At 37.3% G+C, this 288,358-nt stretch overlaps 1 protein-coding gene across 1 annotated transcript; it reads left to right on the top strand.

Moving 5' to 3' along the window:
- Positions 1-46,289: 46,289 nt before the first annotated feature.
- Positions 46,290-262,816, top strand: LOC131074286 (vacuolar protein sorting-associated protein 53 A). Its single transcript, XM_058010871.2, has 25 exons — positions 46,290-46,675; positions 46,830-46,925; positions 72,223-72,317; positions 78,609-78,665; positions 78,857-79,007; positions 101,304-101,374; positions 101,462-101,586; positions 117,318-117,478; positions 117,643-117,784; positions 149,506-149,569; positions 151,108-151,308; positions 151,403-151,444; positions 151,568-151,672; positions 151,799-151,858; positions 199,369-199,446; positions 204,897-205,001; positions 205,116-205,181; positions 224,822-224,899; positions 224,993-225,126; positions 225,346-225,439; positions 237,382-237,459; positions 259,354-259,416; positions 259,522-259,590; positions 262,037-262,132; positions 262,276-262,816. Exons 2-25 carry the CDS (start codon positions 46,874-46,876, stop codon positions 262,555-262,557), a joined length of 2,469 nt encoding a protein of 822 aa, XP_057866854.2. The 5' UTR covers positions 46,290-46,675; positions 46,830-46,873; the 3' UTR covers positions 262,558-262,816.
- Positions 262,817-288,358: the final 25,542 nt, after the last annotated feature.

Here is a 288,358-nt window from a genome sequence, read left to right as displayed (position 1 = left end):
ACTAACCCATTGCTACAACCTCTATTAAGTACCACATGCCAAAAGTACCACATTAGAGGTATTGTTACATCTCCACTTTGAAGAATTTATGTAGGAAAATATATGGAGTTAGAGATCAGGGATATCAAGGAATCAATGTAATAAGGTGTGTACATAAAATGATAACCAGAATTACAACTTTGAAAGATACATAGTGAAAAGGATCAAGAATTGGGGATTGGGGGTATGCCATACCTTATGTCAAAAGTGGTGTAGATAAGAATATGATTGATTCCATGACTCCAAAAGGTAACTTATTGGAAATCATCGAGGTGTGGGGGTTTGAGGAAAAGAATACATTTAAGAGAAAGTCCTAAACTTGAATAGGGACAAGGGAAAGAGTGGGGATAGAGGGAAAGGTACACTAGGATGGTAAACTCCAAAATTATGACATTTAGCACAAGTATTTAGAATTAAAATAGAAAATATTCACACTTATTTTTTGGGACGTTTGCAATTTCCAACACCTGATAAGCACATGGGGGGATGATGGAGAATAACACTTATGCAAACTTGGCCAAATTATACCCACTCAAAGTTTTCTCAGAATGGTTATAAATGATGGAGCTAAATAAGGTCAAATCACATATGACTCGAGAAAAATTGGACATAATTAAATGGGGTGCCAACAAGTTGCATGATAACTCATTATTATAACAACAAAAAATAAGATATGGGTTTTTATGTATTAATCTCTACCTGGGGGTTTGACTTTAAACAATAACAACTGGTAAAAATAATGATCATAAATATTCTTTTTCATAGTTTAATCTCCCAGTTAGGGTTGGTTTTTTATTATTTGACATAAGTTCGCCTTCTTACATGGTGCATGGAAATGCCTTTCATAGATTGTGGAAGTAAATCATTAAAATATGCCTTTTGTAATTTTCATTTGGTTAATTTTGTTTTGTGTTTTTGAAATTCACTTGTAAAGCTATTGTATGCTCAATCGAGTATCTTTTGTAAAAATTTGCCTTCAATACATCTTGGGTTGAAGCACATTTTTAAATATCTACTTTCACGTTTCCAAGTTATTATAGTTTGATGGCAATTTACATGTAATTAGGCTACAATGACTTTGCTAAGGAATTTCCAATAATAGTTTCACAAAGGGTGAATATTGTAGCTTACTCCAAGTGTCAGATTAAAAGAAAGCATATTTCATTTGAAGTATTGAGAAAATTTCTTGTTTTCACCTTCTATACTCTTGATTCAATCATATTTTGCAAAAACTTAGCTTCAATACATCTTGGCTTGAAACATGAACTCATATACATTTTTTCTAAGCTAACATTAAATTTTATAATTTCATGCCAGTTTACATGTAGTTTACTATAATTAAGCTACAATGATTGAAGAAACAAATAACCAAAATTAGTTTATTGGAGGATGATAAAGTTACTTACTCAAAGTGTTCAATTTAAAAACAAATATAGTTATTTAGAAGAATTTTTTAAAAGTTTTGTAAAGCATCTTTTTGTTGTCATAGATGCCTTTGTTACTTAATTATGAGTGTGGGATGCTCTTTCTCTATCAACTATAACTCTTTTTATAAATTCCATTGGAGAAATGTTCATATATTTGGAATACAGATTTTGAACTATAATAAGATTATCATAGGCTATCATAAGATTCAAATTCAAATTCATGTCGACAACAATAAAATTCAGATTAAATTCAATAAGGCAAAAAATTCATGATTAAATTTGCCCATATAATTTATTTTTTAAATATAAGTAATACATAAAGAAATTATATAAATTTTAAATACATTATTATTTTTTTCTAAGTAAGATGCAACAGAGTTGTGAATCTTTGTATTACTATTTAAAATAAGTTTTACATCAGAAAAACAAAGAAAGCCATCATGCCCTACAAGCCCAAACCCCCCTCCCCCGAACCCCCCCACCAAAAAAAAGAGAGAGAGAGAGAGAGCCATACATTGATCAGATAAAAAACTAAAAGACCCTACTAGAAGCCACGACCAAAGCCTCAGAAGGATTCATGTCTGACAATCCATCACAACAACATTGTGGGAAGAAAGGGCTCTGTCTCATTCAACCTCTAGAACAATTTGAAAATTTTCTTTCACACTCCCTGTAGACACCTAAAATTAATATTTAATTAATTTAACCTTGTCAACATAATTAACTGACTTAACTGTGTTATCCTTATTCTTCTCAGTGTTAATTAAATCTAATTTAATTAATATTATCACTATTGTCCAATAATTAATTTATCAAATAAATTAATTATTCCCCTATTCTTCTAAAGTCCCCTCCAATAATTATTTCCTCTAAACCCACTCAGTTAATTAATTTTTAATTAATTAACCTATCATGTGATTCCTACAAATGACTTTTCCTAATCCCACTCAACCTAATTAATCCTTCTAGAATCTCTCATAATCATACTTATCATTATTCTCCAATTTTTAATTCTCATTCATGTCACATCAACATTGAGCATCTCAAAGAAATTCAAATTTCTTTGAATCCCCCAATGCATGCTTATTTGGGAATTTTTAATTCCTCATTTTGAATTCAAATTTCCTTTCCCCCCTCTTCTCAAGGAATTTTATATTCCTGTTTATTTTCGCAAGGCACCCTTGATCCAAGCCTTCTATCTCAAATCACTCTCAACCCTCCATAAGGAAATCAATCTTGGCCCTCCATTGGCCTCCTCCACTCTATAAATTGGAGCCTCTTCTCCTCAAAAATCATCAACATCTTCTATGGAATTCTTATGCTACTCTTTTCTCCTCATCCTCTTCTAATCATCCCTCTATCACGTCCTCATAATCCTCCATTATCAAATCCTTCTATCCATCATCCAAATCCAATCCAATAATCCATTAATCTTGTTGAGAAAAGGAGATCAATCCACATCCAAATCAAGCAAGGAGCACATCAAGTGAAGCATCAAGTGCACATCCTCATCATCCACTTCATCAAGCTCAATCCGAAGGAGAAGGTAAAATAGTAAGGTATAAATGATCTTTTGATGTTTTAGTGTTTTCTTGCTTATTTCATTGTGTTTTTTATCATTTAACCCTTTATTCCATTTTCTCCTCTTCACTCCCATCCACAACTACATGACCAAGACCTTCGTCCTATTTGATTTCTTCAATCCAATCTTCCCCGCCATTCTCCACCACCCCAAACAATTTTAGCAAAAAATTCAAATGGTGTCTGATTATGGGTTTCCTAAGCTCAAAGGTGTATTCATTCCAAATTGTGAGTATTCAGTTTTTAGACACTCCTTTTCCATCACACTGATGCACGAAATAATCTTGAGAGTTGGAGATTTTTAGGTACTCATCCACATTTGCTAGCACCAAATACAATTCTCCTAGGAAATCTTCAATGAAAACCTTCTGACAAAACAATTTTGTTCTCTCTTTTGTCTCCCTAATCATAAGGACAGTGTCGAAGAAGCATACTGTGATGTTCGCGTTAATTCTATAGCGATAGTTTATGAATAGAAACTCCCTGCCCAAGATGTTCTGCACAACATGGATTATTAGCTCATGAATGTTGGTCCTCACAATTGGAATGGAAACTAGGTAATAAAACACAATTCAGGGATTGGACATCCTTGAACAGCTAGCTTTCCTGTAGAAAACACTCATTTACTTATTGACCAGGGATGTAAACTTGAAACGGGCCAGCACTGTATGTGCACCAAGTTCACATCGCAACCATTCCATTCTATTGCAGGAAAGGAAATTCTCTGAAGTAATCATGCAAAAACATAATGAACTAATACTTAATCAAAATTCACAACTGAAAATAACTTAAGAAAATACTAACAAATGATAATATTCTGGCAAGTAGATAGAAACTAATCTACCATTGTGGCTGCAGGAACAGACACAGGAACTGTTTCCAATGGCTGCAGGAACAAACAATTGCCGAAACAACAACTTTTGCAAGATAGAAACTAATTGGAAAAAACAAAGGATTACTCACCAAGTGGGGCCCTTTGAGTGAGTATATCCAGAACTTTCATATTACAATTGTTAAGCTCAAAATGGCATTGATCTATTTATTCCAAATTGACTGTGAAAAATACATAAGTCTAAAAAACTGAGTATTACAAATACTATGGTCATTCTCTTCTATTCCTGAGAGGAGATAAAGACCCTTTATTTATATGGAAACTTATAAAAGATTCCTAATTGATCAACCACATTCCTATGGAATAGGCAAACAGGTTTTATTATACTAAAGAACAAGTCAGCGCAGGAAAACAGAACAACATCTGTCCTCCAACAGAGAAAATATAGCATGGCTTGCTTCCTAGATCTAAGCTCCACTAAGAATAGTTATAAATGTATCATAAATCATTATGTTGAAGAACCGGTCAAGTGGCTTCGATCTCCTTCAATGTTGCTTTTCTTTTACTGGGTTTGCATTGTGGCGACATGCTTGGTGTTCCTTTAAACTGCCACTTGGTCTTTCCTTCTCCTTTGTCGACCCTACATCATGATGTTAACGTGCACAAAAAACATGTGTATATACTAATGATAACATGATATAAATTAAACCATACTTAAGATTGATTTAGATATTTGCATAGATAAACCATTTAAAAACCATTATATGACAACCTTAAGTATCAAACAAATCAGTTCCAGAAACACTTAAAAGGTATCAACTAGGAGAGTATCCTGATCCAAATAAAATCTAATCACAAGACCAAGGCAGGAATACTATAACAAAAATCTATCAAAATAGAGCCATTATTTAGTCTCATCAGCTCCCCCTAACCTAACTTCTTGTTGATCCTCCAACAACAGGAAAATTTTGAATTATGGCATTGATTCTGAAATTGCCAGGGGTAACCTACCCAGAACCTCCTGCAAACTCCAGTAGAATCCTTTCATCTTCTCCAATGGTGTCCACCTGGTACATTTTGTTGCTTCACTATATGGTGGATCATTATCCCTGCATCCCATTAGTGGCCATAGGAGGATTGGAGGTTGAAAACTGAGAGGCAACCAATGTCTTCATGTCGTTCTTCCCAAGTGCATATATTTGGGTGCTCTCTTCAGTGCTGCATGGTAGTTTTGAAAGGAGCGTGGCTTAGATTTATTCAACTCATCTGGCAGGCTAGTCCAACACTGGACCAAATGTCCTATTGCTACCTGTCCTTCCCTTGTAGCCATTTGCTCATATTCTTTATACACCTCTTCTCTTAAGGGCATAATGTCTTTTGCGAAATTTGGCTAATATACAATCTTTTGCCAGTAAAAAAAAAGTCTTCTTGGCTCTCTTGATTCAATCCTTAATGGCAGTGGAAGGTTAAGTTCTTCCTTTCTATGTATCTGGAACTGCTCTCCTCTTGCAATTTCATTTTGCACCCATGACATGAGAGCTCTCAACTGGATATCTCCAATGTAGAGGAGAGGGTTCCAATCAACATCATTAGGAACAATGTAATTATGTAAATAAAATTCATAGAGCATATTCTTAATGGTTGTAGGAGATGTCTGATAAACATGATAGAATTCCTCAGGTGTCTGCAATGAGGGACTTAGATCCCTGACAATTCTCATCATTTGGAAACAAATATGTTGTTCCTTTAAATATAGAAAGTAAACACAAGGAATTTCTCGGCATTGCATTAGTTGTGGTACCATAGTGGCCATCATTTCCACCTTAGTTTTAAGTTGAGCAATCTCCTCACCTTTTTGTTCAATAATCTTCTTCTCCTAGTTCATTATTCTCCGCATTTTTTCTTTCTCCAATTCCCATTCTTGGTAAAGGGCAAGTACCACTGCATGAATGGTAAGGGAAGTAGGTGGTCTATGAGTAAGTGCCCTAGGCTTCATCTTTTCAACTATGCTTCATGCTTCAATAACTTATTCTGCAATGGATGCTAAATTATCAAGCCTATCAAAACCTACTTATCCCTGTAGTTTCTCATCAATGTTCTGCAGTTCTTCTTCTTTATCTTTTTCTTCTTCCCTTCGGAGTTCCTTAGGTGGAGAAGAAGGAACATCATTGTGGGGTGAACTATGTGACTCTTGTTCTGGAGAATCAAACATAATGGTGACATTTGGTTCCACTTATTGTTCCTGATCTTTATGCTTTTTCCAGAGCCTACCATTGCTTCTCCGAGATTTTCCTTTAGTGCCTGCAGGACTGCTTCCTGTAACTAATTCCTCGGCTACTTTAGTGGTTCCAGGAGAGACTGTTTTTGTGACTTTCCTTTTCTTGGCAATGGGAGAGGATAAATCCCCACTTTTACTTTTCTCCTCCTTCTTTTCCATGTCAACCTGTTTCCCTTTGCCTTTTTCCTTTTGTGTGGCAGCCCTAGTTTTCATTAGGCTTTGAAAAGGAACCCCTGATGTAGCTTTTTCTTGTAAGGTTTCCTCTGCTGCAGGAACATTTCGCTCTAGCGATATCCTAGAGGGTGAGGGTTCAATAGGGGAACCAAATTTTTCAATATTTTCAAAATTTTCCCGCTCTTGAGATGGAAGCAGTTCCACTGGACCCACATTATCTACCTTAAACCTTCTAATTTCAACAAATTCATTCCAGGACATTGGAGAGACATCTCTTAAAGATATTTCAGCCAACAACTTAATTAGACAATGATGAGAAACGGAGTGATGCCTGCCTTTTTGGGTTTTTGTTGCACTTATGGAAAGAAGGTTGTACAATATGTTTGGGACATTCATCCTTCTCCCATGGTGTAGATGACTCAGAAGCTTGAAATGATGGGAATGTAGACATGAGAACCTTCCTTCACAAGTTAAATACTTCAAAACATACAATGCTACTGCTTTCCATTCAGGCGGAAGAGATTCTCATCTAGCTCCTTATCTGTCTATTACCAAGGGTGGGTCTCCTTGTAGTGTAAACTCTGCTCTTGCACTACGTGCATCCTTAGATTCGGGATACTTTTCTCCGTCTATTGGCAACCTAGTTACTTCTACAATCTGTTCCTCTGTCACCACAACTCTCAAACCTTTTACCTAGGCTTATCCATCTGAAAGTGTGCAGGTAAATTCCCTTGCAATTTCCTCATTAAACTCAGTCAGCTTCAGAAAATAATCTAGCCACCCACTATTGTAGAATATTGGCTCACAATCTTGGTCTTGAAGAAGGATTTCATGAATTGTTGGTTCGTGATGAACAGGTGGACCACACATTGCAGCAATAATACTTTCTACTCACCAATGGCATAGATTTTCCCAATTTTACAACTGAAATATACTCAATATGCTCTTATTTGGTTGGAACCTAGCTGCAATTCTAAAATAACTCTAGGCAGACAAAAGGAAAGAGTACAAAATATCACCTCAAACCAAAAATTTGAAAAATTAAAACTCAATCTGTGATGACATAAGAATTATTGCTAGAGTAATTCTCATCGTACTCCCCCCCCCCCAATGTAAGGTTTAACAGGTGTCTACACATGCGGAGGAGAACTGAAAATGACACTATGCAAAATATCATAATGATAGTTAATATGGTTTAAATATATACATCTAAAAAAATAAATACACACGAGCGTACTTGACATCACGCGATAATGACTGCAGCTAAAGAAATTTATTATATAGGACATTAAGCTGCCATGCACGGAAAGCGAGGTGGAAATGAATGAAGAGAGTGGAAAGAAATGAGTGAATGCAGAATGTAATATTTATTGCACAGAAATGTACTTCCACCGGATATGGAAGTATTTATTATGAGCATGTAGCAAAGATTTAGGAGGAAGAGGTAACGACAAAGTGACCACCTGTTGCTAAAGGAATCTTGGGATTTTCTAGCATGGAGAACTATTGTAGGAATTCGTCCTTGTTAAGAGGTTTGTGATACAGGTGCAGATGATGACCATTGACTAACAATTTGAATTTGACTGGATCAATTTTGGATAACTGTACAACACCATTAGAGAATGTTTCAATTGCCTCATAAGGTCCTAACCAGTGTGTTTGCATTTTTCCCAGGTTGTATTTATACCTTGAATCATAGAGAAGGGCCCAATCACCTGGCTTGAATGATTTGTCTTTTATATAGCGATCATGCCACTTCATGCGCTGATTTTGAATTGTTTTTGTGTGCTGCAAGGCTGACTTTCTTATTTCATCTAAGGCATTTAGTTGCAGGACCCTATCTTTTTGTGCTACAGAAAGTGTCATATCCAAGGCAATGGTTGTTCTCAGGGTTTTATGCTCAAATTCCATAGGCATCATAGCTTTTGTCCCATACACCATTTCAAAGGGTGTAAACCCTGTTGTGGTTTTCCAAGTGGTTCGATAAGCCCATAATGCTTCAAATAACCTGCTAGACCAATCCTTACAGTTAAGAGCTACTATTTTGGTCAATATAGATTCAAGTTCCCTATTAGTGATCTTTGCTTGTCCATTTGGCTGAGGATGGTAGGGAGTGGATTTTCTATGCCTTATATTGTATTCATTAACCAGGGCGGTGATCAAAGTGGAAGTCAATTGTGCCCCTTGATCTATCACAATCTCTCTAGGAATTCCATACCGAGTAAAGATATTTTCATATAAAAATTATGCTACCTTATTATCCCTGGCATGCTTGAATGCTTTGACTTCAACCCACTTTGTGACATAGTCGGTACATACAAGAATGTATGACCGACCATTTGATGATGGATCGATTGGCCCAACAAAGTCTAAGCCCCATTTGTCAAATGGTGTAACAACCACTTATGGATGTAAAGGCATTTCATCAAACTGAGTTGGTCTTCCCATATGCTAACATCTGTCACATTTCCTGGTATATTTGACCGCATCCTTGTGCAAAGTTGGCCAATAATACCATGTAGTCAATATCTTGAGAGTTGTTCTCTTGGCAGAAAAGTGACCTCCACAGGGCTTATCATGACAAGCGTGAAGGATATCATAAGTTTCATCTTCTCTAATACATTGTCTCATAACTTGATCTAGTCCTGTATAGAATAAGCAATTTGCTATCCATGAAAAGTTGAAACTCTTTTCTACCAACAACCTTTTTTCCTTTGGTGAGAAATGAGGAGGGATCTTGTTAGCTGCTAAGTAGTTAGCTATGTCAGCATACCATGGAATGTTCACATTAATTGAAAACAAATGCTTATTTGAAAAAAGACTCATCTATGGCTTCAGGACTGTCTGGTGTTTGAATTATGGATAGAAAATCTGCCACTACATTTGCTTTACCTGGTTTGTCTATGATAGTGATGTCAAATTCCTGTATTAACAACAACCATCTTGCCAACCTACATGTAATGGAACTTTTATTCATGAGGTACCTGATGGCTGCATGATCAGTATGCACAAAGATTTGATAACTAGTGATATAGTGCATGAACTTATTGAGGTCATAGATAGCAGCTAACATTTCCTATTCGATGACAGTATATTTTAGCTCTGGTCCTTGCAAATTTTTGCTGATATAGTAAATTGCATTCTCCAAAACTCCTTGCTTCTTCCCCAAAACTGCTCCTATTGCAAAATCTGATGCATCTATATGAATGTGAAAAGGAAGAGACCAATCAGGTCCTTTAAGCACAGGGGCCTGGGTTAAGGCTCCTTTAAGTTTAGAAAATGCCTCTTCACATGTTGTTGTCCATTCAAATTCAGCATCTTTTGTTAAGAGAGAATACAGAGGTCTTGCCATCTTATTGAAGTCCTTGATAAATCTTCTATAGTACCCTGCATGGCCTAAAAAACTTCTTACATCCTTTTGTTTTGTAGGGGCAAGAAGATCAAGTATTACCTCAATTTCAACTTGAATACCTGATTGAGAAATATGATGCCCCAACACTATTCCTTCTTGCATCATCATGAAGCATTTTTCACTATTTAGGGATAAATTATGATCCTTACACCGCTATAACACTTTGGAAAGATTTTGTAATCATGGGATATATCTGAGAATATACTGAGGACAACCCTTTGAAATATTGCAAGAGCATTACATAAACCAAAAGGGAGAACTGAATAGGCATATGTTCCCCAAGGGCAAGTAAAGGTGGTCTTTTTTTGGTCTTTCGAAGCTATTCTGATCTAATTATAATCACTAAATCCATCCAAGAATGAAAAGTATTGCTTTCCTGCTAGATAATCTAATACTTGATCTATGAATGTAAGTGGAAAGTGATCCTTTTTGGTAGCAGTGTTGAGCTCCCTATAGTCCACACAAACTCTCTATTTCCCTCCTTTCTTTGGAACTATAACCAGGGGAGAAACCCATTGACTGTGTGAAATAAGGTAAATGAATCCTGCATTAAACAAATTTTGTAGTTCTGTTGGGACTCATTAAATTTGAGTCAAGTCTTGAGCCCCATTTCAAAATTTTGCTTTCGCATTTTCAGAAAGGCACATAATCTCATTCAGGTGGCCTAGTTAGAGAGAGGGTAAAATGGAGCCAGTTGATTTTCAAAGGGTAAGGCTTCGGAAGTGTGTCCTATACTTTTTATTTGGCCTATGCAGTGATGTGAAACTTTTAGATTTTATTTTGGATCAATTTATCAGGTACCCATTTCGAGGGGTGAGCTGAAAGTGCATTTTACGCACAAATGCAGATTTTTTTTTAGTAGTGTTCTTTGAGTGCTTATATATTTTTCCCTATTGATCATCATGGTAAAATTAAAAATGTATACAATTCTATGCATAAATTTGAGTCAGCATGCAAAATTTCAAGTCTTTATGAATCCATTTGCTCAGTTTTCAAAGCTCAATCCGTTTGCAGTTGGTATGGTTTGACAAGTCCCTGTTTCAGGACCTAGTCGGAGCCCTATTTTACATAAGTGTAGAAGTTGCCTCAGTGAGTTTCATGCCAGAATGTTTATTTCAGGCTATTTTTGGTATAAATGACAATCTATGTTTCCAGTTTCAAGCTCCTGCCAATTCGTTTGATCAGTTTTCAAAAGGGTTTATTGAACCATTTGTTTCAGTGATCTGTACTTTCATTGCTATATCAGTTAATGTGGCTATTTTCATGAGCGCGCCATTTGCACCCAGTTGGCTTTTTGGTTGAACTAAGTGTACTAAGATTTGATATGTACTTCAAGGTACCTATATCTTATATTTGAGGGTCTACGAAGATCGTTTGATATTTTTAAGAAAGGCATCATGAGTTGCCTGAGCATTGACTTCATCAAGTCCGCAATGTCGACAAAGTCAGTTGGTCATGTTTGAGCATTAATATCTCTTCACTTGGGATTCATCTTGAAAAACCGCTTGGTAGAGTTCATGCTTGTATATTAGAATACACGCTTGTCAGATGGCAAGGTCCAGAAAGGTGTTTTGATTGGTTTGAAAATTACGTCTTCACGATTAAATGCGAAAATGTGGCACAGGTGCCTGAAAGTTGCAAAACTCAGTTTGATGATCTGAAAATAGTGTCGATCGATTCCAGAGTATAAAGTGAAATAAGGAAGGAGGAGAATTTGTGTTTGGAGGGGGGATGCTATTGTGACAAAATGTCGAGCATGCCAACTATTTCCTTTACAATTGGGGACAAAATTTAACCTGTGGGCAATACATACAGATCCAGCATTATAGGAAGATCCTCTGACATTCAATCCTGAAAGATTCATGAGTCAAGATATTGATATCAAAGGCAGTGGAATATTTCAAGTGAATAAAGGCAGTGTGGAACATGAAACAGAGCCCAAATTTCCCACGCATGTTTTAAAATGCTGAAATTTTCATTGCCAAGTATAAATGACAATCTCTGCGTAATGTATGGAGCATGGTTTCAGCAAACACCAGTTTGGAAGCCCTTACGTGGTTGGTGGAGGATAGGCAGCATAAAACTCAACCAAATGCATTTGGTAGCAGTCCTCCCCTCTCCTGCGTGGCTTTGCCTAAAGTGGAGAAATGCTCCCTGTGTGGTGAGTGAAATTGGAAATGCAGAAATTTTTAAACCATAGCAATAAAATACCCCCCTGCGTGGATGGTGGAGGAGAGGGAATGTTGAAACCCTCAAGCAAATGCAATCAGCAACCAACTATGCTCCCTCCTCCCACACATGGTGAATTACTTTTTAAACTCTTAGCAAATGCAATCACTGGGTGTAAAGCTAGTATCCTGTGGAGAGGGCGTTGAAAGCTTCAGAACCCCCCTGGTAGCTCTCTCCCTGCATTGGAAGGATGTGGAAACCTCCATAACAAATGCAAATAGCTGGAAATCGTGGCAAAATGGGCAATGTTCAGCAGTTGCAAAAGCTTTAAAGCGAATTCAATAAGCCTAAATCCCTCACGTGAGCCATGAAACCTCCAGCATCCTCTTCCTTCTGTGTGGTTTTGGTTAAGGATGCACATACTTCTACAAATGGATATGGTAAGTATGAACTCCAGCATCCTCCCCATGTGAAAATAGAAGAAGGCATTCGATTTTCAGACCAAAGGCGCCATTCAAGCTCAAGGGAAAAGCTCAGAAAAATGTCGCCAGGCTAAAATGCAATATCCCACATTGGCTGGGGAATGGGATTTTTTGATATTTAAAAGTAAAACCCCACATAAGTATAGTGTCAAAAGCTTGAGGCTTTTGACACAAGGTGCTGATGGGCGCCCAGGTGGACCCCATGCATGTGGGCATGGATCTCGAGGCGATTGAGGAGGCTAACAAGTGGCGACCAGGTGGACCCCACGCAGGCACAGATCCTGAGGCAGGCGAGTTTTGTAGAGAACAGATGGCTTAACCAGTGAGCAAGTTGCAGGAGATATACGGTGCGCGTTGATTCGCGAAGGGAAGATGCATGTCGGTTAAGGTTCACGAAACAACGAAAAGAGTTAAAGATCGAGCACGTTCAGGAGATCCAACAGTCGACGTGATTTCGTGAAAGGAAGATGCTCATTAGTTAAGCTTCATGAAATGGTGAAGGGTTAAAGAGCATGCAGATTCAAGATGATCCAATGGCACGCGTGATTTCAGAGCCTGAAGATGCACATCTATTAGCCATCGCGAAAGACAGGTGGTAGGTCTGGGTGGAGGTCCCGCTGAGGTGGCACTGAGGTGTTGCTGAGGTGGTGATAATGTGGCTGACAAGCAAGTAGACATGTGGCAGTGATGAGGCAGTGAGGTGGTGGATTGATGAGGTGTCATCCAAGGTGGCACCTAGTGGACCCTATCGATGAATCAGAGACTGCCACGTGGTGGGGCATCAGGCCAAAAATTAGAGAAAAATCAAAGTTAAAATCAAGTTAAATATATAGTTGAAAACTATATAGAAAATCCAAAAATTTAAATGATGTGCACATATGAAGGATTAATTCGCCCAGAGGTCCATTTTTGCCCAAAATATCAAGTATTATATACGGTTGGAAAGCTCTCGAGATGAGGAATACAATTATGGAGTTTTCTTTTTAACAAATATGGGATATTTTGAGATCAGTTTCCATGGGAAGGAGGAAGGGATTGAAATTCAATTGGAAAAGAGACACTTGGCAATTTCAATTGCAGACCTAATCTTTTTCCCTCTCCTTCTTATTTTGATTTTCTTCTCATTGTAATGATTCCAAAATTTTGTGAGGGTGGCTCCATTTTTCATGGCTTCCAGTTCTGAATTGCTTGACCCAAATGTGTAAGATTCTATGGATCTTTGCAGGGTATAGAAGTTACATTACAATATTAAAGATGGATTTCTAGTTGCAGGTTATACTTGTGTCAGGCATAAGTAAATTCCACACAATATTGTCTCAGGCATGTATTTCATTATTATAAATTGAATCCTCAAGGAGGATAGAATTTTTGAATTTCAAGGAGATTGTATGATTGTTTGTAGGTATCCTTCAATGAAGGTTTTAAACTCTGTAATCAGTCATGAATAATGGGATGTGTCCCAGATCAGATAATTTTGTGAATGAATTGAGTAATGCATTGGTATAAGGTATTGATGCAGGGATATTGTTTAAGGAAAACAAATTTGCAGCTATGATTCACATTTATAATTATGTGTGTGACTCTATTGCCCAATGAACAAGGCACTGGTCTTTGAAAGATTTGGGGATAGTTTCAAATTTACAAAATTTAAAGACAAACTTTTTTCCCTTTATGTTTAGGGGTTTGTGTTCTATTCTTTCCAAGCTCTATTTCATCCTACTGTTTGTACAGATCTAGCCAATCTGTAGTGTTTCCTAACTTGTGAGCTTGTGAAATGATTTATCTGCTTGTTGTTTGATGTTGTCATAAGTTTGTAATGAGTTAATTTCATGCATCAAAAGGGTGTCCCCCCTAGGTCTAGCAAAACCTGAAGTGTAGGAGGATCAATTAGGGTCCTATGTTATGTTGTCCAAGCCCTGATGTGTCTCATAGACTGAAATTGGCCATTTCATAGAAGGATTGTAGGTGTACTTGGGTTAACCAGATTTGGTGAACAACAAGTTCCTCAACTATTTCCCTTAGGGCAGGATTAATCCTTCATTGAGGTTGTCTAATTGGTTTACAATCTTCTTTGATATAAATCCTATGGGTACACAATATAGGATTTAATCCCTTCATGTCATGATAATCCCATGTGAAGGCTTGTTTTTGGGCTTTGAGTAATTCTATTGATGACAACCTTTGATCTGTTGTTAGTTGATTATTGACATTCAGATTCCTTCCTGGGGCAACCTTTGTTAGGCCCAATATGGAAAGATGGTGTACTGAGAGGGGAGGGGTGAATCAGTACTCCAAAACTTTTCTTTGATAATAACCTTACTGTTATGCATAAACAGAATAGTGCAGTAACATAAAACAAAACTAAAATCAACAGATAACAATCATACATGATTCACTCCATAACACATATATTTTGGTCATGCAGAAACTCTTGGTTAGAGAGAAAAACTGTGGTGGGGATGGCACCCACAATTTCACTACTGCAATAATAAAGAATGCTCGGTTAGAGCTACATTTAGCTATTTCTGATAGCTTACCCTGTTAGGAGTATCAAGATCAGTTAGATCTACCTTACTAAAGGATTTTGCAACACTATATAAATGTTGCACCTGGTTAAAGAATTTACAATTTATAGACTTGGTTAGAGTCTTTTACCCTATTAAAGGTTTCTCTTACAACTTCAAATTTTACAATAAAATAATTAAAAATATCTGCAACTTTACATCTGAAATGCTAAAGCAGATTTTATGTGCTCTAAATAAGATTACCTAGCTTGTAGCATACCTCGGTAACCCATAATGAAACTCAGTAAACCCTTCTGTTTACTCTGTTCTTCGATTGTTCACTGATAACCTTCTCAGTGACCTCTCTGTGTCTCTATAACAGTCTTCCTTCATGCATACACACACACACTCCCTTTTTCTAACCCTACAATCATGTTGTATAAATAGATCTCTTACAGCGGTGATTTAATTCATTGCTTCGATCTTACAAAAAGATTCTTCGAATGAATGACTAAACAAAATATCTCATTGGTTAGATTGACCTTGTAATCATACACAATCTCCTAATGCAATTTCCAATGAAAAAATGGTTAGATGTGCCTCGATCTTGTAACACGTTTTCATGTGCATGTCCAGGTTCAATGTATTTGGTAAAACGTTTCACTCGGTGAGTTAACTTTACCACTTGGTAGCCATGAAACTTTACTCGGTAAACAGCTTGGTGAATACTGCGTTCTGTGACTGCTTTCTTCTGTAACCGACTAGACTGTTCATACCGACTTCTCTATGTGTACTGATTGCATGATTCGGTAATACTAACCAACTAGAATATAGTATGACTTTGGATATGAGACTAATGGCAATTTGATAAGTAGTAACAATCTCCCTTTTTGACATTAGTTGAGATGTTTGACAAAAACTACTTACAAAGTCATAACTCAAAAACTATATACTTGACAATATATACAATAGTCAAAAAAATAGTATATGCAGATATACTCCCCTTATCATTATTCTGTATATAACTCTAAATTTTGCATGTTTGGTTCTGTTATGTACTTGTGTGCTCTGAATGCTCTGTATATTCTGCTCGGTATACTCCCCTTGTATACAATACTCAAAATTGTGTTAACAAAACTGTATTACTCTCCAAATGTGGAATTACTCCCCCTTTGCTGGGCTTTCCTCTTTGTAGTATCATAATATTACTCCCCCTTTTTGACAAACATTAAAAACTTAATTTCCATCCAGAGGCGATAACTGATCAAAAATAGTCTTATACTTGGTCCGGGCGTTGGTGAGGGCGACTAAGAGTGAGTCCTTGACACTTTCCATTAATGAGTTTTGTGCTTGAATATCAAATAATAGTGATATCAAGCCATCAAGAGTGCTTCCCTCTTGTGTAGTTGATAAGCGTGTAGCTCGGTTGAGTTGTTCCTGTACTGATGAGAGATGAGGAAGGAATAATGTTTGAAGGGTCATTATATCCATCTTGATTTTATGCTCTTCATTCCTCAGTTCTAACTATTGAGCCATGAGCTGTTCTAGCTTTTTGTAAAAGTTCTGAACTGAATTAGGCTCAGTGGTCAACTTAGATGAGAGATCGGTGATCTCTCATCAATTGCATTAGTTTTATTTTTGATATCTTTAATAAATAAAGAAAATGTACACAATTTCTGGAATAAATAAAGAATGTGCTTGAGTTGAGGGGACAACTCAGCAATGAATTTGACAAGTTTTACCTTGCCAACAGCAATTGATTTTTGTACTTCCTCTATCATTTTTGTTGTAAGCTCTTTATCCTTGAGCTTGCTTAAGTACTCAGATGCATCAACTCCATATGTTTCAATCTGATTGAGGAGTTCATCCAACTGAATATGGATGGCTGCATTGGTTGACACTGTTGCTGATGGTAGCATTTCAGTGAGTAGTGTCCTAACCTTCTAAAGTACTTTATTCTTTTTATGTATAGCTAGTTGCTTCTCCTGTTCGGCATTTGCTTTGCATAGTTCACCGAATTCAGTGAGTTCTTGCCCTTTCAATTTGCAAATGTCTATATTGGGTAATATGATCGGTTTAGATAAGTCAAATTTAAAACCATGCTTTCTCACCTTCTTTTCTTTTCCTTTGGTCTGTGGCACTAATAAAAGTGCTTGTTAGGCTTGCTGACCCTCGGTAGGTTGCTCAGTAGATGCAACACTTTGGTCTATTCCTGTAGCCGTTGCAGTGTCTTTGGGTGGCTTGGTGCTAGGGGTCTCAGTTGTAATAGTTGCAGTGCTTGTCTGTGCTTGAGACGTCTAATCTTTGGTTGTATCACCTGCAGCTTCAGATTTGTTACTTGTATCTCCTGCAGCTTCAGATTTGTTGCCTTTGGTAGCTTGCACGGTGTCCTTGGGAGCTTCGGTTGAGACTGGTGGCTTCACCGGCGGATAAGGCTGAACTTGTTCTAAGACAGATTCACTAAAGACAAGTTTTGCATAAGTAGTGCCTTCAATCATTTCCTGCTCTAGTGTTGCTTCATCCATTACATCTTCATCAATTTGTATAGTGTCAACCGGGTCTGGACCTTGCTCGGTGACATCTGGATCATGCTCGATGACATCAACAATTTCAATTTGAGATTGTTCATCGACATCCTTTTGTTTGAATGTCTCCTGCCACTTGGCTTTAGTCTCATTCTCCACATCAATGTATAACCCATTCATCAATTTTAAGGCTCTTTGTTTCACAAGAAATTTTGAATTGTATGTGGTCAGATGCTCCTTGATTTCAGCTATGGACATGTTAGGAAATAGATGGACTAGACTTCTTTCTCTTATTTGTCTCTCTGAATCCATTGCATATTTCCATATGTTATCAATGTGTGAGTAGAGTTCACTTGAAAGTGACTTTTCTAGTTCTAATGGTGCTAACCGAAACTTCAGAAGTGTACATATGACAGCTTCTTCAATCTGTCATTTCTCATCATTATTCCTAGTCTCATACTTAACATATCTGAATCCTGCAAATCCACCGTATTCTTTAAGATTGGCACAAAAAAATTTCAACACTGTGAATGTTTACCTTTTTGCTTTTCACAATTTGGAATTTGTTTGCATCATCAGACTCTGTATCACTCGACTCTTTTGCCAAAATGAGTCTCTAAGTAGATTTCTTATAAGTTTTAGTTACCTTAGGAGCGGCAACAATCTTTTGTTTCTTACTCGATGATGCAGCTGATGCTCTGGTGTTGGGTCTCTTTGTTGGTGGAGTCGGTAGGGCCTTTGTGATGTCCTGTTTCTTTCTTTTCAGAACTTTACCCTTTGGCAACTCTGTGCTTAATGTTATTGCAGCCTCCTTTGCTTCTGATTCCGCTTCGGTAATGGCAAGATTACCTTTGATAGGTGTAGAGGAGGATTCTTCTCCGAATTTCTCAGATAAAGCCTTTATCATCTTTGTAGCTTTTCTTGTAGCCTTAGGAACTACAATGCTCATTTTTACTTTCTCCTTCACCTCTTCATAGGTTCCATACCTTAGTTCAGTTGCATTCCTTGGCAATGATAGATAGGCATCAATTTGTTGTTGTGTAATATCATAATCAATCTCATAACCCATTGGTTGCAATGATTGAGTCCTTGGTTCGACAGCATTTACATAGCAATAATCAGTGTTGACTTCAAAACATATATTGTCCTTGTATTTTTTGACCAACTATGGTGGGATCCTGTACCTGTTGTGCATTTTCTCTTGGAATTTGCTGAAGTAATCATCCATGATATCATTTAAGTTATCTCCTAACTTCTTGATGTAGTCATTGATTTGATGGGTGATAGGTCAGTGTAGCTCCCATACTACTTTACCGACTGAGGGAAAGAACTTCTTAAAATAGAAAAACATACATACAAGTAGTGAACCGAACTTTAGTGTGTTTGTCGAGTTGTTCTTCTTCGGCTTCCTTATTGTGTTCAGATTCTCAAACAAGTTCTTTAGTAGCACTTCACATAAGTCTACTTTCATTCCCTTCTTCACTATTTTGTAGGCCAGGTCCACTACAGCACATGGTACACTGTTTTCCCTTGAAGATTGGAAGAAACAGTAACCAATAACTCTGATTGCAAATTTTAGTTTAGCATCAGTGACATTATTCAATTTTAGTCCTCGGTAATCAGATTCTACTCCAGTTAGATTGATTAACTCCTTTTGTGATATCATTTTATGTGCACGAGCATGATCGTAGATGGGATATCCGGTGATCAGGTGAATGACTTCCTTCATGATCTTGAACGGTTGCTCTTGTAGCCACATGAAATCATCATGTACTCTGCTCAATACAAACTTAACCCACTGGGGTTTGAACACACGGGGATAGACTAGGGCTTCAGTTAATCCCTTGATTTTGATATGCTCAAATTTGCTATCTAGTTTGCCATCAGTGCACAGTTCATCATATGTGTTACTAATCTCTACATGACCGAGTTCCTCAACATAGCATTTGGTAAAGAATCTGACATCTTCCACTAACAAGACTCGATCCGGGATGAGTGAAAATGCAGTTTTATCATCCAGTTTTGAGGCAACTTTAGGAGTTACAAAATATTTCAATGAGGGCTTCTCCACATTTTGGACAACTACAGGGTTTTGGATCTTGGGCGCCATGGTAGATTTTGGGTAAGATTTGACAAGTTATCCTTAGGGTTTACAAACGACTGACGCTTCACACTCGATAGACAATAGCAATTTGACTAGATTGAAAACCAACTTAACAGTGTGAATAGATTGATGTAAATACCTCGAAATTCGCTCTGAATGAAGTTTGATCGCTTTGATTCACTATGCTTTGCTTCTCGAAAACTTGGGTGAATGAAAATGACCGCGAAAACACTTTTAAGTACTCAAAAATACCTTATCAGGCTCCGTGCAAGTTAGGTCAAGATATTAAATGCACTCAATTCACCTTTTACTGATTTACTCTTTTTTTTGTTTTCACCAAGTACCCAACTTTGCTTTATTAAGCGACTTGACAGGTTTCCTATATACACTGACTTGACAGGTTTCCTATATAGTATATAAACTGACTAATTGCATCTTAACTATGCAGATTCTGAATTTTGTACATAATAGAATAGGAACTATTATGATTTAACTTTTAAAGAATGTAGTCCCTTCATACCTTTCGTTGACTAATTTGAAATAGGTGCACCTAACTCGGTAGGTAAGGTGCTTTCTTCATCAGACATAATTTCTTTCTTTTTCCAAATCATCTTGAATTTTTCTTTTATCTCTTCAATGTCTCTTCTCAGTTGATCTCTGCAATCTCCAGCTAAATGTCCAGCTTTGTGACAATGAAAACATGTCATACCAGGATTTCTCCATGATCTCCAGTTGTTCATTCCAAATCTTATAAAACAGTTGGCACTTATATGTCCATATCATCCACAACATTCACACCATATCCTTGTATTGTAATCCCATGGTACTGCTGCATATTGTTGGTAAGGATCAGTGTGAGTTCGGTAACCTCCAGTGTTTGCTCGGTGTGGATACTTCATGTAGTTCTTTTGCTTAAACTAGCACTTCTCGGTACTATGTCCATATCTATTGCAGTTTTTACAAAACCCTTTGAATTTTGCCTTCTGATAGTTGTTAACAGACTTTGTCCTACATTGATTAGGTGTGTGACCATATTTATTGCAATTGTAACAATATCCATTGGACTTAGAGATATTTGATTGCTTACCTTTTCTGATCTGGCATATGTTGGCAATATGACCTTGATTTCCACAGTAGTAGCAAATAGGCTTCTTCCTTTTGATGTTATTCCTTTTTCCAGCTTGTTTTGATGATTCTCCTCTCTCGATGGTATGAATTCCTTTCTCAGTTGATTCTTTTCCTTTGTAACCGAGTCCTCCATCTTTGTAGAGTCTTCTTGTATTTAGTTGCTCATCCAACATATTTGATGCTTCATAACTTTTCTCCAATGATTCTTTGGATTTCTTCTCAGTTTCAAGTTCACCAGTCAACCTTGATACTTCAAGTTTCAATGATTGATTTTCATCATTCTTCAGAATTGCTTCATGATGTGCATAACCTAGTTGATCTGTCATATTTTGTTGAATACCAGTTAACCTTATGATTTCATCATCCTTATCAGATACTAGAGCTTCAAGTTGTTGTTTCTCTCTTTGTAGATCTCTTGCTTTATCCTCAGCTATCCTTAATGCATCTAGATTTTCAGTCATCTATGTACTGAAATGTTCATGTTCTCTTTTCATTGCTTTTAGTTGATCAGCCAATGCTTTGTTCTTTTCTTTCAACATTCCAATCATTTCTTCAGTCTCTTCAGATATACTATTCTCAGATGATGTCTCGATTTGTTCCACTAGCTCTTGAGAATCCTGCAAGTCATCAGATAATCTTCTCCTTACTTCCAGAGATTTTTGCATTTGCCTTTGCATGTCTGCAATCACTTGATTTGCAGTATCCAGCTCTTCTCAAAGATGCACAATCCTTTGAGATTGTTTGTAGCCTTCCATTGCTAAGATCTTTCTCTTTAGGTAGTTAAACCCTTTTCAAAGATTCAAGCTTTGATACCAATTGTTAGGCCCAATATGGAAAGCTGATGTACTAAGAGGGGAGGGGTGAATCAGTACTCCAAAACTTTTCTTTGATAATAACCTTACTGTTATGCATAAACAGAAAAGTGCAGTAACATAAAATAAAACTAAAATCAACAGATAACAATCATACATGATTCACTCCATAACACATATATTTTGGTCACGCAGAAACTCTTGGTTGGAGAGAAAAACTGCGATGGGGATGACACCCACAAATTCACTACTGCAATAATAAAGAATGCTTGGTTAGAGCTACATTTAGCTATATAGCTTACCCTGTTAGGAGTATCAAGATCAGTTAGATCTACCTTACTAAAGGATTTTGCAACACTATATAAATGTTGCACCTGGTTAAAGGATTTACAATTTACAGACTTGGTTAGAGCTTTTACCCTATTAAAGGTTTCTCTTACAACTTCAAATTTTACAATAAAATCATTACAAATATCTGCAACTTTACATCTGAAATGCTAAAGCAGATTCTATGTGCTCTGAATAAGATTACCTAGATTGTAGCATACCTCGGTAACCCATAATGAAACTCGGTAAACCCTTCTGTTTACTCTATTCTTTGATTGTTCACTAATAACCTTCTCGGTGACCTCTCTGTGTCTCTGTAACAGTTTTCCTTCATGCATACACACACGCACTCCCTTTTTCTAACCCTAGAATCATGTTGTATAAATAGATCTCTTACAGCGGTGATTTAATTCATTGCTTCGATCTTACAAAAAGATTCTTCGAATGAATGACTAAACAAAATATCTCATTGGTTAGATTGACCTTGTAATCATACACAATCTCCTAATGCAATTTCCAATGAAAAAATGGTTAGATGTGCCTCGAACTTGTAACACGTTTTCATGTGCATGTCCAGGTTTAATGTATCTGGTAAAACCTTTCACTCGGTGAATATCAACTCAATGAGTTAACTTTACCACTCGGTAGCCATGAAACTTTACTCGGTAAACAGCTCGGTGAATACTGTGTTCTGTGACTGCTTTCTTCTGTAACTGACTAGACTGATCATACCGACTTCTCTGTGTGTACCGACTGCATGATTCGGTAATACTAACCAACTAGAATATAGCATGAATTTGGATATGAAACTAATGACAATTTGATAAGTAGTAACAACCTCTATTTGAGTAACTGACTCAACATTAGATATTCTAGATAAACAAGAGGTTTGGATTTCCTGTGGTAATAATGTATGAAATATGTCTATGGCTGTAGGAGAATCTAAAGTGCTTGCAGAGGGAATATGATGAATAATGATCAATAATAAATACTCAACAATAGTAAATACTCAACAGATATAGAGATGGGGGGTGAATCAGTATAGACAAAAACTTCCTTAAACCACTTTGACTACAAAGACAACACTAACTGGTAAACAGTATCACCGATCTAAATCAAGGCACTACCGGTAAAACACAGTGAGACTGTGAAAGACATAAACCGGTAACACTTAGATCTTTACCACACCTAATATCTCATTTCCACTTCACCCATATGCATAAACAAGTAATACAATAGAAATATAAAGACCACTGGTTCAACATGCTTTACCACTTAACAGAAAACACTAATCATCACATGAAAAAGCATCACACATGACACACTGATTTTTCACATGGAAACCCAACTGGGAAAAACCACGGTGGGGATGAATACCCACAAGTTGTTCTTTGAACTCTTTTGAAGTCCGCTCTATTAAGAGCCTAATCTGGTTAAGGACTTTACAATAGGTTATGCTAGGAACCGATCCTGCTAGGGATCACCCGGTTAAGGGATGGCTAAATACTCGGTTAAAGGTTAGAACCCTGTTAAAGGTTACCTCGCAAGAGGATTTGAAGAACTCAATGATTTTGTGTCACCATGTTAAAGGATTTACACAAAGCCTGTTAAAGCTACCCGGTTAAGGGATTTTCCAACTGCTGAAATGGTTAGAAGTCAACAGGTAATACATTGATCTGATAACAACACTCAATGTCAATACAGATCCACTTTAGTTCCTTTTCTTCTACAATCACACTCTGTAGGTATCAACACACTTCTCTGGTCTGGCAAGAATCAAGTATCTCTTCACTTGGATACACACATAACATTTGCCAACAACTTCACAATGCAAATCATCATCGACCTTATAGGAAACAGATAGGTCAGTAGCATAAACCCTAAACCCTAAATAGTTAAGTTATCAATACAGTCGGTCCAATCCTGATCATTCAAACACATTGCATTGAATAAAACAGTCTTGAACAAATCTCAAGATGTTCTCCATCATTTGTTCTATGTCGCTTCTGGAAGCTAATAACCCATCACGCATTCTCCACCGTTTACTGATACTTCGCACATTCTCGAGGTAGATAGGATCAATCTTCTTCATGCAATATCCTCAAGGAAATCCTTCACGCACACAAGGCTGACGTGGCAACATGATCTGGTCTTCATTTCACTGCTAACCCATCATAGGATGTCATCGGTCGAATCTCACAGACTTGAAATGCAACAACCGGAAACCCTGAAGCCGAGACTACCAACCAGTAGTCATATAAAATGAAACCACGATACAAGCTTTGCATATACCGATTCACATTCCAACATACCAGTTCACCTTTTTGCATATACCAGTTCACATCATCATACCGGTTCACACTTGAACATACCGCTTCAATTTTCACATCATACCGGTTCACTTGAACTATCATACTCGTTCACTTGCCAATTTGCTTACTTCAATATACTGGTTCATACTTCAGCATATTGACATCAATGACAACATACAATATCATCATGTCATCAAACTCTGCACATATGCCAACAATCTCCCCCTTTGACATTGATGGCAATATACAAAGATATCTCTCCACTTCACATCTTCTCCCCAATCTCTTCCATGTTATGTCTTCAAAACTAAAGATATCTTCTCTGCTTCACATCTTCTCCCCCTTTGACAACAATGCCAAAGTGGAGGCGCAGACATCCATGTTCCACTATGCTACTCCCCTTGAGGAGTAGCATCCTTCAACACACCAATCCTAAAAAGATTTGACAATGCAATACCTGACTAATGTGGAGCACATACCTTTAGTTCACCTCTTGAAGGGGCGACACCCCTAATTCACCTCTTAAATAGGTAAATGTAGCCTTCAGTAGAGGCTTGGTGAATATACTGCTAACTGCTCCTTACTAGAAACATGTTCTAATACAACCTCTTTGTTCAGAACTTTCTCCCTCAAGAAATGATACTTGAGCTCGAAGTGCTTGGTTCTAGCATCCAATACCAGATTCTTGGAAATATTAATTGCACTTGTGTTGTCACAAAATATACTCACCGGTTCAGATACAGGGACTTTGAAACCACTTAATACATGCTTCATCCAAATTGTCTAAGTGCATTTCATAAATGCTGCTACATATTCTGCTTCCATTGTAGACTGAGAGATACAACTCTGCTTCTTACTCATCCATGAGACTCGTCTACCACCAAGAAAGAATGATCCACCAGTTGTGCTCTTCTGGTCGTCCACATTACCAGCCCAATCGGCATCTATAAACACTTTGAGATTGAAATAATTACTGTATGGATACCACAATCCATAGTCAATAGTTCCCTTCGGATATCTAAGAATCTGCTTGACTACTACCAAGTGGGATTCTCTTGGACTTTTCTGGAAACATGCAGTAATGCCCATTGCATGTGCAATGTCCAATCTGCTGTGTACTACATAGTGCAACTTACCAATCATTGATCGGTATTCCTTCTCATTCACCAATGCTGAGTCATCTTCTTTTGACAATTTACAACCGGTCACCATTGGTGTACCAACCAGTTTGTTGTCTTCCATGCCAAAGGTCTTCAACACCTCTTTGACATACTTGGACTGAGTGATAAAGATACCACCTTTCATTTGTTGAATCTGTAGTCCAATGAAGAACTTAATCTCTCCGATTAGTGACATTTCAAATTCCTTCTTCATCTCATCTGCAAATGCATGGCTCATCTTGTCATCTCCACCAAAAATTATGTCATCAACAAACACTTCACAGATCAGAATCTGATCTCCTTCTGACTTCAGATAGATATTTTTATCTTCTCTTGTTCTTTCAAAACCAATCTTCACAAGATGGGAGTGTAAACGTTCATACCATTCTCTAGGTGCTTGCTTTAATCCATATAAGGCTTTATGTAGCCTACACACCATATCATTGTCCTCTGATTGGGCAAACTCATCTGGTTGCTCTATATACACTTCCTCTTCAAGTATTCCATTCAGGAATGCAGATTTTACATCCATCTGATACACTTTGAATCCCTTGAAGGTTGCATATGCAAGAAGCATTCGAACTCCTTCCAATCTAGCTACTGGAGCAAAGGTTTCTCCATATTCTTCTCCTTCTTCTTGAGCATATCCCTTACATACCAGTCTGGCTTTGTTTCTTACCACTGTGCCATCTTCATTCAGCTTGTTTATGAAAACCCATTTGGTGCCAATAAATTTTTTATGCTTAGGTCTGGGTACCAAAGACCATGTACCATTCTTTTCTATCTAGTCAACTTCCTCTTCCATAGCCTTGATCCAGTCTTCATCTTTATGCGCCTCTTTAAATGTTTTAGGCTCAAATTCAGAGATCAGCAAGAGTTTTCTCTGACCTTTCTTCTTGTAAGAATTCCTGCATCCTTATCTCCTATGATATGCTTTGGATCATGATTCAGCTTTACATACCTAGGAATGATCTTAACAAATTCCTCTTTCTTTTCTTCTTCATCCTCATCTTCATCAGCATCATCATCTACCGGTGTAGGAGCACTGTTACTAGTACTTGGTTGTTTTGCAACCGGTTCCCAGAAGGTTACAACTAGTTTATCTACCACTTGCTCACTACTGGTTTCCTCAAGTTTCTCAGAGGTTTCATCAACTCTAACATTGATACTTTCAACAATCCTCTGAGTCCTATTGTTAAAACACTTGAGAGCTTTGCTCTTGGTGGAATACCCTAGGAATATTCCCTCATCACATTTTGCATCAAACTTGCTCTAGTGTTCACTCCTCTTGATATAACACTTGCTACCAAACACTCTAATGTAGCTTACTACAGGAGTCTTACCGGTCCAATACTCATAAGGTGTTTTATCCTTACCTTTCTTGATGAGTACCCGATTCATAGTGTAGACTGCAGTGCTCACCGCTTCTCTCCAAAAAGTGTGAGAAACCTTCCCTTGAATCAGCATCATTCTAGCTGCTTCAACTACAATCTGGTTGTTCCTTTCTGCCAGGCCATTCTGCTATGGAGTTCGGGGAGCAGACAGTTGCCTCTTGATGTCATTCTCTTCATAATACTTATTGAATTCTCTAGAGGTGAACTCACCTCCTTGATCAGTTCTAAGGCATTTGATCCTCTTACCATTTTCCTTTTCAACTAGTGCTTTGAAGGCTTTGAACTTTCCAAAAACTTCATACTTGTCTTTCAAGAATGTGACCCACATCATTCTTGAGCAATCATCAGTAAGAATCATAAAGTACCTATCTCCCTGAACACTCCTAGTTTTCATAGGACCACACAAATCAGTATGCACAAGATCAAGTAAATTTTATGTTGTGAAAGATTTACCTTTGATGGTTGAGGAAGACATTTTCCCCAGTTGACATTCTCTACGCAGAGGATTCTCCAGTTTGTTCAGCATAAGCAATCCTCTAACTACCTTGATCTTACTGGCTTTCACAATATTATCAAAATTTACATGGCAAAGTCTCTTATGCCATATCCAACTGTCATCAAACTTAGCCATTGGACATTGATTGATATTTGCATTCAACTGAAATAAGTTACCTTTGGTCTGCATACCGATGGCCATTAGTTCACCACTCTTTCCTTTTATTTTGCACACTCCATCTTTGAATTCTAGAGAGTCCATTATCATTCAGCTAAGCAACACTCAGAAGGTTATTCCTGAGACCTTCTACCCAATACACATTATCAGCACTGCTTTTTCCAGTTAGAGAGATGGACCCTTTTCCTTTTACCATACAAGGTGCATCATTACCAAATCGGACTACACCTCCATCATACTCTTCCAGAGACAGAAACTTTCTCTGGTCACCAGTCATGTGGTGAGAACAACCACTGTCAATAATCCATTCATTAGAATTATCAAAGCGGGAGACAAGAGCTTTCTTGTCTGACACATCTTCCTTGACAACTACAAATACTATGTCTTCACTTTCTTCATCTTTTGATTCATCATCAATGACACCTTCATCAACTGCAATAAGACAGTTTCTCCTATTTCCTCCTTTGAACTTTTTGAACCTCTCCGGTTTGTCCTTATTATCACCATTAGGACAGTTTACAACAATGTGTCCAATCCTATTGCAAGAAAAGCATTTCAAAGGGAGCTTACCTTTGTATTTACTAGTTCCCTTAGGAATTCTCTTGGCTAGAAGAGCTTCAAATTCCATCAACATCTCCTCATCATCCATATCTCTGCTTTTTCTAGGTTCACAACTGGTACTAGCTTCTTTACCCTTTCTAGATAGTGCAGCAGATGCTTTAAAGGCTGAATCAGTCTTCTGAACACTGCCATCATAATTGTTTAGCTCATAAGAAATCAACTTAGCAATGATAGAATCAAGGGACACCTTTGTCTTGTCAATAGATCTCAACTCCTGAATAACGACAACCCTTATTGCATAGACGGGTAATAAGGTTCTCAAAACTTTGCTAACAATGGTAGAATCATCCATTGTACCTCCTGCACTCTTGATGTCTCCAACAATAGTTATAATCCTTATCCCATATTGTTGAATGGTCTCTCCTTCAACCATCCACATATCTTCAAACTTTCCTCTAAGGCTTTCTTCCTTAGCCTACTTCACATGCTCATCACCGCCATAGATAGACTCCAGAGTATCCCATACATCTTTGGGATTGTCTTCTTCCTGAAAATCTATAAACTCAACATCAGATAGACTGTTGATAAGAGCTTCCATGACTTGTCCATTCTCCTAAATTTTTCTTCTGTTCATCAGTGAGAGTACCGGTAGGGACAACATAGGTATTCTCAACATAGCTCCAGTGTTGAGCACCCATGCTTTTAATGTATATCTTCATTATGTCCTTCCATATCTTAAAGTTATCTCTGTTGAACTTAGGACCTTCCCTCTTCATCATTAGAATAGGATCTTTTCCTCAAGCAGTTAAGCTTACAACACAGAGGACCTGGAGGACGCTCTGATACCAATGGATGAATAATGATGAATAGTAAATACTCAACAGATACTGAGAGGGGGGGTGAATCAGTATAGACAAAAACTTCCTTAAACCACTTTGACTGCAAAGACAACACTAACTGGTAAACAGTATCACCGATCTAAATCAAGGCACTACCGGTAAAACACAACGAGACTGTGAAAGACATAAGCCGGTAACACTTAGATCTTTACCACGCCTGATATCTCCTTTCCACTTCACCCATATGCATAAACAAGTAATACATCAGAAATATAAAGACCACTGGTTCAACATGCTTTACCACTTAATAGAAAACACTAATCATCACATGAAAAAGCATCACACATTACACACTGATTTTTCACATGGAAACCCAACTGGGAAAAACCATGGTGGGGATGAATACCCACAAGTTGTTCTTTGAACTCTTCTGAAGTCCGTTATGTTAAGAGCCTAATCCGGTTAAGGACTTTACAATAGGTTATGCTAGGAACCAATCCTGCTAGGGATCACCTAGTTAAGGGATGGCTAAATACCCGGTTAAAGGTTAGAACCCTGTTTAAGGTTACCTTGCAAGAGGATTTGAAGAACTCAAATGATTTTGAGTCACCCTGTTAAAGGATTTACACAAAGCCTGTTAAAGCTACCCGGTTAAGGGATTTTCCAACTGCTGAAATGGTTAGAAGTCAACAGGTAATACATTGATCTGATAACAACACTCAATGCCAATACATATCCACTTTAGTTCCTTTGCTTCTACAATCACACTCTGCAGGTATCAACACACTTCTCTAGTCTGGCAAGAATCAAGTATCTCTTCACTTGGATACACACATAACATTTGCCAACAACTTCACAATGCAAATCATCATCGACCTTATAGGAAACAGATAGGTCGGTAGCATAAACCCTAAACCCTAAACATTTAGGTTATCAATACAGTCGGTCCAATCCTGACCATTCAAACACATTGCATTGAGTAAAACAGTCTTGAATAAATTTCAAGATGTTCTCCATCATTCGTTCTATGCCGCTTCTAGAAGCTGATAACCCATCATGCGTTCTTCACCGTTTACTGAGACTTCGCATATTCTCGAGGTAGATAGGATCAATCTTCTTCATGCAATATCCTCAAGGAAATCCTTCACGCGTACAAAGCTGGTGTGGCAACATGATCTGGTCTTCATTTCACTGCTAACCCATCACAGGATATCGTCGGTCGAATCTCACAGACTTGAAATGCATCAATCGGAAACCCTGAATTCGAGACTACCAATTGGTAGTCATATCAAATGAAACCCCGATACAAACTTTGCATATACCAATTCACATTCCAACATACCAGCTCACCTTTTCGCATATGGTGTTCACATCATCATACCGGTTCACACTTGAACATACCGCTTCACTTTTCACATCATACCGGTTCACTTGAACGATCATACTAGTTCACTTGCTAGTTTGCTTACTTCAATATATCGGTTCATACTTCAGCATATTGACATCAATGACAACATACAATATCATCATGTCATCAAACTCTGCACATATGCCAACAGAATAAGGGTATGCAAAGGACTTGCTAGTATACTAGATGACTGTTGAGCTACTCCATAATGATTTCCTATGATGTTAGAGAGTATCGTATCATCTTCTTGAAGTTCTATGAATGGTTCCCTAGTTAACATCATTAGTTGTTGAATAGAATTAATTTCCTCTTCTTTTTCCCCTATATTTGGCGATACCACTTGCTCTTGATCAAGTTGTGGTTGTGCTGGAGAATAAAGTGCAGGATTTTTAGTAGTAATACCATCTGAAATGGTCATGTCTCCTGATCTGCAACCTATGTATGCATCAGTTGTAGCAAGTCAAGGTCTTCCCAAAATGATTGGATATCCACCCAATGTTGCCTTAGGAGAGAGTATTATAAAATCAACCTGATATTCCCAAGAATCTAATGTGACAACAATATCTTCAACCATCCCTTTAGGTCGGACAGTGGAGCTATCAACAAGCTGCAGAACCATTGGGGTAGATCTAAGACTAGTAATGCTAAGTTGTTGCATGACATCCTTGGTCATCACATTTATGACTGCTCCTAAGTCTATCAAGGCATTTTAAATTTGATTTTCATTAATAACTACCTTCACAATAGGACTACCTGGGTCCGAATATTTAGGGACAACAATTTTTCCTAACATAATATCAGCCAATTGCCCTACTACATGCACCGTTTTTGGGTCCTTTTTCTTGTGCCCAGGTTTTCTCAGACATGCCTCTTTAATAGCTTTTCCATATATGGGAATATCCTTAATAGCTTCAAATAGTGGAATCTTTACACATATATGTTCTAATTGATCAATAAGATCAAAAGCTATGTCATCCTACTGCCTAAACACTTCTACCTGTAATCTTTGAGGAAATGGGGGAGTTCTGACAGGTGTGCTTGAAGTCTCGGACTGATGTACCTACTCAAGATTTCCAGATTGATCAGGTATAGCATCTTGAGCAATCTCCTCAGATGGTAATTCTGTTATAACTAAAGGAGATGGGGTAGGCAGAATTGTTCCTGACCGTAAGTGAATATTACTTATATCGAGAGAATATGCAGGATACTGATTAGGATTAGTTGAAAAAACTTGTTGTTGTTGCTAGGGTTTATTATTTAGATTTGGCACAAGCTGTGTTGGTAGTTGGGTTTGCTTGGGTGGAGTACCATTAGGAGCTGGTGGCATTAAAGCCAACTATTGGGACTGTTGTTGTGGCTGCAGGAAACCTAATGATTGGTTTGTCCATTGTTGACCTCCCCTCCATTGTGGTGACTGTTGTCAGTTACCTTGAGGTGATGACCAATTCCCTTATGGTTGTTTCTATTGAGAGGAAGGACTTTGATAATTGGGCTAAGGGTTTTGAGAGTTATTCCAAGATTGAGGAGTATAATTTCCAAAATTTTGGGAGTATGGGGGTCGCCACTGATTATTTTGTGCATTGAAATTCATATAAGGATTAGAAAAAGACAATGGATCTTGTGGCATACCTTGTCTTGGAGGCTAAGGCCTTTGTTGTGCAACATAAAAGAGTTGTTCATCATCTCTATAGACTGGCTTGAAATCTGAGGAAGCCTGCTAACTATCAATTTTAGCTAGGAGTTTACATTTACAGTACCTCTTCTTTTGTCGATAATGAGGACAAAACTTAGCAAGAATGGCCTCTGCTTCCTCATGCTTCTTTCTTGCTTGAAGTGTATCTAACTGAGTAGCCATATTGTTAATAATATCCTCCTTAAAGTCCTTTAACAAATGAGTTATCTCCATTCTTGATATTGTTGTAGATGCCTTTGCAATTGAAGAACCATGCCTATAGTGTCTTCCCTTCTTGGCTGAGGCTCTGGAATATTTTTGATAGATTTGCTTGATGTCATCCCATTGAACTTGAGTAACGTCTCCTCCTCCCATGAGGTCTAATGAGTCAACATAGTCTTCAATGGTTCCCCTTAAAAAGATAAACTTCATGGATTCTTCACTCAAGGTGCTATGCTTGGATTTTCTGACACTAAACAGAAACCTCTCCAAATAATCTTCCAGGCTCTCATCTTCTTTTTGTGTCATCCGGAAGATATCATCACCATGTCGGTCCATTCCCCTGTAATAATCTTTATACTTATCCAAGAAGTTTGTCTTCATCTCATCCCAGGTAGTGATTACATCTCTACCTAGACTCATAAACCATCTCAGAGTAGCTTCTTTTAGAGTAGCAGGGAATAACTTGAGTTTATGGGCATCGGTGGTATAATCATAACTTCTTCAAAGGATGTCAAATTCAAACAAAAAGGTATCTGGATCTTCAATTACCAAGCCATGAAATTTTGGAAGAGAAGAGGTTGGTATATTTTTCAATTTTGCATTATCATGCTGGTCAGGAATGGGAAACTCAAATGTTGGGATTGTAGGTGAAGGTGGAGGATTTTCTGCCATTGGTCCCTGATAAAGAACCAAAGGTAAGATGTTTTTCTCAGGGGGGTCGTTTAAGAAGTCTAGGTCTCCTTCTGACAAATCAAAAACACCTCTATTTCGCACAAACGTTTCTGCAAAAGGGTTTACTTCAGGTGCTTGATCTGATCTTATGTCTCGAGTGGAATATGAGGGAAGAAATCTTCCTAATGCATCTCTTCTCCTTCTATGTATACAGATTTAATGAAGACATTCAAAGAGCTAACTAAAAAAATTAAAACTAATTATTACAATTGGTTCTTAGTTTGGCACCATCCCCGACAACGGTGCCAAAAATGTTGGTCCTCACAACTGGAATGACAACTAGGTAATAAAACATAATTTAGGGATTGGACATCCTTGAATAGCTAGCTTTCTTGTAGCAAAGGCTCATTTACTTATCGACCAGGGACGTAAACTTGAAACGGGCCAGCACTGTATGTGCACCAAGTTCATATCGCAACCATTCTATTCTACTGCAGGAAAGGAAATTCTTTGAAGTAATCATGCAAAAACACAATGAACTAATTTTTAATCAAAATTCACAACTGAAAATAACTTAAGCAACTACTACCAAACGATAATGTTCTGGCAAGCAGATAGAAACTACTCTGCTACTGTGGCTGCAAGAACAAACACATGAACTGTTTCTAATGGCTGCAGGAATAGACAATTGTCGAAACAACAACTATTACAAGATAGAAACTAATTGGAAAACACAAAGGATTACTCACCAAGTGGGCCCCCTTGAGTGAGTATATCCAGAACTTTCAGATTACAATTGTTAAACTCAAAATCACATTGATCTCTTTATTCCAAATTGACTGTGAAAAATTCATAAGTCTAAAAAATTCAGTAGTACAAGTACTATGGTCATTCTCTTTTGTCACCGAGAGGAGATAGAGACCCTTTATATATTTGGAAACTAATAACAGATTCCTAACTGATCAACCACATTCCTACAGAATAGGCGAACAAGTTTTATTATACTAAAGAAGAAGTCAACACAGGAAAACAGAACAACATCTATACTGCAGCTGAGAAAATATAGCATGACTTGCTTCCTAGATCTAAGCTCCACTAAGAATAGTTATAAATGTATCATAAATCATTCTGCTGAAGAACCGGTCAAGTGGCTTCAATCTCCTTCAATGCTGCTTTTCTTTGTTTGGGTTTGCATTGTGGCGGCATGCTTGGTGTTCCTTTAAACTGCCACTTAGTCTTTCCTTCTCCTTTGCCGACCCTGCATCATGATGTTAATGTGCACAACAAACATGTGTATATACTAATGCTAACATGACATAAATTAAATCATACTTAAGATTGATTTAGATATTTGCATAGATAAACCATTATATTACAACCTTAAGTATCAGACAAACCAGTTCCAGAAACACTTAAAAGGTATCACCTAGGAGAGTATCCTAATCCAAATATCATCTAATCATAAGACCTAGACAAGAATACTATAACAAAAATCTATCAAAATAGAGCCATTATTTAGGCTCAACAATTAGCTCATGAGGTTTATTTGTTATCATCTTTCGTCTCCTATTCTTGATTTCTCCAATGAATGAAATTTTCCTCCTACTCAAAGTAAGCCTAATGGGAGAGTCCATGATGACAGATATCAAAAGGAAAATAGAAAAAAGAAGGAAGGATATTTGAGCCAAAGTATGTCTAAAAGAGATGAAAATTGCTCTCTAAATAGTCTAATTCATCCTTTCCTACTGGCTTGCATTAAATAATCTTTTGCAAATGACAAACAAGAATTGTGTTCTTAGATGCTAAACCTTACAAAACAAGTGTGAGAGTTGAAACTGAAACCTCTTATGAAGTGATGCAATGCATTAATTGCGCCCCCAAATTGATTGGCATTCGATTTTTAAACTACCACCATCATGTTGTCGTAAATGTTGCAATCATGACCGAATCCCTGTCAACAAAAGCCATCGTCTAGCTAGTTTTTACTTTTGCTTGATGACTTGGCATGCTGACTATGTTGGAGCTCAAAAATTTTCCCCTACATTGCCATAAGCCACCCCATCAGTAGCCAAGTTGGCAAGAGTGTATGCCTTTGAATTTGCTTTTCTATAGACATGGTTTATAGTATGATCATTGAAAATTTTCAAAATCTCCTTTACCCTGTCGACCATTGCATTCAACTTCCAATTTGGAGTCTCCCCCTTTCTAATCACATTCACTATTATCTCTTAATCTCCTTCAATATCCACCTCTTTGATATCTAAGTCTCTACGAAATAGTAATCGCTAAGTGAGTGTAGGAAATTTTTCTATATTACTGTGATGGTGTAATTTGGCAATAGGGTCACACCAAGTAGGTTAAGACCACCAATTAGCCAAATTAACCAAAAAACTAAAATGAGGATGAACCTTCAATAGATCCAACCTCAATTCTATTAGGAAGAGGGTTGAATACTGATTGAGGTCCTATTTCCCCTCTTGTTTGAGTTGACATTGTGTAATTAGGTTTGGAAATTGCGAATACTAAATCTATTGGAATAAAATAGTGAAAAAATAGTGTTACGAAAATAAAAAAAAGCCACAAGATAGGATCTAAGCTACAGAAGAGATCATAGTCCACACTTGAAAAACTTGAGAAAAAATTGTCAGGACCAAGAGGCAGTACCTTGGTCCTTGTCGGGACCAAGAGGCGGCGCCTTGGTCCTCCTCCAATGCCTTGGTCCTAGGGGGTCTTCGGAAGATCTACAAAAGGTAGTTCACTTTGCCTTAGTCTCCTCTATCCTTTCTAGCCCTGTATGGCTCTCGAATCTGCAACTTACACACCAAAAGAAGGGAAATTATGTTGTGGGTGGCTATATAGGGCTTTACCTTAGTCAAAACCATTATTTTGGTGATTTCCACCTCCACAAATAGCGGATAATGTATTGAAAATGTGTGTGAAAGAATCTTGTGTGTATGCAAGATTCTAAATGAATAAGAAAGTAGATCTAGAGTTCTACCCTATGCTTTTGAGAGTAAACCTTGAATGAGTGTAAATGTAAATGTAAATGCTTCAATCCACAATGCAACAATGGATCTAAAGCATGAATGTACATCTGAAAATGAGTATTATGAAGCTCATATAAAGACATTAAAATAACATGAAACCATACAAAACCCCTAGGGAGAGGTACAAGCCAATCAACAGTCGGTGATTCCCTATTATTCTTCAATGTTGTCAAAACTCCTAATTGATGTTGAAGATGATTGGTAGAGACTTGACAAATGCTTTATGAATGCTTGATTTGCCGATTGTAGACTCCACATAACCTTCATTTTCACTTCATAAGAGGCTCCTTCCAAATTGCTTGATCATGAATTGAATTGTATCCTTCAAATGAGGAAAGGAAAGGCTATATGTATGAAACCCTAACTTTATTTTTGGGTCATAGGCCGACCTAGAATCAATATAATTTCACAGTCTCTTGGATTCAAACATTAAAATACCGCCAAATCATGCTCCCAAAATTCGGGGCGAAAATTTCGGGACCAAGAGGCTGCCTCTTGGTCCGACCAACTTTTTGCCAAATTTTTGGGGAAGCAAGATATTGTGATTCTAAAGTGAATTCCAGAAGGATGTGGAGATTTGAGGTGTCTAGATATGTTAAATCCGGCCTTGAAGGTTGAAATAGGACATAATTAGGGCTTTTGATGAATTAATTAAAAATAAAAAGGGGCACACTTAGGGTAAAGGGCCCAATTTTATGATGTGTAGAGGGATGAAATAAAAATTTACATTTAATTTAATTAATTAATTAAATGCTTAAAGGGAAATTAAAATGCAAGATGCAAACACACTAAGGCAGGTGCTAACCTAAGTGTGGAATTGTACCACCCAATTAAGGGTGTACAATTTACAACACTACAATTATTAGTGCACTATTCTAATGGGATGGCCAAGCTACCAACAACACTCTCATTTCATAACCTAATGATGCATCTGGCTCTATAAGGCCTAGGATTCTTTCTAGCCACCCTATCAAAATTGAGTTTAAATCTGCCCCAATCTGAAGGTTGCCATTTTACCTTGGCTCTAGCAGTATGTGCTTCTTTTCCCACCATCCCCAATGAGAGGAGGAATCTTTAGTCCATTCCACCCAAGCCTTATTTTACCATCCCATTTAAAAAATTTCCCTTTTGTTGGATGCTTTCCTGTTTTGCTATTTGTAGTCTCCAAATGGCTACCTCAACCTTATTAAGGAAAGTCTCATGACTCAAAGACTTATCATCAAATATTCTCATGTTTCTCTCTTTCCATAGTTCCCACAAAATTATGGAAGGAAATATGATCTAAAGACTACCCAATTAGTCCATCCCTGTCTTGATTGGTCAACCTTTCAATAGGCTCATCGAATCATTAGGTAGGGCAATCACCCAACCCAATTTTTCACATAGCCATCTCCAACACCTTTAGGAGAAGGAACACCCCAAGAGGAGGTGATCCTTAGTTTCTTCACTTCCTTTACATAGGACACACCAGGAGGGACCTTCATAACCCATCTTTTGAAACCTATTAGTAATTGGGATCCTATTTTGCAAAGCCACCCAAGAGAACACACTAGCCTTAGGCAAATAATATTTATTCCAACATAACAATGTTGGGATCTTAGTGACTCTTTGTTGATGATCCTTCACCACCACCCTATACCCATCCTTTGCATTGAATTGGCCATTTTTAGCCACTGCCTAGACCAATCTATTATTACCCTTCCTAAGAGTTAATGCCCTGTCATTGAGGATAAGCATTAGACTCTCCATCTCTAGCCTAGGCAAATGTAAAAGGGTGGTGAAATCTTTCCATTTACATCCTAATGCCAAATTATTATTTAGGAGAATAACACAGTCCTTAAGGAAACATTCACAGTGTTGCTTAAGATATCCTTTAGTTTGATCCATATTTATTAAACTATCAATGCTCGAATAGCCCCTCGAGAGTCTTCCCAAAAGAGGGTATAATCCCATCCATCACATCCCAAGGTAAGCGATCTGTAATGATTGGTTTGTAACTCATCATAAAATTTTAAACTCTAGACCCCTTAGGGGGGTTGGCCACCCTCAGAGTGTCTATTCAATCATTGATGTTCAAGTATTTAGCTTGTAGAATCTTGACCCACTTTAATTGTGGCTCCCAATGCATTTTCTAGATCAATTTTGCACCTAGTGCCTTGTTTTGCCAAAGATGATTCCTCAATCCAACATTTCATAGCTCTTTTGACCTACAAAATTTCTCCCAAGATATTAGGACAACTTTGTCTTTCTCACCATTCCCTTGCCAAAAGAACTTCCTCATCTTCTAGGATAAAAATTGGTTTTCTCTAGTGGTGAGAACAAGATAGGAAAGCAGATAAATTAGAATAGAAGAAACTATTGCTTTCAACATAATGATCCTCCCTACCTAAGAGTGCCACCTCCATTTCCATGAGGCTAATATGTTTTCTACCTTTATTTTTTAAGGGTCCCATAACTTCATTTTTCTCATTCCTTTATCTATTGGGAGACCTAGGTAGGTGCAGGGCAAAGTGCCTCTTTTAAATCCCAATACTCTCATAACTCCACTTCTTTCCTAGGAGTGAGAGAAAAAGAAGGTTACAAATTTCTCAAGATTAACCTCCTATCCAGATGCAATCGTATACTGACTCAATAGATCTAAAAAGTTGAATTTTCCAGCTTCCTTTTTCTTTGTTAAACCAAAGAGAAATATATCATCTGCAAACTATTGATGGGTGATGGCTTGTAAATAACTAGCCACCTGCACTCCTTTGATGAGTCCCTCTACTTGTGCTCTTTTAATTGATCTTCCTAATGATTATTCCGTTATAATGAACATGAAAGTAGAGAGAGGATCCCCTTGTATCAATTCCCTTGAAACCTCAAAGAAACATTTTGTTGATCCATTAACCAATACTAAATACCTAGAGGTGGAGATACAAATTTAAACCTAGTTTACCTATTGTTTATCAAATCCAAAAGCCACCAAAGTTTTACATAAGAATCTCGAGTCCAATTTGTCATAGGATTTTTTGATATTTAGTTTGATAAGCATGTCTGTGTTGCGATTACTTTGAAGAGAATGAATTGCTTCTTAGACAATGATGACTACATCTAGAATTGATCTCCTTGGAACAAGGCACATTTACTATTCTGAGATAATGTGAGACAACACTGGTTCATTCCTCTTTGCCATTATTTTTGCCAAGACTTTATAAGTTGTGTGCAAAGTGAGATTGACCTAAAATCCCCTAGTTCAGTCACCTTATCTTTCATTGGGATGAGAGCAATGAAGGTGTCATTTATATCTTGCAGTATTCTACCCAATTTTGTTGTTGCTTCAAAGGCCTCCACAAAATCCCTTCCTATAATATGCTAGCACTTGTGAAAGAAGCTAGTACACGAAAGATATTCAGACCAAGGGCCTTATTTGGATGTAATTGTTCAATTTCCAACTCCACTTCTTCAAACAAAATTCTGACATTCAAATCTTTATCCTGTCTATCATTCACCAATTTGGGAATCTGATCTAGGATTTTGTTTTGTTTTACATAATCAAATCCTCCAAAGTTGTTGAGAAATTGACTAAAGAAGTCCATTGTTACTGTAGCTATCTCCTAATGCTTTTCAACATAGGAACTGCCACTTTTCTTAATCTTAAAGATTCTATTGAAATCCCTCCTCTACTTAGTCACATTGTGGATGTATTTTGTGTTTATGTCTCACTTTGATAATTAGACATCCCTAGATTTTTGCCTCAAGAATATCTCCTCCTTAGATAATATATGTTCATAATCACTCATCAACTCCTTTTCCATGAGAAAGCTAGTTTGATCCATTCCATTGGTTAGCACAAATTCATTTAGCTGCTTCATATCCTCCTCTAACTCTTATTTGGTGACAAAAATATCTTTAAACTATTCCTTGTTCTAGGATATCAATCTATGTTTCACATGCTTTGATTTTGAGGTGAAACAGAAAAGCTTGAACAGTTCAAATTCTTCCTCCTTCTACCAAATATCAATTAGATTCAAAAGACTGTCATCTTTCCATCACATGTTTTCAAACCTAAATGGAAATCTATGTTGTTTTTCACCCCCCTTGACTAGGAGTTGAATTGGATAATGGTTTGAACCGGAGCAAGGAAGAATGGAGCCTTCCAAGATGTGAGAAAAGGATGCTAGATCTCCTTTTAAAAAAGAGCCTATCCAACTTCCTGGATATATTATTGAACCCTAGTTTCCTATTAGTCCATGTATATGTTCCTCCACTTGTCTCAATCTCCATCAACCCATTTCTAGCTACCCAATCATTGAAGTCCTGTTGCGATTGATTAGGTCTCATTATGCCCCCTTTTTTAGCCTCCTGCCTCATAATGGAATTGAAATCTCCTCTAATAATATTCTGATACAAGGAGTTATTGTCAAAGAAAATATTCAGTTCACCCCACGACTCTCTTTTCCTACCCCTATGAACCATCATATATACATTAATCAATTTAAACTTCATATTGGATTGTAGACTACTGAGATTCCCCCTATCCAATTACTGCTAGATCCCAGCTTCTCAACTAAAGAGGATTCCCATAACATCACCAGACCCCCATAAGCCCCTACTGCTTGCACCCCCTCTACTTTCCATTGTTTAAATTGCCTAGTGAAGTACTCTAATTCAAGATATGATAACTTTGTTTCTTGAAGTATGATTGCTTTTGCTTTGGTCAAGCCAATCCTACGCTTGACCAAATGCCTTTTGTTAGGGACATTTAAACCCCTGACATTCCAATTGTAGCATCATAAAATTGCGACCCTTGAAATTTTGACTGCATTTTAGGTCCTCACCTTTGCGACTGCATCTCCCTATTTAATTGAGGCCCCTCTCTGCACCTTCATTCTGAATCTCCTCCTGTTTCAACCCTAATATCACCTCAGGACCCTATTCAGGCCCCAAAATAGGGCAGGATAGGGGCATGGTGCCCCTGTCCCTCCCTCTTTAGGTGGCCCTAAGATAGGTCCATCCGACCCTTGAACCCAGTTTGCTTTTCAGGATTTAATCTCCCCGATGTCAACCTTTAGTGAGATAAAAAATAATCCTCTTAGGCAGGTATAAAAAGGAGATTCATTTCCCTCATTTGATATACAAGGATAAGGAGAATATGAGAAATTCAAGAGGAATGCCTTCAAGCATTCATCAAGTTCTCTTCTTCACGTGTCCTCTTCATTCATCCATTGGAGCAACATTACAACATTCGTTTGCAAGCATGTGTGTGTTTGTTAGGGTTTTGTCATGTTACATGCCATTTCATACAACATTTGTGATTACATTAAAGAAGCAAAGCAACCATCATCATCAATTTGTAGATCTACAAGGTATACATTTCTATCATTTACATTTAAGCATTTGCAATTACTTTCTTTCAAGGTTGATTCCTTAATTGGGGTTTGATTGAGGCAAACCCCTATCCACAACCCTTCTTCCCTTCTTTTTTTGGTGTAGGTTGTAGATGCATAGCTATAATTGTAGGTTTGGGCTTCATTTGTAGAGACAGAAAAACCCTTTCGGTGCGTGAATTTTTTGGAGGACCAAGTACACTTTCAACTTGGTCCCAACGAATTTTCTCCAAATTTGCAAGGCAGATCCATATTAGTCTAAATATCTCAGATCCAAAGTTACAACGTGATCCCGAACCGATAGCTCCTTATTTCACCCATTTTGTCTCCCTTTTCTACATAGTCAACAAGTCAACATATCTATTTACAAAAGAGGGCAAATTGCATTCTAACCCTTGCAATCCACTTGGTATTCACATCCTTATTCCCCTTAGATTTGGATCTAGTGGATTCAACCACTCTTTTGAATATAAAGTATCTCCCAAGTGAAAATCATCCTAGTGGTTTCCTTTCTCTCTCCTAGGTGAGGAACCACTAAGGTTCAATTTTCCATTTTACACCAATAAAGGAGCATCATGGCACCTAGGGAAGGGGTTACCCTTCCTTGTACCTAACAACTCAGTAATTTTCTTCTTATCTTCTACCTCTCCAACTTTGGCTATCATCGTGTGTAAATATTTCCTACCTACTTTCTTGTTAGCTTTTATTCCATAGTCTGGATTTGGTTTAGTAGATGGAGTTTGCTTGATACTTGTCTTTAAGAAAACATCTTGAGAATTTTCTTTCCCTTTTGTAGAGTCTACCATCTTAAGTGTTCTCACTCACAGTCTTTGATATCCTCTTCCTCCACTATGTTAGAAAGAAATTGTTATCTTTCTAATCCCTACCTTCCATCCCTTTTTGTTTGGAATTGACCATTTCAGATTGATCCTTAGAGATCCCCATGACCTCAGAGATAAATTCCATTTCCGTCATGTCCTCATCTTGCTTTGATTGCCCTAACCCCATAACCTTTGTGTGCCTTAGAGCTAGCAATCCCTCCTGCAAGAATAGGCTCTTCTTCTCTAATTTCTCCTTCCTTTGTTTGGATCCAATCCTCATACATTGATCCTTCAATTCCCGTGGGATTATTAAGGATTAGATCCTCCTTTGTCGCCATTTTTTTACATTTTAAAGGCAACTCTTTGATCTGATAGTTTAACTTTGTTTGAAGTGTTAATGTATCCCCTAATAGTAGAAGTATTTTCTGTTGTTGGTTGTGAGTAGTATTGATCTCTGATTGAAGCTTTTGCATTAGTTCAAATTCCCTTTTAAAATTGTCCTCTCTGCCCTGAAGGACCTCCTCATCCTTTGAGATCTTTTGTCTCATTGCATAGCCAATATCCTAATTGTAAAAGGGTGGATCATCAAGGTGCTCCTGCGACCTTGTTAGGTGGTTTGATGAAGGGTCCTTTTTATCAGAGAATCTCTCAATTTCCTTACCCTTGTCCAACTCCGAATCCATATTTTGACTTTTACTTTGGATTAGGGGGTTTGTATCAAGGGTTATAATTACCATCTCACAACTCTTTTAATAGCTAGGAGCCATGTGTTTGTGTAGCACACATTTGCCATCCCCTTGCATCGTATCCACCTCCATCCTTTGGATCCATTTTCCATTTGTTGTGAGCAATTCCAAATCATCAAGTGCTCCTTCACTCTCTATGGCTTCCATGAGGATGCAATATTTAAGATGCTTTGTTCCATTTAAAAAGTTTTCTTCTAAACCCAAAAAATTCCCTAGGGTATTCCCTATTTCAACTAGGGCCTCCATGGACCAATATTCGACATGAAGGCCATCCAATGAGATCCACAAGGGTTTTGTTTTGAACTTGCATTCCCATGGATTGAAGTTAGGGATCCACTTTGTTTTAAGGAATACTCGATTTTCAAAAAAAGAGTGGTTCTCCCTCCATTATTTATTTTCTTGATTCCTTATCTATGCATTATATAAAAAAGAAATCATTGGGAGGGGTCATAACACTCACTTGATTGTCAAAATGAATGTGTAGCCATTTGACAAATGACTTCGCTTGACTAGAACCCCCCCTCCATTTTATGAACACGACTCTTTCTTTATATATTTATGTGATCACCGATAAGTTAATATTTCTAAAAAACATTATCGTTATACCTCTCATTGGTTTGAATTCTTGCTTTTCTCCTCTCGACCAATGGTCCTTATTCCTGTGATGTCCAATCCGCTTTTGCTTCAGATGAAGGGGAGGTTGTCCCAATCTGCCCCCATACAACGGTTCTAGTGCAAGATTTTCCAAGGAAGGCATTCCTCTTCCATCTGAATTAAGACGTTTCTCTTCAACCTAAAGGTTTCTCCATTTCAAATCTCTGCTAGAATGGCCCCCTACTACTTCTTTCTTTTCTATTCCTATCCATGTCTTGCTTGTGTGCACCCCATTCATTGGTTCCTTATTAGGATAGAGCTTGCTTCACCAATTGTTGAATGTGTTTGCATTTGAATTGATTTTATGCCAAAATTGTCCATACCATCCTTTTCTAAAGCCATTCTTATCTATTAAGATTGCAATCTAGTTTTTCCTAAATCGATTCCCCTTTTGCAGTTTCTGATCATACTGTTGCTATTGGGCCTGCCCTTCATAATGATCCCACTTGTGCTGAAAATGGTTTTGAGGTTGACCTTGGTTTCTTGCTTCTTGAAATTCAACACTTCCCTATTCTTGTAGGCATTTTTCCACCCATCTTCTGCCTTCATAGACCCATTGCGGGATATGTCTTGATCCTTCAATCTTCTACTTGATTCGATATGCTCCTTTGATTGATCACCATCTTCGACATCTACGCAGTTTTTTCCTTCCAAATATCCTTCTCTCGTTTGGTCTGCTTCACCTGCTTCGCTTCACTTTGCCTCGCCTCTCACCATTTTTTAATTAAAAAACAAAAAAATTAAATACATTATGATAAATTAAAAAATATTGCAATATAAATATACTTAAAAAATTAATTTACTATTATTTTTTTTGATCGGTAAAAGGTTAATTTTATTAATAAAATCGGGTTTTAGATTTGGCCCAAACTAGGTGGGGCTACATATAGGGAGTCCCATCCCCACAAACCATAACCTAAAATGCCAAAAACCTATTAAGAGGTCACAAGATTACAACTTCTAGTTTGGTCCATCTTGGAATGTGCACGAAGCAACAAATTGCATGGTTCCTCCTACTTTGACCTTTTATCTCTTTTCTCTTTCACTACTATCCATCCATCCTCCACCTCTGCTACACCCTACAATGCTTCTCCACAAAGGTGTTTAAATGGTGTTCCCTTCTTCGATACCTTCTCCACCCTTGCCCTTTGTTTAACAACCTTGAGGTCCTCCTGCTCTGCTCCACTCTATACCTTCTCAATGGATTTGTAAATCATATCCCTGCCAACTACCTTTTGCGTATTATCATGGCTAGAATCATTACCCCCAACAAAACCATAACTTGCATTATCCATTTTCCCCCCTTTGGCCTTTGAGGAACCAACTCTCTTCTTATCCTTTAAAATTATAACACCATCCTTTCTTGGAGCATCCTCTTGCAAATTCTTCTCACCTTTCTCCACCAAATAATGATGGGGGGAGGCTTCCTTCCACCAAGATGCTTGCATGCTCTATTTCTATTTGTCACAATTGGTTACCATATGCCCCGTTTGATAGCATCTTCTGCATCGAAATGACAATCCTTCATAGTCCACCGACTGCACCAAAGATCCCCTTGCAAATTCTAATACTACTTCTGTCAGAATGGGATTGTTCAAATCCATCTCAATAAGGATGTGAGCATAGGTAGCATGCAAAAAATCTAATGAACCTTTATCTACCCCTAGAAATCTACTTAAAGTATCACCAATAGCTTTAAAGAAGGATTCAAACTAGTACTATAGAGGGAGATTGGGAAGCCTTACCCAAAATGGGATCTTGCCAAATGGTTCAATGAGAGGATTAAAGGCTAGATGCCATGGTTTTAGAAAAAAGAATGTGCTTCTCCTCCCAACTCCAAAAAAAATCACACATAATTCTCTTCCTGTCCTGCAAAATATCAAACACCACAACAAAGAAACCATTAGCTCTAGGGTAAATTTGCACATCCCCTTCAAAAATAGGGCTCCAATACTCTATTATCCATTTATGTAGTTGACCAGAATTAGGCCAAAAACCTTGGAAGTGCCCTATTAAACCCAACTCTGCAAAATATTTCTTGTTCTAAAAAACTTCACAATCTAAATCCTCCCCCAAACTCACCGTAGGTCTATCAACAACTTGCACAAATTGAAACAGGCCTCCGATTGCAAAACTGGATTCACTAGACCATCCAAATCCATCCACATGCTCCCTCCTTTGTAGACTCCATCCTCTTGCTTCAAATGTGTCTTATTCCAAATCCTTCTATTCCAACCCAGATCTACCCTCATTCCAATATTGGTAGAAAAAATATCACCACTGAGGAATAAGAGGTGTTTCCTAGAGCACTTGTAACCAGATGTGTCTGCGCTGTGGGGCAAGGGCGACACTTATAACCATGTTGGGCCTTGTTCCTTTGTGAAAAATTTGAAACCTTAGGATATGAAGATGTCCGGAACGACGACATCGCAAAAGCTCTACAAAAAATAATTTAAATATTATTAATATATATATTAAATATATTAAATTTTATACGTTAAATAATAAATATATTTATAAGTAAAATTCTAATTTAAATATTTTAATCTCTCTCTCTCTATATATAATAAAACGTTTAAGTTCTTTTTTTATAAAATTAATTTAAAAAATAATAAATCCATGAGAATAAAACAATATTATATTAAATTAGAATACATTATTTATAAATATATATAAAAAATCAAATTTAAATATTATTAATATATAAATAATAAATATATGAAAATTAAATTTCATATATTAAATACTAAATTATTATAATGAAAAACCTAATTTAAATATTTTAGAATATTAAAATTTAATATATTTAAAAAATAAAAAATAAAAATAAATTGACATTGTTTTTAAAAAACATGTACTTAAAGATATTTAATTTTATTTAACTAGAGAAAAAAATAAAATAACAAAAACTTTTGTCGTGGCTATCGATAAAGGCACGAGGGAACACGGCAATCCATCGCAAATGCTTCAGTGAAGCGGTCGAACAAAGCCAAACGATCTGGAGATGAACAACGCCAGACATCTGGTAAGTTTGGAAACAATGAGGTATCCGGTATAGGGATGACACGCTAGGGTCATCATCCGTCAGAGATCGATCCAGTTTAATTCGTCCTGCTCCATTTATCAGCGTCCATACTCAAATTTATGTGTAGATTCAAAGACAACGAATGAAGCCAATAAAAAATCCCCAACCAAAGCGCACAAAAAATGTAAGCCCTTATCCTTACGGATTTAAGGGTGAACAAGAACGAATTTATAAGGTTTCTTTAAAGTTCGCTGAAATTCGAAATTCATAGATGAAATTCGGCGAACTCGATGACTTAGATCATAGGTAAATGCCAACATTTTTTTTCCTTCCTTGGATTACTGACACTTTGGACAAGCTACTGCCCAGTTTACGTTTATTGATTGTTTTTTCCTCAATGGCTTTCAACTTTTCAAGAGGAAACTAGAACCTCAATATGATTTATTGCTTTGATTGATAGGTATATCTAGATTGACATTGTGAAGTGGAAGGACAATCACACCAATGATGGATAAGTCTAATACTTTGGAGTATATAAATCAAATTTTTCCTACAGGTAAGTTTTTTTGTCTTTTTTCAAGTATTTTCATATATTACAATAATATGTCTCTTTATTCAAGCTTTAAAGATCATTAAATGCAAAATACATTAAGTTAGGAAAAAATTCAAGTGCATTTATGAATCCAGGTTAAGAATTTTAAGTGATAAGAAAAAACTTAAATTAGCATAATTTTGATAATAGGAATCAGGATTGCCCTTAGTTCCAGATTATTTTTCTTAAAACATCAACCATTCCAGATTTAATCAACATAAGATTTTCTGCAGTTTAACGTATGATGCGATAAGGCATCTCCGTTATTCATATGACATATATGTTCATATAACTAGGAGATATGTTTTCCAGGTTTTACAATTATCTTAACCTAAACAGGACGGTAAATTAAGCTAGTGGGGACTTATTCTTTTGATGTATACATAGGGCCTTAACAGGTGCCCATCTGTCATAAAAAATCTTAAATCAAATGCATGGGCCTTATTCACAAATTAGTCACTCCATGTAGTTTTTTGAAAAGGTTCATAGCTAGTTCAGTACCCTATACCAAGCAAGTTGAAAATTAATCTTAGTACTGAAAAGAAGAAAAACACAGTAGAGTTTGAATCTATATCCAACAGCACAATTGTGGTTTATTGTTTGAATTTATTGTTTGAATTTATTGTAGTTGGAGCCATCCTCATCAACAATCAGGGTCAGAGTGGTTGTATGATCATTATCTTCCTAACTCTTTCTGCACAGGGTGAATATAGGAGGATATCAAAACATAGCTTTGACTCCTTTTCTTTCATCCATTTGTAGACACAATTTTTGGGCCTATACATGCCATCTAGATTTGTTGCAGGCTTTTTGTGAGTATTTAACAGAGTTTCTCAGTCTGAGAAGTGCATATTGTAGAGCAAGATGGTATAGCTGATTATAGGAGTGTTCTTGGGATGGTTCATAGCGGAGCCTGTTCCAGTAAATTTGTGAATGATGATCAAAGAAAAACAACAGCTTCGCTTTTAGCTGGAGTTCTCACCTACAGGGATTTTTCCCAGGGCAACACATGGTGTTATTGTGATGCATTTTCTGTAGCTTGTCTATCTTTTGATGTTTCTCATGCCTTTTCTACATGTCTTCATTCATTTTCTATTACAATGGGATTTATTCTCAAGGCTATGTTAAGTTGATTCCATATTAAAACTACTTAGATATTCGATTTCAATCATAAACAATTGTAACCTCCATTTTGGAGTATTGGTCATTGGAATCTTCAAGACACTTACAGATCAGACATGGGATAAACATTAAAGTTTGAAAATTAATGGTTTAAATCTGTAAGTCCCTAGGAACATAAAGGGTCCAAGTCTCCTTCTATACTTTATTTATACCAAGGGAGGACCTCAAACATCTAAAATATTCTCATGCAAAATGGCATGAGGAATATGCATCAACTTACGAACTCATTTCTCTGCACAGGATGAATCACAAACATGCTTAGCTTAATATCTTTTAAAATATCAAGTTTGACAACTAAATGATTCATCTTCTTCGATCTTGGATTAGGTGCTTTGGCATTTGTTGACAACCTCTTGAAAAAAAGCTTTGTTCTTATCAAAATTGACCATATCTTGAACAATGACATGAGGAATCTGTAAGGATTTCAATATGCTGAGTCTGAGAATTTTATGCTTCTCTGCTAAATTCTCTAGGCAGTATTTCAAATTGCAGATATTGAAGAAGGATTTCTGATTTTTGTAATGATTGTAGTTGAAAGGGATGTACTGTGCTGAGAATCCCTATTCTCTTGAATTTGTACCTTTGAAAAGACAACATCCAAAATGATCACTTCTTGATCAGAGAGAGAAGTGATGCTGGTGTTATCTGGATAAATTAGAGCAAACACATCCAAATTAACACAAAGCCTCTCTCTAGAGCAATGCTAGAAAAGATAATATTATTGATAATATTGATTATTGTAACGGCAGCAAGTTGAAGCTCAGGAAAGCAAATAAAAACTGAAAAAGTCAGCTATGAAGCACTGTAAAATTACTGCTCTAAGAAACATTTCTTTGTTATCTGGACTCTGTAGTATTATGGTAGAATCTTGTAGCATACTGAATTGAAATAACATGCTGAAATGAAATAAAACGTTAAAACATAAATGCAACATTGCAACTTTAACATATATAGGAAGAGAATTTTTTTATTATTTTTGTGGAACATTATCTGAGATTTGCATTACAATGATCTAAAGCAAAAACATGAACGAAAGATATGAAAGTAACTAAAACATTGCATTATAATGAAAGAGAGAGGGTTTGGAGATTACATATCATCTGATGCTAACATTTTGAACTTCATAACTTTATCAACATACCAGTGAGAAGGGAAAGTATCATCATGGCGCTTTTCCGTCCAACCATGGACTTACTAGTCCCCTGTGCCATATCCGACTGGATTGGCCCAACCCTTTGCAGGGAGGTAACGGGAAGTGGAGCTCATGCCATCTGAGACTTGGTGTTTATGACCTACATAAGCTAGTCGGCCATACACTATGGGTAACCCCCAACTAGTATGATGCTCCTGACTAGAGGTGTATCTGGTACTAATGATCTGATGGTAGCTTGCATTATGCAGCACCACCTTGGCCAAGGTTTAAACAATGCAAACACGATTAAACGTGCTATCAATGATCACCACCCTTCTCGGCATAGGTCTAGGGTCAAGTAGGATCAATTGAACTCTTTTTGGAACTATGACCATACAATTTTTCAACATTCTTTTGTTATCAGCACTAATTCTTATAAGAAGTTATTGCTTTAATTTTTCTCATACATGATTGCAAAGGTTTGTGATGATACGACTAATTCCCTGGTATGGGAAAGTAAGGGGCATAAGAGCTGCCAGCTGTACAATCAACCTTAAGTATGGAATGTAAACCACGCCTGACATGTCTTTGCTGTCCTAGCAACTTGAGGGTATTCTTTCCAATGGAGATGCTATCTACATCATGGTACAACTGTGCCCTTCTACCCACTATCTTCCTAGGCTAGGGTATTAGTTTAATTCCTAATTTAGAGATGGTAAATCTCAAACAATAGGTCATCCTTACTGCTGTTATGACTTTCAGACTTAGATAATTTTGAGACAACCCAATAAAGAGGTAAATTCTTCATATTACAAGTCTTTTGGGACCTGCACATTCTCTATTCAGAGGAATAATGTTTTTGTTGATGTTATAGCTAGGTTGGATCCCTTCTAGGGCCGACCTAGCACGTGTATGTGACTAATTGGCCCTTGGTCTTAGTCACGCCTTATATGCAATAATCTCAATGTAACTTGTAACATGTTGATGGGGCTGACCCTATATTGGGCGCCAAACCTAAAGCATTATATTGTAATTAAATTAATCTTCTTGTAAGCCGACCTAGGGTGATTTGGGAGGCTAAGACACACTAAATCATTGTATCTACACACAATCAGTGAATGTATTCACTTACACAGCGATCTTACACCAGCAGTGATCAGCGAAGTACATACTCAAGGTCAGCGAACTTCATTCCAAGGGCAGTGAACCAATTCCAAGGGACAGCGAATCCATTCTGAGCTGCAAACACTCCATTACCAACGAATGGTGTTTATGATCTGTCCTTCTTGATCAGCAGATAAGTACATTGTACTGATGTGCCCTAGTTTGGTTTCATCTGTTCTAAGTGCTTCAAGTATTGAAGCAGATTTGTAAAGATACCTACTGATTATTGCATAATAAGATTTGAGATTCATAGCTGGGTTTTTCACCTCCAAGAGGGAGGTTTTCCCAGGGTATTTTGGTGTCCCTTGTGTTCATTGTTTTGATTTTCTGTCATTGCTATCTATATTGCTAACAGTCTGATCCAAAATTAACAGTTTTATATGCCTTCAATCAGCTTTGTTCTACAAATTTTCGGTTATAACCCAAACTCATATACCCATACTAGTATATGTTAAAGTGTGTGTATATATATATACATTCACTTATGTAGCTATAAACCTTCATGTTGTTTTCAGCTACAAGGTGAATCTTGCCTTACACATTTTCAGGTAAAAACTCCAGCAGCCTTGCTGTTCTTTATTCCAATATATCTTAATTATCAACAAAGAGTTGTTCTCAGCTGTAATTTATAACACAATGTGTCATAGTATTTCAATTCAAAGGTTTTTATTTTAATTCTTCTTAAGCATATAATATCAGGCCCTGAGTCTTATGTTTCCAATCCGTTAAGATTGCACTCACAGCCATACATTTCAAGCACTATACATAAGTACTCATTTCTAAATCAGAAATTTAATTCTCAACCCTTCTGAGAATACACAGTCACACTGTATATGCATAGCGTTGCTGTGAATACACAGTATGGCTGTGTATAATCAGTTGTGCAAATAAATATGTTTCCTCTGAGAATATGCAGTCACACTGTATATGAACAGCCTTGCTGTGAATACACAGTATGGCTGTGTATAATCAGTTGGTGCAAATAAATATGTTTCCTCAAATATGAACTTAGCTTTGACAACTCAATTAATCTCTACGAACGCAAGGAAGGATTCCTCAAGTATTAATCCTTTCTAAACTCTACAAGAATTCCAGCATTTCGTTAAACAATGCAGACCTCAAAGAAATACATTTCTTCTTTCCCAAAATTAAAAAAATGCAGGGGTTTAAATACAAAATCAGAACCCCAAAACCATAACCCTCTATGTTATGCACTAGAATTAAGCTTTTCCCTTACTTTATACAAATTCTTTTCAGAATTTGATCTATAAGAAGAAATAGAGGAAATTCAACTTGTTAGGTTTGTAAATATCACATGACCTGGTTATTGATGAACAATTTGCTCAGAGTTTCCTGCACAATGCTTTCACAACGAACCCTCTTGCTGTTCTTCCACACTACTTGAATCTATAACTTGCAGAGCAAAATTCTTTCTGCCGCCTCCAGAAGTAAAAAGTGTGTATCGTTCTCTTCATGAGACCCCTAAATATCTCAAAAACATATTTCCCCCATCCATTGCCCTAAAACCAGGCTTATTTTCCAAACGGCCTAAAGAAGAGTCATGAGAATTTCTCTTCTCTGCCTCACGCCATATCCCTTGTGGGTTTTCTTCTCGATGAAGACTCAAACTCATGCCAAAAGCCCTCTTTAATATTCAAAGCTTCTTATTCCATATTAAATAATAATGAAATGTTGTTAATATGCTAGTCCCTTTATCTCAGTTTGCTCGATAAAAGAAATATAACTTGCTCATAAAATAAGAATAAATAATGTGCATAGCGTTATGAAAGGGGGGTGTAAATGTTTTGTTTAACACTTTTATTTCTTCATGCCACTTATACCTCTAGCGACTAGAGGATGGTTTTTTTTTTTTGACAATTAAATAAATAACAAGGTTTTCCCCCCTAACACACTTAGTTTATTAATATCGCCAATAAGAGTTGACCCAAGATATATATGTCCTTGATATAGTTCTCGATACAGAATATTCATATATTTATATATATGAATGTATACACCTTATGCAAACGTGCCTATGGGAGCACGTATATTGTCGTGTATATGTACTCTCATATACATGTTATTGCATAAGATATATATATATTAATATATATACATATATAAATATATATATACACAATAAAACATGAGACAACGAAAATTAAATTAATAATTAATTAAAAATATCTTAATAATAATAACAACAAATTACCTTGAAACACAATCAATAACCTAGGGTTGTGAACCCTAAAATCTCAGCACGGACCAACTAGGGTTATCTGACGTGACGATTGACGAAGTTTGACAAGGTCAATCATGAGACTACTTGACTCAGGGTTAGTGTTTCAAATGGCATAAGTTCTTTCTTCTCTTTACCTCTCGACTTGATGATACTTTCCCTCCCTTCGCGGAGGATGACGATCTCTTGCACACACTTGACCAATTCAACCAGTTAGATCAAAATCTTGTCCTATTTTGACATTTCATAAATCATTGACAAAAGTAAAACATTATGTCATAATGTTAACTTATCAAGTCATCAATTTATCAATCACGATTCATCAAATCATCATTCTAAGCACAGTTGTCATCATTCAAATATGCATGAACATCTAGGCACATTCATTCAATTTAAACATGAAAAACGAGGGCACATTCATTCAATTTAAACTTGAGAAACTAGGGCACGTTAAACATCTTGCAAGTATAGCATAAATACACTAGGGCAAACATATATCATGGCGTAATCACTGCATATTAACAACTAGGGCACAAGTGGGATGTAACAAATCTCAATTATTTTTTGGTAAAATTGGCTCAATTATTGTGACGATGAATTTCATTGTCTTCTGGAAATTCCTTCAAGATGAACTTGAGATGCTGAAGTCCAAACACTTGTGGAAATGTTTGGATTGAAACTTTCAAAATCAAAAGAGAATGAGGGGATTTCTTGGGGGAAGACTGCTGCTTTAGAAGACATGAGGTTTGTAATAGACTATTTGGAAGTAAGCTTCAACATAAACACATGGGAAGAGGAAATTGTTTGACTAGCCAGACCAGATTAATGGATATTCGTATTAGAATATAGGCAAAAGTCACAGATTCTAGCAGAGTCAAGTTTGACCTGTAAGATGAAATCAATTCCCGAGGTCTAAAATTTCACCGGTTTTGAAAGAATTTGTGAGAGATATGCATTTAGTGACTTTGGCACAAAAGGGACAACATCCTAAACATGAGTGTTACCATGTTGTCTAGTGGCTTCATTAATCTACCTATCCTTGCTCAACATGCCATTTACAAGATTTCATTTGTCTAGGTGAATGATAATGGACCTGTCATTTCTGAGAAATCCGATTGTTGCTTGAGATTTTAGAGGAAACTGGAAAAGTTTGGGCATGCTCGTGTTAAAGAAAAGGGGACTTTCTAGGGAGCATCTGCAGAGTCTGATAATTAATTATCTATATGAGGGTTTTATATTTCTTTGAGTTTCCAATTTGGTTTTGGGACCATAAAGAAAGGAATATTATTTGTGTGTGTCCCTGAGGAATAATCCTTACTCTGCCAAATGCTTCCCAACATTGATGAGATGATGAAGGCATTAAATTTATGGTCCTGGCCATGGAAGGACAGTGAACATTGAGACTAAGAATCTCCTCTTAAACCCTAAACCCCAAACCCCAAATTAATGGTCATTGTGGACCATGGAAGTATAATGTATAGAATAAAGGAATATTGCTATGAAAGAGCACATTCATTTCTGTTGAGACCAAGAGCTTATCTTTCAAAAAGGGGTCCACTAGAAAGATTCTGAATAGCATGATTGATCATCATACTATCAGTATGTTTGATTGACTTGTGTGAACTTAAGTAGTTACCAGTAGGCAAGAGCTTAATAGAACATCCCAACAACTTACCTTTGGGTGATTGGGAGAGCATCTTATAAGAATTGAGGCCTCACTTCCACCTCACTTGGACATGAACACAATATTTAAAGTTAAGCAATCGAGGCCTTACACTACAACCATACATCTAACATGCTTTGATCTAGAATACTTTAAATTTGTGCAGAAGGTCTAGATCATTGAGATTACTACAACACTCATAAGCTATACCAATTACTAATTCTTTTTGACTTGTCAAAGGTGGGCAATACATGCACTAAGCTAAATGGTACACACTACAATGAATCCAGACCGAGTTTCCTTAACCGAGCAGTGACACAATAGGGAACATCATCTCTCGAGAACGTTAGAGAATGTTGAGTGCATGCTTAGAGGACAACACATAAACTATGTCAAAATCATGCACAACTCTAACAATTTTTGTACAGTTGGGGGTTCTTATCATGCTCCATCCACTTAGCTGCAGCATCTGCCACCAAAGTCTAGGCACACACTCATTTGCAGGCATCCTCATCCACACAATCTTGATCTATGTACTTGCACGATTTAAAATGATATGTTGAAATGTTGAGGATGTTATGTCCCCAAATTTTTATAAAAGTGACTTAATTAAATTAATTAATTAAGCTGTCCAGAAATTGATATTTTTCCAAAAGGGATGATTTTAATTGATTAATTTAATTATAAAATAAAGTGAACATAATAAAATAATAAAATTAGTCACTTTATTAAATAAATTTCTCCAGTTATGACAAATATTGAAGTTGGCCTAATATTCTAGATGTTTCCTGGAGGTCTTTTAAGAAGGTTCTTGGGGATGTAGCAAAGTATGCTTTTGGATTTGATATGATGGTTTATGAGAAGTTGAGGACAGAAACCTTCAGTTGATTAGAAGGGTTGGACGAAAACCTGACTCTTCCTGGGAGTGGATTTATGACAGAGTTCACAGCTGGGCAAATTTGTGAAGTCTCCATTGGAGACAAATTTGTAAGGATCAAAAGTTTGTTTCAGAAATAAAGATGTTTGCATATATTTCTTGCTTGGGAATAAAGTTATTATATTCTGAATTTTATAAGTTCTAAGGCTTGAATATATGCATCTCAGATATATTTGGCGCGGAGGTCAATAGCCGTCTGTCTGAGTTTGGTACATATAATCTTTATTTACAATGATGCATTTCAGAAGCTTGGCTTATTTTTGTAAGTGGGGCCTGATCCTTGTTTTAGCACCGGCATGAGAAAATAAGGGAAATATTTTAATGTCGAGCCTATTGTCCGAAGTAAATATTTCGTGTTGAACTTTGCTATCAGGAATAAATTTATTTATTAGCGAATCTAAGCACAAGGGCTATATTACTAGGGAGTTCGATATTGCATTTCATATTAGTGATTACTATTATAATCGTGGCTTGGTTGATAGTGTGAAATATTTGAAAGAGCCGATTCAATAAAGTGCCAATATAAGTTTCAATTATTTGAGCTGTTCATTATCAGGACATTGCAGTCTTTGCGGAAGGCTATGTTTGTGTTATTCTGGTCTATATATCTAACGACTGGAGAATAAGGTTTAATGTCTGTGTGCCGTAAATGACTTATTGAACCAACTCCAACAAAGCCATGAAGGATTATATCCAGCGATTATAGTTTTGCTACCAGTGACAAGAATAAACTTATCGTGGCTATTCTTCGGCGCAAACTTCTGTTTGTAGGTTCATGTGACAGGAGTTTACTTATGCGGGTTGGGCAGTTATCTGAACTTGGAGCCAGTATTATTAAAGTCTCTTTGTGGGAATGAAGAAGCATCACCTCTAGGATTGCAGGTAAGGAATTTCTGAGCAGTATCCCTTATTCTGGTGTGGAGCTCATATTGCTGGTGTGTCTATTGACAGACTCATTTTTTCCAAAGTGCCTTAGTGCTATTCAGCATGGGACTGCGTTTGGACGGATAGTGTCGACTATAAAGTTTGCGCCTTCAAGCGCAAACCTTTACTGTTCCTAATTGCACCAAATTATCTTGTAAGGATCGCATAATCATTATTCTAGTAAATTACATATTTGGTATTTGCTGTCATAAATATTTCTGAGTCTCATTTTTGTTGCAGTAAGAAGGCAGAGAGATACTTGATTTTCAATACATGACTAAATTTATGTTCATTTTTATACATTGAATATCATTGTCATATCCATTATTGAATGTATCAAATAATAGACTCTGCAATCTGAAACTACTACAGTAGCATATATAAGTTGTGGCAAATCAGAACTGTGTGCTCAAATGTGAGATTTTAAGGAATTATTTTGAGGGTCTTCACAGAGGAGACGACCACTAGTACAAGTGCCAACCTAAAAAACATCCTGTTAGGATTCAGACTGGTAATTTGGGCTATAAGATAAATGGAAGCAGAGGTGCAGAAATATGCTTCCTACACTATGAGAGGAGGTGTGTGCAAAAATATAATTAATTATACAATTACAAGGAAATGAACACAAAAGCAATATCCATAACATGGTGATTTACATGGGGAAAGCCCTTTTAGGAGAAAAATTCCATATTCCGAAGCAACTCAATGTATTTTCCAATTATCAAATGTTACAATTCAATTGTAGAGTCTAAACCTTTACAGGACTATCACCAACTAGAGATCTAGTGTAATTCTGGCAGCATAACAACATATACAAATCTCACAATCAAAACCTCTATCTCAAGCACCTAATAAATAGGAGAGGAAATGCATGAAACCATCAAATGGTAATTAGGAAACTATGAGCTAAAATCACCCAAAATGTGGCATCCAAATCCCTAGTTAAATGTCCAACACCCAAACCCCAAGATGAGTCATAGGCTCAAAATAGCACATTCCTTCCACTCGCCATAAGTTTGTTATAATCCACTCACCAACTTGGGTTTTCCATTTTGGCTCTGTTATCTCCATTTAAAGATGCCTTGTAATGGGTTATAACACGTTATAAGTTGGTCAACAAGTGTGACTTACTCTTACAAATTTTTTACATGTCATAGATGTTTTTTACATTTCCAATGTGGGAGGCCCAACTTCCAAAGGTCATAACTTTTGATCTAGGACATGTTGGGCATTTGGGAATCGATGCTGAACAACTTGGTATATTATTTTGGCCAAAAACAATCTCTATAGCCTAGAAATTGATTGTTTTTTGTTTTGTTTTGTTTTGTCTTTATAGCTTGAAATTGTGTTTTTTGTTATCTTGACATTAGGAGCAAGGTTAAGACACTTTTTCTAACATAAGATGCAAGGTTGTACCTATTTATCATCTCAGTATTTCATTAGGAGTTGTTTATCAGCTGGCCACGGAGGGAGTGTCACAATTCTGCTCAGAACTAGCAAGGTTGCACGATTTCTCAACTTCACCTTGTTTCTATATAACATACATTGTGATTAAGAGAAGGGGATTTTTATTGTGGCAGATGAATATCTGTGAGAACTTTGTATTGTTTTATATTTTACATACTCCATGTTTTGGGCACACCAATTGCATATTATTTGCAATGACTTAAAAGTTTTTAGAAACAACAAAATTACACCACACAAGATAAATGTAGCTAGCTTGGTTTGTCTACTGACTGCTGTCGTCATTTAATTGTTTTGTTTGAATTTATTATGCAAGTAGCTTCTTCCTCATTTGTTCTCTATTACCAAATGCCACATTTGTTATCTGGTTTAGGTAATATCGGTCAGCTTTATGTAAGTGATGTTTCTTGTAACTTTGTATACTTTCTAGCAGATATTGGGTTATTGATATACACATCCTTCCCCCTTTCATTGGTACAGTGACAACCAAGATTTGGCTTGAAAGATTAAAGACATATCTAAAATAATAAGGTTCAAGGCATAATGCACCTCCTTGTTAATTTTTGGTTTCCTGTTAATGTTTTCCTTGTCATGTCTGATTAAACTTTGCACATTCCAGAATGAATTCTAGGCACAATAGTGTTTCTTGGATTGTGACTGCTTGAACTAGATCTGATTTCCACATAAGCTCACCATGGTCAACTTCTGTGTTCATCCACTTGAATTGATTGGTGTGTCCTTCCAATGATAATGCTGACTCCGAGTAACTATATCTGGAATGATATCAAATGTGCCCTCCAATGCTACTACTGAGTATCTATATTTGTAATGGTGTCAAAGCGTGGGAAGTTTTCTCCTTTCTTCTTACCATCAGATTTTCTCCCTAACAGACATCATCTCTTTACTTACAAAACAAATGCATTTAGCTGGAGAAGTGGTTATTGAAAGAAAAGTGTTTGGAATCAATGCTGTCTACAGAGGTTTTTCCTGTTTAAAATGTGTCGATGCACAAGAAGTGTGCTCAGAGGGCTCCTCAATTTTTTTGTCCAGCATTGCAGGGAAACAAATAGATACATTGTTTAAATGTGTAAAATCCCCTACAGATTTTCACCCCAATTTTTTGCAATCTTTCACTGAGTGATTTTCTCAAATGTTTTGCTTGTCCTGGTTAGATATATTGTTTGCAACATATAATTTATTTTGATGGCATGCATTAGGAATGACCAGGATTAACTAATACATTCATTGAAATATCAATGTATGAACAGCAGATAGAAGAATAACATGACACTAAATTATTCAAAGACTGACCTCTTAATTGAAAGTGGTATTCTTGCACATATCTGGAATACATCACAGCTACTTGAATATGAATAGGAATATGATAACAGAAAACATACATCAATAGCACTGCTCAGAATCAAATCTGGTCATGATAATTTTCTCCACACCAAGGATGGTTCAACTGCTGTCCCACTGTTCAGACCTTGTCTTTGCTTCCCTTCTAAACCCACGTTTTGTCTCTGCTACAAATTAATCCGGAAAACTGTCAAACAACTCCCAGCATCCAGGAAGAACTCAGGTCCAGTACTATAGAGAGATTTCCTACCGTCATACGCCCATAAAAATATTTCAAACCCTCATGCCATTCTTTGCAGACCTGCGGCTAGAGCTTGGGAAGCATTCTCTCCCAGCAAAGAGGAGATATATTGCCCAAATAGGGTCAAATATGAAATAAATCCATGACCTATCTCAGCACTTAATCTTTCACCACGAACGGCTGCCAGGGATTCTAAACGTCCTTCTTTATTGTCTCCAGCAAGAACACATACAAAAATAAATCGACCTCTGTTTGGTTCACATGTCTACCACAGCCATATTATTGACCGCCTTCATAAGTATTCTCCCATGAATGGTGTCAAGGAATATTAACCATTAAACATAACACTTCACAATGTATGATGTTCAAATAAGCTTGCCTGAAACTCCCTAATAAAACCAATCTGAAATTTGTCTTTAACAAAGAGTTCAGAAATTCCCTTAAATACCTCAATCTGCCATGTCTCCAACTGAACAATCAAATCTGGAAATTTGCAGTTTTAAATAAAGTGTTTTATTAACACTATTTTATTAAGAACTAATAATATTAATAAAGGTCACAAATAATATAATAATGTTATTAAATAAATAAATAGTAATTTTATATTTTGTCCTACTTGATGACCAACTCCAGGTCGGTTTTCTCGTAAGGCCGACATTCTTTGAGAAGTTGGCATTTGGCTATTTAAGAGGCAAGAAGGCTCGACCGTTTTCATGCTTTAGATGATTTGAGTGAATGCATTTGTGCACGATGGTAGACTTTGCAAGGTAGGACGAATCCCCCTACTATTGCCCACTGATTTCTAAGCGCCAAGTATTTTTTCTGAGACCAAATCCATCCACTTTACTTGGAGGAATTTAGCACTAAGGAAGATATGAAGGAGTACACAACTATTGGGAAGGTTCTGTGAACACAGGAAAGTCTCCTATCACCAAAGTTGTCTAAATCGACATCTGCCTACAGAGTCGCAAACTAGAAGTGTGCCACTCAGATATTCGACGCCATTGCAAAGGCACCTATATCAAGTTCGACCTGAGTAAGGATAGCGCTAGATATATATCTGAAGTAAGGAAGGCGAGGGGTCACTTGGAGTCTGATTTACTGAGTCATCACCAATAGGCAAATAAGTATGCATATCTGAGATTCATTTGCGATAAGGGACCCATGGAGACTGCACTCTAAAGTAGTTGTTGATTGTGCTCCTTTAAGGCACACTCTAATCGAACTTGTCAGTTTCCATGGGCTAGCTGGAGATAACTACAGTATGGATTTCAGAGTATGAACTTCTGATGCACAATCTGATAAATTGTTTGATATACTTTATGTCAGAATTTTGGTTAAATCTATTGAGATAAATCTTAGTGAGAACTCTGTGTGGATAAATTGTTTGATATACTGTATGTCAGATTTTTGGTTAAATCTATTGAGATAAATCTTAGTGAGAACTCTGTGTGAGCAGTCTGTATGTTCATTATCTGTCTGTAATCTCTTGATGAAATCTGCGTGCAAATTTTGTTTGGTATCTTTCAGTGGTATGAATTCATGAAGGAGACCTAAGAAATGGTTATCAGCAGAAGAGATGCTATGGGGGAAACGGTCCATCTTTTAAAAGGATTGAGTCAGCAGCTGAGTACTGGTAAATCTATACAAAATGGAGTAGAGGGGAGCAGTTATGGTGGTGAGAAGGCCTCACTGAGGAAGAACAATTTGAATCGGAGGATACAATGACAGGATTTCATGATGCATACTATGCCTTAAGCCCTGTCATACGTAGAGATTTGACTTTTAGGAACTTCTATGAAATGAATAAAACGTTGGGGCCATAGGAGGAGAAGGTTTGAAGAGAGGAAAGACATTCAACACTGTTTGGGAAAGATTACCATATCAACTTTTGATAGATCTGGTAACTCATCAGCAAGGGCTTGGTTGCAGAAATTAGACACATATTTCTCCTTGAATCCAATGTTTGAAGAAGAGGCTATCAAATTTGCTGCCTTGTATCTTGAGGGGATAGCTCAGGAATGGTTCTATCATGGCATAATAACTCAAGGGCATGACTCAATAACCTCTTTGGAAGACTTCAACCAAAGATTGATAGAGAGATTTGATAGAAGGAATCCAGAAATTTATTTTAGGGAATTAGCACAGCTGAAGCAAGAGGGCCAGGTGGAAGACTATGTAGTAGAATTTTAGAGGCTTGCAGTGATAATTTTAGATTTGTCGTAAATGAGACTTATAGTTCTATTTGTAGAAGACTTAGCTGAACCTTTCAAAGGTTTAGTAAGGGCATTCGATCCAAGAGAGCTCTTTATTAGGAGGATTTAGTAATTAAGGACGGATTCTACTTCCAGAAAGTACCTCCTATTTTGCCCAAGAGACCTTTCCAGAAGGATGTACTGCCTCCCAAGGCTTCATATACCAAGCCAAGTCAAGCAGAGGTGTCCAAGAAATTAGAGTGAACTACAAAGGAAGAAGCTATACTTAACATGTTGAGAGCTGTGGCAACGAGGACATAGGTGTTTGGGGAAAGGACAAATACATTACATAGAGACGTTTTTGGACGAGGACACATAAAATGATGAGCACTTGAAAATGAGGTAGAAGAAGTTGAGTATGAGCACCAAGGAGGAGAGCATTGAATAGGTACACTTGTAGATATTTCAGGGGCACCACGATATGATGCTTTCTGGGTTAGAGGAGTCTTGAGTTGGCAAAAGGTAACAATTCTTATTGATAGTGGGGCTACTCATAATTACATTAATGAAGGACTAGTGAATAGATTGGGATTAAAGACGAAGGATTTTGAAGGGTTTGATGTTACAATTGCTAGTGGGTGGATTCTTCCTTGTAATAAGAAAAATCTGCACATGGAGTTTACTATGGGAGAGTATAAGATGAAAGATGATTTCCATGTTATCAGTATGGGGGATACATAAGTGCTTATAGAAGTGCAATGGTTGTACTCATTTTATAAAGATGTACAGAGTTATTGAATGATGGAATTATCATTCCAACACAATGGGAAGAAGATAGTTCTACATGGTCTATCTAATAGTGGACCCATGACAGTTTCAGCCAAGAGTATAGAGCGAGCTTTTCACAAAGATCAAGTGGCATGGGCAGCTAAATGCTTGATTATAGACATGTCCTTTAGAGGATGAGAGATCTTACAATGTGGAAATTTAGTCTGTTTTGGACAAGCATAGCAGGGTTTTCAAAGACATTCATCCTAGACTACCATTGGATAGAGGTTTTCGACATATAATTCATGACTACTTCATATCATCATCATAGGGTATATAAGGAAGAGATTGAGAAGGTGATCAAGGATTTGTTGGATATGGGGCATATAAGGCCTAGCTCTATCCCATTCGCATCATCTATAATTTTGGTCAAGAAGAAGGATGGGACTATGAGGATGTGTATCGATTATAGAGCACTCAATAAAAGAACCTTCAAGAATCGCTGATCGATGAGCTTCATGGAGTCAAGTATTTTGCCAAGATTGATTTGCATTTAGGGTACCAGCAAATTAAGGTAAGGTTATGAAGATGTGCACAAAACAACTTTCAGGTGCCATTATGGGTATTATGAGTTCTTGGTCATGCCATCTGGCGTAACCAGTGCACTCGCAATCTTCCAATCATGCATGAATCATGTATTCATTCTACAATTGAGAAAATTTGTATTGATTTTCTTTGATGACATTTTGATTTATAGCAAGACATGGGAGTATCATTTGAAGCATTTAGATGAGGGGCTTGGCATACTTGAGCAACATTCCTTCTATGCCAAAGTCTCCAAATGTGAGTTTGGGTTGATTGAAATTTAAGATTAGTGCACAAGGTGTTATTGTGGATGAGGAGAAGATCAACACAATCCAAGATTGGCCAGGCCAAGGAATTTGACACATCTAAGAGGATTTGTGCGACTTTGTAGCTATTATAGAAGATTTGTGAAAGGATTTTTGCAACTTGCAGCACCCTTGACAAATTTGACAAAGAAAGGAGCGTTCTCTTGGAGTACAACAACCCAGTAAGCTTTTGACAAACTTAAGGAGGTAATGAGTTTGACAATTCCAAATTTCTCACTTCCTTTTGTTCTAGAATGTGATGCTTTAGGGGAAGGCATTGGGGCTGTTTTGATGCATAATAAACATCCCATAGCATATGAGGGTACGCAATTCAAGGATATTGAACAAAATTTCTCTATTTATAACAAAGACATGTTGGCTAATTGAGGTGTGAATTGTGTGGGTAATTATAGGGAAAATCTCACAAATTGTTCTAGGACTCAGAATTTGATAAGAATTCGCATATTTCTGGGCTGCTCTTGAGGTTTTTGTGTTGAATCCTAGTTTATTTTTCCTTTTGTGGTCAAGTGATAGAAACCCTAGTTTGGTAAGATGGCTCCCTCACGAAAACATTTAGGGCAGACTGAATATTTGAAGAGTAATCTTTTTGATGATTTTCTCGATCAATTAAAGCCCTCGACAAATGATAAGTACCAAGGGCAGAAATTTGTTCATGGTAAAACCCTAGGAGAAGGGTTGACCGATAAAGCATAGCACTTGGCGAATGATAGGGTACCGATGATTGGGATAGATATGTTCAATCTATGGTATGGACAGAGAAATTTACATTCCCCACTCTCAAGTCCCTGGCAATATGATTTAGGTAAATTAGTGGTGTCGAGTGTGTTCATGGATGTCGACCTTCTTAAGGCTGTTGCAAACAGATATGACCCTGTCTCGAGGGTTATAAGGGGAAATGAAGGAGAGACTCTGCTGACAATCAGAAGAGAGGAATTCCAGGAGTTTTTTGACTTATATGAACCATTTGCCAACCTGGTACAAATAGATTTAAATGAGTTAAAGGCAGAGTATTATAGAATGAAAGATTTCATTAGAACTAACTTTCTTCCAATGCATTTGGCTAGAGCAGGAGAGACAACGTACTACATTGGCCCTAGTTCAGAGGAGCCATTCCCCATTGGTGGTTTTGCTCCTTATTTTCAGGCTACCTTTTTCTCTCTATGTCAGATCTTGGGTTTCAATCCAATTATAGTTATGCCACCTGATTTCATGTATATGGCCATGCAAATTCAACATCTAGATTATACAATGGTTTTTGACTTCGCCCCATACCTTGAAGAGAAGATTCATGAGGGGTTGTAGGATTTTAAAAATAGAGTGGCTGGCACTAAATTCTACTGGTATTCCTTGCTCATGCACATGTTCTTATATCGGAATGCAGATTACTTTGAAGGTACTATGAACCTCAAGAGGACAATTGACAATAAGGAAATTCTAGTGCAACTTTGGAGCACGAATATGTCTTGGGACAGACAAGAGGCTAGTTTTGTGAGATTTGATACCAACTTTGCTTCTAGGTTGAGACAAAGATTGACAATGAACCCACCAAAGATTCCCAAGGAGCTGCATAATTTTGTAAGGCCAAAAGAGAGGTTGCCACTTCTGAAGATTGAACACAACTGGGGGGATTTCATCCCTTATCCTGTTAGCACTATTATTAGAATCTATGGTTTTTTTGGTCAGCCGCATGTATTGCCTTTTAATGTTCCTTTGAGAATGGGTTTTGCTGAAGTAATGTGGCAGATAGGGTGCATCCATGATAAGGAATTAAAGGGAAAAGGCAAAGGAACAATTTTCCCTGATTATACTATCATCCCATATTTTGTGATTTTGAAAGGAGGATATGAGCATTTTGACAAATTCTTTGCACCATATCATTTAGGGGTTAGCACAGCTAGACACAGTGACCCAAAGGGGTTTTACAACACTTTCAGGGCAAGAATAAAAGGATGTCTATTGCCTCATGAGCACAATTTTCCTGAGGATATAATTAGAAATGAGTTTGATTTCATGACTCAGGATTGGAGGAAAGAGAAATGGATAGTTTTTAGGAAGTTATGGGCTATGATTCAGAAAATGGATCCAAGCTACGATCCAACAAAAGATTTTACTCCATTTTGTGCTAAAGTCGATTTTGTTATGAACAATTTTGATGAATTGATTTTTGCATTGAAGGAGAAGAAGGCCAAACTTGAAGAGGTTCATGGCCGACAAGTTGAAAGAAGAGATGTACATCGTCCAACACCCATCACAGTGGAGGAATCAATTTTGATTCATCAAAAGAGGATGCAACAATCAGGGTCACGACCTCCTCTACCTCAAAGAACAGATGGCCTGATAGAAAAGAGACCTATTTATGAGCTTTCTCAAAAGAGAGCAAGAGAAGAAAAAAGTGGTGAAGAAGAGAGCAGTAGCGACAGTGGAGAATTGGTGAGGAGTAAAGGTAAAAGGATAATGAAGACAGAGCCTTCACCAAAGGTGCAAATCAAGCCTTTTAAAGGAGTCAAAATCATTGATCTTGAAGATTCAGATAGAAGTCCTTCGCCACCACCCGTGCCCTTTTCACCTTTAAGGCGGGTTGAAGAACAAATGGAGGAAGATATGCTTGTAGTAACAAGTACAGAGATGCAAATTGGTATTCCTCCTTTGCCCCTTGGTTTGGAGTTGGACCTCACTCCTTTTGATATTCAGGGTAGAGCTTTCAGGGATGCAAGGAAGGAGGCATGTGATAAGTTTCTTGAGGATGATGCTTTTGTGAGAAGCTCGAGCTTTTTGCAATTAGTGTGGAAAATGAAAATTGAAGAATTTAAGAAGAGAACTGCCGAGAGAAAAGATCAGAGGCCAGATAGGTTTGAACATGAGAATCAGGAAGAAGTTAAGAGTGAGATGATGGAAGAGTTCAAGAGAATCACTGCAGATGAGGGTAGGATGATTGTAAGTCAGGTTGGAGTTCCAATTTTACTAGAATGGGATATAGCAGATGCAGTGGCCTTTGATGCAATTAGGAAATCAAAGGGCAAACAATTTAGTTCAGAGTAAGAAGCAAGGTTGGCATTGAAAGGATCGGATTTTGTAGATGATTATGCAACCTTGGCAATATGGGCATTAGAGGAAGGACCTAGAAAGCCTAACATTAGTGACATAAATCCCAACTTAAGGGGAGGCCTTATTGTAAAGAGAGCATCTGACACATCAAGTGTGGAGGCTACAAAGTTGAATGTTGATGTTGCCAAATTGGCTCATGAAACTTCAAAGAGTGAAGCCTTGGAAAAGGCAAAGTTAATGAGAAAATTTGACAAGCTTTTCAATGATTACAATGCAGTTCAACAGAGGTGTGTAGAGCTGCAAACGAGAGTGCAACTCCTTGAGCAAGGACAGATAAAAGTCTCCTCTTCTGCACTTACAGGGACATCAACACCATCAACATCCAGGTCATCACCTGTTATCCATGAAGAAGAAGCAGTTCAACCCGACATCAATGTTGATATCCCCAATATATCATTGGTCCCATATGATGATGACGAGCCCGAAGCCACTAGATCTATTGATCCAACTCAATCTCAGCTCTTGGAGAAGATTATTGAATTAGAAAATAAGTTGAAGGAATCAAAAGATCAATCAGCATGGCAACAAAAGGAGATAGTTAGCTCAGTGCTAACTCATTTAAATGAAAAGGTTGATAGTAGACTTAGCAACATTCATGCCTTGTATTCTTTATTATTTAATGCTATTCAGAAATTTGATGATGATAAAGAGATGGCAGTTCCCTTGTTCACAAAATGGTTGCAAAGGGGAAACGAACTTAGAATAATGTCTATGGATTCCAAGTATCATGCTGAGAGGCCACCTGCACTCCAACTGACTTATCTGTTGGTAAAATCAATGCAGGAGGCCCAAATTTTGCCAAAAAATATAGAAAGAAAGATAAGGGAGCAGATGAGTAATTTCAGTGAGTTGAGTGAAACTCTTTTGCTAGATATTGAGGATGAAAATGGGGTAGTCAAGCCTCTACAATTTTGGAAAGAGGCAGAGAGAGTCATTAGTACCCAGGTAGAGTTAATATGTGAAGGGCTGAACATGGATATGCTGGAGGATAGCATGGACAAAATCTTTTGAAAGAGAGGCAAATCAAGTAGCCGTTAAATACACTCCATACAGAGCTAAAGCTGATGAAGTCATGAGTTATGAATGGCCATCTGATGAAGAGTACAATGGATGGAGTAGGATGTATTTTAATGATGAATAAGGGTTGTAAATAGTTTGATATAACTGTTTTTGTCTTCTAGTGGCGGATATCTTTTTGAACCGGAACAACAGCGATGGCGGTAAAATACATCATGAGTTTTAGAGAAGCGGTCGCAGATTTTGATATTGGTTATAACTTTCTTAAGGATGGAATATTGTTGTAACAAACTTCAGGTATGTTTAATCATCCTGATGAGATGTGTCTATTGGCCTGAAGCTTGTTTGCTCCCTTGTTTTCTATAAAAGGGAAATCAGGGCCATTAGAAAGGGTTCCGAAATCTTTGAATAGGGTCTCTTGGTGTAGGTCCAATTGGCAGGATTAGGTTCCAGTTTTGGGAAGTCATGAGTAAATAGCAGAGAATTGTAATGTCATTTTGCAGAGCAAAATTGAAGATAGTCATTAGTTTCAAATTTCAAATAGGGTTCTCCTGTAAATGAAATGTATTCAATTATTTGATAGAAGATAGCTTTTGAAGTTAATATAAATATAATTTCAAATCTTTTTTCTCCTGTGTATGATTTTATCTTCTTTTGAGTCAATGGGATCAAGGGTTTCATTTGCTCGTTGCATTGTTATGATGTATGTAGTTTTTCATCTCATGCTTTAATCCAAGGGGTTAATTAAAATGCTTGATTGAAATTATAGAGGGATAGAGCTTGTACTAGGATTTGATAAGTAGTTCGGGTGAGAAATTGCAAAATGAAATGATAGTGTAATGCATTATCATTTAAGATTAAGTCAGCTATTAGATAAATTTCTATCAAGTTTCAGTGATAGTTCAGAGACTCAGAGTCCAATGGAGTAAGGCACTGGTATATGCTAGCAAATGTCATTAGGTTATCAATTTCTTGTCTGTTTCACTTATGGTTTGTCATAAATCATTATAATCAAGACATATTTCCAAATTTTTATGTATGTTTGAGGTGTCCTATTATCTCATGCTCCAGATAAGGTCGAGGATCACTGAAGAATTTGCCATTCTTAAGCATTCTCCCTATTGTTGAGTCAATATATGAGATTATCTGCTTTGTTTTTAGCATAATTCGTGAATATGGAGCAAAGATCACAAATTTGCTAAGGGATTACCCTCCTGGGTCTTGCAAAGCCCAAAGTGTAGAACGATTTGCAGATCCTTGTCGCAGTTGGTCCAAGTCTGAAGGACATTGATAGTTGGAAGTGGCTTTCCATAGGTAATTTGAGGAATCAACTTGGTTTCTGCCTCCCGCAGTGTAAACCTGTTTTCGGGCACCAACAAATACTAAAATAATTCGAACTTCAAATAAAGGACAAAAGGGATAAGGGGACAATGAAGATAATGGATAGTGCTTTGATAGACAAATTCCTCATGGAACTACTTTCTACTTAACCAGAGATAGCTCACAATGCAATAGAAAGAGTGCAATCTTCTAAGGTAGTGAAAGATTTTCATACTGTGAGAATTCACCCAAATACCCAATGTTGGCACAATCCAAATGAATATTCACAATTGAACTATTGCTGAAATGAGGTTCAGAGTCCAAACTAACCATACACTGCAATTTGCAACCAACAAACTACAAATAGTACGAATCACGGAATTCTATCAAATATCATTACATTTCTCCATTACAATCAATGAACTTGAACTAAAACTTGAGAATTAGAAACCATGCAAAATGTTGAAATAACACACAAAGATCCACCATATCGTCAATGAAAATTATGTATTTATTCCATCCTAGTCTTGGCAACAATTTCTGATCTCTTCCTCCTACTACTTTTAACTCCTTCTAACTATTAACTATTGCTTTATCATTCCTCTTTAGTAATGAAAAGGCCAGACCTTCAGTTACAAAATGAATGGCCTGGATTGATTCTAAATCAACGGCCATAACAATTCAATGAAACCCTAAGTTGAGGTAGTTACAATTATCACCTTCATACATTTAGTATCCACCAATGAGAAAATTACAAGCTTTGAATGCACATCCTTTTAGGGAAAGGACCAATGAAAAAAAGAGTTGTAATATCTCATTAAATATAAGTCCACATGCCAACTTGTTGATGAGTTAGGTTCAGTGAATCGGGACATGCTGATTTGTCATTATTTGATTGGTTGAGATGAGTAGATGCCACATCAGCTTGCATATCTTGTAAACCTTCATCCTTCATCACAAAGAAGTCTTTGCATCTCTAACTTTGATTAACTCTTCTGAACTATCTTCCTTGTCCTTAGACTTCATTGAGCATTTTCTTCTTCATCGTCGGAATTCTTCGTGATGCTTTGTATTTCCATCTTCACGAACATCTTGATATTGTCTTCCATTGATCTTGTTGAGTCCTTCATCATAGAGCAATCCGCCTTTGTCATCTTCTTGCAAATGTGGATCTTGTCTTTTGTTGCATTGTTGTCTTTCATTCTACTCCATCCACTTCCTCGCATCACATGAAAAGAGAAATCTTTGAATCATGATTTACAAATAAACTCCTAGATCAATTCCAAGAATTGTTTAAGTGAAATGCAAGAAAATCATGGTGAGAAGATGAAAGTTAAAACCTTGCACTCCAAATTCACATTGAAGAACTTAAAGAAATTCTCATGATAATTAGTCTTAAAAAATGCTGTGAAACAAATTGTATCTTAATGCAAAAAACACATTTGGATTTTCAAAATGTCATCAATAATCCTTAATTCTTAATGCAATAAAATGCTTCACAAATCCCTATAAAAATCTGGAAATGACATTTTTGCACTTGGAATTCTTGTTTCAAATCTGGAAATAATTCTGTTGAAGCATGCGAATCACTCATTTTCTTCTCAATAATGACCTGCTTTTGTTCACAACAACAACACCTTCTTTTCCTCTGTTGCTTTACCTTGAATCTTGATTTTCCATGTGGGAAATCACACAATCTGCCGTTTGAATTCACTTCATCAAGCACCTTTCTTTTTCCCTTCAATACTTTGGTTTTGAAACCTGATTTTTCTTGTTGAAAATCACCTGCCTTTCTGTGATTCATTCCTAATTCGCTGATCCCAGTCTTGACAATCTGATTCAGTCTGCTTCTGCCCTTAATTCATTGACTTCTCTGCTGAATTTGCTTGTGTTCTGCTCTTTAATCTGCTCCTTATTTCGTTCTGCCTCTAATTTTCTTTGAATGATGTTAGGAATGAATTCCTTATCTTATCTTTATAGGCGTTCAAAAGGCAATTGCATCTCCTTGATATAGGTCGGCCTTGTAAGGGTATTATTGTGTTTTTTTCAAATCCCAAATCCTCTTCTTCAAGTCGGCCATCTTCTCATGAAAGGTTTTGCATTTTAAAATTTAAATTCAGGTCAGCCCCTTTTGATTTCACCTTTGATTTGAAGGCTGTAAATATAATATATGTGCTCACAAAAAAATCAACTTATGCTCTGCATTTCCAAGTGGAATTCCGCCCTGCACAAGGACATGTGGGTGTGAATCAGGGGCGTATAGGGACTACTGAGCACGTTTGAGGGCTGTGCAAGGACACTCGGGTGGGATTGTCACTAGCAGGACTCATAAGCGGGATTCAGGGTTGTTCATGGACAACTAGGTGCAAATTTCATGTGTATAAGGACTCTTGAGCGCATATCCAAGGTGGAGAAGGACAAATGGGCGCGAATTTCACCTATGCAAAGACTTTTGAGCGGGTTTGAGAGGTTGATAGGGACTCGTAGGTGTGTTTGAGATATGTCCAAGGACTATGTGGCGCATTTAAAGGCTGACAAGGATTTTGCATAAAATTCAAGGGAAATTTGATTGTGAGAGGGATTTTCCATGTTTCATCCTTGGATTTCTTATTCTAGGAGTTCCATATTTCAACTTAGGAATTCCTCATTTTAATCATGGATTTTCCATGAAAATTGCAACCTTATCCAAGGATAGTTCTTAGAATTTCTTTATTTTCCTTTCATGTCAAGGTCAAATAATCCGACCTTGATGAGGAATTTTCCTTGTCAAGATATTACATCCTTGAAATTTTCCTCTCCGAATCCACACTTAGCATTTTCCCAAATTTCACCTTCCTAACAAATTATCTTGACAACATTTTTACTTTTCTGATTTGTGAAGTGTCTCACAATTTTGCCTTCAATTCCCAATCTTGAAATTCACTTGTGGATTTTGGACTTGGACCTCTGACTTGAGCCTTCAAGGATAAACCAGCCCTCAGAGACCAAAACTACTGCCAAACAAAACTAAACCTAAGCAAAACGGCTAAACTACCAAGCAAAAGAGGGGTCCCCATTTGCAATGGGGCGTGTGTTTTTACAACACAACACTAGTGCCAATTCGAAAAAATGTTTCTGAACATTTCAAAGGTAAAAGATTTATTCTGCACCCAAAATCTCCGGATAACTCCTTCCAACTTATCAACCAACTAAGAAATATACTCAAAAGTGATGAAAAATCACAAATTGGATCAAGGTACTTCATCTTTGATTGCCTATCAGTTTTGGTTGCAATGGATTATCAAATCTCTACTTGTAAGAATATAGAAATTTCTATGGACCTTGCTTTTCTTTATTGGGGGCTGCTGCAGCAAAATATTTTCATGCCCTCTTTTAATAGTTTAGACTGGTAATGGGTAGTGTTAAAGGGCCTTGTTTAATACTATCTTGTTCTCATTTTAATTTTTCAGAGTACCAAGAAATTTAAGTTGTTAATTCCTGCGAGCACACATTATATGGGCAGAGAAAAATTTGTTGATTTCCATTTGTTGAATTATAAAAGTCATTAATGCCAAAAACATCTGCCATTTCTAGTATACCCATGAATTCCAAAATCTGGTTTCTTCTAATTTTGTAGAATTTGTTTCTTTGAAAACTGCAGAATCATCTTTATCAGGTGTAGAGCCTATGATGCAAAAGATCCGGAATGAGATCCGTCATGTGGATGCAGAAATACTTGTGGCGGTTCGCCAACAGGTTATTATTCAATCTCTCAAGTTTAATTATTGCTGCTCTATTTTTTTCAGGTAGCCAGCCATCCAAGTGTTGTTAAATAATGACAAAGTACTGTAGTTATTCTAGACTGGGCAAAATAAGCCAATGGTGTAAGTACACAAACAACATTATCCATGCTTAAAGTTAAACACACAGAGGATGAAATGTTAACATTTTAAATGGTTCACAAGGCAGAAATGTTTCAAATAAATTGTATACGTATTCAAGATCTGGGTAAGTTTTAAAGATCAACTGATTCTGCTGAACATTTAAAGAAAAATCAGAATTTAAGGAAAATGATTGCAATATATCATGATATACTTTTAAGTTGTAAATAATGTAGCAGACTACACCTTTATCCTATGTGGCTGTTCTGAGCTTAATCATGAGGAATTCTGTTAACTGAGATTTTATTGGGTGCAAATCTTCTAATGAATCCATTCTGTATCAAATGTAGTTTCCTTATGTTGTCATGGTGGCCTCTGATGGTATTCTTTCATTTTGATAGGGTCTTTCCAAAAGTGTACTCTTGCCTTCAATTCTAATTCCGGATGACCTTGAAACTTGTAATATCCCTTGCTAAATCTGATTGAAAATTTCTGATTTAAATGCTCAAGGAATATCGTCAAACACTTGTCATGAAACCTCTAATTCGCTGTCATTTGTTTCAGACTGAGTTTTCTTGCTTGAAATGGTTTCAAATGATGTTCAAATGCTTGGAAATTAACACTACAATGTCTAAGCAAAGAATTAGAGGCAAATGCAACTTCTTTGGGTCATTTCAAATGCATATATAAGAAATTATACATGTAAATGTGCACCTACAGCCAACTGTCATTTTCACAAACACTTGGCATGCAAACCACTATCACCTTGCATATGGACATATTATCAAATAACTGGCCTGCAACCAACAATTAAACTAATAGCTGCAAATGCACTATGTATTCCTTCACTTATTCAATAGCTGTTCATAATACATCATACCCATATATTGGCTGGCCATGATAAATTATGATGTTGATTGACAGATTGCTCTTGCTGGGGTGTACGGCCAGCATAGGGGTATGTGCCAATGCCCTTGTTTGTAGACAAAATGCTCTCCAATGATGTGTTTGATCTGTTCTAACCCTCACACCCACTAGCAATGAATTTCAAGAATTTTCCTGTGCCTTTATACATAAAATCGCACCACCTCTAGGGTTGCACCTTCTAGCAACAAGGTCTGGACCTGTACGGCTGCCTTTAATTGTTCCCAATAACTTCAAATATGGTGCTCACAATACTGCTGTTAATTGATCCCAAAATCTGATAAGAAACTCAGTGAATTTTATTCCCAATCTGCACAATTAGAACTTCTGAATGAAGTTCTCTTCAATGCCACAATTCGGTAGATATTTCACTACTTCAAAGCAGCTGCACACTGAAGATTTGCACATTCTCCAATGGCTGAAAGTCTGAAACCCTTGGCTTCTTCCTCTCCAAACAAATTTATTAATTTTCAATAATAATAATGAATGATTCAAATTCTTTTAAAGCAATATATATTTCTCCACAAAAGTGTTCTATTTTCTCCATGAATGCCTTTAATTACATTTAATGATATTCAATGATATAACATCTTAATTAATCATTAAATGCATGCCTTGGTAAGTGTGCAATAGTTAATTAATTAATGGCCCCCTTTTTAATGATGCCATGACCCTCAATAATAAAGTTAAGTTATAACTATATTATAACACTTTAGTTATTTAATTATAATATGGGTCATTAAAATATTAATATCTCCATTAATACTCAACATCTTGCATAGCCGTCTGAAATGGGAGTCATCACTGCAGTTCCCCATTTGACCAACTGCTTGGCTATAAATAGTAAGGGGTCCATCTCGATGACTTCTGATTTACTATAAATAGTAAGTAGGGCAAATGAAGTCCAAATGAAGCCAAACGAAAACCAGATCGGAGCGCACTGAACCTTGGAGAAGATGCAACCCTCAGAAGACCCTCTATCCAACACATTAGCCTATGAGGGTCAGGATGATAGGCTAATCACCCAAAAATCCAAGTCTGCTAAAAAGGTGACATTACAAACCTTCACTTTTGTTTGATGAGATGAAGGGTATGGTTGATCTTGTGGTTTTTGCCCGGGAACATGTGCAGAACGGGTACACAAACTTCTATTCTAGTCAACTTCCTAGACAATTTTGAAAGGTGTTCATTCTATAAGGATTCCATGTTGAACTTGATTCCATCCTACCCTATTAAAGTTTCTGGACCTGATACAAATTTCAAATATTTCAAGGGCTTACTGTCTGAAATAAAGAAGGTTTCCTCCAGTTAGTGGTCAGAAACAGGTTCTCCAGTCCTATATCTGGCAATTGCCTCATGTTTAAACCTGAACACCATTGTTTTAATAGTAATACAGCTCATTAAATTGCAGTCCAGAGAGCTGAAAGAGATTAGAAAAACAATGCTGCTCAAAATAGAAGGAAATTGGGGTGTAATTAAGATGGTCGTTGGAGGTTCCCATTCCCATGATCACACTATTATCTGGAAGTTGGCAAGGTTGTATAGAGGGCAGGCAACTATTTAAGTACATATTTTGTGATGTCCTCGATTTTTTTTTGAAAATTTTCTGTTATTTTTTATATGCTTCAAGACTGATATATATATAAACACGAAATCCTAAACAACTGCTGATGTAAATCCTCTGATGAAACTGAACTTGCAAATGGAAATAGCTGGAAATGTATTAGCTACAGCACTAGTCGCCCAATCAGATCTCATTGAATCAATTCAATAGTTAGCTGTGCTGAGGATTTACAAACTGAGTTGTCATTGGAGGTGTAATTAGACAGCCAAACCCACACTAGAAGTTGAATAAATAATCCCTGCAATATGTCTACATTTTATCAATCAGTTCATCACATAATTATGACAGCACCCTGTTATACAGTTTATACTCTTACTTACAATCTCATAGAAGAATATGGCACACTGATCTGTGTATCTGCAGCAGCAAGATGTTGTCGAAAAGTGCTATTGAATGGTGATTGGGTAGATCCACCACAGTATTCCCGCTGTAACCTGTGTAAGGCTCTGCCAATCCAATCCCTCTAGCTATTCGCCCTTGATTCTAGCTGTATGCAGCTTGCTGTGATGAAAATAATCATGTGCTACTACTAACTTATGAATCTTAGCTGTTGCTGATTATATCTGGCGCTCCAAATAATGGTGCGCTAATACTGACTGAGAGTATTTGACAGGATTTACTGTGCACAGTTGGAGGACCCTTCACACAGCTAAAATGACTTGACGGAGATTGCTGATAACTAGTGAATTGATTTGCTTAGGGTAGAAGTGATGGTGATCAGCTACAATAGCCCTGAAAAATGGCAATCTAGGGTTTCCTGGGATGGTATCAAACCTGATAATCAGCTATCAGATCTTTTCCTGCCAATGTTTGATGCCAGTCCTGAAATCATGCATAATAAATTCTGGTTCAGTCCACGATGCAACCCTTGATATGGAATTGCCAATGTAAGAGGCAAGGGTTTTTTGTCCTAAGCTCTCAATTTATGCAGCCAAGGTTTTCCATCCTTGAGTGCAAAATTGAGTTCAAACTCAAAAGTGAAGAATCACTCAAATGAAGATAGGTGCCCCCTTGATTTACCTGTTGATTTTAATACTAATGTTTAAAAAGACTGTTTAATTTTAATTATAAGAATATTATCAAATTGCACCTAAAATTATAAATTACTTGGGCCCAACTTAAATAATATTTTTAATTATTTTAATTCAAAAAAAGGGACATGACATATTTAGGAGCCAAAATCCAGAGGTCCTTTTGAAAGGTTTCTAGAAGAAGAGTAACTGCTCCTATTTGAAAGACATTCCCACGCATGACCATTTTTTCCAACAATAATTTTGTTCTGCCTACATTTAACTATGTATCTGTTGATTGTTTCTTGCTTTAAAGTCATGCCTTACAGATTGGGATACATGTCTCCATTTTTATCGCCTTTTGCTTTCAATTCCTTGTGTGATAGCTCAGAACAAAGATTTTCTTAACAGGGAGACAGCTGAAAATTATCACTTTAGTGGTTATCATTGTCATCCAAGCACATAAGCATTGGCTGCTGGGTTAAAGTAAGAAAATACTTATTATTGGAAATCACCTGTTTTGAACCTCAAGAAATTTGAGAAGACACCAAGTTCAAAACAGGCAACAAGATCAAGTGGTCCTTGGTTTTTTGGTGAAGTCAAATGACTCCTAAAGATTCCAATGCTTTTGTCATTGAAAGAGAATGCAATGCTTTTGCAAATAGTTTGAGACTTTTCTGCATGTCGCATCAATTAAGCTACAAAGTACAAACAGCTTCATGGATTGCTTTTACTCACCATGAATTTAATCATCCCCATCCTCAACACAACCTTCGTAGTCTTACTATATAAGTTTTTGAACATATGTTTTAATATGAATGATTGCTTTAATTGTAATAGTCTATCTTGGGTCACGTCTATGGTTGAGTCATTTAGTTAAATTTAATTTTTATGCAGTTGTGATATATATACAAGTCATTCATCTGGCTGAATTTAATGTAATTGCACGGTCAATAAGTACCTATTTTACTGATCTAATTATATTTATTGATCCAAAGCATATACATCTATTACATTGTATTGCTTTTGCAAATCTGTGCCCATATCATACCGATCATTGTGTGCATTACGTTTAGTTTGAATAATTTATTCCCATGACGTCACAGTGCTATATCTCTGTGGATATAGCAAAAAGCTAATGAACTGTTGATGCAATATTTCTGTGGCTGTTGTAAACAGTTAACAAACTGTTCATGGCATATATCTGTGGTTGTAATAGAAAGTCAATGTAATTGTAGCTGAATACATGAATCGTGTATGCTAGATAGACTGCCAAGTTAAAACTTAAAATGTGAGTTGCAAGCAGGTGTAATTATTTTATGAGTCACATGCAGATAAAATGGGAAGGGAAAAGATCCTCTGTTATCACGCTTCCAGTTGCGCACCGTGCCCTAATTCACTGCAGTTGCTCAGTCGCGTCTTAAAAATGAATGAAATCGGTTGAAAATATTTTATGTTTGGAGTAAAGTAGGTTTATATCAAATTCGGGCAAGTTCTTGATGGGTTTTCCAGGAAAAAAACACATGTTTTTGCAATGTTTTTTGATGAAAAATCACCAAGAGTTTTAGGAAATCTCGGGGATGACTTTTCAGGCAAGTAGCTCACTGCCACTTTTGGGATGTGAGTAGTCATGAGTTCTGTGAGTACTTGCAGTGTTTTTCAACATTGGTTGCAACTATGATTATGAATTCATATGTTACATGGTTGGAGTTTGTTAACATCCTAAATATCTAGGCATGGATGCAGTGAATAGGGAGCTAGACAGATAGTTGAAGATCTGGTAATTATTTTAGAATCTAAAGTAGTCTGCTCTCCTTTATCTACTTTCAGCAAACAAGGACCTCAGATTTGCTTCAATTCTCACAACTAAAATTGAATTCTATTAACTCCTTTATCATCTTATAAATTGTTTTCTTCCTCTTTCTTAAAGGATCAGTTCATGTCTGCTAAAACTCTCTTGTATGAATTTGATATTCATTTATGTATCTTTGGATTTCATACGATGGATCTTGGTGATCTTGGTATATTCGATTCCCCTTTTCTTAGGAAAGCAGGAACGAAAGGACTCTTGTCAGCATTTAGATTTAGGATCGTGGGGACAGATTTAGGAGCTGAAGTCCAGAGATCTTTATGAAGGTTTCTAGAATGAGGGTAACTTCTCCTACAAGACATTTGTATACATACCCTTATTTCTCCTAATTAATTTTTCACTGCTCTTATTAAGTTCTCCATGTTTTAGGAGATTGTTGCTTGCTGGAAATTCGGGCCCTCTAGGTTTGCCTTTTGATTGATATTCATGAAATATCAGTGTGATAGCTAGACAAAATTTTGTTAACTAGGAGACAACCAAAAAAGGAGTTGGTTCTTAAAAACTCATTCATCTTAAATCTCAAATTTGTTAATTTTATTGAGAAATAACATGTATCTTATGGTGGATTTGAAACTGGCTGTCCATTCATATTTTCATCTTTTGCATTAAAAATACAATTTTCAGCTTTTCCACTTATTCCATTTTACTTTCACCAGAGAATTTCATTTTCCCATTATGTAGTTATAATGTTCCACATCAATCCGATGCATAACTTGTGGTTTTTTCCTTTTCTTGCAGAGCAATTCAGGAACTAAAGCTAAACATGACCTTGCGCTTGCAACTCAAGCTATCAAGGTTTGATGCAACACGTAGAATAGGCATGGACATATTTTGCTATGTTTGACAGTTTGGAATTGAAATTGTTGCGTCAAATGGCAGGAATTCCAAAAGTGTGCTGATGAATATTCTGGTTAACCTTTATATCATATGCATGTGGAGTGATCGTATTCAATAAACATGAACTTACATTTACCCTGAATTTGCAGGAACTAATGCACAAGATACGAGAAATCAAAATGAAGGCAGAACAAAGTGAAGCCATGGTCCAGGAAATATGTCGAGACATAAAAAAGCTTGACTTTGCAAAGAAGCATATTACAACAACTATCACTGCTCTTCATCGCCTCGCGATGCTAGGTTAGTGAGGAGATTGCTGCTTATTCAAGCATTGTCTCTGCAGTAAATGATTAAGTAATGTTGAAAATTAAATATATGTACATTGACATGTAAGCTTTCAACACAAACTTAAGTCAAAAGTGCAGGATACCTGACAATATGCTTGAAAGATCATGTAATGATAGTAGGATGGGTTTCTGGTATGGTGATTTATTTTCCACCAGATTTTGGAAACAGGGATGGCAAATATAAACAAATATATATAATTTTTTTGAAACTTTAATAACCGTTTTAAATTAAAAAAATTCAATTCAATATTGTTACAGTCCATAGAGCTGATGGCCTAAGAGCATGAGATTCAGCATTCAAGCATTTGAAAAGTGAAACTTATGAAATGACATACAGAGCAAATGAACACGTAACATTCAAATGAAATCTGAAATCAGAAACTAAGTCTACAATTGTCAAAATTGAAAACTGAAATGTATTCTCCAGTTTCAATATCAGCATTATAAATGCTAGCCTCTTCTCTGGCTAATTGACCATGTTGAGTTTGATTGAGCCTTTTCGACAGTATGTTGATAATCCTCCAAATAAAAACCTCTCTTTATGCTAATGTTGATAATCGTCCAACTAAAAACCTCTCTTTATGCTAACCCATAAATGTTTACAGTTAGGCTGACAATATTTACTGTGTAAAATGCCTAGCTATCTCTTGAATGTCTAGGGAATTATTAGACTTCCGCTTGCTATACCTGGGTGGACTAGGCATTTCCAAAAAAGATTGGAAAGATGGGGGATATTCTCAAAATGCTCCCTTGAGTTTCTGCCATCGCCTCTAAAGAGAGGTAAAATGTCAAATTGATCAGAGACAACTAGGAGACATTTGTTTGGAGAACACAAGTAGTTTTCTTTTTGAGGTTGATTGCATCTCTTTTCCAGCACATCCAGGAAACCAGCAGATCTAAACAGCCTTTATATGCAGCTATTATACACATCAACATGGTTAGGCCTGTGAGATGTCATATCTCACAACTTCTACCTTATCATGTTCCCCCTTTGTCACTATGTTTCTACTTCTTCTTGGCGACACGGTTCAGGCCTCAATGTTGTAGATCTTCTCCTCTTTGGCTGTCTCCCCAATCGTGGGGATAGACATATACTACGAACTTCTTTGCTATAATGGGAGTTGCTTTGGCCTTGAATGTTAGTTGTGATTCTAGGGGGAGTGCTTTGCCCTTGTTTGGCTCTCTGGCCTTAGGTAATCCTGAAAAGCACACAGAAAATACTGAGGGGGGGTGGGTGAATCATTTTTTTAAAACTATTACAAACATGGAACCTCATAAAACATAGAGATAGCAAACACTAAGACACAAACACCAATTTTCTCGTGGAAAACCCTTTTGGGTAATGTTGTGACGTTTTCACACATCGCCCCACTGCAAATGGGGACCCCCTACTTTTTAGGTCCTCGGTCTTTTGGTTTTGTTTTTTGGGTCCTTTCGCGGTAGTCTCATCAGTCCTCTGAGTTTGCAAGTGTTTGGGGGTCAGTCTAATCAAGCTTGCAGCTCGTTTGAGCAAATTTGGCTAAGCCTGGAGCATGTTTTGTCTGTTTTAGGGTTTTTTCCTTCAAACCTAGATTTTAGGGTTCTCTTTTAGGGTTTTAGAAAAATTGAGCATTGCATTGGAATTGGGCCCTTTAAAGAACTTGCATGTGAAATTTGAGTGAATTCTGAGCAACTTTCTATTTTTTAGGGATTTCACTGCCTCCCAGATTGGTCTAATTTAGCCAAAAATCAAACTTACTATTTTTAGTAAGTTTCTATTTTTAGTGTCTCTGCGTCTTGTTTTGCCCTAACTCTGACATCTTGAAACACTTCTATTTTTGGAAAGTCTATTTTGGCAAGATCATCACAGGCAGACACTGAAGACTGATTGTTCCTGATCATATCTAAATCCAGAAAATTCAAAAAAGCAGGCTAAGTGGATAAAAAATGGCTAAGTGTGAGCATTCATTCCAGAAGTGGAAAACGTGGAAAATCTTCTGAGTCTGGCAAAAATCCACTTCAATTCCTCAAAATGGCATTTTAATCTGGAAATGATCAAAATTGACTAAGTCTGGAAAGAAGCGAGTCAGATTCCTTCACCCAGGCAAAATGGCGCCCAAGGAGAGTGATGGGCATTGAATGGAGGTGGTCAGGGAAAACTAAAGAATTGTGAAGTTCCTTAACTAGGTGAAAATGGTGCCCAAGGCCAAATGAGGGCGCCAAATGGAGGCGAGCATGGAAAAATCTAAAAACTTGAAATTCCTTCCTAAAGTGATTTTGCTGCCCAAGTTAGGGTTGGGCGCCGAACAGGGGTCCTTGGGAAAAGCCAAAATTCCACCACACCGTGAAATCGGCGCCCATGGACAAAGAAGAGCGTTTAAATGACTAAGTCATGGAAAATTAAAAAATGTTCAAATTCCTTCCTCATGCCCAAATGGCGCCCAAGTCAGCTTAATGGCGCTAGAATCAAGATGCCATGGAAAACTTGGAAATGTAAAAATTCCTCCTACATGGCAATTTGGCACCCCAGTCAAGGAGAGGGCGCCAAAGTGAGGTGAGCATGGAAAAAGTTTAAAATTCCTAATTCCTTGACCAAGTAGAAATAGCGCCCAAGTACCAGGTAGGGCGCCAAAATCAAAGAGTCATGGAAAACTTAGAGAATTGAGAATTCCTCCGCAGAGGTGAATCAACGCCCAAGCAAGATTGAAGGCGCCAGAAGGAGTGCATCAAGGAAAAAACTTGAAAAGTTGAAATTTCCTCCATGATGAGGATTCCACGCCCAAGTTAAAGATTGAAGAAATTTTCCAAGGTAAAGAAAATTGAGGAGCAAGGAAGAAATTGAGAGAAGGAAAACCTCCTAAGGGAAGAATTCAAAATTCCCCTGCCAGGCATGGAAATTTGCCAAAGAATAAAGAAATTTCAAGACGAGAAGAAAAATTGGCCAAGTGAGAGAAGATTTCTTTAACATGAATCCCAAAGCTAAAAATGAAAAAATTCCTAAAAAATAGGAAAGGTGGAAATTTGGCTGTGTTTGGAAATTCCTTCCTTCAAGACAAAATTCCAAGAAAGTGGAAAAATTGATTGTATTGGGAATTCCTTCCTTTAGGACAAAATTCTAGGAAAGTGAAAAACTGACCGAGTGTTGGAAATTCCTTTCCTTAGGACATAATTCTAGGAAAGTGAAAAATTGACTAAGTGTTGGAAATTCCTTCCTTCAAGATAGAGTTCCAGAAAAAGTGAAAAAAATGACAAGTATTGGAAATTCATTCCTTAAAGACAAAATTCTAGGAAAAGTGAAAAAATTGACTAAGTGTTGGCAATTCCTTCCTTCAGTACAAAAAATTCTTGGAAAAATGAAAAATTGGCCAAGTGATGGAAATTCCTTCCTTCAAGATGGAATTCCAAGCGAGGAAGAAATCAAGGATGAATTGAACAAGAAAATTCCCTCCAAGAAAAGTTTTGAAAAATCCATTTTCGAGCATAAAAAATCATCCGAATTTCAAAATGATTATAGATTTGGATTCGTGAGAGAATTTTCTCTCTTTTGGACCTTGGAACCCTAATTTGAAAAAATTCCTAAATAATAGGAAATGTACAAAATTGATGAAAAATCTTCTCCAAGGCAAGGAAAATTCAAAACTTAAAGAAAATTCTTCCTGGATTAAATTTTCTCTCCTGAAGTTTTCTCTCTCCCATTGAAATAGTAGCTAGCTCAGATACCTATCTATTGTATTTTAATGTTGTCAATGACAAATTAAAATACACATGTATTATCTATTATGTAAATCGAACTTAGGGCTGGGCCGAAATACATGTAACTTGTAGTTGTAATTATGTCTTGCTTGGGAAAGACCTATATATAATGTAACTTGTGGATAGGACATGCCCTATAAATGTAACTTGTAATTTGGTCTGACCCTAATTGGGCGATGTAACTTGTGGTCCTATATTGAATGTAACTTGTAGATAGGGTAGGCCCAATATGTATTTTGAGCGATTATGTAATTGGGTTGGGCCCAAACTCATGTAGCGTGTGGTAAAGGCAATCAAGCAATAATGTCTTAATAGGTCAAGACCTATTTGGACGATCTACATAATAATATTATTAAATTAACAAGGCAGGCCGACTTGAGACTTGACACCACAAGTCAAGTATATAAGCAAGTCATTTGCATAGCATAATGAATCAATTCACATACAAGGCAAATCATTCTTAAGGCTGTCAACACATGTAATCTGCTCTCCAACATTTGGTGATCTCTCTCTCTCTCTCTCTCTCTCTCTCTCTCTCTCTCTCTCGTGCGAACTTGCTCCTCATCCATTGTGTGAAGGCTGGCTGTTAGGTGATGCTATCAAGATCTTGCGAAGCTAATGAAGACTTGCATTGAGCGAATTTGATGCTGATGATAAGGGCTGCAATCTCCATTATCATATAAAGAGGAATTCAGATCTGCTATCTTGCTGGTTGAACAACAATCTGAGATAAGCACACTTGCCTTGTACTTGCCTACATTTGAGATAATACACATTGTACTTTGTGGCTGGGTTTTTCACCTCCAAGAGGGAGGTTTTCCCAGGGTATTGGTGTTTCTTGTTTTGTGTTTTTATTGCTGTTACTGTTCTGTTATAACCTGATTATTTAAGATTAACATCTGATTGCTTAAAATTAACATCTCCAAGGGTTTCTCGCCAAGTGGCAGCCAGGTTAGCGCATGCTAAATTAATGGAGCACCTTTTTGCGTAGCCGCCACATTTAAGGCATTATGGCAGATTCCTTTTGCATGGTACTTGTCGTACTTAATGCAGTGGTGGAGCATCTTTTGCATGTAACCGATTTGGAAGTGATGGTGCGTTGAATGCACATTGGGCGAATTTGAAAGAAGTGGGCGATTTCTCTGATGGTGTCCACTAAAGTTATTTTTTCAAAACTTGCATGGTTTCACCTTCCTCACTTAGAGTAGAATTTTATTTGCTCAGTTGTTAGATAAAGTGCTTTGATTTCAATGAAGAATGTAATGGTGTTTGATGAATATCCATGGTTCATACTTTTTGCATCTTCTTGATTATAAGATGTAGTGCAAAGTTAGCCTAAACCCCCAAATTTATGCTAAGTTCGATTGTGAATAGTCGTTTGGATTGCGCCTTGTTGGGTATTCTACTTCAATCCGTTTGAAGTAGAAGCATCGCATAATTGCTATATCTGATGATGAAGTTCTAGCCACATCAAAGAGGTGAAAGAATGATCCAAACGCAAGTCCCCTTGGATTACTAGCAATCACATTGGCGAACTGAGTAACGTCCATTGCAAAAAGGAACCTTGGAGTCGATTGTTTGAACTCACAACAATCTTAGCATACAATCGTACTTTGATCAAGAGAGAGTGAAGTGATTGTTAGGCAACTTTATTCTGTGTTAGGTGCTGTCATAAAAACACGTCAACAGGTAAAAAACCACAACACACATTAGATTTCATTAACAAGTGGGCACCGACCCAAATTACAAAAGTGAGCACCAACTCACTGAGAGCACCAACCCTCTTCGAAGCACCAACTTCTTTCAGCTGAAGCACCAACTTTGTTCAGCTGAAGCACCAACTTCAAAATTGTAATTTGATAATTTACCAAGGTCTTGAGGCAGATTTAAAGGGAATTAGAAGTAGATTTGATTAAAATCAGATGCTAATTTTGATCAGATTACAAGTCGAACCTAGGGGAATTGTTTTGAAAAGAGAATTCCCATTTATGATTTAAGAATGTTCGTTTTAATATCATGTGTCTTAATTCATAATGTTTCCTTTGCAGGTTGGAGACAAAGGAGAAAAAGTGAAGTCAGGACTTAGCCAAATGAGGAGTCAGGCATTCAAGTTCCAATTCCAGGTGCAGATACATGGAAGTAGACTCATCTATGTAAAGGAAAGGTCTATAAATTCAAAACAAGGATGATGAAAAAATCAAGATGACATCAAGACAAAAGGAAGAACACCTCAACAATGCAAGATCAAGGTCCAAGTTAGAAAAGATGAACATTCAAAGTGACATAAAGATCAAATATTCAACAAAGTCTACATTCTAAGGTGAGCACAAGTATGCACCAAGAGAATCAAGTAGGGACATCATGAAGAGGATAGCGAAGGATGAAAATACAAATGAAAGGATTGACATAAAGGATACAATTACAACATCTTGAATTTCCTTTGGAAATCCAAGATTCCAAGTTCAACATGCGGATACACTTCAAAGAGAATTCATCAATTTAGTGAAAGATCAACACTTGCAATATGAAGAATTGCTCAACAACATCAATGACATCAATAATAACATGAAGGTACTCCTAGTCAATAGGAATTTCACCAAGACAAGGATAGTGAACACAAAGGATTCCACACAAGGAGTCAGGAATTACATCAAGGAATTTCAAGATCAAAGAGAATCAATGAAGGCGAAATAGGGACAACACAAGGTGAATTCTCTAACAAAAGGATGAAATGAAAAGCATTATAAGGAATTCCAAACATCATGAAGAATGTCCAAGGAAGGAGTCTAGATGTCCAAGATCAGTGCAAGGATCAAAGTGAAGTACATTCAACCAATAAAACCGTGCCACATCAAGACATCCAAGTTCGTTGAACCTGATTCATCCAAGGCAGGTTGAGGTGGCATCCTATTCACTTTCAAACCATTCAAGTTGTGACAAGTCAGCACGTCTAGGTGCATTGAACCTAATTCATCTAAACATGGAGATAGTGGCACATGGCATTCCATTGGAGTTCGTTCAACATACCTAACCTCAATTCCTATTGGTTGACATTCAAAGGAGGAGACTGTTAGGAAAATTAATGTTTACATTATATTTGAGGCGTTAGTAATTGTGTAAATGTAGAAAGGTAATTGCTATTGTAATAGTGATGTTGTTAATAAACAAATCACTGATATAGGTTTGGATGGTTAGTTGTATATATTGTTAGTGGTTAATGTGTTATACCCGTGAATGATATTCCAGGATATTTGTTATAACACCTCCCTATTAAATAGGAGGTTGTTTGGCTATGTAAGTGGCTATATATTAGCCATGTATTGAGTCTTGAAATGAGATGAAGCACCATATTGATTGTGTTTAATTTATTTGCAGCTTCTCTGTTTATCTCTGCCTATATTCTTAATATGGTATCAAAGGAGTTACGTATCTTGTGCCTGCTCTTTAGTGATAAGATGGATTCTATACCTATTAGTTTGTGATGAGGATATCGCTCTATCTTTAGAGTAGTGATCAAATCAATGAGCTTGATTTGCTTTCATGCACATATGGTTTTTTGATTTGCTTGTGTATGGTGTTTGACCTTTGTGGTACATAGGGCATCCATGTGGATGGTGGACAACGATTTCTTAGTCACATCTTATTTGGAGTTCAACTCATTTTTATTGGGTCAGCCTTTCTCTAAGTTCATTTGATCGTGGATTTTGCATTCTTGGCTTTGAGAAGCTTCTTCATCACTCACTTTTGCATCTATTTGGTGTTGATGAAATTTTGTGTCTTTTGTGTTCAATGAATTTTTTTCCGAGTTAGCGAAAAATTTGTGAAAATTGGCGGATGAAAGAATTGATCCTTATCTCTATATGTTTGTGCTTTGATTGGTTTTCTTTTTTTCTCACATTGGCTATTAGTTTCAAGAAGTTGAAGGGTGGTGGATTTTTTGAAAGGCTATTAGCCAATCTATTCGTGGATCGAGAAAATTCATTCATTGAAAGGTCACACATTAAAATCTACATATTTTTGACCATGCTTATCTCAATTTGGTGTATGCTTTGATCCATGGTTTGATCATAGGTTTTTTTCACTTGGATCGAGCCCCCAATCTCATTTGTTGCTCAGCGAGTGGGCAATTACAACTTGTGCTAGCAGTGACGAATTCCTAACAAAAGTGTCGATGACTTTGGCATCACCATTCAATTGATTAGCATCAGCATTCATCAGCATTCATCAAGTGCGCCGAGTACTGTAAAATCAGGCCATAATGTGAGATAACGCAATTGGTGGCTTTATGACAACTTGGATTAGATTGGATTTGAGGTAGGTTGATTGGTAGACTGTGGAGCAATATAGATCAAATTTATTAGTATTGATCAAATTTTTGTTTAGCGTGATCTATGCGTTACCAATTTGGTGGCTAGTAATACATTGTCGACAGGTGCAACCAACACATTTGGATCGATAAAAATCAATCTGTACAGATAAAGGTCATGATACCTTGGAATGCTATCAAAGCAAGTCAAAGTGAAGTTGTATTGTTTTAGAATTGGATCCATTAAGAAATGTCAAAATGTAAAAAAAATATAAACAAAAAAAATGAAAATTATAATCGGAGTACATGATCGGTGGTGCCCGACACTCCTTGTAAGTTCACATCAAAGAGGAGAATGTATTTTTCCTCACAACTATGAAATGAGCCTAAAAGTCAAATTTGCTAAGTAAGTAGTAAATTCATTGGAGGTTGGAGGCACAGGAGGTTGGAGGAATTTTGGCGACCCCTTATCAGTCACCAACAATGGGGTGGCTTATCAACTTTGGTGGCATTTTCTTTTCTCTTATGCAGTTTGTTTTTCAATGTTACGTGTTGTGTGAATAAGTGGAAATTTCACATTGTGGGGGGGAATATTCCACAATGTTCCATTCTCAATTTGTGATATATATGGTGATTTCTATGTAACTTCCCTAATGTGCAAGCATAGTGGTGAACAAAAGCACCGGAGTAAGTCAGTTCATGGATCTTGAAAGGGTTTGTGGGAGGATCCAGAAAACCACACGAGGTGAGCAAATGAGTGGAGGTTCCTGTTCATGTCAAGGTTTGTGGTAAGCCTGTTTAAAACCATGGGAGGAGACAACCTTTCTTTTGGATCAAGGTCATGAGTCATATAGTTGGACATGCCACAAGGGTGAGCATATTGGAGAAGAGTGTGTGAATGTTTTTCTACCATGTCAACACTAAAGGGGGGAATGCTAGGAAAATTAATGTTTACATTATAGGTGTTAGTAATTGTGTAAATGTAGAAAGGTAAATACTATTGTAATAGTGATGTTGTTAATAAACAAATCACTAATATAGGTTTGGATGGTTAGTTGTATATATCGTTAGTGGTTAATGTGTTATACCCGTGAATGATATTCCGGGATATTTGTTATAACACCTCCCTATTAAATAGGAGGTTGTTTGGTTATGTAAGTGGCTATATATTAGCCATGTATTGAGTCTTGAAATGAGATGAAGCACCATATTGATTGTGTTTAATTTATTTGCAGCTTCTTTGTTTATCTCTGCCTATATTCTTAATAGACACGTGTCCTATTCATTGTAATTTTCTTATTAGTCAAGAAGGGAGTTTGCTGTAACATACCCTAATTAGGGTTTTATTGTAAAATCTTGGCCATTGATTTGAGAATCAATTTTGGCCATTGAAATGTAATGAGCTCTCTATATAAGGCTCAGTCTCCTCATTTATAAAGGTTAATAATGGCTAGTCGATAGTTAGAAGTTCATAGAAATCAGAAGTAGAGTTGGAGGATGAAAGAAGAAATTGTTGCTAAGACTTGTGGAAATAAATACTTGATTTCATTGAAGTTATGTTGGATCTTTGTGTTGTTTCTACATTTGCATGGTTTCTTGTTACTTCACAAAGTTAGAAAGAATTCATTGATTATGATGGATGCTTATGAAGATATTGTGATGAATTCCTTGGTTCATACTTTTTGTGGTATGCTGATTGTAAGCCATAGTGTAAAGTTAGCTTGAACCTCATTATTATGCTAAGTTCGATTCTGGATACTTGTTCAAGTTGCGCCATCATTGGGTATTAGAGTGATGTATTTGCAATATGAAAATCTTCCATTTCCTTAGAAGATTGCATCGGTCTCGTGTAGTTGTTGTCATCATGATGAATCAAGGCTTGATTTGAGGGAATTTGTCTATCCAAGTAACATCAATGATCATCATTGATCTTAGGAGTAGTGTAGTCTTTCTAAATTCTTCCCCCTTTTTGCCTTTTATTTTCCAAAGTTAAGTTAGCAAGATCTAAAGTTCCAGCAAGAGGTCAAGTATAAACGTAAGTCCCCTTGTGATTACAACAATATCACATCGTATATCACTGAGTCTATCCACAATCTAAAGTCAAGACTTGACAGTATTAACCTTGGAGTCATCTCATTTGATCATGAAGCTTAGCATTTGAGAGGTCTTTGTTCAAGAGAGGATAGAATACCTTGGTATTTTATTCTGTGTTCGAGGTGCATAAAAAACAATCAAGACCAACCAGCTCAAGCACAAAACCAAGCAGCTCAACCAAACAACCAACCAGCTAAAACACGCAATTGCTAGACAACCTTGATCATCATCCTTTGACATCAATGACAAAATATCCAATAACTCTCCCATGAGCACTATTAGATCTTGTATAGGCCCCTTCGTAGTGATCAACGATGACCCTAGTGACCACTTCACAGAGATCGACGATGACCCTAGTGACCCTATTTTTTGCCTAGACCACGATAGTCAATGAGACCTTTTCTCTTTTGAAATCCTCAACATATGCTTTGTGGGGTTCTTGACTATTTGTATTGGTGTCTTGACCACCTATGTTGGTGGTCCCTTGCTGTTCTATATTTTGATTTTGGTTCTTCCCTTTCATGGCGCTTTGCTAGGATTTTCCTCATAGAGCTTTCTTTTTAATTTGGGGTACTCGAGTCCCACTGACCTACTTCTAGTCATCTGTGGACATTAACATAATTTCTTTCTTTCTTTCTTTTAGCAGTTTCAGTACATTGCATGTCAAAGGACAAGCTTGGCTTCCAAGGAGGATGATTATAATTTCACAAGAGGAGAACTATTGAAAAGGTTTATAGTTTATACCAAAGAAGCAATAGTTGCAAAAAATTGTGATTATACCCGATTAATCTTGAATCTTGGAGCCAGCCGATTTATTCCCTGAAAAAATCCTGATTCATGAAAATATAGTTGATCAATCATTGACTCAATTTTCAATGGTTTTTTGCGTTTAAATTGCATTAAAATCATGTTAAACCACCCCCCCCCCCCCCCCCCAAATGGAAAAAAAGTGAAAAAAATCGTGTAAAAATTTGCAAAATTACTGAATTGCTTAAAAAATAGGGCAGATCCGAGATGCAATTAGAGTCAATGTGGAATCATCCTTGAAACAGTTTGTTATTTTGTCCTTTAGTTTTCTTTCCGATCTCTAAAAATCCCTAAATAAAGGAGCGGGAAGAGCAATGGCGGTCATCAACCGAATTTGAAAGGCCTCAATCATCCTAAATTGTGCGGATATGAGATAGTGTCAAAGCAGCTGGCAAATCTGCTCTAGATTGCAGCTTCGATTTGACTCAAGCTCTCTGCACACCCCGCCCCATGGATTTTGATGCGAAAATTATATAATTAATATTGTACACTAGCTTTAAAATTAATACTATTTTGCACTATTATAGATGGCACTTTGACGCGGAAGGAGTGAAACCCCTTTAGTTTATAAATTATAATTAATACCAAAGAAGCGACAGTCGCCAAAAATTCGTGATTGATCACAATTAATCGTGAGTCGGGCAAGGGCACGATTTCTTCCCCAAAATATTGTGGAAAAATCAGTCAATGATTTTCCACAATTTTTTGCATTCAAATTGTGATTAAACCGTGGGTATAATCAGCTGCAAAAATGCGAAATATTAGCAAACCTAAAATTGACGCGAAACCCACAAAAAACCCTCAAAACAATGAAAAAACCCTGCGAATGTTTTATAAATGATGTCATGCGACGTCTTCAATGAGTTCTTGGTTGCGGAAGAGCAGAGAATTGATGAAAATTAGAGGGTGTTTTAGCTACGCGATAGGCAAACATTCTAGGTATTCATCTTTGTCAATGTTGTTTCTTTGTTGCATTTTTCCATGATTTAGTTATTCAGCTGAAGGACCCTTTGTATTTCTATTTTGTGCCTTATTATTTTTCTATGGTTATTTTTAAATTGGCCAACAAATACCCGAATGTTCTTCTCGCAAAAAAACACAATAACATTCCATTTATTCATATTAAAGCCTAATATGGGCTAGACATTATGAACATTTTTAGTTGAAAATGGAGATTGGATTTGACATCTCATGAGATTCTTTTTGATGTATACGTGATAATATTCATAGCAAAATTCATAAGTTTATAATATTAGATATTATTTTACTTGCCATCTCCCTTTTGTCATCTAATTTCGATCATTGTTGACTTTTTTTTGCATCCAAAAACTCTAAAATGCCTCTAAAAGCATTATTTCTCCCAATACAAAGATCATTTTGCTCTCTTCACTCTCTTTTTTCTCATTGTCTCTAAATTTATTTTTTTGGGGGCATAGCTCCCCTCATCCAACACCTTGTGCAACTTATCAGTTTTGCTTCTCAAACTTATCAAGGTCCTCCCAAACCCCCACCTAGTGGGATCTTGTACCTTTACCCATACTAGCAACTTAGCTATTTTATAATACTTTTGTTGATTAACTAATTGACATATCACTAAATCAATAAATGTAACCTCAAACTAGATAGTATGCCATCACTTAAAATCATCTATTCTAGTTTGCAAATGTTTGTTAGAATAATATTATTCTATTATTATTTAATGGTCACTCATGTATTTTTAGTGTATTCTAGTCTTCTTAGAATGTTTCTATTTCTGTCTTTTGAACGTTTGTTTCTTTAAGGAAACATCGTTCCTTGCAATTGCTATAAAAACGTTTGTTCTTTTGTAAATAAATTATGCAATTACCATAATCTTAATATGGTATTTGAGCGGGAGTTCTAAATTAAAAAAAAAAATCATTTCAAGGTTTTCAATCTTTTTTGATTTAGAATTTTCTAAAGTCTTCTTAGAGTTTTTTCTAAGGCTTCTATTTTGAAAATTTGTGGGCCTGTTCGTGTTTGTTTCCCGCGACCTTTGTGTTTCATTTCTGTCCATGCTCGTGCCGTTTTTTGACGAGTTCGTGCACCTTTGCAATGTGCGGTTTTTCTTCTTCCGTGGGCGCATTTCTCTGTTATTCGGCGTGACTTTTGTGTGAAGATTTCTGCCTTTGATCGTGGTTGCATAGTGTGACTTCGACTTTCTCAGTACGTGCGATTTGTTTACATCTACGGTGCATTAGGGTTTTTTGCTCGCATTCGGAATCGTCTACATGTGTTTATGCGATGCACTTTTCTGCGATTGGTCTTTCTTCTATTCTGGAGCTTGTGACGTCTTTATTGGCTTTTTTTTTTTAGATGTCACCTGTGACATCTACCTGCCAAGGGTTTTTGCAAGCATGATGAACTCCTAGCCCGCACGACGGAGTTCTTTTTGTCTGCGTTCGTGTTGTGTGTTTCCCTGTTCGTGTCGCCTAGGTTTTCAGTTTGACCTTTCGTATTTTTTCTACGAATAGGGCACGCAAATTTTAGAAATGTTTTGGGTCTTCACAAATTTTGTTTTGGGTTTTTTAGGCAATTTTTTAGGTTCTCTTCAAAATTTTCTGGGTCCTCACAAATTCGTGCAAGCAAAATCTTGTGTGCCTTGACATTTGTGCCAACATTTTGCCACTATTTTTTTGTGCATTGGGATCTGTGCCTCGATATTTGTGCCAACATTTTGCCACTATCTCATTTTTGTGCCTCAAAAAATGTGAAAGATGGTGTATTTGACCAACATAATGTTGGAAGCCAGTATTAAGTTTAATGGTAGGAATTATAACACTTCGAAGCAGCGGTTGTTGACAAACTTTGAATATCTCCGCCTTGATTAGATGGTGTTGGGGAAATCTACACGTCCTACAGTAGCCGGTACCAATCAAGATATGTTTGATGAGCAGAATCGTGAAGCTGTCATGCTCATCAAAATATCGGTCATCGATGATCAACTCCCATAGGTTCTGTCTAGCAAGACAATTGCCAAGATTTGGGAGCATCTGAAGGCGTTGCATGAGATTTCTGATAAAAGCCGTGTGTTCTTTCTCAAGAACATGCTTTTCTCTATCGTCATGGATGAACAAAATCCTCTTCAGAAGCATCTCACCAAAATCAAGGACATCCGTGATTAGTTGGAAGCAATCGGGCGAAAGATGGAGGAAGAGGACATGGTAGTCATCACTTTGAAGAGTTTGCCAAAGTCCTATGAACACTTTGTTGAGACACTCAACATTACTTCAACTAATGTTGACCTCAAGTTTCCCGAGTTGTGCAACAAACTTCTGCAATAGTATTGGTGGAAATAGCAGTGCGGTAGCGGTGCCAGTTCGTCCTCCACAGAACAAGCCTTCGTAGCCAAATCCTTTCACAAGGATAAAGGAAAATCTCAGTCTTCTCGGCAGAAGAGCTCTTCTTCGTCATCAAAAGGGTCGAAGAAGAAGAACGTTTTGTTCAACTACTATCACCAGTATGGTCACATGAAGCTGGAATGTTGTAAACGCTTGGTTGCTCAATACAAGCAAGCAGGTTCTCAACCTAAGGAAAATGTTGCAAAGCACACTTAGCAAAACGAATCTGCCTTTTATGCCTTCATGGCTAAAACACCTGCGGATCATGTGAAGTCTTCTCCCTAGTATATTGATTTAGGTGCTACTCGATACTTCACTCATCGACGTGATTGATTCGCAGAATATCAGTTAGGTTATGAGACACTATGCTCGACTCGATGTGATCTTCAGTTCACTTAAGTGCAGTATTATTGACCGAGAGATTCAGTCTACAGTCACTGTCGGTCTTGAGGATCATGGTCTATACAGATTCATTGATTCGGGTGATTCTCAGGAGCATGCTATTGCAGCCAAGCACTCTTCCATCAGTAACCTCTGGCATCAACAGTATGGGCACTTGAATGTGCACTATCTCTCTCAGCTTGTTCGGGAGGATCTGATTATTGGATTGCCAAAGATTAAGACCCAGAGTCTAGGAGTTTGCAAAGCTTGTCAGGCTGGAAAGGAGCATCAGACTCCATTTTTGGATGGTGACTCATGGCAAGCTTCCAAGGTATTGCAATCGGTTCATGTTGACATTTGTGGGCCGATGAACACTCCTTCAGTTATTTGGTCTAGGTATTTCTTATTATTTAATGATGATTTCAGTTGCAAAATTTGGGTGTATTTTCTTCAACAAAAGTCAGAGGTGTTTAGTGTATTTCAAAAGTTTAAGGCCTTAGTAGAAAAAGATTTTGGTCAACACGTAATTACTCTTAGGTCAGATAATGGGGGGGAGTTTTGTTCTTTTGCTTTCTCCAACTTCTGTGAACAACATGGTATTAAGCGTCAACTTACAACACCTTATGCCCCTTAGTAAAATGGTGTCCTTGAGCGGCGCAACTGCATGATAATCGAAATGGCTCGGTTTATGTTGGAACATAAGAATGTTCCAAAGAAATTTTGGGCAGAAGTAGTCTTTGCTGCTGTCTATCTCCTGAATTGGTCCACTACAATGGCTGTTGAGAAGAAGACTTCGGAAGAGGCTTGGTCAGGTCGCAAGCCCAAAATCAGTCATCTGAAAGTCTTTGGCTCCACAACGTTTGTTTGGATTCTTGATGCCAAGCGCACCAAGTTGGATTCCAAGAGCCAAAAACTCATGTTCACTGGCTACAATGACAATCACAAAGCTTACCGGTTGATTGATGTAGACACAAATCGTCTCATATTCGGTTGGGATGTTGTTTTTGATGAAGAACGAGGGCCTTTTCAGCTCTCTTCTCCTGTTTTGAGCATTGAGGATCACCCTCGGAAGGCTACAAATTTGGGTGTCCGTCTTCCGTTAGGTCCACCTGATGGGAGGGATACAGCTGCCCCAGGCTTTTTACCTGTCGCCCCTGCTGCAGGGTCTCCCGAATAGGTAGTTGCACCACTCGACTTTCCTCAAGAGAATCTTGAGCAGCATCTTGATATCAGTTTTGCTGTAAGCTACATTTCTTGCTTCATGACAGCCCCTACAGTTGAACACTGGGCTGCAACGAAGCGTGTCCTGTGCTATGTCAAGGGTACTTTTGACTTTGGCATTTTGTATCGCAGAAACAAAGATCCTAGACTCATTGGTTACACAAACTCAGATTGGGCAGGCTCTGTTGATGACAAAAAATCTACATCTGGGTATGTCTTCAGTCTGGGAACAGGTGCCGTTACTTGGACCAGTAAGAAGCAGCAAGCCATAACTCTTTCCTCGACCGAAGTAGAATATCAGGGAATTGTCAAAGTAGCTTGTGAGGCAGTTTGGCTTCGAAGGATGCTTTCGAACATGCAAATGTTTCAAGCAGGTCCTTCACCCCTCTTCTGTGATAATCAAGGAGTGCTCAAACTTGCCAAGAATCTAGTCTTCCATGAACAAACCAAGCATGTTGAGCTCCAGTGTCATTTCATCCGAAAGTTGGTTTAAGACAGATCAGTAGATTTGCAATATGTTCCAATTGATTATTAGACTGCAAACATCCTCACCAAGTCTTTGAGCCCGGATAAGTTTGTCAAATTTAGGGGGCAGCTTGGTGTAGTTGATAGATTGACCATTAAGGGAGGGTGTTAGAATAATATTATTCTATTATTATTTAATGGTCACTCATGTATTTCTAGTGTATTCTAGTCTTCTTAGAATGTTTCTATTTATGTCTTCTGAACGTTTGTTCTTTTGTAAATAAATTATGCAATTACCATAATCTTAATAATGTTAATAACATAAAAGGCATGCATAGAGAAAAACCACAAACTTTGTACTTAGTTTATAGGTTGATTTTATAAGGTCACAAACTATATTATAATTGACATTTTGACGACTGTCACTATCTAGTTATTATTTATGCTGTTGTGGTATGTTTTGTGTGATGTAATCAGCAATATGAATATCAACTACGAAAATCTATTTTCTACAATTAATGGGTTGAACTCTCTATTTTATTTGCTCTGAATATCTCTATGCTATGGAAATGCCCTTAACTATATAAAAATAGTAGTTTTTGATTGTTTTTCTACAATTTTTTTCGTTTTTGTCTAAATCCCATTTCCCCGATTTTTTGCCACTTTTTTCCTGATTTTTTCAAAAAATCTTATACTTTTGGTTTGCTGATTTTTTCTCCAAAAGATTAATGCTGCTATGGTTTATACAAATAATATTAATAGGGACTAGAGCTATGCGTACTGGTTTGAAGGGTTTTGTTAAATTTGTTAGAGTTCTATTCCTAATCTATCATGTTCCCCTGATCTGACATCATATAAAACATTGACCCAGTCGTATGAAATTGACTTACTAGGCAGGACCTCACAATTTCATAAAAACCCCAATCGCCTATCACACAATCAGGATTGATCAATGCAGCAATTATAGTAGCAATAGATGGAAGATAAGGTTCGATCACTCTCGAATATTTCTCACAAGTGCTACATTAATGAAGTAATGATTAATTTAGGATCGGGTGTCTTTGATTAGTCTTAACAATGATCTGTTAAGGGGGCAATTACTTCCAAAAGGCAGAAACCGAAGAGACACATTCTTCACAACCAATACAATCTGTAGAAAAGGGACATGACTCCCCAATGACTAGCGTGAGGTATAAGAGAACCCGCCAGCATCAAGGCAAGGGAAGCATCGAAGAATAACAGAGGCAGATACTGCATACACAGAAAACAGATCGTATAACAAAAAGGGATATTCCAACAATAGCGAAGAACTGTCAAAAGGGAACAAAAGAAGATAAATATCAATCAGAAATAAAAAAAATACAAAGGCAGATCGAATCCATAAAGAGAATCAGACTGAATCAACATAGAGGACGGCAGCACCAAATCATCAAGGAGAATCAGATCGAATACTCCAATTAGAATCAGATCATTATTTCTGTGCTAACAATAATTTATCTACCATATCGATTATTGTATACATATTTATTTTGCTCATGCAGAATGATGATGCTAAGTATATATTTGTGTGGTAGAATATAAGACATGATTGAATGTCATATATATCAATAAGGGCCTATGCATTATAGATATTGTTCCAATATGCGTTTATGATAGATGATATGCATACTTGTCTGAAATCCCTCTTGTAGGAGAAGACCTGAGGAGTAAGAAGTTGGTTGGCGAGCGGGCTCATAAGTAGGCCATCCTAGAATGATCATAGTGGCATCTAGGACAAGAGGGCACTTACAGAATCAAGTAACCCCTTACATCCACTAAGGGAGAGAAGGAATGCAGATACAAGCCACTAAGGGAGAGGGCTGTGGTAGACAACCTTCTTAGGCTTGTTATAGAAAAGTGCTTCGTGCGGACCCTCCATGTCCCTTCTCCCAACTTCAATATACTTACATGTTTATGAATATGAGAAGTTCTCTAAATAATGAATATATCTATTTGTATATTTGCATATGTGTTTCAGGTTACAGACCTTGGACTGCATGCACCATTCAAAGACATTTATTTAGTAAGATGACATCCTAACATTAATTGGTTGCAAATGTGATCTTAGGGTAAATCCTAGGACACAACAGAAAGGGGACATTACATAATCCACAGCCATTGACTCTATCTTTCAAAGGACATTCTTGGAACTCTTTGCATGAACTTTGCAAATGTTGAGGCTTATAAACAGATCTGCAACAGATTCCATAAAACCAGCAATGCAATTCACATAAGAACCATCGTTGAATATGCAATGAGATTGAGAGGAATGACTTTTTTATTTGCTCTTATAGGACAAATAAATTATATAACAAAGTCTTTTACTCCTCAATCTTATCATTTTTAGGCTAGTGTATCACAGTATTAACCAAATTAGCCTAAGGGGATACAACCATTTAGTCTTTTGGTGTGACTTGATCGTCCACAATGATATGTGCATCCATGGTCGCTTGACTTTGGAGTCTAAATGATTATAAATATGAATGACAAATAGCATTAACTTATTTTGTGACACCAACTATATACATTACTAAACATGACTCTTAACACAATCACATCTTTATTTATATTCACCATATACCTTTACAATCCCCAAACAAGTATAACATCAATAAATTCTAATCTCAGCAGTTGTTATTTGGTTTTCTCCAATACTGCTCTATTGCTAAACTGGCAAACAATGAGATATAATATAGATGAAAGATGGACTCTTGTACTATTTACCATCACACCATGCACTCCCACAAGTCATCAATTTTTCTAAAAAATCCGCCAGTTCTGCTTTGTCTTTGAGATGTATAAGATTATATTTAGTAAGGTGGCCTCCTATAATTGTTGTCCGATGACTGATAACAATTTTAAGGGGCTAGTTAAACATTTAGGAATACTGAGTTTGCAAACTTGGATGATGATATCCATAGTGATGGATCAGATGTTGAGGTCTAGGACTGGTTTGTCAGTGAGAATAAGCCTCAACAGAGAAAGCTTACAGGATTGTCATTTATGAATGGAAACTTTTTAAGTTTGATGGCAGATTGAATGTGAGTGTTTTTGAGTCATGGAACTGAGCTTTTTTGAAGTAAGACTGGATGTGATTGAAAAAAAATAAGGGCAAGTAATGCATGTTGGTGGTCAACTCATAGTTGTAACTTGGGAAGTTATGGCCAATTTGTGAAATGTTTAATACTTAGCACTTGCACTATTAGGACCTGCAATGGGATTGCCAATAGGAAAATTCATGTTTAATAATAAAAAAATTAAATGTGATACGTGGAATATATTAGTGTTAGTTTTTTTGTTGTCGAAATCTTTGATGCAAACACCTGATTTTGAGTTAAACTTTAAACCCAAAACAATGGCATTCAATTTGCAAAACTGTATCCAAGAACTATTTGTCAGATAAATGTACATGCCAGTAAACTTTGGCTTTTTTCCTACTCTTTTATTGTTATAAGCAAACTTTTATTTTTCTCCAAATTCTTTTCCTTTCATCCGACCACTTCATGGGCTTGAGAATCTCCTGGGCCTGAAAGCCCACAGGGAAAGCCTAATGGCTATACAGATTGTATTGGGAAATAATCAATGGACATTTATAAAGGTCAAAGCAACCTGAAATTAAATCTTGAAATATGTATGTTGCCATGGAGAATGAAAGGAGAATATGACCTGGTTGTGTTGGTGCATAAGTTTTGCACATCCCTAAAAGAAGCTGTGAGGGCCTGGTTGTTGAAATGGTTAGCTAGTTCGGATCATATTTTAATGTTGCCTTGTGGCAATTAAAATATTATCTTATTGTAATAAGGTTAAGCGATTTATGGCTAATAGGGCTGGGCCCAAATGTAACGTGTGGTTAAGTAATTCATGTCTAATAGGGCTGGGCCCAAAAGGAAGCGTGTCACAACTTGCAAGTTATGTAGGCCCCAAATTGGGCGCCAAAAGTGCAAATTAAAATATGTAAAATAAAGGGAATTTGGTTAAAGTCGACTTGGAAAACTTGAACATGAATCTTGTATATAAACAAGATTCATTCTACACAACAAACATCTTTATCACATGCCGTTAGCCTTACGCGAATTCAGTCAGCAAACTTGGAGGTAGAGAGCAATCCATATCTTCATGCTGCTGCAAGTCTATCTGATCCTTGAGCGAATTCATTGGACAACTTGCTGGGCAAGGTGGTGCTCTATACTTCAGTGATCTCCTTCTTCAAGTGGTGCTCTCTCTGAAGACATACTACAGCTGCATATACTAGGTTCAGTCTGCCCTAGATTGGCACTCAATTGGATAAGTAATCTGATTCATGTAATCTGCTTATGAATAAAGGAACTGATCTGAATCTTTGATGCTGGGTTTTTCCTCCAAGAGGGAGGTTTTCCCAGGCTACTTGTGTCTTGTGTTGTGTGCTTTTATTATTATTTCTGCTTATTCTCAGTCTGTTTATAATTTAACTAGATTGACATCTGATTGCCTAAAATCAACACTGGTGTGTACCAAGAACTCGAGAAAGGAATGAAGATAAGGCCTAGATAGTAATGGATGTTTACAAAACTGTAATAATGGTATTTTTTACAACAGTTATGGAGTTTTACATGACCTTCAACATATGGGACCTTGATGAGCATATCGATTAGGAGTTGAGGAAGATGAAGTTGGTGATTGTTGACAAGGATTAATGCACCCCTAGAACCTTTCTAGTGTAGATGGAGTTGCTGAAGAAATCTCAGTTGTCAATGAGTGTAAAAAAGATAAAAGAGTTTGAGGTAATAAAATCCGTTAACAAGTGTGGAGGAAGAAAAGCAATCAGGATGTGCACCTTTCTATATATAATAGAAATATTTGCTTCTGCCTGCCCACAAAAATGGAATTCAAGTATTAGGAAGGTAAACTCAAGGACTCAAAGGAAAAAATCCTCTTATAAGGAAAGCAACGATGATTGGCAATTGTTCTTTCATCTGTAATCTGAGTATTTCTCAACATTATGTTCTGGGTTATTGGTTATGGTAAGGGTTGTTTTTCTTTGAGCTGTCTTAAGATAGTTTTAGAGGACCATTGTGATTAACTGTCTTGTGTCAAGAGCTCATCTTATCATATTTTTTATTTTCTTTGGCAAAATAGTCAGTTCTGTAAGATTTTGGACAGTATGAAAAACATCAACCTTTCCAAAGTTCTTCTTTTCTTGATCATTTTTTAACTATACCACATATCTATTCCTCTTCTCAAATGTATTAATCACATTGCTGGTTGGCCGCTATACCTCTAACCTAGAGTTTGAAGAAAATTTATTTAGGGTTTGAATTATACAATTTGTGTTTCATGAGATTGAAGTTTGGATGGTTTAAACAGTTCCATAATTTGTATAATTGACATATATGCAAAGAAAGCAATAAGTTGTGGGACAAATTGCGACTTACTAGGATTGTTATCAATTGTTTCTCTTGGGATGTTGGTTACACTGGGTTGAATGAACCGACATTGTCATGAGTCCATTTGCATAGTTTTTATAGAACAAACTTCAATAAATATGTATATCATAGTTTTGCTGTTTGGAATTTTGAAAAGGTGAGCTAATGTGGTTACCATAAAATCCATTAAACTGAAGAGAAATCAATTATGATACAAACTTCAATAAATGTATTTAAATTTTTAATTCTTGATAGCCAAATTTTACCTGTAAATCAGTTGAATAATACTGCGTGTTGTTATAAAATGGTTTGAATATCTTTCCTAATGGCAGACAATTCAAGGTAGCAGGAGTGGTCAAATTATTGTGTTTAAGAACTTGCAAATCTCACAGATTAACTCTCATCAAATCTGACATTGCCTTTTACTCTTTGTAATGCTACAGTTTCAGCTGTTGAACAACTCCAAGAAATGGCAACCAAGCGTCAATATAAAGAGGCTGCTGGACAACTTGAGGTTTGTTTGAAAATTTTCTGAGACTCATTGTTAATGTTAATTCACATATTATGGTTACTGAAGTCCTATTTAATATCTTTTTTTCAGGCTGTCAATCAATTGTGTAGCCATTTTGAAGCCTACAGGGATAACCCAAAGATAACTGAGCTGAGAGAGAAGTTCAAGAATATAAAACAGATATTGAAATCACATGTATTTTCGGACTTCTCAAGGTTTTTATTACCTTTTACCTCTTGAATATAGCTGTTTTTTCTTGAATAATCATATGAGCATTTGCATACCAATCAATGAACATAAAGGGTATACGTCCAGTTGATATTTGTACTCACTGATTCAGCATTTCTTTTGATACAGAGCAGACAAAAGTAAAAATTTGCAATGATATGTGTGTATTTATGAAATTGCAGAAGTCTTTATTATTGTGGACCTCAATTTATTCTGATCATAAAATGAATATCTTCCAAATTCTAGAATTTAATGTCAAATTCTTGTCTTGTGTCTTATGCTCACTTGATGTTATTTTCATTTTATCTTTGTCTTGTAACACCATTTAATTGACTATTTGATTTAATATTCCTATCAGTGTCAACATTGGATTCAAAAAATGGCTCATAATGTAGTTCCCGTAGGCTATAGTCAGGATAAAGGGAATTAATTAATTTAATTATTTAGTATTATCTGTCAAAATCATATTAAAGGGCAATATTATTTAATTAATTTAATAAAGTTAAAAAGTGACTTTAATGGTTATTTAAGTGAGATTTTAATAAAGTCATTTTATTAATTCCCTCAGCCCAAATTTAAATTAAAAAGAGAGGGATAAACTAAAAGGTGTCTAGAAGCTTCTCCAATGGTTATAAAAGAGCAGCTTGGGCCTCATTTGAGATGTGCTTGGTTATTTTATTGTTATTGATCGGAGAGCTTCTTGGAGCTTGAACCCTAGGATGAAAACCCTAAGGGATTGCTGGTTTCGGTAGTGAGACTATCTCCCCTAGCCAGTTGCAGGAAATATCACTCATGTATTTCACAATACTTTCATAGTTGCTTTGATCAAATTTGTAAAGTCTCTATAGAGACAAATTTGCATGTGGTTCCAACTTTTATTGTGAGAGATATCAGATATAAATGCCTTGCCTATAGATGCCATTTTGGTAGTTGGAAGGATTTCATTCTGAAGTCAATGTTTAATTTTGGGTTCTCAGTAGTGTTGGCTTCTTTAAATCGTGGCTTCTACTCATAATAAATTAATCCCATTCTGTTGGACGTGGAGTTTATATCAGGCATGACGATTCTATTTGATGCAGTTGGTATTGTTGAGACTTTCATGTTGAGTGCGGCCTCTTCTTTCATGTCGTGGTTGCTATATTGTTTGGCGCGGCTCCTGGTTGAGTATTGTAGCAGGTTCAAGCTATTATCTTGGCCATGAGAGTTACTTATATTGGGACGGCTCCCTGTTTGTATGGCGTGCAGATTGCTGTGTGATATTGGCTCCTTTGGAGGGTGCGGTTTCCTTGGCATATCATGGTCCTTTAGCGTGGACACTACATAGTGGCAAATATTCTTGCAGAGTAGTCTTCTTATCTAGGCACAGACTTCCATCACCTTGTGTGGGATTATTTTCTCTTGGCAGCAGATACTCTCCTTGGACGGGAGCTTATTGTTGGATGCGGTATTATGCTTCTTGTTTTATGTAAGCACTCTAGTGATATATGAATGTTATTAATTAATGTCAGTGATTTGGCAACACTGGGTATTAATATATTGATTGTATCCTGGAGTGGAGTTCACTACAAATCTTGTGCAAACATTATTGCTGCTATTTAAGGTCAGATTGCATATTGATTTCTGAAGTATTTGGTTATACAAATTATATGCTTAATTCTATTCTTATTCTGCACTGGATATCATTATTATGATCTCTATTAAACGCATTAAATGAGCAAACACCATCAAACCTGCAATTCTGAAACAAGTTAAACGACAGCATTGAAAACCTGGGTAAGTTCAGAAATAAGTGTTTTATGGTGTGAAAATTGGTATTGTCTGCAAGGGATCTTTACACTTCAGTGTGCTGGGCCATTGAGGTCATGGTGTTGCCTGCTTATTTGAGTGTCATGAAGAAGCTAAGAGAAGGAATTCCTCATCATACCAGTGCAACAGGGCTGTGATAATAACTGGGAATGATCAAGGATGGAATCAGATATCTCTAGGAAACCTTCCTTCAATGTTGCAGATTCGAAACAACATAGAAAACCTACTTTTGCAAGTTTCTCGTTTTGCTTAGGGGGCAAACATGTTGTTCACTGTAGCAAACACATTAGAAGATGCAAACTCTTCTCTGCAACAAGTGGCAAACATGTTAGAAGTGGCAAACTCTTCTTTCTGACAAGCAATGAACTTGTTCTGATACAGGCAGTGAGTAGAATTTGAGGCAGTTGAACATTTGATTTACCATATGGCATTTGGTTTTCCATCTTCTGGTTTTTGGGAAGCTATAGGAACATGATAACTTGTCTCTCCATTTCTGGGAAGAGGTTGCCTCTCATTGTATGGCTGTAGAAGTCCATCTCCATAACAGTTGTGAGTGTTGATGCAAGTTAGAGTAGGGAAAGAGTGTGTTGCAGATGCAATGGAAACTCTATACATGTGTGAGCTGATTGAAAGCAATCTGGACATTTTAAATACCTCTACCACTCCTTTTATAGTGGAATGTAGGGTATATTGCTCTCTAGAGCTGGAGTTTTTATTGTAAGTGGGTTTTCTCCTGAGCAAACTATTGTGTTAAGTTGTTATATGTTCTTATTATTATTTTCTGCATACGTGTGTGAAGGTCTTTGTATTGCCTTGATGTGTATTAGCCATTGTGTGTATGAAACTCATTGTTAAGTGGTTAAGGATGCATGTTTAGGTGTTTAGAAGGTTCTTTGCATTGAAATCCATTTTTCATAGCAAAGATAGGTATAAGCGCCTTGTTTATGGATCAAGTGGTATCAAAGTGGTTGTTTCCTTTTAGAAATTTGTGTTTGCAAGTTTGAGCATAATGTTGGATTAAGCGAGTGGTTGAGGAGAGCAAGAACGTTGAGAGAAAATGACTGGCAAGCTAGGTTCCAGAAGCTTGAAGAAGATATGGCTCAGATTTTTAGTGTTGAGGAGAAGGTGGAGAGAATCAAAAGCATGATGCTGGTCCTAATCTCCAAAATGCAAATCTCAAAAGAGAACATGGAAGATAGAGATTTGGAGAGATAGGAAAGGGAGCAAGGTATGTCCTCTAAGGGTTTATTCTTCAAAGTGGAGCCAAAAGTTGATATTGAACCAAATAATGTTGAGATTAGCATCATGAAGAGGACTAATGGATGTCTAAATGGATGTATACTTCAGTCTCCATTAGTTGCCCCCACAACAAAAAAATCCTTTCCCAATCAACGCTTTTATTGGCATGATCTTACTTGGTATGAGAGCTATGCACTCTCATTGCTGGGGAGGGAAGTGCTATTAATCTTTTAGTGGGAAGACTTTGAAGGGTCTTCTGCACAAGCAATTTTATCCTATATGGAATCAAAGTGATGAGCAATAGTTTGGTGGTACCAAAAATGAGGATGATGACAAAGGGAGCAACGAGAATGCAACTTCCACTAATAACTCATAGGGTAGAAGTAAGGGCAACTTCCATTGCTCCCATTATAACAAAGATGGCCATTTGGATGAGAGGTACAAGAAGCTACACCTTGAGTTTCCTCATTCTAATGAGAAGAAGGGTAAAGATAAAGAAATGTCATTTACATGGAGATGGACATAAAAATCAGATGACTCTTGTGATGATGATGGACACCTATCTTGTACGTCAAGAAGGTAGTTTTGAAGATTGGTGATAGCTCTCATGAAGAACCCACCCAATTCTTTCAAGAAAAGATAAAAGTGAAAGATAAAGAAACTCAATGCCTTATTCGACTCATGTTCTCAATCTAATTTTGTTTTTTCGAGCTGGTTATTGAGTTGGTATTGGAAGTTGTGAATCACCCACAATTATAATCAACTTTGCCATCTTTTCTTTAATCCATCCGTCAGCTAGTTTTCCAAGTTCACCAAGTTGACTTAATCTGACTTCAGAATGCGATTATAGGCTTTTATGTTCTCATGCTTTCCTTGCTTTTTGTTATAAATTTCTGCTATGATCTTGTTGTTTTCCTTCAACGATTTGAATTCTACCTCGAATGCTTTCTTTAGTGCATTCCATAAGGTTGTGGATTGTTCACTTTAAGCCAATAATCTTTGTGCTCCTGATCACTTGCCATCCAAATAGTCTCAAATGTTTTACAATGCCGAACATGATCTTTAGACCCATTCCTCATAACTTCGGGAGTTTCTGTCTTTCTACACCTAGACATGTTGGGGAAGTCCAGGTTGTAATGTTCCCTTTATTTTGACCTTAGAAAATAGTTAAATAGTTGAAATTAAGCTGTCGAAAGTAAGTAAATTTAATGAGGACTAATCTTAATTATTTAAAAGAGTCATAAATTTAATTAATAATTGAATATTCCTAAGCTTTTTGAGATTATTTGTATTTAATAAATTAGTGTTGGACTATGGTTGTTTATAAAGTGACTTATTTTATGTCAATAAAAAATTATAAGAGTGTCACTTTATTTTTTCCCTTGGGCTAAAGGTAAATATTAAAAGTGTGGGAAATTTGGTTTTTCTTCTAGAAGCTTCTCCGAAATGTTTCAAAAGAATAGTAAGCGACTCATTTTGGATATGCTTAGTTTATTTTATTTTCTTAAAGAGCTCTGGGAGCTTCTGGCTTTTGGTTCAACAAGCCATAGGAGGAAAACCCTTGGGTTTGGGTGGATTGGACGAAAACCCAATTCCATCTTTGGGGTGGATTTGTTTTAGGATTCGCAATTGCACTTCATAGTTCAGTTTGTGGAGGTTTTTTGAAATTTTTGTAAGTCTCATTCTGAGACAAACTTGTAGAGTTGGAGATTTTTTTGTAATTTGCTATTCATTGGGTGAGTATCATTTAATTTGATGGAATTGGTTTGTTATGTCTAGATGATACGAGAGCAGCTTCAATAAAATTATGTGCGTATGGCATAAATGTTGGATGCCATAAATTAATATGATATTATTGTTATGAATCTATTCAAATGAAAGAGGAGGCAAATGTTAGTTGTATTGGCGTGGCTTTTCGAGGTATTGTTGGAAGCTTTTTGTGTAGTTATGAGCATTTTAGAAGGGTGTAAAATTTTTGGCCATGTAAAGAAAGCTAGGGCCGAGTAGAAGGCATGGCTGGTGCAAATTGGGGATTCAGAGCCGTTTGAACCGTTTAGAAGATATTACATTAGTTCATGGCCTCTTCCCTAGCAATGATCAAGATTTTTGAGTTGCAACAATCCCAACAGTTTGTATAGGACGACATCCACCTTTTATATCTAAGCGTTGGTGATCATTAATATTGATATTGCTTTTGTGGTGGAAATACATATCTCTACTGGACATGGGAATAGAGGCTGAGCAATGGAACATGGTGAGGTATTATGAGCTTTGGTGTTATGATTTTTGAGTACCAAGGATAAAAGCAGATCTGTGAGCTTCAACATAGCATGAGTTCACGAGCTGAACATGACCATAGGGGCGTATATTTTGTATTTTGGAGCTCTTTGCTGGTAGACCTTCCATCTGTTGTGCATGTAGGAGATTTGTAACTCAGGATTGCATCAAACGTATGAATTATCCTTGTAAGGTCTGGTCTGGAATTTATTTGTGGACATTGGAATTGATATACTATTGAGCCATGGTGCAGCCATATGCATAAAGATTGAAGGGTCTAAGTGAAGACTGCAAATTGAGCGATTGAAGTAATTATAAATTGTTATCAACATTCAATTCTACCAAAAGAAGAGGTCAGAAATAAATATCTCTATGTTGTGTTTGTAAATTATTTACTGGTGCCTCTTGAGCTTCCAGATTAATGTGTGAAAAGATAATGTAATTGTGCTTTTCAGTCTATGCATATATTTACACATTATTATTTGAGATTTGCAATAAATAAATATCATTCCCCACACTAAAACCCTACTAACGAACTATTTAAGTAATATTGTAATATTTAATGGTCATTTAAGTCATTTAAATAATTTGGTCTTTTAAGTCATTTAAATAATTTAGTTAGTAACTTTATTTTTTGTATGTCAGTTAGTTGTTTTTAGTAACTTCTGTTTATGCCTTTCATGTTTCTATTCTCGATCGTTTCCATTATGGAAAGATCGTCTTGTAATCTCCATATAAGGAGCCTTCGTTTCCTTTGTAAATATATAAAGAACTATCGATTATTATTTCATGATATCAGAGCTTACGAAATTTGTTTGTCAAATTTTTTAATAAAATTCGTAGCTTCTTTACATGGAATTTATTTCCGAAAGTTTTTCTTATGATTTTTTATGAAAAATCGTAGTGTGGTGATCCTGAAAAATTATTTTCAGAAGTTCTTTTTCGATTTTTTTACAAACAAAATCAAGGGTTTGTCTTTCGTGGATTTTATTTGCAAATTCTGGAAAGGCTTTTGTCTGAGAAATGCAGGTTTGTTGAGGCGTTTTTTTATGGATGTCAAGGGTTTTTCAATAGCTGTAAATCGCAGAGGGTTTTGAAAACTCATGTCATTTTTCTTTTGTGACGGATTTTCTCTGAAGATCACACGACATTTTTTTTGCGCAATTTTGTTGCCTGTGACTATTATTTTGCACGAGTGATTTTTTTTTTGCAGCTCAATGCTGCCAGTTCTAAAGGTTGCATGTTTTTATGAAACTTGTGGGTTCTATTCTCTACCTATGCTTGTGTTTTTGCACATCTTTTGGTATTCTACATGTACGATGAGACAGGTGTGACAGCTACCCTTTCCTTTGCTCATGGCTTTGGTTTTTTCCACGATCGAGTTTGCACGACTAGTGACGGCTAGGGTTTAAGTGCCACCTGGTTTTTTCCACATGATATCGTCTTCCTTTTTACTTCAGCTAGGGTTCTAACATGCGAAGATTTTCTATTTTTGGCAATTTTTTTGAAAAAAAATCGTGGTTTCTAGAGGGTTTTTTGATTTTTTTCCAAAAAAAATCATGAAGGGTTTTCACAAAAAATCATGTAGGGTGTTGCTGTTTTTTGGGTTTTTATCGTTTTTTCACAAAAATGAAGGTGTGTGATTTCAGCATCACATTAAGGGTTTGATGATTTTTCCACAAAATTGTGGTTTCAGTTTCTTGTCGATTTTTTATCAACAAAAATCGATTTTTTTTTTGAGAAGTTGATCTTAGTGTCTCTAGATAAAGGGAGGGATGGATTCGTTACCCAACATCATTTTGGAAGGTTCAAAGGCAAGTGGTAAACTTGGTCATATCCAAAAGTTCTACAGAAAGTGGTTGGCTGATCAGTAGGCCAACCAAGGAGGGTCTCAACAACAGGCTTATGTCGCAGACCGTTTTGTGGAGATGGAGGCAATCTTCTATGTAGGGTAGTTAGTATAATGACCACTAAGGGAGGGTATTAAAGTAATATTGTAATATTAAATGGCCATTTAAGTCATTTAAATTGTTTAGTTAGGAACTTTCTATTTAGTATGTTAGTTAGTTGTTTTTAGTAACTTTTGTTTATGCCTTTTGTGTTTCTATTTGTGATCGTTTCTATTATGGAAAGATTGTCTTGTAATCTCTATATAATGAGCTTTCGTCTCCTTTGTAAATATATATCGAACTATCAATTATTATTTCACGAACAAACAATACAAACCATTAGAACTAAGATTCAGAACAACAGTATAGAGATTTGATTACTTTCAAATAAGGTGTAGTGTCCCCTTTTTGTAAATGCCCCATTTTTTGCCCTAAAATCACAATTCCAAGTAAAACAAGAAATGGAATAGTGGAACATTAACTAAACCATATGATATACCTAATTTATTAATGGAATTCAACCATAGGGAAGCTAGGATAAGGTGACTTGATAAGGTAACCTAGAGATCCTCTACCCTAGGCCCAAGAGAGGATATACCATCCCTCATGGCCTCATGTGTCCTTTGCCATCCATATGAGGTGCTGTACCTAGTAAGGTGTCCTATAACCGTTCCCCTTCATCATGCCATCCTATTCCATTCCCTTTAAATGGAATCCTTAATCCCATAGTCAACCATGGTAGGGTTTTGGGGCAACTACAATAGGGTGTCCTGAGAATTCTTTCCTCCTAAGCCCAAGGGAAGCACTCCTTGCACCCCCTTGGCTGTATGGTACCATTGGTCACCACCATGAGCTGGCGTGCTTAGAAGAGGACCTCATCGCTGTTTCCCCTCCTTGCATTCCCTTATTATTCCTACTGTGATTGATTTCAGCACTTAAACAAGCATGTGAAAATTTACACACACACACACACACAGAGCTTTGGACTGCATACACACTATAAATGAGGTGGTGTACCTAGTAAGGTGTTCTATAACCATTCCCCTTCATCATGCCATCCTATTCCATTCCCTTTGATTGGAATCCTTAATCCCATGGTCAACCATGGTAGGGTTTTGGGGCAACTACAATAGGGTGTCTCGAGAATCCTGTCCTCCTAAGCCCAAGGGCAGCACTTCTTGCACCCCCTTGGCTGTACGGGACCGTTGGTCACTAGCATGAGGTGGCGTGCTTAGAAGAGGACCTCATTGCTGTTTCCCCTCCTTGCATTCCCTTTGATTGGAATCCTTAATCCCATGGTCAACCATGGTAGGGTTTTGGGGCAACTACAGTAGGGTGTCCCGAGAATCCTGTCCTCCTAAGCCCAAGGGCAGCACTTCTTGCACCCCCTTGGCTGTACGGGACCATTGGTCACTAGCATGAGGTGGCGTGCTTAGAAGAGGACCTCATTGCTGTTTCCCCTCCTTGCATTCCCTTATTATTCCTACTGTGATTGATTTCAGCACTTAAACAAGCATGTGAAAATACACACACATACACACAGACAACCAGCTTTGGACTGCATACACACTATTGATATTAATGTTTATTATGCGGCCTACCACAAGAATTATTATATCATATCAAATCACAGTTGCAACACACACACATGCACACACACACACAGTTGCACACCACACACCACACACCACACACACACACAGCTTTGGACTGCATACACACTATTGACATTAATGTTTATTATTATTTCATTTCAAATCACAGTTGCAATACTAAATCCCTGTATGCCTGAATCTGATTATCTTATATCAGATCTGCCCTTGTTCGTTGATGCCTTGTGTTCTCTCCTTCAATGATTCCCATCAATACGGGGGTGTAGTCATGCCCTTTCAATATTTCTACCCCTTTGGAAGAGTCACAACTCTCAACTCTTCCTCTTAATCTCTAGGTAAAACTTAATTATTATTTTTATATAATCTCTTACTTAATTGGGTCGCTATCCTTTGAGATTAATTAGAATTACTGCTTATGCTAATTTCTGCCTTTGTAAATTCGCTTCTCTTTTGAATATGATGTCTGCTTATTACAATAGGCTGCTCTTTTTTAAAATGATTTTCCTTTTTCCAATCTCCATGCCTCCCCCTTCCTTATCTTACCTTCCTTTTATATCCCATCGTACCTCTTCTTAAAGGGAGGCTATCTCTCACAAGAAGTCGGCCTTGTTTTGTTTACCAAGTTGATTCTCATAAGATTATCAATTTAGTGCCCTATAGTCAATGCACATCCTCATCGTACCATCTTTTTTCTTGGAGAGTAAATGGATGAAGCGAATGGGCTACAACTTGGTTGAATGTGTCCCATCTCTAATAACTCCTTTATGGTTTTTTCAATTTCCTCCTTATATTTGTGTGGATGGTAGTAGGGTGTGGTGACTACTGGTTTTGTCTCTTCCTCTAACTCAATAGAATGTTCAAAACCTCTTTTGGGAGGTAAACCTAGGGGGATATTATCAAAAACCTTTTTGTGTTTATTTAGCAATGGTTGGATATCTATATGGACTTCTTTACCTTTGGAAGTGGTTTTGTCTAAGATTAGGCATTGGGCTACTTGTTGTGAGGTATTCACACATCGCCCCATTGCAAATGGGGACCCCCACTTTTTCCTTGCTTTCTAAGATAGCGTTAGGGTCCTTAGCTATTAGCATTTGCATTAGAGGGGTATAGGTGGTCAAAAGCCAGGAGTCAGGTGGATATCCCTGTGTGAGGTGTAAAATGAGTAAGTTAGAACCTTCACTTCATGTGCATACCTTCAGGAGCGTACTTCATGACCATCACCCTTGGAGCGAATTTCTCTAAAAGCCTTGTTTGAGTGTGAGTTTGAGCAAAACCTAAAGATTGAATCAATATGCAACAAAATGATTGAAGACAAGCTCGTTTGAAATCTACTTCATCTCCAAGCCCTCAAGAGGTTTACTTCATGTTTGAGCATCAGTGAGCGAACTTCACAACTTCATCTACATGAGCGAACTTCATGGTTTGAGGTAGATGAGCGAAGTTCATGTTGGAAGTAGAGGAGTGAAAGGAATTTGAAAATATTTACCTTGAGTTGATTCAATTTGAAACAAACTTCATGAACTCAATAAGATGAGCGAAATTCATTATCTCAAGAGGATGAGCGAACTTCAAGAATGAAGGCATAATAGAGAACTTCAAAGATGAAGACACATGAGCGAACTTCACAAACTCAATGACATGAGCGAACTTCAGGAATGAAAGCACATGAGCAAACTTCAAGGATCAACATAGTTGAGTGGATTTGCCCAAAACAAGATACAAGGCAGATAATAGATCATTTTCTAGAGCTAATTTGATACTTTAGCATGCCTAAAGGAGAACGATTTTGAATGATGAAAGACGAGTAAGAAGTTAACTTCATGAACTAGAAGGAATGAGCAAACTTCATGTTTTGAGGTACATGAGCGAACTTCACAACTTGAAGCACATGAGTGAACTTCACAACTCAAGGTATATGAGCGAACTTCATGTCTTGTAGATGGAGAGTGAACTTCATGAGAATGAGTTTGAGAGAGAATTTCATGTGGTGACCTCCAAGAGTAAACTTCGCATGCAAAGAAATAGTGATTTTGAGTTGAAAGCGAACTTCATAAACTGAGCAGGGGGAGCGAATTTCTTCTAGTAGTCTTCCCTAAGGGCAATTCATCATATTTGCATCAATAAATGGTGGAAAGGCTCAACAATGAAGATAAATGAATGAAAGTGAGTTCAAAGGTAAGTTAAGGGTAATTTCATGAATATCAGAGGGTGGAGTGAACTTCAGGAGCTCCTCTCTAGGAGCAAAAAACAACTTCAAGTGCTGCTTCATGAAGGCGAATTCTCTCTAAATCCTCTTATCAAACCTGCAAAACACATAAAATCAAGGGATATATTAAGTTAGAAGAACTATCAAAGATATATTATGTATTTGATATCATATTTGTTTTGTTTTGCAGATGAGAGAGGATGGTGATTGCAAAGCAAAAGGAGAAAGATTGTAAGATTTACATCACCATGCAAGGAAGAAAACTTCATTTACAAGCATAGAATGCCCAAGAGAAATCTCAACTCTCATAGCACCAAGGAGTCACAGAGAAGGAATTCCAAAGAAAAGAAGCAGTGGTGACATCAAGAGTTCGTTCTAAGGCACATCAATACTTCAAAACCAAGATCTATACCTTACACTTCCATGATTGAAGCCCTCAAGAGGATAGTTTCAGAAGAGTTAATCAAAGAATTGAAGATCATCATCATCATCGCTGAGTCTGGATAATGTTGAGTATCAAGAAATATTCCTTCATGATGATCTATCAAGCCTACAAGTGCAAGTTACATGTGGAATTCTAGTCATCATCCCAGTCACCACTCGCCAATCAGAGAAGTTCCACATCAACATGTCTAGATTCAATGAACCAGGCTCATCATATGAAGGCACAAACTTTGAGGCACCTACCCATGTTATCTATTGGTCGAATATTCTGGAGATGACCTGTGTCAAAGTGTTGCAATTATTTCATTGGCCAGAATAGAGTTTGTCGTAACAAACCCTAATTAGGGTTTTCATTGTAAAATCTCGGCCATTGATCTCAAATTGATTTGAGCCATTGAATTGTATTGAGAGCATTATAAAAGGCTCAAGCTCTTCATTTGTAAAGGTTAATAGTGATAGAGTAGTGAATAGAGGAATAGAAGAATAGATAGTTTTTGAAGAATAGAATAGTGAATAGCAATTAGAGTAGAAGTTAGATTAGGAGAAGGCAGAGAGTGTTGTCAAAGCCTTGTTGTAAAGAACAATTGATTTCATTGAAGTTATGGTGAATTTGATTTGTTACTTCAACGACTTGGATGGTCTTTACTTCTCAATTTGTTTTCATGTTGATTAGATTGAATGGAAGAATTTGTTGAATGTATTTGTGTGGAATCTATTTAGTCCCTACCACTAGCCTCTTGCTGATTGTAAGTGTGCCTTGCATGGTCAATTGGAATGATATGAACCTAACCTCAAATTGTTATGCGTCCATTGTTTATGCATTAACTTGAATGGTGAGCAATGTTTGATGGTAATGATTTGAACATCTTTGAAATGTCCTTAGAAGATTGCACTGAGCTTGTGTCAAATTGTTCAAGTTGATGGTGAGACCTCGCTCAGTAGGATTCCATCTAATCATTCACCCATTTTCTTGCATTCTTAGGATTAGAATAGACTCTCAACCCTTCATCTTTTGCCCTTTTTTCCAACTTAAGTTAGTTTAGAACAAGAAAAGCATCACAAGATTGCAACGCCAGATGATCGAGTTCCAACGATTCAAGCATTCGACAATTCAACGTAAGTCCCTTTGTGATACGTGCAATCACATCAACCAACTGTGCTTATCCACACGTCGTGACGCGACATTTATGAACCTTGGATTTGTCTCAAGTGATCCTTAAGCCAATCTTCAACATTTGAGAAGCTTTGTTCAAGAGAGGATAAGATACTTTTGGGTATTTTATTCTGTGTTCGCTTGTGTATAAAAAAACACATCAACACTACTCACTCTACTTGATTATGACTAAGGATTTTTCCAATTTTTTTTGTTGAAACTACCATAGGGGATCCATCAGAGAGTCCTTGCAACATAATCCTTTCCCCATTGTTCTCGAAACTCAATTCTAACTTTGAAAAGTTCAGATTAATATCCCCCAGCGAATCTAACCAAGGGATGGCCAAAATTAAATATGGGTCCCCTAACTTTATAGTACATAATTTATCCTTAATCTCATATTTTCCTATAGAGATATCAAGTTGAGGGATCTTTCTGGTACATGAGGTTGTAAATCCATCAACTAGAGCTACCTTAAATCCCTTGAAGTCTTGTGCTTTCAACCCCAATCTTTTGGCTAAATCTTCATCTATAATGTAATGTGTAGCTCCATTGTCTATAAGAGCCGTCACCTTTTTTCCTTTAATTACTCCTCGGATTCTAAAAGTGTGGTTTTTTGATGCCCTTGAGATGGACGCCAAAGTACCATCCTCATTATCTTTGTTGTATTTTACTCTTTTATTTGGGGTTTCCTCTTCTTCATTTGATGTCATTTCCATGTGATGTCGTTTCCTCTTCTTCATTCCATGTCGTTTCCATGTGATCAAAAACACTTGCTAAACCTCGGGTTGCATCGGTTAGCCCCTCTATGAATAGGTAGATGAGTCTCTCTTCGGATATCCCTGGGACCATAACGGCTAACCTTTGAAATTCTGAGATCTATTCCTCAAGAGTTCCCTTTTGTCTTATCCTTGTAAGCTCCTTGAAATGTTTTTGGGGGTGGCTGTGGTCAAACCTCTCAATAAGTTTATCCTTGAAGGCATGTGTAACTAGGCCATGATGCCACCATTCATGTGCTGTTCCTTCTAAGTGTAGTATGGAAAATGTGATAGCATCCCTTTCTATCATAGGACAAAGGGTGAGGTAAGTCTCTAACTTTTGAATCCATGAATTAGCTGAGATTTTCCTGGATCCATCGAAGTTGGGAATGGTCATTTTCCTCACCTTGTTTTGTATCTCCATGTTAGGTTGTGTCTTTTTTTTCCTATAGTTTCTCCTTGAATCGGCTTCACAAAATTCAGAGAAGGGAATACTTATTTTAATTTTAGGGTCTGATCTTGCGTATTCTGCAGCAAGTTACCTTATCCCAGGGATATGAGTTTGCTCACCACCTCTGGATGGCTCCTCTCTAACTAGGAAAGAGTGTACATTTTCTCTTGGGGTAGACTCGCGGGTGATCCTATTATCACTTTCTGATTGACTTGGAGATCTTTCCCTTTCATTCCCTTGGTTTGTCCTAAGATTACCTATGGTTGCTGTTATGTTTTGTAGGGCTCGAGTAGTTTGCTCCATAAAGGTTCTGAACTCATGTTCCATGGCTATTGTAGCTTTCTTTTTCTCTCTTTCTAGAGCACTTAAAGTTCGCTGACTTAATTGCATCTACTAATTCCCTCAGGTTGGCAGGAACATGTTCTGATACCACTTGTAATGTCCCTCTCTGGAATTCCCCAATTAAGCCACTGTCTAATCAATTCAGTTCAATTTCAAGAGAATAATTCATTAATTAATAACTCAGTAATATCAGATTCAATTCATATTATGTCTCTGTCCTACAATCTTGTATTTAACTTAGCTGTAAATAGATATATCTCCAACTGTTATAATAATTGCAATTTGAAGGCCTATAAACCTTGAAGAATCTGCTCAGATATAATGTTCCTTCAACTGAATGCTTTGAGAAAAGTAGGAGAAGATAAATAAATACCTGATATGCTGAAGTGGAGTCCTGTAGACAAGTTAGGAGGTATAAATTTATAAGATACATGATTATAACAGATCCTAAAATCCTACTAATGTACAACATGAACTTATTTTCAAGAGTCCAATCACAGGAATGGAATGTGGGATAGGATGGCTAAGCATGGTGGCCAACTAGTCCTCCACCCTAGGCTCAAGGGCGGCTTAACCCCATTGACCTCAAGTGGCCAATGCCATCAATGAGGTGGCCTACCTAGTGTGGCGCCCTATCACTGTTTTCCTCCACTTTACAATACCTGTCCCACAACCCAGGGTTACAGATTCAGTCAGTATGACAGAAGGTGTATGGCCTGTTACAGCAAGGTGCCCAGGAAGCCTCCCCTTTACAGGCCCAAAGGCAGCATCCCCCATGCTCCTTTGGCTTCATGGGACTCCCCGGTCTTTGACCATGAAGTGGCGTGCCTTAAAGGTGACCCCAACACCGTTCTCCTCACTGTAACCAATTACCTTAGATCATACTTATGATTAGTTCACCAGAGTTGAATGTGTCAATCTACATGGAATTTCCAGATTTCAAGTATATTCACAACTATATATATATATATATATATTCTGACAGCAATATGTGTGCACAACTTAAGTTATCTATTCTAACAGGAATATCTGTGCACAACTTTTTATTTAATTTTTCTTTTGCTTGAAACATTAGTGCATGTTTAGATGATACATGGGAAAGTTTTTTTTTTGTCTTTCCTTTAAAAGTTTTTGATGGTTGCAATCATGCAGATTCAAGGGATGAATAAACCTGAAATGGTGGGCTCAAGGAGATATTACAATCTATAAAAGTGAACTTAATTTAATGATGGAATCTGATCTTTTAAATTCAAATAGAGCTCCCAAACATGTTTTTTCTGGGATTTTACTTGCAAGACAGTTGTTTGAGTAAATTTTATTGTTTATGAAATTCTGAACTTAGAAGTATCTACTATCTATGCCATTTTTTTTTGTTGATTTTTCTTTATTGCTTTTGGAATCTTAATCAACTGTACATATCTAATTTAGTTGATTTGTTTCTGATGTGCTATTTTCTATCTTGCATATGTTCCTTTCTTGAATTGAGTTTAAATTCTAAACTAACAAAATTCTTCTGATAAATCCTTAAATCTGTGTGAAGCTTGGGGACAGCAAGGCTGAAGGAAGATAGTAATTTGATGCAACAATTGGCTGATGCTTGCTTGGTTGTTGATGCTTTTGAACCTTCTGTGAGGGAGGAACTGATACGAACTGTGTGCAATAAGGAGCTTACAGCATATCAACAAATATTTGAAGGGACAGGTTGGTCTCTGCTTGGACATCTTTCAATTTTATTTTGAATGATATTTTGATATTTTTCTTGAGTTTAAGAAACAAATCTAATTTTAACCTAGCTTTGGAGTTGTAACTGCCTTTTTCCTGTAGTTTTAAATGTCTGATAAATATTTCGTTTTTTTGAAGAGCAGAAGTGGCAAAATTGGACAAGGCAGAGCGTCGCTATGCTTGGATTAAGCGTCAACTCCGAGCGAATGAAGAGATTTGGCAGCTCTTTCCCCATTCTTGGCGGGTTCCCTATTTGCTGTGTATCCAGTTTTGTAAAGTAACGAGGTTGGTTTCCTTATTTATACTCAGTTAACATGTCGGCTATAGTCTGCTGTAGACATTGACAAAAAGAAAATATTTATCATATGAAAAGAGAGGTGTTTTTTTAATGAATGATGCAAACGTGGAAGGAAAGTGTTCAAAATGAATACTGGACTACAAAGAATTGGACTCTTCTCAGTTTTGTTTAGCAGGAGAACAACATTTTTGATATCAGTATTGGGATATATTTGTTGTTTAAATCACATTACCGATCTTCCAAAAGCTAAAGGCTTCTGATTTTGTTATTATGTAGACAAATTCTTGTACAGATATATTTGGTCTGAAGATGATATATCATATGAGTAAAAGTGCCTTCACTCAACTAAAATCTGGAGCCTATAAAATTTGAGTGAATGCTATTCATGCAACATGAAAATATCAGAACATATGTCTCAAACATGGAACCTGCAATTTAAAAGATCATTCCTTTGTACAGAATTCTGTTTTAGAGTTCAAGATGCTCTTATTTGGTTTCTTTAAATGAGCCTATTTTTTAATATCCGTTTCTCAATATTATTACATTTATTTTTTGTGTTTGTCTACGTGTAAGGGCCTTTGATATCTACTTGTTCACAAAGTGATCCACGTAATTCGAGATGGCCCATTTGAATGCTGTGAAACTTGAATGTGCATGTTTTCCAGCATTCAAATATTCTTTTGACAGCATGATATGAGTTGTGGAAGCTTTTCCACACAAACTGTTTAGAAGCATTTTTGGCTTTGGTCCTGATTTTGTGGACGCAATTTTTGGAGTTGCATTGGGCCTAGAGGATAGGTTTTAGCACAATGCTACTGGATACCATATAATTTATATGTATGATTTATATCTATGAATGAGAGAAAAAGCTTGAGGAATAGTGCACCTTCTTGTGGAAGCTTGAAATATACCCTTACTGTTTTCTACCAGAAACTTGCAATGTAATCCCAAATAATTTTTTATAAACAATTTTTATGACACCTTAAACTCATTCATCCTATGATTCCTATATTTTGCAACAAAACAATAACGAACTATATACTGGAAATTAAATATTCAAGAACAATTTGAAACTTAAATTAGAAATCAGAATCTCTGACATTACATAGTTTTCACCAGTCATGTTATGGATTAACATCCCGCTGAAGATATATGATGATTTGTTCTTGGCATTGGAAGTCACCAAGTCAATAGGTATTGATCTTCTACAGAGAGGGCCCAATCGATACTTCTTTAACCATGAGTAGAAATGTGCTATTGCAGGAAAGTATCAGAGATATATACCCAGCTTGGTTGTTCGGCCCAGATTATAGTTGCATCTTATACCAATGAATCACGACAAAAACCGCTTAGAACCACCTTAGGATGAATCATAGTAAACCAATGTGCTCTTCACCAAGAAATAATTCCTTAGATGGCTGCAATCGTATACTTTCTCTTATTGAATCAGCTCCTTATTTGAATCGGGTCCTCTGCATAAAGAAATCTGACAGCTTTGATTGCACTTTAATATTTTTCTTCAGTGAATCGAACTCCTCTTTCCCTTAGAGACGATGAAGCCTGGTGAAAACAGAATTCAAATAAATACCTGGCTTAATGAATTAAACCTTTATTTTCTCTTCCATCCCTAAATCATACCCATGACTTGCAACATAGGTTGCTGATATATATAAAGGTTCACATCAAATATATTAAAATTCAAATATTCTGAATGAATCACCACAGCATTAACATTTGGCACCATTAGATGGCAAACATGAACCTTATCGGCTATGAATAGAATAAATCCGTCTCACAATATTACGCCTATCTTTTAATCAACCACAGTTTATAATTTTGATTTGCCAATATTGAATGTGGCGGATAATATTATTGAAACAGCATGTAACATGCCACTAATTCTATACTTGAAGAAAATAGTTTATTTACTATAACAAAATAAAATTTTGAGCTATCTGAATAAATTTAACTACTTTAGCTGAAAATGAAAATTAACTAACTGACTAACTAATTGCTATTCATCATATAAAGAATCTACCTAATTCATCTGAAAGGATGTTAGTCTTTTAATGAACAATAACATGGAACATATATTATCATTCTATTCAATCATTAAGCTTTCCAACTGGATTCTTCTGTATCAAGCCTTGGCATAGTCTGGAAGAGGGAGTGCATCATCAAGGGCTTTTCCTCCCAACCATAGACCTGGCAGTCCCCCGCACACCTTCCAACTGGAAGTGGCCCTACCCTTCACGAGGGTGTAGACTAAGGACTAGATCTATTTGTCATCTTGCCATCTGAGCCTGGTGTTTAGAACCTACACGAATCTAGTCGGTCACCCTCTATGTGTACCCCCTACTAGTATGACCTTCTGACTAGATGGTGTATTTGGTTCATGTGAACTGACGGTCGCATGCATAGAGCAGTGCCATCTTAGCCAAGGTTTCAAATTTCAAGCATGTTGAACGCGCTGTCAATATTCACCACCCTTATTTGACTTGAGCATACTGGAGTTCAGCTGACTCATTGGATACAAAACATTTAGGTTCAATTGACCCACTGGTTCTTTAACCATTTGGTTACATAACAGTCTCATGTCTACTGACATTAACGGTCTACAATGACCTTCATGGGATTGTGACATAAAAGGCCAGCTCACTGCTGTATCCATTGACTCATAACAGACTCAACTATCTACAAGGTTTCCCAAATAGCTAATATTCAGTTATCTTGTTCAAAAGAACAGGAACATCAGATTGGACTCAACAGGTAAAATCAGTTCCAATAACAATTTGCTTTAAATTCTTGAAGCTTAAACTTATTTTAGCAATGCATCTAATTAACATTGAAATTAGGTCCTGTGACCATATCAGCTATTGATAATCAATTTTCTCTTTTTGTAATGATTGCATGATGAACCTGTTTGCATGATTATTAAATGTATTTGTAACTGTTTTCCAAACATAGCTTGTCTGTCATACGGCTATCTGCTCTTAAAATCATTATTTATTCATTGAATGAGACTCTGTACGTGCTGTACTACAATACCATGGTCGAGGTATGTAGGCAGACATACCATCTCTTTTCAGAATCTTTTCATAAGATAAGTTCGATTATTCAAGAGTAAATACAGTATTTGCTATTTAAATCACTACCATAATCAAGTATCAACAAGTAAAACAATACACGATATTGAGGATTTATGCAAGACAGTATTGATTCAGCATTAGAAATTATCAGCAAGAAAGCTCATGCTTGAATAACAATGATGCTATCGAAGGAATGCCCCTCCTTAAGAATCAAACCCCCACTACCCTTGTGTTGTCCATGAAAAGCCAAAGCAAATGATTCTATGTTGATTGTAATGGTGGTAATGGTAACTCTCTCTCTCTCTCTCTGAACCAAACTGATTGCTATGATCGATGCAGAGTAAGTGCGGAAGTTTCGGCTACAGAGTATTGTGCCAAAATGTGAGCAAGAGTCGTGTATAAGACCCCGAGAGAGTAAGTTTCTGCTAAGAGAATTCTTTATAGGATGGCATGAAACAAGAAATCTGTCACCCAAAGAACACGGGTAAAAAAACAAGAGCATCACACGAGGTGATGACAGAGAGTAATGCCCCTTCTGCCTTTATCACCACTAATATGCAAGGCTTCGGCTTACTTAGCTGATTACATAATTATATTAAAAGTATTCAATTCTTTCCAATTTAATATATAAACATATCCTCACTTATGAGTCATGTATCATACATATATTTATATGCGTATATGTATATATATACATACATCATTCCTTATTAATTTGAATGCATGTATACATATATGTAAAGGTATATATATGCTATATACAATCTTATCTGAATATATATTTATACATTAAATTAATGAGATTATCTGATTGATGAATAATTATGATCCAATTTATATCTTTTATTATGATTATAAGATTACTCAAACCTCTAAAGACGATAAAAGGAAAAGACCAACCAACCCAAGTACCAAGGTGGCGACCAATTTCTAAGACAACTTATCGTAGACCCAAGGATTGATGGGAAGTTTGATCTCTTCCGAAGTTTGCATTCCTCTCTTTGATGAACCATAGTTACTCGCCTCGGACTCAACAAGCTGATTTTTGACTCAAACTCGGCCGAGTCTCAACAAATTGAAAAACCCAAGAAGTTCAAAGATTTTTGACGATTTTAAACTTCTTTCATGTATTTTTTAATAAATAAACATTAAAGACACAATAATCACATCAAATAGAAGCACATACACAAGTTTACATTGATCACATAAGTATAAATGCAAATTTTAGGCTTGCGCTAAAGGAAATAAGCTAAACTAAATAACACATTAGAAATATAGATAGTGTCAAATGTCTACAAAATTCATGGAATATGAAATCCATGTCATCAAAAGTTCAAAACATATGCAAGTTTAACATAAAAGCTAGAGCCTAGAAGTCTAAGGCCCAGAGGAGCCAATATTAGTCAACCCCGCAACTGTCCTACGTGTGCGCCTAAGATAGGTCCTAGAACGTTTTGTAGCCATGATCTCTGTTTGTGTCTCAGGCTCAGGCTTAGTGACATCCATATTCTCATCCACATCATCCTCGAGGTCCTCCAATGGGTGTCTTCGTGCTCTATCCTCCTCTTCTGCCATCGCCATTGCCTCTGCCTCTCGATCCACCTGATCAACCCACTCTAAGTCTTCATCACTGAAGACAGGATCATCAAACTCAGTGTTCCACTCTTCCTGTGGATCAACCTCCTCTAAAGTGATAGGAGATGTGTCAGTGCCCAAGATTTGTTTATGACGGAGGCGAAGGTTGTAATGAACAAACACAAGATCATTCAACTTTTGCACCGCCAACCTATTGCGCTTTTTGGAGTGAATATGTTCGAACATGCTCCAATTGCGCTCACATCCTAAAGCACTACATGGCTGGCTCAAGATACAAACTGCAATCTTTTGTAGATTTGGCACCTTATTACCAAACATCTCCCACCAAACATCTGAAACAAAAAAATAATAAAAATCATTTTTATTCTATAACTTTTAGTTTATGATAATGGTAATAGAATCATAGATAGAAAAGTTTAAGATTTAAATTTTAAACTATGCCTTGATTAGATTTTTACCTGACATCATTTGTGTCCGGTTTTGCTTGCATATGTCTCATGAGAAGAAGTCTCCTTGTGCATTCCTAAACATCTCTACCTCATGGACTATAATGTCCCCACATTGAATAAGAATTTAATAGTAAATAATAATAATAAAATTAAAAATCAAAAGAATAAAAATAAAATTTAAATTTAAATGTAAAAGAATATAATTAAATATAATTAAAATTTAATAAAGTTAATGAATGGTCAAAAGACATGGGATGAAAAGTTGTGACTCCCTCAAATGTGAGATATAAAAGGGAGAAGAGAAACTCATTTGGGAGGGGATAATTTGGAAATCAGAAGTGCGGATCTGAGTTAAATAAGAAGTGCAGATCTGATAGTAAAAGGTTGTGTCCCTTTCAAAGGGCATAAATATTGAAGAGTTGCACTCTTTCAAAGGGTGCTGAGGGTGTGTCTCTTGCCAAAGGGAGCACATGATGAAGAGGTGTGACCTCTCCCTCACATTGAGAGATACAAAGGGAAGGAATCAAAAGCATCCAGTAACATCACAAAGAATCAGATGGATCAGTAATAGATATTGGACATATATACGAAAAAATAAGAGGAAGAAAACTATACTGCATGTAAATTGGGATTTCGACTTCAAATTAATCGAAGTTGGTGCTGTCACACACAGAGGACTGTGGAAAGACTGAATTACGTGGAACACCATTAGGCAGAAAGGAAGGAATATTGTGGAGAGTTCTGGAAATAACCATCAGGTAGGACATGTCCAACTTGTCACACATGGGTAAACAACGCATACACTCTAGTCATAGCCAATTAGCGGATTTGGTACTGACTTCCGGTAGATATTAAGGTTTATATTAAAATATTATGTATACGTAGGTGTTACAGAATATGTGAACTATGCATTAGATTTAATAATTGAGGCCCCAGGGCATATTAGAATGATTTCTCATTACAGTTTGGGAAGAGCACTGGAGTTGGTAGCCAGTGGCAGCGAGGGGCTCATGTGGTCAGAGACCCATGAGTCAAGTAGCCAGCTACCTGCTCCCTGCCAGTCTTCTCTGTTCAACAAAAATGAACTGGTAAAAAAGTCTTTATTAACTGAGGAAAAAGCTACATTTATAGGAGTTACAAAATATCTTAGTGAATTAATTAACCACCTACTTCTAACTACCTGTTATCGTAGACATTTAAGATGTCTAACAGTCAGTTATATATTGACCATTAAAAGTAATAATATTAAATATTATTCTAACACCCTCCCTTAATGGTCAATCTGTCAAAAACACCAAGTTGCCCCCTGAATTTTACAAACTTATCCGGGCTCAGAGACTTGGTGAGAATATCCGTAGTTTGATCCGCTGTCGGAACAAACTACAACTGAACTGATCCGTCTTCTACCAGCTTGCAGATGTAATGACAATGAAGCTCGACATGCTTGGTATGTTCATGTAAGACTGGATTTTTGGCCAGTTTGAGCACCCCTCGATTATCAGTATACAAGGGAGGACCTGTCTATGGCATCTACAGGTCAGAGAGCATCCTCCGGAGCCAAACTGCCTCACATGCGGCTTTGAGTGTTCCTTGGTATTCGGCTTCAGTCGAGGAAACAACCACGACCTGTTGCTTCTTGTTGCTCCAAGTGACGACACCAGTACCCAAACTGAATACGTACCCAGAAGTGGATTTTCTGTCATCCACTGGATCTTGCCCAATGCGAGTCAGTATAACCAATCAGCTTTGGATCGTTGCGCCTGGTATACAGAATGCCATAGTCTGAAGTGCCTTTCACATATCGCAGTACTTGCTTCGCTGCAATCCAATGATCAACTTTTGGGGTTTTCATGAAGCGAGAGATGTAACTGACATCAAAACTGATGTCAGGGCTAGTGGCAGTAAGGTAGATAAGGCTGCCTACTAGTTGCCTGAATTTAGTTTCATCTACTGGAGGTGAATCAGATTTGGCTGATAACTTCAGCCCTTTCTCCATAGGTGTGGAAGCATGTATACAATCCTGCATTCAAAACTTATCCAACAAATTGCGGGGATACTTGGACTGTGAAATAAAGATACTGTCATCAGTTTGCCACACTTCAACACCTAAGCAATAATGGAGAAGCCCCAAATCTGTCATGTCAAAAGCTTGGCACAAGTCCTATTTGATTGTGGCAATCAAATGTGCTGAATTTCTAGTAATGATCAAGTCATCCACGTAGATAACAAGAAAAAGGATCTCATCACCAGAAAGTTTGACGTACAGATTAGTGTCAGAGGGATTGCGCTGAAAACCATGTTCAACCAAATACTGATCTATCTTGAAATACCAAGCCCGAGGGGCTTGCTTCAGGACATAGAGGGCTTTTACTAATTTGCAAACCTGACGTTCCTTACCAGGATCCTTGAAGCCAGGAGGTTGAGTCATATAAACTTCTTCTTGCAAGTCACCATTGAGGAATGCACTCTTAACGTCCATCTGATGGACTTTCCATCCAAACTGAGTTGCAATGGCGAGAAGAAGACGAGTGGTACTCATCTTGGCAGTAGGAGCAAAAGTCTCCTCATAGTCAATGCCCTCCCGCTGTGTAAAACCTCGAGCAACCAATCTGGCCTTGTACTTATCCAAAGTACCATTTGCATGATACTTGACTTTGTAAACCCATTTACAGCTGATAGGTTTCTTCCTAGGAGGCAAATCAGAAAGAACCCAAGTGTGATTCTTCAGAAGACTATGGTATTCTGTCTCCATAGCCTTTTCCTACTCAGGAATGCCTTTAGCCTCAGAATATGTCTAGGGCTCATGGATGCTATGAATGTTGGCCATAAGTGCAAAGTTGACTGTATTTTGTTCCTTTCTCTTTCTGCAAGCGGATCTGCCCTCAATAAGCTCATCATCATGAAGATCTCCGATAGTCTTGGCCCACCATTTAGGCCTGAGGGCAGAAGTACCAACATCTGGGATTGGAGAAACAACATCCCATGGAGTTTCTGGAACAAAGTCATCAGGATGCGAATCCTATGGAAAATCAAGTGGTGCTGGATCAGTAGATTCCTCATCTTTAGAGTCAGAATGCTCTGAAGCCCTCCCATCATGGGAACCAAGAGGAAGACGAACACCAACATCAAGAGTCTGTATAGACGGAGTCGCAGGACTAGGAGTAGTAGAAGGCATGAATGGACCAGTAGTCTCATCAACCACAACATCACGACTGAAAATGACACGATCTGTCTCTACATCAATCAACCTGTGGGCCTTGTGGTTGTCATTGTAACCAGTAAACATAAGTGTTTGGCTCTTTGAATCTAGCTTAGAGCCGTAGAACCGAAGACTTTCAAATGGCCCACTTTAGGCTTGCGTCCTGACCAGGCTTCTTCAAGAGTCTTTTTCTTGACGACATGTGTAGGTGATCGATTCAGAAGGTAGACTGCAGTGTAGACTACTTCAGCCTAGTATTTCTTAGGAACATTTTGATGCTCTATCATAGAACGAGCCATTTCAGTAATGGTGTGATTCCTACGTTCAACGACACCATTCCGTTGAGGGGTGTATGGTGTGGTGAGTTGGCGTTTAATGCCATGTGTCGCACAAAATGTAGAGAAGTCATTGGAACAAAACTCCCCCCATTATCTGACCTTAGAGTGACAATCTGAGAACCGGATTCTTTCTCAACTAAGGCCTTAAACTGCTGAAATGTGCTGAACACATCTGATTTATTTTTCAAAAAATACACCCACATTTTCTGACTGAAATCATCAACAAATAACAAGAAGTCCCTGCAACCAATAACAGAAGGTGTATTCATTGGCCCACATACATCAGCGTGAATCAATTGAAGTACCTTGGAGGCTCGCCAAGAATCACCATCCGAGAATGGTGTCCGATGCTGCTTCCCAGCTTGACAGGTTGCACAAAGTCCATGATTTTGAGGTTGGATCTCGAGTAAACCAGCAACCAAACCCTCCCGATATAACCGAGAGAGATAGTGCATGTTTAAGTGCCCATAACGATGATGCCGAAGTGTTCTGATGGATGCACTCCTAGCAACCAAAGTGTGCTTCTGAGAATCACCGGAATCAGCAAGTCTGTACAAACCATGATCTTCAAGTCCCATAGCGATTGTAGTATGAGTCTCTCTATCAATGATGCTGCAGATGGACAAACTGAAGACAACATCTAATTGAGGAGAATGCCTCATGATCTGACTAATGGAGAGGAGATTATGTTCCATGCCTGGAACATGGTAGACATTAAGAAAAATTAAATTTCTACCTCCTGAGTGAATCTGGACAGTGCCCTTACCAACAACTGTGTACTCTTCTCCTCCTCCGAAGATTACTGAATCTGAGAAGCGTTCAAATTTCGTGAACCAATCTCGACGATGAGTAAAATGCTGCGATTCTCCTGAATTGATATACCAAGCAGAAGAGTGTACTGGATTTGCTGTCCTCTTGGCCATAAAAGCATACAAAGCAGATTCTTTCTACTCAGAGTGTTCGACGACATTTGCTTTTTGTTGAGACCCTCCTTGCTTCTTTTGTTCAGAAGCCAGTCGAATTCGACACTCGACTTTCATGTGACCAAACTTGTGACAATAATTGCATTGAACGTTCTTCTTCTTCTTGCTGTACTGAGAAGAACCAGAGCCTTTCCGCTGAGAAGATTGAGCCTTCCCTTTGTTCTTAGTAGAAGATTTGGCAGAGAATGCTTGCTCGGTGGAGGTGGAACTGGTACTACTTCCAAACTGTTGTCGCCATCGATCTTTCTGTAAAAGCTTGTTACAAAGATTGGGAAACTTCAAATCGACGTCAGTGGAAGTGATATTGAGTGTTTCAATGAAATGCTCATACGAGCGTGGCAGACTCTTCAAAGTAATGACCACCATATCCGCTTCTTCCATTTTGCGACCAATAGCTTCCATTGCGAATATCCTTGATCTTTGTCAAATGCTCCTGAAGAGACATTTTCTCATCCATCATGATCGTGAAGAGCATATTCTTGAGGAAGAACGGTCTGCTCTTGTTACAGGTTTCATGGACTCTTCAAATGATCCTAGATTTCATTCGCTGTTTTGCCGGACGGTACCTGAGGTAGCTGCTCATCGGTAACGAAGAGTTTAATGAGCATGACGACTTCCCAGTTGCGCTCATCCCATTTGTCCTGATCTTTTTTGACAATATCTGGACGTTGAGACGTGCCTAAAACAATTGCATCAAGACATCGATACTAAAAAATGGTCAGCATACGCTTCTTCCAGGTGTTGTAGTTGCGGCCGTTCAACTTTTGGCTGCTTTCGAGCATAATATTTGGCAGTGATGCCATCACGTACCCCGAGGTCGAACTGGTGAAGGCAAGAATGCACGAAAATCAGAAGATGAAAACATAGGGTTTTTCATAAACTCTGCAAATCGAATCCTCAAACAAAAACAAACCCTAGCACAGTTTTCGAGACAATTTTTCCAGAAGACCCAGAAAAATCCAATGAAGACCCAAAAGAGCACTCGAAAAACCCACAAGGAATTTGTAATCAGAATTATTTTTCGACTGAAGGGTCAAATCTGTGGACTCAAAAACCAAGGCACAAAAAATGATGCACCCAGAAAAATCCAACAACCCAGTTCAGATTTCGAAAAACCTACAAAGACTCTGCAACTAAAAAACATTTCGACTTGAAACAGAGGGTCAAAACCTTAGCCGAAAATGCAGAAACACTAGGCGAAATTTTTTTGTAGACCTAGAAAAAACGAATGGAGACCCAGTTGAGGTTTCGAAAAACCCACTAAGAATCTGCGATCAAATTTTTTTTCGAGTTGAAATAGAGGGTTAAAACCCTAGACTAATTTTATGAAACCTTAGGTAGCAAAAAAATTGCGATTTCGGGAGTCGCGACACCAAAAATATCGCGAAAATCGTGAAAAACGGAGCCAGAGCCCTATAAAATCTGCAGAAAAAAATTCCACCACCCAGAAAACGCGAATAGAAAAACTCCCTTTTTTTTATGTGGGCAGAAAACACGATTTTGTAGGAAAAAATCGCGAAAAACCTAGAAAAATTGCGTTTTTTTAAATTGTGATGACACGCTAGGGCAAACATGGGTAGGGCAAAAAATTGCCCTCGAATAGACCCGCAGACCCACGGAAACTGAGAGCCGTACTGGAAAACCCTAGGTGGGGTTTTTAAAAGGCCCTGATACCATGTTCAACAAAAATGAATTGGTAAAAAAGTCTTCATTAACTGAGGAAAGAGATACATTTATAGGAGTTACAAAATATCTTAGTGAATTAATTAACCACCTACTTCTAACTAGCTGTTACTGTAGACATTTAAGATGTCTAACAGTCAGTTATATATTGACCATTAAAAGTAATCATATTAAATATTATTCTAACATTCTCAAGCTTGAGAAATCATTTAAGTGTCTGATGTATTAAGGCTTGGGAGGGAAGCAATGAGAGCCTACCTATCTAGCAAGGGGGTTGGAAGCATCATGCTTCTTCTTATTCCAACCCATGCTCTCAAGCGATGGTTGGGCAATCAGAGTCGTGAGTGGAACAATAAGTGAGTCTAATGTGGAATTTTTACGAATGCGAGGCCCAATGCTCACACTCGCGTTACCACTACTTCTAGATCCAGGGAATGGAGGTCGAGGATTTGAAGAAGCCTCTCCACCTGAGATACTGGTTCTTGGGGAAAAAGGCTAGGTCCCGGTCTTGGTTCTTGCTCGGACCTGGTCCGAGCTTGGTTCTCCTTGGGTTCCACCCAGGTCCTGCCCAGGCCACCTGGGCAGGACTTGGGAGAACCTAGGCGGACTCGGAAGAACCAAGGCAGACTTGGGAGAACCAAGGCCCGTGGGTTCCCAAAAACAGGGCCCACGGGTTATAAAAGTAAAAAAAAAATTAAAAAACAACTTTGTATCATTTATCTATTATCATTTATGTATCATTGTATGGGAAAGTTACATTGTATGTTTCATATTTGTATGTTTGAACATATATAATTTTGATGTTTGAACATATATATATATATATATATATATATGTAAGGATGTACCCGTACCCAAGTTTTTTTTTTTTTTTTGCCAAATCCGCGAATCCGTATCCGTACCCGAATCGGTAACTTAGCTCTCCACCAATGGCTGCCATTTCTTCCATTTGCTTCGTTCTCAATTCTTTTCTCTCTTCAAATTACTCTAATTGAGCTTGCACTTCACGAATAGCCTCAGGGGGTGCTCTTTTGCATGGTTTTGCATCATGGCATTCTATTTGTGCAATGTGATATTTCAGCCGGTTAATACATCCCCCATTATATTTTGTTTTGCAATGAATACATGTTACTTCTCCTTTTTTTGAACCGGGGATGCCATGTTTCCAAGCCTTATCCTTTCTAACCGGGGCTGCCTTTGAGGCACCACTTCCACTAGGCTGAGACATTATGCTGCAATATATTATAAAAGGAAAAAATCAGCATAATGTCTCTTTTTCTAAATAAATTAAAACCCTTAAAAAAATAGAAAGAAAAAACAAAACTAGGGTTTCAACTTTCATATTTTTCCATCAATATAAAATAAACCAAAAACAAAACAAATGTACAAAAAAATGGAAATATGAAAGTAAGAAAATTAAAAAATAACAAAAAAATGGTACTTACCTCTATAAATTTGCTTGAAAACCTCTTCCGAATCCTTCTTTAACACCTTCAAATGCTAGAATGCAAGCTAAAAACTTGCACAAACAATCAACAATCCTTATCTCCTCTTCAATCTATCTGCTGGTCTGCTCTTCAATGCCCCTATTTTTTGCTCAAAACTCTCTTTTTCTCTCCTCCTTGTGTTTGCAAACAACAAAAATGACTTTTAAGGGTGTGGAAGAAAACATATTACCCTTTTATTTCATTTATAACTATGGTATTTTATTTTTGACCTTTTTTTTTTTTGACTGGGTGGCAGAGTCCGACCCACGAGACTCAGCGAGTCTGCCGAGTTTGACAGACTCGGCAAGTCTGCCAAAACTCAACCGAGGCTGAGTCTAGAGGCCGTGGGCCTTGGCGAGGACGACCCGCCTCTGGACTTTGCAAGTCTTGCCTAGACTTGCACAGTCTTGTAATTCTAGATGATACTCTACCCCCCTTCTGAGGGCGTTGCTAATCTTGCATCCACTTGGTTACATGAAAATGGTTAGACTAATCTTATCTTCTCATTATTCAAAAATATATGAAATAACATTGTCAATATTAATCATTCATTGCCATATACCAGCTTATTAAAAATTACTCATCCACATAGGAATGTAATAAAATATTGATGATACACTAATCACAATTGCATTATCCAATATAAAATGATTATTGAAAAGAGGGATGTAACATACTTTCCCCCTTGTTAATCATCGTCCTCGATGATTTATTATCAATATCTAGAAACCAAAAATAATTATTTGTCCATTTCAAACATCACAAGTAATTGTTAGAAAAATTAATGTTTGCATTATATTTGAGGTGTTAGTAATATGTAAATGTAAAAAGGTAATTATTATTGTAAAAGTGATGTTGTTAATAAACAACTCACTAATATAGGTTTGGATGTTTAGTTGTATATATTGTTGAAATAACAATATATTACAATAGTTAGTGGTTAATGTGTTATACCCGTGAATGGTATTTCCGGATATTTGTTATAACACCTCCCTATTAAATAGGAGGTTGTTTGGCAATGTAAGTGGCTATATATTAACCGTGTATTGAGTGTTGAAACACAAAGAACATCGTATTGTTTGATTTAATTATTTTAGCTTCTTCTCATTTCTTACCATATATTCTATTATGGTATCAGAGCTATGTTGAGCCAAGTCTGCACGTCTTAGGTTTTCAAAGTTGTCTTTTCTTGCTGTAAAGTGATCATTTTCTGTTCTAAGCAACATGGAACTCTGTCAATAATATTTCTGAATCTGGGCAAGTGTATGGTTCCAGGCGCTGAGAGTCGTGTACATCTGAGAACCAAGATATAGCAGCTTACATATTCAACCAGAAGAAATAAATTCCAGATGGCATGAGTGGCAGATGACAGAACATGATAATTATTCCCTGCCAAATACATTGTGTTGGGGCAGATCAGTTTGATTTCTCCCTTCCATTGCAGCTTTGAGCACTTGTGCTCTGAGTTTTGTGGGCAAAAGATCCGCAAAGAAGATGTATGCGTCAATTGGAATGAGTATCATAGTTTCACAGAACAATGTTATGGTAGTCGCAAGTAAGCATCGATCACATGTTGAGAGTAGTGGGTATAGTTGCAAGAGATATGTACCATCAAGGTAAACAATCAAAGGGTTTATGTGCTAATAATGTGATCGCGGTCTAGTAGTTTGTAATAGATAGACCGAAGTCTGTGTGTTTTCTTCTCAAGCAAGTGCTTTTCCAAATAGTTATGTTAGTGTCGGTATTTGGTTTGTCTTTTAATACAATTGACTATCGATGTTAGTTTTTTAGATTAAAGATAAGTGAACAATGGTACATCGTTATTATAAGAAGTTTCATTATTTTGTTTAGAATAGGGTCCATTTTCACAAGGCATTAATTCTAGTGTCATTAAAAGTGTTATTGTTAAGGTGCATTATCGGTAGAGCTCGACACCTTTGATTTTCTTTTGGTTAAAAGGGTAGTTATGGATAAATTAAGTTTCATTGAAAAATATGAAGGTTGAGACTTTCATACTTGGCAAATACAGATGCAATTACACTTGATTGAAAAAGATCTTTGGGATGTCGTCAAACCGAACTCAGTAACACCAACTGATGCAGGTGAACTTGCTAAGTGGAATGTAAAAAATTAGAAAGCTTTGGGAACTATTGGTCTTGGCTTATCAAAAGCATATTTACACCACATGGATTTTGCGAAGTCAACAAAAAAGATTTGGGAGTCGTTAAATAAGCTTTTTGGATCTGAAGCAGAAAGTGCGAAGACAACATTGAAGCAGAGATTGTATGGACTGAAGATGGAGAAAGGTGCAAAAATTGCAGATCATTTTAGTAAGTTTCACTCCTAAATCAGCTAGCTGGGATTAATGAGAAAGTAAAAGATGATGATGCTAAAGCAATACTTCTGAATAGTTTGCCTAAACATATGTCTGGAATGGTGTTCACATTAAGCAAGGTAACTATTAGTCTTGAAGGAGTAATATCTACTCTACTTGATCATAATGAAGACTCAGAATCTGAAGAGGTCTTATTTGTATGAAATAAAGCAAGAAAAAGAAAGTACAAATCTTAGACTATTCCTTCAAAAGGAAAAATTAAATGTTTCTATTGCAATGAAATGGGACATGTAATCTTGAATTGTAAGAAGAGGGCACAAGATCTATTAGATGACAAACTAGATCATCATGCTTCCTTAGTTGAAGAAACTGATTGGGAAAACCATGCAAAGGATGAAGAGCTATCATGTCCGAGTGATGAAGAATATGTGCTCTAGGTAACTTCAAAATTGGAGATTGGAGCAATTTTGGCGACCTCTCGTCTGTCACCAACGACGAGGCCACTTATCAGCTTTGGTGGCACTTTATTTTCTAGTATGCAGCATGATATGTTTTGTTTTTCAGTGTTCTTGCATTGTGTAATAAGTGGAATTTCACATTGTGGGGGGGAACATAACCAATGTTCCATCCTCATTTGTGATATATATGGTGATTTCTATGTAACTTCCCCGATGTGCAAGCATAGTGGCGAACAAAAGCACCAAAGTAAGTCAGTTCATGGATCTTGAAAGGGTTTGTGGGAGGATCCAGAAAACCACAGGAAGTGAACAGATGAGTGGATGTTCCTGTTCATGTCAAGGTTTGTGGTAAGCTTGTTGAAAACCATTGGAGGAGAGAGCCTTTCTTTTGGATCAAGGTCATGAGTCACATAGTTGAACATGCCACAAGGGTGAGCATACTGCAAAAGAGTGTGTGGATGTTTTTCTACCATGTAAACATTAAGGGGGGGAATGTTAGAAAAGTTAATGTTTACATTATATTTGACGTGTTAGTAATATGTAAATGTAAAAAGGTAATTACTATTGTAATAGTGATGTTGTTAATAAACAACTCACTAATATAGGTTTGGATGGTTAGTTGTATATATTGTTGAAATAACAATATATCACAATAGTTAGTGGTTAATGTGTTATACCCGTGAATGGTATTCTAGGATATTTGTTATAATACCTCCCTATTAAATAGGAGGTTGTTTGGCTATGTAAGTGGCTATATATTAGCCATGTATTGAGTGTAATTTGTTTATAACATACATATAGTAATAACAATAGATGCGATCTCTATTAAATATTTGTTTATTAACAAATGTTAATGGGATTAGAATAAAAGAGCGCTTCTCCTTGAATAAACGCCTCCCACCATAAAGTCGCCTCTCTCCAAAAAGGGATGAAACGATATAAAGGGAGAATAGGAGTGTGAGTTCATAAGGAAGATTTACGGAACTTATTTTTTTTTAATCTCATTACTCGGTTGAGGATTAGTATCTGCCCTCTTTACTTCTTATTATCAGCAATTACATACAACTAAAAATATAATATATATATATATATATATATATATATATATATATATATATATATATATATATATAACATCTATCAAATCAGATCAGGTCAGAACTGTTATTAAGTTACAGGCAGTAACATCCTTGTTTCGGGTGGTATGCATAGGAGATGTGTTTAATAGGTAAGCTTCATATATGTAGCTCGATAATGTTTGTATATAGAATTTAATAACAATATTAACGAAGACTGTAATATTCTATAACAGTAATACTTAATTCCATAACAGTGGCAGACCAGATGTGCTATGTGTCAGATCTGGCTTCCTTTTTACCAGCACCTAAATATAGTAATAACCAATGTTTAAAGCAGTGGTAGTATCAATAAAGTATCTAAAAGGTAATTAGCAAATAGATTCATAATTGGTTATGTTATTTAATTAATTAATTTATGTGTATATATTCAAATCAGAATAAGGATTAGATATATATATATATATATCTATATATTGCAATATTAATAAGGTTATATATATATATATATATGCATAATGTTTTAATTAGACAAATAACGATATTAGATTGTAAATTAGAAAGAGCTCATAAGAATTATGGATGTATGATAGATGAACAATTTATTTATTAATAGTTAATTGATTGAACAATGGAATATTACTGATTGGATTCATGTTAAGGGGAAATGTCTCCTAATATATTTAGTTTGAGTCATAAGTATATTGAAATAGATTGATTATGGTTAAAACATGTTTAAACCTAGTAGGGGACATTACATGGAGGTAGAGCAATTCTTCAAAGGGTCCCACATATCTTGGGGCTAGCTTGGAGGCTTTTCCAAATTTAATAGAACTCTTCTGTGGTTTAACCCTTAGGAGAACTTTCTCTCTCACCACAAATTGTCTAGGAAATCGCTTTGCATCTACATAGCTTTTCTATCGATCATTAGCTTCTGCTAACTTTTCCCTGATTAGCTTAACTTGTTCCTCCATTTCAATGAGCATCTTGGGACGAAGGGTTATCCTATCATCTAGCTTGTCCCAGTTGATAGGAGTTCTACACCTCCTTCTGTATAGTGCTCCGAAGGGCGCCATCTTAATGGCTGATTGATATGAATTATTATAAGAAAATTCCACTAGAGGAAGATAATCTTCCCATTTGTATTGCTGGTCCATACAGTACATTCTTAACTGTTCCTCCAAAACTTGGTTCACTCTTTCTATTTGTCTTGTCATCCTGGCATCCCTACCAGATATGATCTTCTTTGGTACCCCATGTAAACAAAAAATCTCTTGAACAAACTTCCGAGCAAATACAAGTGCCCCATCAGTCAAATTTCCTGGTATAAAATCGGCTACTTTGGTAAGTCTATCTACTACTATTAAAATTGCATTATGTCCATTTCTTATCATGGGTAAACACTGAACAAAATCCATGTTGATGATCTGCCACTTCCAATTTGTATTGGCGTGTGGTTGCAATAGCCCTGCCGGATGCTGGTGTTCTGTTTTTACCCTTTGACATTCGAAACAACCTGCCACAAATCTTATAGCATCCCTCTTCATTCCTTTCCAGAAGTATAGAGGTTTAATATCTACCAACATTTTAGCACACCTGGATGTTCGAAATATGGTGTCGAGTGTACCTCTTTCCAAACTAACTTCCTTAATTTTGAAGAGTCCGTAACATACATTCTTCCTTTGTATCTCAGAAGTCCATCTAACTCAATGTTGAACCCTTAATACTTGGAATCTTGAGGATTGACTTGTAGGGCCTCTCGAACTTGATTGTAATAATCATCTCCTTCAAGATTTTGCAATACTCGAGCTCTAAAAGCTGTGTTAATAGTTATCATGGAAGATAAATGTCTTCAACGACTCAAGGCATTTGCCACTTTATTCTCCTTGCCCTTGATATAAACTGATTTCAAAATCATAATTTGAGATTAACTCTAACCATCTTCTTTGGTGAGCATTCAAATTAGGCTGGGTGAATATGTATTTCAGTCCTTGGTGATATTGTTGGCATTTTGGTGCATTTTGTATGACCGGTGAATGAAATGGTTGTCATTGTTGGCAACATCATCTTCTAAGTCTTCATAGTCCATCGGTAAAGATAGAATTGTCTTGGCAGAATTGAGAATTCTTGCCTTCTGTTTCTTTGCTCTCAATTTAGCCTTTTCAGCTTGAATTTTCAGTTTTTCTAAGACTTTCATCAATTGCTTGGGGGTCATCTTCTTGATGTCGATTATAGAGTCTTCCTTTTCTTCCTCCTCTGTTTCTTCATTCTTTTCTTCATCCTTAACCTCAGAGCTGGCTGCGGTGTGATGTAACTTTATTCTTTTCATTTTCACTCTCCTTTTCTAAATCTAACTTCCTCTTTACCGGAGGAGTGTCCTCTACTGTTTTCTTAGTCTCCTCTGTTTCTATCATCTCTTCTTGCTTCTTTTCAATTTCCTTCTGTTTTTCCTCCTCCTCTGTTTCCTTTTTCCTTGATAAAATGGATTCAGTGTCAGTGGGATTTATTGATATTGAAGTTCTGTGAGGTGTATCTTCATAAGGTATATCTTCAACTATAAATTCATCTACATTGGGATGCTTGGATTGAGCGGTTCCCTTTTCCGGTGAAACACCAATATCAATAGTTTCAACGGTTGATTTGTGTTCAACCGGTTGCTCTACATCCTTAGTCATATTAGGAATATTTGACACAACATTACCGATGATATCATCAACTGAGAAAACATCAAAATCTTCAATAGAGTCTTTGTCTTTACCTTTCCCTTTGTCAAGGGCAGCTGCACCTTGGTCCTGTTTTGTTCCCTTTGTTATTTCTTCTTTAGCTTCCTTTTGCTGGCTCAAGATTTTCTTCCACAAGGCAACACTCTCATCATGCACACCTTGGACATCTCCTATGCCCACTCTCCCTGCCCTGTTCCTTATTTTAAAGTGCTGAATACATGCTTCTGCCAGTATAGATGCTTGATTATAATCAAGCTCATGTTGCACTTCCATGAGTGCTTTTATCCCGTGCTCTTTCTCAATAGCTAAAGCTGTTTTCCATGTCCCTTCAATTTGATCTTGCAAGTCTGATGGAACTATTCCATATAGTTCACTGAGAGTTCTGCAGAACTTATGCATGTTTCACATAAGTGCGTCTTCAATTTTTCTTTTGTCTTCATTGCAGAGGGGATATTTTCTCCCAACACTAGATAGACCTCCAAACTCTTTGATCCCATGGACCAATTCATCTATAGTTGGAAGTACATTTCTACTACTTCTGACTTATTTTATTTCCACATCAGATTGGGTGCTAGTGTTATCACCCTTCTTTTCATCTTTCTTTGGCTTCTTATTAGCCTTTGTGTCAACTGTCGCTTCATGCTTTTTCTTCCTAGCATATGTTACTCCTACCGGTCTATCTTTACCAGGTGAAGATGCAGGAGTATCTGTTTCCTGTTCTTGTGTATGATGCCGACTTGCTAGTTGCAGTACCCTTGGGTTTTGCCTTTGACAATTTCTTCTTTTCTCCTATTTGTTCTTTAACTTTGGTTGATTTGGCCCCTGTTTGTTCACTAGTACCAGTGGAAGTTGTGGCACCAGATGCTTCGCCTCCATATTTTTTGTCTAGGGTATCAATCATATTTCTTACTTTCCTTTGAATGACTGGCTCCTTAAGTTCCTGTTTTATTTTGGATCTTGCCTCCTCACAAGTTCCAAATCTCTTTGCCTTCTGGTCTACCGGTTTGGACAGTAGCATGTTTGCATGAATTTTAACAATGTCTGCTGCAACCTCATAACCCATAGGTGGAATCCAAAAGGTTCTAGGTTGAACCGCTTGAATGATGCAACAATCTGTGTCTACAAGAAAGCAAATGTTGTCTTTGTACTTCTGCACTATACCAGTTGGTATTCTTTCCCTTTTGCGCATCCTGGTTTGAAATTCCTTAAAATATCCCCACATTGTTTCTCCAAACCTATCTCCTAAATCCCTAATCAGTTCACCTATCTGAACCATGATAGGTTTTTCTTCAGACCATACTATATTACCCTTACCAGGAAAGAAGTTTTGCACATAGAAAAATATACATACCAGTAGTGAGCCATATTTGAAAGATTGCTTCTTGTCCTTCTTGATTCTCTCCCTGTTTACCAGAAATTGGCTTCTGATCATCTCACAAATATCATATGTTGCATCCTCCTTGATGATTCGATAGGCAACATGTTAGCACCGCTCGGCACACTATTCATCTGGCTTGATTGATAAACCCTATAACCCAGCACTATAGAAGCAAATCTTACTTCAGCATCCTCAATATGAGCGATTGTCATTGCTCTACTGTCACACCGGGATTTGGTTAACCGAGTGACTTCAGTTGATGAAATTGTTCTTAGGGTTAGTGCTTCACCGATTGCGCTAAACCCTGTCACTCTTTGAATCACATCCTTTGTGATCTTGATCGGTGCTTGAGCTTCCAGCCACAAGAATTGATCATGTACTCTGCTTAATACATACCTAACCCAATCGACATGAAACTGATCGGGAAAACCAACAACATTTGACAAACCCTTGGTCTTCAAAGGTAAATATTTTGCCTTCAACTGATCATTAACACAAAACCCTTTAAATTTATTTCGAATGAATTTGTCTCCAAGTTCTTCAAGCTTGCAATGGATGTAGGAGCGAATATCTTCAATCAATAATACAGCGGAGGGCATAGATGATAAGGCACCGGTCATGTCGATCTCACCAACTTTCATTGGATGCAGCTTGAACTCGGGTTGAGGTTCTTTAATAGCTTCAACCAACACAGGAGTCGATATAGGCGCTGCCATGATGACCTTCAAACAATTTTTTCTCAAACGGGGTTTGAATACCTTCTCCTCAGAAATACCAAACACCACTATCACTCTGCTTGAACTCTTCGCACAAATATCACTAGCAAGATTCCAATCACCTTTGGTCGCACAAGAGCTCGAGAAAGTTCACAAGAAATCAGGGTAAGTGAAATGTATTGGCATTTCCTTATTTATCCGTTGAGATTTATCGGTGTTATGATACAACGGCTAGTTTTGAAACTTACAACTTAAGGTACACCGATTTACCTTTTACCGGTTGCTTGTTACCGATACCGATACACAAACAACTAACCTGCAAGACATTTATCAAACAAGAACTTTAGACTAACTTTTATGCATCTCAACTATGCAGATAGACATAACCTCATATCGGTCGAGGGGATTCAATAATGATCTTACGATATGTGCCCTTTCTTCTTGCCAAACTGGTTCTTGTCTTCAGATCGGTTCCTACATTCTCTGGCTAAGTGACTGATCTTATGGCATTTGAAACATGCCATACCAATTGTCCTCCATGGTCCTACATTAATTCTCTGACCCATTCTCATTCTGCAATTTGCTGCAACATGACCAAAATTACCACAAGTGGAACATGTGGCATTGAACTGATTACTCCTTTTATTAGGGCTAACCAGTTTGAATGGTGATCTTGATACATATGACTTGAACATGCATTCTTCAGAGTTGTGTCCATATTTATTGCATGTAAAGCAATATCCATTAAATCTTCTTCTATTTGACATGCTGCTAGATTGAGATCTACACTCAAAAGTAGTGTGACCATACTTGTGAGAATTATGGCAGTAACCATCAAAGGTGAAAGTCTTCCTTTGACTAACCAGTTTATTTCTACAGACATCAGACTTATGACTTGGTTTACCACAACGATTACAAGAAGATTTAGAAAACTTCATACCTTTCACTCCTAAATGGTTCCTTTTATCATCCTTCATCTTTTTGGATTTAGATGATTCTCCAGTTTCCATAGGACCTGTACCGGAGTAACCAAGACCGTTGTTTCCTTTGTTCTTCTCAGAGCTTTCAATTGTTCATCTATCTTCTCAGAGCTTTCATTAAATTTCCCCAATTTTTCATTTCTCTCATTAGCAGCTTTCAACTCATTTGTAAGCTGTTCAATCTCTTTCATCATCTTCTCCTTTTCCTCTGCTCTGTTATGCAGATGCTCATGTATGTATTCATTCTCTTGAGTGAGAATCTGAATTTCTTCATCTTTTTCAATGATGATTGCATCATTTTCTCTTAGAGCTTCTTCAACAAGCCTTTTGGCTCTTTCAGCTTTTGACAAAGCTTCTTCTGCATCTCTTTTTCTTTCATTTGCTATCTTGCTAGCTTCTAGCATTTCAGTCATTCTCAGGGCCTGACTTTCATGCTCTCTTTTTAGATTGGTGATTTCTTCGGTCAACTTCTTGTTCTTTTCCATCAGTTCTGAGACTGCTTCTTCCAATCCACTCTGTTCAGAGAGTTGATCTATGATATCCTGACTCTCATTTAATTGTAGAGCTAGTTCCTTTCTTTTAGCAAGAGATTTTCTCAGTCTCTCTTTCAGCTGAGCAATAATTTCATTTGCTTCATCAATCTGCTTCTGATATCGGTATTCTTCCATGATCTTTTTCCTCAAGCTGTCAAGGTTTACTTCAAAGGACCAGAGCTCTGATACCAATTGTTAGTATTTAACCGGTGACTGAGAGGGGGCGGGGAGGGGGGGGGGGGTGAATCAGTCAAAGCAATTTACTTATAATTCAACCAATCAAACTGACCGGTTGACAACTATCCTTTGCATTGTCTTAAACATTGTGTAAATCATGAAAGCAAATAACATCATAGAAAAGAGATTTGCATGCACACATAAATATCACATAATACAGGTAATTATACGTGGAAACCCTCAGTTAGAGGGAGAAAACCACGGTGGGGATACTCCACATTCTCTCTTACTGCAGTGAAAAAGAGTGCCCTGTTAAGAGCTTACAATCTGTTCTTTCTGAGAACATAAACCTGTTAGAAGTGACTGGTATCTGGTTAAGAATACCTTAGAACTTGTTAAAGTTCACCTTGCTAGAGGATTTTACAACTTCATATTTGAAGTGACTCTGTTAAGAGATTATACATAAAGAACCGGTTAAGGTTCACCCTGTTAAGGGATTTACAATGCTGCAATTGTTAGAAGGCAACAAAGATGAATGATCTGTCTAATGACACTAACTTTGTCTCATAGATCCACTTTGCATGCTCTGTTCAACTGATCGGTGTCGGCTTCACCGATTCATACTTGTATTTGCTATACTCTGTTCTGCTCTCCCTGTTTACTTTCACACAGATCTTTTTCACATTGACAACAACATAATTAGAATGAATTATGTGAATATATTAGCCTCGAGTTTTGGCGCCAACTTTCCCTCCAAAACATCAGATTCAAAATTCTGTTACTGCGCCTTAAATTTCTCTCCAGAAATCATTCCAGGAATATCGGTCAAGACAGTCGTTCATGCCGATAAGTCCGCCGGTTGAAAAGGGAAAATTGCCGGTTCAACTGGATGTTAACTGGACGTTTCCAAGTTTGTCGGTTGAGACTCCTATTATGCTGGTGTACTGATCAAATTCTGCCTAACCGGTTACCTCCCGTATACCAGTCTATTATCTACTTAGCCGATTATCCTCTTGTGTACGGATTTGTTCACTGCTTAGCCGATTGACCTCTATTCATTGCTTAGTCGGTCTACACTCTGCTTGCCCTGTCTACACACTGCTTAGCTGGTCTATACTCTACTTAGTCGGTTAACTCACTGCCAATGGGAACAAGAACTCTTGTTCTTTACCGGTTATCCTATACTTCTTTACCGATGGACTATGAAGACTTAGAAGATGATGTTGCCAACAATGACAACCGTTTCATTCACCGGTCATACAAAATGCACCAAAATGCCACTTCTAATAGGGTGTTCTCAGAAAGAACATATTGTAAGCTCTTAACAGGGCACTCTTGCTAGAGGATTTTACAACTTCATATTTGAAGTGACTCTGTTAAGAGATTTTACATAAAGAACCGGTTAAGGTTCAACTTTTTAAGGGATTTACAATGCTGCAATTGTTAGAAGGCAACAAAGATGAATGATTTGTCTGATGACACTACCTCTGTCTCATAGATCCGCTTTGCATGCTCTGTTCAACTGATCGGTGTCGGCTTCACTGATTCATTCCTGTATTTGCTATACTCTGTTCTGCTCCCCCTGTTTACTTTCACACAGATCTTTTTTACATTGACAACAACATAATCAGAATGAATTATGTGAATATATTAGCCTTGAGTTCTGGCGCCAACTTTCCCTCCAAAACATCAGATTCAAAATTTTGTTACCGTGCCTTAAATTACTCTCCAGAAATCATTCCAGGAATATCGGTCAAGACAGTCTTTCATGCCGATAAGTCCGTCGGTTGAAAAGGGAAGACTGCCGGTTCAACTGGATGTTAACTGGACGTTTTCAAGTCTGTCAGTTGAGACTCCTATTATGCCGGTGTATTGATCAAATTCTACCTAACCGGTTACCTCATGTATACTGGTCTATTATCTACTTAGCCGATTATCCTCCTGTGTACCGATCTGTTCACTGCTTAGCCGGTTGACCTCCTGTGTGCTGGTGTACTCACTGCTTAGTCGGTCTACATTCTGCTTACCCTGTCTACACACTGCTTAGCCGGTGATATGACGTAAGCTCAAATGGTTTTCCCATTAAGTAATTTCGCCACATTTGGAGAGCATGCACAATGGCTGCCAATTCCAGATCATGGGGTGCATAATTTTGTTTGTAATTCTTCAACTTTTTGGACTCGTAGGCAATTACCTTCTCATTTTCCATAAGAGCCCCATCTAACCCCTCTTCGGATGCATCCGTAACAACCACAAAATGAGCTTCAGGATTTGGCACTTTCAAAATTGGTGTAGTTGTCAACTTATCTTTCAGATATTTAAAAGCTTTCTGATATTTCTCCGTGCACTCAAATCTTTTTCCCTTTCTTTGAAGAGTAGTGATATTCCTCAGAATTGGCCATTCCACTATGGCTTTTATCTTTGCCGGATCTCCGCTTGGGTTCTCGTAACCACTGTAGAATTATTTGCAGATGCTAAAGGTGTTCCTCCTCATTTCTTGAGTAAATTAGAATGTCATCCAAAAACACTAACACAAACTTATCCAAACAATCCTTAAACACACTGTTCATCAAATTCATGAATGTTGCTGGGGTATTGGTGAGCCCAAATGGTGAAATGGTAAATTCATAGTGCCCGTATCTTGTTCTAAAAGCTGTCTTATGTATATCCTCTTCTTTCAATCTCAACTGATGATAGCCTGATTGCAAATCTATTTTGGAGAATACTGCAGCCCCTTGCATTTGAAAATTAAGCCACTTTATGAAATTTGGGAACATTATAGTCCTCGCGGCCCAAACATTACTTGCCCTCAAGCAATTCTTTGCTGCACCACTAGGATCCCAAACCAATCATGGAGGCCGATACAAATACCTGCTTAAAGCTTTATGCTGCACCATGCATACAAGCATAGTTGAACTACTTGCAACTCGGCTCGACTCGCCAAGCCCCTGGGAAAAAAACTCGAGGAAAACTCGGGAAAAACTCGGCGAAAACTCGGCAACGTAAAAACACGCTTAATTTTAATAAAAAATGCATTTTTTTTGCAAAATTTAATGAGAAGATGCATCCAATGAGTCAATAAATGATAACACAAAAGAAACAAGCTGATCCTAGATATATTTAAATGCAAAGTGTCTACAAAATCGCATCCTCATGAGGAATGCTGATGGCTGGAAGCAAAATAGTAAATAGTTTTTGTAAAACCAAAAGTAAATACATCATTACAAATTACGATTACAACTTCCTCTTCCCAGCTCTAGGTAAAACTAGAGGAGAGGTAAAGCTAGAGTGTCTAGTCCTAGAAGTCTGTAGTGGGTGTGACTGTGCCTCCTCGCTCGGTATGGCTGGCTCATCCTCCATCCTGGATGAAGCTATGTCACCACCTGTTTGTGGCATTGGCAATGACTCCTCATCCTCATCCTCTTCCTCCTTAATGTCATCCAGCATGAAACCAAATCCACCCCCCACCTCCTCCATAGCTTGCCTCTCCAAGTTAGTGTTATCATCCTCAGAAAACAATGGAGGCTGCTCCTGTGATGTCCAATCACTGTAAGTATCTATATCATCCAAGTCAAGTGGACCACCTGCTACTTCCTCTACCCTCCTTACGCGCAATCGAAGATTATATTGCACAAAGACAAGGTCATTGAGGTTAAATTTTCCCTACTTCCATCAGCGCAGTTTCCCCCTATATTTTTCGATGGGGGTTTGGGGGCAGCGCCCCCAAGTTGGGGTCAAGGGGCAGCGCCCCTTGCGCGCTCCCTGTCGCGATATAGGGTGGGGTCGAGGGGCAGCGCCCTGCGAGGCCAAAAATACTTTAATTATTTTATAAAGGCGTCGAGTGTCATAAAGTATAAGAAAGGAAAAAGACATATTGAAATGCCACTAATACTTAAATGTTATATTTCATGTGTATACTCTGATGAAGAGAATGAAACTGACCTAAAAAAACAAAAAATATGTTTGGGCCCCTTTTTTTAGTCTAGCCGAGTTTTTTAAAGAAACTCGCCGAGATTTCGATTACTCGGCGAGTTTTTTGCAAAAACTCGGCGAGTTTTTTCTGTGAGTTAAAGTCAGAAAAATTCGGCGAGTTTTTGAAACTCGCCGAGTACTCTGCGAGTGTGTCATCTATGCATACAAGTACTATCTCCTTAACTCTCTTGGATGCAAGCTGAAAGATTGTCTGAATGACATCAACAAACTTGTCAATACACTCCTTGGCCTTACCCAATCTCCCCCGCGCTTCTCTGATTTACACACAACTATGCCATAATTTGTGAAGCAACTCATCAAGATCCATGTGTAACAATGCATACAATAGACCAATGCTTGGATACCAATTCCATCGACCATCCAAGTTGAATGTAAAGAGATAGATGTCTCTTGCTATGGATACACTAACATTCCTCCATCTAAGCTGGTAGATTATCGAAATGATGTGAAAAGTACACTTCATATGTGCATAGAATAGCATACCAGTCCATCTAACGCTATTGTTAAAAATCAGGCCAGCATCATACAAACTGAAAATCAGGCCTAAGATGATGTCAATGATGTCTCCAAGACCGTGTAATGATTTAGTATCCATCTCATGCCGATTATCAACAATTTAATCATGGTACCACACACTTCAACCAGCTGATGTAAGCCATGACGATTCTGAAGATGCTATAACCAGCCAAGTAGGACAGCCACCCACCATCTAAGTATCCATGTTATTTGACTGAAGTCCTAACTTTGGGACAACTGCATACCCAAAAGAAGTAGGTGTCACAAGCAAATCTGCATTATGGATGTCTTCATTTACACATAAAGACATGTCGTTAGTGGCTGGTCCACTAAGTTTATGCGCAACTATCCCAACTTCATCTACGATTCAAACCTTCAATGGGCTCTCTAAAAGAGGAAACTCATGAATCTCATGATGCAAACTAGATATCCCAATGGAATTTTTCTAATCATACCTCTTTTCTAGTTCACAAACATCTATATGTTTTTCTTGCTTCCTCATCTTGACAGGCTCATCCCTCAAATCTTGACTGTCAACAATAGAAGACTTCACACCACTATTATCCTCATGTGTTATGGCTGCCATAGATGACTGAATTTCTGCACATAGCCGATCAATCAATGCTGGTTTGGCAAGCTCTGGGACAGCATTTTCTTTAATGGTAACTTCTGAGTTTTCTTCTAGCTTCTGCTCTTTACTCTTCTCATCCCTACTAGTCTCTGTATCTTGCTTGCCTGTAAGACAATAGCCCTTCCTCCTATGCCCTCCTTTTTTTTCAGTCCACAATATTCAGTGAAGGTCATGTTATCACAGATTGCTGCACTCAAAGCATTGTATTCAGCATGAAGACAGTCCACCTCATTAGCTTGATCAGGTTGTCCTTCACCCTTGTCACATGCAGGCTTATCAATACTCTGTTTCTGATTGAGTCCTCTCAACAATTGGCCCACTTCCTTCAATATTTTAGACATGGTGATGTGCAGCTCTTCTCATGTCTTAAAGAAGACTTTAGCAGCATCTTCCTCTTCATTACCCATACTAATACTCTTCTTCTCTCTTTGAAGATACCTTTATGCAGTTTCTCTTATCAATTGCCCCCACAGGCTGATAGGATTTTAGGCTTTGATACCACTGAAATATACCCTTACTGATTTCTACTAGAAAATTGCAATGTAATTGCAAAGGAATTTTTATAAACAATTTGTATGACACCTTAAACCAATTCATCCGATATTTTGCAACAAAACCATAATGCACTATATAATGGAAATTAAATATTCAGGAACAATTCGGAACTTAAATCAGAATGATGACAATCTCTGACCTTTCATAGTTTACACCAGTCATGGGATGGATTAACTTCCCACTGAAGATATACAACGATTTGTTCTTGGCGTTGGAAGTCGCCAAGTCAATAGGTATTGATCTTCTATAGAGAGGGCCCAATCAATACTCTTTTAACCATGAGTAGAAATGTGCGATTGCAGGAAAGAATCAGAGATGTATATATACCCAGTTTGGTTGTTCCACCTAGATTATAGTTGCATCTTATACCAAAGAATCACGACACAAACACTCAGAACCACAAAATGATGAATCGTAATAAACCGATATGCTCCCCACCAAGAAACAATTCCTTAGATGGCTGCAATCGTATACTTTCTTTTATTGAATCGGCTCCATATTTGAATCAGGTTCTCTGCACAAAGAAATCAGACAGCTTTGATTGCACTTTAATATTTTCCTTCAATGAATCGAACTCCTCTTTCCCTTAGAGACGATTAAGCCTGGTGAAAACAGAATTCAAATAAATACATGGCTTAATGAATCGTATTAAATCACCCGCTGCAGACAACCTTTATTTTCTTTCTTCCATCCCTTAATCATACCCTTGACTTGCAACATAGGTTGCCGATATAAAGGTTCACGTCAGATATACTAAAATTCAAATATTCTGACTGAATTGCCACATCATTAACATTTGGCACCATTAGACGGCAAACATGAATCTTATCTGCTATGAATAGAATAACTCTGTCTCACAATATTACACCTATCTTTTAATCAATCACATCTTATAATTTCAATTTCCCAATATTGAATGTGGCGGATAATATTATTGAAACAGCAGACCGATATTGAATTTATAATCTGATCAAGCGCATAGATAGCCAGTTCTCAACCATATAAAAATGTCTCTTTATTTAACATGGAAGAAATTCTTCATAGGACAATATTGACCATCAATATCTGCAAATATCTTTATTTGTGAAACAAACCCTATTATCATGAGGCGCTTGTTGGTTTATCCTTTGAATGGGACTTAACCTATCAAATCTCTTGTCTCCACTATTATATTTTGTTCTGTATGTTTTACTTGGATCCCTGATGGGAACTTGTGAAGTCTTATGGAATAAGACGATTTTCCATAATGCCTTCATGCTACAATCCTTTGTTGATATAATATACTACTACCTACTTGCACTATTATGTACAAATTGTTATTTGCTAACTAATTGGAGGTGTTTCAAGGCTGCGACCCTTGACCACATAATGTTTTGTTGTTTATTATTATTAGGTTAACGATGGTGACATCACAACAACATGTATTATGGAAAAAGGGGACATGACAAAATAATCAATGTAATTTTTATGATATATTTAAGAACCTTCTATAAGAAGTTTCTCAATTTCCAAGGGATTTCCTTGAGAGATGTATAGAAATGCTAGACAGCATCATCTAAAGCCTTCTAAGTTCTAACATTTAGAGATGCCCCTTGTGTTTCTTTGAGGCATGGACACGTTTTAGATATGACGGAAGAGTATTGGGCATTAGGGTGTGATTCTTTGGGCAACCATGATAGATGAATATAAAATATCTTTTTCTCCTTAGGTTCCTTTCCAAACCTTCAGTTCTACCATCATTTGTATCATTTCCTAATAGGAAATGTTTCTTCAATCAAGTGCAACTCTTTGATTCCTCATTTCTAAAGCCATTCATTCCATGATGGTACCATCCTTACTCTTTAGCAGCAATCATTGTGAGAAATAGTAATCTATATGTGCCCATATGCTATGTTTTCACAAAATATGCCCAAATTGGGGACAAGGCTTTAACTTCTCATAGCAGCATGTTTTTTGCAGCTAAGATTATGGTATAGGAGTTTTCTAGTTTTATTTGTAGTAATTTAAAATTTTAGTACTCAGATTTTTTCCAAGAGACTTTTGAAAGTTGTTATTGTGCATGGTGTTCAAGGTTTAATGTGTTTGGAAATCACATCCAAAGCAAATTTTGATTGCTTGAAACCTGTTTTAGAGGCACACAAAACAGCTTGACATGACCATGCATTTCTATCGAATTAGTAGTTGTTTCTATGGGATCCTTAAATGCAAAGTCACGTTTTCTATCAAATAATGTTTGTGTCTTGTTGGTTGTAGTACATTGAAGAATCATCTCATAGGGGTTGTAATGCATTTTGGGATACATAATAGCATTGAGACACATTTCTTGTCTGTGTAACTTCAACTGATCCAATAGGTTTTGAAATCGACCAAGTATAGTCTACATGACACTAACTATCTAAAAATTAGTTTGACCATGCATTCTTCTTTTTTGGGCTTGATTGGCTGCAATATAATGTGTTTTGTCCCTTTAATAGTTGGAGATACATGCCTTTTCCTATCCCTTTCACAAACAAGTAGTTGTACATCTATCCCTAACAGATTCCGCATGAGCAAGTGTAACCAATCAGAATTAAATCAAGAAACTAGATATACTCCTAGAGAAGTTTTTTCATTTTCTATAGAGTAGAAATACACCTTAAGTATAGTTTTTCATTTTCTAAAGTAGAAGTAAACATAAAGCATGATTTTCATTTTCTATCATGCTTCTTATTAAAATCTCTAGGTCATATTTATGTTATTGCTTGCATTCAAGTTAATCTGCAAGTAATATCCAATGTAATTGTTTTGAACTTCTTGTATTTGTGCTGATTTAGGTCACAACTTACTGACATACTTGATGGCATGAAAGAGAAGCCAGACGTCGGAACATTGTTGCAGGTAATGTTCTATCGATTTTTCTTGTACCTATGATTCTACTTACCAGTTACCATATAATAGCATTTAAAATGTTCATCTCAACAAAGAACATTTCCTAGAAATATAACAGTACACATAATTTAATGTAATTCTGTTCAATCTATAATTTAATGTAGGTGGTTGGGGGAGTTTTGGTGGGTGCTGGGATTGAGAGACTCTTAAGCTCATTTATCCATGAATGTAATTGAATGCAGAACCTGTATAATAAAACTTGTTTTATTTGTGATTGTACAAAGTTCATTTTTTTCCAAGTTCAGATTACCAACAGTTGCGTCAGAGCGGTTAGCTTTGAGAGAGATCAATCCATTTAATTTTTTTTCTTTTCTGTTTATCGCATTTTTTTGTCATTTCCTTCTGATGAGCTTGAATTGTGGCATGGAGTTTAGTAATATACTGATTTGGCTGGGTTTTTGTTTATATAAATTCATATGGAGGGTTTTTGTTTATATAAATTCATATGAAGGGTTTTTTGAAGATTTTTAACAAAAATCTGTGTAAGCCACACTCATAAGCCAAATGCCAAACTTGTCTTCTCTCGTATGGCTTCTGTTTACAGGCCATATAACATTGAAAGTGGGTACAGATTTGAAGGAGGGTTTTAAACACTTTTATATGGATACCTAAATGGATGCGATTTCCTAAAGACATTTTTGGAACCTTCTTTCTGCTTGAAAAAGCAACCTGTATGACAGGATGGATTGATCAACAGTTTTGCTTAAGATTCTCCTTTTTCCTTGTTTGTTGAGGTCCAATTGTATTTAGTACGTTTGATGGACAGCAAGCAACATTTTTTAAGAGGGCATAATTATTTATTGTGAGCTATCCCTACTGTATGGTCTTTTTCATAAACTGGTGAAAATGGGTAGTTTCAGGACATACCGAGTTCATGTTATTTCATTTTTGTTTTGATGTCCTAATATTGATCATTTGTAAAATAAAAAGATTTTGATTTTTAGCCAATTTTTAAAATATTTTATATTTTAAAGTGCTGAGATTTCCTAGTTTTTACGAAGGGTAATATTCTTACTGTTTGGCCAAGCTGAGTTGATAGTTGAGCTTAAGTTTGGGTAATCTGGAATAAAGTTAAACCATTAGAGTGAAAAACCCTAAAATCTGTTAGTTCAACATGCTTCTTTGTATGAAAATGTGCAGTCATCTCTTGTTATGGTTTTAGGAGGTAGAAATAGTAAGGCATTTTGCCCTGCCATTTTTTGTATGCAGGATCCCTTTACTTATTTCCAGAATGCAAATGAGTCTTTGAAGCACTAGATTCAAAATTTTCAGGGATTGCACATTTTCTACAGTTTTTTTAGGATTGAAGATTTTAAATTGATACTGAAAATTTTTCCACGTGGAAGAAATTTATTGCCAAGCTTCTGGCTTCCTTAACAACTTAACAATTTAACATCATTTATTTATTTAATCTCTCTCTCTCTCTCTCTCTCTCTTCTTTGTTCTTGTTTCAATAACATTTGGACCTAAACATAATGCAATTATAGGCATTGCAAAGAACGCTAGAATTTGAGGAAGAGTTAGCAGAAAGGTTTGGAGGGGCTCCTGCTCTTGGTAAGGATGGAGAAAGTGACACAGAAGAGTTGGAAGATGGTTTGGACAGTGACAAGCAAACTGCATCAGAGATTAGGAAGAAGTATGAGAAGCAGCGTGCAGCTCAAGCTGGGACTGAAACAGAACCTAATCGAGTATGGATAAATGGTTACTTAAATTGTTGTTTTCTGCTTGAATCTATTTTTTAGAAGAGAGTTACTGATTTGGTTTCTGAGTTGGATGACATAGGGGAGTGAAACAGCCAAAGAATCACCTACTGCTGGATTTGGGGCAAGTAGCAAATTATTAAAATCAGTTTCAGTGTTATGTTTTTGGTTCTCCTTGATGTTACTCAATGCTGAACTTCAAGTCAGAGTATGTCGTAACAGTTTTGGATACATCCTTAACATGCAGTTCAATTTTCGAGGAATAATTTCATCTTGCTTTGAACCACACTTAATCATTTATGTTGAACTGGAGGAGAAGACTCTGATGGAAAATCTAGAAAAACTTGTCCAGGTTGGTTGCTTTTCAAGAAAACATTGCTCAAACATAGTGCTGAGATTTATATTCATCTTTAGATGAGTTTCCATTTTTTCTTTTATATAGGCACTTCAATCTTAAATATCTCGATTCTTCTAATAGGAGGAGACATGGGAGGCAGAGGAGGGCAGTCAGACTAATATTCTGTCAAGCAGCACACAGGTGATTATCATCTCTCACTTCACAAAATAGAGCTATATTATTCAAGAATATTGTTAATGACTGTTTCTAATTTTTCATGCTAGATTATTGGTAGTTCCATGTGTTTTCTGGCTCAAGTTTTAAGAGAATTAACACTCAAATTAAGTGAACATATTAATTTTTATGTTATATAACTTAATTTTTTTTCTGTGTGTTAGAGAAATATAATTATTTTCATCCCCTGGCTTCCTATCTTTATGTCTTTGCCATATATTGCATGAGGAGATTTGACGAGCCTCTATTTTTGGTAGATCAAAATATCTTGTGTTATTGGAAGCGTATTATCGTTCAGCTTGAAAAAAATAGGATACAACACAAAAATAATAGTTCCTATTAAATCTCCTTTTTAATAAATGAGAGTTATATCACTTCCCACTTCTGTAAAGAGTATTATATGAAAGTGAGCGATTCAATTAACATACTAAAGATAGAAAATAAACAAATTAAGTGTAGGTTAAACAAAATATCATTTAAGCACACAGTTACCGGTTTGGGTCTGCTGGTATATCATTTTTTTTTGGCTTGGGTTCGTTTTGGATTCATCCATGTAAAAACCATGTAAAACAAGTGCCACGTAGTGGCTAGTACTTGCCTTTTTAGTATTGTAATTTAATAATTGAATTGTTATAACCATAATTATTATTAAATCTTAATTTTAACTTTAATGATAATAATAATTAAAATTATAGTTATAATTTAATTATTATAGAAAATTAAGATTACAATTCATTATTAAGATTATAATAATTATTTAGTTAAAATCATCAAATGATTATAAATTGAAAAAATAATTCATTAAAACTAGAGTTAAAATATAATTTATCAGAATACTTTATGATCGTAAATTCTAATAATTTTACATGCAAAAAGTGATCCCCATGGCTATCTAGCTTCTTTTCCTTAGCCTTTAGAGCTAGTCCCATTTGAAGAATCTTCGAATGGAGTATAAGTTTAGCAAAGTTTTCTGTTTTGGTCTCCTCACTTCTAACTGTTATGGATATAAATTTTGTATAGTTATTCCCCCTTTTTTGGGTCAACTGTTAATGTGTTATTCTCAGGGGATTTTGCTACAAGTGTATGGCTCTCTTAGTGATTGAGGGTTGAAAGATTTCCCCTCCTTTTGGTTTTATTTCTTAATGTATGTAATTATTATCTTCTATATTAAAATCATTATATTTATAATTACATAACCCAATTTAATATCATTATATTCACCTCATGCACTCTCGTCATAATATTTACCATGTCGTTTACTTTTCTCACTTTTTTATTAATATTATAATATTTATTGGTTCACAACAATTATTTTTTTAAGAGTTATTTTATTTTCATTTTAAATTATTAAAATATATAAGAATTGTTTCTTGAGTAATATAATTTAGGTAAAAAACATTTTATAATTATTTTAAACATTAAAATTATTTATATCATTTTTTAAAATTGAATAGTTTTTAAATATATAAATATTAATATCATTTAAATAGTATAAAAAATTTACTTAATTATTCAACGGTGATGATCATAATTACTATCTAATCTAATAATTAATAATAACTAAAATTATAACTATAGATTAATTATTATAGAAAATTAAGAATAAAACTAATTATTTCGATTATAATAATCTTAACTAGTAATTATTTAGTTAAAAAATTTAAATAATTAAAAATCAAAAAATAATTGATTAAAATACCTATAATGATAAATTATAATAATTCCAAATTAAAAAGTTAAAATTATATCTTATATAAATTTATTTATTTAAGAATATAATATTAACTTATTAATTATTATTTTAAAATACAAAATTATTACATTTCTATTTATAATTATCTAACCATATTTAATATGATTATATTCAATTCATACCTAGTAATTAAATTTATTATGTTATTTACTTTTCCCACTTTTTTGTATTAAGTTGCACATTTTAATTTAGTTTGTATTTTAAAACCTAATAATTTGCCTAAACATTTGCTTAATAGTGGATTTGTGAAATTTTTTCTAAAAGTTTAAACATACTAAATATTATTTTAACATACCTAAAAAATTGTCCAATAAAATTCATTCAGATAGTGGATCCTGAAAATCCCTAATAAGATGTAAATTTTCCAAGCCAATTAGATTGGAGATAAATAATTTCTATAATTTAGAAACTTAAAAATCATGCATGTTAACTTTAGCACGAAGAAGTACCGAGAGGTCCCTTACATCGGCAAGCCATCACCTGTCGCCCGGAGAATAATAGAGAGTGGCATCATCAAGGCGGCCGGTTTTCCTCCAGCCATTCAGTGCCACGAGTTAATGATCGAGTGTGCCCGTCATTACAATCCGCAGTCCAGGACAATTGTGTCCAATGAGGGAAACACTTTGGCGTACCTTTCAGAGGAAGCCATAAGTGAAGCCTTCCATCTTCCAGAGCACAGGGACATGATATACAAGAGTATTGAAGGAGCCAGATCAGTGTACGATGATGATCCAGATGCTTGCTTAAGCATAATCAACAAGAACTGGCTACTCAAGAGTCGTCCCCGTCTGAGCAAAGTACCGAACACACCACACAGGATTGATTTCCAAGAGGAGTACAGAGATTTGATTACCATGCTCAACAGAGTTACAGGAGCACCTCATGCCTTCTATTTTGAGAAATGGATGTTTTACTTCATCCAGGTGATTGTTCAAGGAAAGGGTACAATACATTGGGCTAGGATAATTAGCCATTGCTTGGACGTACAGTTGAGAAGACTCAGGGCTACTAAGTCCTTCCACATGAGTTCATACGTCATCTATGCCTTAATCAGGAGCGTTGAGTACGCAAGACTACCTCACAGAGGAGTGATTGGAAGAGGACCCGGCGAGGTCAGAGTTTGTGAATCCTATACCTACTTGCATCATCCACCAGGGAAGAACTACAAGTTAATCAATGATACTTTCACGATGAACATCACAAGGACGTTGCAAGGAGGGATTCACAACAGATTATCTCAGGATGCCCAGGAATTCATCAAGAGGTACGGTGCTTGGTTCATTCAGTTTCCCAAGTTCACTTACATTAGAGTGTATGGATGTCCTTTACCTCCATACATGTTGCCGAGGTACCCGACAGATAGAATTGTGTTACTTGAAGTAACAAGGCAGTTGGCAGCATATGTGAAGGCATTCAGACACAGACATCAGAATGGAGTTCAGGTACCTATTATTTTGGGTAATTCAGTTGAGGTATGTCCTAATGTCTTAGCCATGGATGACGCAGAGAAGGAGTTAGCCTTGTATCCTTTTTCATCTTTTGCTTGGAGGAATAGTTTTGATCCACATGGACATTTAGAGGAGATGGTCGGTAGAAGATTTAGACATGAGTACCAAATTGAAGATTTTATGATGAATCTCCTAGATGATCTCGAAGTGAAACGAAAGATACATTCTAGATTGCCTTTGGATTTCATCAGGAAATGTAAGATTTACAGAGTGGCCGACCAAGCTCAGGACAACGGCAGGCACATCCAATCTTCATATGATAGAGAAAGCAAAACAATAAGTTTGAATTGGAATGAGCCCGAGGCTGTGGATTTAAATGATTTGATGGCACCAGTCTTGTCTTGTACTCGTAGATGGGTAGACGTTCAGCATCAGAAGTTGAGAGAACAGGGCATAGCTATGTCTTTTACTTTGGAAGAAAAGCCAGCCGAAGGTGGAGCCAGTGTTAGTGAAGGCAATCCTAATCTTAGGAATTCAGGTGAAGGTAACCTTCGATGTGCCAGTGAGGGCAATCTCCATTCGAGAGGTTCGAAGAGAAAGGAAAGATCAGAAAAGAAAGAGCCTTCCAAGAAAAAGCAAGGTGCCGACAAAGATCAAACACCAGGTACTTCTTCCAGGCCAGAGGATAGAACAGTTCGAGTAGAAGAGTCCATGGAATCGATGGTACAGAATGCCAGACAGGAGGAAGAACAGGCACAGCATGCTTCATCCGATGGATCTCTCCAAGACTATGATTTAGATAATGATAATGAAGTAACATCTCCTCCCAGACAAGAAGAAATAGTACATAAAGAGATTCAAGTTCAAGAGCCAAGATCAAATATCCCAGATTGGTTGAAGGAAAGATTGACTAGGGTGATCGTAATTGAGGACGAGGACAGTGCAATTGATTTAGAGAGCCTTGTTGGACGTTCACATATGACAACAGAGAAGAAGAAGGCTACAAAGATGTCCAAGATGATTTGAGATGAGACTGGATCTAGAAAACTGCAGATAGCTACACCAGCAGCAGACAAATATGAAGGTGAGATCCTAGCAGAAGACTATCATATACAGACTATTGAGTTAGGACCTTCCACAACAGAGCAGACTTTAGATGATGCCACCGACACATTTGAGGCATTGAAGGACAAGTTTAGAGAAGAAGTAGAAAAGAATAGAAAGCTTGAGAAAGAGGTCGGTGCATGGAGGACATATTTCAGTCACATCAATGAACCTTTGGGACGTCAGGATCCAGTTAGATCACCATTGCAGGCATTGCCCCTTCAATCAATCAATGAAGCAGAAAGATTCAGGAATATGGTCCAGCGTACATGTAGTTGGATGGATAGATCTCACACGGTGGCCATAGAGTTTGTTACAAGGATGTCGAAGATCACCCATCAGGCTATCCAAGTTCTTGAGATTATTCACAGATTGATGGCCACAGTTGCTGCATTTGCTCATACCAAGGACGTTGTCATCCCTGTCTTGAAAGTTATAAGACATACATCCAGAAGAATTTTAGCACAAGAGAAGATCTTAGAAGGTGATTCTCACAGTTTGTTTCAGTGGTCAACCTTACTCCATATAAAGAGTGTTCTCTTTGAGGACATCAGTGTTAGATGTGGTCAAGTTGAGGAGGTGATCAATCCGATCCAGGACAGAGTATTTGAGGTACTTCGTACCATTCTTGGCAGAAGGATCGAGGTCGAGATAGATGTGGATTTACAAGAATTTGAGGATAGAATCAAGATCATCTTTCGCAAGGACGCAGATGTTACAGATGAGCAGTATGATCAGATGTATGCCACCATGCTCCTGATTGATAGAACAAAGGAACTTGAACCTACTTGGGACACAGCTCTTCTAGATGCATTTGATCAGGTTATCCACTTAGAAGAGAGTATCAAGAATCTTCCCGAGATTCCAAGCACAGAAATCGAAGGAATCGTGACAAAATTCATTGCACATGCTAAGAAAGAGAATTGGAAAGGGAATAAGATTCTAGATGAAAGGTTGTTACAGATGACATGACATCTTATTTCTCATTGGCTGATACCTCCTAGATTTTTGTGCCAAATTTAATATTTGGCTATGTATTTAATGTTGTTCAGTAAAAAGGAGGTCATTTGTAACAAACCCTAATTAGGGTTTAGGTGTCATGATCTTGTCCATTGATTTACTTTCAATCTGGACCTTTCATTGTAACTGGGGATGCTATTTATACCCCCATTTTTCATTTCATTTGATAATAGAAAAATAGTGAATAAGTGAGAGAGATAATAGTTGATTAGAGTTAGAAGCAATTTTTATTTTGTAGCAAGATTGAGTCTTGAAGAGAGGAATTCAAGCAATTGTTGTATATGATGACTTGGAAATCAATAAAATATTGAAGTTATGGTGTTTTGTTGCAAGTTTCTTGAGTTATCTTCATGGTTGTTGGATGTATTTGAATCACGCTCAATCGAAGTAGTTTGTTAATTTGAAAGACTAAGTGTGAGATTTGATATTTGGTAGGATTCGCAATCCAAACCACTAGCTTCTTGCTGATTGTAGGAACGCCTTGCGTGGTCAACTGGAAAACATTTTGAGTCCTTAACCTTCAAGCATTTTCGTATCTAGGATATGTACCTTCGTAGTAGTGTCCTTGGTCTTTGATGCATTGAATACCATTATTACCTTAGAAGATCGCACTAATTTCAATTGAGTTGTTATCTTATGGCAAAATTGAAGTTGGTTGAGTCTTGCCAAATCTCATTCATGCTAAGTCATTCATAGGGTTAGGCTAGATTAGACTTTCTTAAACCCTGTCCTTTTTCCATTTTTTGAAAATTCCTTTTAGTCTAGTAAAATCTTCGAGCTTTTGAATACGTAAGACGCCTTGGAGGAAACAGCAAATCACATCATACCACTAAAAAGCTTGTCCACACGTGGAGACCCCACTAAAAGAACCTTGGAGTCCATCTAACTGATCCTTTTTGCAGATCTTCAGCAGTTAGAGACTATTTTCTCAAGAGAGGATAAGATGCCTGTCGGTATTTTATTCTGTGTATGATTGTGTATAAAATACACGTCAACAGGTATACACACACACACATACACACATATATATATGTATGCACACACACACACATACACACATATATATATGTATGCTTGTGTGTATATATGTATGTAAGTGTGTATATATGTATATGTGTATGTGTATATATGCAGATACATACATATGTACGTACGTATGTATATATGTGTATATGTATGTATATACACACATACATATGTATGCATGTATGTATATATATGTATATATATATACATATGTATTTATGTATGAATATATACACATACACATACACATACACATACACATACACATACACATATATATGTATACATATATACATGTATATATATACATGTGTGTGTGTATATACATATATATATATACACACACACATATATGTATACATACACACATATATGTATACATACACACATATATGTATACATACACACATATATGTATACATATACATGTATATACACACACATATATGTATATATATATACATGTATACACACACATATATGTATATATATACATGTATATATGTATACACACACATATATGTATATATATACATGTATATATGTATACATATATACATGTATATATGTATATATATATACATATATACATATATGTGTATATATATACATATGTATATATAGAGAAACGAGACTCGCCCGAAATCGCCCAAACTCGGCGAGTCCGAGTCCGAGTCAGGCCAAACGAGTCCCAGGGGCTCGGACTCGGACTCGGCCGAGTCTGGAGAGTAAACTCGCCAGACTCGCCGAGTTGGCGATTTTGGCTCAAAATCGCCAGACTCGGCGAGTCCTGAGCCCCAGACTCGGCTACTGGCTGGGTTAATAAAATGACCAAAAAAAAATCATTTTAAAAAGTTTTTTTGGAAGGGCGAAATTTGACATTTTGGTCTCTCCGTCAGGATTATTTTATGGAATATAAATTATACTTTAAGTTATATTCCATATATACTGTCAGGATGTTTGAGAGTGGTTTCGGGCCTCTAGGAGTTATATTGCAAAATCTAGTTTTTGGAGGATTCTTCAGTTTTCCAGACTTAGTCAAATTTCAGGATCAGGACATTCCAGACTTAGCCAAATTTCAGGGCATTTGAAGATCAGGATGACATTCCAGACTTTATCACTCACCAACTTGACCTAGCTTGGACCTTCAAGAATGATACTCACTCACCAAGCAAGACCCAATTAGCAACAAGAGCAAAACCAGGCCCTAAGGAAGACTCTCAAAGAAACCCTAATTCAGACTTGTAATAAGCATTTTTGGCCTCGCGGGGCGCTGCCCCTCGACCTCGCCCTGTATCGCGACAGGGAGTGTGCAAGGGGCGCTGCCCCTTGACCCCACCTTGGGGGCGCTGCCCCCAAACCCCCGTTGAAAAATATGGGGGAAACTGCGTCGATAGAAGTAGAGAAAATTTAACCTCCGAGTCTGACATTGATTGGATCGACCAGGTAGATATAGAGGTTGAGACTGTAGCCATGGCAGAGGAGGAGCGGAGAGCACGAGCACAGACAGGAGATTCAGAGGCAGATAGTGACACGGATGTTCCTGATGTTGGTGAGCATGGCATGGTGTCACGGGGAGCGGCTATGGCAGTCGAATCATCCAGGACCTACCTTAGACGCCTTCGCAGGGGGTTGGGGCCGGAGAGTGCAGGCTCCTCTGAGCCATAGACTTGTAGTTGTATTTACCTTTGGTATTTGTATGAAACATTTGATGATGATCATATGATGACATGGATTTTTTATTCCATGAGTTTTGTAATATTGTATACATTTGACAATATTTATATATCTATGTTTGTTATTTTCTTCAGCTACAATTTGCGTTTATGCTTATGTGATTGATGTATACTTGTGTATGTAATCAAATGAGCCGAGTTTGATGATGTTATTGTGTCTTTAAGGTGTATTCAATAAAGGGTGTCTGAAACAAGTTTTAAATATTTAAAAATCTCTAAATTTCTTGAGTTTTTCACTATCCCGAGTCCAGCCGAGTCTAGAGCCGAGTCTGACGCCGAGTCCCGAGTCCGAGTCCGAGTTGGCCTTGCCGAGTCCGAGCCGAGTTCGAGTCCCGTTTCTTTGATATATACACACGTGTGTGTATATATATATGTGTGTGTATATATATATATACATATGTATATATATGTATGTATATGTGTGTGTATGCATATGTATATATATATATGTATACATATATACATGTATATATATACATATATACATATATATGTGTATATATATATGTATACATGTATATATATGTTTGCATATAAAAAGATGTGTTTATATATATATATACATGTGTATATATATATATACAAAAAAGTTAAAATATACAAAATTGTAACTATTGTTAATGTATTTTTATGCACTTCGAACACAAAATAAAATACCTATGTATTCTATCCTCTTTTAAACAAAGAAACTTTGAATGTTAAACAAAGTGATCAATCAAAGCAACTCCCAAGGTTTACAATGTGAACTATGCGACTTAGTTGCTTGGGATAGACTCAGTGAATTTGATGTGAGTTTGTTGGAATCACAAGGGGACTTACGTTTTGCTTGAACTCTACTGGAACATAGACTCTAACTATACTTGCTTAGAAAATAAGGATAAAAGAGACAAGGGTTTAGAAAGACTACGCTACTCCTAAGATCAATGATGATGATGAATGCTATTTAGATAGACAAACTCCCTTAAATCAAGCCTTGCTTTGCCATGGTGACACAACAACTACCTTAGCACAATGATGAGGTTCAGGCTAACTTTACACTGTGACTTACAATCAGCAAACCACAAAAATTATGAACCAAGGAGCTCATTACAATATATTTATAAGCATCCACCATAATCAATGCTATGAGAAGTAGAAACAATGCAACAAGTTGAAATAGCACAGCAAAGTCCACCATAACTTCAATGAAAACAGTATGTTTATTACAACAAGCCTTGGCAACAATCTCCTTTCCTCCTACTCTACTCTATTAATTATCTGGCTATTATCTATTATCTATTAACATTTATAATGAGAGATTTGAGCCTTATATAAAGGTCTCATTACATTTTTAAGGTTCAGATTGACTCACAAATCAATGGCCAAGATCTAACAAGAAAACCCTAATTAGGGGTTGTTACAACAAACTCTTTCTTGATCAATTGCTGGAACTTGGTCATCTGATGTTGCAATATGGTGATGCTTTTGGTCCTAGACTAGCTTGAGTTTTAAAAGAAATGGCAAAAGATGAAGGGTTGAGAAACTCCATTCTAAGGCCTATAACGTAAGAAGATGGATGAATGATTAGATGAAATCGTACTGGGCGAGGTCTCACCATCAATTTGAACAATTTGACACAAGCTCAGTGCAATCTTCTAAGGACATTTCAAATATGTTCAAATCATTACCCTCAAACATTGATATCACCATTCAAGTTAATGCATAAGCAATGGATGTATAACGATTCAAAGCTAAGCTCATATCATTCCAGTTGACCACGCAAGGCACACTTACAATCAACAAGAGGCTAGTGGTATGGACTAAACAGATTCCATACAAATACATTCAACAAATCCTTCCATTCAATCTACTCAACATGAAAATAAATTGAGAAGTAGAACCATGAGGCTTGTTGAAATAACAGATCTCACCACAACTTCAATGAAAAGAGTATCTCATGTCATAACAACAATTCCTCCTCCTAATCTACTCTTAACTTTTAATTCTATCTTCTATTCTATTCTTATTCACTAATTTCCCCTGCTACTAACTATCAACCTTTACAAATGAGAGATTTGAGCCTTTTATAGTGCTCTCAATACAATTCAATGGTTCAGATCAATTTGAGATCAATGGCCGAGATTTTACAATGAAAACCCTAATTAGGGCTTGTTACAACAAACTCAATTTTGGCCAATAGAATAATTGCAACACTTTAGCATAACCAATAGATAATAAGAGTAGGTGCCTCGAAGTTTTCGCCACCATGGGTGAGTCAGGTACATTACATCTAGACGTGCTGATGTGGAACTTCTTTGATTGGTAGAGATAGTGACTCGGATGATGACTAGGACACCACCTTTAACTTGCACTTTGCAGGCTTGATAGATCATCATGATGGAATATTTTTTGATACGCAACATTGTCCAGCTTCCGCGATGATGATGATGATCTTCTATCTTTGATTAACTCTTCTGAAAGTATCCTCTTGAATGCTTCAATCATGAAAGTGCAAGGTATAGATCTTGGTTTTGAAGTATTGATGTGCCCTAGAATGAACACTTGATGTCACCACTGCCTCTGCTTTGGAATTCCTTCTTTGTGACTCCTTGGTGTTGTAAGAGTTGAGATTCCTTTTGGGCATTCTATGCTTGTAGATGAAGTTTTCTTCCTTGTATGGGGATGTAGATCTTACAACCTTTCTCCTTTCGCTTTGCAATCATCATCCTCTCTCATCTGCAAAACAAAACAAACATGATATCAAATACATAATATATAACCTTGATAGTTCTTCTAACTTATATATCCCTTGATTTTATGTGTTTTGCAGGCTTGATAAGAGGATTTAGAAAGAATTCGTTCTCATGAAGGAGTACTTGAAGTTGTTTTTCACTCTTAGAGAGGAGCTCTTGAAGTTCACTCCACCCTCTGATTTTCATGAAATTACCCTTAACTTGGGTTTGAACTCACTTTCATTCATTCATCTTCATCGTTGAGCTCAACTTCAAAGCTTTTAGTCGTTAATTGATGACAACATGACGAACTACCTTTAGGAGAGGCCTCTATAGGAATTTCGCTTTGGGAGTGCTGCTCATGAAGTTCGCCTTGACTTTGCTTCACATGAAGTGATCTTTGAACTTCACCTTCTTTTAAGAATACATGGAGTAGAGTTCACTCACTTGAAATTCGTTCTTGAAGCTCAATTTGTGAAATTCGCTCATATCCTTCAAATTGTGAAGTTCGCTCATCTAAGTTGATTCTTGAAGTTCACTCATGTAGCTTGATCTGTGAAGTTTGCTCATCTTGCTCTCAACATGAAGTTAAACTCTTACATGCCTTTCATTCAAAATTATTCTCTCTTAGGCATGTTAAGGCATCAAATAAGCTCTAGGAAATGATCTATTGGCAGTTTTGTATCTTATTGTGGGTAAATAATACAACTTTTCTCTTCTCCTTCCACTCGTGAAGTTCGCTCATGTCATTCAATTCTTGAAGTTCGTTGATGTCCTTTGATTCTTGAAGTTTGCTCATGTGTATTGATCCTTGATGTTTGTTCATTTAGTGGAGTTCATGCAGTTTAACATGGAATTCGCTCATTTATGCCAAAACATGAAGTTCGCTCATGTCCCTCAAGTCATGAAGTTCGCTCATGTCCCTCAAGTCATGAAGTTCGCTCCTCTCCTTCAACTCATGAAGTTCGCTCCTCTCCTTTAAGTCATGAAGTTCGCTCATGTCCCTCAAGTCATGAAGTTCGCTCCTCTCCTTCAAGTCATGAAGTTCGCTCCTCTCCTTTAACTCATGAAGTTCGCTCCTGTAGGCTTGAAGGTGAAGTTCGCTCATGTGGTTGAGATCGTGAAGTTCTCTCATCTCCTCCAGTTCATGAAGTTTGCTCATGTCCCTCAAGTCTGAAGTCGCTCATCTCTCTTCATTCTTGAAGTTTGCTCTTATGCTCAAAACATGAAGTTTACTGATGTACATCAATTCTTGAAGTTAGACCCTTTCATCATCAAAACATGTCAAATTAACCTCATGAAGGCTAAAGATGCAAAATTCGCTCCTATCATGGAGCACATGAAGAAAACTTCTCTCTATAGAATGAATGATTTCAAATCAAAACCATGCTCACTATCTTCATTCAAATGCTCCAATACACATTCAAATAAGGCCTTCTAAGGGAATTTGCCCCAAGGGTGATGGTCATGAAGTACACTTCTGAGGGTATGCACATGAAGTGAAGGTTCTGACTTACTCATTGTTGTGACCTTTTTCACACATCGCCCCATTGAAGATGGGGACCCTCTCCTTTCTTGCTTTCTAGGGTTTTTGTTAGTTCTCGTGGCCTTCCGCTTTAGTTTTGCTTGGTTCTGTCAAGTTTTGAACGGTTTGAGTCCTAGAGATTGAAAGTCAGTTTGTGCAAACCAAGTGATAACAGAGTCTAGATATCGTCAAAGTGCCTAGAAAGGCCAAAGGATGAAGAACACGATTGATTTGAACGAATTTGAATAACTTTCTATTTTTAGAAAGTTTGCTTTTTTTTTCTTTTTCCTATTTTTTAGGAAGTTTCGTTTTTGGCATTTTTAGCCCAATCCCCGGTATGGCTATTTTTAGAAAGTTTTCCCTATTTTTTAGGGATGCTTGCTTTTTGCTTTTTCGGAGTGGAGAATTAGGGTTTGCATTGGTACCATTGATCTGCTTCGATCGTGATAAAAAATTTCCAAGTTTTGACCTAAAATGTTAAGTTCCTACATTTTAGGGGGTCATGATGCTTCAGATGGTTTGCCTGAGTATGGATTTCAAATTTCAAGTCAATCTGGTTAAAATTGAAGAAATTGTGAAATTTTGAAGCATTCCAACTATTTTCTAAGTCTGGCTAATCATGGATTGATGGTGAGTGTTATGGCAGGAAGCTGAAAAGTCCACCCTATGGAGAGGTAAAAAGTTCGCCATGAAGAATTGAGGTGATGCCTATGTCAAAGAAGTTCTAAAAACTCCGCCCTATGGGATGATGGTGAATAGGTATGGCCAGCTCAAAACTCTGCCCTATCCATGGTGACATCAAAGCAAGTCTAAGGCAAGCAAAAGTCCGCCTTCTTGAACCAGCTCAAACTCCGCCCTCTTCATGGTTGAGTTCTAAGTCTTAAAGAAAGTCCGTCCAAGCATGATGATGGAGATGCCCACAAAGTCCGCCTTGGTGATGATGCCAAGCCTACAAAGTCCGCCTTGGTAGCGCTTGCAAACAAGAAAAGTCCGCCTTGGAGCATAAGGTAGAAAGTCCGCCCAAGTTGCAAACAAGAAAAGTCCGCCCATGATGCCAAGCCTACAAAGTCCGCCTTGGTAGTGCTTGCAAACAAGAAAAGTCCGCCCTATGAGATGATCGTGAGTGGTGTGCAAGCCTCTCAAAAGTCCGCCTAAGGTGATGAAGGAAGATGCCTATCTCTCCAAACTCCGCCTAGAAGATGATTTCAAAGTGAATAAAGTCCGCACTGATGGAGACTCTCAAAAGTCCGCCCGAGGTGATAAACTCATGAGAAACTCTGGCCTATGGAGAGAGATGAAAAGTCCGCCCAACTTGTGGTCTTCAAAAGTACGCCCCATGGATGAGGTGAAAGGTGCTCAAGATCATAAAAGTCCGCCTTGGTGATGGTCATAAACTCCGCCCAAGCAAGTGTTATAAGTCTCAACGTCTGCCTTGGGTGATTTCAAGGGTATCATCAAAATTCGCCCTGTGAAGTGAAGAAAAGTTTCTAAGTATTGGCCATGGTGCAAGGAAGTCTCACCAACTCTGCCCAAGTAAGGCACTTAGCTGTTCAAAGTCCGCCTTCTTAATGCATTGGTGCCATGTGCTGCTCAAACTCTGCCATCCATGAGCTAGAAAGTCAGCCTTACACTTGGAGGTCAAGCAAAGTCAACAGCAAGTTTGAAAATAAGTTTAAAATGCAAGTGATGTCATCAAATCCATGAAAGAATTCGAATTGCTGACTGATTTAGAAAGTTTTGGAAGAAGATATAGTGCAGATTGAGAAAGAATTCGAACTGTGGATGGAATTAGAAAGTTTTGGAAGAAGATATCTCATGATCAAGTTCGAATTTATGGACTAAAAATCAATTTAGAAACTTGCACTTTGTGAACCAAGAAGAAAATTTTCGAACTTGAAGAGATGACAAGCCAACTAAAGTCTAAAATAGAAACTTTCTTTGTGGATACGATGGACTGAGGATGAATTAGAAACATGAATTGGAAAAGATCTGCATGTTTCTAATTGGAAATTCAAACTTCATTACAAAAACCTTCTTCACTTCTTCATTCTCACACAAAAGTTTGAACTTTCTGAGCAAGTTAAGAGCAGATTTCAGAGTTATCTTGCAGGCTGAAGGAGGTTCAAAGAAGATTTTCACGGGTTGAACGTATTAATCATCATTTCCAGCTTTGTTCTTCATAAACGCCAACAGATTTTTGGAGTATAACCAGCTAATAGGAGGCAGATCATTCGAGTTTTTTGAGTTTTCCTAAAGATCTTTCTGTCTTGTCTTTTCTTCTCTCCCCATCGAAGGTGAAGTTGGTTAAATGCAGATTTATTACATTCTCTGTGTTTTCAAAATTCGTTGGAGATGATTTTAGTGGATTTATCCAAATTTTTCAGTAAGAAAGATCATGTTGGACTGAATGGGATGAAAGTTTTCAAGATTATAAGACCTAGTTTTGGATTAAAATCGTAAAAGTGTGGAGTTTATATGTGAAAATTCCATCTTTTTGTGACTAAGTATCAATAATAGAGTGAAATACCAACCACTTAGTCATCAAGATCCTAAATTTTAAGTTAAATTTCTGGTTTCTAACTTAAGTTTCGTCTTTATTCGCAGATTTCGGGGACAATGAAGTTCCAAGTAGACAAAAATGCTCCTCCTGAATCAAGAATGAACTCAAAATGGAAGAGTATCGGTGATACCAACCTCGGGCACATCAATTTGAGGGAGTTTAAGAAGCGGATGCTTGACTTAGATAACCTTGTGCCTACCGTGACCGCGGGAAAAATGATGAAGAGTGGTATCGTGCATGCTGCTGGCTTTCTCCCTACCATGCAGTGCACGGAGTTGGTAGTTGAGTGTGCTAGGCACTATAACCCTGTCAGTAGGGATATTGTAACACCAGATGGAAGAGTGTTGGCCAATGTCAATGATGAGGCCATAAGGGAAGCTTTCAGAATTCCGGAATATCATAATGTTGCATATACTATATGTGACCAAGGATGAGGCTGATCGAATGTATCAAGACCATATGGAAGAGTACGAGGCTATCATCAATCATTCCTGGCTGGACAAGCCAAGAAAGGGTGCCTCCAAGTTGTCAAGAAAGAGCTTGGTGAGGGCGTATTTTAAAGAAGACATTGGAGATATGATTGTCTTGTTGAACAGAATAATGGGTATTCCTCAAGGCGCTCCATTTGAGCCTTGGATGTATTATTTCATAAATGAGATAATGAATGGAGTCAAGATGATTGACTAGGTTCAGATGATCAGCAATAACTTGGACAGCCAGGTGAGAAATCTGGAGGCGGATAGGACTTTTTACATGAGCTCATACTGTTCTATTCCCTTGCTAGAACCTATAGATACAGAGGCCTCACCTATAGAGGGGAAGTAGGAAATAAAGAGAATCAATTTCCTGTCTATGATTGTTATCCCCAGCTGCACATGGAAGAAAAGTTACATTTCAAGAGGGTAAATGATACATTTTTGATGCATATCACACGAACATTGCAAGGGGGATTACATCAAAGACTCTCTCAAGAGTCTATGGACTTCATAAGAAGATTAAGGTATTGGTATATTCAATACCCGAAATTCGCCTATATCAGAATTTAGGGATTTTCCGGATCTCCCTATAAGTTCCCAGTCTACCCTACCAACTGAGTTGTGCTACTGGAAGTTGTGAGGCAACTAGAGGGCTATATGACAGTTCAGAGAGATAAGAAAAAGAAGGCAGGAACATCCTCTCTCACGATTGGAAATGGACTAGAGACATGCCCGTCATCACAAGCCGCTGCCACTGTAGAGAAAGAGTTGGCTTGGTACCCTTTCTACCAATACAAGTCAAGAGGGAACTTTGATCCATTCCATAAGATGAAAAAGGTAGAAGGAATGGTATTCGAGCACAAAGCTGATTTGGAAGATTATTGGGCTAATGCAGCCGATAGTTTTGAAATCAGAAGAAGATTTTGGTCAAGGATTCCCCTGAGTATGGTAAGAGCAACAAAAGTATTCAGAGTTGCTGATCAAACAGAAGACAGTCCTGAGCTTTAGCAGCCTGGCTTTGAGAAGATAAGAAATGAGTCATTGGCCTTGGTTGATTGGTCAGAAGGAGAAAAGTCTGATTTGGCAGACCTTATGAGATCAGTGGTCGAATACTCCAAGTGGTGGGCATCTAAGAAGACAAAGCAACTGAAGTCCAAAGGTATTCCTCTGATTTATGATTTAATGGGAATGGATGACTCTATGTCTTCCAACCCTTGTATCTCTACAGGCAATGCTTAGAATCCACGAAGTGTTGGGTCCCGAAAAAGAAAGGAATTGGTTGGAAGCTCTGGAAAGGCCAAGGGAAAGAGAGTTGTTGGGGAGAGACGTGAATCCAACAAAGGTCATTCCATTTTGAGTGCCACATCTGCTGTACTTGACCAGAATGCACTTGAAGAACAGGAGATGGACATAGACATGGGGAATAATGAAGTAAGAGTGCCTTCTCCTTCGATTGAAGAAATAATGAGAGAAGCTGTCCAAAACCCGGATAAGGAACAAGTTCTTAACAAAGCCACAGAAGTTGAAGAGCCTGAGCCCCCAGTAATTTTCCTTGATGGTATAGTTACTGGACCAGGAGGAACAGATGGTGGATTTGATCAAAATACTATGGAGCAGTCAAGCATTTCCGATTGGTTGAGAGAAAGGATAAGGGCTAAGGTTCCTAATGAAACCCATTCTGAAGAGAATACAACAACATTTTTGGCAAAGGTGAGCGAACCGGTCGTAATTAAACCACCTAAGCCAGCTAGAAAATTCTCTCTGATTCAGAGGGTGTAATGTCCCTACTAGTTAGAGATCACTTTCTTGCGAACAAATTGTTAGAATACAACAAATATATATATATATATATATATATATATATATATATATATATATATATATATATATATATATATATATATATATATATATATATATATATATATATATATATATATATATATAAGTAATCTAACTTGCAATTTAACTTTTAAAATACTTCATTAACACTAATCACAATTCTTATCTAATAAAAAGGATACGAATGCCATAGGAGATATGTCCTTAGCCCGTTGTGAAGCTCGCCTTCTTGGAACCCATCTTGGTTCCAAGCCATCCAGGAAATCGAAGATGAATTCGATTCCTGCCTTGGATGTAATTTCTTACACCCAAGCCATCCAAGAAATCAAAGGTTACTTCAATTCCTGTCTTGGATGTAACTACTTACACCCAAGCCATCCAAGAAATCGAAGGTTAATTCGATTCCCGTCTTGAGTGTAATTTCTTACACCCAAGCCATCCAAGGAAGACCATATGTCAATTTTTTGCCTTGGATGATGCATCTCATCATCCAAGTCCATCAGAGGGGACTGGCCAGATCCATCTCTTCTTGGATGAACTTAGTCAACCAAGCCATATATATGCATATAGATATTCTGTATATATACTGCCTACCAGGGATTATCATAATCTCTCCATTAGACTAAGGGAGTTTCCTCCCTATAGCCTCCATCATGTAATCACATTTATATTACATTTTACAATTTATTACTATTTTCCATTCCATAATCCATATTTACATATTCTTAATTTAAAATGTATTACTTTTGTGCATTGCACACGCTCCTTGTCGCTGATAGGGTCCCCTTTCCTCTTTTGTGGTCTTTTCGCCTTCGCCTCGTTGAGCTTTGCGCGGGGTGTTTCGCATCCTTTTGAGTGTGCCCGTAATCAGTCCATGAGATGATGATGTTATGAACGGAAGCCTGTGAATTCGCAGGGTGAGTTGAGCCTTCGGGCATCGAAATTCCAAGGGATCGTTTAAACTTGTAAAATCGCCTGAGATAGGCTTGGAATGATAGAAACTGACAGAATCCCCCAAGAAAAGGTAAAATGTCTGAATGTCGCATGAGGACCAAAAGTGTTGATTTTCGTCAAGGATATAGGAGAGATAAAAGGATGCAAAAGGTTTAAAGTTTCAAAAAACTTCTCCAAATCTTGAAATTCGCACTAAGGAGGAAATCGCATGAGGTTTTAAAAGTTTGCAAAATAGATGAAAATCCCGATTTTCGCCAGTCAGAGGGTAATTGCGAGAGGAAGTGAAAGTTTTCAAATCATCCCTAAACCTCGAAATTCGCGTAATAAGGACAAAATGCAAAAATGAAAAAGTTTTCAAAATGCCGAGGTTGGCAAAATGCTTCAAATCGCCGAAGTTCGTGATTTGGAGGTAAAGTGCGTAAAAGTTAAAAGGTTTGAAAAGTGCATGAAAACGCCGAAAGTCGCATTCTAAGCGATAAGTGAAATAGAATGAAAGTTTGCAAAGCACTCTAAAGTGCCGAAGTTGGCAAAAGACCTTCAAACATCGAAGTTTGAAAAAGTATTAAAAGTGCTGAAGTTTGCAAAAACCTCCCATTTGCCGAAAATCGCGATTTGGAGGATAATTGCGTAAAAGGTTTGAAAAGTGCATGAAAATGCCGAAAATCGCATTCTAAGCGATAAGTGAAATAGAATGAAAGTTTGCAAAGCACTCTAAAGTGCTGAAGTTGGCAAAACACCTTCAAACACCGAAGTTTGAAAAAGTATTAAAAGTGCCGAAGTTTGCAAAAAACCTCCCATTTGCCGAAAATCGCGATTTGGAGGATAAGTGAAAAAAAGTTAAAAGTTTGAAAAATGCCTCAAGATGCCGAAGTTGGCAAAATGCCTCCAAACGCCGAAGTTCGCAAATAGTTTAAAAATTTCGAAGTTTTAATTCAGGAGGAAGTCGCGATTGTTTTTTACAAAGTTTCCAAAAGAGACTCCAAACTCCGAAGTTCAAGGGGAAATCGCGCCCTAAGTTTGTTTATAAACCTGGCAACCATGTCTAAAATCCCGAATGTAAAGGAAATCGCGAAGTTTCAAAGCATTCACAAACCCCCTCATTTGCCGAAGTTCGCGTGGGGTTAAGATCACGTGAAAGTCATAAACCTTGCATCGCGTTTGAGTCTGCCGAAGTTTGCATAAGAGGTTTGAACTTTGCAAGGAGAGCTATATCGCCATTTCAAATAGCAGAAGTTTGAAGGTTTGGAGGGTTTTCAGAACGCCCAAGTTTGATGCCACAAGAGAGAGAACGCAGAGGTAAAGTTTGAAAACATTGCAAACCACCCCCCCCCCCCCCCCAAAAAAAAAAAAGTTAAAAAATTGCTAAGTCTAAGTGTTTAAGGCTGCATTTCTTCTCCAATCTTAGGCGCAAAAATTTGAAATAGGGAGTTAACCGTTGAAATTCGAAATTGCAGAACTCTCCCATTCCAAATTTGTAGGATGTGAATTTATCTTTTCAAAGCGTAGGGCATAAGAGAGACATTTTTCAGAATCCAAAGGAAATCATTCTTGCAAGACAGGTTGTGCGGATTCACGCCATTCATTTCGCTAGGTAAGTCTGCCTCGCCTCTCTTCCAATCGCTTAAAAAATATGCAGAATCATATAGATGTGTGTGTGAAATGAATTAAATTGATTAAGTCTTAAAACTGCACCTTTTCCCATTTATAAGACGTCAGGCAATGCAATTGAAATCCGAGTCTGATCCTAGGAGTCAGCCAGAAAATGCATTTTCAGACTTAGAAAATTTTAAACTTCATCCATTCTAAAAATTGATCCTAAAATGCCTAAGTGTAAATTTAGTAGTCGAAATCGTCTAAGTCCTTGAACCGCAGCCGAATAAATAAATTCGTAGTCGAAAAGCTTCATAAATATTCATGTCTAAATCAATCAAGTTTTTTAGCTAAAGTATCATGCTATTCTTTAAAATTCGGTTTTCAAATTAATCCTTGTATGCTGGCGTATCCCTTTATCTAACCCGCTTCGTTTCCTTTATATTGTCTCGTAATCTGCGTCCGACTGTGCAGGATAAATGCCTAAATTGGCGGTAAAATCATCAAAGGCACCTTCTGCAGCCGAGACATCACGAGCATCCAAGTCAGATATCCCTCGTAGAGTTGAAAAGATGAAGTATCAATATCAGAGAGGAGAACTGAGGGAATCAAAAGTTCAGAGTGTATGGGAAAATGTAGGTGATACTGACCTGGGGCATATTGATATTCAAGATTTCAGGGACCGAGTTTTCTCCCCTAATGCCTATGGCAGGCCTAGGCGGATGATGGAAATTGGAATCGCCCAAGCAGCAAGATTTCCCTCGTCAGTGCAAAACTATGAGCTAGTAGTAGAGGCTGCTTGACATTACCAACCAAACTCCAGATTGGTGCTCCTCGAGAATATGGTCCTCGCTGACTTCACTCCTGAAGCCATTGGCGACGCATTTAATATTCCCCTCCCAAACAACCCCATAGCAACAACTATAGATGAAGCGCAGGTGGTGTATGATATGAACCCTGCCAAACACAGAACACTGATAAATGAGTGGTACAAGGAGAGAAGACCTCCAAGCGTTAGGATTGGGAAAGAGACCCCTAGAAGCGACTTTTACAACGAGCATGGGGATATGGTCACATTGCTCAGCAGGATTATGGGACTCCCCCAATCCAACTACTTTGAAGAGTGGATGTTCTACTTCACAGAACAGGTCTTCGCTGGGAAATCCAAGTTCGACTAGGCCCAGATCATAAGTGACAACATTCATACCCAATTGATCGAACTTGAGGCAAAAAGGTACTTCACTATGACATCCTATCTAGTCTACATGTTCGCCAGGAACTAGCCACTGCCAGGTTTAATCATGAAAGGTGAAATTGGGAATGGACCCAATCAGGTGAAGGTATATGATTGTTATCTACAGCTGCACTATCAGGACATAGCTCAAAGGGAAAATAATAGCCCTGCCTATGTAGTTGGTCAGGATGAGCGCGTCAATGACGCCTTCACAATGCGCCTGGTCAGGCAGATGCAAGGAGGACTACACATAAGGCTCTCAGAGCAAGCTACTATTCTATGGCCATTTGAAGAACCCAGCTCATGCAGAGGAATCCCTTGCAGAATCTATGGCCTACAAGAACATTTCCCAATGAAATGCTTTGATCACGACAATCTGGCAAAGAGAGCATATGGCAGGCAATACAGAGCAAAGGAGTCAGTTGAAGATTATTGGAAGAATTGCTTTGATGACTATTAAGTTTGAAGGTGCGAATATTCAAGGTTGAGTGTGTAGCAAATGCGACTCTATGAATGCCGTCGGGTCCTAGATCAGTTAACAGATTCAGGAAATTGCCTACAGGTCCGAGATTTCGAGGCGGTAAGACATCTTTTGCCAGGCATCGATTGGTCGCAAGATCCAATCACTAATTTTGAGGCCGTTATGGCAGCCCCAGGAATATACACTGACCAGTGGTTGCATCAACAAATTGAGCGACTGATTCATGAGGAAGTCCAAGTCACCTACCAAATGATGGGTAGCCTTGATTCTCAGTCCTCCGAAGATGAGAGAACATCCAGTGCACCAAAGGAAGAGGTTGAAAAGCCTGAAAAAAGGAAGAAGGCTAAGGCCTCGAGAGGAACTCGGACATCGAAAAGAACAAGAAGGGAAAAGATCCCTATTAGGAGACGAGAGGTCACTTCATCATCAAAAGACCCCAGTTCATCTGATGATGTAGTAGAACTAGATTATATACCTGCTCTGCCTTCCCAGAGCGATATTGACGCATTCGGAGCTAATGATCCTCCTGAACAAGACAGACTAGATACCGAGGTAAGAGCCATTGAACCCGCCGAACCTAATAATCAATTGGAGGAAGGAGAGATTCCATCCATTCAGGGGCTGGAGATGCATGAACCCACCTAGCAGAGCTGCCATGAATTGCAGTTGCATAATACTACCAAGGATGACTCCACTGTTGAGGGAGAGCAAAGGACAGATGAGACCCACGAGCCTGAAAGGACGGAAGAGCAACCATCACATGAAAATACTAGACAGTTGTTCAGTGGTGGGAGAGAATTCGGTTGCGAGCAAGGAACTTGACACTTCCTCCACCCCTCCTATAACGGAGCAGCTGCGAATGTGCAATGAGCCGGCTGAAAACATTAAAGAATAGAGTGCAAATTTAACCATAGCATCAGGACAGACTATACCTCAGGATTGGTTAATTGCTTGAGCTCAGTGCAAGGCAGCCACCAAGTCACCCATCGACTTGGAGGACATCTTCTCACACATAGACCGAGCCAAGGCCAAGGGAAAGAAAAAGCCCAAGGCGTATTCCAGGATAACCCATGATGAGCAAAGGAACTGTACCCTTCATATCGCCACCCCGCCTGTCGACAAGCCAACATATCAAATTACATTGGCTGATTATAGCATCACAACTGTTCCCATCGGACGAGCCACTAAGGAGCAGGAAAGGGAGGAATTCAAAGACTCCGTTCAAAATGTGCTCAGACAACTCGAAGAGATAACAACTGAAAAGAACATGTATTGAGTTCGTGCTGAACAGGCCGAGGGATACATTGATCAACTCCTGAGACCATTGCATAATGCTTCCGAATCCCACATTCCCCCTACAGCATTGGCACAGAGGACCACCACAAAATTTGAAGGAGTACGAGATACCGCCAAGGCCGTGAAGGAATGGATGCGAAGCATTAAAGAGAGGGGAGAACAAATTATCGAAGAGGTAAAAGAAATGGCCCACCATCGAGAGACCATTTTGGTCAAGTTGCTCGAGGTAAAACGAGAATGCCTCAAAGTCCATGAGGTAGCTGCTACAACTCTTCCTCTCATAAGAGCCCCTTTCTGGACCCAATCGCAGATTCCTACATTGCCCGCCATCCTGGATCCCCACGACATCAACATTTTTAAAGAATGGTATTGGACCATCACTATGAAGAGGGAAACCAGAGAGACCATTGACAAAGAACAGGTGGAATGCGACCAAATTTTGAAGAACATGGAGGAACTCGGCAAGATAATCCTCCGATCAATGGTTTTCGGCTGGAAGAATGATCTATCCGATCACATAGTGCAGCCGGACTGGGAGGAAAGATTGAGAACAGACAAGATCGCCTACTCTACTGAGGACCTGAATTTTGCCGGTAAATTACATTCGGGCATTTTGCGCTTTGAGGTTAATTGGTCCAGCTGGCAGGAGGGTTTAAAGCATGTAGATTGTCATCTGGAAGGCATGCAGTATAAAATACGTCATCCCCCTATGCCTCAGTTCACGGTGCTGTTCCAATTGTGCATCGAATTCTAGGAGTATGTTCGTGAGGAACGCGTAGCGGGTCAGGACATTTGGAAGGAGTACTTGCATGGCGAAGATGAATTTTTAGTAAAGGAAAAAGTGCTTTCCTAAAAAAAAAGTGCTTTTTTCTTTCAAATTTAAAAAGTCACTTTTTGGCCAAAGTTCATATTTGACTGCCAAGTCAACTGTAAACTTTAAAACTTTTGTGCATGTGCACTTTTTGAATTGTTATGGATAATTTTAATTACCTCTTTTAGGTAATTATTGCTCCCTTTTGGGTGGTTGTTGATATTTACCCTCCATTTATGGGTATGGGTAAAGATGAATCCGGGCCACTTGTTTAGTTTAGATCTTGGCCATTCATCTGTTTTTGAAGGCCTATTTAAAGGGGACTGGTTTTCCCTCATTTTGTAAGAAGTTCATGGATTGTTGTTGAAGCTCTGGCGAAATTTACACAGGATTTAATGCAAAGTTAAGACTGTTTCTATTTCATTGTGAGTGCATGGTCTCCTTCTTCACCATTTGAATTATTCTGTTATGTTTCTTTCATTTCTCTGTAGCATTTTCTAGATAAACATCTGATAGAATCCTCGCTGTTCATACCATTAGGGATTGACTGATTGTCATTCCTCTTGCATGGTTAATCTGAACCCTCTCACATGCTTAGTTCGGTTATTAAACAATTAGTGAATGAATATAAAATTTCTGATTCTATGTTTAATAACATGAAAATCTTATTTTCCCTTGAAGATCGCACTAGATTCTTACAAACGTTGTGCTTAAATAGCTGATAGTGTTTAGTCTGGTTATTTGGAGGTGTCTGTCTTCTTTTCTTGAATATGCTATCTTAGTTAAATAATTAGATTTTCTGTATCTCTTTTCCCAATCCCTCTTTTTTCCCTTCTTTTACCAAGAAGAATCCGCAGTCCAGCTAAAATAGTATCATCTAACTGAAACCAATCGATAACGAGACCATTAGAATTTTAGGGAACTCATCCAGCAATTGTCCATTTCACCGTAAGTCCCCTTGTGTTTCCAGCAAAACACATCAATCACTAAGCAATCCTGCAGTCAAGACCTGACAATCAAAACCTTGAGGTCCTCCCCTTTGATCAAACACAAAAACAACATTAGGGATTTCCTTATCTCAAGAGAGGATAGGATACTCAATGAGTACATTCTATTCTGCGTTGGCCGGATGGAGTTTGCAGCGATGCGACTTTAGACACGTCAACAATTCCCTAACATATATTCAGCAAAATATCCATTATCCAAAATTCATATTTATTTATTAACATATATTCCTAACTATTCATTGAGATGTATATATTAACATCTAAGAACCATTCATTAACATATGTAATAAAATATTCATTATTAATATTCATTAATATATGTATTAAAATATTCATTAATAATATTCATTAATATATATATTAAAATATTCATTATTAATATTCATTAATATATATATTAAAATATTCATTAATATATATTATTAAAATATTCATTTCTTTTTTTTTGATCGGTAATTGGCTGAAGCCTGAATAGCTTTTGACTGGAGCTATGAACCAGTGGGGACATAGTAGGGGGCCCCATCCCATTACATATCTTTGAATTATTATTATTATTATTATGTTTGATTAGATTGACCCCAAGACCTTCCCCATCCTATGGAAGGCCAAGAGTCATAGCTTAGAATTCCACTTCAGATGTCCCTATTGGGAATTGAACTTGGGTCTCCACAGTGAGAACCTAGTGTTTTAACCAGTTAAGATCAACCCCTTGGACATTAAAATATTCATTATTAATATTCATTAATATATATATTAAAATATTCATTATTAATATTCATTAATATATATATTAAAATATTTATTATTAATATTCATTAATATATATATATTAACTATATTCATTTACATCTACACTTGTGACATCCCTTACCTATCTGCACCCACTGTAGCAGCTTCCACTCTGCAGTTCCTTTTGCTGTTTGCAGCTTTCCTTAGACCACCCGCTGCTTCCTCCTTTCTCCCTTTCCCTCCTTGTTGGACAGTGTTTGATCTCCCATTTATACCTTGCAAAACCATAGGATGGCACCTCTTCATATGCGATGGGGACACCATCCCTACCCAGCGGTTTGTCTTCATATCTAATTAAGTTATTTTCTATCACTTAGCACAATCGCTGTTCTTAATGACTCGTCATACCGTTGCGATTAATGATGGGTTATCATTAATCTTAATCATGTCCTCATATTAGATATTATCTACTGATATGTAGCAATATATTTATACGTTGCTATTCATAAGGGCTAACAACTATTATTGATGACTGATCGATATCCTTGGGTAGTAGTAATTATCGTCATTGATCTGCCTATTATATCATGTCTCCGCTTGATAATGTCTGACCTTATTATGAGATCGGTTTGATAAGCAATGCAGACTTATGGTCATTATATCGATCCTCTTCATGAGCTGTCGATTCTCTTCATTATGTCGACTTCTTTGATAGGAGATAACTATGGTATTACATCCTCTTATCCCGCAATTTAATTAGTGACTCTTAATTACGATTCAATCAAACATTAATATTTCGATGTCTTATTTATAATGACTCCTACCATTTATCTTTGCCAGCTACGTATTCTCCATGGTTCTTGGATGGCTTCAATCTTTCACTTATGTCCACATCCACAGAGTCTTTTTACCACAGTGTCTAAGTACTTACATTTTACAGTGTAACGGAAGATATATACATCATTGGCAATATTATTTCAAGGTGATTGTGATGAGCTGTTGATCCCTTATACCTGTGATAATTGATTTAGAACCTCCAATTGTATTTTGATGCCAAGAGCGAGCTAATATTAATTTATTTTAATTTGAATATTTCAGGCATATTATTAGTAATAAATATTAATAGATATTAATTAAATAATATATTTAATGAATAAATAAATTTCAAATAGAAGTTCGTTGTTATTATTATATTATTTAATAATAATAATTACTTCATTTAGGATATATATAATGATCAAGGAGGGGACATGATAGAGGGATAGTGCAGGGTTTAGAACAGTTCAGATAGCTGTTTCGAAAGAAGGTAAAACTTGGGACAATATTGCCCTGGAAGATTATAAGATTACTACTATAGAGTTGGGTAAGCCTACTCAGGACCAAGAAGTCCAATACTTTGATGACTTGCAACGCCCTCAAGGAAAGGCTAGCCAAGGAGAAGGAAAAAAGAAAGAAGGTTGAGGAAGAGAATCAACAGTGGAGGAAATATGTTCTCCATCTAACTAAGCCACTTAACCATGAGATACCAGTCACCCGTCCGCAACCTCTTCAATAAGAGTCCATGAAAGATTACGAGGACATGAAGGGCACATTCACGCAAGCTAAGCAATGAATCTCAGATGCTTCAGCACGTGCTGACATACTTGTGGAAAATTTGGTATCAGCACATGAGTCGGCTTCTTCATTGGTCAGCAGAATTCAAGACTTAGCTGCAAACTAGGAAGATGTTGAAGAAATCCAAGATGAAATACTTCCACAATTGAGGGCTATCCGAGGTCTGTCAAAGCGAAGCTTGGTAGATGCACGTGTCATCCAGGCTGGGGATAGGTATGATTTTAACACTTGGTATTATGCTTTGGTCACCAGGATTTAAGTCCTGAAGACTTTTGAAACTGAGTGTTTTGAGACGGAGGAAAGTGTCAGAGAGATTTTAAGTAAGGTGTTTCGTGTGGCATTAGAGATTTGGAAGAAAGAGGGTATATGAGAAAAACTCTTGCAGCCAGAGAACCTAAGAGCCAAAATTCAGTCGAGCTTTTTCAACAACTCAGGGATGATTGATAAGGACGATCTCTCAAGGATTGCAAGTTTTCTCCTCATTGACGAGAACTTTCTTGTCCAGGAAGTTGAGTGGGAAGGCATCCTCGCCACGTCAACTGATGATGTGGACATCATTGACTTCCAGATTAGTAACCTGCCAAGTGTCACTATGGAAGAGGTTTGGCTCATCATGTCCAGATACATTGAATCTGCAAAAGGGGAAATTGGACACTCACCTCAGTGACAATAGCAACTATGCCACATGTCACTCTTTTGTCTGTTTTGATTGATAGAGTTTTGAGAAACCCTAATTAGGGTTTACAACTTTCAATCTGGGCCCTTGATCATTGTTTGATCTCGGCCGTTCATTATTTTCTAAAAACTATACAAGGCTACCTCCTCTCATTTGGAGAGTGTGAGGTTTTTGATATGTTGTTGCGTGAAGGTCATTTTTTCAAATAATATATTGCATGTGCGCTTTCTCTTAAGGCTTTGTAATCTCTGTTGTTTGAGTGATAAGGTTTCAATTTCCTCAACACATTAGTTAAAGTTAATTTAGATTTGCTTTCATGTTGCTAGAATTGAATGAAGGATTTGATAAGTATTAATTAACGGTGTATCTCTGCTCATACTTTTTGTGAATGGATGATTTCCATTTTCATTGTGCAAGGTTAGTCTGAGCCTATCCCTTGTGTATGCCAACATTTTGATCATAAGCACAACCCGTTGAAGATTGCACCTGCTTTGTGTAGTTGTCTTCAGTGTGGCGAAGCAAAGTGCGGTTTCCTGAGAACACCTAGTTAATACCGTCTCTAGAATTTGTAGGTTTAGATCAGTTTTCTTAACCCTATCCCTTTTTTCCTTTTTCGAAAGTCTAAATCTTGAAAATCCAAAAAAAGAGAGAGAAAGAGCCTAAAATTGATAAATCTATTTAAGTCCAAAAGCTTAAAAGACATTCATAAACGTAAGTCCCCCTTGAGATTTTCAGCATACACTACCCAAGTAGCTATCTGTTGATGTGTCTTTTGTACATGACCAAACACAGAATAAAATACCCAAAGGTATCTTATTCTCTCTTGAATAAAGTTCCCGAATGCTGAAGATATCGCAGAAGGATCAATTGGAGAAACTTCAAGGTGTTGTTATGTAGGTTCTCTACTCGTGGATAAGCACCAGTGGTCGTTGTGTTTACTGTTTTACAAGGGGCCTTACGTACTTTCTGAGAAAGCTTGTTCTTGCAACTACTTTTCAATGAGGAAACTGGATTCTCCTAATTAGTTTTGACTTGAAATAATGAAGGACCTTGTTGAAAACAGAAAAATCGCTCCTGACCCTCAGAGAGGGCCCACAGCGAGAAATCTTATAAGGGTCATTGCTAGCCTTATTTGGTCGACTTAAGATGTCAAAAGCATGGTGAAGGATAGAATGAGCATAATGAAGTATCCAGACTTGATCAAAGATGATGAATCGAAGGAGTTTTGCCCAGGAAAGGAAAAATCGCTCTTGACCCTCAGAGAGGGCCCACAGCGATTTTCTTTGTGTGCACTTTTTTGGACCTTTCTTGGACATGAGTTTTTATTCATAGCAAAGAACAAGGTAATATCTCCGTTGGCAAAGTGATTTTTAGATGAAAAGTGAAGCATTTTGGTCTAGGAAGCAAAAATCGCTACGGACCCTCAGAGAGGGTCCACAGCGAGATTTTCAAATATGCATTATTCTTGCAAGATCAAAGTGATTTTATGATTGGAAGGGATGAAGGAAAGCATGTTCTATCCGTTGAATCAAAAAGAAATCAACCCAAAATCTCAACACAAGAAGAAATCAACCCAAAATCAAAAAATCGCTACGGACCTTCACTGAAGGCCCACAGCGAGAAATCGCTCCGGATCCTCAGAGAGGGCCCATAGCGAGAAACCTAAAATGGGAATTTTTCATCCAAGTTTGAGGACGGCTAAGGTTAGGTATGGGTTTGGAGCGATGTTTGAAAAGCCTTGAAGTGAAAAGAAATTGTTGAGAATCAAAATTTTGAAGGCAATTACGAAAATCGCTATGGACCCTCAGAGAGGGCCCATAGCAATTTTCCAGTTTTCTCTCCTTTGTTTGAAGAATTGAGACAAAAACTTGCTTGGACAGGAGGAGGACGTGATGTGCTATGTCTTGGAGGTGATTTGAAGATTAAAAGATGAAGGAATTTGCCTAGAACCAAAAAATCGCTACGGACCCTCACTGAAGGCCCACAGCGAGATTTTCAAAAAATTCATGTTTTCTTCAAAATGGTGCTAAGGCAAGGTTTGGACAAGGAGAAAATACCTCCAAGAGCAGGATGAATATTATTTTGTCTTTAAAACTTGATGATTTTGGTCAAAAAATGAAAAATCGCTACGGACCCTCAGTGAAGGCCCACAGCGAAAAATCGCTACGGACCCTCAGAGAGGGCCCATAGCGATATTGTTGAAAATCCTCATTTTACCTTGCAACACCAAAGCGAATTTGATTGGAGTAGATTAAGGAAGGACATTGCCAAATGATGAATGAAGTTTTAATGAAAAATGATGAAGCATCAAGCCTAAATTGCAAAAATTGCTACGGACCCTCAGAGAGGGCTCACAGCGAGAAACTTCAAAATCACGCATTTTCTCCAAAATTGGATTGAGCTAAGTTTGCAATTCCATGAAAGGACCTAGTTGAAACATCTTGAAGAAGTTTTGGAGGTTGAAAAGTGCTAAACTTGAGCAAAAAATGAAAAATCGCTCCTGACCCTCAGTGAAGGTCCAGAGCGAAATTTGCATTTTCACCTATTTTTCCTCATAAAAAATGTCAAATTTGAAGTGCAACACGTTAACGGGATATCAATTTACCCTCTAGAAGATTTTCAAGTTGAAATGTGGAATATTCAAGGCTAAAAATCAAAAGTCGCTCCTGACCCTCAGAGAGGGTCTAGAGCGAAATCCTCATGAAATCTCATTAAGCCTTGTTTTAAAAATTAATATTCTCCAAATTACATTATGCCGCTAAAATTGCTAATTTTGAGGCATGTGGAAAATTAAGATTAAATTGACATTAAAATTGATTTTAGGCCTTAAAAAATCGAACTTTTATTGTGAAGGCATTTAAAATTAATTTTTATTAAATTAAAATTAAATATAGAGCGCACAAGGCCTTATTTTCACTTATTTTGCCAAGTCGGCCCCCCTTTTTTGGAAATTTAGTTATTTTTAACCTCTTTTTTGCCAAGTCGGCCTAGAGGGAGCAAAGGGGTGAGCGCTCTATATATTGGAAGTGTTTTTCCACAATTCAAATCATTCAATCATTGCCTTAAGATCGAATTTGGAGAGCTAATTGGAGGTGCGAAATCTGGTTTGCTTGGAGCGAATTTATTTCAAGTGTTGAAGACTAGAAGGAAGTGGAGCTGATTCTTTTGAAGGCTAAAGGAGGCGCATTTTATCTAAGGGAGAACTTTGATCTACATTTTGCCTAGCAAAATCCATTTTTTTGCATCATTTCTTAGAATTTAATACTCAAGAGGAGGTATGGCAAAATCATCTTGACACTCTTGTTCAAGGTTTGATTCTTGGACATTTGTTTTGGAAAATCTAAGTATTGCATGGTTAATTAGGAAATGATAACTCAAGATTTATCATGAAGTTTCCTAATTAAAATCTTAAATCTTCCTTTTAAGTTTAATTTCTACACTTCAAGATATATTACTAATTGTGAAATGTTGTGTAGGTATCAAGATGGCGACTCCAAAGGCAGGAGCATCTACTAGTTGCCCGACTCTCACCAAAGAAGATCAAGCAAGGACAAGGGAGACCTCCTCCAGTCTAGCATCGACAAGGACGGCCTTCTTCGGTCAAGCATCATCAAGAATAACTTCTTCCAATCCAGCATTCCAAGGCGAGGTACTTAATCAACCTGCACATCAAAGACAAAATAAGGTCAGAGCAAGGGTTCGTTGAAGAAGCAAATAGTTTCAGAAAAGTTAATTAAAGCTAGCTTCTCAGCGACATCAAATTAGCATCAACCAAGTGTCAGACGAGGTGGCATCCCAGTCATCACTTTTGCAGTCGGATTGGTCCACCTCAGCATGTCCAAATTCAATGTACATAACTCATGGGAGGTGGCACAAACTTCGATGTACCTACCCCAGCTATCTATTGGTCGAATTTTCCAGAGAAGACATGTGTCCTTAAAATGTAATTTTATCATTGGTCGAGCATTAAATGTTATGTAATGGTTGTAACAAACCCTAATTAGGGTTTTCATTATTGAATCTTGGCCATTGATCTCAGATTCATCTGAACCATTGAATTGTATTGTGGGCACTATATAAGCCCCGACTCTTCATTTGTAAAGGCTAAGAGGAAGGCAGATAGAGTTAGAATAATAGAAAGTAGAGAGTAGTTAGAAGGTGATTAGTCAGTTGATAGAATAGCAATTAGAATAGAGTAGAGACAGAAGGCAAAGATTGTTGCCAAGATGTCGTTGTAAAAGACTTGTAACTTCATTGAAGAAATGGTGAAATTTATGGGTCGATTCGACAATTTGCATGGTCTCTATATTTCTCATATTTGATTTCATGTTATTAGATGAGTGGAAGAAATGTGCTTGATTGATGGTGAAATTCGTATATCCATACTACTAGCAGTTTGTTGATTGCAGACTTGTCTTGTGTAGTCAATTGGAATCATTCAGCTTAAGCTTAACTTCAATTGTCGCTTCTTCATTGATATGCATCAGCTTGATGGTGTCTATGCCTGCAGTGATGATTTGAACATCATAAAGCTTTCCTTCGAAGATCGCACTAACCTTGTGGAGATGGTCCTGGGATGTCAAAACAAGACTTAGTTAGAATTTCATCAAAGATCATTCATTGCTCTTACATTCTTAGTGTCAGAATTAGATCCTTTCCTTGCCCTCTTCTTTTTTCCTTTTTTCAAATCAAAGCTAGTGAAATCTTGTGTTCCAGCAATATTCAAGGCAAATCAGACGTTCAGTTATCAAGTGTAAGTCCCCTTGTGATTCCAGCAAAATCACATCATACCACAGAGAGCTTATCCACACGTAGAGATCCTACAACAAAGAACCTTGAAGTCACCCTGATTGATCCTTTTTGCGATATCTTCAGCATTCAGAGGCTTTACTCAAGAGAGGATAAGGTACCCTTAGGTATTTTATTCTGTGTTTGATAGTGTACAAAATACACGTCAATAGAATTGGCGCTAGGAGGGCTGATCGCGATGAACACTTGAGTAACTGAAATCTAGATTTTATCAAGACATATTTAGGGGAGATATCCAGAGCTTTTTACCCTCCTCCCGCGCTCAACAGAATTGGCGCTAGAAGGAGGGCATGACCGCGATATATGTTTGAACTACTGATCCTATCAATTCGCAAGGAGTTATCCAAGAGCTTTTTACCCTCCTCCACGCTCGACAAAATTGAAGTAGAAGAAAGGTGAGCGAATACGAACTCTTGAATCCAAGGAAGATCAGTGGAAAACCTTTTCTCAAACACTCGACGGAAGTGATACAAAGAAGGAAGGTGATCGCTGGATCGTCAGTTGGACTTACGCAAGAAGGAATCAAGCTGGAACCGGTTGAACGTTCAAGTTGAATTTGAGATATTCAAGATCTCCCTTATTCCAGAAAATCCAAAAAAAGTGAAAAAACCAAAAATCCAAAACAAAAAGTGAAAAATAGAAAATCCCAAAAAAATCAAAAAATCAAAAAATCAAAAAAAGAAAAGATTTCTCAATGGAGCGGCGACAGTTTCACGAGGAGCAACAAGTTGATTTTCTTGAACTTTGGTGGAGATTAGATACACAACTTTATCCACGCAGATTGTCCGAGTTTGCAAGATCAGGGCATTGTCGAGTTCACGAGACAGAGGAACATGATGAAAGGCATTGCTTGAGGTACTTATCAAGGATGGAATCGGCAGCGCAGGGAAAAATCTTCTTTTGGGATGTCCCCAGGCCAGAGGCAGAAGAAGGCAACTTCAGTGTCCCAGAGAGCAAGGATCCTCTTCTAAGCTTCATGTGGATGATCGAGAGTCAATTCATTTTGAATGGCGAAATGCGTTTTGAAAACATATTGCTACCATTGTGGTGTAGAATTCACAACTCACCTCACTCTGAATTTACTTGCTCAGTATGTGAAATGGCTATCAATCAAGTCAGAAACCAGTTTGGAATGCCAACTTTGTCCGAGGAAGAGTGTATTATGAACAAATCTTGGGGTGCACATCTCGCAGCTGAATTCAGGAGAACCTATGAAAAGGACATTGTTCCAGCATCTGATTGTGAGAAGGATCAGTTGCAAGTTGACGATACAAATACTCCAGATGATCAATGTATAGATAGCTTGCCATGCCTTGCACCTGAAAAGGAATGCCATGAAACAAAAGTTGAAGAATCAGTTGAGAATACTCAAGCAGTAATGAAGGAAGATCTAGGAGTTGAACAAGCAATCAAAGAAGAAGATGACTCATTCCTTGAGGAATTCTCACTTATGCTACAAAGGAAGATCTTTGAGAGTGAATTGCAAGAGGTCTCAAATGGCATTCTTAAAAAAGACAATCAAGAGATACAAATCATTGTAAGTAAACTCAGATATGAAGAACAATTCAAAGGGGCGCTTGAAGATTTCATCACCATTATGCTATTTGAGGAGGCATTGAAAGACCTTGTAGAGGAAGCACAAGTGGAATCACTGCCCAAATTTTTTCAAGATAGGCAAGTTGCTGTGAGTGATATGATCCATCATCAACTCCGACCTCCTGAGACTATGCTTGAAGACGAGACATCACCTGAGATTATCTTTGATCAACTAGAGGAAATCTTTGAAAATCAATCCATCAAGGAGACTCTCATTTTTGAAGATATGCTAACAAAATTTCATGAAGATGCCTGGTTTATGCAAGATATTTCAGTGAAAACAGAGAGTCTTGGGCTATTCAAAGGGGCGCTGAGCTTGTCTCAAGAAGAACTTCCTAATCAAGATCAACATGTTGTGGTTGCTCGTGGAATAGTTCATCATCAATGGCGACCTCCTGAAGCAGTTGGTGACCTCGCTTCCGACAATACAGTTCCGTCTGAGCCTAAAATGTGCCAGGTTGTCTCTTTCCTTAATCCTAGCCTTGAAAGTTATTATGATTTTGATTATGGGGATTTTGGGAAAACAACTTGTATCTGGATTGATCATGGTCCTAACGCATTACCTCAGTTGATCATTTTGAGTGAAAACTTGCTTGAGTATGAGAGATGCATGGTGAAGTTTGCTTTTTTGTGTTTAAGGATGAATTTGCCCGATTGAGAACCATCACGTTTGCCATGCTCTTGTTGCACAACCTGAGAAATCATGTGAAGTCATGTACATATTTCGCTTCTTTGAGTCGTGTTGAGTCTAGGACTCTTGTATATAGGTTTAGAGTAGGTTTTCTTTTCGTGTCTTTAGTTAGAGGTCTATTGAGCCTTGTTCTTAATTTGCCTTGAGTCATTTGACTCATGATCTAGTGTGGCTCAGGTAGTTTAGTTGTTTGCTTTCTTTCGTTTCCTTTTGGTGTGTGCTTTAGCTTAGTTTGCTTTGGGTCAGTCGGTATGTCGGTCGGTTTGCTTTAGTTTAGGTGTCTTGAGTGGGAGCCTCCATTCGTGAGAAAGGTGTTTGTGTTGTTACTCACACACTGGCAATATCCTGGATCTTATGTTAGACTCATTTCTTAGATATCTATTCATGAAGTGCTCAAAATCCGAGGTTGTTCCTCTCCAGCTTTATCATCTGATTAGGACCTGTATTTGACTTGGAAGGGAATCATTTTCTGTATCTTGATGCCGACATCTGTTGATTACTATATCTTCACACATTAATGGACTCCGAGTCATTATGGTTTTCAGGCAAAGCTGTGATTGGTGAAAAATCTAAAATCTGACTTCAGTGCCACCGCAATCCTCAAACCCTAGTAAGCTTCACTGCTTACGAGCCAAAGGAATTGATGGAGTGAAAAAGCAATATTCAAGGCAAATTAGACGTTCAGTCATCAAGTGTAAGTCCCCTTGTGATTCCAGCAAAATCACATCATACCACAGAGAGCTTATCCACACATAGAGATCCTACAACGAAGAACCTTGAAGTCACCCTGATTGATCCGTTTCGCGATGTCTTCAGCATTCAGAGGCTTTACTCAAGAGAGGATAAGGTACCTTTGGGTATTTTATTCTGTCTTTGATAGTGTACAAAATACACGTCAACACATACATCTGATCTCGCTGCTTTTCTGTGACCATGTTCTCTTCCTTGCAAAAAATGATCTTGATCCTGCCTTCCAATTCTTGGACATCTACATCTGTCTCGATCTCTATCCTTCTGTCAAGGATTGTACACAATACATCAAACACCTTGTCTTGAATAGGGTGGATAGTGCTTTCAACTCGGCTGCATCTGGTATTGATGTCTTCGAAAAGAACTTCCTTCATCTGGAGTAAAGTTGACCATTGCAGAAGGCTATGGGTTCCTCCATCCATTATCTTATCTTGTGCTAAAATCTGTCTTGGTGTTCTTCTTATTACTTGCAAGACCGAGATGACAACGTCTCTAGTGTGAGTGAATGCATCCATAGTTAACAATAGATTATGAATGATCTCAAGGACCTGGATAGCTCGATGAACTATCTTCATCATTCTTGTTACAAATTCAATGGCTACCTTGTAAGATTCATCAATCCAAGAACTCATGACTGATTTATTGATTCGGGAGGAAGTGCATGCAAAGGTAATACTGCTGGATCCTGTCGCCTCAATGGTTGACCAAAATAATTCCTCCAAACATTAACCTCCCTTTCTAGCTTCTTTGTCTTTTCCATTTCTTCTTTGAGTTTGTCATTAAGTGCTCTCACTGAATCAGTTGCTTCTTCCATGGCCTGCTCGGAGGTAAGTGGACCAAGATCAAATGTCTCTAAATCATATTCCTCTGCCAGAATCTCATCCTCATACTTGTCCACCACTGGTGTGGCCACCTGTATCTTCCTGGATCCTATATCATCTCTAATTACCTTTGACATCTTTGTAGCCTTCTTCTTTTCGATCTCTTCATGGGAATTTCCTATGAGACTTTCCAAGTCGAATACTTGTTCTTCCTCTTCAACCACAACCACCCTTGTCAGTCTTTCTTTTAGCCAATTTGGAATGGAAGACTTTCTTTCCTTTACTTGTATTTCCTTAGGCAGAGGTCTGTCATCCCTGAAAGGAGATGTTGCTTCATCATCATTCCTTTCTTCTTGCTGTTCATTAGCACCAACCTAGAGAGATTGACTCGATGGATGCTGAGGTGTTTGTCCTTTACCTTGTTTATCATTCTGCACCATGGATTCTGTAGACTCATCAATTTCATACACTATCTGTCTTTGATCTTCTCCTTGACTTATTTTCTTTTCATGCCTAGACGACGTACTCGGTGGACGACCAAGATTCACTTTTTGTTTCTTCTTGGAAGGTTCTCTCCTCAAGTCCTTCCTTTCTCTTCGATCCCTTGGAATGAGAAGCATTCTCACTCACACTTGCTTCTCCTTCTTCTGTTCTTGTTTCCAGGGTGAATGTCATGGCTACATTCTGCTCCTTCAATTTTTGATGTTGTACGTCCACCCATCTGCGAGTGCAATTTAAAACAAGATCCATTAATGCTCTTAGGTCTGCAACTTCTAGCTCATTCCAATCTATCTTCACTTCTTTATCTTCCTTCTCATAGGACGATTGGAGATATCTGCCACTGTCCTAGGATTGATTGGCTACTCTGTAAACTTTACATTTCCTGATGAGATCCAAGGGTAATCTAGAATGCATCTTTCTTTTCACCCCCATATCATCCTGGACATTCATCCAGAAGTCCTCTACTTGAAACTCATGTTTGTATTTCTTCCCAACTGTCTCTTCCATGTGACCATGAGGGTCGAAATTCTCCCTTGAGGCAAAGGATGTGAATGAATATAGAGATAATTCCTTCTCTGCATCTTCCGCGGCTTGAGAATTAGGACACACTTCAGTTGAATTTCCTAGTAGAATGGGTACGGGGATACCATTTCCATTCTTATATCTTGATGCTTTAGCATAAGTTGCCAACTGTCTAGTCACCTCAAGTAATATTATTCTGTTCGTAGGATATCTTGACAACATATAGGGAGGTGAAGGACACATGGACCCTGATGTAGGTGAATTTTGGAAACTGAATGAACCATGCACCATGCTTCTTCACGAGCTCTTGTGCCTCTGGAGACAGTCAGTGGTGAATCCCTCCTTGCAATGTCCTGGTGATATACATTGTGAAGGTGTCATTGACTAGCTTGTAGCAATTCTTAGGTGGATGATGTAGTTGAACATAAGATTCACATGCTCTTATTTCTCCGGGTCCTCTCCCAACAACTCCTCTGTGTGGTAGCCCTGCATACTCAAAACTTCTGACTAAGGAATATATAACATATGAACTCATGTGGAATGTCTTAGTAGGGGCTAGCCTCCTCAACGGCACGTCTAGGTTGTTGCTAATGATTCTAGCCCAATTGAGCATTCCTTTTCCTTGGACGATCACTTGAATATAGAAGAACATCCACTTGTCGAAGAAGAAGCCCTGAGAGGCACCAATAACCCGATTGAGCATGGTTATCAAGTCCTTGAATTCTTCTTGGAAATCAATTCTGTGTGGTGTAATAGGTGTCTTGTTCAAGCGAGGCCTACTCTTGAGCAACCAATTCTTGTTGATGAAGTTCAAACATGTGTCAAGATCATCTTCGTAGATAGACCTAGCTCCTTCCAAGCTTTTGTAGATCATATCTCTCAGCTCCGAGAGATGAAAAGCTTCACTTATAGCTTCTTCTGAAAGATAAGCTAGGACAGTTCCATCCTCGGCTACGATCGTCCTTGAATGTGAATCATAGTGCTGGGCACATTCAATCATTAGCTCGTGACATTTGACTGCGGGAGGGAAGCCTGCGGCCTTGATGATGCCACTCTCAATTATCTTCGTGGCTACAGGTGATGGCTTACCGATGTAGGGCGCTTCTCGAAACTTCTTCACATTGAAGTTTCCTAGATTGGTGTCTCCGATATTGCTCCATTTGGACACGATCTTGGTCTCCAAATCATCGTTCTTTTGATCTTCTTTGATGAGAGCCTGCCGGGTAGTGGATCCACTGGCCTTGGGGGTCGTCATTTGATACCTACAAAAGAGGCTTAAGCTAAGTTTAAGTATAATACCTCAAGATAGGAGATTTGAGACCTTTCAAAGAAATAAATAGATTACAATTTGAAAATAGTGTGATAAACCCTTAAAATTATGAATTTTGAAACTGATAAGAACCAAATCAGATTACTGAAGATTTAACCTCACAAAGGATTAATATAGAAATTTGAATCAAATCTTCAATATGCTGTCAAAAATCTGATTGTACATACCTTCTCCTTGATTTCTAGCTATCAATCTTGAAAAAATGGATAAAGAAAAATGAAGATTTGCTGGATGAAAGGTCTTTGATCTGAATTTCAGGTTCTTCCCTTGATGATTTAGCCTTCAATCAGCTTTTAACCAGTCTTCTTTAATCAAGAAATTCGCTTAAGTCTGCTGAAATTCGCACCTCTAGTTCTGCTCTTCAAATTCGCATAGGAAAGAATGAATGAATGATTAATGATTTCAAAAATACACCTTTCCTTTATAGGGCGCTTTCACCATTTGTCAAATAGGCCGACTTGGTAAATGTATAAATAAAATAAAATAAAACTCTTTACAAGCTGGCCGACTTAGCAATAAAGCACAAAAAAAATGTATTGAGCACCAAAGTATGAAATTTTTTGATTTTAAGGCTTAAAAGAAATTAATTAATCCATTTTTATAAGTGCCTAGATCATGTGAATTTGCCTTACTCCCACAAATGAGGTTTGATTAGCAATTTAATGAGAGGATATAGGTGAGCCTAGAAGATGCTAGAGTTTTTTCAAAGTTTGATGAAGGCACATTTTCTTTATAGGCACTAGAATGCTCATGGTATGAGGAAGGCTTAAATCACCCCAAGGAGGCTTGCTTGAACATCTCACCTAGGCTCATTTACTCCATCTATCAACACCTTCACAACCTTGATTTTTCACCACTTCATGCTCTTGTCAATATGTCCTTGCAACTTGCCTTTGCCTAGCTCAAACAAAGTGAAAAATAGGCATTTCAAAAGGATTTCGCCCTGGTGCCTTTGGAAGGGTCAGGAGCGATTTCCTTGATTAGGTCTCGATTGCCTCATTCTTTCACTCCTAATTTCTCTTAAAGGTGGGCATATGCTAGTTTTAGTTCAACAAAGCCTAGGGATTCAATTTTTTAGCTTCCACCATGGGAAAATTAGGTGATCATGAGAATTTTGCCTAGACCCTTTGGAAGGGTCAAGAGCGAAATTCAAGTCTTAGGTCAAAATTCACCCTTCTTTCATTCACAATCCCCTTTAAGGCATACTTGTGGCAATCTCTAAGCCCAATCCACCTTGATCACTGTCTTGGCTCAACACAATCTTATAGGAAACATGATATTTTGTGAATTTCGCTCTGGACCCTTTGGAAGGGTCAGGAGCGAAATTCAAGTCTTGGGTTTGATTCTTCATCTCCTTCACTTCAATTCATCTTGCAAGGCTAGATAACATCATTCCAACCTCAATCACGCCCTAGGAATCAAAGTCCTGACTTCACACAAGGAAGAAATAGGTAGTTTGAAGAATTTCGCTCTGGACCCTTTGGAAGGGTCAGGAGCGAAATTCATGTTTTGCTTGTTTACCCTTACTCAACTCCATTCTTTTCATTTTGTTTCCTCTAGACTCCCTCATTTGAATCCATTTCTCAACCTGGCAACATTTGCTTGATCCCTAAAAGGCCTTGAAAAGGAAAATTCGCTCAAAATTCTAGCCAGGGACAAGACCTATCCAAAATTTCGCTCTGGATCCTTTGGAAGCGTCAGGAGCGAAATTCAAGTCTGAGCTCAAAATTTACACTTTTGGTGGTCAAAAATCATTCAAAGGCAATCCTAAGGGCTTTTCTCACCTTGGTCTAGGCCTGACTTGGCACAAAATTTGGAGGATAAGATGGATTTTAGGGTTTTCGCTCTGGACCCTTTGGAAGGGTCTGGAGCTTGAGCTCATTTCTTCATCCTTTCAACCTCAATCATCTTCAAAAGGCAAGAACACACCTCCTCACACCCATTCAAGTCATAAAAACCAAAAGTTTGTCTTGTCCTGCAAGGAAAATAGGTGATTTTAGGAATTTCGCTTTGGACCCTTTGGAAGGGTCAGGGGCGAAATTCTTGTTTTTGCTCAATTCCTTCAAATTCATGGATAACTAGCAACTCAAAGTCATTCCTAAGGACATCTCCAATCTCAATTCATCTTGATCCATACTTGCCCTGGCATAAAATTGGGAAAAAAAAGTGGTTTAGTGAAATTTTGCCCTGGACCCTATGGAAGGGTCAGGAGCGAACTTCCTTTTCTATGACGAAATCCCCACCTTTTATTGCTTTCAAACATTCCCTAAGGCAAGAACATGTCCATCTTTCTTCCAACATGCCTTGGATACTGTTGTGCGAATCGCACACCCATCCCCGTCTTGGACATGGACCCCCCAGTTTGTGCCTTTCTGTCCTTGCGGAAGAGGAAGGGGATATGAAGGGTCAAGTGCCTCTAAAACCAAATTCGGCGTCTAGGGCCATATTGCGAACTTAAAACTCCCCAATTCTCGCAAAGTCGCCTAAATGTGAAGAAAGAGTTAAAGCCTGCAATGACGTTGAAATGCCGATTTTCGCCATGGGATACAAAGGAGATAAAAAATGTTAAAAAGTGAAAGTTGGCAAAAATGCCCCAAATGGCCAAATTCGGACCTTTTAGCCAAAATGTTAAAAAGTGAAAGTTGGCAAAAGTGCCCAAAGGGCCGAATTTGGACCTTTAAGTGAAAATCTGAAAAGTGAAAAGTTGGCAAAAATGCCCCAAATGGCCAAATTCGGACCTTTTAGCCAAAATGTTAAAAAGTGAAAGTTGGCAAAAGTGCCCAAAGGGCTGAATTTAGACCTTTAAGTGAAAATCTGAAAAGTGAAAAGCTGGCAAAAATGCCCCAAATGGCCAAATTCGGACCTTTTAGCCAAAATGTTAAAAAGTGAAAGTTGGCAAAAGTGCCCAAAGGGCCGAATTTGGACCTTTAAGTGAAAATTTGAAAAGTGAAAAGTTGGCAAAAATGCCCCGAATGGCCAAATTCGGACCTTTTAGCCAAAATGTTAAAAAGTGAAAGTTGGCAAAAGTGCCCAAAGGGCCGAATTTGGACCTTTAAGTGAAAATCTGAAAAGTGAAAAGCTGGCAAAAATGCCCCAAATGGCCAAATTCGGACCTTTTAGCCAAAATGTGAAAAGTGAAAAGTTGGCAAAAGTGCCCAAAGGCCGAATTTGGACCTTTAAGTGAAAATGTGAAAAGTGAAAAGTTTGCAAAAGTGCCCAAAATCCCGAAATTTACCATTAAGGGGTGAAAATGTCAAAGTTTTTAAAACTTTTCAAACGCCCCTCTTGCCTGAAATTGCCAGGAACAACTAAATTCGTGGAAGGAGTAAAAGCGTTAAAACTTGGGAAATTTTCAAATGACCCTCTAGGCGTTAAATTTTAATATTTGTTAAATTAATTAATTAATTTTTCAAATTGATTTATTGAAATGAAATTGATCGTTCGCAGGTCGTAGGACGTCATTAGAGAACTAGGAGAAAGACCTGAAACGCAAATCGAAGAAGGATCGCAATCAAGGCTAGGCGTCGAAGACTGGAAAAGAAAAAGATGTGGGAATGCGCTGCAAGAGCAACCAAACATTGGGAGCCGTGCCGCTGAACAAAGATGAAGTCCACCACTGAGACCAAAGACCAAAGAACACTTTGAATGCTGCAAGTTTATGCCTTCTCGAGAAAAAAGCACATAGTTGGATTTAATTCCAGGAATTCAATTTCTAAAAAGCTGAAATTGTTTTATTGTAAAGCTGCTTGTAGGTCCCACTCAGATATTTTGAAAGAAAGGGGAAACAAGTCAGTTATGGATAGTTATGTCCAACTACCAGATAGACTCAAATTGAAGCCAAATAGTGGCAGGTAGTTGAAATTGTGGTTAAATGGATGAGTGAGAATTTAATGGGCATGGGTTAGGGCTGCTAGTTTCTGGAAGGTAGATCAGGACCCTTGGATGCAGTCCATCCTGGCCTCTGATTCAAAATTGTAAAAACTATAAAAGGCAGAGGCCTTTCTTTTGTAAAGGGTTAGATAGTTAGACTCTATTGAGAGAGTTAGATTTTAGAGTTAGATTTTAGAGTTAGAATAGGTTAGATTTTAAGAAGTAGCATAGAGATGTTGCAGAAATTGTTGTAATAGGCAGCTGAAATCAATATATAAACATTGATTTGGTGTTTATTGTCTTGTTTTCATCCTGTTTGCATGGTTTCTCTTAGCATTTTAGATAGATCTTTTTGTTTTGGGTCTGCAAGTATTTGATAGATTCAGGCTCATACCATTGAGGATATACTGATTGTGTATCCTTTTGTATGGTTAACCTGAGCCTTTAATTGTGCTTAGTTCAATTGCAGGTGTCCGTCTGAGCTGCGCCAGAATTGGGTGCTTAGTCGTGCGTCTCCAGTCTGAAAATCTTCCAAGTCCCTTTGAAGATTGCACCGTTCCTGCAAGGTTGTGAGCTATTTTGGCCAAGTAGGAATTGGTTATGTTGAATTCGTCTACCCGCATACCCGTGTTGTTAGTTTCAGATCTCCTAACCCTTTCCTTTTGCTCTTTATTACGTAATTTGAGAATTGCAGCAGACCAGCTTGTTGCAAATCGTAAGTCCCCTTGTGCTCCCAGCAAATCACATCGACCACTGAGTAATCCCGCAGTCAAGACCTGACAATCGAAACCTTGAGGTCGTCCCCATTGATCAAACAAAAAACAACATTAGGGATTTCCTTATCTCAAGAGAGGATAGGATACTCAGTGAGTAAATTCTATTCTACGTTGGCCGGATGAAGTCGCAAGCAATGCGATTTCAGACACGTCAACAGATACTAAGAATTTGATCAAACAATGAAAAAAAATGAGGTCCATTGAGATTTTCGCTCTGGACCCTTTGGAAGGGTCAGGAGCGAAAATCTTGTTTTGAGCTTGATTCTTGATTCTTCCAACTCCAATCTTCTCTGGGAGGCAAACATACATCACTCTCCTTGCATCCACACCAAGGTCCTGACTTTATCTAAGGAGAAAATGAGTGTTTTCAAGAATTTCGCTCTGGACCCTTTGGAAGGGTCAGGAGCGAATTTCCTCCTCCAGGCTAATTTCCATCATTTTGTCACCTCAAACCTTCTTCCTAAGGCAAATATGCATCCTAGTCCTCCACACCATGCAGTAGAAGTTTCAAACTTGGTCAAGACAAGGAGCAAAGCAGAGGAATATGAATTTCGCCCTGGACACTTTGGAAGGGTCAGGAACGAAAATCTTGATTCCAGGCCTGATTCATTTTGGAATTACTTGTCTTTTCCCTGAACTCAACCCTTGGTGCATATCCCTCCACATTCTTGCCAATTTGCTCAACAATTCATGAAATCGCCTCCTGAATCCTCCCTTGGCCACTGACTCTGCCTGATCGTCTATGACTTAGAGGAAGACAAGACTTTGACACGAAAACCAACACTCCTGACCTACCCTGAACTGAGACCTTTTATCTCTTTTGCATAATCTATCCATCTTCAATCTCTTGAAAGGTAAAACTCCTCTAAGACGACCCTAGGGTTCAAGGTAGACAACAAATGACTTCCTAGATCTAGGCTATACTCAACTTTGTAAGAAACCCTAGGATGAGCTTTTCGAGAGAAACCCTATTCTACCCAACTCAGGCGACCACTAACTCACTCAAAACATCTAGCAAGCAGGGAAAAACCTAGCTAAGGGAAAGCAAAACCCAAGAAAAAGAGGGGGTCCCCATCCTATGGGGCGATGTGTGAAATGGTCACAACACTATCCCACTAAAGTCGCTTGTTCGCACATATAGACCTTGGAATCAGTAGTGATTTTTCAAGAGAGGATAGAATACCTTTGGGTATCTTATTCTAATGTTTGGTAGATGATAAAATGTACACCAACACTCATCTCACACCTTACACAAGACTATCCACTTGACTCCTAGCCTCTTGACCACCTATACCCTTTTGATGCAAAGGCTAATAGCTAAGGACTCTAACACAACCTAGAAAGTAGGAAAAAAGTGGGGGTCCCCATTTGCGATGGGACAATGTGTGAATACCTCACAACAATATCATAGATTTTTCTTCCGAAGTCTATCAATTTCACTTATGGCACGATAGAGTTCCTTTTGAAAACCATATTCATCATCATCTTCATGATTAGATTGTATCTTCTCATCTTCATGTGAGTACTTGTTTTCTTTATCATTGCCTTATGTTTCAAATGCAACTAAAAGAATTTCTTCTTTATAGTTGTCCCAATCACTATCATTGGATGAACTATTATCTCTATAAGCATAGAGACTCATCTTGTAGTCGTAGGATTTCTTCTCTTTATTGTTTTTGTTACACTTGTGATTACATTTGTTTTCCTTCCTTGCATAAGACTTTTCTTCTTTCTCACTATCACTTTCTTGTAAGGACAATTCTTAATAAATTGTCCAATGTTTTTATAGTTAAAGCATTTAAATGGTAATTTCCCTTTGTTCTCTTATCTTAAATTTCGAACAAAAAGAGCTTCCTCCTTATCCGTTTACCACTTGTCATAGGTTCTTTATTCTTTGATCTCATTGTGGCATTGAATGCTGCTTCCCTTTTTGATGTATCATCCTTTTGAGTTTTCATTTCATATGCTGCGAGTGTTTCATGTAGCTCATCCATTGTTAGTTTATCTAAGTTCTTCATTTCTTCTATAGCAGAGATTTTAGCATTGAATCTTTCAGGAAGAGATCTCAATATCTTTTGAATCAGTATGACAATGATTTTTACCAATTTAAAATTTATCAATCACAATAACATCAATTTCTAAATTTCAACAATCATGCACATTAGAAGAACACAACAAGACAATGTTTACATGGAAATCCTAATGGGAGAAGACCATGACAAATTAATGCTTTTATATAATTACTTCATTTACAAAGTTCGTAGACCCAAGAGAAGTCATCTTAGATTTCAAAGTTTAAGATAGATCATCTTGGTTTACCTGTAGCCACTAAAGTGATGGACTCACTTTTCAATTAGCCGTGAGTGTTCAATGGAAGAGCGTCCCTAGGTGTAAGAGAGCAATCTTGTGTCAACCAAAAATATAACTTATTTGTGTTTTTTTTTGTAGGCGTTTTTCACATTTGACAATCACTAATAGTTATGCTACATTTCACTACAACTCTCTATTATGCCTTGCATTTGGAAACATTTGTTCATCTTGGATCCTACAATGACATATTCAAATCTTAAGAGATTTTGATCACCATATAGGCATTATTTAATTTCTGATCATTCACTAGGCACAACAAAATAGCAGATTTATTCTTCAAGGTTTGCACCAAGTTCTCAAAGCTTGTGATGACTAGGAGACCTTATAGCATGGATCACACTGAGATCCATTGATCCATCATTATTTCATTCATCCCAAAAGATGCATCTACACATTTCATAAGGCATTGAGTGTTGTGTCGTCTTGTGGTCAACTGTGATCTATCCTATGACTGGTAGCTGATATATATACACTCATGATGATCTTTAGAAAACAACAAAGAAAGTGGAACTAAATTGGGCAGGACACAATATTGCAATATCTTTTATGTTCTGTAATTTACCCATTGTAAATAAACAACTGAGGCCTAGCATGTTGGAAGCCTATTGCAGCAAATTGTAATGCTGTTGTCACTGTGATGAAATAAATATCTATTTCTTGTTGTTTCATTGAGCTGTTGTGAGTTTGTTTGTTTGGCTGCATGGGTGGATAATCCTTAACTGGACCCTCTCACCATGACTGCATCATTAGGTCAGGGGTATTGCACAGTGAAATCTTTGATAGACTTATGTAAAATTTGTTTGTTAAATCCCCTTGAAATAGTTTAGGACTCTTTTTTTCTAGTTATGTGGAGTCAAATAATTGCACATGTAGATAGCATTAGAAGAATGTACAACCTTGCATGGGAAAAGGAGTGTTATAATATATTATATGAGATTTAGCGCAGGAATTATGAGTTTACTTCTTATTTTTCAAGTGGTTTCAACAGGTTGGGTCACCCCACCTATTGCATTCATTCCTTCTAGGGCTCTTTGAGTCCTACTTGTATTTTCCATTGCCCTTGGATATGATGTCAATAGATAATATACAATGTGATGTTTGTGTATATTATAAATGATCATTGTATAGTTTTGCGGTACACTTTTCATGTGTTGAATGAAATGTCAGTTTTGCTATTGTGATATCTGTATTACAATATGTTTAGTGTGAATGTGCATGATATTCTTGTATTATGAATTGTGATTCTATAAAATTGCCATGCTATAGAGAGGGTTGCCTCCCAATTAGGTGGGTTAGAGTTTATTTAATCACTACAGTTTCGTCATGATACTTGCAAAATATGAATAAGCCTCAAAATTATAAATTGTAAGGAGATTGAAGAAGTGAAAGCATGTAGCTTTTAATTGCGATTCTATGAAATTGCCATGCTATAGAGGGGGTTGTCTCCCAATTAGGTTGGTTAGAGTATTTAGTCACTACAGTTTCGTCATGATACTTGTAAAATATGAATAAGCCTCAAAATTATAATTGTAAGGAGATTGAAGAAGTGAAAGCATGTAGCTTTTAATTGCATGCTCTTCTTTATATGTTAGGAGATAGATCATTGCTTTTTTATGGACCGGGGTATACATTTTTGAAAGAGTAATTTTATTTTGAAATAATGATGTCGGGTGCTAAAATTGAAAGCCCCAAGTAGAATTTTACTTATGCTCATCAATAGCTTCTTACTGGTAAGTAATTTTAAAGGCTTTTATATTACAAATATGCCTTGTTTGTCGAGAGTCGAGACTCATGCTCCATTAAACTTTATATTTATATTTTGCTGACTTTTCTATATAAAAATTGCAGGTTTTTTTGATGATAAAGAGAAGTTTAAAGCGGTGCAGTGCTCTAACGAAGAGCCAAACGTTGTTTAATTTATTCAAGGTGAACTATATTAAAAAAAATGGTGTTTTACATTATTTTCTTTTTACTTTAGCAGATGGCATGGCCATTTTATGTTTCTTTTCTGATGAAATCTGGAACATTCCATTTTTAGTTGCCCATTATTTGTTCATATCACATATGTCACATGAAACTATTTTAATGCATTTAGAAAGTCATATGCGAACAAAGATCTTGTTTTCAATCGCTACAACGAGTGTTTGACAGGATGCCTGCCACCTCTCTAAATTAGATAAGAAAGAGAGCTCATCAGTAACAGCCAAGAGTGTAGTTATAGACACTCAAGAGTCCAAGACATATCAAACAAAACTACTTAGTTTCCTTCCCTAATTTCTATTAGTTTTACAGACCTCCATATTCTGTTGAAAGCACCAAGTTTAGCATTTGGTGGGAGACTACATGGCTAAGGTTGATGAGCTTGACTTTACAACTCCGAATTGTGTTTGCTTAAAATTCTGCAAGACTTTATTGACAAGCCCATTTTGTGCAAATCCATCATTTATTGCAGTTCATGAAACACATTGCCCTGAGGTGGTTTGTCCACCAATTCATATCCGTTTATTACACCTCCATAGTTGGTGTATATGTCTACCATGGCTGTTCTATTCACAACAGATAAAGAACCACAATAGGAAACATATCATGCTAAGGTAGTTTGTCCATCAATACTTACTACATCACCACATTTTGCATTTGTCTATCATGGCTGTCTCAATTGCTTACAATAAAGAACTACTTTCAATGAAGTTGATGCATGAGCATCCTAGGGTTTAATAGCAATCTTGCATCACCCCAAAATATTTTTTTTTTGGCAGGATTTCGTTTATATTCTAATCAAGTTAGTCACTGTAGATCCTGCCACATTCCATTGCACTTGCAGATTCTACCATATAGTTGGGAATGCATGTTCTACATTGATGCATCAACATTGTATTATATTTTTACGAAACTTTGATTACTGCAACATGCATATATCAATTCTTGATCCCTTATCATGCTGTTGGTAAATCAATTTGCTACTGCATATTTCAAAGTGACTCACCCAATGGTCAGTGACAAATATCCCAAGAGTTGGAGATATTGCTATAAAATCACAATCTTCCTCTGCATTTGAGAGGGGCAGCTCCTTTGTATGATGGTGGTTTCTAGGATTTTTGTTTACTTTTAACCCAAAAGTACAAAATGGAGAAAAGACAAAACTAAAGAAAGATAAATAACAAAAACCCCAACTGTATGCATACAAAGTTATTGATTTGGTTTCATGTTGTTCTGAATTCCCTAGGATCCTTTAGCTCTTGAGGCTTTGGACGTCATAAGTAATGTTTGAACTTCTTTGTGACATGGAAATGTTGCATTTTATAGATACCACAAACATTACACTTGGCTTCAGGACACTATTGCAGAAATCCGGAACACCGGCCCATTGTTGGCATTTTTGTCATTGATGTCAAGTATTGCGTTTATAACTTTAATGGCATACATAAGTTGCATAAAATTTGAAGACTGCAATAACAGAGAACAGATCTAAACACAAATAAATCAAATGTATGAACAACTTGTTCAAATCTGTATTTGCACATTCCATTTGGTCTCTATTGAATACACCTTTGATTTGCAAACAGTTCCATGTGACATGATTAGCAAGTTGGACAAAATCAGTAATGATCAAAATTAATGCAAACAGAAGTGAAGTATAAAATATTCGTACAGAATATCTTAGAGGAACATACAGTCTGATCTTTCTTGGTTTGATGACAATCTGATTTTGATCTGCAAAACAAAAATATGAAATCTATCTTCATAAGGCTGAAAGGCTGATCATGTTGTAGTTGATTACAAAGTTTCTTAAATCTTCCTTTGGTCAGTTTTAATAAACTTCTTTATCTTCATTGAACATATGTATAAGCTTGTCACGTTGTAATGTCCCCTTTCTAGCTAGTCATCAGATGATATGTCATTAGCCCATTTTGCTATGGTCCCGATGGCTAACTGGGACACAAAAGGGATCTAGGAGGATTTTGGCCTAGGCAATTTTAGTTTCAGGCCAAACCGAGCTTGTTTGATGGAGTTTTTGAGGGACTTACTATTTATAGTAAGTCAACAGTTGGCTCAGTGAGTCCAAATTCTCAGTGTTGGACTTGGAGTGTGTCTGCGAGACCTTTCCGAAGAGCTATTGCACATGGTATTCTGAGTTTGATTGATAATATATTTTAATGCCAGAAGTTTGTTTAATAAAGTGACTTTAAAATTAAAAAAAAAGTATAATATAAAGTTATAAAGTCACTTTATATTATTTTGAAAAGTGTTCTCCCTAGGCTTAGTTGACCCAATGAGGGGACATGAGACTCAAGTAATTAAAAATTATAAAATATGGAGCTTGTTTTGTCCCACATTGCTGGTAAGATGTAAAGGTCTCTTGGTGAAAAGGATAAATAGAGGCAGCGAGTGTTTGCTAAGCATGCTTGTTTGATTGAATGTTCATGAAAATATTGGAGAGTTTAATAGTTTATCTTCAAGGGCTTGGAGGATGAAATCCCTCTTTGCTGACAATCTCCACACTGTTGAAAGACACAACCTGGGGTTTTGTATGAGCTTCAAGGTAAAATCAGTTAATTTACATTGGTTGATTATTCTATTGAATGTGATTGCCATCCGCATGGGGTTCGATTTTGAGCAACAGCAGTAGGGGTCCAATGTTTTTCTTATTTTCACATAAATACTAGCTGGATTATCCTTTGTGAAGATTGCTTTAGCACTTGCCAAGCTTCATTTGATTGCTGGAATGGCGCACACACTGGGACTGCTACAGGAAGTGTTATATGTGCTGTGAACATGGCCGTACCAGTCTGAAACCATCTACAGCCAGCTATCCAAGATTGAGATACTTAGGGTTGGGCCGTACAGCTTTGAAGGAGCTGAGAGGAGAGTTGTACATGACTGAAATTACCTGGGACAGTGCCGTACAGGTCTGGTTTCTAGTGGAAGACAGCCATACCAACTTGGAGAGTGTCGTACATGACTCGGCAAACATTCAAGGGTGAAGCATTGGAAGTTTGAAGGAACATTACTGCTGATACTAAACCAATAGACAATATTTTGATAGGCTCAGCGACTTCTTGGTATGCAAGACTTTGTGATGATCTTGTTCATTGTGAAATCATAGTATCAACCTGCTGTTTAAATTTCTCAGTATTGACAGTGATAGAATAGCAGATTCATGTATGTATTTGGTTCCACATTGTTGAAGTTAAGTAGATAGTTGCAATTAAGAAATCTGTGTTCAATTCATTGGCATTAGTTAACACTATTCATAATTTCTGAGCAATTGCAGCTCGAGTAAATAAGCAATTGAAACTCAGAAACAAATCAAATCAGAAAAAGCTCAGTAAACAACTGGCAGGCCAACTGTTTGACAAAATCACAGTTAATGAGAAAGGCAAAAAATTAGGGCCAGCAAGGGGGAATCTTACAGACGTTAAGGAAATAATACTTAATCTTTCGGTTCAAGGTTGTTGGGTAGTTATCAGTTGTACGGTGGTTTGTCAGTTTTCCTAACCGGTGGCAGTTACAAGACCTTGTCGATGGAGAAAGATTGTATTCTATATATTCTTGAAGTGCATTAGAAAGTTTGTTGGGTATTGTAAAAATGCAATAATTTTAATATGTTTGGATGGTTTTGAAAAAGAGGAATGTACAAGAGAGTTAGTGGAGTGGAAGTTCAAAACTTGGATATGATAAGGAGATAATAATGAAAATAAAAATGGTTCGATAAGGAGAGTTCTGTACACTCACAGTGTGTTGTTTGGAGGATAAAGTTTGAAGGCAGATTGAGAGCGATTCAGGGTTACTGGAATTTCAAGAGGCATCTTTTTGGTGATGAATGGTATAATCTTTGTCAGTTTATTTTATATCATCTAAAGTTCATAATTCAATTTTGATACACAGCGGTGATTGTTTGTCTTTGGAAGAACTTTGATTGTTTGCAGATTTTTTTATTAAAGACACAAAGGCCTTCACAAGTATTCAGATTGTTCTTCAAATGCAGATTTATATCAGACAGACACAGAAGCATTCTGATCAGACTCAGTGTTTCTGCTACAGTTAAAATATATGCTTTCTTCTTCTGTGTTTTGTATTGCTGAGATAATGTAGTATTTAAAATTCAGATTGGTACAGTAACATTCGGTTTGTTTTGAGTTCACGATAAAGTCATTATTACATCTACAGATTGTTCAGGAAATACATTGGTGTTTTAGCTTAAAACTGTATTTGCATCTCTGTTTCTATAAGTGACTAGTGGCAGTAAGATCTTTCGTAGAACTTTGAGTTGGTGCTCAAAGGGTTTGGATTGGAAGTGTTGGTGCACTTTTGACAAGGGTTTGAAGACTCCTTAGGGTTGGTGCCCTTAAAGCATTGTAATTGGAGTAAAGATTGTGAGGCCAGATTAGGACAGTTGATCCTAGTGGCATTTCTCACCGTGGTTTCCCCACATTGGGTTTCCACGTAATATCTTGTGTGTTGTGCTTTTGATGTTGCATCTTTCTCAGTTTCAGTTGTTGCACTTTTATGTCTTTCAGTTTTCAGATTAAAGTTCATAAAAGTTTAAAGTTGCAAAGAAAAGTTAAAGATTTTGTACTACTGATTCAGCCCCCCTCTCAGTAGTACTTCTGTGTTCTACACCCCTTGCCAATTTTTCATTCTCAAGCTTGAGAAAGTCTGTGCTCTATTGTTTCTTAAATTATTGAAAGCTAAAACACCTTATCATACTTTCTTTAATTATTGAAAGCTGAAACAATTTACTGAGAATATTGTGATGTTATCTATGTATGTTATCTTCAACGTCCCAGTCTTGATATTGGGCTTCATCTATATTTTTTAGGATGAGTAGGAACCTGCTAGTGTTACCCATGCATTTTTTTTGAACTTGAGTCATCTTTTGTTTTTCAATCCATCGCTGATCAGCAATTAGATAACATCAGTATACTATATATTAGTGTAAAATCAACCGATCATCCATACAACACTACACTCTTTTAACTATTTAGAAATTGGATTCCACTAGAGACCTGGTTGTTTCAGTGAAAATTGTCTCTTATCACGAATTATGTACCATTGCCTGGCATGTATGAAGTTAGCTTTTGCAAAATCATTCCTGGATTACAACTTTTTGACTATGAACAACAAACACCTCATTCTTCACCATCAGCTAATTTTTGGCAACACTGGAATTCTAGTTTGAACTTTGAAATGGAAGAATTTTTATTTTCCTTATCTGTATGTTTTCCTCAAAGCATTTTGTTATGATTCTATGTTCTTTACTAACTTGCAGATTTCAATATAGTGGTCATTAAAATGTGTCAGCTGTTGCCTATTTTTTGAACATTGTTTCTGTTTCATCTATTTACTTGAGAGCCTTTTTCTGGATTTGTCAGGTCTTTCAAAGAATACTTCGAGCATATGCAGGGAAGCTTTCTGCCAAGTTACCTAAGGGAATGACTGGGATTGTTGCAACTGCCACTGGTACTGATCAAATAAAGGTATCACTTGAGCTGTCAACTCTATAAATTTTCTCTTCCCTTTCTATCTAGAATAGTTAAAGTGAAAAGTTATGTCTTCTCTTATAAATTATAATGGAGGTTGTTATTGGACAGATTTCAGACAAGGATGAGAGGGTGATATGCTACATAGTTAATACGGCTGAATACTGTCATGAAACAGTAAGCGAAAGTGTTACTCTTTTGATGGATCTTATAGTTATTGTGTGCTCTGTTTTGAAATTTATCACTTAATCTGGATACAGATCTGTAATGGTTTCTTTTGTTTTTTCAATTCCTCCCTTATTGTTAATGAATATTTACAAAAAACATAAATAGACTCGGCTGTAATTGCTTTACCCTTCAAACAGGTTAGGATGATATAAAAATATATATGATCATAACAAATCCTAAGACCCTATTTGTGTTAAACATGAGTTCATTCTAAAAGAATTAGTCATAGAGTAGGAATAGGATAGGATGATCAAGTGTGGTGCCCAAGAAACCCTCTACTCTAGGCTCAAGGGCAGCTTAACCCCCTTGACCTCTTGTGGCCCATGCCATCAATGAGGTGGCTTACCTAGTGAGGCGTCCTATCACCGTTTTCCTCCACTCATCATACCTGTCCTAACCCATCGTTTCATATTTGTTCAGCATGATAGAAGTTAGAGGACTGTTACAGCAAGGTACCCAGGAAGTCTTTCCTTTATAGGCCCAAAGGCAGCATCCTCAGTGCTCTCTTGGCCTCATGGGACTCCCCGGTCTTAAACCATGAGGTGGCGTACCTAAAAGGTGACCCCAACACCGTTCTCCTCACTGTAACTCATCTCCTTTGATCATGCTTACTTAAGAACCAATTTCACAGTATTATATCATAACTTGGATCTACTATAACAGATATGAATTGAATGTAATAACTAACATGGAATTTCCAAGTATCAACAGTATTCATCATACTGGATATGCAGAAACATATATGCATTTGGTATGCAGTGATGTATTATATATGTATTTGTATATAGTCATAGCATTGTTGCAAAATATAGACTAATGTGCACAGGATTTCAGAATAATTAAGTATATCAGAATTTAGTTTATAACAGTCTGTATAGTATTTCAGAATATAACTATATCCAAGTATACAGAATATTGACTCTTATATATATCAGAGATTCATAAGTATTGTTACCCAAAATCAGTTATGTAGGCATATACGTATATTGTAAAAATATTGCACAAAGTCCATACCAAGGAAACGTCTTTTCCTCCAAGTGTTATTGGTGAATACCGAAGCAGGCTCCACAATTTCTATTTTCTGATTTTCCAGATCCGTTCTTTTCTCTCTTCAAATGCTTGGAGGCTATTTATTCCCCTCCATTCATGGCGGAAGGCCACCAACCAATGGTCATGACTTTAGTGGCAGTGACCCCTTTGAAAGGTCGCTGCCTTTCCCTCTGTTGTTATTGCTTAGTCGTGTCAAACATTATTGGTTGTTTGTTTAAGGATCCTATCACTAATTTAACTAATCATTCTTCGATCTGATTGTTCTTCCTCAAGGCAACGATACCCTTAATTGCAATCATTATTGGTTGCTCATAATAAAACGTGAATATATTCAAAACTCCTCTAACCAGAATGACAGTATGAACATTATAAGGTTTCATATTAAGCATACATATTAAGTGCATTCCTATGCATGCCACCAAGAACAAAGATGTTACTGCCTGTAACTTAAAAACAATTCTGATTTGAACTGATCGATGGTGATTTTACTGGATGCTTTGATTCCTTTCCTTTATATCTCTCAATGTGAGGGAGAGGTCACACCTCTTCAACATGTATGCCCTTTGGCAAGAGACACACCCTTTAATCTTCAGCACTCTTTGAAAGAGTGCAACTCTTCATTATTTCTGCCCTTTGAAAGGGACATAACCTTTCATAATCATATCTGCACTTTTTATTTAAGTCAGTTCTGCACTTCTGATTCCCCAAAATTATCGCCCCTCAAATGAGGCTCTCTTCTCCCTTTTATACCTCATATTTGGGAGAGTCATAACTAATCATTTCATGCCTTTTGTCCATTCTTTAACTTAATTCAATTTTTAATTTTATTTAATTATATTCTTTTATATTTTCATTTTCATTTTATTTTTAGTCTTTTAAATTTAAATTTTATTATTAATATTTACCATTAAATTCTATTTCAAAGTGGGGACATTACAGTTTTTTGGAGAGGATGCGTTCCCATGGAACAATGGAATATATAGACTTGGAGGGAGAAATTAGGAAAAAATTCAAATATTTGATTATAATATTCCGTCGAACAAGACCCCATATAACTTTTAAAAACAACTTATGTCTCCCATAGCTTAGGCATCTAGATTGGAAACACACTTTTCAAAATATTAATTCACTTAAGTTTAATATTAAAAAATCACTTTTAAAACACTTTAAGTGAAAATATTTGAATAATTTCCATCACCTTATGGAAGTAACATAGCATTGAACATACCAGAACCAATTGAAGCTGAAAGATGATAATTGATGCCCACAAGTGAACATTATAAATAATAGTGTTCTCCAAGAACCAAAGAGGACAAACTCAAAAAACCCTAGAAAGATTGGTGCCATGCAAACACTTACTATCAATAGTAGTGTTGTTTGAGAAGCAAAGAGAACAAACCCAAAAAAACCTATAAAGATCGGTGCCATGCAAGCACTTACTATAAATAGCAGTATTCTTTGAGGACCAAAAAGAACAAACCCAAAAAAACCCAAAAAGATTGGTGCTAGACGAGCACTTAGTATAAATAGCAACTGCTGTTGAAACCCTGAGAATTGAGCTCACCAAGAACATTGGAACTTTGCTAGCACATCAGGAAACCTGAAGAAAACCCTAAAACTAGTCAACGCTCATAGAAAAAGATGGGGTTAAAATGGGGACATTAGAAGAGATGTATTAGATTTCCTTTGTTGAGTATTGCTATTCGTTTTGCTTTTCTTGAGCTGCAAGATAAATCTTTTTGTTGACTTGGTTGAGTTTCTTACGAGGCATCCTTTTCATTTTCTAACTACAATTTTTTTGAGAAGTTGCCAAGGGTCTCAAGAAAGTGCATTGCCTATGTTGAGGCACGAATTTAATCAAAAGGCTACAGTTTTATTTTTCAAGTGCCATATATTTATGTAAGGTGCATCTCAACCAGAGTATTTTTTGACTTCTTCACTTTTTACAAACTTTAACCCTCACTCAAATGTGTGCTTTGTTGCTTTTCTACACTTTAGTATTTACTATGGCTTTTGAGTTACCCTTTCTTGAGCTGATTGTTTTCTATTTCTTTAGCTTTGATTTCTCCCTTTTTCTTAAATCCATTTTTTTCCCTTCTTTATGCTGCCTTCCTTTCAAAAAGCAATAAATAAATTGTTTTGCCTCCTTTATTACTTTTTTATTTTTACAATTTTAATTTTTTTAAATTTTAAATATCAAAAAATATATCAATCAATAGCCAATAAATAATTTTGATTTATTTAGAAGTTAATTTTTTAATAATATTAAATTTTAATTATTAATTAAAATAATTACTAAAGAATAATAAATAAATTAAAATTGTTGTTAATGGCATAGCATGATGGTTAAAATATGACATTGTTGTACAAAAGAATAATAAATAAATTAAAATTGTTGTTAATGGTATAGCGTGATGGTTAAATCATCACATTGTTGTAACCATCGAGGTTCAAAATGTGTTAGGCCATTGTGATCGTAGGAATTGTGGCATCATTGATCCTTTGTGATTGTGACTTTGAACATTTGTGTTGAAGTTATTGGCATTCATGTCAGTGACTTTATGCTCCAAACCCTTGTTGGGTTGGTGTGCTTGTGGGCTTTGTGCTCCTATTGGTCATGGGTTTGAACTATTCACATTAATGCAGTGTGTTCGTGTTAGGGATGAGGTCCCTCATTTGTGGCCTTCCTTGGCTTAGACCAATCTAAAATTTCCCATGTTACCAATGAGAAAAGACTAATATTAAATTAATATTATTTAACAATTCAAAATTTCTATTATATTTTAATTTTATTATAGTATTTTTGACTTTTATGTATTAGTTATTATTTAAAATAAAAAAACTACCAATAATTAATTAGTTGACAATAAAATTACTTTCAAATATCATGTAACAATTAATAATTTATATTTTAAAATTAACGATGATAGACAAGCTACACAAACAACTATGTATGGCAAGAAATTTGAAATTTTGGACTTTGATATCATTCACGACTTGATTGGAAATGGCTTTTTGTTTTTTAAATTTCAATATTGAATCATAAATGATTGATTTTGATAGCAAAGGATTTTCATGCATCATAATTAGGAGTTTCATGCCATATTGTATCTAGATCGTCTTTGAAATGTGCAAGTATCCAATGCTCATATTTTGGTAACTTTTAAGCATAAACCTATGTAATGTGTATCCCATGCAAGAGCTATTTGCAATGTTTGATGCCAATAGAATTTTTTTCGTAAATCCTTAAGACAAGATATCTACAAATAGAGAATGGAGTCCAAGATGGATTGTTTCCTTTGATAGACACTTTGTAATCATAAGCATAATAGAAATATAGTTCGAGTGTTGGTTAATGTTCTCCTCATTTAATATAGTTAATGAAAAATACTATGTTACTCAATTGCTAAAAACTAGGTTGATTCCTGGTACAAAACATCTTGGAATCAAAGTTTGCATGGAATTGGTGTAGAATCGGGCATGCTTCAAAATTTTTGTGTCTACAAGGTTTACAAATTTTGTTGACTTCTCGACCTTTGGAAAACCCCAAACAACATTCTTTAATACTAAAAATTAGAAACCCTACATGTTATTCTTATTTAGCCAAAAAAACCCTCAAATTGCATTAGCCTATTTTGTTTTAAATTAAAAACTATGAATTGAAAAGTAATAAGGATCTCATTTTGTTTTAGACAAAAATTATAACAAAAACTGATAGTTTAATTGTCTCATGGCATTTCGTGAATAGAAATGGCTACTCTACAGCTCCCTCTAATAGAGAGAAAAGTAGTGCTTGAGAATATCACTAGTGCGTGCACCCTAAAGACAAGATGAGAGGGAAACTCGTTAAGCTTTACATTCATGGATGGAGTCAATCTAGATAGGTTGTAGATTTGGGGAACCTTGAATCAACATGACCATCAAGTTCATCAATTATCAATGTTACTGCTGTTTTCTCTGATTGGAATTGGGAAATTGGTCTTGTCCCCACCCCATAGCTCCTGTTATACTCCACTGGTTCAATGGCTCATTATTGGATCTTGTTGATGGTGTTTTTTATGCACTATGCAACACAAAATAAAATACTATATTCTATCCTCTCTTGAACAAAATCCTCCCAAATGCTAAACTATGTGATCAAATGGGATGACTCCAAGGCTCCAAATGTCAGGTCTTGATGTGCTCTTGGATAGACTCAGTTGTTTGATGTGATATTGCTGGAATCACAAGGGGACTTACGTTGAATCTTGAATGCTTGAATGGAATGTGGAATTTCACTTAACTTAAAAAATAAGAGCAAAAGAGATAGGGTTGAGAAAGTTAATCGAGTCCTAAGAATGTAAGAGCGACGAACGTCTTTGGTGAAACTCAACTAGACTTTTCTTTGCCATGCAAAACAACAACTCCACAAAGTTTAGTACAATCTCCTAAGGTAAGCATATGATGTTAAAATCACCACTACAATCCTAGACACCATCAAGGCATCAATGAACATTGAATAAGTAGTAATTGAAGTTAAGCTTGGGTAAGATGGGTCTAGTGGACTACGCAAGACACTTTACAATCAACAAAGTGTTAGTAGTATGGATGTACGAATTTCACCATTGATCATACACAAAGTTCTTCCATTTATCTAAACAACATGAAAATTAAATGAGAAGTAGAGACCATGCAAATGTTGAATCAACACATAAAAGTTCACCATATCTTCAATGAAATTAATATGCTGCTTACAACGAAGTCTTGGCAACAATCTTTGCCTTCTCTTCCTACTCTACTCTAACTAGTTGCTATCTAACTTCTATCTGCTACTAAACTATTAACCTTTACAAATGAACGAGTGGAGCCTTATATAGTGCTCTCATTACGATGAAGGGTCATGATTGAATCCACATCAATGGCCAAGATTGAAAGATAGAAACCCTAATTAGGGTTTGTTACACCCATTACAAAGCATTTAATGCTTGACCAATGATAGAATTACAATAAAATGCACACATGTCCTTCTTTGATTGATTGACCAATAGATGATGAGGGTAGGTACTATTGTGACGTATTCACACATCGCCCCATTTTAAATGGGGACCCCTACTTTTTTGCTTTCTGGAGTACTTGTCTTAGTTTAGTCACCTAGCTTAGTAGCAGTTTTGGAGATTTTTAACCTTTTACTTGAGAGGATGCAATGCAATTTCTAGGTTGTGTCCAAGCATGAATTCCATGATGAGGGTTCAAGGTAATTGATAATCCTAAAGCAAATCTGTATCTCCACAAAAATGATAACTGATAGGTAAGGGATGTATGAAAGTGTGAAATTTGGAATATCAATTGGTTTCCTTGGATTTCCGAAAGAAAATTTGTGGGTAAAATCTCCACATGAGGGAGTCTGCTTCTCCATCCTTTCGTCCATCCGTTTCAATCCTTCCTTACCTAGCCGTGACATCCTTCATATCTCCCTCCACCCTCCATCTTTCTTCCATCCTACATTTTCCATCCCTTATCCCTCCCCTTTCTTCATCTTTCCATCCTTCACCTACCCTTTCTTCATTCATTATTCCCCACTTTCTACCCTTCCAGCCCCTACCCGCCTACCTATCCTCCATCTACCCTTCCTTCCATCTCATCCATTTCCTAACCAACACCTCATAACCTTTACCTCCCTTATTCCCCTAAGCTTACCTTCCATCTCACCCAAATCCTATCCCTTATCCCTCCATTTTCCTTCACCTACCTATCCCCATCTCCTACCTTCACTCCCCAACATATCCTAAACTTCCTTCACTATCCCCTTATACCCCCATCCATCCTTTATTACCCTTATACCTCCCACATCATCCTATCTTTTATTCCCAACTTCCATTTCCTATATCCTAACCCGCGCCTTATATCCTACTATGCATAGGTGCAAATATATTGTAGTGGCTACAAAATACCTCACTAAGTGGGCAAAAGCGAGAGCCCTACCGGATAACACGACTCTAAGTGCAGAACGGTTCTTGTATGAACATATCGTCACTAGGTACAGGATACCCCTTCAAATCACAAGTGATCGGGGAGTGCATTTTGTCAACCAAGTAATCCGTACCATGACCGTGGAGTTCAAAATCTTTCACAATCTCTCTAGCCCGTACTACCCCTGAGCGAACGAACAAGCAGAAGCAACCAACAAGGTATTGGTGTCAATAATTTATAAGTCGTGCGGGGTGGAGCAGGAGGATTGGGAAGGAAGGCTACCAGCGGTGCTGTGGGCTTACCGCATGACCTACAAGGTCACTACAGGGCATACCCCGTTTCAGCTCATGTATGGATAGGAGGCAGTGGTACCTGCCGAGTACACCGTACCAAGCCTGCCGGTGGCGATGGATAATAGACTCGGTGATGAAGAGAGCTTGAGTGCAAGGCTTCACAGCCTGGTGAAACTGGACGAATGGAGGATAATGGCACAATGGGCAACGGAGGTAGCGCAACGACGACGGAAGTGCTGGCATGACAAGTACCTACGACGGGTCAACTTCTAGCCAACGTAGTTGGTTTTGAAGTATAACGGCCGAAACGAACTTCGACCGGGGAAGTTTAAAGTTCGTTGGCTTTGACCCTATAAGATCAGAGAGGTCGACAAGAATAAGGCGGTGAAGCTATCCACCTTGGATAACAATCCAATCAAGGACCTAGTGAATGGTTTGAAACTGAAAGTCTACAGAGAACGAAACAAACCTGTGATAGGGATCAACATGTTGGGATACACTACAAAAGGAAACTGGACCATCGACTAGAGTAGGGAAGTGGAAGAAGACTCGGTGGTGAAAGCAAAGCCCTATCGAAGGGATGAAGATTGGGCTAAGCCACTTACATGCATGGAAGAACGACTTGTGTCGAAGGGGGTGGAAGGTGTTGCGGTTCCCAGGATCCATAAACACCCGACGAATGCATATTTTGGGGACCCAACTGTGTGGGTACGGATTTTAGGTCATTGGGAGAAGCGGGCCCCATATGAGGGTCTTCGAGAGGGGTACGTCACATATGATATCGACAAAGAAGCCGAAGCCAAAAGGAAAGTCGAGAATACAAATAAAGAGGAGGAGCCTGTAGACCTGGAGGAAGAACTTGACCTAGAAGAGTACGGGGCAACTCTAGGTCCCTGTTTAAAGATGGTGCTGAAAATGGAGGACTTGTTCATCATTGCCTTCCAGCCAGGCGAATTGGAAGCCGGACCAAACTCATCATATTGGGAGATCCCTAACCCCGTAGGCCCCCCGGAAGTTGACGGAGAAAAAGTAACATGGTATCAACAGTATGGAGGTCGCTACATTGACGGGTGGTATAAGGGGGTGGGACCCGCTCCGTTAGTCGACAATATATGGGACTTGGAGTACGTGGGGACGTGTTGTACACAAGAGTACTACAAGAGGATGCCGCACGTATGTATGTGGTTGCACGATTCAGAGATAAAGCTAAGGACTTAGGATGACCCCTCAGGAGTGAAGAGGAACATAGAAGACGAGGACGCTAACCAAGGACCAAATAAAAGGTGGAAGGAAATCAAAACGAGTGGCAAGGGAAGAGCAAGGAAAAAATCAAGTACCCATATAGCAAGGAGGAAACTAAGGGGGCGAAAAGATCATCTAGAAGTGCTCGCAAAGGCAATAAGCTACCCTATAGATCATGAAGGGCGAATTGAATGATGTAACCTGACCCCGAGACACCTTGGTAAACAGAAGGTACGAAAAGTTGCATTTAAAAAATATTGTCAAGTGAAAAGTTTAAAACAATTGATAAGAAAGGGGGTATTAAAAGTTGAAAAGGAAAAGTATATGGAAGAAATAAAAAGGCCAGGGTTAGTGAGCATTGAAAAATTAAAGTGTAAGGCAAAAGTGATGGAAATAAGTAAGGGAAAAATACAATTAATAAGAAGGCAATTATTTATAAAAAGTTAATAAAGTATTTATGCCTCACCCTAATATTGAAAAAAACAATTGACTATAAAACCCCCCAGAGAGCCCATTTGTACACAACACACGAGCAAAATCACCCTTGTGGAAGTAGAACGGGCAAAGGAGAGAAGGCAAGTGCAGGAAGGGCCGTACAGCCAACACACACATCAAGAAGTGGAGCCCGTACGACGTACGGATTGCGCGTACGAACATGAAGAAAACACATCGTGCACATCTCAAACCGTACAGCGTACAGATTGGACGTACGACAGTTGAAGCCAGGGCGCAACGAAATACTGTATGGTGGACTCAGCATAGTGCATGACGATCACAAACCGGTCCGTACGGCGTACGACAATTGCGGCATTGTGTACAAGTTGGACCGTATGGTGTATGGTGTTTGCAGAACGGCGTATGACGTAGCCTGTATGAAACACATCACACTCGAGAGACGTCGTACGGTGAACAAAGAAACCCGTACAACAACGTACAGTTGCCAATAGGGAGAAGGAGATCATATGGGCAGGAGGAAGAGAGCCGCACAGGTGGCAACGCAAGGAAAAGTTGCAGAGAAAATTTGAAGGTATTTGTGGGAAAATTTGTGCCATCCGTACAGAGTTATGTGCAGAGTTTGCGCAAGTTGAAGAGGTTGTACGGTCAAGAGAGGGAAGTGTACGGACCAATCCATATTGTGGAGAGGCAGCAGCTAGTACAATGGTTCGTACGAATTGGCGTGTGATGAGTTGACATTGTCATATTTCTATCCTTAGAACTCGAGTTTTTGTCATCTTTTGGTTTGCATAGTAGTAGTGATGTATTGGAAGTTTACTATATGTATTCCATATGTTAAGCCTGAACCTATTAAATCATGTTTTATCTTTGCCAATTTATTCCTGCAGCCATGCCATTTATTCCTGCAGCCATGTGATTTATTCCTGTTGCCATGCTGATTATTTAGGGCAATATCATATGTGAAATTAATAGATGTCTTGATTAAATAAAATACGTATGTATGATCTTGTATGTTATTTCTTTTGTAGTGCAAGGAATAAATGATGCTGTGGTGGATGTTCGCCTATCGCGCCTGTTGAAGGGAAGGATACTCAAGTGATGACTGAAGATCAAACTGTAGAAAAGCTGAGCAAGCGTAAGGGACGGCATAAGAAGAGCAATCAAGTGATACTACCAATGTCTAACTTAAGTGGACATTGAAGTTGTAAATACCTCCACAGTATGTAATGACTGTGGTTCGGTTTAGATCCGCGTTTCCTGCAGCATAACTCTAGCTATCTCCTTTCTTGGTCAATCATCTGCCTCTTTTTGGTGTGATTTGTGTTGTCTATTGTAGATTATTTCTTTTTAATAATAAGCTCTTCTTCTTCTCAAAGGTTAGATAGAAAGAGAGAAGAATAGAGCAAAGGATTTTTCATAAGCATTTTTGAGTTTCTTTTCATATTGAATCATGTAATGACTTTCAAAGAACGATGGATAAAATTATGTTATTCTGATCTTTTAGAGTTGCTTTCGGGAAGCTTGGTATCACTCATCCAAGGGGGCCCACTTGGTGAGTGTTCCTGTGCATTCGCTAAAATTAGTTTTCTTTCCTTAGCCGCAGTAGACATTCTTGCATTGACTGTTCCTGCAACCAGTGGAAACAAATCCATTGACTGTTCCTGCAGCCAAGCCAGAACAGAGTAATTTCTGTTTATCAGCATTGAATTCATCTAGTATTGCTTTTATGAGTTTATGCAAAAGTTTTCCTATAGCCTTTCTATAGTTTCAATTCTTGATTATCTTTTCAAGTATTACATCCCTGGGTTGTGTTGTGACGTATTCACACATCGCCCCATTGCAAATGGGGACCCCTACTTTTTTGCTTTCTGGGGTTTGCTTTCTAGGTGTTTAGGGTTTGTCTGTTAGCCTTTGCATTTTGAGTGTTGCCAGGGGGATCACTAGATAGCAGGCTTTGCTTGAGCCAGGGTTAGTCCGCGGGGCCCCAGAATTAGGGTTTCTTTGAGAGTCTTCCTTAGGCCCTGGTTTTGCTCTTGTCGCTAATTGTGTCTTGCTTGGTGAGTGAGTATCATTCTTGAAGGTCCAAGCTAGGTCAAGTTGGTGAGTGATGAAGTCTGGAATGTCATCTTGATCTTCAAATGCCCTAAAATTTGGCTAAGTCTGGAATGCCCTGATCTTGAAATTTGGCTAAGTCTGGAATGTCCTGATCCTGAAATTTGACTAAGTCTGGAAAACTGAAGAATCCTCCAAAAACTAGATTTTGCAATATAACTCCTGGAGGTCCGAAACCACTCTCAAACATCCTGGAAGTATATATGGAATATAACTTAAAGTATAAGAACTTATACTTAAATGTTATATTCCATAAAATGATCCTGACGGAGAGTCCAAAATGTCAAATTTCGCTCCTGACCCTTCCAAAGGGTCCAAAGCGAATTTCGCTCCTGACCCTTCCAAAGGGTCCAGAGTGAAATTCTCCATAAGACATTCTACTTTGAAAAAAACCTAGAACTAACACATTCCCAGGCTTGAATGAAGGTAAAGCGCTTGTTTGAATGAAGAAATGTGAAAATGAAGTCAGGATCTTGACCAAGAATAGGGATTTCGCTCCTGACCCTTCCAAAGGGTCCAGAGCGAAAATCCTTGAAGACCTCAAATTCTCACTTATCAAGGCCAAATTTCTAGTTCCTAAGGCATGTTTGAAGGTTTTTTTTGAATGTTCTAGCTTTGTCAAGATTGAAAGATGCAAGATTTTGGCCTAAAGGAGAATTTCGCTCCTGACCCTTCCAAAGGGTCGAGAGCGAAAATCTCTCTAAGAGACATTTCTTGCCTTATTTGGCCAAATTTTGGTGTCCAAGACATGATGAGAAGAAGAATGAACATGTTGGAATCCTTGGGGATGTTTAGAAGTCGTGAAAATGAAGGATTCTAGCCAAGAAAGGAAATTTCGCTTCTGACCCTTCCAAAGGGTCCATAGCGAAATTCATTATAAACCTACTTTTTGACCTTTCTTGGACATGAAACCTTGTTTCTAGGGCAATGAAAGATGAAATCCTACCTTGCAAAGAAGTTTCAAGTTGAAAAAATGATGATTTTTGGTCAAGAATGAGAATTTCGCTCCTGACCCTTCCAAAGGGTCCAGAGTGAATTTTCTCAAAACCTCTTTTTGCTATCAAGTTTTTGCTAGATCAAGTGTGGGATAAGGTAAAATCAAGATGAAGTTGCCCCTAAGACTGACTTTGAATTGCTATAAACCATGAAAGATGAAGGAATTGAGCCTAAAAGTGATTTTCGCTCCTGACCCTTCCAAAGGGTCCAGAGCGAAAATCCCTAAAATCATCTTTTCTTCCAAATTTTGAGCAAAGCCAAGCTTGGACAAGGGTGTGAGAAGGCATTTGGATTGCCTTAGAGTGGATTTTGGTTGCCAAGAATGCAAATTTTGAAGCCTAATGAAAATTTCGCTCCTGACCCTTCCAAAGGGTCCAGAGTGAAATTTCTAAGATTCCCCTTTTTCCTTGCAAATCAAGACAAGATTTTGGTTTTTATACCCTAGAGAGGAGTGAGACAAGATGTTCTATGCCTTGGAGGAGATTTGAAGTTGAAAGGATGGCAAAATAGCCCTAAAACAAGATTTTCGCTCCTGACCCTTCCAAAGGGTCCAGAGCGAAAATCCTAAAATCTACTTATTCCTTTCAAATTTATGCTAAGCTATGCCTAGACCAAGGTAAAAGATGCCCTTGAGATTGCCTTTGAGTTGATGTTTGTCTCCAAAAGTGATGATTCTAGGCCAGAGGAGGAAACTCGCTCCTGACCCTTCCAAAGGGTCCAGGGCGAAAATCCTAAAAACTCCTATTTTGCCTTGCAAAATCAAATCAAACTTGGATTGGGTGAAAGAAGAGAACTATTTCCTAGCCTTGTGAGGTGGATTGAAGTTGGAACGATGAAAAATGAGCTACAAACAAAGAAATTCGCTCCTGACCCTTCCAAAGGGTCCAGAGTGAAAAACCTTAAAGTCACCTTTTCCTTCAAGATTTGAGTAAAACCAGGCCTAAACAAAGGTGAAAGAGACTATTTAGAATGCCTTGGAGAAATTATGACCTTCAAAAAATGTGAATTTTGAGCTCAAGAGAGAATTTCGCTCCTGACCCTTCCAAAGGGTCCAGAGCGAAATTCTGGATAGGTCCTGCACCTGGCTAGGTTGTCGAGCAAAATTGACCTTTTTCACCTTGTGAGGATCAAACCAATGCTAGCAAGTTGAGAAGTGGATTCAAACTGAAGGAATTTTGATGAATTGAAGTGAAAGAGATTTGAAAATTGGCCTGAAGAGTGAATTTCGCTCCTGACCCTTCCAAAGGGTCCAGGGCGAAATTTTCTCAAAACCTTATCTTTTCCCTCAAATTTATGCCAAGTCTAGTATGGGTCAAGATTATAGGTGTCTTTAGGCATGTCCTTGAATGGTCAATAATTATCAAGTTTGAAGGAATTGAGCTAAATGAGGATTTCGCTCCTGACCCTTCCAAAGGGTCCAGGGCGAAAATTCTTCAACCACCTATTTCTCCTTGCAAAATCATGTCAAACTTGGGTTGGATGTGAGAGAAGTGTTTTCTAGCCTATTGAGGTGAATTCAACTTGAAATGATGGAGGGATAAGCCTAAATTAAGAAATTCGCTCCTGACCCTTCCAAAGGGTCGAGAGCGAATTTTCTCTAAATCACCTTTTTTCCCAATTTTGTGCCAAGCCAAGTGCTGACTAGGGCGAGTTTTGATGGGAGAGGTCCTCAGGAATGACTTTGACTTGGCAATGATTATCAAACTTGAAGGAATTGAGCCAAAAAGTGATTTTCGCTCTTGACCCTTCTAAAGGGTCCAGAGCGAAAATCTTAAAAACACCTATTTTCCTTGCAAGTCTAGTCAAATGTTAGGTTTTCATGGCTTGGATGGATGCGAGGAGACATGTTCTTGCCTTTTGAAGTTAATTGGTGTTGAAAAATGATGGAAATTAGCCCAAAACAAGATTTTCGCTCCTGACCCTTCTAAAGGGTCCAGAGCGAAAATCCTAAAGCCCATCATTTTCTCTAAAATTTGTGCTAGGCCAAGCTTAGACCTAGGTAAGACAAGCCCTTAAGATTGCCTTTGAATGGATTTTGGCCACCAAAAATATAGATTTTGTTGATGATTTAAGGTGTGAAATACTATCTTGAAATGAATTTATTATGTCCTTAATCATCTTTTGATTTGTTTTTGCAGATAAAAGAAGATCAAGCCAAGACAAGGACGACCTTCTCTAGTCCAGCATCAACAAGGACGGCCTTCTCCGATCCAGCATCATCAGGGACGACCTCTTCCAGTCTAGCATTTGAAGGAAAGGTACACCATCCATCCTGCACATCAAAGACAAAGGAGGTTAAAGCAAGGGTTCGTTGAAGAAGCAGACAGTTCCAAAAGAGTTAACTAAAGTTAGCTTCTCAACATCATCAAATTGAATATCTACCAAGTTGCAAGTGTCAGACAAGGTGGCATCCTAGTCTTCACTCCTCCAGTCGGATTGGTCCACCTTAGCGTGTCCAGATTCAATGTACCTGACTCATTGGAGATGGCACAAACTTCGATGTACCTACCCCGGTTCTCTATTGGTCGAATATTCCAGAGAAGACATGTGTCCAAACAATACAATTGTTTCATTGGCCAAAATTGAGTTTGTTGTAACAAACCCTAATTAGGGTTTTCATTGTAAGATCTCAGCCATTGATTTCAAGTTGATCTGAGCCATCGATTTGTATTGAGGGCACTATATAAGCCTTGGCTCCTCATTTGTAAAGGCTAATAGTTAATCAGTAGTTAGAAGGTGAATAGTTAGGAATAGTGAATAGTCAGTTGATAGAATAGCAATTAAAGTAGAATAGAGAGAGAAGGCAAAGATTGTTGCCAAGATGTTGTTGTAAAAGATTTGTAAAACTTCATTGAAGAAATGGTGAAATTTATGGGTCGATTCAACAATTTGCATGGTCTCTATACTTCTCAGATTTGATTTCATGTTATTAGATGAGTGGAAAAAATGTGTTTGATTGATGGTGAAATTTGTATATCCATACTACTAGTAGTTTGTTGATTGCAGACTTGCCTTGTGTAGTCAACTGGAATCATTCAGCTTGAGCTTAACTTCAATTGTCGCTTCTTCGTTGACATGCATCAGCCCGATGGTGTCTATGCCTATAGTGATGATCTGAACATCATAAAGCTTTCCTCTGAAGATCACACTAACCTTGTGGAGATGGTCCTGGGATGTCAAAACAAGACTTAGTTAGAATTTTATCAAATATCATTCATTGCTCCTACATTCTTAGTGTCAGAATTAGATCCTTTCCTTGCCCTCATCCTTTTCCTTTTTTTTCAAAATCTAGGCTAGTGAAATCCGGTGTTCCAGCAATGTTCAAAGCAAATCAGACGTTTAGTCATCGAGTGTAAGTCCCCTTGTGATTCCATTAAATCACATCATACCACGAAGAGCTTATCCACGAGTAGAGATCCTACATTTCAGAACCTTGGAGTTACTCCGACTGATCCTTCGGCGAGATCTTCAGCAGTCGGGAACTTTATTCAAGAGAGGATAAGGTACCTTTAGGTATTTTATTCTGTGTTTGGTCGTGTACAAAAGACACGTCAACAAGTTGACAATCAAATGAACACTAGCTATGAAAATAATGACTTTACCAAATGAATGTCCAAACTTCGGGTTGAGCCTTCAACTAGAGTTATTATTCTTATTGTTGGGATGAACATTTTTGGCGCCGTTGCCGGGGATGGTGTCAAACTAAGAACCTGTTATGGTTATTGTCTTTTCAGTTTTTAGTTAATTGTTTTTTTTGGCATACCTGATTGTTCAAAAATTTCATGAATCTAAATGCATAGGCGAAGAAGAGATGTTCTAGGTAGATTTCTGCCCAGTCATCCTAATCATGCAGAAAATAATTCCTCAGATATAAATCCTTTTGCTGAACTTTATCAAACCCTAGAAAATTTGAACCATCCTGAATCTGAATTCCCTGAAGGTAGTCTTCAGTTCCTCTTTGGACCTCAAGAAGAAGAATTTCATATAGTAACTACCCCCACAAGTCCAATGCAAGGAAACCCACCTCCTGGTGGAAATAATCCACCACCACCACCTTTGGACCCAACGTTTGAGTTCCCCATATCTGATCAACATGATAATGCTAATATCAAGAACATTCCAGCTTCTTCCCTCCCTAAATTCTATGGATTGGTGACAGAGGATCCAGACACATTTCTGTTTGAGTTTGATGTTCTTTGTAGGAGTTTTGACTATACTACAGATGCCCATAGACTCAAAATATTTCCTGCCACCTTGAAGGAATCTGCTTTAAGATGGTTCATGAGCTTGGGTAGTAGCACAATCAATACATGGGATGAGATGAAACGATTGTTTCTTGCAAAATATTAAGATTATTGTAGAGGCACTGATCGACATGGGGATGATATCTTTAGAATGACACAGAAAGAAGATGAGAGTCTTGAAGATTATCTGGAGAGGTTTCTGTTTAGTGTCAAAAAGTCCAAACATAGTACTCTAAATGAAGATTCCCTCAAGTTGATATTTTTGAGGGGAATCAGTGATGAATGCACCGATTCTTTGGATCTTATGGGAGAAGGTGGCATTACACAGTCCACCTGGGCTGAAATAGGACAAATTTGTAAGAAGTATTCCATATCTGCTTCTAAAAAGAACAGGCGTTTCAAGCCAGGAGTATCTTCATCAACATCTGGTACTGGAGTTTCTAGAATGGAACTTAGCCATTTATTGAAGGACTTTAAGGAGGACATCATAAATAATATGGCTACTAAGTTGGATACACTTTTAGCTAAGAAGATGCATGAAGAGGCTGATGCATTTCTTGCAGAATTTTGCCCTCGTTGTAGACAGCGAAAGAAGGATTGCAGATGTAAAATGGTTGCAAATGTTGAGGTTCTTGACTTCAAGCCAATACAAGGTGAGGATGAGCAAGTTTTCTATGTTTCGCAAAGGAGGCCAAATTTCCAAAGTCAAGGTATGCCTCCGGATCCACTTTCTTTTTCTGGTTATAGTGGAAATTCTTATGTACCCAATAACCAATGGCAATCACCATATGCTCAAAATTTTGGTAATTATCAAAACTGGTATGGTTCGCAAGGCTAAGGACAACATTTTGCTAATCAAATGCCACAGTGGTAGCAGCCACAAGGGAATTGGTATCCACCTCAGGGACAAGGAAGTCAGTTTCAAGGGAATTGGCAACCTACTCCTCAATGGAGGGGGAGTCAGCCATGGACTGCCCAATCTTCTGGTTATCAACAGCCTATTTAGCAGCCACAGCCTCCTGCAATAATGCCTCCTGCAGCCACTGTTGTCCCACCTAAAGCAACGCAGTTGCCCACTCAACCAATGCCAAATCCTAATATTAAATCTCAGCAACAACAACAAGCTTATTCAGCTGATCTTAATCAATACCTAGCCTATTCTCTATCTCTAAGTGATATTCACCTCTGAGTGGACTCACATGTGACTGGTGGAGGGAGTGGGCACCCTGGGAGCCACCTTGCGCAGTATGGAGGGATTGTTCCAGAATGTCTACCTACAGATGCGACAGAGTCAGATAGAGCAATAGACCCAACGACTGTACGTAGCAAAACTGGAGAAGGAAGGGGAGAAGCGTGCACAATTGGCCGCAGTAGAGAAGAACCTGAGGGTTGAGTTGGAGACAAAGGTGACCACTTATGAGGCTCGTTGCAGCATGCGGGAGAAGGAGGCACATGCGCTGGCAGCACAGGTTCCTGACCTCACTCTGTAGATGGAGCAGGACACAAAACTATTGGAGGCTGCACACATGGTCAAGAAGGCATGTGAGCGGCAGTTAATTGCGGAGAAGAACCTCAGACTCCACATAGGGCGACAACCTTCTTCTTCGACCACAACAGGGACGCCTCCTCCCCTTCCTCAGTCTTAGTCTTTTGTTTTTCCAGCTCCTGTTGTCTTAGTCGTCTGGAAGACAACTACCTTTTTGGGGGGGCTGATGTTAAGGGTCAATAACACATGTTAGTTTATAGTTGGTTTGGGTGCTTTATGTTTTGTTATGTATGAGTTGCCGAGAGGTTCCCGTGGGGTAGTTGGTAGTTAGTGATGGTTGGCAACTTGGCCAACTGTCGAGTCTATATAGTGTATGGATGGAAACTCGACAAATTATTATTGTATTGGCATATTTGAGAATCCAATAAAGATATCATTATTCTGCCATAGCTGTTCTGTAATTGTTATTTATGCTTTAATATATGTTAATGTTCTTGTTATATGAATTGTTGGTACGTGTGGAATGTCTCTGTTTATCCGTGAGTTTGCCAACCTCACTGTAAGGACTAAACAATTATTTATTGAGCCAAATGGAATAATAAGGTATAGATGTACAAGTTATTTAAGAAATTATAAATTTTTATAATACTAAATGTTTGTGATAGTGCCCATGATCATCAGTATTACAACTTATTTGTGGGTATGAAGTTCATAAGCAGAAGATAGTGATTACTTTTCTTATTTTTCGTTTTCTATCAAAATTGTAAAAAGCACCTAGAAAGTAATTGCAAAAAGATGTTGAGGGTTGATTTACTTTTTTGTGAAGGCACACATTGTTGTTTCAACATAGCATGTGGAAAATATGACGAATATAGAGTTTGGGCCATTTGAATAATATATAATCAGTAGCAGTAACGGCATGCCACCTTGACAGGTTATCACACTTCCAACAGATTGGGTTTATCATGTCATTCCCTACAATTCTTTGCATGGAATAAACTCATGCACGCGTTACACATGTTGCTGGTATCCTAATTTGACTTGTTGCATGTCTCATTATATTATACATCCTGAATTTTGAACTACATAGTCTTTGATGTGTGTATCCAAACACTATAAAAGTGTCAATGCTATAGAATTCTTTACATGGAATAAATTCATGCAAGTGTTACACATGTTGCTGGTATCGTCATTTGACTTGCACTTGTATATATGAATTATCTTTGTGTTAATTATTTAGTATTTGTTCTTGTGCAATTGCTGATTGATATGTTGCATGTCTTATTATTTTATACACCCTGAGGTTTGAACTGCATACTCTTTGATGTGTGTATCCAAACTAATCTGCACTAAAAGGGTCAATATGCTATACAATTCTTTGCATGGAATAAATTCATGAAAATGTCACATGTTGCCGATATCCTTACTTGACTTGCTGTTGTAGATATGAATCATCTTTATCTTAATTGTTTATTACTTGTTCTTGTGCAACTCCTAATTGATATTTTGTATGTCGTATTATATTATAAATCCTGAATTTTGAACTGCATAGTCTTTGATGTCTGTATCCAGTCAGTATCTACTACAAAAGTGCTAAAACTAGGAATTAAGTTGTCTTATTAGAAGGCATGGACCCATTTGAATGTCATTCTACTACAAAAGTGCTAAAACTAGGAATTAAGTTGTCTCATCTCAAAAGTCATTGGAGATATGACAAACTGCCATATAGAGGTCACTGACTATTTTTTCTTTCCATTACAGGCAGGACAATTGGCTGAAAATATTGCAAAGATTATTGATGTTCAATTTGCAGATAAGGTGGATATGTCAGAAGAGCAGGTACACAATTATTTTACAAACATTAATATCCATATCTTTGTTGTATCAGATTAATTAGAGCGTAACAATCTATGCATCTGCACAATTTTGCAGGATGAGTTCTCAGCGGTCATAACCAGAGCATTGATGACATTAGTGCATGGATTAGAAACAAAACTTGAAATTGAATTGGCCACAATGACACGAGTTCCTTGGGCAGCTCTTGAGAGTGTGGGTGATCAATCAGGGTATGATAATTTTTCTGCCTACCCATGGGATATAGGGCAGCTTATTAGATATGGATTGTTTGCTTAATAAAACTAGAATAACAGGAAGTAGTGTTGGCTAGCTCATTTTTAAGTCTCTTATGCTGGCAAGCATTCAGATAACTTGTATCCTTGACTTGTAGATGGAAGTGTCAAGTCAGTTTATTTCTTACTAATCATAACTTTGGTTTTGAATTCCAGATATGTAAATGGTATCAGTACAATTTTGTCTAGCAGTGTCCCTGTTCTTGGAGGGCTCCTATCTCCTGTTTATTTTCAATTTTTTCTTGATAAGGTATGGCAGGAAAAATATTATTATGTTCTGTATAGTTTAAAAGCAAAACTTTCCAGATATGTAAATGGTATCAGTACAATTTTGTCTAGCAGTGTCTCTGTTCTTGGAGGGCTCCTATCTCCTGTTTATTTTCAATTTTCTTGATAAGGTATGGCAAGAAAAATGTTATTATGGTCTTAAGGTTCCTTGTAACTGGAAATCTGATGGTTTAAAAGCAAAACTTTCCCATATGATAGAAATCATCAATTTCAATAAAGGATATTATCATCATTATGACTTATGATGAATCTACATTCAATTCTTTGATTGTTAGGTTAACATTGATATCACTGCTTTAATTTCTCAAGACGAATTATGCCTTATACTTGATTTTGTAAGAATTTCAACTATGAGCTACAATTGTAAAATGACTTTGTCCTTTGTTTTATTGTTTATATTCTTCTTTGAGAATACTCTCCTTTTCCTAGACAATCTGTGTGCTCCTCTGGCTTCAATATCTTTTATAATGTCCCATTTTTCTTTTTGAAATACATTATGTACACTTCATTAAATGATACAAAATCTTCTATACTGTTTTATTCTAGAAACATTTCAGTACAATGTTATTCTATATCTGTTCGATAAATCATCCTCTTAACTCTGTTGGCTTCCCCACCCCACTTGTCTTGCTTATGACCTTTTCTAAATAACCTTGGTTTTACATACCATGGCCAAGCGGCGTCTCTTCTCTCAATTTCACCTAGGAGTTGCACTTGTTTTTGTTTGTTGGGGTATGTCACACCTAGTGAGTTGGATGCTATACTTCATTATGTCTTGTATGATTTGAACATAGAGATCTTTTAGGAAAGTTCCAATATTTTTTCCACTTGAGCTCATTCCAGTCACCACATAGAGGAATACACTTCCTTTTGGGGTATCCATTGGCTTAGACGACATGATTGAGGAGTGTCTCTTATATCCAATTCGCTTGGGAATTGTGCTTGACCTCATACATTGGGGTGTGACACACCCATTGAAATTGGATGTATTTTGTTTTTCCAATCTTAGCACTTTGTCGTGCCTTTGAAGAGTTTTACCAAAGGCTCCACTTTGGGAGACTCAATACTTTTATCACTTGAGCTCATCCCATTTGAATACCACGTGAAAATATACTTGAATTCTTAAATGAATTTTTCTTGAGTTATTAAAGAAAATATAATATGTTTATAAATTTGATTTCCATACCAATTGACTTGCTTACTATCCCCTATTAGATGGTTAAAAAAAGAGTTTGTCTATCTTATTTTCTTAGCATGAGTTGGAAATGAGGCAAATGGACTTCTATGTATTTTACTTTTGGTATTTGATGGACTCCCAAGTTTTGCGAACTTCAAAAATCTTAAATATTCATGTTCATTTGCTCAAATATTCGTATGGATAAATATTCATGTTCATTCGCTCAAATATTCGTGTGGATAAGGGCTTACTACTTTTAATATTTAAATATTATTTTGTAGGGTTATTGATGCTGAATCGGATTGACTAAATCAAGCTTTTTATCTCTCACCTGCTCACTATTTGTCTATTGTTATCTCGTCATTGGCGATAGGCAAGCATAATGCCAGGGTCAAAGCATATAAAAGGGGCTTGGTTAGTATCTGTGGTCGTTTGGTATCTCAGAATAGGAGTCACCATGTGGAGTTATATATCTCGTCTGAGTTCGTTGTATTTTGCAGTGTGAAACTCAATGTGACATACAAAGTGTATATTGTTGTCGATAGCATAGAAGGGAAGTTATTTACTAACATAACATAACATAACATAGTCGACTTACTACACATTTTATACCTTCAACTAACTAATATTTATTTATAAACAATCTTTGCACATTCTGCTGACTACAATGGGTGTAGAAGCTTGATACATATTTTCAGTTGAACCCTATGCTGAAGGATGATGGTAGTGCTCACGAGTGCTGACATTGTGGGATGGTCACATTAGGCCATGGCCAAATCGATTCAAATGCAGAATTCACGGAGTGGTTGATCGATCTATTTGATAGGAAAGATCTGAAATTGCAGTTCAAGGAGTTAGTGCAGCTCAAGCAGTGGAGTTTTGTAGATGTATACATTGCAGACTTTCAGCAGTTATCAGTTTTGGTGACTGACATTTCAGAGAGGAGATTGATTGTGCTTTTCATGGATGGATTGTTTGACCCATTGAGAGGTTGGATTAAGGCTCTTAAGCCGCCCACATTGCAGGATGCGATCAAAAGGGTGAGAGATATGGAGTCTAGCTCTAATACCACTGTAATGTCCACAATTGATCCTTTTTGAATTTTTACAAATATCTGATGAAATGCATAATTCTTCTCATTTTCTGATCACCTAGATCTCGACATGGGCAAGATGAGAGCATATAGTAATTGGGACAATATTTCGAAGATGCATGCAATGTTGGAAATGAAATAAATAAAACTATTATTTTAGTAGCATAGCCATCCAAACTTTAAAATATTTTTAAACTGTCAGAAAACCATCTAGTGAGACAAAATAAACAATTAAACATGATCCAAAGTAGTTAGGAGGCCCTTGCACAGCCACAGAAGGAAAATATCAAAAATCTAATTTTTTGGTATTTTCTACATCTCAAAAAATTGTATTTTGGGAGGTCTTCGGAGCAGAATTTGGGATCCAGATTGTCATCGATCCCTTAGAACTATTCCTATAAGCAAGGTTCTAAGGGATCGAAACTAGATTTCTTTGAGTGCTTTTTGGTGATTTAAAGTAGTTCAATTTTCGACCATTGGGCTAAGAGTTATGACTCCACTAAGTTGTGTTAGTAAAATAAACTAGCGTTTATGGAAAAACATTCAGTTTTGTTTGTTATTTGTCCCCATCTAAAGTATTCAAACTATATCAACTGGATTTCAAAGATAAAGAAGGATCTTTTTGTAGCTGCATACATATCTTTTCAAATTTTATGTTTTGAAAATTGTTTGTTAAGAATTTACAATACTACTGGTTGTAGGCTAGGTGTTGTTCTTCAAATCCATAATTTAGATCAGTGGTATCAGAGCTTGTATGCTCTTGTACGTCCCATCACACACGATCAACATATCAAAGGCTTAGTTTTGAAACAAGAGATCCATCAACCTTCTTTTGAGATGCACATGATCGCAGATGGCTAAAGAAAAAAGGGAAAGATCGTATGACCCTTTCAAGATGCTGGTTGAAGATGCATTGAAAAAATAGCTTGAGGAGATGATGGACCGATTTTCTCGGATGCTGCAAAACCAAGGTTCATAAATAAACCTAATGAACACACCATTTGGTGGATATATTCCATTCAAGCTGCAGGTGAATTTTGACATCCCAACTTTTGAAGGAAAATTGATGTAGATGCTATTGATGTTTGGATGTCAAAGTTTGAAAGATATTATTCTGTGAATCATTTCTCGGATGCTGAGAAAATCACCTTTGCTCTTCTCAAAGCTGGGAGTCATGCAAAGCAGGCATGGGGAATCAGATTTTCATCCAAAGAAGTATTTGTTGGGCATGACTTTAATGTAGATTTTGACAACACACCCACATGCGAAGAATTCATGGAGCACATCAAAGAAGAATACTTTTTTGCAGACATTAACATAAATATATGAAATGGCAATTACTCTGTCAAAAGGAGGACCAACTTGTCCAAGATTTTACTAACAGATTGTTTGCTCTTTCAGTAAAACTCGACATCCAAGATTCTGAGAGGCATCAAGTTTAAAATTATTGATGGGGTCTTCATAGATATATTCGGAGTGAAATGAATTTTCTGAATATAGAAACACTTGCAACTGCCTTCAAGTATGCCACGAAAATTGAGGAAAAATTCAAGGAAAAGGGAAAAAAAGACTTTTGTGAGTTATAAATCAAAAGGTGAAAGGAATAGGTTTGTGGGAAAGCAAACAGCCAAGGAAGCTATCTTAAACTCACCAATAACAAAGAAGACATGGTGTGCCAAAGAAGATGTGGCAAGATATAGGAATGTGGTGTGAGATTCACAAGAGTGTGTTCCATAACACCAAGGATTGTCTATCTATATAAAAAGCCTGATGACATAGACATATGGAGAGGAGGTTGAACTTGAATCATTGCTTATAGACCCTTTTGAGCAAAAGGTTAGTGAACAGGTCATTGAGGCAGATCCATATGCCACAACAAAAATATTGCCTTGTGAGGATGAAGAATGATTGTTCCATTCATAGATATGGGTTGGTAGAAAAGCTCTACATTTTATTGTTGATAGTGGCAGCCAAAACAATTCAATTTATGTGGAGATAGTCAAAACGTTGAATTTGAAGACCACCTCCACAGCCATCCCAGGTAATTTCAGTCATGTTACCATACACCATAGGATGGGTAAGCCAAGGGCGAGATATACAGGGAAATAAGCAATGCTATCTCTCATATTCTATAAAACCATTGAAGGACAAAATAATTTGTGATGTAGCTCCTTTGGATGTTTGTGATGTTTTGCTGGGGCAACCATAAATTTATTAGGGTCATGGTGTATATGAATCTAGACCATACAGTGTCACTATCAAACTTGGTGAATGGAAGTATCAAATACCTGAAGTAAGCCCTTCAAAATCTGCATCTTCAATAAGCGCAAAACAATGTAGGCATCTAATTGCTCAAACTGGAGCTTTTGTACTACTCATGATCCGACTTGATGAGACAAAATCAATTGTTTTTAATGCACATGCTGAAGTGGCTGCTACAACAAATCAGCAGAGGCATATTGATCAGATTTTGAAAAGATATTAGAATGTGTTTGACTCACTAGTCGGGCAATAAATAAAATCACCGTGAAGAAAAGTTATCCGATTCCTTGGATTTCGAACAAGCTTAGAGGGGCCAAGTTCTTCACCAAAGTTGACTTGAAGTATAGGTACCATCAAGTACCAATTTTACCAATCAATCCATTAGATGTGTGGAAGATTGCTTTCAAATAAAGAGGTGAAATGTTTTTATTTAATAAAGAGGGGCCATCTAGAAGTGGGCACCACTTTATGAGGGAGACAAGAAATTAAATTAAATTAAAAATACATCCCCATCTGGGTGTGGGTTTTGGAGAACCTATTTAAGTGAGTTTTGGACTTTATTTTGGATATGCTACATTTGATATTTGATATTGTTCTTGTTGTTAGAGGAGTTGGTTCTTCCTAGGGTTTGTGAGGACGAAATCCCTTATAGGCAACATCTTCCACATTGGTGGAAAACCCAATCTGGTGGATTTTGGTGGTTTCATTTAGGATTTACATTGGAGCTTTAATGGTGATTTAGTTTGGTCTTCCTCTTTAGTCCAGATTTGTAGAGTCACAAAGATTATTCATCGTTGCTGATTGAGGAAGAATTGGAGGGGGTTATTGCTATTCATACATTGCATTTTCTGGCCATACCTCCCTAATAGCTGGCTGTACTTCCTAGGGCTGACTATACCACTTCATTGATAATTTGACATTTTGTTGCACTTTGAGCATTGTTTGGCCTTTCTTCTTCAAGCTGTCCCAGTTGGAGGAGTTTGTGATAGGTGCATAGGGTTTTTAGACATCATTTTTCCTGGTTATTGCTGTTAAAATACATTATTTCACATTTCCAGCAAATGAGTTTCAAATACATGTTTGTAATAAGATTTGAACATCCAGGGATATTCAGTTTTACCTTTGTGTTGTAATTTTAGAGTTTAGCTGGTTATGAGTATTGCTATTGCAAGTTATTTCATTGTTATTTGCTGTTATAAATCTGTATATCTTGCAATATATATTTCTGCACTTTCTATCTCTTCTATCTTCTTCCATTAAACGAAGCAAACAAAAGAGTGGGAAAAACAAGGGTGCATATTAGAGTGGTATCAGAGCAGTGTATCCTACCATCCTAAAGGTGTTCAACATGATAATGCGGTGATATGTGAGGGTTTGATTAACCTTTTTTTACACATTAGTACAACACTAATAGGAATAGGTCTACTAGAAACTTGGTTGCAGAAGAATAGAGGGCAATAGAATAACAAAATATGAGCAATATGGGTGATAGATATCCTAGAAATCCAAGAGCTCCAAGGAAGAACGTTATTTGAACTTATTGGATGCCTTGGTTATAATACAGATGCAAAAGCATATGGATTTCAAAGAATCAATGTTGTTCAATTAATCGAGGAGACAAAGCTCCTTTAAATAGAGTTACAAAGACGATGTTTCTAAAAGAAACAATCGTTAACTAGAGGCGAAATTAGAAACAACTTAAATGACCATTAATAACACAAAGAGAAAGATATTATTCTAATACCCTCCCTTAATGGTCATTGTTTTAACTACCAAGAGAAATAATAGAGAAGGTTGCCCCCTTCTTCTCAGAACACGCTGCAACAGAAGACAAGAGCCTGCCACTAACTCTGCCACTTGAGATGAGTCTGCCATCCACCCTCCCAGAAACTACAGAACTTCTGGAGATACCCAAAACAACACCAACTGTCCAACCTGATGTTGGAGAACTATCCCTCCCTGTAACCAAAGACACACCGAGAACAACTGTCACGATTTTGAGGAAAAAATCGGTGCATGGAAAACGATGCACCCACAAAATTCTGAAAACAACCCAGTTGAGCTCTCGAAAAACCCTCCAAGGATCTGCAATCAGAAATTTTTTTTGACTTGATTTGAAGGGTAAAAACCCTAATCAAAAATGCAGATTTCCGTAAAAAAATGGCAGAAAAAAAAATTGCAGGTGGAAAAAATCGCGTCACGCACAGAGGATTAATGGTGTCGCGGGACGAAGATCTGGTTAAAAAGAAATCTGGAAGAAAACCCTTTGGAAAAAAAAAATTGAATTTCGAATTCTGAAAAAATCACAGGCCCTAGATTTGTTTTTTCAGTGATGAAAAATTTCATTCAAAAATTTTTAGAAAAAACAAAAAATTTCTTTCTGCTCTGATACCATAATACAGATGCAAAAGCATATGGATTTCAAAGAATCGATGTTGTTCAATTAATCGAGGAGACAAAGCTCCTTTAAATAGAGTTACAGAGATGATGTTTCTAAAAGAAACAATCGTTAACTAGAGGCGAAATTAGAAACAACTTAAATGATCATTAATAACACAAAGAGAAAGATATTATTCTAATAGGTTAGAGGGCAGCAAGTTGCTGAGCAGGGAGCACAAAAACAAAATCAATGTTTGGGTCTTCTAATAGAACTCGTGGCTTAACAGATGGGTTTAAATGTGGGAGCAAATATTGGTGCAAACAATACAAATAATGCCAATAATGTCAATAATGAAAATATAGGATGCAATAATGGAAGCAACAATGGTCAAGGAGAGAACTTAGTTCATTGTGGAAATGCAAAGCAGCGAACCAAAACATTATCTTCGAGGCCTCTTATGCCTATTTTTTCACTTAGGAATCAACCACATGTTGACAATGAGCCCCAAATAACATATTTACAGTACCAGTTTAGGCATGATTGAGAGAAAGGAGGTTTTAAGTTCTAGGTTACTATTTCATTAATAGATTACATTGATGTTAGGATGAAGCATAGACCCTATGCTTGTAGAACACAAGGCTATGATCTGCAAAAGAAGGTGGGGAAGTAACTCTTCCTTATTATGATGGTTCAAGGAAGACTTCAGCTTGAGCTTGGGTTCAGAAGGTAGACACCTATTTGCAACTCAATGCTATGCTAGAGGAAGAAGCAATTAAGTATGCGACAATACATCTAGATGGCATTGCACATGAGTGGTGGCACCATGGGATGATTACCATGGGTCATGATCAAATTATCTCTTATGATGAGTTCACAGAGAGATTGATTGAGAGGTTTGATTAGAAAGATGCAAAGTTGCATTTCAAGGAATTGGCACAACTAAAGCCATGGGGGCTTTGTAAACACATATGTAGCTGATTTTCAGAGACTTGCGCTACTGGTTGTAGACATCTCAGAAAGGAGACTCATTGTACTTTTTATGGATGGTTTGACAGATTCCTTGAGAGGTTGGATTGAGGCTCTCAATCCACCTACTTTGCAGGAGGCCATCAAGAAGGCTAAAGATACGGAGGCTTGTAATTCTAGAAGCATATTTTAAAGGGATGTCTTCATAAGAAGGACAAGCACAAGAAACAGTTTCATAGGGAATCACATCTGCCACACAATAATTCTAACAAATTAGATAGTTAGCAGCTTAATGATCTCCGGAGGAAGAAATTATGGTTAAATTACAAAGAACCTTGGGACCCATCTCACAAGGGCAGTGTGAAAGCTAAAGCAGTTGGAGTATTTTTCTACTAAAGAATCTGCATTAGAATAATGAGAACAACAATCTGATTGAGAGACTAGTGAGGAGAAAAATTTATTCGAGGAGTCGTCAAAGGATATTGTGAAAGATACGTAGCCAAATCAGAACTAACATTTTTGCAAATGTCAAAATATTGAACTAAGATCTGAAGAGAGCTCTCAGGCAGCCAATACACATTTTATTAATTTCCAAAAAATATTTCAAACATATAAACTCAGAGATTAGTGAGTGAGAATTACATATAAATGTTTCTACAATCAATGTTTGTTCTTAGACCTAATGAAGAGAACTTCATTATCAATGAATGCAATTAGATTGCTCAGGCTTTACTTATTGAAGATATTGCCATTCGAATTTTTGAGGATAATGATCAGATTTCTCAGGTTGTCCTCAATGATGTAGTTCCAATTTAATGGCTTCCACGAACGTCTCAGTTCATACCACTGGTATCTTGGCTTGAAATATATTTTGTTGTTGTCGAAGACACAACAAAATATTATGTTTGGTGTGGATCGACCCCTTCCTCCTATTGGTCCGTTCCAGATTCTTTATTGTGATTGCCCTTTCTTATATGTTGCAACCTAACGATTATATCCCTTCCTGACCGCAATCCTTCTAGATAGACAAGTGGTTATGGTGCCTTAGGGCAAAATGAGAGTAGAGTTGCTGCTGCAAACGCCTGTGTCAAGTTTATGTGCGATTGTTCTCCTTATTTTGTTGCGTGCACTTTCAGCTAGATAATAAACCATCACCCAAACTATAATCTTTCCTACGAACAAAGAGAAACTCACACTGGATGGAATCCGAATTGGTCCTCGTGGTTTTCAATAGTCTATCATTGACACCATGTAAATAGAATGGTGGCTCAGATAAACCAATGGCTTCAGAAGAAATTGCAAACAAAAGACATTCATTGTCACTTGCCCAAATGTATGGCTCACACTTTGGTGATATGAAAATATCACGCCTGCATTAATACTCTTATAATGTGCGATTCAAATCCTTATATTACCATCAAATATCAGATTATAATAATCTTGAGTCAACCTTCTGCAATAATATTCACAAGGCTATGCAAACTTGACTTAACAATATCCATTGCCAAACTTTAGGAAAACTGGAGCCTTTGGAAGAATATTATAAGGATGCCTTCAAACCATTTGCTAAATAGAAAATACCTTAGGAAATGTTACTATGACACCCATGAATGAAAGGCCCAATAAGTATTACTACGACAATGATGAGGGTTGTGATAAATATAAAAACATCATCATATAAGCCGACTTCCTAAATTAATCATAATATAACAACCTTATTTCTTAAATAGGAAATGAAAGCAAATATCATTATTTTCTGAAACAAACCCTTACAAATTTGTCTCCAATGGAGACTTCACAAATTTGGCACAAATGTAGACTATGTCATGAATCCACCTTTTTGGAAGAGCTAGGTTTTCGTCCAACCCTTTTGTCAAACTTCTAAATGTTTTCATCCTCATAAATCATAAAATGTTTATCAAATCCATAAGCATGCTTAACTACAATCCCAGGAACCTCCTTATAAAGACCTCCAAGAAACTTCTAGAATATTAGGCCGATTGGAGAACTTTATTTAATAGGTGACATTTATTATTTAATTGTTCTCACTTTATTTTATAATTAAATTAATTAAATAAAGTCATTCCTTTTTGAAAAATATTAATTTTTGGACAAGTCGATTAATTAATTTTATCAAGTCAATAAAAAATTGGGGACATTACATAGTGGGACCATGGAACAACTCACTAGTGCCCAAAAACAAATCACATTCATGGTGAGAGGTGTAATACAGGGGCAGCGAGTAATTGCTTTGATTGATACAGGTGCCACACATAATTTCATTAATGAAGGCTTTGTGGCTACGAGAGGATTGCAAATAGAAGAGCTTGATGGGTTTGTTGACTTGATGGTCCACACCTCCTTGGGGACTTGTGACATGGCTTAACCGCCTCCTATGGGTTGGGTTAAATATGGCATTTGTATCAGGCATTGATTGTTCGAGCTTTTGGCGCAACGACAAATGATTCCAATAATTGGTATTAGAGCCTTGGGTCACAGGTTTGAGTCTCCCTTTAGTGGGTGCTGAAGGCTCAGTCAGTGCTGAGGGGGATATTGTTGACTTGGTGGTCAGCACCTCCTTGGAGACTCGTGACATGGCTTACCCCCTCCTATGGGTTGGGTTAAATCTAGCGTTTGTATTGGGCATTGATAGTTTGAGCTTTTGGCGCAAAGGCAAACGATTCCAAGCATATTGTGTTCTATACAAGTGTATGTGATGTTTTGTGAAAGAGAAAGTGAACAATATATGTTAACAAATGATTGGGGTGGTCCCTATCCCTATATGTTGATTTCAGGCACACAATTTCAATTGGTCATATTTGATCTCACACCAAAGTATCCAGCCTTTAAAAACATGCTATTTTCCTTTTCCAATGCTCTTTCAGCTGACCTATTTAATAGTTTGGGTCCAACCTTTTGAGTGAGCTTCCCTAGTTGTCATCGGCAAAACAGAATTTGTGAGGAGTCATAGACCAAGTATTAGGTATAATTATAATTTTTAATCTATCGAATTGCAACTGGTTCTCGTTGGATGCAATTAATTATACTTTGTTTTAGGAGATAAAATTTGAAGGTGAAACTGAAAACCATATTTAGTTTGAGAAAACGTATATGAAAGATTAATGTCTCTTAGATGCTACTAAAATGGCTTTGTTTGCAGTTTAAAATAGCTTGTAACTTGTAACTGGAAAGATTCTTGCTCTTAGCTTTACAGTATTTTCACATTGTTTTCCAACTTCTAAATTTATAATACCAAACTTGTCAAATAAGTGACCTTGTGTTCCACGGAAACGCATTTCCCCCCCCTAGGCCTAAGTCTCCCCATCCTCGAAACTTTTTCCCTTTGTTCCCTTGTCCCCGAAGCCCGTCCCCGCGTCCCCCCGTCCCCAACGGCCGTGGAACAATGGAAATAAGATTTGCTTCTGGATGTAAATGACATACACAGCAAATCCAGAAGGAATTTTATTTCAACGTGGATAGAAGCTAATATTAACCAAATTTATCCTTATTTGCTGCCTAAAAATGTAGTTATCTTGTATTGCACTGGCTATTCTCAAAAGTATCCTAACTTCATCTTTTGTGAATTGTCAATGTATCTATTATGTGGATCATTTATCATTTCATCGTTTCATGTACTATGTATGTTTCTATAGCTAAGTGGTCATGTTTCTAGTTTTTATTTATACATTTTTCTGTCTGCCCTTGGATTTCATTGAGAAGGAAAACATTTTTCAATTTTCCCGTGTAAGAATTTATTCTAGCATGTGCCATTGCTAAAATTAGATTGCTAGTATAATTTTTCTACTGATATGCCTTGGTAACATGTAAAGCTTGTGTTTATTGTTAGAATAGTAATTGAAGATTTCTCATTTCTGTGATGATTGCATCTACCAAATTTTTTGTCAGTTTTAAATTTCTCTATGATTTAGTTTTAAACGATAGATAAGGTGCACATTGAGATTCAGTTATTTTATTTTCTGGATAGACTGTAGAAGAAAGAGTAATAAGTAGGTGATGTTAATGCAGCTTGCAGCATCACTGGCCCCTCGGTTTCATCTTAACATTTACAAATGTAAACATATATCGGAGACTGGCGCACAGCAGGTAAGCAGGGAACAAAAAAGGCTGCACCTTACTTAGAGATTTCAATATATATATATTGCTAATGCATGCTAAATCTTTGTATGTCCTTTTTTATACTTTAGGGAATCTTTGTACTGTGTAACATTGGAAGTACAATCTTTCTGTTGTGTACATTGCTTTAAAACACACGGCATATTGTTGTTCCATGTGATGTTTCATTTCAGGTAAATAAAATATCAAAACACCTTTGGTTTAGTTAGCTTGAACATAATCCTCTGGAAAGCTAGCTTCTAATATTAGAGTTATCAATGACACCTTAGACTGTTGCTTCTAAATTATCTCTACTTGAGTTTCTTTATATTGTTAGGGGTTGATTAGATTGACGTGAATATTAGATTGTATGGGTTTCTATCCTCCAGTTCATTCGTACATGGTGCCTTATTTGCAAAGATTTAATAAAACATGCAGAAAATATATTCAGATGAAGAGAAAACAGAAACCTACATTGCTGAAATTATACTCGTTGAAGAGTTAATACTTGAGAGAAAATACAGAAAATTGAATCCCTACATGTAAAATTTGAGTACTCATGCTACAAAAATGGTAGAGACCCAAATTTCTACAACCACAGAATCCCAAAGAAATTTACTATAGAGTTATATTCTAGAAGGTTTGACCTATTCATTGCACCGAATAATCCAATAGAAGAAAATCTTACAACCATACTTCTAGCATAATTGTGTATCAAATTGAAATCATGCAAGCTCTTCGTCCATGAAATAGTGAAACTGGAGAAACAAAAATCACTGTCCACGCATTTGTAAACTGAAGTAAACTACTTCGAGAGCAAATGGTTAAGAAAATGTGTTTTGGTAATAGAAATTATAGCAGAAAGGGAATGATATCCCTTTGTATGAGACTACAAGAAGCAAAATTCCTTTGAAAATGCTCTTTTACCATTAGTTTAAGGTTTTTCTTTTTTGCGACCTGCAAATTTTACCTAAATAGGAAAATACAAATTTGAATTTTGGAGTGCACTCAAATCCATGAAGTAATGTTTAACCTTTAATACACAAACTAAGCCCTGCTTGCTTAGATATATTGCAGCGGGAATGTAAGTGTTTGACTTCTGCAAATGTGACTTGCCAAGTCAACTGAGTTACTGAAGTACATTGTGAAACATAAAAACTGGATCATTTCTTATTCAAAATGATTATGTACCCCTCTAGACTAAATAAGTAAAGTGTATGGTTTCATAACTAAATATCATATATAACTAGCTGAAGTGTACTACCGTTCCAAATTTAAATGGAATGTCCATTGGTAGCATATGATCTAGCATTGGATCATAATTTCCCATTTACATTAACCAATGCCTGAAAGTCGTATAGCAACTAAATAATAAAACCCATCAGTCAGTGGACAAATCAGCATTAAGGATGCCTTGTTGTTTTCCAGTTACTGAGGTCCAGATTTCGCAATAATATAAATGGACACATCATAATTATAATTGTAAATTTCCATCACTGATGATAAATTGAGGTATTGCAGCTGAATAAACAAATCTGGCATTTGATTATAAACAATCCCAATTTTATTTTTAGCAATGAACAAAGTTCCATTTATGATCTTTATGATATTCAGTACAATTTGTCAGACGACAAATTTTATGTATATGATCTTGTTACTGGTTGATGTCTGAATGTCTGTGTAAGCTGGTCATAGGGAATACAACTACTATAATTAGTGAATACTAATCAGTTCTTGATATCCTAGTGGGTCTGCTTGTAGTCACCACCTGGTGAGTCTGGTCATAGCCATCATCATTACATGAAAGTGGGACCAGTTGAAGTCACTACTGAATTGGAGAGTGAAGCTGCATGCCTGGTTGTAGCCTAGGCAGTTATCTTGGCTGTAACTAGACAATGTTGATCCTAATTGTAGCTGGATGATAATTGTCTTCATTGTACTGCTACGTTGCCGCATGCATTGTAGCAAGCTGGAATCAGCAGTAGATCTCCTTGTCTATGAATGCAAGTCTTGATTAGTCTAAATGGATTCTGGAAAGACTTGTGGCATGTGTATAGTGTGAGTCAGTAATTGTTGAATGTTAGTAAGATGGGAATAGAGGATGACAAAAGTTGGTTTAAAAGGTTGGGACTTTGCGCTCCATTCAGTCTAGTTTGGAAGCATTTAGTAATGCTGCATACCTCATTGATACCTTGTGAAGCTAAGTGTTGTGACGTTATCACACATCGCCCCATTGCAAATAGACTGCCACTTTTCGCTCAATAGGTTAGTATCTTGTTTGGCTTCAGTGTCAGTGGCAGTGTTTTGTAGTCTTTAGCCTTAGGATGAGAAGGTTTTGCCTTGACAGGTTCAAGAATGAGTCCGGGATTAAGTGAAAGTTTTGAAAGGTCAGGTTAGATGTCTTGCTTTAATTGTTGAAAAGGATGGAATTGCAAGGTCCCATTGCAATTTCGCCCAAAGAATGCATTTAACCTTTGTGTTAAATTATAGTCTCAGTTGTAACACTCAGAAAACTAAATCTGTTTCTCTAATTGTATCATTGCATAGAATACTAATTCTGTTATTTACGATTTAATTAAGATTGGAATTTAGTTAGTGTTAACTAACAAATTAGTTTTGCAAACATTTAGTTTGGTTAAAGTAATGAACGCCGGTGTAGAGGATCGTGGCTCCACATAGGGGTCACGACCCTATGTGGAACCATGTGGTTCCACATAGGATCGCGACCCCCTGTGGGGGCACGATTCCATGAAGACAATCGCATATATACGCCATCCTCCCTATTGAACTTGGTGTTCGAATTGAATAACAAAACAGATAGAGATCGGTGACATATACATACATTTGCCTTCGTACCTACAGAGGCAAATCGATAAGAGACATAATCGATTTTTATTTCTTCGATCTGACCCTAACATACCAGATTTTGAAGCTACAGCAAATCTGATTGCACAAAAACAATAACAGTCTATTTTACATTTACATGGTATCAGAGCCTAACTATTTACAGATCCGAATAGACTAAAAGTGAACTTTACAAATTAAAATCGAAGATTTCTAAAATGGCGAACACAATCAGATTCGAGGACAGACTCGAAGGAGCAGCAAATTTTGTGGCTTGGAAAGTCAGAATTATGATAGTATTAAAAGAGAACAAAGTAATCAAATTCATAAAAGAAGACAAGCCCGAACCTGAAGACGAACATGAGCAAACTATATGGAATGAAGGAAATGATAAAGCTGTAAAAATCATGATAGATGCAGTAAGGGATCACATAATACCACTTATATTAAAATATGACAACGCATATGAAATGTACAAAACCCTTGAAAGGACGTATGAGATAAACAATCCGAGCAAAACCTTAGCTCTAAAAAGACAGTTGAACCACATAAGTATAAATAAAGGTGAATCAATAAACTCATACTTCATGAGGATAGGTTCCCTCAGAGATCAATTGCAAAAAACTTGATTATCATGTCAAGAAGCAAGAACTATCTGTTGTTTATAATTAGGGCCTGGCGGATTCCAATTGCCTTGGGCAACATAGGAATCCGCCTAAGGGGGCGAGCCCCTTCTCCAATATATAGGGCCAGGCCCTATACCTTTCGGCTACTCCAAAAGGTCCCCACGCTACACCTTGATAGGGCCGACCCTATCCTCTACAAACAAAAGAAATTAAATTAATTAATTTACAAATTAAAAGGGTAAAGCCGACTTGATTAGGGGTGTTTGCTTTCCTATAAATAAAGCATACACTCCTCACAATATCAATCATTAGTTTCAAGTAAATGCGAAATATGTTCTCAGGTAGCGAATTCCTTTGTAAGTAGCAGATCACAGCGAACTTCATTCATATGCAGCAGAACACCAATTAGATCACAGCGAACTTCATATGTAGCAGATGATCAGTTAGGTCACAACGAACTCCAGTTATGTGCAGCAGTTCACCAATTAGATCACAGCGAACTTCATATGCAGCAGATGATCAGTTAGGTCACAGCGAACTCCAGTTATGTGCAGCAGTTCACCAATTAGATCACAGCCAACTTCATCAAGACAGCAAGTTATCATCAAAGACAGTGATCTCCATTGAAGGATCAAGCAAAGGACTGCAAACTAGTTATGCACAGCAAGACAAGTTAGAAGGACTACAAATCATGATCACTGCCAACAAACTAGTTGTGTAGTCTCCTATATCATCTTCCTTGTGACTGCAACTCCAGATAAGTGTAATTGTTAATTGAATCTAAAACCATAATCAGATCTGAAGATCTTTTTTGGCTGGGTTTTTCCTCCTAGGAGGTTTTCCCAGGGTAACTTTGTCTTGTCATTTTGCATTCATTTCTTACTATGTTTAAATCTGAAAAACAATAAATCTAATTAACCTAGTTAAGAACAAATTCTGATTTTCTGGGTTTCATCTAATCTAAAAGTACTAAAATTTAACATGGTATCAGAGCTATAGGCTAGATCAAACTTTCAGATTGAGAATTCAGTACTCCTTTATTTTCAGATTGTTATCGCAGTTGCAAGTCAGGTCAATGGGCTGAAAGTTGAAGATAGGCTTGATGGGAATCTCAATTTTACTGCATGGAAAGTTCGAATCAAGTTGGCTCTAGAGGAAGAAGATCTTCTCCAATTCATAGAAGCGAAAGAGCTAACTGAGCCTACGAATGTAGTCGAGCTAAAACAATTCAAAAAGGATGCTGTCAAGGCCAGGAAGATTCTCATTGATTCAGTCAAAGACCACCTAGTCACCTCTATTGCCTCATTTACCACTGCAAGGGAAATGTTCAGCCATCTACAAGGTACATATGAAGTTAACAATCTCAGTAGGGCAATTACTTTAAGACATCAACTACTTAATATCAAAATGGCAAAAGAAGATTATGTTATTTCCTACTTTATGAGAATTTCAGAACTAAAGAATCAGCTAGGTTTAATTGGCCATAACATGGAAGACAAAGACCTTGTCATGATTGCCCTAAATGGTCTACCTCACTCATGGGAGTCATTTATCTAAACCATAAGTGGCAAGACTGAGTTACCCACCCTTGATCGCCTTAAGAATGATTGTATCCAAGAAGAGTCTCGCCTCATCACAAGAGGGCAAACCAAAAGTCCCCATGTAGATGATCATCACATGCTTGCAACTCAATGCAAGAAAGGGGGAAATTGGAAGAAACCTTATCCAAAAAGAAATAGGGAATTCAGACCATTTAGTTCCCAACACCCTTGGAAGAAACCAAGAGATACCTCGCATGTCCGATGCTTTAGATGTGACAAATTTGGTCACTATGCTAAAGAATGTCAGAATAACCCTAACCAAAGTGAAGCCAACCTAAATGAAGTCTTAGAACAAAATGATGACTTCTTATTCATCTCCGCTCTGTCTAGCAGTATTCCTTCAGATAGCAATACATGGTTGATTGATAGTGGTGCCTCCAGACACATCATAGGCTACTGTGATCTACTTTCAGGCTTAGTAGAAAAGGATACCAGCCTTCACGTGGTAATTGGTGATGACGCTCGTTATTCAGTAAAAGGTTCTGGCTCTACTTCTCTAAATTTAGACTCTGGTATTTCCTTGCACCTCAGTGATATCTTGTTTGTTCCTGGAATTAAAAGAAACCTAATTTCCATTTCTGCTCTAGAAGATAAAGGTTATCAAATTGCATTTTCTGAGGGAAAAGTTTTTGCTTGGCCTAAGAAAGCTAGTTTTAAATCTGCTCATATAATTGGTCATAGATATGATAGTCTTTATAAGCTCTCTACTAATCCTATTCAAGCCCTCATTAATGCGGCACCTGAATCCTGTGAGTTATGGCATAGAAGACTTGGACACTTGCATTATCAAGCTCTTCCATCCCTTGAAAAGTTAGTCAAAGGTATGCCTAAACTCAGTCAAATCCATGATAACACTTGTAAAGGTTGTGCTATAGGTAAAAATGTTAAAAGTCATTTTCATAAAAGTGAAAATAGAGCTAAAGACAAACTAGAACTTGTTCACTCTGATTTATGTGGTCCTATGTCTTTAGCATCTCCTAGTGGATTTCTTTATTACGTAATCTTCATAGATGATTTCTCTAGGAAAACTTGGATCTACTTCTTGAAATCTAAACAATCTGATGAAGTCTTAAATAAATTTAAAGAGTTTAAAGCATCACCTGAAAACTTCTCTGGTAAAAGAACTAAATGTTTAAGATCTGACAATGGAGGTGAGTACACTTTCGGTAGCTTTTATAATTTTTGTGTTGAGTCAGGAATTAAGAGGGAGTTTTGTGTTCCCTACAATCCTCAACAAAATGGTGTTGCTGAAAGAAAGAATAGAACTATTGTGGAGGCTGCAAAGGCTATGATTCACAATCAAGACTTGTAGACCTTCCTATGGGCCGAGGCTTCTAGAATAGTAGTGTATATCCAGAATAGATGTCCTCATTGTGTTCTAAAGAACATGACCCCGGAAGAAGCCTTCACAGGATCCAAACCTGACATTAGTCACCTCAGAATTTTTGGAAGTCCCGTTTATGTTCATATGCCCAAGGAAAAGCGATCAAAGTTGGAACCCTCCAAAAAGAAAGGCATACTAGTCGGCTACAGTGAATCCTCCAAGGCATTTAGGATATACATCCCGGGTCAAAGGTATGTTGAGGTAAGTAGGGATGTTACATTTGAAGAAGACATTGCTTTTAAGAAATCGAAAGGTTCTTGTGTTATTGATGAAGCTATTGACAAACAAGATATAAATGTTGATACTAACCCTGAGATTCAGAGGGAGCAAGTTGAACCTCCACCTCAAGATGAACATCACGATCCACCAAAGCCCATGAATCCCACTGATATTCCTAGTGACATTGTCATTACCAAAAAGAGGCCTCTTTGGGTAAGAAACAACATTCAAGAAAGCGAAAGATTTGCTGCTCCCAGTGGCACCTTCCGTGAAACTAAGAGACCTCAGGTATTCTCCAACTACGTTGCTTTGATGTGCAATCTCATTGAAACTGAACCTTGCAATGTTGAAGAAGCCTTGATTCATCATGCTTGGAAGCTTGCTATGGATGAAGAGTATCAGTCTATCATCAAGAATGATGTGTGGGACATTGTGCCAAGACCCAAAGGTAAATCTGTTGTTTCCTCTAAATGGTTATTTAAAATTAAACATAATGCTGATGGTAGTATTGAAAAATATAAGGCTAGATTTGTAGCTCGTGGTTTTTCTCAAAAGGAAGGCATAGATTATGAAGAAACATTTGCTCTTGATGCTAGATATACTTCTATCAGAACAATAATAGCTATTGCTGCTGCTAGGGGTTGGAAACTACATCAGATGGATGTTAAGACTGCCTTCCTCAATGGTGTCATTGAGGAGGAGGTCTATATTGAGCAACCTGAGGGTTATGAGATTCAGGATAGATTAACCCATGTGTGCAAGTTAAAGAAAGCTTTGTATGGCCTTAAACAAGCTCCTCGTGTTTGGTATGAAAGAATTGATAAATACTTGCTAAGTCTAGGTTTTTGTAAAAATGATGCTGACTCTAACATATACTTTAAGGTACCAATGATGAAATGCTAATTCTAGTTCTATATGTGGATGACCTATTCCTTACTGGTTAAAGATGAACTTATTATTAGATGCAAGAAAGAACTAGCTTCGGAATTTGAAATGAAAGACTTAGGTCTAATGCATTATTTTCTAGGTCTAGAAGTATGGCAAAGATCTAACGAAATTTTTCTAAGTCAAGGAAAGTATACTATTGACATTTTGAAAAGATTTAGAATGATGGATTGTAAACCCATGTCTACTCCTATGGAATCTAACTTAAAGATGTTAAGTGTTTCTGCAGCTAACTTTGGTTTTGCAGATCCATCAGAGTACCGACAGTTGATTGGATCACTGATGTATCTTGTTAATACTAGACCAGACATATGTTTTGCTGTGAATGCTCTGAGCCAGTTTATGAGCATGCCCAAACATGTTCATCTTGTTGCGGCCAAGCACATCCTAAGATATTTGAGAGGCACAGTTAATTTTGGGCTGAAGTATCCACTTAACTTTCCAATAACCTTGGAAGGTTATTCAGATGCAGACTGGGCTGGAAGCATCAAAGACCGGAAAAGCACCTCCGGTATTTGTTTTAGCTTGGGATCCGCAGTGATCTCTTGGGCTTGCAGAAAACAATCCTCAGTAGCATTGAGTACTGCTGAAGCTGAGTATATTGCAGCAAGTGTAGCTTCTAGAGAAGCAGTGTGGCTTCGCAAGCTTCTTGCAGGGCTGTTCGGACAGGCTTGGGATCCTATAGTTATTCACTGTGATAACCAGAGTTGTATTAAAATGTCCATCAATCTGGTGTTTCATGACAGGTCAAAACATGTGGAAACCCACTATCATTTCATTCGGGATATGGTGCAAAGAGGAGCTATTTAGCTGAAGTATGTCAGCACTGATGAGCAGGTTGCAGATATTCTTACCAAGCCTCTATCCAAAGTGAAGTTTGCGTACTTCAAGGATAGACTTGGTATTATGGAAAACGAAACCCTAATTGAGAGGGAGTCTCAATCTCAGTGATACGTTGAGTTGTATCAAACCACCCTTTGCGGGCAATGTAAGGTGGTATTGTAAACTTCTCATGGAGAAGTGTAATTATTAACCATCCTCTACGGGCAATGTAAGATGGTATTATGTTAACCACCCTCTGCGGGCAATGTAAGGTGGTATTGTAAACTTCTCAGGGAGAAGTGTAATTAGTAACCATCCTCTGCAGGCAATGTAAGATGGTATTGTAAATGTTGACCATCCTCTGTGGGCAATGTAAGATGGTAGAAAAGATCCTCTCCACCCTCTGTGGGCAATGCAAGGTGGATCCAGTCTATGCTTGTGTGCAAGACGGAAGATTATGGTTATGATTCTCTGCCCTAATTAAGAGGGAGTGTTGTTTATAATTAGGGCCTGGCGGATTCCAATTGCCTTGGGCAACATTGGAATCTGCCTAAGGGGGCCAGCCCCTTCTCCAATATATAGGGCCAGGCCCTATACCTTTCGGCTACTCCAAAAGGTCCCCACGCTACACCTTGATAGGGCCGATCCTATCCTCTACAAACAAAAGAAATTAAATTAATTAATTTACAAATCAAAAGGGTAAAGCCGACTTGATTACGGGTGTTTGCTCTCCTATAAATAAAGCATACACTCCTCACAATATCAATCATTAGTTTCAAGTAAATGCAAAATATATTCTCAGGTAGCGAACTCCTTTGTAAGTAGCAGATCACAGCGAACTTCATTCATATGCAGCAGAACACCAATTAGATCACAGCGAACTTCATATGCAGCAGATGATCAGTTAGGTCACAGCGAACTCCAGTTATGTGCAGCAGTTCACCAATTAGATCACAGTGAACTTCATATGCAGCAGATGATCAGTTAGGTCACAACGAACTCCAGTTATGTGCAGCAGTTCACCAATTAAATCACAGCCAACTTCATCAAGACAGCAAGTTATCATCAAAGACACTGATCTCCATTGAAGGATCAAGCAAAGGACTGCGAACTAGTTATGCACAGCAAGACAAGTCAGAAGGACTGCAAATCATGATCATTGCCAACAAACTAGTTGTGTAGTCTCCTATATCATCTTCCTTGTGACTGCAACTCCAGATAAGTGTAATTGTTAATTGAATCTAAAACCATAATCAGATCTGAGGATCTTTTTTGGCTGGGTTTTTCCTCCTAGGAGGTTTTCCCAGGGTAACTTTGTCTTGTCATTTTGCATTCATTTCTTACTATGTTTAAATCTGAAAAACAATAAATCTAATTAACCTAGTTAAGAACAAATTCTGATTTTCTGGGTTTCATCTAATCTGAAAGTACTAAAATTTAACACTATCAATGATTACCCTAGACGGATTACCTGAATCCTGGGAATCATTCAAACAAGGCATAAATGCAAGGGATAAATTCACAGAATTTGATCGAATAAGGGATGACTGTCTCCTTGAAGAATCAAGGGAAATGAAAGGGGGAAATCACAAAACCAAAGATGAGGACCTCCACATTTTGAATACCAACTCCCGTAAGAAAGGCAATAAGAGAAACTTCAAGAAAAGAAAATCCCACCATGGGAAAAGCTTTCATAAGAAAGACATGTCAAAAATCCAATGTCACAGATGTGATCAGTACGGATATGTGTCATTTAATTGTCCTGACAAATTAAAACAGCAGGCATCATTCGCCAAAGTAGAGAGGAACACAAAACTTGAATCTGAGAAGTTTGTATTATATTCAGCACTATCAAGTCAAGCTTCAAACAAGTCTAACACTTGGGTGATAGACAGTGGATCGTCAAGACATGTCACCGGATTCAGAGAATTATTAGACTCGATGGAAGAGGGATCAAATGAAGAGGTAACAATAGGGGATGACTCTGCACATCCAGTAAAAGGTGTCGGGACATGTACAATCAAACTAAAGTCTGGAATCTCAATTCAACTCACCGGAGTACTATTTGTACCAGGTCTCAAAAGGAACCTAGTCTCTATCTCTGCACTTGAGGATGATGGATACAGAGTCTCATTCATAGACGGAAAAGTAATGGCATGGCCAAAAACATCCACCTTCAAAAGATCACAAGTGATTGGTTACAGACAAGGACACCTATATGAATTGTGTAATGAGCCAAATCAAACCTTACTTCATGAAGTCACAGATCAAACAGAAATTTGGCATAGCAGACTAGGGCACTTACACTTTTGTGCTCTACCCTCTATGGAGAAATTAGTCACAGGACTACCTAAACTAAAGCCAATTCATTCAGATGTTTGTAAAGGATGTGCACTAGGGAAAAACACTAAAAGCTCTTTTCCTTGCAGCTCTAGAAAAACTAAAGGAGTACTAGAACTAGTTCACTCTGACTTATGTCGGCCTATGTCTGAACCATCACTAGGAAACGCTTTATACTATGTAATCTTTGTAGACGATTTCTCTAGGAAAACTTGGATTTATTTTCTTAAAAGTAAGGAATCTGAAGATATTCTTAGGAAATTTAAAGAGTTCAAATCTATTACAGAAAATCACTCTGGTAGGAAAATCAAAACTCTAAGGACTGACAATGGTAGGGAATACACATTAGATGTATTTAAAGAGTTTTGTAAAGATGCTGGGATTAAGAGGGAGTTCACTGTACCCTACAATCCTCAACAAAACGGGGTTGCTGAAAGAAAGAATAGAACAATAGTAGAAGTGGCAAGGGCTATGTTGTTGGATCAAAACCTAGAAACTGCACTTTGGGGAGAAGCCACTAATACCGCTGTATACATTCAAAACAAATGTCCCCACTCTCATATTGGTGACAAAACTCCTGAAGAAGTCTTTATTGGAATTAAACCTGATATTAGCCATCTCAAAATATTTGGATGTCCTGTTTATATTCATGTACCTAAGGAGAAAAGAACTAAACTAGAACCTACTGGGCAGAAAGGGATTTTTGTAGGATATAGTGAAACATCTAAAGCCTATCGAATATTCATCCCTAGACAAAGACAAATAGAATCAAGCAGAGATCTCATATTTGAAGAAGATGTAGCCATTAACAAAACAAGGAGTTCCATCACACCTGAGATCCCAACTAATTCCATGAATTTGGAAGAAGATTCTCTTTCTGAAACTCAGAGGGAGCATCCTGAGGAAAACACCTTGGAACATGAGAACACTACAACAGAGAATCCCAGGAAAAGACCACTATGGGCCACCAAAACAGTACAGGAAGCAGAATCCTATGCAGCAAGCACCTAGAGGAACATTTAGAGAAAGCAAAAGACCTTCAAAATTTTCTAGCTTGTTACTCTAATGACAGCTCTCATAAATGCTGAACCCTCAAGTGTCGGAGAGGCTCTTAAACAACAAGTATGGAAGGATGCCATGATAGAGGAATATCAATCTATCTTAAAGAATGATGTATGGAAAATTGTGCCTAGACCTAAAGGAAAATCAGTTGTATCTTCTAAATGGCTATTTAAAACCAATCATGCTGATGGCAGTATAGAAAAACATAAGGCAAGATTTGTTGCTCGAGGCTTGTCATAGAAGGAAGGAATTGACTATGAAGAAACATTTGCACCTGTTGCACGATACACTTCTGTCAGAACAATCTTGGCTATAGCAGCATCTAAAGGATGGAAAGTTCATCAAATGGACGTAAAAACTGCATTTTTGAATGGAACAATTGAAGATCTAGAGCAACCTAAGGGTTTTGAGGTAAATAATGCAAAAACACATGTATGCAAGTTAGAAAAAGCACTGTATGGGTTAAAACAGGCTCCCAGAGCATGGTATGAAAGAATTGACAGTTACTTATTAGGGATAGGTTTCACTAAGAACATTGTTGATCCAAATCTGTATTTCAAAACAATCAAAGGTGAAATGTTGATATTGATATTATATGTAGATGACTTATTAATTACAAGCGAAGATCATCTCATTGCAAAATGCAAACAGGAACTAGCTTCAGAGTTTGAGATGAAGGATTTAGGTCTACTCCATTATTTCCTTGAATTAGAAGTATGGCAAAGATCAGATGGTATTTATCTAAATCAAGGTAAATACACCATTGACATTCTAAAGAGATTTGGAATGATGAATTGCAAGCCAATGTCATCTCCTATGGAAACAAACCTTCATAAACTAAAAGAAGCTATAGTAGATTCCAAATTTGCAGATCCAACATTATACAGACAAATTATTGGATCACTAATGTACCTAGTCAATACCAGACCTGATATATGTTATGCAGTAAATGCACTCAGTCAACACATGGTTGAACCCAAAGAAATACATTTGGTTGCAGTAAAGCATATATTGAGATATCTACAAGGTACCTTGGACTATGGACTTCATTATGAACACACTGCATTGAACTTACATGGATACTCTGATTCAGACTGGGCTTGAAGCATGATAGACAAGAAGAGCACTTCACGATGTTGTTTCAGCTTAAGATCAGCTATGGTATCTTGGATTAGCAGAAAACAATCATCTGTAGCTTAGAGCTCCTCAAAAGCTGAATATATAGCTGCATCCATGGCAGCTAAGGAAGCCGTATGGTTGAGGAAACTGATAGTAGGACTGTTTGGTGAAAGTCTGAAGCCTACAATCATTCATTGTGACAATCAGAGCTGCATTAAACTTTCAGTGAATCCAGTTTTCCATGATAGATCCAAGCACATTGAGATCCCATATAACTATGTGAGAGATATGACAAAGAGAAAGGTAATAAGATTGGAATATGTCAATACAGGAGATCAGACCACTGACATTCTCACCAAACCCCTAGCAAGAGTGAAAATTGATCACTTCAGGAGGTATCTTGGTATGGTTAAAATATAATTGATACATATAAAGATGTTTAAAATTATGTAAACTTCTTGGTCATATAATTAAGTATATGAAGTATGTAACCTTTCCCTGTGTACATTTCTAAAGGATGACGATTCTTTAGTTAATGAACACTTGTATTTAAACATTGTAATGTGACGATCTTATAAATGTTTGGAAGATCATGTAAACTGAAAATCAGACAATTTGAATATCAGTAATATAATAAGTTATAGTAGACATTATGTAAGCGGATTAATGTCAGTGCACATACTATAACAGGGATATCAAAGTGAGTATATTCTTAGTATCACAGGTTGATACTTCTTAAACAGGGATATCAAAGTGAGTATATCCTAAGTATCACAGGCTGATACTTAAACTTGGATATCAAAGTGAGTATATCCTTAGTATCACATGTTGATACTTCACACCTAGGTGATGTGATTCTCATCAGATTAGTGATGAGCTCAATTAAATTTTTAGGCCTATACTCCTAAGACTAAGAGGGAATGTTAAATTATAGTCTCAGTCGTAACAATTAGAAAACTAAATCTGTTTCTCTAATTGTATCAGTGCACAGAATACTAATTCTGTTATTTACAATTTAATTAAGATTGGAATTTAGTTAGTGTTAACTAACAAATTAGTTTTGCAAACATTTAGTTTGGTTAAAGTAATGAACGCCGGTGTAGAGGATCGTGGCTCCACATAGGGGTCACGACCCTATGTGGAACCACGTGGTTCCACATAGGATCGCGACCCCCTGTGGGGGCACGATTCCATGAAGACAATCGCATATATACGCCACCCTCCCTATTGAACTTGGTGTTCGAATTGAATAACAAAACAGACAGAGATCGGTGACATATACATACATTTGCCTTCGTGCCTACAGAGGCAAATCGATAAGAGACATAATCGATTTTCATTTCTTCGATCTGACCCTAACACACCAGATTTTGAAGCTACAACAAATCTGATTGCACAGAAACAATGACAGTCTATTTTACATTTACACTTTGTATGCTCGATGTTGCATTGCAAAGATTGGTGGTAAGTGTGTGAAGTGATGAATTCATACGTGAGCCCTTGAAAGTTCCATCTTTATGCGTGAGGGAGTGAAAGTTCCACTTTTATACATAAGCATATGTTAAACTTTGCCTTGCTTCATGATGCCTATATTCTATACATGAAGGTGCTCAAAATCTTACCTTGTCTCGGGTGATTCAATGCTTGGCTATAGAGGATTCCTGCCCTTGTATTTTGTACATAAGTGTTGCCTAATATCAACCTAGCAATTTGTAACATTACATGAACACTTGCAATTTGAGATATCTTACATGAACAGTTCATCTCCCTGAAATTATACATGAAGTGCTCAAAACTCCTAAACCTTACATTGAGTTGTGAAAATCTCTATTTTGTACATGAGTATGACAAATGTCCGATTTTGTGCACAACAGGGTCAAAGGTCTGACTTCATACATTACATGGTAATATGCCAATGCAAGCCTTTCTAGGTCAGCTGAAGTAATTTTACAAGCCTTGTTAGGGCCGATCTCCTTTTAATTATCACTTCAATGAATATAAGAATGAGGTGATGATCATTCATTTTTATCAATCATTCTCAAATGCGTTCTACTCAGAAATAACAAGTACACCTGCGAATGAGGAGAAAATCAAATTTCGTCAACAAGTAGAGTGAGTTAAGGATCAGGCTTGGTGCGAATATGTTAGGGCCTCATTTGATGCGATTTTGAAGGTGTTTTTGCCATCTTTACAAGTCTGATTTGGAACAAATTAATGCAGTCCTGGGGCGAATTTCTGATTTAATGTCCCTCGACATTAATCATTAAATTTAAATATTTCTGTGTGGTCCCCTTTTTTTTTTTTTTTTGGTTTTTTTTTTTGTATTTTCATTTCTGGCGCCACTGAATTTGAACTATTAAATGTATTTTTTTCTTTTGCTTGGCTGACTTACCCTTTGGTGGTAGGGTCAAACTCGGTATTTATAGGGATCAAATTTCATTTTTTGGAAGTGGGTGGAATTTGGGGAATAATAGTCTGTCTGATCTGGAGCGTAGCTGCCTGATCATAACTCTTAGCTGGTGCATAGCTTCAGCTAAGCAAACCGCCTACTTGTTACTGCCTAATGTCATTTCGGTTACATGTGATGCATTGATTTGGTGCAAATTGTTATTGTGTTTCATTTCTGAGTTGGGTCAAGATTCTTTACAGTGGTATCAGAGCGCTTAAGACCTGCCAGCCTGTGGGCTACGACTTATGCCCTTCAGCCAGAGGGACATCCATGCCTTAGAGCGGGAAAGGAGGAAGTTCGAAGTGGCTCAAGGAATAGGAGACAGAGTTAAGATGGGGGATCAAGATCCGCAGGATAAATTGAACGACTTCATGAAGAAACAGGACCAGACCAACCAAGAATTGCTGAAGGCCATACAAACCCTCACAGCTACTGTTAACCACATTACAGGTGGTTCCAGCAGTGCTGAAGAAAGCCGGCCAGAACATTCGAATGGAGGAGGACATAGCAGAACTATGCATGGGCATACTCACACCCAACCTAAGTTCTTGCCTAGTTCAGATGGACGACCAGAAGGAGAACAACGCAGCTATGCCAATATTGTGCAGGAGTATTTGAACCTGAGCGCTGAAGCCCAAGCAGCCATTACCTTCGATCAGTTCTACAATGCCAGGCGTAGTGACGAAAGACAGCATCGTGGAAACAAAGACCTCCAATATAAAATCAACAAACTCTCATTGCCAACTTTTGATGGATCCGGGAAGATGACAGCTCAATTGTGGATACAGAAGTTGGACATGTACTTTTCCCTCAGCCCCATGACTGAAGAAGAAGCTGTCAAATTCGCCATCCTACATTTGGAGGAGCTGGCACACGAATGGTGGCATCATGGCATTGTGACCCAAGGTTTCGGACAAGTTAAGTCATATGCAGAATTCACTCAGAAGTTAATAGAGAGGTTCGACAGGAAGGACCCAAAGGCATACTGTGATGGTATCTGATGTCTCAGATAGAAGACTTACCTTCTTCTTCATCGAAGGGCTGTCTGATTCTCTCCGGGGCTTGGTACGAGCTTTGGAGCCAACCACCTTAGAAGATGCCATTCGAAAGGCCTTAAGCCTTGGGGATTCCACCAAGAAAGGGAAGATCACCATGAAAAATGCACCAGCAGAGCCGACCAAGACACCCTTAAGACAAATCCCCCACCAAAGGCACCGCCTATGGATCTACAGGGACTGTCAAGGAATGAACTTCGTAGGAAGGGGTTGTGTTATTATTGCAAGGAGAAATGGATCAATCAACACAGGTGCCAAGGGAGGGGTCAAGTTTATTACATCGAGGTGGTTCCCGATGATGAAAGTGAAGGGGGGGCCACTGAATAAGACAACATGGAGGAACAGCAAGATGAAGGCTCGTCTGAAGGCACTTTGGCAACATTATTTGGAACACCTCGCTTTCATTCTCTCTGAATGAGAGGGGTTTTGCGAGGACAAAAGGTGATCGTGCTAATCGATGGGGGAGCCACACACAACTTCATAGACAAGAAGACGGTGGCAAGGTTGCGTTTAGAGACAGAAAACTTTGAAGGATTTGATGTCCTGGCAGCGGGAGGGAACATCCTTCCATGCACAAAACGAATACCGCAAATAGAGCTGATTATGGGAGGCCATAGGGTGAAGGAAGATTTTTATGTCGTAGACATCGGTGATACAGATATAGTCCTCGGGGTGTAGTGGCTCCACTCTTTAGGAGATCATACTACCAACTACCAAACTTTGGAGCTAAAATTCTAGCACGAGGGCAAGGAGGTTGTTCTCAAAGGGCTCTCGAGAAATGGTCCTATGATGGTGATGACAAAAAGGATGGAACGGTCTTTCCGACGGAACCAAGTCGCTTGGGCTGCGGAATGTTTAGTCACAAACACTAACGCTCCGAAGGAAGAGAGAACATTCCATAGTGATATACAGATGATTTTGGATAAGAGATGGAGGGTCTTTCAGGAAGTTCCAGTAGGTCTACCTCCTAACAAGGGGTTTCAGCATGTGATAGAGCTCGAAGAAGGGGCAAAACCTGTAATCACCACCCCATATCGCCATCCTCGAATGTACAAAGAAGAGATAGAGAAGGCTATAAAGGAATTATTGGATATGGGACACATTCGCCCAAGCTCTAGCCCCTTTGCGTCATCTGTTGTCCTAGTCAAGAAGAAGGATGGGACATTTAGAATGTGTGTTGACTACAGGGCTCTCAACAAAAAAACAATTAAAAACCGTTATCCCATTCCTAGGATAGATGAGTTGATAGATGAGCTACCTGGAGCAGTGTATATCTCCAAAATTGATTTGTGTTCAGGCTACTATTAGATTAGGGTCAGGGTTGAGGACGTGCACAAGACAACCTTCAGATGTCACTTTGGGCATTTCGAGTTCTTAGTGATGCCATTTGGGCTAACCAATGCCCCCGCTACTTTCTAGTCATGCATGAATCAGGTATTCACCCTTCAATTACGGAAATTTGTGCTGTTTTTCTTTGATGACATCCTGATCTATAGCAAAACATGGGAGGATCATCTGAAGCACATACAGGTGGTACTCGATATTCTAGAAAGGAACTCTTTCTACGCCAAGATGTCTAAGTGTGAGTTTGGGATGGCTGAGATTCTATATTTGGGTCATAAGATCAGTGCTCAAAGGGTTAGTGTGGACGAAGAAAAGATCCAGGCAATCCAGGAATGGGCCACCCCCAAGAATTTGACACAGCTAAGAGGGTTTGTGGGCCTTTGCAGCTACTACAGGAGGTTTGTGAGGGGTTTTTCCCAACTTGCAGCACCCTTAACAAACTTAACAAAAAAAGGGGCTTTCAATTGGAATGACACAACACAACAAGCATTCGATAAGCTCAAGGAAATAATGAGTTCGTGTCCCGTTTTAGCCATTCCAGATTTCTCTTCTCCTTTCTTGCTTGAGTGTGATGCTTCGGGAGAGGGCATCGGAGCCGTATTAATGCAGAACAAACACCCTATAGCATATGAAAGTAGGAAGCTCACCCAGACTGAAAGAGCATTCTCGATTTATGACAAAGAAATGTTGGCTATCATGCATGCTCTTGCCAAATTCAGGCAATACTTGGTCTGCGGGAAGTTTGTGGTGAGGACAGACCATAACAGCTTGAAGTATTTCCTTAACCAGTGAGATTTGAGTGACCGCCAATAGAGGTGGGTAAGCAAGCTACAAGCCTATGATTTTGATATCGAGTATGTAAAGGGTAAAAACAATATAGTGGCAGATGCTCTATCCAGGAGGCCTTATCTATGTGCCATGTCTGACATATCCGTTGACTGGCGGGTAGCGATCACAGCTGAGTATGCCAAGGACTCATTTGCTAATGATATCTTAGAGGGAAGAATGGCTGATGATAAATATCAGGTGGTTGAGGAACTCATCCTCTATAAGGAACGGGTCTACCTTGTGCCCTGCTCTAAGGTCAAGAACAAAGTCATTCAAGCCTGCCATGATACCCCCCTCGCTAGGCACCCGGGGTTCTACAAGACATACAAGCAGGTAAGGGAGCGTTTTACTTGGAAGGGGTTGAAAAATAACGTTTTGCGGCATGTGAGGGAATGCGCAGTGTGCCAACAGAACAAGGTCGAACATATACCACCAGCTGGGCTTTTGCAACCCCTGCCCATACCCAACCAAAAGTGGGAGAGCATCTCAATGGGCTTCATCACAGGCCTACCCAAGGTAGGAGGTAAGGACTGCATTTACGTTGTGGTGGATAGACTTATGAAGTATGCCCATTTCTTTGCTATTTCTTCAGAATTCAAGGCACCCCAAGTTGCAGATCTATTTTCAAAGAAGTTTTTAGGCTCCACGGGTTACCAAAAAACATAGTGAGCGACAGGGACAGCAGATTCATCAGCCTGTTTTGGCAAGAACTTTTCCGCTTTGTTCACACGGAGTTGACCCCTAGTACAAGCTACCACCCTCAAACTGATGGGCGATCTGAGATAGTCAACAAATGGATCGAAGGGTATTTAAGGAATTATGTGACAGGGCAGCAATCTGCATGGGTGAAATGGCTATACCTCGGAGAGTTTTGTTACAACACCACGCATCATATGTCTATCAGAATGACCCCTTTTAGAGCACTCTATGGATACGAGGCTACATCATTTATGGATCTCCTTCTCTCAGACAGCAGGGTACCTAGTGCAGGGGATATGATGCAGCAGAATGCGGATATTATGAGGTCATTAAAAGAAAATCTGCAACGTGCCCAGAATCAACAGAAATTGTATGCTGACCAGAGGAGGACTGAAAGGGTTTTTGAAGCAGGTGATATGGTGTATCTAAGACTTCAGCCTTACCGACAAACTTCCCTCAAAGGAAATGGGGCTGAAAAACTGAAACCCAGGTATTATGGGCCCTATAGGATCACAAGAAAGATTGGAGCAGTTGCATATGAACTGGAGTTGACACCGGAAAGCAGAATTCATAACATCTTCCATGTTTCGTGTTTAAAAAAGGCATTAGGTCAGCAGATCACTCCCTTGGCGGAACTACCTCCTCTTGATGATGAAGGCAAGCTCATCCTCGAGCCTGAGACAGTGCTGGATGTTAAGGAAAAAAGGCTACGCAACAAGGTCATACCGCAGTACCTAGTGAAGTGGAAAAACCTGCCCATTGAAGACGCCACCTGGGAGGGAATAGAAATATTCGAGCATCCAAATCTGAAGTTGCTAGAGGACCAGCAACAAGCTGAGGGAGGGGAATGTAATGTCCCTCGACATTAATCATTAAATTTAAATATTTCTGTGTGGTCCCCTTTTTTTTTTTTTTTTTTTTTAATAATTTTTTTTTAATATTTATTTTATGTTTGGCGCCACTGAATTTGAACTATTAAATGTATTTTTTTCTTTTGCTTGGCCGACTTACCCTTTGGTGGTAGGGTCAAACTCAGTATTTATAGGGATCAAATTTCATTTTTTGGAAGTGGGTGGAATTTGGGGAATAATAGTCTGTCTGATCTGGAGCATAGCTGCCTGATCAGAACTCTTAGCTGGTGCATAGCTTCAGCTAAGCAAATCGCCTACTTGTTACTGCCTAATGTCATTTCGGTTACATGTGATGCATTGATTTGGTGCCAATTGTTATTGTGTTTCATTTCTGAGTTGGGTCGAGATTCTTTACATCTGATCAGACATTTCTGCCATTTTCTGAGAGCAAAAATCGCAACATGCTTCTGCTATATGTGTCCATTATGTAGTGTTTTGGGACCCCACTTTCCTTCCAGTGACAATAGACTCTAGGCCCTCTACTATAAACTGTGTGCTCTTCTTTTTACTTGCAATTGAAGAATCCATTGCTGATTTCAAGCTAGCTATGATGAAGCTCTACATTCCACGGCTCTCCATCTATACCTTTTTGTTGAACACTGAACTATCAGGTTTTGATCATGCTATTATGGCTACAAGATTGAAATTTTCCTTGATGTTACATGACTTATATTGTTTTGTTGTTAGCTGCTCAGCTATGAATTTAACTTTTCTTTGCAGGGGGATGATGTAGTGGGTATAAATTAAATTGTTATATTTTGTAAGTACCCTTGTGATTGACTACGAATTTGTCAGCTTATGGGTAGTTGTTAGTTGTCAATGGTAGTCAATGACCATGTTCTGTTTTGCAACTGTCAGGCAATTTGTCTGTATTTTTCTTCTTGGTTTGGATTTAGTGAATTCTAGATGTCTATAATTTGGCAGCTAAACCGTTTAAAATAGGAGGATCTTAGGTATTAAAATCAGGATAGCAAGGATGCTTTATGTACATGCAAAATGGAAATGGGGCAATAAGGTAACCTTTACAGCTCTCAAATCACCGCCTGCATATATAACAACACTTCTTGAGAATGTTATTATGACAAGTGTCAACAATAATTGGAACAATAAATATTTTGAGGAAAGAAATGTAATGTGAATGAAACACATGGAATATTAATATGGACACATATAACAACTTTTTCGAATGGAGTAGCTCTTTTCACAATTCTTGCGAAAGATAGGCTTACTTTATTAACACAAAGGATAACAAATATTTAGTATTTTGTTTATTTAGAGTGTATTTCATGCTGAGTGGAAAAACTAGTATAGTTTTCCATCTCTTTTAGGTCAAACTGTACTCCAGAGCTAAAATCATCCTGAATTCATGTAGTCCTTATATTATCATGTGGTTTTATCCAAACATTTAGATTTTGCATGTTGCCTGCTTCTATCTGAAGTCTTTAAAAGGGCTTTGTGAACATATTTTATTTGTATAAAAAGTATATTATTTTATTCTTTTAATCGAATTTAAGGAAGATAAAGTTTGAACAGAAAAAGGAAGTATACGGTTGGATTGTCGGCCTGCTACAAACTTTTTCCTTTATATGTCTAGTATAGTTCATCTAATACAACAATGGTTACATATTTATTTACAGATGTTACTCGACACACATGCAGTGAAAACCATTCTTCTAGAAGTCCCTTCAATAGGAGGACAGGTAACATATCGCTTGCCCACCTCACAGATATAAATATTCTTCCTTGTTCAAATCAATATTCTTCAAGTATGGAAGGAATCAAATGCTAGTGTTTGTTTTTTGCAGAGTGCTGCATCCCCTGGATATACAAAATTTGTTGGTCGTGAGATGGGTAAAGCTGAGGCACTTTTAAAGGTAAGTGCATACCAGTTGAGTTAAAGCCATTTGAACCATTCATGGACATTTACACTAGAAAATTAATCATGGTAGTTCAACTGCTATACCGTTCAGTGCTTCTTGGTGAATAGTGGACATTTATCTCTGCAATCCACATTTTACTTGGAAAACACAGATATTGGAGTAGCATTTTTTGAATTTGCAAGATTCAATAGAAGAGTTTCCTCCTTAAGATTAAGTATTGTAAGTGGAGTTAATAGATGCACATTGGTCAAAATGACACTCTCAAATTTCTTCCTCGGATAAGATCAGTCATTATATGTAACAAAGTGATTACTGGGCCACAAAATTTTCTCATCTAGGTTGTGAATAAATGAACCTAAGTTAAAATATTGAAAAGGGTTTATCTCCTAATGTTTCTGAATGAAAAAATACTTAAAAAATTCATACCTTAAGTCTATATGTCCTTTTTGATTTCTTATTCAGCATATTCAATCATTTATTAGCTTCTATATCATCTTAAAGCTATTTTGGTGTGGATTTACAATGAATAGATTGCTGCTGATGAAGATGTTGTTAACCTTTTTGTATGTGGATTTGGAAATCTAATCCAAAATCTGAAATTTCGCTTCACAAATTCTCTAGGTTTGAAACATCATTTTTATTTTCAAACTGGAGTGCTACTTGTCATCATTGAATTACCAATGTTTGTAGTCATCATAAAGGGAAAATGGTGGTTCTTAAATGGCTGCAAAAGATTTGGTATCAACAAGCACAAATTTGAGATGGTGCTGAACTACTGAAGACAATCAATCATTTACAATATTTGCAGATAAGGTATGAAGAAAACCATTCATACAGAATGCTGAAGATACAAAAGCTAGGACTGCAGGGATCATTGCACAATTAAAGTACTGCACAGCAATATGTAGTCTTTGTGATCATAGAAAAAAATCTCTTTCTTAGGAATATCTTGGCAAACCAGAAGAGAATAATATCTTCAATTTCTTTGGATGATATCGGGAACTGAAAGAATGCAGAAAATTTCAAAAAACAAAACAGAGAAAAAAGGGAAATCACTTACTATGTTATATTTAAAGCCTGTCTACTTGCATAGGGGATGAGATAGAGTGTACACCATTAATTTTGAAATGTGGATTTTTCTCATTAAGTTTGATATTGCTAATTGTTGGGCACATTGCATGTTAACTTCACAATTTGAACCCTCAAAATCAATAATAAACTAGAAAGTACTAATGTCAACCTACAAAATACAAACTCCAAGAAACACAAAGCAGATGGAGCAAATTAGGCTAGATGCTATGAAGTACAATCCACTAGGGCGTTGCAATTCCAAATGATGAAGCTCCAAAGTCATACCAACTCCTAATTTGATTCAAGTACTTATAAAATTCATCAGCTATCCTAAAAACATTAAAGTCTACCTCATCAAGTGGCTCCTCTACATCAACTAGCCATTCCAAGCTCGGACAGATCTTGTCAAGGTCATTTGGCTGATCACCCTTGGCACTCCCTAATATAATCAAATTTAAATCCTAGTTTTACAAATCCTATAGAAAATGAGAATAGTAATTGCAAATTGCAAGAAGACAGTAATTACAATTTACAAACAAAAACACAATTTTTCCATTACTTGAAGTTTTTCTATCTAAAGGCTAAGGTTGTGGTGGAGAAAAAGTAAACATTCATCTACTTTTGAATCAAATGGTTGTGTTTCTTGGAGTGTATGCTTTCAAACATGCTTATGAGTAGATGAAATATGTGGTTGGATCAAAATGCGCATTGCCATATACTTTGATTTGATTTTTTGTTCTCTAGCTAAATTATTTTTTATGAACATTCTATTTAGCTAGAGAATTTCAATTTACAAAACAAAGTAACATACTCTATACTTTGTGAGATATAACAAGAGAAAAGCTGATTTGTGCAATATGGATAGGGTCCTTTACAACATTCACTAGTACATGCCACATTGATCATTGCATTGAGAGGGCTGTTCTTGGTACACGAATGTACGCACTAGCAGCCATGCCATTAGGAAAATTAGGCAATTTCCTCGTGACAAACATTGATTACCTTTGTTGAGCTGTTGGTGGCTTTTCACATGCTCATGGACACTCATGCTTGGCTCAAAATTTTAATATGCATGACTATCATTGGGTTTAGATTCTCAATTGGTCAAATTTTGTGCTTGTCTGGAATTAGTAAATTCATTTAACTTGCAGCCTAGGAGGACTCTTCATTTTGGTGACCGTAATTTCTATCTGCATGGAGTTCTGTTACTTTTTGCTTGGAATCAAAATGAGTCTAAAACTTACATTCATTTCTTGTCATTTTTAAGTTTAACCAAATTTTATTAAGCTTTCTGGGCAATCAAGATACTTCTCATATCAAATATTTGAAAGTTGAAACTACTCTGAAGTCCCCTTTTGGCGTGTACTAGGTAATTCTATCTCCCATGGAGTCTGTTGCAGACACGTACCGAGCTCTCCTTCCAGAAGGAACAGCTGCAGATTTCCAAAGGATTCTTGATCTCAAGGTTTCTCTACACTACTCGAAATGCTTTTTTTTTTGTCAGAAAGCAGTTGATGCTATCGTAGTTAACTTATTTTGATAGAAGATAACAACCTCATTTCTGTTTTCAGCTAAATGTGTTCTTGACTTGATGTGAATTGTTTTCAGGGCTTGAAGAAAGTTGAGCAGCAGAATCTGTTAGATGATTTTAGTAGGCATAGCAGTGGTATCAATATCCCACAAACTTCAGTTGTACCTGCAGTACCATCTTCTCCATCTCCTACTGCACCTTCAATTATAGGTGCAGTCGCAAATCATGAAGATGTGCTCACACGTGCTGCAGCTCTGGGAAGGGGTGCAGCCACCACCGGTTTCAAAAGATTCTTAGCTTTGACTGAAGCAGCTAAAGATAAAAAGGAAGGTCCCTTCCGCAAGCTCTTTAACACTTAGAAAAATCATTTCTTCTTATTCCTCTTTACACACACCGTGCATTTGTTGAAGAAGACAGAGATATCTGTGCGATGCAGAAGTTGGCTTAGTTTTAATATTATCTTTGTAATGCTTCCTGAACACACTGTAAAATAAGGTAAGGATTACCCCATTTCTGACATTTCCACGCAACATCTTGCCATTTTGTTCCTGCTCTTTTCATATACAATTTTGTAACAAATATTTGAGAATAAAAGGATTCTTTCTATTCTTGTCTTTATTTTTGTTCTCTTAAGATACAATCTTGTGAGTACAGGAAGTGTTAGTTGACAGTGCCTTAGGTAAATAGAACACGGCCATCACTTAATGTTGAAATTCTAATTGTACATTTGAAGAATCAACAAATCATTTTAGCTGAAAGAGAAGTTTTAATATAATATTTATAAATTCAAATGTAGTGGGTTATCTACAGTTAAAGCTTCAGGGGATAATTTCAAAAAATAGACTCACTTTAATTGGGATTTGACTTGAAATTGAAGAATATGATAAATGAATGAATGAGTTTTAATGACATTCACACGACCATCAGTTTATGGGACCGAGAGCATCCTTGCTAACAACTTTCAAATTCTTTTTATTGCCGACTCTTTTGTTCTGGGTCTTGATCAAGAAGCCCGATGTTTTGTGTAATCTTGTTTCCTCAAATAACTCATTTGGACTGCACCCCTGCAAATTGTCTTCATATTGCTTGCGGATATCTTCATACACAACACACTCAAATATGAAATGCCATTCAGTTTCCACCACCCATTTATTGCAGAAAAGACAAGTTCTTTTGTCCCACTCCTCGTTAGGGACAACCCATCTCCATGTCTCACATCTAAGATGGTGGGACCCAAATTTGATTTGCAAAACTAGAAGTCTAGCCTTTCCCTTAATTGTTGCCCTTAGATAATACTTTTCATCCATAAGGGGCTGAACTCTTTTATATAGTGTGCTTTCTTTTGACCAACTTGCTTTGGCCACATAGTACTAAATTTTTCAAACACACTTTTTTTTTTTTATCTCATCATTAATGTTGGGACAATCTTGCATATCAATATCCCACTTGCTGATCCAATTGTTGTTGTGTTTCATCCAAATTTTTTTCCTCCATTTTAATTTCTCCGCAACAATCATTTTTCATCCATAAGTAAAGAGAGCGGAATAAGACGTGAATGATCATGAACAAAATCCATTCTCACCTCACTCTTATCTCCAGTGTCTTCCATAATTCATTGAAATTTTTAATGTTCTCTGCTAAAAAAATAGGCAATGGGTAGAAATTATAAAAAATCAAAGGAATATGGAAGTCAATATGTAGCTATGGCAATTAGCAAGTTGGCACTATGTAAGGAATATTAACTCTCGATAATTGTTAATTGTAAAAAGTAATTGAAATATGTACTAGTATAATTATTTGTTGGAATCAATGAACACTGAGAGGGGGAGAGGGGGGGGTGAATTAGTGTTTTGCAAATTTCAAAGTTATTATCTTGATTCTTAAACCACCAGATGCATAAGAAAGAAAGTGAAATGTAGAAACATAAAACAATCAACCACACAATCATAACACCAAGATTTTTATGTGGAAACTTGGAAAGGGAAAAACCATGGTGGGATTTGAACCCACAATATTATTATACTATGGTCAGAAGTATGATAATATAACATAGAGGGGAATGCACTTGCATTCAAGCACACTACCTAGAGCTCACTGCTCAAATATAAAAGGGCTACAACACGAAGGAAGTCTCATTGCCTTACAGGCTATTACAATTGATTACAAAAATGAATGAACTGAATAATAGCATCTATTTATGCAAAATAGCAGTTTCGGTTAGGCTCAAATTGACTTCTGCAATTGATTTGCGTTTCTGCTTTGTCATACACCAGACCACCAAAACCTTCAATCACATTCACCAAACTAAGCACATTTTCTCATACAGACTTCTTTCGCTCATAACATACATCAAAATGTTCAACCAAATCGATATTTAAAAACATGTTTCTTGTCTTGTTTTATTTTCTTCAGATTGCTCATTAGCTCACTAGGAAGCACTCCATAGAGATCATACCCTTTGTCTTAAGCATTTGATAAGCGACAAATATAGCAGTACTAGATACTGAATTCTGCCTGCTGGACTGATACACTTTATATTCCGTCACCATCAAAGCAAATCTTACATCATGTTCAATGATATCACTAATTGTCATTGACCGACTGTCATGCAGAGAACTGCTAACCGCATTCACTGTTGTGTTATGAACTTTCCTCAAACTGGGGATCTCACCAATTGCATTCAAACATGTTACAACTTGAATAGCTTGCTTCGTGATCTTGTGAGGTCTATCCAACCATATGAACTCATTGTGGATTCGACTCAGGATATATCTTACCCATTCGGGTTCATTGAACACCGAGAAATGAACAAATTGGATAAAACCCTTGTCTTGCAATGATTTGAATTTGGGCTTCAAATTCGCCATTCCACCCATCATGTGCTTGGTATATGGTGATAGCATGTCTGCATTCCCAAGCTCCTCGATATTACAGTGAATATATGCCCTTATATCTTCATTGTGCAGCACGCCATACAATACAAAGGAAAATGCACCTTCCAGATCATCTTCAACGGATTTGAATAGATGTCTCTTCAACACGGGTCTCGCCCTTTGAGTAATCTCAACCACCAATGGAGTTGTAACACCAGATGCAGATGCCATTTCAAAATTAGGGTATGAAAAACAACTCAAACATGAAAAATACCTCTTCAGATTCAACTAGATGCTAGGAATCATTGACTAATCGCTTCAAGCTCAATTCACTTTGCTCAATATCGTTCGCGTTGCTCTTATGCTCTTTCTCTTAGTTTGCAATGTGAAGAATCAATGACTGAAATGCCTTTTTATCCATCGAAAACCTAACTTTAAGTTGTAATAAATGCACAACCCTAAATGCTTTTTGGATACCCTGCATCTTCAAGAATTCATCATCGGATAATCAAATAGGCATGTAATCTTCCAGATATTAATTGCACAACTAATCTTCATCATTTGCAACCACCCTCAATCGGTTACAGATCTCCAAAAAAGGGGGTTTTAAGGATTTGCATGAAAATCTTCCCCCTAAGGCATTTGGCCTTAGTTACCAGATGAGGTTCCAACACCGGAATCAGGTGTGGAGCCATTCTGAACATTTGAATCTTCCTTCTTAACCCATATCTTCTTATGCTGCTCTCTAACTTCTTCAATCTTTGCTTTACCTTTCTCATCTGATATGTTCTTGTCCGTCGGAGCATCTTTGCTTACATTCTTGCTTTTGCAATATTTTGTAATGTGACCGGATTTGTTGCATGCATGACAAACAACATTTCTCTGCATAGGCCTGAAGTTCATTTGATTTGGTCCCATCCTCTATTGGTTAGAAATGTGCCCAAACATTCCACACGCATAACATCTTTTATTCTGAAAATTATTTATCACTAATCTACACATGTTTGACTTATGACCAAAATTGTTGCATATGAAACATTGACCAGTAAAGGTAGGACCATTATTCATGACATTATTCATCATCTCCATTATTCATCTTATTACTGCATTGACTTGCCATATGATTGAATTTTCCACAAACAAAACATTTACAATTGAATTTATAAGCATTAGGTTGTCTTACCAGAGGTTTCTTGTTCTTCTGATGATTGCTTTGTCCAATTCTAGAGGATTCCCCTTTCTCAAATCCAAGTCCTCGCATGTCTTTCCCATGTCTCTTATTTTCCAACATCTCATCTAGCCTGGCTAAGCTAGCTTTGAACTTTTCTTTGTAATCATTAGTAGTAGAAAGCTCATCTCTCAGAATTATGATCCGCCTTTCAAGTTCTTGTCCATCATTCTTGCATTGTACCAATTCAAGTTTCAATTGATCATTTTCATAGTTCAATCTACAACATTCATTAGATTTGTGCTTCAATAACTGAGTTGGATTTTCTTCATTCTTCTTCCAGTCTTCAATCTCCTTTGTCAGCTTCATCACAATAGATTGCATCTCATTCTTTCGGGTTGCATTATCTCTAGCAAGTTTTTCACATTCATCTATCTTGTCTTGTCTTGTAGGGCTTGATTGTCAATGCTTTGTTCTCCTTCAGTTTATCCATCAATTCATTTTTCTTCTCTCTTGATGTGTCGACTTGTTCTTTCAGAGATACAATGAAATTTTCAGCTACTTCCAAACTTCTTCTCAGGCTACTCTTCTCTTTCATATTTGCATCAAGGTCTTCCAAGTGCCACAAAAAGTTGCTTCTATATACCAGGGTCCATTGATTCAATCTTCCAGATCTTCCTCAATTTGTTAAGCTTTTTTCATGGAACTAAGCTCTGATACCAATTGTTGGAATCAATGAACATTGAGAGGGGGGCTAAATTAGTGTTCTGCAATTTTCAAAGTTATTATCCTGATTCTTAAACTACCGGATGCATAAGAAAGTGAAATGCAGAAACATAAAGCAATCAATCACACAACCATAACACCAAGATTTTTACGTGGAAACCCGAAAAGGGAAAATCCACGGTGGGATTTGAACCCACAATATTATTATACTATGGCAAGAAGTATGATAATATTACATAAAGGGGAATGCACTTGCATTTAGGCACACTGCCTAGAGCTCACTACTCAAATACAAAAATGTTACAACCCAGGGGAAGGCTCACTGCCTTACAGGCTATTACAATTGATTACAAAAATTAATGAACTAAAGAATAGAATCTACTTATACCAAATAGCAGTTTTGGTTAGGCTCAAATTGACTTCTGCAACTGATCTCTCTTTCTGCTCTGTCATACACCGGACCACCAAAACCTTCAATCACATTCACCAAACTTCGCACATTTGCTCATACAAACTTCTTTCACTCATAACATACATCAAAATGTTCAACCAAATCGATCTTATATATCTGCACCAACAAAATGAATCATTTACCATGTCGTCTTCCAAAAACCGCATAACACGCAACATGAAATGCTTAACCTTAAGTCAACTTAATCTGTCCTCAAATCCATACGCGGACCAAAAAAAAATGATAAAAAGCTTCCCATAAGTCGGCCCAATCACTGAAATCAACCCAACAATTTCGCATCACACGTTACACCAAAATAGCTCTGTTCTAACTGAATTACCAGATACCGGACCGTTAATCTTGCTCATGAATCAACACCAAATATCGGGATTACGAAATAATTTTCCTTGAAACTCGAATCATCTCCCATTTTCACCACAACCAAAATTACCCAATCAAAATCAAGATATACACACTGCACTCATATTATATCGATTGTTGTGTTCCACCTTCCAGACTTATGCCTCATGAACAATATGACTTCTGGTAAACCAAATCTATGTACACCGGATGTGATTTCTAGAATGAGTTTCCATCAATGACAACCCCTAAGAATCTCTCATGCATTAATCTTCATTGGAACAATGTCTCTTGCCAACAATCTCCCCCTTTGGTATTTATAGCAACACTGTGAAGAATGAATTGTACACTCAAAGTTGCAAAACATCAAAATTTCAAACTCTCCCAAAATTCTCCAAAACTCTACAAGCTCCCCCTAAGAATTCGCACTATCTTTCACTTTGCTCTCTCCCCCTTTGATAGCAATGCGAAAGATAGGAATCTGCCAAAACTTATATACAAGGATATGCACAATTGCTTACAAAAATTTGAATATATCTTCAAAAATTGTCCTTCAACTCAACAAGTGTTTATCCCATGCCTTCTTCAAACTCTCCAAAATGTTGATCATCCCATTGAAAAGATAGGCAAGCGTCTCTGCTCCTCTTCTATATGCCAGAACACTCGAATTTAGAGCATCCTTTGCATCTTGCATACTTCTCATCAAAGAATCTATCTAGGGAGTGATAAAACTCCTCACTTCTGCCACTCTACCCAAAATTATGTCCTTTTCCTGATTTAAACTCTTAATCTTATCTAATATACTCAAAACTTGTGGTTCAAAATTGCTAGCCGGAACTGATTGGGGTGCAAATGATTGAGATATGCTAGAAAGCTTCCCTTCACATTCTCTTATTTTCTTGTCAATGTCCATACTGAACTTTGACAAAATCAGACATGACTTGTATATTCGGCCACCTTCATCTAATGCATCTTGAATACTTTTCATAGCAGTTAATAAGCTTACTCTATCATGCTGAATCATCTTCAAAAATGTTTTCAATCTCATGGCATTAAATTGATTTAAAACTTTAGTATCCGTTGCTTTCTCCAAAGACTCAAAATGAGATTCTATAACATTCAACATACTCCTAAGCTTACCAGAGGGATTATCAGCAATTTCCGGTTTGAAAGATGGCAAAATTTTCTCCAACACATCTCCTGTCAATGTTATTCTCTTTATCTGCGGTATGGGACTTGAGTAAGTCCTCACTGGCTTTAGCTTGTGCAAGAGTTGCTAACTTCAATGCTTGAATTAGAGATAAAGAACTCAGATCAATAGGTCCTTGACCAAAATTGTCTAAATCTGTAGCGACTTGTTTTCCTTTGTCAGCAATAGTGTCTCTTGCCGTTGTCACCGAAACTTGATCATCCTTCACCTCTCCTTTCTCCTTTCCTGTCACCTCTGCACTTGCATCCTTTTCACCCTTCTCCACATCATCTTCTCCCTTTTATTCATCAACTGTCTCCTCAGCTGCCTTTTTCTGAAACAACTTCTATCACCGAAGGATCCTGTATAGCTTCACCAGAGTTATCAACATTAGCATTATTGGGATCATCTGCAACTGTGGTTTGTTCATTTGATTGCCCTTCTAAAATGGTCTTCTCAGAAGATTGATCTTTCTGCACATCAAGAACGGTTGAATGCACTTCCAAAATGGATGTATCATGTGATTGCTCTTCCGGTTGAGTGTCATCACGTGTCAGATTCACATCATACCTCTGATCTATCAAAAATTGTCTCAAAATCACTTTTGTCTCTTTATTCACTTCATCTATTTTGCCGAGCATGATTTTATTGACTCTCTTCTTGCTTCAGAATCTCTCCTTAACAAGTTTTAACAATCTAACAACTTCAGTTTTAGAAATTACATAACTCAAATTCACTAATACATACTCCTTTATTCTTTCATTCTCTAAACTTGTTGTATGCCTCCTTGCATCCAAAATGTCATATAGACTTTTGGGTATCATGGATGATAATTCTATCAATGCTTTACTACAAACATCCATGTATTGAACAACTGCTTCCTTTATAGCTCTTTGATCTTTATCATCAAAATTCTCATATTATACAAACACGTTCTTCAAATTTCCATCCTTAAGTATTTCATCAATTATTTCTTTCAAAGTTATTGGGGGCACAACATCATAAGTACCTTCAATTTTGTCGAACTTTAGAGCTTCATCTAATTCTGACTTCTGTTTCTTGCTCACTATGGCTCTACCAGATGGCTCAGCTTCAGCTCTTGGCTTCTTGGACGACTAGGCTCCGCCAGATTGATGATTCTTTACCACTGTAGCATAAGTAGCTGTCTTCTTCACCTCTTTCACTGCTTCATCATATTCAGTTTCAACATCCTTAGTAGTGGTTGTAACATATTCTCTTTGAGACTTCTCCTCCTTCCTTTTCTTTGCTCCACCGGTTGACTTGGCTTGTGGCTTGAGTGGAGGGATAGGCTTTTGAACACCGGAGGTAGGTGCAGACTGAGATTGCCTTGGCTTGGATTGTTTGGGAGGAGTGGAGACTGGTTTTGTCTTCTTAGGCTTCATTATGTCCTCCTTCAGTATGTTATGCTCCCTAGCCCTTTGCACAACTTCTTTTGATATTCCCATTTGTTCAACAAGCTCTTCAACTTCCTTTCTGACTTTCCTCTTTCTTGTTAGCTCGATGAATTTCTTATGCAGATCAAGATCCTTCTCTTTGTAGGTACCGAACCTCTCTTCCTTCTCATTTACTTGTTTACTCAATAGGTGTTGAGCGTATGCATCAAGTGTATTTCCATCCACCTCATACCCCATGAGCATGATCCAAACAGTTCTAGGTTCAACTGCCTCCATGCGACATTGATCTTTATCCACCATAAAATAGATTGTGTTCTCATACTTCTGAACAATATCTTTTGGAATCCTCTCTCTACTTTGCATCATTGCCTAGAATGATTTAAAGTATCCCCACAAAGCAGATTTCTGAGTTACAGTATCACCTAATCCCCACAAACCTTCTTTGATTTGGATTGCCATCGGTTTATCATAAGCCCATTGAACCTTTCGTATTCCAAGGATTTCATTCAAGAAGTAAAGTGCTAAACAAACAATCAGAGAAACGAATTTAAAAACATGTTTCTTGTCTTGTTTTATCTTCTTCAGATTGCTCATTAGCTCACTGAGAGGCACTCCATACAGATCATACCTTTTGTCTTCCTTAACCATTTGATAAGAGGATACTGAATTCTGCCTGCTGGACTAATACACTTTATATCCCATCACCATCGAAGAAAACCTTACATCATGTTCAATGATATCACTAATTGTCATCGACCAACTGTCATGTAGAGAATCAATAACCGCACTCACTGTTGTGTTTTGAAATTTCCTTAGACCGGGGATCTCGATGGTTGCATTCAAACATGTTACAACTTGAATGGATTGCTTCGTGATCTTGTGAGGTCTATCCAACCATATGAACTCATCATGGATTTGGCTCGGGATATATCTTACCCATTCGAGTTCATCAAACACTGGGAAATGAACAAATTGGATAAAACCCTTGTCTTGCAATGATTTGAATTCGAGCTTCAGATTCCCCACTCAATCAATCATGTTCTTGGTGTATAGTGATAGCATGTCTGCAATCCCAAGCTCCTCAATATTACAATGAATATATACCCTTATATCTTCATTGTGCAGCACGCCATACAGGACAGAGAAAAATGCACCTTCTAGATCATCTTCAATAGATTTGAATAGATGTATCTTGAACATGGGCCTTGCCCTTTCAGTAATCTCAACCACCAATGGAGTTGCAACACCAGATGCAGGTGCCATTTCAAAATTAGGGTATGAAAAACAACTTGAACACGGATAAACACCTCTTCAGATTCAACCAAATGATAGGAATCGCTGATTGATTGCTTCAAGCTCAATTCACTTTGCTCAATCTTGTTCGCCTTTCTCTTCTTCTCTTTCTCTTAGTTCACAATGTAAAGAATGAATGATTGAAATGCCTTTTTATCCATCGAAAACCTAACTTTAAGTTGTAATAAATGCACAACTCTAAAAACTTTCTGGATACCCTACATCTCCAAGAATTCATCACCAGAAAATCGGATAGGCATGTAATATTCCGGAAATCAACTACACAACTAATCTTCATCATCTACAACCACCCTCGACTGGTTACAGATCTATGAAAAAGGAGGTTTTAAGGATTTGCATGAAAAACTTCCCCTGAAGGCGTTTGGCCTTAGTTATTGGATGAGGTTCCAACACCGGAATTAGGTGTGGAGCCATTGTGAACATTTGAATCTTCCTTCTTAAACCACATCTTCTTATGCTTCTCTCTAACTTTTTCAATCTTTGTTATACCTTTCTCATCTGATCTGTTTTTGTCTACCGAAGCATCATTTCTTACATTCTTGCTTCTGTAATATTTTGCAATGTGACCGGATTTGTTGCATTTATGACAAACAACATTTCTCTGCACAGGCCTGAAGCTCATCTGATTTGGTCTCATCCTACATTGGTTTGAAATGTGCCCAAACATTCCACAAGCATAGCATCTCTTATTCTGAAAATTATTTATCGTTGTTCTGCACATGTTCGACTTATGACCAAAGTTGTTGCATAGGAAACATTGACTAGTAAAGGTAGGACCATTATTCATCACATTATTCATCTTATTTCTGCATTGACTTGCCATATAGCTGAATTTTCCACAAACAAAACATTTACCATTGAATTTATAATCATTAGGTTGTCTTAGACGTTTGTTGTTTTTCTGATGATTGCTTTGTCCAGTACCGAAGGATTCTCCTTTCTCAAATCTAAGTCCTCGCATGTCTTTCCCATGTCTTTGACTTTCTAGTATTTCATCTTGCCTGGTTGAGCTAGCTTTGAACTTTTCTTTGTACTCATTAGTAATAGAAAACTCCTCTCTCAGAATTAGGATCCACCTTTCAAGTTCTTGTCCATCATTATTTCATTGCACCAATTCAATTTTCAACTGATCATTTTCATCGTTCAATCTACAAAATTCATCAGATCTATGCTTCAATAACTGAGTCATATTTTCTTCATTCTTCTTCTGGTCTTCTTTCTCCTTTGTCATCTTCATCACAATAGATTGCATCTCATTCTTCAGGGCTGCATTATCTCTAGCAAGCTTTTCACATTCATCCGTCTTGTCTTGTAGGGCTTGACTGTCAATGCTTTGTTCTTCTTTCTCCTTCAATTTATCCATCAATTCCTTTCTCTTCTCTCTTGATGTGTTGACTTGTTATTTAAGAGATTCAATGAATTTTTTAGTTGCTTCCAGAGTTCTTCTAAGGTTACTCTTCTCTTTCATAGTTGCATCAAGGTCTTCTAGTGCCACATAAAATTGCTTCTACAAACCAAAGTCCATTGATTCAATCTTCCGGATCTTCCTTAAGCTGTTAGGCTTCTTCGGAGGAACTAAGTTTTGATCCAATTGCTGGAATCAATGAACATTGAGGGGGGGGGGGGGGGGGGGGGGGGCGTGGGGGGGAGAGCGGGGTTGAATCAGTGTTCTGCAATTTTCAAAGTTATTATCCCGATTCTTAAACCACCAAATACATAAGAAAGAAAGTGAAATGCAGAAACATAAAGCAATCAACCATACAAGCATAACACCAAAATTTTTACGTGGAAACCCGAAAAGGGAAAAACGATGGTGGGATTTGAACCCACAATATTATTATACTATGACCAGAAGTATGGTAATATTACATAGAGGGGAATGCACTTGCATCCAGGCACACTGCTTAGAGCTCATTGCTCAAACACAAAAGGGCTACAACATGGGGGAAGGCTCACTACTTTATAGGCTATTACAATTGATTACAAAAATGAATGAACTAAAGAATAACATCTACTTATGCCAAATACTAGTTCCAGTTAGACTCAAATTAACTTCTGCAACTGATCTGTCTTTCTGCTCTGTTTCTTTGCTCTATCATACACCGTACCACCAAAACCTTCAATCACATTCACTCATATAGACTTCTTTCGCTCATAATATACATCAAAATGTTCAACCAAATCGATCTTATATATCTACACCAACAAAATGAATCATTTACCTTGTCGACTTCCAAAAATTGCATAACACACATAATGAAACGTGTAACCTTAAGTCGGTTCAATCCATCCACAAATCCATATACAAATGAAAACAAAATGACAAAAAGCTTCCAATAAGTCGTCCCAATCAGCTTGAACAGGAAACCAATCACCGAAATCAACCCAACAATTCTGCATCACAGGTTACACCAAAATAGCTTTGTTCTAACTGAATTACCGGATACCAGACCATTAATCTTGCTCATGAATCAACACTTGATATCAGGATATGGAATAATCTACCTTGAACCTCGAATCATCTATTTTTTTCACCACAACCAAAATTATCCAATCAAAATCAAGATATACACACTGTACTCATATTCTACTGATTACTGTGTTCCACCTTCCAGACTTATGCCTCATGAACAATATGACTTCCGGTAAACCAAATCTATGTACACCGAATGTGATTTCCAAACTGAGTTGCCATCAATGACAACCCCTAACCATCTCTCATGCATCAATCTTCACGAGAATAGGGTCTCTTGCCAACATTATCTTAATTATATAAAAAATAAATAGTTAATTTATATAAACACAATTTTTAGAAATAAAATTATTAATTTTTTTCATTTTATTAATTAATTATAATCAAATAAATGCTATTATTTATTTAATATGTAAATATCAATCATGTTTTATTTTGAAGTATATAATATTTATCGCATTTTTCAAAGTGAACATAAAGAATTATAAAATAATAAACGATGGTTTTTTATTTGAAGAATTATTTTTGTTTACTTAAAAGTTATTTAATCATGATTTAACTTTATCTAATAAATGTGAATTTAGATAGACTTTAAAAAAACAGATATACAAATTTCATTAATTACATCCATGCGATTTAGATTGATGTTTGTCTACATTTTATATAAATAATTTTAGTGATCTATTTATTTTAAATTTAATTTTTTTATTTTTATACTATAAATATTTTATCAATATTATATATATATATATATCATCTTGAAATTCATTTGGGGCTCTCACCTTAGTGTTCTCATCTCTATACTTAATTTGGATTTTAATGTATATTTGTACCATGCAATAATGACCATATTTTCACATTTCACCTTGCTGGGACCCTTAATCCTCGCCCAAATATGGGGTAGGACCAGGGCCTAGCACCTTGGTCCTCATTGGGACCAAGGTGCCACACCATGGTCCTCCCTAATTGGGACCCAATTTGAACCCTTTACCCTATCCAAATGTTGAGCGAGAAACCCTGCTTCATGTCATCTTATGTCGGCAAATGAATATGTTTGACGATGGGCGAGTATATAAGGAGGTCTTCCCTCTCATTTTGCATATAGGAGGATATATATGGCATTCATATAGGTGGACATTCAAGCGATCAAGCATCCAAGCATCCAAGCATTCATCATCAAGCATCTCTAGAGGTCTTCAAGGCTGCATATTCTTCATCTACCCATTGTGGAGCAACTTTACATCATTCATTTGCAAGCATGTGTGTGAGATTAGGGTTTTGTCATGTTCATGCCATTTCATACAGCATATGTGATTACATTCAAGAAACAAAACATCATTATCAGTCATTGTAGATCTAAGGTATACCTTTCCATTATTTATTTCAGTATTTGCAATATTTCAAAGTTAATTCCTAAACTGGGGTTTTACTTAGGCAAACCCCTATTCCCAACCTATTTTCCCTTCTTTTTGTGTGCAAGAAACATGTACAAAGCTACGATCTTCAGAATAAGCTTTATTTGCAGAGACGAATCAAACCTTTTCGGCGTGCGAAAAAGTAGGAGGACCAAGGCGCCCACCACCACGTTCCTGACCTTTTTGGAGCTTTTTTAGGGATTAGGTTTGAATTTGCATATATTGCTCAGATCCAGGTGCGAGCAAAAATCTCGTGTGTGCAACTCACCATTTTCTCAGTTTTACCTTCATTTTTTAGCACTTTACCTTGATTCAACATTTCAACTCACAAAAGAGGGTCAATCAATTCACACACCCCTTAAATCCATTCACTATTCAATCCTCATAATCCTTGATTTGGGATTGGATCTATTGGATTCATCCGTCTTTTGAATGTAATGTAAATTAGTGGTTTTCTCCCTCTAATGGTGAAAATCCTATTTTTTCACCATTACATTCTGTTGAACCTAACTCCCTACACCCTTAATTCTGATTTATGTTATCAGATTTGAGTGTTTAGCAATTTAAAATTCAAATTTTTATTTACAAGTTTGATTTCCTTACAAATTTTAAAAAATTAGATGTTAATTTTACTAAAACCTTGATTTTTAATTTCAAAATTAAGCTTGTGAATTGTTTAATTTGGATTAATTATTTTAGATCTGAGTGCTTTTCAATTTCAAAATTCAAATTTTCACTTGCATATTTAATTTCAAATTTAAATTTTAAAATTAAGTGGCTAATTAAAAGAGACCCTAATTTTTTTAATTTATTAACCTTGTGCATTTCCCAATTTTGCATTAATTATTTCAATTTAATTGAATAATCATTTTTCTAAGATTTTGTATTATTCAATTATTTTGTAAGTTCCAAATTTCAAATTCTTATTTAAAAAAAAAAAAATCAAATTTGTGGATCTTATCAATTTACATAAATTAAGAGGTTTTATTTATAAAATCGTAATTTATCTTGATTTAAATATTCATCATGACAATTAAATGGATTTTTTTATTTGCTATTTTACATATTATTACATTGTTTTTTACGTACATTTACTATAATCATGTGTTGGATAATGGCTTCTTTCACTTCATGTTACTTCTTTTCATTCATAGAACTTGGACATATTGCATTTTTAGGGTTTCCAAGTTGCTTCCTTTTCATCAATTAGATCTCAAAGCATTCATTTATCTTACATGTTTTATGTTGATGTTTCTAGGAAAGTGCATTTCATATATAGATCACCTCAAAGTTTTTGTTGATCCCAATCCTAGATATGTTAATGGAAAATCTAATACTCGTACCTCTCCTAGGGTATCTAATGTGAATGAACAGAGAGCTAATTCTTTTACCAATGATCTCTCTAATGGAGGGCAAGCATTGAAGAGCAAAGTGGCCCCATCTTCTTCTCATACACATACCCTAGCGCAAGGGAGGCAAAATAAAAATATTGGTGTTTCCATCTCTCTAGATCCTCCTTATTCTCCTAGAGCCTATCTTAAACATCAAAACATTTGTAGAGAAGATAATGTTATACATTTAATTCATGATCTCTCTCCCCATATAACATCAAGCAAAGATGAGGCCTTAGATAATAAGGATCTTCCTTCCCAATCTACCAAAGAGGATATGCATGATGAAAGAAAGGAAAATCCTCTTCCACAAGATATTCTTTCATCTACTAATCCTTTCATTCCTTCCGAATATTCCTACATTACAAATTTCAAAGATATTTATTATAATGCTCCCTCGCCTTCTCAATTAACAAATTCTTATAGGAGTGACTTTAATATAATATCAAAACAAGGTTTTAGAGGACGAGGACTTGGAAAATTTGAACAAGGAATTTGAGCCCCTGTAAACCCTCCTACACAAATCACCACATAAGACCTAGAAAATGATTGTAAAATGATTGTAGACATATAAAAATGACCACTTTCCTAAGTGAATATTTAATATTCATTTTAACCTCATTCCTCTATTTAATTAAATTTTGTTTAATTAAATCATTCACATTCATCTATTTGATTAAATAAGTTATTCAATTTATTTAATTAAATTCACCTAGGCCTTTCATATCATTTAATTGAAAAAAATCACTTTATTTAATTAAATCCCCTTTCTACTCTTTTTAATTAAATTTACACTTAATTAAATTGTTCACTTCAAATAAATAAATCTAATTTATTTAAATCCCCCACTTGCATCTATTTTGTTGAAATAAAGCAATTTATTTTAATTAAAATTACCCTCCATCCACTTGCATTCTCCTACATATCCCACTTGTCTCTCTAACGCCCCTTCTAGATTCTTCTATCACTTCTAAATTAGCCTAACCCATCTCCTAAATATTGTCACATCCCTAAACAAAGGGAAGTCACTACTCAAACCCTCAAAGTCTTTATGTCTTCAACAAGTTAACCTTGAAAGTCTTCCAAACCATTAATGGTTAACTCAACCCTCTTGCATGATTAGACACTTTCTCTTTAACTCAACCCTCATCTAACCCAAGGGTCTCATCAAGTATTGATGGCTTTAACATTGGTTATTTCTTTAACCCTTGCACAAGAGTTTACCTCTTGGGTAAAAGCTTTATCCATTGGATAACTCTAACCAAAACTTAACCCTTACTTGCTAAGGTAACCATGAGGTCTTCTCAAGCATTTAATGCTTCTTACATCTCCTCTCAAGCAGTTTTATGTTGATAATTGTCACTATTTTATTGGTGAGAATTGTAAACATGGATTGATAACTTTCAATCGTGACCTTTGATAGGATCATCCAATCTTGACCCTTCATTACCCTATTTTCCCTATAAATAGAGCCCTCATTTCTCCATTTATATATCCAAGTCTTTAGTATCAAACTTATAGACATTTTACTCATCATCCAAGTTTCCTGCATCTAATCCATATCTAGTCATTTTATAAAGCATTTAGTCTCTCTTTGAATAGAAATAATCTAATAAACATTTTAGAAGAATTTCTATTATCACAAATAATCGTATTAAGCTAGTGTATCTTGTTAGGATAGTACTTTTACTAATCCTTTCATCTTATCATCATATACATGCTAGTTTAATTCATGTTTGCTAATATCATGCACATTTAGGATTGTATTCATGGTAGATTGATCAAACATCCCTCATTCTCATGATTGTCATCCCTAAATCACTTTGCTTAGTGATCTGAGAGAAAAGGAATTGTCTTGAGGGTTCTTGTGAGATAGAGAACAATGGAACATCCCTTGGGAAGTTGAGCTATTCCATATAGCTCCATAACTTGCACCAAGAGTCCCATTGGTGTGTGGACTAGTCCTGAATTCGTATTTTCCGTTTGATCGCACCACTTTTCTACCACACAATGATAATAAATCTCCTATGGATGAACTCCTTAGGATTAAATACTTTAAAGATCATCTTTCTAGACAATAAGCCATTCATTCTTGTAAAAGTGCTTCTTCAAAAAATTCCTTTTTGTTCATTTCATCAAACTCACGACCATCGTGCTGATGATTGTCCCGATTTTCAAAATGCAATGAAAGAAATTATTGATAGTGGAAAAGTTAAAATCATTAATGACAATCCATCTTCTAATAATAACTCTTGTTCTCAATCCCAAAAGAATAAGCCTACAAGTATTGATGATCAAGAAAAACTGGCTACTAGAATCTTTTGGAAATTGAAGTATGACAAGAATGTTGTTTTTCCTTTTGTGAAGTTTAGCACTACACATAAAGAAGGAAGGGGATATTATCTTTTTCATCATTTTGGTTATCATTCTCTTATAAAGTGTAAAGCATTTAAGGAACTTGTTCAAGAATAGTACGATCATGCTCGTATATGTAATTCAATAGATCTTGCTATCTTTCTTGGTGAAAAGGTAGTGCCCTAGCACTCCTCTCACCTCATGTTTCTCCTCACCATATGACACAATTAGTTAACTTAATTGGGGGCTCTTTTTCATTAGAGGTGCTTCTTTTTCAATTTCAAAAATCTTGGGGTAGCAACATGCTTATCTCCTATCCTTTATCTTTAAGTTTCACCATTTTCTTTAAAGATTGCATTCTTCATAGCTTGATGTCCTTTCTTGCATATAATTATCCTTCATGTGAATGCATATGTGTCCCTTGTTAAGACTTATTCTTTTTTTGAAATGACATGTCACTTATGAATAATCTCTCCTAAGGGAATGCATGATTCTTCCCCCTAATTTATCTTTGTCCTCTTTCTTGGGGGGCAAGGATAACTTCTTCCCTTTCTCTCTATCTATCTAAAATATTACTATTCCCTTTAGGGGTTGCATTTTTTATATATGGAGTGGCATGTCTTTTATGACTAATCCCTCCTTAGAGGAATCTATGATCTCTCTTTCTTTCTCAGTCTCTTTGAAGATTACCTCTTCTTTAGTGTTGCAATTTACATATATTAATGTTTTTTTTTGCATTGGATATTCATTCATGTGAGTGCATTTTCTTATGTTCAATCTCTCTTTAGACGCTTGTAATTCTTCTCATTGTCCTTACACTTCGGGGGAAAGAATTTTTTTCTCTCTCCCTCTCGAAGGATAAACTTTTCCTTTGTTGAGTGATGTTTGTTTCATGATTCAGTGTCATTTGCTTGTGTGAAATTATTGTTTTCTCAAGGATTCTCTCTCATACAAGAGGTGTAAGTCCTTGGCTACAAACTCTTCTTCACTAGGAAATGTACAACTATCATAACCTTACCACCTCACATTGGTTCAAAAGTGTGTCATCCTTCATCAAGAATCTCTTTCTCCTAGCAATAGGGGGAAGCTATGCATTCTTTTTCTCCTTCCCTTCTTGTGGTAGAAGATGATAGATTTGTTCAAGAAACTCCTCTTGGAGGTAGATGACTTTTGAGAAAAGATATCTTCCTCTCCAAGGATCTCCTTTACACTGGTTGCAATATATCTTTTTTTCAACTATTTTATCCTTGCTTATAAGAGTATTTCCTCTTTAGCTTGGATTTATGACATTGTTGCCTAAAGGATATCTCCTTGGTGTTGAAGGTTAGGTATCAATTTTTCTTGCTTCCTTAACACATCAACATAGCGTTATGTTGACATCTTAAGGGGGAGCACCCATATCTCTCCCTTTGTACCATATTGTACTATATTTTTGCATGTCTTAAACGAGCTATTCATTATCGAAACTAGAGAAAAACTCTTAAAAAATATGCTTCATGCCCGAAACCAGACACAACATTTGATATATGTCTTAGACAAGGTAACACATCACCAAAAATAGAGAAAAACTCTTACATGTGATGTCCTCGAAGCCAGGCATGTTTCAATCAGGGTTACACATTCTTGAAACCGGAGAAAAACTCTTAAATGAGATGTTCTCGAAGTTGCACATTCGCCCCTTGGAATTTTCACATGGAGTCACCTCTTGGAATTTTCATTTACATTACATGTTTTAACTAGGTTGAAGAACACTTGAAACCAAAGGAAACAAACTCTTATATGGGGTTCTATACACTTGAAACTAGACATCACTTGCACACATGCACGAGGATGAGTGAAACTAGCAGAATAGGGATAGACTATTCCTACTCTCCTCCCCAACATATATCACCTAGATGAAAACATCTAGGGGCGAGACATCTATTTTCTCCTCTCTCATCATTCTTGTCATGGATCACCTAGAAGAACACATCTAGTGTGTATTCATGTTCTTTGTCTGCTTCTTCTTGTCATGAACTCATAACTTTTATATTTAATAGTTCATGGATGATGCTTGCTTTGCTCTTTTATGTGGTTACTTGTGTTCATGAGATGTCATTTTTCAGGAATGATATTTTAGTTGCTAAGAGATTTTGATGTTAAGGTCTCTTCGGCTAGTTGACTTGAGGTCTTGTTTTGGTCTTTAGCTTTTGTCTGGTGTCTTTGCCTTTGTTTGCCTTTTTGCCTTTGTTTGTCTTTTTGGTTTTTGTCTTGTTCTTTGTGTGCCCTTGCATATGTTTGAGAGAGTTAAGATCCTAATATTGGGGGCTTGGTTCCTTGAAATTAGTGATGTCTTACACTCCATGTGATCTTTCTTTGCATTCATCTTCTTCATTCCTCTTTCTTTTATTTTTCCGTGAGTATTTGTGTAAGATGATACTCTTGCTAAAGTGGGGGCTAAATGTAGTGTCCTAAAATTGCACCCTTTGCAATTTTGACCACATTGGGGTCTCTCACCTTAGTGTTCTCATCCCTATGCTTAATTAGGACTCATTTATGTTTTTATCATGCAATAATGGTCATATTTTCACATTTTACCTTGTTGAGACCATTAACCTTGAACCAAATATGGGGTAGGACTAGAGTGTTGCTCCTTGGTCCTCACTAGGACCATGGTGGCACACCATGGTCCTCCCTAATTGGGCCCAAATTTGAACCCTTTACCCTATCCCAATGTTGAGCAAGAAACCTTGCTTCATGTCAGCTTATGTCAAAAAATTAATATGTTTGATGATGGGAAAGTATATAAGGAGGTCTTACCCTCTCATTTTGCATATAGGAGGATATATAAGACATTTATATAGGTGGACATTCAAGCAATCAAGCATCCAAGCATTGTAGTATTCATCATCAAGCATCTCTAGAGGTCTTCAAGGCTCCATATTTTCATCTACCCATTGTGGAGCAACTTTACATTATTCATTTGCAAACATGTGTGTGTGATTAGGGTTTTTTCATGTTCATGCCATTTCACACAACATATGTGATTAAATTCAAGAAGCAAAGAATCATTACTAGTCATTGCAGATCTGAGGTATACCTTTCCATTATTTATTTCAGTATTTGTATTATTTAATTCAAGGTTAATTCCTAAACCAAGGTTTGACTTAGGAAAACCCCTATTCCCAACCTATTTTCCCTTCTTTCTTTGTGCAGGAAATAGGTACATAAATACGATCTTCAGAATAAGCTTTATTTGCAAGACAAATCAATCATTTTCAGGATGGAAAAAATTAGGACCAAGGCGCCCACCACCATGGTCCCAACATTTTTAGAGATTTTTTGGGGATCAGGTCCGAATTTGCATACATTGCTTAGATCCAGGTGCATGCAAAAATCCCACATATGTAGCTTACTATTTTCTTAGTTTTACCTTCATTTTTCAGCACTTTACCTTAATTCAACATTTCAACTCACAAAAGAGGGTCAATGAATTCAAACACCCCTTAAATCCATTCATTATATATATATTGCCTTATGGGGAAGCTCCCTTAACTAATTAAAGAAAATACATAATTCCCAATTGGATCATTGCGTGTGATGGAATAAACAAATACCATCACCAATATCTGCAAAGCCTATCTACTAATTATGGAGCAAGAACATTGTTGTTTGCACTGACAAAAGCTATAAAATTTTCTAGATTTTTATCCTTCACCCCTTTTCTGAAGATTTTCCATGCCTTTTGTGATCTTCCATTTTTTCTTTACGCATGTAGATCCCACGAACCAAGGTCCACACTAAGAGTTTACTATGGCCAAAATTTAGTCTACATCATTTCGCACTACCTCCAAGTTTTCACATATGAATGTTTTTTCAGCCACTTGAAAACCCCATAATAAGTATCCAAGCACCTACACTATAGTAGTAAGGAACTACTTATATACTTCTCCATCATGTATATGTCTTGAACACCATGCTTCGTCTCCAACTATTTTGATGATGGTTGCATGGGCTTCCTCTTCGTCTCTCAATGAGAATAGAGTAGAAATCTGTTCATGGTAAGACTAGTTGGCACATCTAAATTTAATACCAAAGTGCTCCTCCATATCTATGATGGCTTCTATGACTCGTTTTGGTTCACCTTTCATAGAGCCTCTTCGTTTTTATAGAAGTAAAAAGTAAAATAGTGCCAATGGATAGGAAAAATCATGGTCAAATTTCAATATTAGATTGTTTATCTCCTTAAAGAATTTGTCGAACTTGTTTTGATAATTAAAGATACAAAAATAGGGTGCTAACCCTTTAAATAGCCCACAGGAAGTAAGAAAGACCAAAGGAACAAGTCCCAAACAACAAGGTTAGACAAACAAACAGAGGAGCCTGTGAGACCAAAAACAAAATAGATCCAAATCAAGGAGGAGTAGATTCACCCGAGCCTTGATTAGGAGAGGTTTGGGAAAGGGGGGAGGACTTCCCCTTCCACCTATGGTGAATCACCATCTAGGAAATACAATCATTAGGATCATCAAGAGGGAGATCACATGGAAGGGGGTCCGTGAGAATATAACTAGTAGAAACAACAAAATAGGTTGCTGAGGATCCACATAGTGTTGGATGAGTACCCCATCAAGGGCATATTTGGTAGCTTTTGAAGGTTGCTGTGAAATTGTAGCAAGTTGCAAAGGAGCCTCATAACAAGGTTGCTGTAAAGTGGAAAATTGAACCCTAGTTGTTCCCCACCTAGGAGAGAGAAAGGAAACCACTAGGATGATTTTCACTTGGGATAAACTTTACATTCAAAAGAGGGGTTGAATCCACTAGATCCAAATCCAAGGGGAATAAGGATGTGAATACCAAGTAGATCGCAAGGGTTAGAATGCAATTTGCCCTCTTTTGTAAATAGATATGTTGACTTGTTGACTATGTAGAAAAGGGAGACAAAATGGATAAAATAAGGAGCTATCGGTTCAGGATTGTGTTGTAACTTCAGATCTGAGATATTTAGACTGATACGAATTTATGCTACAAATTTGGATAAAATTCGTCGAGACCGGGTTGAAAGTGCACTTGGTCCTTTGAAAAATTCACGCACCAAAAAGGATTTTTTCATCTCTACAAATGAAGCCCAAACCTGCAATTACAACTATGCATCTGCAACCTACACACAAAAATGAAGGGAAGAAGGGTTGTGGATAGGGGTTTGCCTCAGTCAAACCCCAATTGAGGAATCAACCTTGAAAGAAAGTAATTGCAAATGCTTAAATATAGACAATGGAAATGTATACCTTGTAGATCTACAATTTGATGATGATGGTTGCTTTGCTTCTTGAATGCAACCATAGATATTGTATGAAATGGCATGTAACATAACAAAACCCTAACACACACATGCTTGCAAATGAATGTTGTAATGTTGCTCCAATGAATGAATGAAGAGGACACATGAAGAGAATTTGATGAATGCTTGAAGACCTTCCTCTTGTTTACCCAATTTTCACTTATCCCTTGTTATCCAAATGAGAGGACTGAATCCCCTTTTATACTAGCCTAGGAGAATTACTTTTTATCTCACTGAAGGTTGACATAGGAGAATTTAAGTCCACAAGAAGCAAATTAGGTCCAAGGGTCGGATGGACCTATCTTAGGGCCACCTAAAGAAGGGGGGACATGGGTGCCACACCCCTATCCAAGGGGAACAAGGGCTCCACACCCTTGTCCTAGGGGGGACAAGGGCGCCACACCCCTTTGCTACCCTATTTTGGGGCCTGGACATGGTCCTAAAGTGATATCAGGGCTGAAACATGAGGAGGCCTAGAATGAAAATGCAGAGAGGGGACTCAACTGAACAGGGAGACACGACTGTTTGTGCTAATGGAGTATCGAGACTAGTTTGCTATGGTATTGTTGATGACCTTTGAATAAAGAGTCTATCTAAATTTGTCTTATTTGTATCCAAACCTGTGAAAACATTGAGAATTTGAACACATCCTCATAGAACATACTCTCTTTGTTTAGAATAGGCAAAAATGGTTGTCTTTTTCGTGTTGTGTTTGTATTTTATACTTAAGAAAATCATCCATTAAAGTTAAACAAGTGTTTAAAAATTTCCAAAAAACCAAAAATAGAACAAATAGAATAGTTTAGTGCATAGGAGCAATATCCTAGCACATCTGAGTCAAAATTTAGCACATTAAAGCTCAAACTTAGCGCATTCATCTTAAAAAACAACGCATAACAGTTTGAACATTTGGCAACTTTTCACTAGCGCTCTTAGGCACCATATTAGCGCGTTGAAGCATCAGCCTAGCGCATTGGAGGCAAACTATAGCACTTTGGGCCCAAACTTTAGCATGTACTCAAGACAGATTAGCGCATAACCATTCCTGTCATAAAAAAATTCAAAACTCTGGTTTAGCACGTAGCACAGGCAACTTAGCGCATTGGTGGCTTTAAATAGCGCATCTAGATCAAATGTTAGCGCATTCAATATCTGTCTTAGCACATAGGTAAAACTGAGAAAAATAGAGAGCAAAACTGAGCATTCTTTAAAAATTTTATTATCAGTTTCAAATACCCTTTTGGATTCTCAGTTGACCTCATCAGGCAAAACTTAACCAAAACATTAGAGAATATTCCAAACAATCAAATAGGTCATTCTTAGAACAACAGTTGTCAAAATCCAAAACTAGCTAAGGATAACACTTTCTCCTATCAAAATCGGGTAACATCATCACATTGATCAAAAAGTCCACCAATTAAACGGATTCCATCAAACAAAACATACCTAGTTTAAACCTAAGTTGTCAAATTGAGTCTCCATATCGAGAGACTCTTATTCCATATCATTTGACGCACTTTGTCATGGAGGGGCATCTAGACCTTCATTTGATAAATTAGGCTTAAGTTTTCAAATGAAGTATCTCAATCCAAACATCAAAGGAAACCATTGATCACTTGTGTATGACCACTCCTCATATTTTGAGAAGAAAAAGTCTTCATCACAAAACTAAGCTGAAGAAACAACAACTTAGTTCTCAGAAAATTGCCAAACGGAATAGATTTCTCTACATTAATCATCAACTCTTCAAATCACATTGCAACTTTTTCCGTCATATGCGCTTATACCTTCAAGACAAGTCAAACAAATTTGATGCAGAACCATTGAGAAGTAGAGCCTTTTGCCAAAAATCAGCATTAAGTCAACGCTTAAATTGCGGAGGAAAGATCAACCCAGCTTTCTTCCCGGAAGTCTGCATCACTTATAACATAGCTCGATTTGAACCACCAACCCCCAAATAACATGAAGAAGAGGGGGTTCATCCCCTTTGTCATAGAAAGTTTCTATTAAATGCTATTCGTCACTCGCTCTCAATGAAACAAGCAAAGTGAACCACAAACATAGTCTAGTATGGGTTGAAGATTATCAAATTCTTTCAAGTATCCAAATCTAGAGGAAATAGAGATTACTGAGGAGCTCCTCCAAGGATGTCAAGAAAACGCCTCATTTGAAAAACTTATGGAAAGACTCATAGAGGTCGACAAAGAAAAATACATGCTCATGCTAACAAGCAAAGGAGTTAGGATTCTGGAAGACTTCGACACTGAAATCTTTAGGACAAGGTCTTGAAATTATACTTATCAAGAACAATAGTGAGAACAAGAAATACGTGAACCTGAACAAAACATACCTGAACAACATAACATAGTAGAACACATCCATGTCCAAACTAGGGATAACGAAAGGGAAGAACCATTCCCTTGGCAAACAAATGCGCCCATGGTTTCTCTTACACAACAAATGCAAATGTTGCAAAGGCAAATGCAGGACATGCAATAGGGGACCACAATACGGTATTCCTTAAAATAAATTTGTCCTTACCCCGTTGACAAAAGATTGAACATGATACCTTTTCCCCCAAATTCATACATACCCAAATATGACAAATATGATGGTAAGAGCTGTAATACCCTAAAAATGGTCATCTAAGCCATGGGCCCCTAATCTCGACAACATCACTAAGGTCCTAACCAAAGACAATTAAATAAATCCTGAGCACACAATTAATTCTTTAATCATCAATGCCACATGGCAAATTAATCAACCAATATTAATTAAATATTTTATTTAATTAATTGATCATTCCAAGTAAATCACTTTTAAACAATTATCTTATTTATTTTATTAAATATCCTAGCATATTTAATTAAATAAATCAATTTTGCATTAAATCATCAAAAAGAGAAATTAATTTGAAAAATAAATGAAAATTTCCATAAATCTTCAAAAAAAGGAAACAAATCAAGAAAGAGGAATTGGAAATTATGAGCACAAATCTTCAAAAAAGGAAACAAATAAAAAAAGGAATTAATTGACCAAAAAAGAATTAAAAATTTGAGAAAAGAAATCAATTGGTGATAATCTTGAAAAAAAAATTAAAAATTGATAAATAATCTCAAAGAAAGCAATTAAAACAATTAAATATTAAAATTGAATGAAATAGAGAATAAATTAGTTGTTTCCTAATTTTATCTTAATTTTAGTTCAATTTCCTTTAAAACTGAGAAAAGCATCCAATCACATCAATTCACTTGGATTGTGCTTCCTCTTGGAAAATCTTGACTGCTCATCATCATTTGATCTCAGTCATTGGTTTCTTTCTTAATTTTCTATAAATTTAGGCTCTCATCTCTCATTCAAAAATCCTGGAGAATATATTGTTATTATGTTGTTTTTGGTCTAGGTTCATTGAAAATTTGCATTGAGATATTGCATATTAGTTACTTCATATTGTTTAAATCATTTAGCTTAAATATTCATATATTACTTAAATCATGTTAGATTAATCTTGCATATCTAGCTTAAATCTTGCATCCATTTAGCTCATATTCATGCTCATATAGATTTAAAAATCCTTCGTTTAGGTGTTGTCTAGTCACTGGATATCTTAGCAATCTGAGAGCAATCTAAACTCGCATCTACTAAAAGGCAATGGGTCGCTTTGTAATGGTTTATTCTTCATTGATTATTGATTTACTAACCATGCATCT

The sequence above is a fragment of the Cryptomeria japonica genome, chromosome 7, assembly GCF_030272615.1.
Source record: "Cryptomeria japonica chromosome 7, Sugi_1.0, whole genome shotgun sequence".
Classification (NCBI taxonomy): Eukaryota; Viridiplantae; Streptophyta; class Pinopsida; order Cupressales; family Cupressaceae; genus Cryptomeria; species Cryptomeria japonica.
The sequence above is the reverse complement of the archived record's forward strand: the minus strand, read 5'-3'. Positions and strand labels throughout refer to the sequence as shown.

Excerpts from the sequence above, each read along its gene's own strand:
- LOC131074286 (XM_058010871.2), top strand. The coding sequence starts at position 46,874 with ATGATGGATAAGTCTAATACTTTGGAGTATATAAATCAAATTTTTCCT. Across the intron at positions 199,447-204,896 it reads CGTTGTTTAATTTATTCAAG|GTCTTTCAAAGAATACTTCG; the intron begins GTGAACTATATT and ends TGGATTTGTCAG. Across the intron at positions 262,133-262,275 it reads AAAGGATTCTTGATCTCAAG|GGCTTGAAGAAAGTTGAGCA; the intron begins GTTTCTCTACAC and ends AATTGTTTTCAG.